The 273365-nt window shown below is 38.1% G+C and overlaps 9 protein-coding genes across 9 annotated transcripts; 6 read left to right on the forward strand and 3 right to left on the reverse strand.

The window, feature by feature from the left end:
- Positions 1–2455: 2455 nt before the first annotated feature.
- Positions 2456–32554, forward strand: LOC139731987 (RRP12-like protein). Its single transcript, XM_071642860.1, has 28 exons — positions 2456–2535; positions 2929–3124; positions 4823–5028; positions 5848–5931; positions 6654–6730; positions 7117–7348; positions 8214–8352; positions 9064–9191; positions 10458–10648; positions 12029–12140; positions 13447–13614; positions 14104–14282; positions 15234–15355; positions 16949–17176; positions 18090–18238; positions 18753–18908; positions 20690–20848; positions 21231–21420; positions 22085–22192; positions 23081–23238; positions 24074–24165; positions 24574–24768; positions 25975–26174; positions 26976–27226; positions 27918–27996; positions 28403–28488; positions 30831–30913; positions 32240–32554. Exons 2-28 carry the CDS (start codon positions 2953–2955, stop codon positions 32331–32333), a joined length of 4038 nt encoding a protein of 1345 aa, XP_071498961.1. The 5' UTR covers positions 2456–2535; positions 2929–2952; the 3' UTR covers positions 32334–32554.
- Positions 32555–40266: 7712 nt separating this feature from the next.
- On the forward strand, positions 40267–71866 carry LOC139732000 (BCL2/adenovirus E1B 19 kDa protein-interacting protein 3-like). Its single transcript, XM_071642872.1, has 6 exons — positions 40267–40382; positions 42682–42910; positions 58185–58275; positions 63290–63387; positions 64177–64320; positions 68005–71866. Exons 1-6 carry the CDS (start codon positions 40340–40342, stop codon positions 68045–68047), a joined length of 648 nt encoding a protein of 215 aa, XP_071498973.1. The 5' UTR covers positions 40267–40339; the 3' UTR covers positions 68048–71866.
- Positions 71867–78692: 6826 nt separating this feature from the next.
- Positions 78693–90081, reverse strand: LOC139731989 (sideroflexin-2-like). The gene is made up of 9 exons (XM_071642861.1): positions 89894–90081; positions 88289–88459; positions 87427–87525; positions 86271–86346; positions 85344–85490; positions 84508–84574; positions 81713–81812; positions 80416–80463; positions 78693–79242 (listed from the first exon to the last, which is right to left on the reverse strand). Exons 1-9 carry the CDS (start codon positions 90067–90069, stop codon positions 79143–79145), a joined length of 984 nt encoding a protein of 327 aa, XP_071498962.1. The 5' UTR covers positions 90070–90081; the 3' UTR covers positions 78693–79142.
- A 3658-nt stretch (positions 90082–93739) lies between these two features.
- LOC139732001 (uncharacterized) lies at positions 93740–112668 on the forward strand. The gene is made up of 8 exons (XM_071642873.1): positions 93740–93841; positions 94911–95069; positions 103731–105229; positions 106125–106171; positions 107013–107256; positions 108984–109145; positions 110820–110965; positions 112422–112668. The coding sequence occupies exons 2-8, from the start codon at positions 94928–94930 to the stop codon at positions 112666–112668; spliced, it is 2487 nt and encodes an 828-aa protein (XP_071498974.1). The 5' UTR covers positions 93740–93841; positions 94911–94927.
- A 6597-nt stretch (positions 112669–119265) lies between these two features.
- LOC139731990 (DENN domain-containing protein 10-like) lies at positions 119266–128426 on the reverse strand. The gene is made up of 7 exons (XM_071642862.1): positions 128336–128426; positions 125896–126092; positions 124919–125147; positions 123190–123301; positions 122426–122634; positions 122088–122182; positions 119266–120946 (listed from the first exon to the last, which is right to left on the reverse strand). The coding sequence occupies exons 1-7, from the start codon at positions 128373–128375 to the stop codon at positions 120779–120781; spliced, it is 1050 nt and encodes a 349-aa protein (XP_071498963.1). The 5' UTR covers positions 128376–128426; the 3' UTR covers positions 119266–120778.
- Positions 128427–136774: 8348 nt separating this feature from the next.
- On the forward strand, positions 136775–168001 carry LOC139731980 (putative inorganic phosphate cotransporter). Its single transcript, XM_071642852.1, has 7 exons — positions 136775–136891; positions 137609–137780; positions 139830–139960; positions 156160–156315; positions 163047–163179; positions 165746–165990; positions 167777–168001. The coding sequence occupies exons 1-7, from the start codon at positions 136775–136777 to the stop codon at positions 167999–168001; spliced, it is 1179 nt and encodes a 392-aa protein (XP_071498953.1).
- Positions 168002–174320: 6319 nt separating this feature from the next.
- LOC139731991 (uncharacterized) lies at positions 174321–183328 on the forward strand. The gene is made up of 6 exons (XM_071642863.1): positions 174321–174357; positions 177032–177605; positions 179052–179112; positions 179762–179940; positions 181114–181233; positions 181983–183328. The coding sequence occupies exons 2-6, from the start codon at positions 177036–177038 to the stop codon at positions 182169–182171; spliced, it is 1119 nt and encodes a 372-aa protein (XP_071498964.1). The 5' UTR covers positions 174321–174357; positions 177032–177035; the 3' UTR covers positions 182172–183328.
- Positions 183329–190110: 6782 nt separating this feature from the next.
- Positions 190111–218422, reverse strand: LOC139731992 (homeodomain-only protein-like). Its single transcript, XM_071642865.1, has 2 exons — positions 218202–218422; positions 190111–193072 (listed from the first exon to the last, which is right to left on the reverse strand). The coding sequence occupies exons 1-2, from the start codon at positions 218364–218366 to the stop codon at positions 192992–192994; spliced, it is 246 nt and encodes an 81-aa protein (XP_071498966.1). The 5' UTR covers positions 218367–218422; the 3' UTR covers positions 190111–192991.
- A 6831-nt stretch (positions 218423–225253) lies between these two features.
- On the forward strand, positions 225254–258732 carry LOC139731993 (FHF complex subunit HOOK interacting protein 2A-like). The gene is made up of 16 exons (XM_071642866.1): positions 225254–225407; positions 226130–226208; positions 226740–226909; positions 229676–229780; positions 230246–230368; positions 231421–231531; positions 235373–235566; positions 238502–238693; positions 239058–239247; positions 239801–240657; positions 242462–242552; positions 243557–243700; positions 244254–244394; positions 245819–245922; positions 247509–247532; positions 257111–258732. Exons 1-16 carry the CDS (start codon positions 225363–225365, stop codon positions 257214–257216), a joined length of 2676 nt encoding a protein of 891 aa, XP_071498967.1. The 5' UTR covers positions 225254–225362; the 3' UTR covers positions 257217–258732.
- The last annotated feature ends 14633 nt before the right edge of the window (positions 258733–273365 follow it).

Raw genomic sequence — 273365 nt, forward strand, 5'->3', positions numbered from 1 at the left:
TGCGATGACAACCATTCGAGACTATGGCTTCCAACTTGTTCCCCATCACCCACCATATCACCAGACATTAAATTATAGTCCCGTCGTATACTTCCACTTCTTCCCGAATCTCAAAAGGATTCGGCTGACATTGATACACCATGGATGAGGAAGTTGAGGCCTTAAATTCCTAACCTGGAGGATCAACCTCCTCAACCATACTCATACATGCTTGTTCCAGATTCTCGAAGACACCCCTTTATAAAGGGAACCCAAACCCAAAGAGCAATGTGAATTGAGTGAAAGCCGCTAGCAACATTAGTAGAAAATATCAGTGAAAATTTGAAGAAAATCGGACAATCGATGCAAAAGTTATGAATTTTTAAAGTTTTGGTGTTGGAACCGCTGAATGATGACACTACTATGGGTTGTGACGTACATGTATGTGTGGACAACAATACAAAGAAAATGTAAAGAGAATTCCACAAAAATTCCTCATGAAAATTTCACATTCCATCAACTTGATACTGACATAATTATGTTAAGGGTAGCAATTATTCCCCCTGCATTCTGAAAGCGGTTAGTACAGTGCTCTTTCATTATTCTAGAAAAGTGAATTTTGGTTGAAATTTCCTTGCATCTTAATATGTTGATTGATGATAATATGATCTTTAATTATTGACCAGAAGTGATGTGTGTGTCACTATGCCTACTTGCATGGTCCTCTTAAATAGTCTGTTTGGGGTTTTTTTTTTTTCCTTCCTTCCCCACCTCCCTCTTGTTTTGGTTTCTCATCTCAGCCCTTCATTCTACAATACATTGTGTATCATTTTCACTCATCTGCATGTAGTAGGGCCTATTTTGCAATTTTTCAACTCTGCTTGTATAAGGTCCCACCTATACTGGTTTAATTCTAATTACAAAACAATGGACATGTACCCACCAGGGGTTTGTGTTTCATGTGAATGATTTGTGAAATAAATTGAAATTGAAATTGAATTGAATTGGATTGAATTGAATAGAATTGAACTGAATTGAATTGAATTGAATTGTTTTGAACTGAATTGAATTGAATTGAAGGTACATCGGAATTATTCTCTAATCCATAAGCAGTGATTGTACTACGTACGCACGTGTACGTATGCGTACGTGTACGTGCGCGCTGGGTAGGGAAATCCTGTAACACGTGCACATGGCCATGGGTAGATGGCGATGTCGCAATAAACACCCGGAGAAAGCTGAGCACGAGCTGCACAGGTGCATAGTCCCACGCATTGAAAAAAGCGGGTGAACTCACTGGGAATGGTAATCTGTATGCAGCTTCTGCGTGTGAATGTGGTTATGTGGCTGGCTGGTTGCTCCGTATATCACAAGTTTTAGCATACTGACTAGGTAAGATCGCATGCATATTATCGATCAAATGTGTTAGATGTGTAAATGCTATAAAATTGACAAATATTACTGGCAACAAAGCAAAATGCCGTTGAGGACAGACGGCTTGGTCGATCGAATCGTCGAGACACCACCGCTATCGCTATGTCATTATCATTAAATTTACACATGTATAGGCATAGCGCCACGATCGTGCAGAATGAAGCGGTCTAATAAGATTTAACTGTTCAATTTACACGTACACAGGTCAGCCCGGCCCAGTCGCTGTATACCAGTCGCTGTATAAATCACGGCGTCTGGTCGGGCTAGAGCTAGAAGCGGTGTAAGTGTACTGTAGTCTGCGAGTGTAGTGACAGTGTTATGGTTAGTGTAGACAGTCTAGAAACGGGACCCAGACAGTTTAGGCGACAACTTACTGATCAAATTTACTAAGAATAAATTAAAATAATACACTGTATGTAATTTACTGCAGCTGCATATGATCAGATGATCCCGACTTGAAGTAGGGGTGACCTATCGACTCTAGATCTACCATGACGTGGATACACATGACGTTTAAATAGAACGCCTAATGTTAGACTTCTAAATTACACCTGTGTGGTACAGTTCAGTGGTAGGCGAGTGTCAGCAGTAGTAGTAAGAGTCAGTATAATTCTAACTAGAGTCTAGTCTATACACAGCCCTCCCTGTAGAAAACGTAACGGCCAGCGGGGCTGTACCAGAATGGTGCACAACAACAAAGCGAACACAAAGGCAAGCGAACATGTAATGATCGCTTTTAGTTTTGATCCTTGACATCATTTTTGTCACCTCAAACTCAATTAAGACAATCTTCATTATTTAGACTTCATATTTATGTTATCGATATTGACATACACAATTCACAACTCATCGAAAACGAAGATTAAATGCAGCATGTATGACAGTACATTCTCTTTCGCTGACGGCCATTTTGAATAATCTGGAGTTCACACAATTGGAGCTCTGTAAAAGTGCAGCTCCAATCGCATGCGGCACACGCATCCTGACCATTCAGCAGAAGCCCTGTGGCTGTAACTGTTCCACTCATTGGCCTTTCAGGAAAAAAATGGTTGCCATTTCTGTACTGAATTCAAGAATCTGTGTGGACCACACCTGTTTGCATCTGCTAATGAGGCTAGACTTGTAAGACAAATAGTATGGTCTTTTATTTTCATGCAGAGTACTTGTAACAAAATTTACACTCAGTTAAAGATCAGGCACACAATTCAACTCATCTTAACCTTGTTGAATAGAGTTCCTCTAACTTTCTACCCACTGGAAAGTTTGTACCATCACACTTGTGACCATTGCACACACAAATTGTATAATAATTACCATTGTAATTACCATGACATGGATAGTGTCACCCTTGTGTGTGTTCTGTCCATAGATATGCCCACTCCCTCTTTCTCTAGCTCTCTATTTCTCTTTCTTTTCTTTTTTACCACATCAATATTACATTAGTATTACTAGTAGATATCCAGGGATTGGATGTGGACACTTGGGGCATAACGACAACAATATTAATCTTTGCAGATTGATTTCAACCTGCCCTACAAGATGACAAAAGGACCCGGTCGAGTCAGGCTGGCCCGTGGGAGTGCAGGGAAGGGCAAGCGATGGAGAAAAGGCCAGAGCTGTGTCACCAACCCCAAGAAGTCAAAACACCGAGAAGCTGCCAAGCAGAATCGGTTTCTTCCAGGAAATTTCAGGCAGGCTCAGAAACCCGCAGGTGAGAGAGTCTTAGTTGATGCTCGATAGTGAAACATCCAACACTTCACGCAGGGATAAATTAGGGATCTTGATGAAAATAGTGCATGCATATTTACCTGTCTTTAAAGGGTGCGTAGCTTTTGACAAACCGGTATACGATTCCATGTACAATTGTAAGTGTAAGTGAAGTGTTTCATGTACTGTATGCTGCAGGATATCATTTATTCTGAATTGGGAACCCTAGCCATATCAGCCATGTCCAGTAACTTGTGGTCATTAAGGACGGACCAGGGGGGTGTTTCATAAAGTTGTTCGTAAAATTACGAACAACTTACGAGCGACTGGTGATCAGTTCTTATGCTGAATTATGGAAATTCTGATAAGTATAGCACATCAGAACTGATCACCAGTCGCTCGTAAGTTGTTCGTAACTTTACGAACAGCTTTATGAAACAGGGCCCAGGGTATCCAAACCATCAAGGAAGGACATCTTTAAGACCTGGATGAGGAGGACCGGGTGTAGAAGGAGAGGAGACCAGACCTAATTTCTGCCGTCGCATGCCTGCTTCGCGGTCATTTGTGTGCATTGGACTTGAGGCCATGTTCCCACCTACTGCATCGCTAATGTCTTTTGAATTATATTTGTGATAAACCTGTAACATGTGACAGATATTTTTAGCAGAGGAAAATATACAACGCCACGGGATGTAGCAGAGATCCTCCATGTCAATAATGGCAGTTGAAAATGGAAATGTCTTGGAAATGTCTTGGAAATGTCTTGGAAATGTCTTGGAAATGTCTTGGAAATGTCTTGGAAATGTCCCTGCATACTCTCCAAACTTCCATATCACTTCCAATATTACACATTTTTATATGTACATCAGATGCACTGTTGCAGGCCCTTTATTCAGCATACAATATGGATGATAAAAGGAGCGATAGTAATTTGAATGACAGGTGTGAAATAGTGTCATAATAGAGTCATGTCATGACTTTATATACTTATATATGTATGTACATAGCAACATAGCAACATAGTCAACAAATGTTGACTGCTGGTACTGCCATAACAATGTAAGCTGGACATTTAACTATATTGATATGCCTAGAAGATCTTATACTAATTGAGGTCATGATTAGTGTGGAAGTATTGGTATCACATGATTGTATCTGACATGTTCTATTCATGTGGAACAATGATTGGATTGCAGACAAAATGAATATAAATCATTTTTAATTAGAACAGAATTACCGGTACTTTTTGCCCCTGCCATATCGTAGACAGGATTTTCAGCTTTGTGCAATGATTAACTCTCAAAACCTTCAAATGCCCCATCCAAATGCAACGATTCTAAATGTTCTTTGCGATTACTTTTTGAAGTATAAACTATGACACTGACTTATTCAGCTTTAAATCTCCCTTCTGCAGGCTGAGGACCTGAAGATATGGAATAGATTTGTTTTCCTCACCGTTAAGAGTTAGCCTTGCAAAAGTCTTATCAACTTATAAATGCAGCTCTCTCAATTTTAACCCGTTGAGGACGAGTCCCAAGTATACTCGGGTAGGTGTCTATGGGAAATGCGTGCTGTAGCAAAATCAAACCATCCTCAATGGGTTAAGGAGAGCTTATGGTTGTTTCAGTTGTAGAAGAGATGATTCAAATAGAGATGAAGGAGATTTCTGATGAATTTAAGATGTTTTCTCTGTGTGAATTAGATGGAGGGCTGACAGCCAAAGCTCTTGCACAGCACAACGAATCTCAGAGGGATGATGATGTCACAATGGGAGGTGTGGCCTCAGACCAGGTGTCCGTGGGTGGGGAGACGTACGGGACCTTCCTCAGTGGAGTGACGGACTGCTCGCAGCCCGCCTTCAACAGGGTTCGGCGCTACTGGGAGTCCAGCTCCGCCAGCCACAAAGAGGTACTTTCTCTCCATCATGCTCCTGATTTATATTGCAGCTTTTGTGTTTTCCCATCAATGCCTGGTACATGACTGTCAATTCATAACGCTTGAAAATGGTCTGTCGTAAATCAAGTCATCAGAGCCTAAATAGTGAATCTGGAATGATTAGTAATGTTCGAAAATACATTGTAGCATAACAATAATCATGCACTGAATAAAAAGGTCTAAGATTTTGAAGGCATTACCACATGCTTCTCATATGTGGAAGCTGCCCTCAACTTGACCATTGCAAAGAGAAATCAATCAGTATGCATTCTTTTGGTCTAAAAACCTCTTGTCGTTGTGAATCTGTTCCAACTTGAAAATGAGGAATTTTTTCTCAGAAACTCTTGTCAGTTTCTCAGGTTGACATCTGTATTTACAATTGTATATTGCAGTATGCTGCCACTGTGTTTACATTTTAATACTGTGTAAGCTGTCCTTCAGACAAGTTTGATGCTCCCATATAGAATCATAATACATATACTTGTGGCATGTTTCACTATTTGGCAGTATGAAAACGTGTTTGTTCAGTTTTAAATGATACAAAGAGCTGCTCTGATAATGTGATAATGATGTATGGTGATCACTGACTTTAAATAGAACTTTCCCTTTCTGCAGACCTTGAGTACTATTTCAAGTTCCTGAACAGCTCTTTGATTGGTTACTAAAGTTAGCTACTATATTTTGACAGCAGATCCCTGCCATATACGTTGTGCATTAGGGTGCATTAAGGTGTATTGATTCTAATAACCATACCCATTTATTTTTTTTATGCCACTGTTGTCTGTGTTGTAGATCTGTGCGGTTCTAGCTGCAGTGACCGAAATCATCCGGGAGAAGGGTGGAAAGGAATCTGAAACCGAATACTTTGCGACACTTGTGAGTGGTCTATCTTTCTCTCCTGTCTTGATTATGCTTCCCGATTTGTTATTCTGTACTGCTTCTCACTACCCTGTATTGATCTTCATGTCTTTATGTTATGACGTCCCTTGAATTCGTCTTGGAACTAGAACCAATCTGTGTAGCATGTCAAACCTTTTGGATGGTTAATTTAGTATGCTTCCATCTCTTGCCAGCAGTCACAATTAATATGCTATTGTCATCCCCTTTCTTTCTGTCTGCCCACACCATACCCCACTCCTAGAATTGAAAGTTTCCATCTCCAGACTTTTTACCTTCATTTTATGTACATATTTTGCTTGTTACCCTGACTCTCTTATCCCTGCAACTGAATCACACATCAAGACCAATGATTAAGAGCTCATGATGCAGGATCATGTGGCTGTTTTCATGTCATATGATCATTAAATGCCAAATTTCCAGTTTGTGAGCACTAGGATTATACTGTTTGATACCTCTTCCTTTGTGAGATTTTTTTTTCACCTGTTAGTGCTTTGGGAAGAAAAACTTGTAGCCTCATGTTATAATTATTGTTATTGTTATACTGGTATGTGAACATATCACATCAGCACAGAGAGCTGTTGGTCAAGTGCATGACTTTTTTTTTTTCAGGGGGGGGGGGGGTTGTTTGTTTTTAAAACCAGAGAAGTCCTGTCATAGCACAGGTAGTAATTACCATTCCCATTTTTCTTTTCTCCCAGATGACCACGTTGGACACCGTCAGTGATCCAGAGTCCATCTCTGCAGTACTCTACCTGCTGTCTTTAGTCATTAAACGGTAAAGTTGTAGTAACAAATTTCTTTCCTGTCTTTCTCCCTTTTTGACAAGGTAATCTCAGAAGGGAGTTTCTCGAATGCTTAGGTGTTTTCTATCAGAGAGAGAAATATGACTTGTAAAACTTAACAGGAATGCAGGTATTTATGCAAGCAGAAAATTGTCCAGGATGTGATCTTAATGTATTTAACTTGTCTAAGCCATGCCTGGTACACGGTAATAATTTGATGTCTCAGTATCTTGCTGTATTGCAATATTTCTGTATTTCAATATCTCTGTCTTTTTTGTCTTATCCTCAATATCTGCCTAGTCTTTGCAAAGATATCCACTACAATCAGGGTCTATGACATTGTTGTGTGATAATTGATTGCCTTGTGTTGTTTATTCAGAGTTCCCTCGCCTGTCTTGAAGCTGAAGTTCTCCTTCTGCTGCCAGACGCTGATGAAGATCCTCGCCGAGCAGTCTGCATCGTCCACGGCAACCACCACGGCGGTGGTGCGGTCGACCCTTACCTCCCTGAGCACAATCCTTCGCGTGCAAGACCCAGGGGTGTGGGGAGATGGCTCTACTCTGCAGGTGTATCATGGCATACTGAGCTATACCACTCACTCCAAGCCAAAGGTGAGTCAGTATTTTCTTTTGGAAGAGAAGACTGTTCAAAATTTTAAGAGGGAATCTATTCTTTTTTTTTCTTCCATTTTTTTTTATTGCTTTTTTTTGGCAGTAATCAATAAGACAGAATGTGATTTGCCAAACTAGGTTTCTCATACACCTTCAGATTGGCATACCTGTCTAAGAGTAAATTTTTGTAGTAATTCTCCAGACGTAACAGGAAGCAATAACGCAGAATGAGATTTGCTGAACTAGGTGTGTATTACATCTGCAGATTGGCATTCCTGCCTTGGAAAAACATTTGCACATGAGAAAGAGACACTATTTGTCTCATATAAAGTATTATTAAGACTGTGTCCTCTGTTTAATTATACATCAAGGGCAAACCCTGCTATTATTTGAATTCTGTCTTAAATCTTGTTTTATACCTGCCCTGTATCTTTTTATGGAGAATGTCACTATTCACTCCTAAAGTTGGATTAGTTTGAACCAAAGATAATGGAAAGTAAGAAAACAGAAGTGCATATGTTCTTATAGAATGTCAGCAAAGATGTTCATCTTTAACTCTGAAACCAAGATTTATGGAATACCCCTCTATTTATACTTTTTTTAAAAATGTTATCCAGCATTCATTGATTACAGTATTGTCTTTCATGCATATTAGGAATTCTGTTTGAAGGTTGGTATTTGTCCATTTTTAATGAATCCCAAGTATGTTGTCGTTAATGTGTATGTAAATTCTTTATTCAAATACAAATACATGAAATTGTCAATCAGTTGAAATGTAAATTATTGTTTCAAAATTAAACAACTAGGTGACACAGAATGAAATCTGACATTACTCTGTGTTTTGTGTCCCAAAAAAAAACCTCAGGTGCGAAAGGCAGCGCATCATGCTGTTACTGCCATCTTGAGAGGAAGTAAGTTCATGACCTGCCCTGACCCACCTTCCCATCATCCCGCAGCCGGGGCCACAGCCAAGTTCTGTGTACAGCAAATAGAGCAGCATGGAGGTGAGACACTTTGTGTTTTTCTCCCAGTGAGATACTTTATACTTTGTGTTTTTCTGCCAGTTTGTCTTGGGATGAAGATGATTCTCCATTCTGTTTCTCCACATTCTATATGTCATAAGTGTGCTGCATTAGAGGATTTGGGATGTTGCAATATTCTCCTTTAATACTTACAAGACAGGACTGCTCTATGGCATTGAAAGGTGGATTAATAAGATATAAAAAGAAAACAAAAACAGAAAACACAAGCTCAACTCAGGCTTTCAACCAATAGGAATCTGCCATACAGGACGAACATTGTATGTGAAATGTGTTTGAGTTCAACGGTAATATTTTGCATACCAAGTCACAGGTCATTAATTATACTTAAGTGTACATGTGAACAAGCAAGCCTCCTTAGGAAAACAAACAAGCAAAAGAACTTCAGTCAACATCTGTTCTCTACCAAGAAGGAGCGGAAGTATTAAAATTGTTCTGTGTGTAGATACCTGTATAAGCAATCAGTGATTGTAGACATGCATGGCCCCAATAGGGATATGTGGAATTTAGTTTTGCTAATGTACCCACAAGGGTCACCGCAGGGAGTTTGCAGAGTTTTTGTTTGGTTTCATTGTCCACAGACGAGTGTCACAGTCCCAGGGCTTCTGGCTATGTTTTGTCAATGAGGTTTTTAGGTGTGTTTCATGACACTGTACTGTCTTGATGTTTGTATAGGAACAGGAGAGGCGAGTATGACCTGCCACGTCTTGACCCTCTTGAAGGACATCCTGGTGACCTTTCCCAGGGTGCACCTAAAGACATCCTGTGAGACCATCCTGAAGGTCATGACCCTCAGCAATGTGGTAAGAACAGAGTGACGGATAAATCAGTGTGTTTGTGCAGCGAGGCTATCCATGCCATAATATATGGTCTGCTTACTATATTATACTATTTTGCAGATGTGCAACAGAAGTGCTGTACCGGTATCACGTTTGTGACTCTGTAGGGCTGCACACAAGCCTATTTTCCCTGCTGGTCCAAACCTTAAAGGACAAGTCCACCTTCATATACATGTGGATTGAATGAATGCAACAATATTAGTAGAACACATCAGTGAAAATTTGGGGAAAATCGGACAAGCCGTTCAAAAGTTACGAATTTTTAAAGTATCTGCACAGTCACTGCTGGATGAGAAGACTACTACAGTGTATGATGTCATATACGTACAATGACATAAAGAAAATAAGAGAATTTCACAAAATTTCACTTTTTGAATAAAGTGCACATTTTCTTTGACTTGTTACTGACATATGTTAAGGGCAATATTGTTCCCCCTGCCTTCTGAAAGAGAGAAGTCAAGTGTTCTTTTGTTATGCGAGAAAAGTTAAAATATGTTGAATTTTCTTTAATCTTTCTTTATATCGTTGTACACATGTGACATCACAAGCTCTAGTAGTCTTCTCATCCAGCCTTGAGTGAGAAGAAACTTTAAAAATTCATAACTTTTGAACAGAATGTTCGATTTTCCTCAAACTCTCACTGATGTGTTTTACTAATATTGCTGTATTCACTCAACCCATATGTCCATGAAGGTGAACTTGTCCTTTAAATTTACTGGTCCTGCACTATTTTCAGCCTGCCCCAACCATGTAATTTTTGTTATTTTACTTGTCGTGTCAGACCAGTATATCTGGCAATCCCTGAAAAGTTGCTGGTCTGACAGTGATTTTTACCAGTCTGGGACCGTCAGACCAGTGCCAGTGTGCAGCGTTGTGCAAGGGAATGACCTAAATTTCAATTGATTTGATTTTGTCTTGATGGAATTTTACTGGAGTCTAAATGTGATCATAAGATATATGAGTATGTTAATGCTTTTGAGACTGCAGTAAAGATAATGTGAGTCTGAAATTCGAAATGAAGAAGATTGAATTGATTTTTCATTAGTTTCATCTTGAGAATGATGTCTTCAGTTACTTGAGCGTAGATGTATTTTTCAGTACTGTTAGCCATCAATATCACATTATGTGTGTTGTCGAAGACAGCAAAGGATTAGATACATAGAAAATTATATGTTTGCAGCATGTAAGAATGTTCCTGAATATTTTTATTATACGTTTGTCTGTCCACAGCTGGTTACGTCAGTCTCAATGAAGGCACTCCACGGCATGTTCGTCATGAAACCCTCTGCAGCTAGTCTCCCTCCAGACCTCAACGCCCAGCTGATCAATGCCCTGTACAAGTTCCGGCCAGACGAGGGCGACTCTCAGTCTATGCTGGCCTGGCTGGCCGTCATGCAGGAGGCACATCTAAACCTCTTTAGGTTGGCCACTCTACTAGTCATTATGATCTTTTAGTGATGATGACTTCTGTTATACAAATAATGAATGTTTATGAGTGCAATGGACAGAATATTTCAAGAGGTGAAAGATGAAAGAATGGATTTAAATGATTTCATCTTTCACCCAATGAAATAGTCTGTCATTTGCACGAATGAAAGACATTTATTATTTGTTATATATAAATCCTAAAATAGATCCTTGTCATTTGATGTTTTGAAGAGAGAATGTGCGGGATCTGAGATCGAATATATAGAGAGTGCTCACTGAGCATGTTAGCACTCTGTCGCATACACACTGCAAACGCAAGCGTTTTACATGCGTAGTGTGCAGAGCTCTCGGCATGCGTGCAATGGAGCAAGGCATATAGATCCAAGATTGCACGGTAAATGGAGCCACAATTGCAAAAATGATGACGTAGTTGTAAAATGGGACAGATGTTCAGTAGCAAACAACCAATCAAATGACAAGCATCTATCTAATTCTAAGTGTTATATAAAATCTGATTGCTCAATCAACCATGCAATATATCCTGTATTACATGCATGAGGGCATCTGACATAGGAAGTGGCTGAAAGATGTTAAAACAGAAATAAACCAGTTCAGGGGTTTATGCAATCTCTGTTTAGAGCCATCAGTCACAGAAAGACTTTTACAGTCAAGCCCATGTGATCCCTTTCATTTAAACTTTGTCTAAATAGAAATTTGCAGCGTGCATACATGTATATTGACATTTCAGCTGCATATCGACATTGTGGAATATGGGTGGTAGAAGGCCTAACAGTGCACCACATATTCTTTTTTGGGTATGTATGTGCACTGTTTAACCTTCTATGTGGTGCACCATTAAAGCCTTCTAATTAATTGGTGCACTGTTAAGCCTTCTACCACCCAGTATTCTACCACCATGGAACCTTTCAAAGATTCCATTGTGGAATATGGTAAGACTAAAAGCTGACTTACCACCTTGACAAGTCTTCATGTAAATTGAGCAGTGTTCCCCTAGGCAGCAGAGTATGTGACAGTATGGACAGTCTTGATATTATTAGAACTGTACAGTAGAGTTAAATGGGGGTTTGTCATATTACAGACCAAGATTGCCACACTCTTAGGGCTCTGCATGAACGCAGCACAACGAATAATGGGGGATTCTATTTGATATTAAAGTCTGCTTGAATAACAACTTTGTAAAGGAGCTGCTATGTATTGGCCCTATAGAGGCTACACGTATGTAGAACTTCATTAGTTTGTGCGGAATGTAACAGAACGTACTTGACCAGTGCAAATTTACTGATGGTGATGTCATGATTATATCCCCCCCCCCCCCTTCTAAAATCTGACCTCTTTGATTCTGCTGTGTTTAGATTGGACAGCCAGCTCTGCCTCAGCCATCTACCTCGTCTCTTCTTGGCGGCCATCAACTCCTTCCTCTCCCACAAGGCCGAGGTTGCAGTCTCTGCAGCAGGAGTAGTGAAGGTAGTGTCCACAGCTAAAAAATGTTTCTTATTTACCCCAACAAGTATCAAAAACCATTTTCTGTGGTGTTTGTTTCTTTTTCTTCTTAGTACATGTGTAATTCTTACTGTCTGCTGTAAGTTTTTCCTATAAGGTAGAACAAAATTGTCCCTCTCATCGAAGCCCTGATTTGGTCATGTACTGTGGTTTACCTCAGTTGCAGGATTATTGAAGCCTCCAAATCACTAAATTTAGTGCTTATTCTTAAATTGGCAACACATTTTAAAAGATTAAAGCCAATATCTGTTTTTTTGTTTTTTTTTCAAATTAACAATTTGTGTACTTTTTCCTGATTTTGTGCAGATTTAATTGAATTAAGGAGTTCAGTTTAGTCTTCCTCCAATGTAGAATAGGCACTAAAATTCCAAGCTGTCAATTTAATAAGGACAAAGTTCAAAATTTTGGTAGAATTTTATCCCCGGACTTAATGGGGTAACCCACATTATGCTTTGTTTGTCAAACAGCATAACAGCTAGCAGGCTTTGTATCCTAATCAGCATTGTTCATCAATGAGTACAGGTGTCCTGAAAACTAACCGTCAATGAAGAGTGATCTGTGGTCCCATCAATCTGTCTGTACTGTATCACACTATACTGTGTGTGAAATGATCACATTGAAACACTAACAGTTGTTATTTTTTCTCACTTACATTACTTTTTTCATCAAAATGTTGTTGTGTTATGATGAATTCAGTTCAATTCAATTCAATTCAATTCAATCTTTATTTCCGATTCAATATATAGATATAAAAATACATGTGAATATGAGCAAATTGTACAAAATATGTAGATTAAAAACAGTGGAAACATCGACAAAACAAGGCGAGATTATGAAAAAGAAAAAAAAAGCAATAGCATGGGGAAAACAGATAGCACAGGTACATAAAGAACACAAACTCATTATCATTGTGTGTTTGGTTGATCCGAAAATGGTGTGCGCATAGAAAGCCAGAATAGGTTTGTTATGTTGCACATCCCCCGCGTTATAATCATTATAAAAATACTTCAAAAAATAAAATGAAAAAGTTAGTTTTTGCCAAATTAGGTAGGAAATTTCATCTCGTATATGCCTATACCTCAATTTGCAGATTTCATGCTTTTATGATTGTCTTAGTCCTAACATTTGAGACACTAACACTTATCACCAGGACATGGATGTAAAGTTTGTGATTTCAACATCTTCAGGTGTAAAATTGATTTGCACTTCTTGATCACCAATTTCAAAGTTCATCCTCTCTGTACCTCTCCCTGATTCATGATGCCATCAGACGTTGCTAGGCAACTGCGTCAAGCCGATGAGGGAGAGCTTGGCAGGCGACGTGGCTAGCAAGGACTCGACGGTCAGGAAGATGTTCCAGGCCGTCCAGAGGGGTCTGTCGTACAAGTACCACTCCTCCTGGGGCCTGATGATGCAAATACTGGCTGCCTTCTACGAGGTAGGACTAGAATTTTAGATTTGACTGGACTTGATGTGCACTTTTAGAATCCACATGAAAGTGTAATGTTATGAAATTTAACTGAAATCAATGATTTATTGATTTCAAGAATAGAAGAATATGCATGCATCTTTATCAGCTGTCGATTGTGATGTCATGAAATTGCCTCGGCTTGTTCTTAAAGCGGTTGCTTATATGCCTACAATAGTTTGTGAATTGTGGAGGCGACCATGTGAGTCAAAGTAACAGAGATTTACACACTTTGATCACATCTCTCGGATTTGCATGGTTTAATTTCATTGATATATTATGCTGTAATGAAAGAACATTATAACACAAATGAGGTTCTTTTATTGATTTTGTTGATTCTGTTGGATGAAAGGTGAAAAGATTACCCTTTTCTAATATTGTATGTAAAGAAAATGAGAAAAAAAAATCTCTGTAATCGTGAAATTGTGCACAGGATAATTGGTATTCCATCTCATGCAGGCATTTGGCAAGGAGGGGCACAGCTTCATGGCCAAGAATCTGCAGAGCATCTGTGACCTTCGAGGGTCACAGCACTTTGCCTACAAGCACGAGCTGGACAAGGCCATGGGGGCTGCCATTTTGGCCATGGGGCCTAGACTCGTGCTCCAGGCTGTTCCCCTGCACATCACTGGAGAGGAGTGAGTAGACCTGTTAGCTAGAAGAGTGTCATAAGTGAACAGTGTTGTCCCATGCTTATAAGCTAGTTGTCAGCCCTGCTGAAAAGAACACAGTGTCCCACAGTGTGTTCACAGTGTGTCCACATAGTCTTGTATGTGAAAACGCTCAAATTTAAGTGTGAAGATGATTTCACACTGGAGTGTGTTTTTTTGCAGAGTGTTCACATAGTACTGTTGTTTCACACTGTGGATTGATGATTCATAATGCTTTCACAATGTTTAAACACTCCAATTTAACACTGTAAAGAGATTTTACACTGTGTTTAACATTGTGTTTCACACTGTGGGACACTGTGTTCTTACCAGCGGGGAACACAACATGTTGTTTTAAACAATAGAATACATGACTAATATAAACTGACAAATTATGTAGAAAAGATTATAGCAGCATGTGATTAATGCAAATAAGCAACCAAAAGTGTTGATGAGCCATCATTGATTTATCAGGTGTTTTACAGTAATTCTTTACTGATAATTTCTGTTGCTTTAAAGTCTTCTACAAATTGACAAAAGATGCCAGTGCAAACATATCAGCCATTGCTTTGCGCGAATAGAGAAAGAATGTTCATATCTCAAAAGATTGATACACAAGCAAAATCAATTGTAGTTGTGTTTGTCATAGCCAACATAGCCTCTCTACCAATTCTCACCATGATTTCTTAGTCTGTTGATAGCTGTACTTTCAGGAGGGGGCACAGACGTTTTGTAGTTACAAGCATGCCTAAATGCTACTGAATGAAATATATAACAGTAATTTTGTTACCAAGAAAGCTGTGCATCTATATGGCCCCACAATAGGTCTAAAACTTGCTTTAGAGATCACAGAGGAATATTTCTCACAATTAACATTATAGCTACAGCTATGTAAGACCACACAAAAGTATATTTGATGGTATTTTTCTATATAAACAGAGACAACTACGACTTCCCCCGGAGCTGGCTAATTCCTGTCATCAGGGACAACGTGGCCAACACAGAGCTCCAATTCTTCACCACGTACTTCCTGCCGCTGGCGGCGAAACTCCGGACACGCTGTGAGTTCCACTTTTGTAACTCTGTATCAGTTGTTTTGCTTTCTTTTGTTTTGTTCTCTGCCTGCATTTGTTTGGTTAACAGTGTTGAGTCAGCTGTATGGCTTTGCGTTTTCAATGGAGCATAAAGAATAATTGATGGGGCAGTTGCTCGCCAAAACTTGTAAGAATTAAACATATGTGGTAAATATGGTCAAACAAATTATCAGCCCTTGTATATCAGATCTGTGAAGACCCAGAGAAGACAGTTTAAGCTGAATATACTTTAGTTTTACATGAGCTCTTGTTTATATACATGGTTTGTTTTATTTGTTTGTTTCTTTGCTTGTTTTTGTTAATTGAAGGAAACCAAAGTCAAAATATATATATGGATTGAGTGAAAGCAGCAATATTAGCAGAACACAGCAGTGAAAGTTTGAGGAAAATCAGACAGTGACTTCAAAAGTTATGAATATTCAAAGTTTGGGTGCCCTCATCACTGGATAAGAAGACTACTACACCTCATGACATCATTCTGGAGAATATAAATAAAATGTATGGAGAATTCCACAAAATTTCATTTTTCTTGAAAAGTACATATTATTCCATTGACTTGTTACTGACATAATGTGAGTAAACCCGTTCGGACTTCCACTTTGCACATGAGCAGAAAAAGGGCAGGGATGTTGGGTTTTAAATTCACTTAGATTAACATCTGTGATATAATGATTATTCTTGTAAACCTTGTAAATGGTGTTTGTCCGTACATCCACCTGACCGCAGGCCTGGTATTTAGTAATATCGATAGAAAAGAAAAAAGTTTGCTAATGCATTCAATGCACAACAATAAATGGATGTTTCCCTTAGTGTCGATTGACCATTCGGGTCCATACAAGTTTATTACCTCCGCCACGGGAGGAGGTTATGTTTTCGTTACCGTTGGTTTGTGTGTTCATTCGTTCGTTCCTTAATAGTTAGTTAGTTAGTTTGTCCGTGTCCAAAATAACTCAAAAAGTAGTTAACGGATTGGGATGAAACTTGCAGGAAAGGTTGGGAATGACACAAGTACCAAACAATTAACTTTTGGTAGTGATCCGAGAATTTGTGGGGAATTTATGAAGGATTTTTGATATTTAGGTAGGTACAATGTAGGGTCAATGAACTTGGGAGTTCAGGCTGCACGTATTTGAGGTTTGCATGCGCGCGCTAAAGTGCGTGCTCTAGTTTCTGCTAGGGCGAGGCGCGCCGTGCAGCTGAGGGTTTATGACGAAACAAAGGCTTCTATATTGGTAAATCGGGCGACTTTCAGCACACTATAAACACTTTCAGCATGGTGCCTAAGTACGTATGGGTGGAAATCACTGATATCTCTATGGAAGAACAAGATCTGTGGTGGAAATGAGTTGCATGCTTGGCAGAGGTCTGCGCTCTCAGAGTGCTTCTGTAGTTCTTTCTGTGATCATGAATTTCATAAATTGTCATGTCTTGCAAGCTTACATGTTATGTCGCTTTGAAAACGAGAAGTGCCTAACCAACTGGAAAAACAAAAGAAAGGCCATTTGTACCAATGTTCACATGAGCTAAATCTGATTGGCTTACTCTCTGGAATTCTTACAGCTCTGGAGCTGATGGAGGGTGGACATAAAGTTCAGGGGAAGGCTTACGATGTACTCCAGTCCCAGATCTGGTCTCTTCTACCCGGATTCTGCAAGCATCCAACGGACCTAGCAACGTCCTTCAAGGGAATCGCAAAGATTCTCGGCACTGCTCTCAACGAGAGGCAGGACCTCCGGCTGGACGTTTGCACGGGGCTACGCAATCTCATCACGACAAATCTAGACAATGGTAAGAATTCAACTTTTAAAAAGTTATGTGATATTGGACAGCAGTAGAGTGTATGTAGTTGCTTGGACTCCAGGCCAACATTCCTAAAATGTAGTGGAGGTATGAACCAGCATTCTTAATCCTCAAGTCCCTTTCTTGTTAAGAGATGTAAAATAAGTGGTAGTTAAATTGGCTTGTAGTTGACATGGCCACACCTGAAATGATCATAGCTACTTGGTTGTTGCTTAGCTGTTGCCATGGTAATTTCATTGAGTGTGTCATATAGTATTGCTTGAATCTGCAAGACTGTGCTAACATGATAATTTGAATTTTAGGCCCATGACATTTTATGCAAGAATTTATGGCTTGTGTAAACTTGAATGAGACCATTAACACCTCAAATCAGTTTTCAATTTTACTGAATACTTGATACTAAATATTCAAAATAAAATGTGCAAGGAACTAGATGGTTATGATTATAGCTATTATTTATATTTCTGTTTGCATTCAAGTTGAAGTTACAGTCATATGTGTGTGTGCTCAATTGTTCTCTGAATTTTACAAAAATCCAAGAGTATTCTGTGGACATATCTCCTGCCACGTACTCTCTTGACTGTTTTCTGATTCCTGACTTGACTGTTTTATTGACTCCTCTCCACATTTTCCTTGACTCTTCGCTTGACTGTTTTCTTGACTCCTTTCTTGACCGTCTTCATGATTCCTTTCTTGACTGTTTTCTTGATTCATCTTGACTGTTTTCTTTACTTCTCTTGACTGTTTCTTGACTCCTTTCTTGACTGTCTTCATGACTCTTTTCTTGACTGTTTTCTTGATTCCTTTTGACTGTTTCCTTGAGTCCTCTTAATTGTTTTCTTAACTCCTCTATTGACTTGTTCCTTGACTCTTCTCTGACCTCCTCACTTTACCTTGGCAGAGAAAAACCGGGCGGAGCTGGCCCGCTTCGACAAGAACTACCTGCCCATCCTCTTCAACCTGTACACTAGTGGCAAGTCTAGAGAAAACCCCAGCCTCTATGCAGTCCTGGAGACCATCAAAGTCTACCTCCAGATTGCAGACCGAAAGGTACGCCAGCTGGTCTCATTGTTCAATTGGGCTTTAAGAATCCACAGAAAGCCTTTGCAGTGTAACATGTGTTGTGAGGAAAGGTCATCATATTCGCTGTTATTACAGTGATCTTTGTAATCGGCATTTATGAAGCAACCTTATTTAAATAAACCTTCAGTGAAGTACATGTACTTAGCACCCTGATATTCATTTATTTATTTGTGTGTGTGTGTGTAATTGACCATGTCATAGGTATAACTCAATTCATAATTGCAGTTTTTTTCTTTTCTTTTCTTTTTTGATACAGCTTATGGATATGTGATATATGGTGAACTTTTCAAGAGCATTTGACTATTTCTTATTTTTTTTGTGCAAACCACTGCTCCTACTTTTTGTTTGTCCTCCATGACAAGTGTCAGAAACGTTCTCACCATACATCTGCCTTCATGACTGTATTCTATTGAATGGGTGGCCCAAATGAAATGCCGTTTTATGATTTCCATGATTTGCAATCCCTTGATGTTTGGTTCAGTTGATCGCAACCATGGCTGACAAGGCCTGCCAGAAGCTGGACAAGGAATCACCGGACCAGCAGCATGCCATCATGGACCTTGTTATCGCCATGACACCCCATGTGGGCTCTGATCACATGACCAAGCTCTACAAGATGATCACCCCCATGCTACAGGTAAGATTTCAGTCTTCAGATTGAGGGCTAGGTTTCTTATAGTTTGAAATGGCAAAGAACATTATTGTCCCCGCCGAACGAGTTCGAGCAGGGGACTATGAATCGGGCTCCGTACGTGTGTGTGTCCGTCCGTCTGTCCGTCCGTCTGTCCGTCTGTGCGTCCGTGTGTGATCAAAATGTTCAGAATGCTACTCCTTCGCCATTTCTAACCCGATTTTGATTCTGTTTGCTTTATATGATAGCACTACATAGGAGCTTTGAAACTTGTATACAGAATTTCAGTTGTGACCTTTGACCTTGACCTTTGACCTATATTGTACATTTTGCTTCAAAATGCTACTCCTTCGCCATTTCTAACCCGATTTTGATTCCGTTTGCTTTATATGATGGCACTAGGTGATGGCTTCAAAACTTGTACACAGAATTTTGACCTTTGACTTCTTTGACCTTTGACCTTGATTTTTGACCTATATTGTACATTGCCTACAAAATGCTACTCCTTCGCCATTTCTAACCCGATTTCGATTCCGTTTGCTTTATGTGATGGCACTAGGTGAGGGCTTCAAAACTTCTACACAGAATTTTGACCTTTGACTTCTTTGACCTTTGACCTTGATTTTTGACCTATATTGTACATTTTGCTATAAAATGCTACTCCTTCGCCATTTGTAACCCGATTTCAATTCCGTTTGCTTTAAGTGATGGCACTAGGTGAGGGCTTCAAAACTTCTACACAGAATTTTGACCTTTGACTTCTTTGACCTCTGACCTTGATTTTTGACCTGTATTGTACATTTTGCTACCAAATGCTACTCCTTCGCCATTTCTAACCCGATTTCGATTCCGTTTGCTTTATGTGATGGCACTAGGTGAGGGCTTCAAAACTTCTACACAGAATTTTGACCTTTGACTTCTTTGACCTTTGACCTTGATTTTTTACCTATATTGTACATTGGCTACAAAATGCTACTCCTTCGCCATTTCTAACCCGATTTTGATTCCGTTTGCTTTATGTGATGGCACTAGGTGAGGGCTTCAAAACTTCTACATAGAATTTTGACCTTTGACTTCTTTGACCTTTGACCTTGATCTTTTTACCTATATTGTACATTTTGCTACTAAATGCTACTTCTGGCGGGGACATATACAAACTTGTATTACGCACCGCGTAATTTCTGCTTTTCCTTGTGTATTAATGAATTCATGACACTAATTTGTAGCAAAACTTAATATTTCTGGCATAATGAGCAAGCAGTTGACTTATCTCTTCAGTATGCAGGGGAATGATATTTACCCTGAATGTCAGTAACATGTCAAAAGAATATCAATTTTTCATTAAAAAATTACCTTTTTTTTAACTTCTCTTTATATTTTCTTTATGTAATTCTCCATTGATGTTATGAACAGTTGTAGTCTTCTCATCTGGCAATGGTGGCACTAAAACTTAAAAAATTCAGAACTTTTGAACAGATTCTTTGATTTTCCTAAACCTTCATCAATGTATTCAACTTATGTTGTCGCATTTTAGTTTGTGTTGAACTGATTTGAGTTTATTCTGGGTCCAGTTAATGCATTTACTCTGTTTAGTGAGTCTAATTTTTCACGAATTAGGACTTTCCAACAATTTCGTGAATCTGTGAAATATATAGTGTATACAGTATATGAAATGAAACAGAGAAATGTTTGTGGAATGATCATTTTAACCTTACATCAGGTCATGCGGTAATGAGGAAAAAAGTTGTTCAGATGTTTTTACACTGATGCTTGTTCCTTTTTCACAGAGCACAGACCGGACGATGGAGAAGAAAGCATACAGGGTGCTGGAGGAACTGTGCGAGGGCGTGTCCGAGGCCTCCCAGGAATTCCTCAAGGTCAACCTGGATGACCTTAAGACTGTCCTCCTCAAGTCTCTGTCCAGCTCATCACCATCTTCCAAAGCAGTGAGTTTCTCCCTTCCCCAACCCCTGCCCCCTTCCTGAAAATCTTTGTCAGTTTTGGTGTAAGTTACTGTCAAGAAAAAAACTTGAAAATGTGAAGGCTTGTTCTTGTAGTAAAAAATGAAGGAGAGATAACATCGGGTGGTTGTTGAAGATGCTGTCAGTTGTAAAGATCGAGGTTTGGCCCTTAACAAGTTTTCCGTGCATTAGTTTAGCCAGCTGTCGTATAGTATTCACTTTGGCATTTTATTCTCAAAGTAAAAAATCATATATCTATCCAAAATGTGAAGCAAGCACCTTCATTATGAGCCATGAAAAACGAAAAATGGCCCTTCCACCTTTTTTGTTGTTGTTTCACCCCTTTTGCCCTTCTCATCATTCCCAGCCTCGTCTGCGATGTCTGCATCACATAGTCAAGAGTCTTCCAACAGAGAACGAGGCATTCCTAGTTGCTGTGCTACCAGAGGTCATCCTCTGTACCAAGGAAATCAACCAGAAGGCACGGGCGTCAGCATTTGGCCTCCTGGTGGAGATTGGGAACACTTTGCTTCAGTGGTCTACGGAACCAAGAGAAGGTTAAAAAAAAACCCCAAAAATCACATCTCATGTTTCAGACAAAATTATGGTTTCACTTAGCCCCTCTTGAACATGTTGCAATAAATGTGTTCCTGCTGGGAAAAAGATATCTTTGGTGGTTGTATTCTAAAAAGAATGGAGCATCTTCTCAAGTTTGGGCCAGCCAAGAAAAGGTGTAGCCAGTGCGTGAAGCTCATACACTGGCTATCTGCATACAAAAGATTATTAAAAAGTGTGATGGAGTTCATGTAGTGACTATCGATGTTTAGGTTGAAATATAAGATAGTATCAGTGATAGCCCAGTAACCACACAGGAAGAAAACTTATAAGAAAGTGGACCTGAGCTTTTGATCCTAGCAGAATCTTTTGTCATTTCTGATTCTGCTCAGGGTGAAAGCATAGGCCCCCTTAAACTCAAACTGAAAGTCAACACAAACTCAAACTCTCGTGTCCTACCATGTAATTTGCATCAGTAAGTATTTTTAGGTGCTGGCAGCCAGGCTGGGTTCTGAGATTTGAGTTTTGAGTGTGAGTTGGAATTTAGTGTGATAGTGAGTTTGTTTTATTTCAACATGGCTGCTTACTCAAAGTCCGACATGTTAACTGTAATCGGTCTCAAGTGAACTCAAAGTCAAACACAAACTTTTGCCTTCTACCATGCAGTGTGTGTCAGTAAGTACCTGGAGATGTTAGCAGCCGGACTAGCGGGGTCCCCTCACATGGTCAGTGCTACAGTTCTGGCTCTCACAAGGATTCTCTTTGAGTACAAAGGTAGGTTCTGCATAATTCTCTCTTATGAGTTGGACTATCAACAGAGGGAGCTAGACTGAAGGCAAGCAGTTTTAGCTTCCTTTTTCAGTCACATACATTTCCACATTGTCCACATTGATGTGATAAATGCAACATTTTGAGAGAATTTGGATGTTTAGCTTTGCTACTCTCTGGTAAGACATGAATATTGTGTCAAAGGTGTATTGATTCAGTGGAGATCTATTTGACACTTTTATTGTTTCTGGATATTAGGTGTTCTGTATTGTTATAGTTATTTTAGATAATTTTACTGACATATTTTTGATTCCAAAGTGCTGTGCCATTTGCTATTTGATTCTTATGGTGTTTTTTTAGTGCTGGTTGGTAAAATTCATAGCATGTAGATGTTCTGGTTAGTGTAGATGGAATTAAAGAATCAATGATTACACATTCAACACATCACAGACTTTGCTGGGCAACATATCAACTCTGGCAAGTCTCGTAATAGCATCACATGATGTCCACTGATACTGTACTTCACTCTGTCCTCCCTGCTGATGAAGTATTCTGCATGAGATACAATGTACCAATAGTGCCATGGTGTAGCAATCCTGTGGCGGTTAATGGCTTCCAGGATTATACAGTCACCAACAAGGCTGTCATTCAGTTGATCAATAGGTCCCTCATTTATGTGCAATTTTATGTATGTATGTATATATGTATGTAATATGTATTCATTAATTTATTTATTTATTTACATGCATGTATGTATTTATGTATATATTTATTTGTTTATATATGAATGTATGTATTTATTTATTGTTTTATATATCTTTCTATTGATCTATCTGTCTATCTATCTACCTATCTATCTATTTTAATTTTAATTTTTTTTCTTTTGTTCATCAGACATTATGAGAGGAGTTCTGCTGGAGCAGCTGGTTGATGCAGTGGACACACTCATGAAGGCTAAGGGGCGAGAAGTGCTCAAATCGGCCCTGGGCCTCATCAAAGTCATTGCTACAGTGGTCCCAGACGTTGCCCTTGCTCAGCACGTGGAGAAACTGGTGGGCAGAGATCTTCAATAGATTGTCTGTCTGTCTGTCTGTCTGTCTGTCTGTCTGTCTGTCTGTCTGTCTGTCTGTCTGTCTGTCTGTCTGTCTGTCTGTCTGTCTGTGTCTGTCTGTCTGTCTGTCCGTCTGTCTGTCTGTCTGTCTGTCTGTCTGTCCGTCCGTCCGTCCGTCCGTCGTCCGTCCGTCCGTCCGTCTCTCTGTCTCTGTACCCCTCTCAAGCAGATGTCATGTTAGTCTAAAACATAGATGAACTGGGAGGTCAGCAAAACTTTTGCTGTTAACCTATTTCTTATAAGATGATGATAGAAATTCCATGCAAGTGAAGGTTTTGATCAAATATGTGTCAGTGAGGAATGTGTTGGTTTGGTCACAGAAGGTCATCGAACCTTTTACCGTTTCAGTGTAGTTCTAAATCAAAATTCGTGAATTTCAGCCGTCTAATCCTCTCTCAATTCAGATTGATTTCTCTTTGTTGGTATAATATTTCTAAGTGATAAAGGGATTGAATGGATATTAACTGTATGATGGTAATATTAAAGGTACAACTGTATTATCAGAAGTGAAGAATGCAATTTTTTTTTTTTTTACTTTTATAATTTTGCTGCTCAAGGAAATCTGAAATTGGCCAGTGTCATGGCACAGAATTCAGCACTCATTTCCTTTCTTTTCTGTTGAATATTGCATAATGGTCATTGTAAAATTGCTTGTGAACACATGATTTTAGATCATATAATCATGGTCTTTGTGAAAATGACAAGATTTTTTTAAATATATTTTGCTGGTGTATCATCATAACTTTGGTGTCTTTGTTTATTTTTGTCCGTGACAGATTCAGAGTATGGCAGGCTTGAAAGAATCCAACAGGAGAAATCTCAGAGTTCCCATCAAAGGAATCTACTCCCGCTTTGTTCGCAAGTTTGGGTGAGGATTTTATGTGCTCTAATATTCCTTACTTTCTCTGTTTTTACTGTGTTTTTAAAACTCAGGGAGATGTGGGACTGATCCCTCGTTTTGTTGTGATTAACACAAATGCACAAACATAGAACAGATTAGAAACAGAAACAAAACAATTGCCATTTGTTGGTTAGGCTACACAAATACATACAGTTTGTGCCTTATGAAAGTCGTTGTTTACAGAATATGTCTTCAGGCAGCTTATGATTATGATTGATGTGAACAGTTGACACAGGCTTTTCATGTACATGCTCTGTCACCAACTGTATTTAGATATAATTACATTGTACATGTAACGTGTGTCAGTGACGGATATAATGTCTTGACATGGACTTATTCCGATTGGACCGTTTTTCCTCGTCACCGTGGCAACAGGTTCGAGATGATCCGGAAGCTGATCCCGGAGCACCACCTGAAGATGGTGCAGAACATCAAGAAGATGCAGGACCGCACCAAGAGGCACAAGGCCATGAGGATGGCAGAGAGGCAAGGAGGAAAGGAGGAGGAGGAGGAAGATGAAGACGCTGAGGCCTTCGACGCCCTCGTGCCACAGAAACCCAAACCAGAGAGGTGAGATACGGATTACTGTAAACATCTTCATTTTTGTGCGATTAGGTTTTTTCGCTGAGCGGCTCAGAAACATATTTACAGGTTCTTAGATTTGCCTGTGCAGTTGTGTGCTATGTTGTCATCTCATCCACCGAAAAAGACTGAGTAAGATTTCGCTTTTCTGTGCCTGAAAATAAATTACTTAACTGCGCAACATACTTACTGATGTGCACGCATTGTGCCTCACTGTACGACTATGAGTGGTGCCGAACATTATGCACTACGAATGTACATAATGCACACGCTTAAGTACTGCATACGCAGAAATGAATCATCCGAGTGTACAGCCAACACATAAAGCTACTAGATACTAGCTGAATGAATACTAGGACACATACACACTTGCTTCTTACTAGTATTGTAGTGGTATTTATCTGCTGACAGAGCGCTCAATTCAACCCTTTCAGTGTGTGCATGGAAAATCATGAAGACATTTTTAACCAGTTTTAGAATTTGTGCTACCCAAAAGCAGTGCTAAATCTGTGATATTTAATGTACTGCAGATATTTCTGCATTTGCAGTACTTCCTTGACAAGTACTTTTGTGAGCAAGTGGAGCTCTATTGAATTGTCTTCAGGTGAGACAAATGGTAAGGAAGTGTGCATTGAAGTTTACCATTATTGTAATCTTGAGAAATTTTCTGGGGGAGTGAGAAAATATCTGAAAGATATATCTGTGAGAAAGAATAGAATCAAGAATGAGGAACTACATGACCATGATATGAAGAGATTCATCACAAAATGAGCTATTAATTTACCACTTTTTTGACATTTGTAACGAAGTCCATCATATAGAGTAAAATAAAACCTTTCCATTAATACCATACTTGTGACATAACAAGGAATGTTCATGAAGTTATGATTAGAAATATCTTACATTTTCTTTATTTTCTTTATTTTTAGCAGCTTTCGATATCTCAACTGAACAAGAATGGATTTAACTCATTTTGCGATAAAACTATTCATATCCTTTCTTAATAGTTGCAGAAATATCTCATTTTCCTTATTTTCTGTGATTTTTTACCAGCTTTAGATATCTGAACTGAACAAGAATGGATTTGGCTCATTTTGCAATAAAGCTCTTCATATCCTCTTTTTGATAGATGCATCATGGAGGAAAGCCAGGAGGTTAATTGTTTTCTCTTTGTTTGTTTTGGGGGCAATGTAGCATCGATGAGATCCTGCGAGAAACTGACTCAGAGGATGATGAGAACGATGAGGATGCCACGGATGCTGCAGCAAGGGTCAAGGGTCAAAGGGCAAAGAAACAGGCCAGTCACCAGCGAGGCAAGGCGTGGCTGAAAGAAGGAGAGCAAGACGACACCCCCCTCGACTTCCTGGATCCTAGCGTCACAAGGAGAGTTCTTGGTGAGTTGGTTAACCCGTCCACATCATTAATTCATATGTTGCATCCCTGTATAAAGAAATATGACAAAACTAGAAAAGCATTCGGAGAGCGCAAACCTCTGCCAAGCAGCTCACTCCTATTCATACAAGCATGCTGAAAATCACTGAATTTCCCAATATAGAAGCCTGTTTTACGGCACACAGTTTCCTGCGTCAAATCCATGGTTGATTAACGGAGTAGACTATTGCTCATTCTCCTTACACCTGTCACCGTGCTCAACGTTTTGTATACAGATATATCACTGTTGTATCCATTTACTATGCCAGGAAACTGAATGTACATGATTTGGACATAATCATGTCTCATGGTGGTTATTATATTTTTATGATTTTGTTTAGAATGGTTTATTTGGTTTAAAAAAAAAAAAAACTTGCTAGATTGTAGCCTGAAGGCTGAAATACATTGCAAGCACATAATTATAAATACCTCCAAGCTATATAAAACATACTGAACTATCATACATAACATCCACAGAGGAAATCAAAATCAAAATGAATCTGTTTCCCAAAATAATTACCAATGATTTGCAAGTATTGCACAGTCTTCTTCATTATATACTTGACTTTTAAAAAAAAAAAAAATATGTTCCAAAGATATACTTTACAAAATTATATTATGATGTGGATGAATTATGTAAATGATATAACAGGAAGCATGGTAATTGCAGCATTCACTGCTGTAGAATTCATTAATTTTCACATATTACAAAATAGCAATATATGAACTTTTTTTGTAAATTCGCATAAATTCCATTGATACAGCCACCAAGCCGGATGCTTCAAGGGAATCGCAGTCAGCCGGACACATCAAACACAACTTTAAGACACTCCCTGATGGCAGACTCCTCATCGCCGAGATGGACGAGGAGGAAGCGGAGGAGAAGAAGGAGGGAGGAAAGAAAGAAGGAAAGAGGAAAGGAAGAAAATTTGGTGGAAGACCGGGAGATGATAATGATGATGATGATGGAAGGATTGATGACTTGGAGGATATGATGGATGAAGAATTTGCAAAGGTAAACTCAAGAAGATGAATGATAGCAACATTCCACCATGCAATTTAGATATGGAGGAGGTTTGAGAAATAAAGAGATGTTCGGTCAAGTGTACAAGAGGATAGTTTTTGGGTCTAAACAACAGATCTAGTGTAAAGTGACTGATAGGTATAGAAGTGTCTGTTTTTTGTGTGTTTTTTTATGAATCTGTAAACAAAAATTTGGATGCATTCTCTTTTCAGCTAAAAAAAAGAAGAGAAACTGGAGAAAGTATGAAAAACAAAAATTGACAGTATTTTGATATGTGTAGTTTGTTGGTGCAGTGTGTAGTTCTTATTTGCTACTGATCAGAGAACGATTATTTTTTGGGGTTTTTTTTTTCTGAATGTGAATGCACTTTTCTGAGCTGGCATTTTTTGGTCCCCTTTCTTTTGTGGCCCATGCAAGTCAAAAATTGAAGCATATGTTTGCATTGTCCTATGAATACCTTCCCTTCATGTCAGAGTGTGGAGGATACAATAAGACAGTGAAACAGAGTAATACAGGAGTAGAGATACATCATATGTTTCCAGTGATGAAATATAAATGTATGTTTCTATTTTTACCATTGCAGGATTGTTTGGAATATACAGTGTAGTTGACATGACAGTAAGATTGTTAATGCTACTAAAGTGATCTCCCCCCCCCCCCCATCCCTTTGCCTTTTCTCCAGTTCCGCATATCGAAGAAGAGGAAGGTTGAGGACCTGAGTGTATCGGATGACGAGGATGAGAGTGCCACAAAATACCGAGGTTGGTTTGATTCCACACTTTGGTCTCAGACAAGGTTTTTATTGCTGCCACTTGAGGTGTCCAGACTCTGTATTTACATAAAACTGTAAATGGCAATATCTCCGTGAGATGAACATTTGAACGATGGATCCAGGAATTCCGTAAAGGGGGGCGCATGCACCCCCCCCCCCCATATTTTTTATTTCTGTTGTTTAAAAAAATAGGGGGGTGCGCGCGCCCGTTGCACCTCCCCCTGGATCTGCCACTGGATATGATGTGGCAACAAACATTGGTGCATGGACATAAGGATATAACATGAGTGTGTGCTCCTTAGTAATACAGGTGTATGTTGGGCAGTAGTGGTTAATTCACTTTGCTGTTATGAGTGTCATTGATGGATTTTTCTTTCTGAACCTTTCATTTGTAGCTGGAGGTAGCGGCATCCACAGACCCATTGGTGCTGCTGGCAAAGAGAGACCAGCGTCTAAACCTGGTACAGAATATTCATCAAAGGTATGTTTTGCTTACTGGAGCCATTCCACTGACGTGTGTCAGATCTACGAGATATTGCCTTCACAATGAGTGGAAAAAGCTGTGGTTGTGCTAATGGGTGTTGAACTATGAATCATGAATACATTGATGCCACAAGTGATGTGTGGGGGATGGGTGAAAATTCCTATCTTTGCCATATTTTCTCCCATTTATGCATATTTATTGAATTTTTCGGATTGCTACGCACGTGTGAAATATGTGTGTTTGTGTGTGCTTGTGTTTTTAAGTGTATGTTTGTACAGTGCACTCCCGTTATAACGAACATGGTTATAACGAAATTTCGTTATAACGAAGTAAAACTTCAGGTCCCAAAATTATCGCCATTGAAGTCTGTGGTACAAAATTCGCTTATAACGAACACGGTTATAACGAAATTTCCGTTATAACGAAATCTTTACTGAGCACCACTGACAAAGAAAAACAAAAGAAATGTGCTCCGTTAGAACAAAATGCGAATTGCTTCCGAAAATACGTAGCGAAACAAGCATTTATAGCGTCTCTGCATGGGCGAACGCTTCACATCACTGTGTACGTGTTCGCTCCTTGTGTCCTGCACAGTTTCCGAGGGGGACTTGCATTATTGTGATACAATAAATTATTAATCTGAAATTAAACAAGGTTCGTTTTATTGTTCCGAAGATGCTTTATCACAAAACACACAGATTCTTATACACCTAAATGTCCGTTGGTTCGGAAATGAAATAGGGTTTGTTATTACGAACATTTTGGCGTTATTCAAACAGTTCGTTATTGCTAAAGTTTGTTAAACCGACAATGAGATATAGTTCTTACGACGGTTCATTAGTCAGAAAATGATAGGAATTCTAAACTTTCGTTAATCGAAACATTAAAAAAGTTTCGTTAATCCAAAGGTGAAAAAGGTGTGTCCACTAATAAAACTTGGGAATTGCAAACTTCATAATCGTCTTAAGATAAACGAACCTACGAAATAACTAACCTTTCCAATTTTTTTTTTTTTTTTTTGGATTTACAAACCTTGGGAATAACAAACCTTATTTCATTGTCGGATTAAAAAACATTCGGAACAGTGAACCATTCTCATTTTTTCATTTACAAACCTTCGGAATGACGAAACTCATTTCATTTTCCGATCAACGAACCTTCGGAAAACGAAAAATATATTTATAGCTAAATTATGAACTTTCGGAATAACGAATCGTCGTAAGAGCGAAGATTCTAAAATAATGAACAAACCTTCGGATTCCCGGTAATGGTGAAACTTCAGAACGAAGAGTCTTTCGGAGTAAAGAACTTTAGTAAGAAACGAATCTATGGAATAGCGAACTGTAACGGAATCCTAAACTATCATTTTCTATACCACTTATTGTGTGACAAAAACAACTTTATGCTCTCTTTTAAATGTAATATCCAAACGAAATTAAAAAGGTACCATCCCATTTCACATAGCTTTCCAGTGTATGATGAGTATTCAACAAACATAATATGGTATATGCATGGTTACCTTGTTTTTGTTATATATTGTATTTGTTCGGTTATAACGAAATTTCGTTATAACGAAAGAAAACGGCCGGTCCCGAGCATTTCGTTATAACGGGAGTGCACTGTATATATCATGTGTCCATAGCATTGTTTGCACTTCTGTTTCAAACAGTATGACAAGAGTCATCCTTGGATTAAAGGAATAACAAGTTTTAATAGGCACCCTTATGTAAAAACAACCAAATAAACAATTGTGCATTAGTTGAAAAGAAGAGGTCTTCATCCATGCTACAATGTGAATGTTTTGATACAATTGTAAAAACATTTTTTATACTTGACAATTTTGAGGTTAAAGGGATGGTACAGTTTCGGATGAGATGGGACTACAGTTTTCCAACTTCTTCTGATGATAATAGTTTGAGTTAATGAGAAACTTCTTATGAAATATGAAAGAGCATATAATTCTAAGAGGAATTCAAAGTTTGTTTGAAGAAAATTGGTTTTGAAATGGCTCAGATATCCAAAACAAAGTAATCCTAATAAAAGGTGGGACCCACCTCTTATTAGGATCACTTTGTTTTACTTTGTTTTTGGATATCTCAGCCATTTCATTACAGATTTTCATCAAGTAAACTTGATTCCTGTTGGAATTGTACATTTCATAAGGAGTTTTCTAAGTATCTCGCAAAGAGTTGAAAGCTGAATCCTTACCTCAACCAAGATTTTCCATTTGAGTATGAGCATTGTTTTTACAGCCAGCGCTATGCTGGATTGTACAGAGTTTTGATTGCAGGTATCTAAATATTCTTTGTCATGTTGTCATCTTGCTTTTCCTATTGTAGAAGGCTGGTGGTGATGTGAAGAGGAAAGGAAAGCAAGATCCGTATGCCTACATACCTCTCAGCAGGCAGCAGTTGAACAAAAGGTATTATATTATGATATTGCATGACATTTTCAGGGGGTCAACATACACTTCTCAATGTGGCAATGAGCCAGTTATTTGGTTTAAACAACGATGTAGAAGAGTAGCTTCTGTTTAATATATCTCTTTCTGCATCTCACATGTGCTCAGGCGTGAATCAAGCTGCCTTCTTAAAAGCTTTTTCTCTTTGAAACTAGTGAGAAGATGTTTGTTTCTGTTAAGGGCATATACCATGGTTTGTGTTCTGTCATTTGTAAAACCAATGTGAAATCTAAATATTCAATTTATTCATGTTTGTTACATATTTCTCATAATCTTAAGAAGTAAAGATTTAAGTCCCATAGCACATCAGCTACTTGGGAGAGCTTGCTTTTTGGTGTTTATCATGCTAGTTTCATTATGTCTTAGTAAGTTTTGATACAAAAGTAAACAAATTCCACAGAAAGCTATGCTGTTCCATCATTAAACTTTTCAAATTCTGTTTGAAAAAAGGAAAGTATGTCACATCACACACAACGTGTATTTTCACTTGGAATATGAACAGCGGTATACTTTCATGAGTAATCCAAAAGATGATTATTCAAACTAGATGAATAGCTCATTAATTCAGTAAGTTATCATTTCCTTTATTATTAGTTCTGTTTGCAGGTTATGTCATAGTGGAAGTAGTGTTATATTTTTCCATCTTGTTCTGATTATTTGTATTGTCCTCACTCAGTGATGGAATGCAGGTTGCATTAACCCGTTGAGGACGAGTTCTGAGTATACTCGGGCAAGTGTCTATGGGAAATGCGTGTTGTATCAAAATCAACCCGTCCTCAATGGGTTAATATCGTTTTAGCTTTTGTAGTACATTGGCTCCTGACTTCTACACTTTAAGGGAATTGTATAGTTTTGGTTGAGACCTAATTTCAGGTTTCTAACATTTTTTTGTGAGATAATGAGAAACATCTAATGAAATGTGAAAGAGCATGTAATTCTATGAGGAATTCAACATTTATTTGATGGAAATTGGTTTTGAAATGGCTGAGATATCCAAAAAAGAGCGATTTTAATAAAGTGTGGGACCCACACTTTATTACGATCGCTTTGTTTTGCTGTGCTTTCTTTGGGAGGATGTTTCAGTCATTCCAAACCCGTTTTTCATCAAATAAACTTTGAATTCCTCTTAAAATGGTATGCTCTGTACTATATCATAAGTGTTTTCTTGGTATCTCGCAAAAAGTTAAAAGCCCAATTCTCATCTCCACCAATACTGTACCATCCCTTTAATATATATTCTTTTTATACCAATGAAATTTTCTTTTTTGTCTTCTCTACTTCTTTCAGGACGAAGAAAAAGGCATCTGGGCAGTGGGCAGCTATGGGCAAGGCAGCAAAGAAAGGTGCCCTCAAAGGGAAGAGAAACAAAAAGAAGCATTGATGAGGACATCTGAATGACCTCCGTGGAGTTGGATGATACTCAGACTTCAGATTATGATACTTTGACGGTATGAATGAATTGGATCTTCGAACAAAAATGGACGAGTGTGCTCCTGAAAGGTGTTGCAGTGAATTTCAAGAAGCAGCGGCTGTGGTGTGCGAGCTGATATGATTCAAACTGTGATAAGACATCAGCACTCCATGGCAAGACATTTGATAACATCCCCCCCCCCCCTTTTATTTATTCATATTCTTTTAATTGTTGTTGTTTACTGTATCTTTTAACATTTTGTGTGAATTCCAGCCAAAATTTTCTAACAAGAGAGAAAAGTGACTGAACACGACTGCAATTGGTAGGGAAAAACAAAAATCTGCTGAGGGGTATGCATAGTGTATGTCAATGGATATGTTGCAGTGTTTTTATAGAATCGTTTGCACAGTAAATGGTGTTTCACTGTACATTATTTCTTTGTGATCATTTTAGGAATATTGTAGCCATTTGGTCATTTTATGTTAATGTGGTGATGTTAAAATGTGAAGAATTTCCTCCTTTACTTCAAAGTGAAATAGTGACTCAGTATGCATCGTATTGCTTGACTGTGCCTGTTGCTCAGTGGAGGGATAGTGTGCAATGTAGAAGTGATGTCAAAGTAGCTGTTTGGAATAAAACTGAGAACTTTTTTTTCACCACCACAGGGGGTTTGTAAATGTTTTGGCGGAGATGATGTCTATTTTCTCCATTAAATCACGTCACAAATTTGATTCCGAGCAGTCTGCATTTTAACCTGTTGTATACTGACATACAATGAATTATGTCTGACGTGCATGGAATTTTTTTAGTGAACAGGTTGATTTGAAAATGAAGACATGACAGTCAAATTGCAATGTCACAAGAAACCTCAGGAAAGACAAGGTTACAAGGTCATCAAGCCATGCTGAGGGACAAAAAGTGCGTATGGGGGCCCCCATACATGTTGGCAAGCGTGTAAGCATTACATCCCACGTCCTGCGTAGCATGCGATTTTTTGTCAGGCCAGTCAGGCAGGCTGGTATGTGGTACGCGTGCCATGAGCTAGAGCTATGCGCTTCTTGATAAAAAGAAAGGAAATATGTTTCAGGAAGTGGATGAGCTATTTTAGAATTATTTAACAGGAGTGAGAGTGTAGTCAGTACATTGACAATGTCCATACATTGCCATAATGCTTTTTCTTTTTTCTTTTTTTGAACTGTTGGGGCTGTTCAAAGACTTTCTCTGCTCAGGTGTTTGCATTTATGTACACAATTCAAAAGAAAAAATTGTCCTAGCTGCCCTACACTGTGCACTTGGCTTTAAAAGCTTAGATGGGCTTTTAGCTAGTGATTTGGCCTAATAACACTAATGTGAGGACTTATTTTCGTAATTACCAGTATTACTCCTTCATATGATTATCTAGTTGCATGCAATGAATAGTCGGCAATATACTCTATACCAATGGGGACTATAAAAAATGTATACGCATGGAATTACTGCATGTGATTTAAACTAATGCAAAGTATAGAATTAAATATGTATGTCATGTAACTGGGAGGTTATATTTTTTTTTCCAATGAAAAAGATGATGCATGGAATATGAAAGCATAAATGTATACACATACACATTATTTGGTTGAAGTGTGATAACCTACGATCAAGATGTGTACTTTTAAGTATGTAGGCAGAGTTGAATATTTTTTCAGTTTTTATTTTGTCCCTGTAAAGCACACTAGTTTTGCTCTTGTAAATTGTTGTATGACAATTGTCAAATAAAATGATAAAGATTTTATGTTCAGAATGTGATGCAGGGGGACATTGTGTGATTGATATACAATTGTGTGTGTGTGTTTGTGTATTCGATGTGGATGGCAACTCCACACTGGTAAAAACAGGAAGTATGCGATGACACTAGATAATTCATGTCTAGACATCCTGACCTGGTGATCATTAATGATAAATGTTTTGTCCATTTTTATATAAAAACAAAACAAATCAAAACAAAACAAAAAAATCTTCCATCGAAAACATTTAACATCAGAAAGATATTCTGTGTTAAGATGTGTACCAGGTCAATTTCATGTATAGCAAGCAATTCAAGTATTTTTTCCTTCTTTTTTTTTTTCTTTTGCTAACAAGCCCAAGGTAATCATACTAAGGAAGTACTAGGCGAGGTTGCCTAGAACCTCCTTGATTACACCACTCTGAGTTTCTATGATGTATATACATGTAGTATGAAGGAGATCAGAGTAATCAAAGATCAAATGTGTTGGGAAACAAACTGCTGAGATGGACTAGGTAAAGGTTCACAGGATTCTATGTATAACGTGTACATGTATTTGCATTTTACATTTGTTTCTTTCTTTCTTTCTTTCTTTGTTTCCCAGTGGTATACAGAGTACCAATATGTCTCTTTTTATTTGATTTATCATTATTATTTATTTATTTTTTAATGAGAGTCTGTTTTGGCCAACAGCATGACAAAATTACGAAATTTACCTACAGCATATTTTCCCTTTCGCTGAATTCTTTATGCATGTGGCGGAAATGATTAAGAATCATAGGGGAAGGGAGAGAGAGAGAGAGAGAGAGAGAGAGAAAGGAATGGGTAGATGCATGTTGAAGTGCAGTGATGATTGCATTATATGAAATGAGTGATGTTATTATTCCAAAGTTAAACAGAAAATGGAATCGGATTCGTTGTTACGAAGGTTTGCCATTTCGGAACACACAAGTATACTATAGTAGGCCGACCTAGATGTTCGTTAATCCGAAAATAAAATACAATTGATCCAAACATTTATGCTGTTATTCCGAAGGTTCGTAATTCAAAAGATGAATTAAGGTTTGCTCTTCCATAGGCTCATTGATCCAAAAATGAAATATAGTTCGTTATATTTTTGCGAATCGGAAAGTGGAAGAAAAAAACGGTTGTTATTTAACTTTTGGAAGTACGAACTGTACTTAGTTTTTTGTTGTTTTTTTTTTTAACGAGCCTCCGGATTAACGAATCTTTGGAATAATGAACTGAAACCACATGAAACTATTAGCAATTTCATTAAACATGGGTCCATAAAGACTGAGATAAGCAAGGTTACTTTGAAAACGAGATTGTTAGATGATGATAGAGTAGATGGAATAGCACTGTCAAGGTGGTATAATTATATACTGTGTGCTCCCGTTTTAACTTAACACGATTATAACAAAAATCTCTTTCTAACGAAGTAGAAATCCAATTCCCAAATTGTTTATCTATATACATGTAAGTATCTATCTTAATTTTTTTTTGTACTGTTTGGCTATAACAAAATTTCGATATAACAACTTCGTTGTAATGGGAGTAGCCAGATATATATCGAGAGAGGGACAAAAATGATAATCAATGAGAGAAAGGAAATTTGACATGACAAAGCTAGGACGAGAGGCACGTATAGGCCTACTACTGGCTCTTGTGACCCTTTTTTGTGCTAGGCTCTTTGTAGTGTGCACGGCTTACAACACTGGGATTTTCTGCGCCAATCGGCGACGCAAAGCAAATATATAAAGCACTTTTAGCTCGAGTGTTGCCTCGAACACCTACACAGGGACCGCGGAACTACTGACAGAGGGCGGGCATCCCAATGATCATCGCCCCCTCCCCCCCCCCCCCCCCCCCCCAACACACACACACACACACACATGAAAAAACGTTCCGCGGCCATGTTATATGAACATTATTACCCTGATGGGTACATGGGACGGGCGTTGGAAACATTCCAGCATAGGTCGAATTACAAATGAATAGATGAATGAAAGTGACAATTATCGAGAATATATTATATCTGTAGACGACAAACATGACAAAGAAAACAGAATACTCTCCTGCATTTGATTCACAAACATACACAGAATGATGAGATGGGATGGGCTTTGAGAGGTAAGACCAAGGGCCACCAAAAATGATGTCGGGGGCCAGCAGTAGTGGCCCGATCGGGCAACTAAGATTCAAAATGGATTGCTAGCTGTGTCTCTTTGTAGTTTGTGCCAATTCATTTTCCTTTTTCCGGGCCACCAAAAATTTGAAATTACTCTGACATTACAATGGCCTAAACGAGCCACCCGAGAGAGAGAGAGGAAAAAAAGTTCGTCGAGCCCAGGCGTCGAGCCTATAGGGTAAAAGCATGGATCTATATATCCATGGTATGAAAGGGTATAACATTAATTCATGAGTTCACGAACCCTGTGTCGCAACCTTTTTTCTCTTTTAAACTGAGCAAAGGCACGAACTCTAGACTGATTAATCATCGCAAGTTTGTAAAGCGGCGTGTAGCCATTAACGACGTTTCCACCCTTGTATCTGGCCTCCCCTTCGATTTGTTTTAGTCCAGACACGTACCTAGCGGTGATTAACCGTGTCTGAAGATCAAGGTGATGCCTAGCTGTGTGTCAGAGGTGCGTTGTGGGATTGCATTATGTGCGGTATGAACCAGCACAGTGACATTTCTACCGGGAATACGTGACAAAATTTTCTTCTGAAAACCCCGAGGAACCGGATCAAGCACGCCTGTGAAAAATGCATGGCAATGACAATAGTCTATAGGTAGTTCTAGGCCTACTTGGTCAATATTCGTTCCAACTTCACTCTAACTTTTGTCTACACCGTACACAAAACAAAAAACAAAAGCTACAACCTAACAAAGAGAGAGAAAAATAAAACATTTTTATAAGTACCACCTCATCACTGTAAAAAGATTAAACAATCATGCCAAGTAAAGAGAATACAAAAATAAATATTTGTTTTTCTCCGCGACATCATTTCTGGAAGTCTTTTTTATATTTTTTCAAATAATAAATCATCGCGCATGGAGTGGTGCCCCCCCCCCCCCGAATATCAGAGGAGCGTATTGTTTAACCAACGATATAGGCCTACTTTTCCGCAAGAGCAATAATACATGGGAGGTGGTCTCATCTCCCTGATAATACACATATGGGCCTCGAGCTATTATTCATTCATGTCAAAAATGACCAGTTTGTGAACCTCCAGGGGATGGGAGGAGGAGGGAAAGGGGAGGAGGAGGGGAGGAAAGGGGAAGTCATTACGAAGAGGAACGATCATTTCAGAAAGAGCGCCACTGAGCAGCCGCAAGATGAAGGGCGAGTTCAGTTGTAGGTCAGTTCACATACAACTAATAATTTGCAATAAAGATCAGAACCACGGACTTTTCGAAGCATGGATTAATCTGTTGATTGGAAGAGCTGTTGAAATAGGCTAAAGTGGTAATTTACATATTATGATTTGAAAGTGTTTAATGAACTGCTTCTGTTCATTTGGTTGAAAGGAATATATACTAGTATATAATTATAGCAATAATAATGTCACAATAGAGGAATGCATTAAATGCCAATTGCCTTGACTTTAATACGAAATCCGAATTTTCGGGGGCCTCCCCTTCGTCAGGGATGACAGTGCTAGTATATATATATATATATATATATACAATAATAATAATAATAATAATAAATATCATTTATAAAGCGCTTATTACAACGTTTCTAAGCGCTGCAGAAAAAAAATGGAAAAATCGATTCAATTATGGAATATATACAAATTGTGATACGATGAAACGCAATACAAGATACAAAATACATAAAATGAACATTGTAAGTTATAACTTAAAGAACGAACTTAACATATATACAGACTGCATATAATAAATCAATACAAATTACATGGCATGAGAGAACAGATGGGTTTTGAGTAATGATTTGAAGGAGTCTACTGTATATATATATATATATATATATATATATATATATATATATATCTATAATATGATACATACATACCTGCATACATACATACATACATACATATATACATAATGACACGCAGAGCTCGACATTATACCGGTGACCAGGTGACCCGGCGGCCTGGTTGCCCTGGGCCACCAAAAATTGATGTCGGGCCACCAAACTTTAAAAAAAGGGGCTATCTCTTCGTGGTCCGAACGGGCAACAATATAGAAAAAAAAAGTTCACGTCAATACATCATAAATAACTAAATCATGCATACAACATACACGTGTAATACACACTTATGATATACATAGATTATACACATATATTGCAAATTCATAGACATTATTATCATTGATATTATTATTATTATTAATATAACTATCATATATATCATTATTATTATAATTATTGATTATTATTATTATTAGTATATTATTATTATTATTAGTAGTAGTAGTAGTAGTAGTAGTATATTATTATTATTATTATTATTATTATTATTATTATTATTATTATTATTATTATTATTACTATTATTATTTTTATTATCATCATTATTATTATTATTTCGTGTTATACAGGGTGGCCCCGTCAGTACTCTACTGTTTTTCATAACAGGGGGCACTGTATAAACACATAGGTCTACTTACAAGATAACAATCACAACAAATGATATAAACATAACTCAATACATAAAACAGAACGGAAGAGTATTCCATGAAAATGGGAAAATGAGGAATGAGACTAAAAGTAACAGTTTGCAACCAGGATTTGAACAAAAATAAATCCAACTTAATGACTGAGTTTATAAGAAAGTGTATGCATGTATATGGAGAGATCCACTGAAAAGCAGAGCTTTTGCTTTGTTGACCCCTCAAAAAGAAAATCTGCGATTTAGAAGAAGAAATATTACTGTAAACATAAAGTTAAATGTTAAGTATTGTAAAGTATAAGGTATATAGAAGACAAGAAAGATATTGGTATGCAGATTCAGAGGCCCCAAGAGAAAGACAAAACTCAAAGGATATAACAGTACTACGCAAACCGAACAGATTATGAAACCAAAACAGGACAAGAAGCTGAAGAAAGCAGAGGTTCTGAAAGAGAAATATACAGCAAACATTGTTTATTTTTCTAAAAAAACATTGTTTGTTTGGGTTTTTTTTTCTACAGGTCTACTATTATCACTTCGGTCAAAGGTTAAGTTTCGATTAGAGTTCAATTAAAACGTGGCGGTTAGTTTCCCCAGTATCGATTCATTAATGAATTATTCATCAATCAATCGACAGCAAAGAGATCCGGGAACGCATAGCAGTACAAATCTTATTTATATATCTTTATACAAGTATCAAAAAGCACAGTTACAAGTAGTCATGTATAAGATATACTAAGTACATGCGTGGCAATAGGTAAAACAAACATGTGTACATAATATAGTCAAGATTTTTTTTTCATTTATATATAAAGTTAATTCTTCTATTCCATTTTTATTTATTTAGACCTCGCCTACACCTATTTTGGGGATAGGGTATACGCCTACTATCAAACTTCTGTAAGCGTTTACTTATAAATCTCCTAATCATCATCATTATCATCATCATCATTATCATCATCATCATCACCATCATCATCATCATCATCATCAACATCATCACCATTCCGTCATCATCGCTGGGCTGTGTTCACAGTCATTTTCTGCACATTCAAACATGGCTGACAGAGTGATTTCGTGCAGTTTTGCACATTGTATGACCAACTCAGTACACAGAGGCTCGTGGTTGATATGGGGAGGTTGCTGCAAGCTACCCCACCCTGCCACACACAAACACGCAGCGAAGACGCACTGGGGTGGGATCACGCAATTTGGGGTCGTCATATTTTACGGGGGAACCCCTCTATCTATAGAATAGTATGTTACTTATGTAGCTCGTCCAGTTTAAATGAGGCATTTCTACCATATAGCACCCAAATGAATCATTATATAATCCATAATTGTATTTTCAATGTGCTAAAAACTCGAATTGTACGAAATGAATGAAAAGTACAACGAGGTGGTGGAAGTTTGAATATCTACATCTTGTCTTGTACGTGGTCCCCGTGTTTAATACGGAAGCAAAACACGTAACGTCACACGTAAACAATAATCGTAAGACTTTCGGAGATCGAGTGCGAGCGAATCATAACAAAGTGAATATTTCGTCGAAATACAGCGTTTCGAGATGACCACCACACCAAGGAACGAACTTGACGACTCTCTGAACGGTAAGATCACATGCTATGTGTCAGAATATTCCTTTTCTCATCTCGCCTTGCCGAATTTTCCAGGCACTTTGAAATTATGTCGACATGTTTGCGACCAGCTGGATCTGAACAGGTTTCACCCAGGCGGGCCGCCGGTCGCTCGGCTCCGGCAGCGCGGCCGTTCTGACGTAGACGCCATGTAGCAGCTGCTTCTGTTCAAACGCGCAGCGCAGGATGGATGCATGGGATGGGTACACCATACGACTACGACTCCAGAATGTCTCAATCATGTGCATTTCTTTGTCCATTGCTCCATGATTGTGAATTTGTGAATTGTGAACTACATGTAATATTATCAGAGATGATAGAACAAGATAGTATTCTGCCAACCTACCCAGTATAAAAGAAGGGTCATAATGCAGCATTATGTTTTTTAGATCGTTGTACAGTGCATTTACACTGTAGAGAGAAATTTGTAATTGTACAGACGTACAGTCTGTATTCTGGGAGCCATAATATATAATAAATCATTCCTATGGCTATGCTATGCCCAAGATGTTTCTAACTGTACTATAGAGAAATTACTCAATCAATTATCATACTTCGAATTTCATAACATAAAATACAATTGTCATACTAGAGGCTTGTTCATCCCATTGGCATTTTAAAGTGCTCGCCATTCGTCGATAAGAATTGCATTCCCAAACTGGTCGATGTAATTACCATTTGCAGAACGAGACAAGTTCAAAAAAAAAAATCCTCCTTTGCCAAAATTTGACCATGCGCAAAAGCATAGGTTTCTACATGGAACAGGTGGTCGAAATTTGAACGGCGTTATGGTCGAGTTACAAGTGTATGTGCAGCTTGCTTTAAACATGTGTACGTGTACATGTATGTCCTGGTTTGGTTCTGCTCTTCAATCAGTACAGTGATTCGTTTTAATTTTATCAGGGCAAAAGGAAATCTTGATGCTGAAAAGCCATAATTATATTGGTAGAGCTAGTAACTTAGATTCTACAATTCACATAGAACTCTTTGTGACCATTACTATTAGGAATATTACAATGTAAGCAAGCTGTACACCTTGAAATCAATGGATGTGGTGTGCATAATGTGAGGAGTACCACAGAATAGCAGCTGCAATAAGATGGATTTGTTGACTTCTTTTGTAAAAGTGAATCAAAAATACAAGTTCTACATCACTTGATTCCATATATTTAATGTTTCTGAATTGATTCATGAGTAGGATAATTGTCATAAGCCTGGCGTATACACCAGTTTTAATTCTAATAAATTTCATGAGTCGAGTGCTATTTGCGAAATTTAACACTCACAAAAAAAAAAAAAATTAACTGTGATTCAGACATTAATGCATTGTGCACATGTATGTACATTTCTTTGTCTGTTGCTCTATTGCTGAATTTGACTACTCTTGAAATTGTCAGGAAGTCCCAATTCACCAAAAATTATACTCGCTATATACATGGTGCATAGAGTATTTTGTTTTCTCTTGAAATATAGGGCATAGCTTGGACAGCTAGTCATTCTATTGTGTTTGTTCTTTGATGTGTGAATACAAATGATCAATCACAATTAAGTGGCCTAAAAATAGTTCCCTATTTCCTCCCTGTCTACAAAATGCTTGCCACTGTGGAAGTGGCAGCGGATGGCATTCATCAATATAACATCCTGTGAATTTTTAGAGTTTGGGTGTCAGGGACCTCAAATGACCAATGGTATGAAATGAAACCTCGGGACAATCTCTAATCAGCTTGTGAGCAGTTCAACTGTGTGCAATGACCGGCAGAGCACACACTTGCTCAATGTAGGACATACATGTACAGTGAAAAGCAATGAGTTGCTTTATATAGATGGTCCAATTCATGTGACCCATCAAATACACTCAATATTTTTTCTTTGTGGTTTGGTAATCTTTGGATATGATTTCTACTGTTTATTGATAGTAATTTCAAAGGTACTGTGAAAAATTCTTTCATTAGAGTCTGTAGATTGCTAAATTGGTCATGGATTCTTTCATTGGTACATGTTAATATATTTTAGGAGATGACAGGCCTGAATTGTTTCTCTCACAAATTGTTGATTTCTTTCTGTGAAACAAGATATTTTATGGCTTGAAACTTTCACGAATTGTTGGTCATCGCCAAATGTGTGTAATTCATGATAATTTCATGTCTCGAAAAAGGCCGTTGGCTCTACAAAATTCATGAAATTTCATGCTGTACTGTATCTAGCACTCATTCCTTTATTGGTATTGGACATGGCAAGAACAGTTGTCTTTACTTTTCTTGGCACTATGCAGAGTCGTGGGTTGAGCTCCAGTACGCCCAGCACCAAAGCCAGAATGAACCCCTGTTGAGTCTGGGATCGGGTGGGCCCAACGGGGGCTCAAGCACCCCCTACAGCACCGGGTCAGGGGGCGGCGGTAGGCACAGCCAGGGCATCCACTTCGGCACCAACATGGAGAAGCTGCTGATGGAGGCACAGAGGGAGAGCCGCTCCACTTCCAGGGAGGGTTCACAGGGGGGCAGGTGAGCACCCCTGATATTATTAACAGCGGGGTTGGTGTCTCAATCCACCATCAGAAAGGACTTTTTTTGTAGAGATGAAAGACAATTTCTACACATTGTTGACCCATGTCCTTGAACTTCAGATTTATGAATGCAACATACAATGTATGTAATGTGAAAATTTAAGAAAGTCATTTATTTTGCAGTGATTTATTATACTTACCTGTGCTATTCAAAACAATAAAGAAAACAAAAATGTATGAATTATGTGTTGAGTTCAATGAGGAGAGAAGAAATGCCTATTCTGTGCATTCATACTCACACACATTATACTTGTAGAAGATTTATACTTGAATAAGTAAAAAGAACTATTTAAAAAAAAAAAGAAAATCAAAGTAATGCAATGATTATTATATTTTGCAAAATAATGAGATTTTACTACTGACTGATGATTATCAAATAGTGTGTACTGTTCTTTGTTTGTTTTTATGTACTATAATGTGTAATGTCTACAACTGTTGAATAGTTTTCTGACTGAATTTCAGTCCCATCTATGGAAAAATCCTACATTTGAGCAAAGAAAGGGAATTAATGTACATGTATGTATGTGCATTGTATGCAGATGAGACGTAAACTACAGTAAAAGACCAAAACAAACAAACAAACAAACCAGAGCAGTGCTGCTGAAATTTAAAAAGAAAGAAAAAAAAAAAGATACTGTACCCTTTTGTGTTGAGGTACAATTTAAGCCTTATGTTCAAACTTCTTTCAGATGACATTCCCCAGATTACAACTGGAGTTATGCTGATGACATGTACAAGTGTCACTTATATTTGATAGACAGGTACAGAAATTTGTACATGGAGGCCATCTGTCTTTTGTCGGTGGTTGAAGGTCATAATACTTTGCTCTTGGCAAGTACGTAGCCCAGTTCTTGATTATTTCACTTTTTGTTCTTGCAAATGTCAACAAAAGTGCTCCTTGGTTTATTCCTTGTGACTAGTCCCATCATCAAGTAAAGACAGGATGAAGAAAAAAAATGCAAATCAAATTCTAAGAGTAAAGTATTTAGCAATATTACAGAGTCTAAAACAGAAAACAGCTTACATGTTCAATTCCATGAATGTAATTAAAGAAAAAAATTAAAAATGTGCACCTATTTAAAAGTAATTCAATGCTTTAAATGCTGAGGTATACACAAATCAAGGAACTAATTTTTATTAAATTTTAAGTACTGGAAAAAGGGCTTTCAATAAATATGCAAGGTTTAGTTGTAATCATACAATGTACACTACTTGGCAGCTAGGCTGCTGTTAATTGTATTGCATAGAACTTTAGTGGAATGAATGAAGCATTGGCTTGTTCATTGCTTCTTGGATAAATCATTGATTACACCCTGAGAAGTTTTACCAGCCTTTCCACAGTAAAAACTATGTAGTATTACATATCATTGGCACTTAAGCAAACCCAGTGCAGCAAAACTTGAAGTGCCTTGCTATACTGGTACATCCAGGGTCCTTTATACAAGCAGAGCAGATGGTCCTGGTAAAGCTATGTTGTGGAAGCCATACACTGGCTATTCAAGTCTGTAGTCTATTGTCCTGACTCACTGTGCGCTCGAGCTGTTACAATGGCACATCCATTGTGAAAGGCAAGCGGTACCCACAATCCCAACAGGGCCAGGGCACAATAAGCTGGTAGGTAAAGGCACTCACTGTGGCTTTCACAAAGTATGTGATTACATCAGTTGTTGGTCTTACATTGTTAGAAAGGGGGATGAAAGGGGGAGAGATTTGGGTTGAGTGGTACATTGTAGAATTGCTTTGTATAAATTTTCTGTTTGGAAAAGATTTAAGCAACCCCAAGTTTACAGCCATGTTTTCATTTGCAATTTAATTCAAACAGCCCTTCTTGATATAGTGCAGAAAGTAATTTTTTACACACACAGTCGCATTGATATTACCAGTATACACATGCACACACACACACACACACACACACACTAAATGCCTGATTTCTCAGATATTGTATTTTTTAAGGGCACACAAAGTAGTCTAGAACGAAAGCTGCCAAAAACTGGTATTTACATGTATTCATGTGGAGTCAAATGGAGTAAAAGGGGCCCTTTTTTTACTTCTGAATGTACTCGGTATTAGAGCTTTCAATCCTATAGCAGAATCAAAAGTTCAGATTCAATTAATGATGTTGCCTGTGATGAAGCTTCTGCTAGGATTGAAAGCTCAGATGTACACTTAAAGAAGTTAAAAATCATGGTGAAATATTCGCCACATCTACATGAGAGGAATAAAAGTTGGGACCTTACATGAAGGTATCTTGTACCAATCAAGGAAAATTAAAGCAGGATTGTATCCAGCAGTTGTTGAAATCAAATTTTCTGTCGCTATCATACATGTAGTTGATGTATTTTAATCCCGCTAGTCGATGTATTTTCCTGTTTGTCTGTCATAATAGATGTCGTAGGATTGCCAAATGCTTAACCTTAGTGTCTGCTGAATGTCAATAATCTTGTTAATTCTTTGATACAGGTATAATGATTAACACTGCAAAAGGTTATGAGTCCCATAATCTCTTGTGAGTTGGGTATTAAAGTTCAATGGCTGAATTACTTTCCCATAATCTTCATACTGTGCCAAATGGTACAGTTCAGTGTTACGACTGACAGCAAATTGCTAAAGAGGGTTCTCACAATCTATACTGTTTCGATCATGCCCTTCCCGTGGGAACGATGCATTTGTACGCCTGAATGAGCTGTCTAAACTTCCAACAAATTCAAATTTAGGGGGACTTACTGAATGCTTTCAAAAATGGCAAGTTCAAGCTTATTGGCTGGGCACATGAAGGTCAATGAAGTATGAAGGAGAACGGAGTGCCTTGGAATGTATGTGTGGTGATGGGTGGCCATGCTAATCATTGTCAGAAACATTTTAATGTCAAGGAGAATGCGAGTGCCTATCAGCTGCATGCAAGTCATGCGTCGCTTTGGGAAGATTTCAACACATGAGTTCATAACCAGGTTAATGGGAGACCCTTATTACATTAGGCCAGATGAGTTCACTACCAGGTTAGCATCAAGACTCCAATTACAAGTGACACGGGGAAACAGTCACCTTCAAGTAACAATGGACCCCAATTTCATTAAAGGCACATATAAGCTCATTACCAGATTAACACTGGACCCCAATTACCTTTAGGAGCGTGATGTATTTGCCAAGAGGTTAACAGTGGGCACAGTTTTTCACTGTCCTCTTGTTTCACTAACAAGTTGGCATTTGACACTGATTGCATCTGACTACAAATGGGCACACTTGTCAAATTAGCCTCCAGGTTGACATTGGACCCAGACTACCGAGCCCAGATGAGGACATATGAAAAATGTCTCTGTACCAGATGAGCGTCAAAGCCCAAGTTGACAGGAGCTGAAATTATCATCTGCTAGGTGTTCTAGACGCTCCTTACATCTTTATGGCAGTTATCATCTTATGATATGGGTAAAGGGATGGTACAGTATTGATGGAGATGAGAATTGGGCTTTTCACTTTTTGCGAGATACCAAGAAAACACTTATGAAATAGTACTTACAGAGCATACCATTTTAAGAGGAATTCAAAGTTTATTTGATGAAAATTGGGTTTGGAATGACTGAAAAATCCGAAAACAAAGTAAAACAAAGCGGTCGTAATAAAGTGTGGGTCCCACACTTATTAGAATCGCTCTTTTTTTTTTGATATCTCAGCCATTTCAAAACCAATTTTCATCAAATAAACGGTGAATGCCTCATGGAATCACATGGTCTTTCATGTTTCATAAGAGGTTTCTCATTATCTCACCAAAAAATGTTAGAAACCTGAAATTAGTTCTCAACCAAAACTATACGATCCCTTTAATGGCGCACTTGTACATGCATCTTTCATTTTAAAAGTCCTGAGCCGTTCTTTAGTCACATTGCAGGGGCGAATCCAGGAATTCCGTCAAGGGGAGGCGCCTTTCCAAATTAAAAGGGGGCGCACGCACCCCCACTTTTTCTTTTTATTTCTTTTGTTTTAACAAATAAATAAAGAGGGGCGCGCAACCGATGCCCCCCCCCCCCACTGGATCCACCTCTGCATTTTGATCACCAATTAATGCGAGGCTGAGAATGCAAGGAAGTATTTCCATGAAGAATTAGAAAGTTAATGCTTTTCATACCAAAACGACAACAACAAACAAACAAACAATTTTTTGAACTGTCAGCATTCTGACCCAATTCTTTCAGGGATAGTTTGTAAGATGGTCATATGTATGTTGTTAAAATCCAACAAGAGAGCCTAAAAATGGGATGACACATATTTTACGGGATTATAGGACACGCATTGATCAGTTTGAAACATGATTCTCTGTGAGTCATGCTACTCGGGTCGTCACATCAGCCAACCGCAGGAGTTTTTGTGAATCCGTCAGTGCTCAAGTTCAACGTTCGGGGCTAAATAATCCATCATATCATGGTAAAGATAAGACTTTAATCCACAATGATGAAACTGGTCGTCAAATTTCTAACAAACATACAAACCCCCATCCAGCCCTTCTAGATTGATTGCTATCAGATGTGGGTATCACACAGTTCACATTTTTTCCCCCTGCAGTTGATCAAGTTTAGAGTGTACTGGTAGAGAAAGTGGCATACATGTATCCGGATCTTACGAATTAATGATGAATTCCCACCTAGATGTCCTTTAGAGCGAGGTTTAACCAGAGGAAATGTGGACTCTAGAGGGTGTAACATTACAGCTGCCCAAATGGAAAATTTCACCCTTGCGTGTTGTGATTACGTGCATTTGACAGTTTTGCTGAAACGGTAGACCTCCGTGAGACAAGTAGGCCCTGTAAACGTGACTCATTCCCCCCTTTGAGAGGAACTTGGAAACAGTCCAATGTTTTCCGTGTCCACTGGGCTCAGCCTATAGATGGCAACCAGGGGTACAAGGTTTTCATAACATGACATAATGCTGTTTATAGACCTTACCAAAATAAATGTTGGAGACCTCATCTGGGATTATTGGAATTAATTCTATTCAAACAATTTAGAGTCGCTGTGTATGAAAGGGATGTGCCTGTGTGCTTTGAAGGCTTATCCATTTTTGTTGTTGTTTTTTCCCTCTCTATTTATTTATGTCTGTCTCTCTATTCATGTATCTCTTTCTTGGTCTCTTTCACTCTCCCTCTCTCTCTCTCTCTCTCTCTCTCTTTCTTGTCCTGACTGTTTTGCCGTCTTTAATCTTGCCTGATGGCCGGTATCTTTTTGGCGACACGCTCTCGATGTCATTAAACAACATGTCATGATGGCTTGAAGGGATTTGTAGGGAGAAAAACCCACAAAGCTAATCTGTGGAAGCAGGTACATCCTGGCCAAATCTGATCCCACAGTTCTAGTCAAATCACATATTGACAGTAGGCTAGTTTTATTGGAGATAATACAAGGGAAATAACCTTGGGTAGAGTACAGAAACATTGAAAACAAAGTGCTTGATAAGAGCACTTTACAGTATTTTTTTTCTCTCTCTCTCATATACGAAGCGCTGTAATAATATTCACACTAATTTGAGCACAAGTGCTATTTCATGAGAATGTTCATCATGAGGGCACATCTTTAAACTCCTAAACTCCTGTTTTATTTAACATGAAATCATTCTTGCCATTTGATTTTAACTTTACATTCACAATGATGATGTAGGATCTTGGGAACGACAAATCCCAGCTTGTTTTTTTAAATAGTTGATAACAGAAGTAGTCCCCAAAGCTCTGTTTTGCTTCGGTTCCTTCCTCAAAATAAATGGCATCATTCCATGAAGTCTGATCATTCAATGGCTGGCTGAAGTCTTTCTGAAACTCTCGCAGGAATTGCTTGTCATATTTTAATTTAGTCGTTGACATCTGCGCTTTCATTTCACTCATGGCACTTGCGTTTTGCAAGCAGGGCATTATATGAATGCGATGAAATAAGTTTCAGTAAACAATAGCAACTTCTTCTAAATGCATTGTGACATTCTCAAATTTCATCCCCTTTCCCTACCTTTAAGAAAATTCAGTCTCTTTTACTGGGCAAGTCCAAGATAAGGTCCCCTCAGAAGGCAAAATTTCATCTTTGCTCAATATTGACATGTTTGGTATCATTTTGAAGCTTATGAGTTGAAGTTTTGATTTCCGTGAAGGAAATAATGATATTATGTAAATTTATGCAAATTTCAAGGGCTTCATTTGCATAAATGTGAAACACAGCGTTACGTATGGGACATTTATAAAAATTCATATTAATTCAAAGGAAAGCAAATAATATTTGATTAATATGTGGACATAAGAAGTTCATCACATAGTTAAACTTGGTATGAAAATTTAGGGATTATGCAAGTGATTATGCAAATTAGCTCGTGTCCTATCATGGGATGTCCCATACGTAACAAAATGAGGTCATTTTTTTAGGTTTGTTCTGAAATTGCTTAGGTTATTTTAATGCCCTTTTGGAAAGTTCTAATTTATTGTTTAAAGAAATTAAATACCAGAGAAAAAAGAAAAAAAAAGTAAAAGAAATATTTTTTATTAGGCATTGAAATAATGTTACGTATGGGATAAATGCGTTACGTATGGGACATCCTCATACATATTGCATGTGAATGCATGTAGCTAGCTGGGAAGGTCTCTCAGTACACAAATGGTCAATCATCCTGAAGAAAGCATCCCAACATTGTAGCTACTTTTTGAGTTATAGACACTTGAAACAATACATGAACTTGACTGAACAATTTTCAGAAAGGGGGAGGGGAAAATGGCAAAATACACAATGAAAAATCAACATTAAAGGGATGGTATAGTTTTTTGTAGAAATGGGGATTCAATTTTCAACATTTAAAGAGATGATTGGAAACCAATTATATGAATTACAGTACTTAAGAGCATAAAATCCTAAGACTAGAGGAATTCAAAGTTTATGTGATGGAGATCCAATTTGAAATGGTTGTGATATATATATAGAAGAAAAATAAAGTAAAATGATTTTTTTTTTTATTGCAAGTGATACACAAATTGTCCTTATTCAGTTTTCAGTAGTAGCCACAACAAAATTCATGGGTATACATACTGAGGTGTGACTCGAATCAATGACCTGACTGCTAGGCAGACATCATATATCTACTCGATCACAGGGGTTCCACGCAGCAGGTATTGCTTATTTATTAAACTTAATATTTCTTGTGTCAAGTTGTTTTTTATTGAAACTAAATGGCAAACTGCCCTTCATCAGTGCAAGTAAACACTTTAAACTATTCAATTTTTCAGTAGTAACTATCTTGATAAAAATAGGGTATACATACTCAGGTTGGTCATAAAAAATATATGATTGAATGTGATTATGATGGTAAATATCTGAGGAATATTGTTCCCTTGTCAATCTGGATCAGTATTTGAGTAATTTCAATTGATTCCACCTCAATAATTATGCAAAAATTTGTTTAAATGGGTATTTTGCAAAATTATTTTGCAAAATACCCATAAACATGGTTCTCCACACACTAAACGAATGGGGGACAAAGGGCATGCATACCCAGGTTGGTCATAAAAATATAAAAATATGATTGAATATGATTATGATAGTGAATATTTGGGGAATATTGTTTCCTTGACAATCTGGATCAGTATTTGAATAGTTTCAACTGATTTTACTTCAATAATTATGCAAAATACCCATAAACATGGTTCTTCACACACTAAATGAATGGGGGACAAACTGTCCCATACGTAACTGTCCCATACGTAACACGTCATGTCTGTCTTTAATTAGAACCTGTAATTAGAGCTTTTTGCCTAATGACATGAAACTTACCTGTGATAATCTTGAGTGTTGTGACTTTCATCACAGTGAGTTACAAGTTGTAGAATGATATACTTTCAGAGAGTTTTGAGGTTGAAAAAAATGTTCCAAAAAACAAAATTTTTCTGGTCCCATACGTAACGGCACATATTTTCTCTTCTAGAATATAATTGTCAAGGTCATTTTTCTCAATTTTTTACATGATTATACTTCTTCTAGATATCAATCACCATGATGAAGTTCAATATGATCAAAGGCCATTAACACTATTTTTCAGGTCATAAAAGTCTCTGAATGTCCCATACGTAACGTGCGCGTTATCTTGGACTTGCCCTTCTGCAAAATCTTTAGAAGTATAGTGGGCAGCATACAAACTTGAAGTGTGTTTAAAAGTAAAGTTTTCGTTTGAAAATATGGTGCAGTGTAGGCCTTAAAAGCCTGAAGAGGGAACCATAATGTTTGTCTTTTTTCCTCTCCCTTTTAGAAAGTTTCATGATTTCTATTTTCACTGGAATATGCAATGATGATGTCTGCTTATAAGTGCAAAATAGCACAGACATGGGGAAAAAGTAGGTTGCTTTAATTGATTTCCAGCTGTTATGGAAAGTGAAAGCTTGTGTTCTTCATGTCTATAAATCCAAGTGCTTTTGCAGGGGGGGGGGGGGATAGGCCTATACCTACAGTATGAAGGATTCGGCAAAATGTAACATATGACAGTGTTTCTAAAACATTTCTGTTTCCTTGATTTTTCTTTGTAAGTAGCAAGTGGGGAAAGTAAGAAAAATTGAATTTAAGTGTATTGAATTTGACACAGGCAAAAAGAGAAAGAAAAAACACCTGCAAACCAAACTTCTTCATCACGGGAGCTGGATATCAATGTACAGCTGCAAATCGTGGAACATCATTTATTTACATTCTGAACTTCACCATGTCATATTTTTGGTTAAAGAAAGTGTATTCAATGACATATATGTAAACATGTGTTTGGATTAGATAGTTCAGCTGTTGCAAACCACAGTGATGTCATTTCCAGACATGTAAATGTCAGCTGGTCACTGCTGAAAAATCGCTTCACGACTGAAGAAACAGTCTCACTCAAATCTTCCTGACTTACCCATGACCCGTGCAAATGTGCTTACGTGCCTTGGTGCAGAGTCGTGGCTCACTCGCAGGAGTGTGCCGAGTGAGTGAGGGAGGTCACAGTAGTACAAGTTTTGTACATCTCGTTTCCTTGACTGCACCCTTACACATACACTCAGTCAACCGAAGATTACATTAGCCACGAATGTTCTGCACGAACCCAATCTCCTGCTGATTAGGACGGCAGGACGGCAACCCAAATAGACCGCAAGGTTGTCTGGGCGAATTTTGATGAGCGGGGAGGGACCCTAGACCCCAGTCCCATACACTGCATCCTTTTTTGCAGCGTCTTGAAGCCTGGCCAGCCACATTAATTTTAGCTAGGTTTATTTTGTGACCTTCTTGTCTTCACCTGATTCTAAAAGTTAAAGGTGTGTGGCCAGTCACGCAGAATGATGATTTGTCAGATCTCTGAAAAATTAAGAGTCACTCAACAATGTAGCATTACAGGCATCTTTTAAAACCGGTACACTTTGGGATCTGTTCAGTATTTATTGTTATATGTATATTAGATATATGTATCTATAGGATATATATATATATATATATATATATATATATATATATATATATATATATATATTTATTAAATGATACTAATTATTATTAGTTGTAAAAAGCTCTTTCACTATTATCAATTTCTAATTATTGTCACTCTTTTCTAACTATGCTATGTTTAATGAAATACATAAAATACTCTGCTGAGAATGTGAAGGGTGTTATAAAGTTGCCACTATACCCATAGCGCTCGAGACAACGTAATGCCCTTCTCATTCTTACCCGACGAAATGTATATTGGAGATTTTGACACTTTACTAGGTGTACGGTTCATTACCCTCAGGATAGAATTTAAGTGAACATTTAAAAAAGATAATAAATATACATGCCTGCATCAATGTATGGTATCATAGATAGAAATTGTGTGTGTGACTGTGTCTTTGTGTGTATTGAATTTGTCTCTTTTATAGTACTTACTATATTTTTTCTATCTTATAGTTGATGTTTTTTTAATGTGTGTAGTTCCATCACCTCTTGCTGTGCACATTCGAGGTTATGATCTCCCAACTAGATAGTACATGATGTTCGTCATTTCTGTGTCAATGACTTTACCGGCTTGTATAACACGTACAAACATGCATGCCCAGTTCACACTTTGGTCCTAATTTGACAGTAGCGTGGATCGAGTAGGTTGGTACATTATGATAGACTGTGTTTACTGGTTGAATGTTTATATAAATACAGGTTGGTACATTACGATATATAAATTTAACCAGTAAACAACTAGTACAGTGTATATCTCTCAAATTCAAGCTGCAATACTTATAGCATGCCATTACTATAAGGAAAAAGAAAACAGTGGGTAATGTTAATAGGCTGTGATTGACTGTTTCATAGTCATATTTTGTCATTATCATATTTTTCCTCTTGTGGTAATTATACATTGTATGAGCTCCCCTAAGGAGACATTTATCATTAAAGGACAAGTTCACCTTCATATACATGTGGATTGAGTGAGGGCAACAATATTAGTAGAACACATCAGTGAAAGTTTGGGGAAAATCCGACAGTCCGTTCAAAAGTTATGAATTTTTAAAGTATCTGTGCAATCACTGCTGGAGGAGAAGACTACTACAGTGCATGATGTCACATGCGTACAACAATACAAGGAAAATAAAAAGAGAATTTCACAAAATTTGACCTTTTTGAATAAAGTGCACATTTCTTCGACATGTTACTGACTTATGTTAGGGGTAATATTATTTCCCCTGACTTCTGAAAGAGAGAAGTCGAGTGTTCTTTTATTATGTGAGAAAAGTGAGAATATCTTGAATTTTTGTTATACTTTCTTTATATAGTTGTACTCATATGACATCACAAGCTATATATGTAGTAGTCTCTCATCCAGCTGTGACTGAGCAGAAACTTCAAAAATTCATAACTTTTGAACGGAATGTCCGATTTTCCTCAAACTCTCATTGATACATTCTACTCATATTGCTGCATTCACTCAACCCACATGTCTATGAAGGTGAACTTGTCCTTTAAGAGCTCCCTCGTGGAGACGCTGTAATGGCATAAAGTTTGAAGAATGATAATGTTTGATTTGTTTGTAGTATTGCTTTATCTGATCTCAATAAATTGCCTTGGGCAAAAGTGTTTTTCAATTGGGCCCCATTTATTTATTTTTTCCAATAACAACAACAACAACAACAACAACAGGCTATAGTTATCGAAAGGCCCATCCACATGTGAAAACAATGCAATATACTGTAAGTAATCATGCATAAGACTTGACCTTTCCGTTTATACTGCAATACAAAAATAGAAATATAGTGAGTTTTTGGCTGAGTGATATACAACAAGAATGGTTACAACAGTCTATTACACACTGGCTTCTGATGTAAACAATACATAACCAGTATAGACTAGCAGGCTATTGAGTGCTCAGTTTGTGTATGGTTTACAAGCTTGGTATTATATATGGGATTCAAAGTCACATGACAAAAAATTGGTGTATCTGGTGGTGAGAGCTCTCTTTCCAATTTTTTTCCAACAAACTTCATGCAAAGTTAGGAAAATTGGTCTCTTGCATCTAATAATGTTTTGGGTGATCAAGGCATTTGATAGTGTTTGGCACAGTTGCCTGAGAAACTACAGTAGTGCAACTTTCAACAAAATGTCACATTCTTTTCTAAAATCATGACTTTCACTGGCAGATTTAATTCAGAGACTGACCTGAGATAAAGATTGAATAAGTTTGAACTTTAGTGCATACTTTTGTTGTAGCACAAAACATACAATTCCATTTATATCAACAAATCATACAACATACATGAGTACCTTTACAAAGAGTATGGGTTGACTTCTTTTTTTTTTTCCAGTGGTGATGTTGAACTGTGGGAACATACAGTGTTAACTGAAGAAGTGAGGCACCGACTGCGTCTAGTAGTTCAAATTTAGCCCCCCCCCCCCACAACTTCAAAAACAAAACAAAAACAAAACAGAAATGGATGTGTATACTATGGGCCTTGATGTTTTGCTAGCCAGGGTTAAGCTGAAGTGCCTAGCTGATTCTATGAAGCCCTGAGTCATCCATGAACCCTTTTCAAAAGCTGGGGTTAAACGTACTGCACGTAGAACATGTAACCCACGGAGGAGCATTAGTACTGCACTCTTCTTTGTTTGTTGTGATCAGTGCTGCTCTGTTTTCATGTTATGGCTCATGTTCGGGGTCAATATAGGCCATATATGGTATGCCGACAATCAAATACAAATTATGTGTTTGTTGGAGGTTGGAGAACACTTTGTAAAAAATTACAAAAACCAAGTGCACTTGTAGGCCTATGTCACATTGTTTAACCATTTGGGTCCCACCTGACTCAACCAACTTTTTCTCATGCATATTGTCAGAATTGTAAAACCATAGTCACATTATGCATTGTAGGCTATTTCATATTTTGAGGGCAGAGTAGTAGATTTGAAGGGAATAGACTGTTGCTGTAAAGTGCAAAAAATAAAAAAATAAATTAATGGATGTTTCTCTTTTTCACAGGCAGGTAACAAACCGTGTTATTCACCTGTTCCCCCCCCCCCCCCCCCATTACATTAAGTTTCTTTCTAGGCAGAAATTCACTTCAACATTCATCAGTTGTTTTTAGGTGGGACAAGTCTCCATTCCAGCAAACTTTGTGCATGTGGGTTAAAGGGATGGTACAGTGTTGGTGGAGATGAGAATTGGGCTTTTAACTTTTTGCGAGATACCAAGAAAACACTTATGAAATAGTACAGAACATACCATTTTAAGAGGAATTCAAAGTTTATTTGATGAAAATCGGGTTTGGAATGACTGAAACATCCAAAAACAAAGTAAAACAAAGCGATCGTAATAAAGTGTGGGTCCCACACTTTATAAGAATCGCTCTTTTTTGGATATCTCCACCATTTCAAAAAAAAATTTCATCATATAAATGTTGAATTCCTCATAGAATTACATGCTCTTTCATATTTCATAAGAGGTTTCTCATTATCTCACAAAAAAAAAAAATATTAGAAACCTGAAATTAGGTCTCAACCAAAACTGTACGATCCCTTTAAGGTAATCTGTTGGGAATATGCATAGAATATGAATACATTACAGGTTCGATTTATTGAACACAAGGTTCTAAAACTTATTTTTGCAACTTTTTGTAAATCTAATCTTTTCAGCTGCAGAACTGCTTCGAGTATTAATTGTACACTGCAAGTTACTTTTTGTAGCAATCTCTGTAATGCACAAGTGGGAAAATAAGCAAATCAGCCCCTAATAAAGAAAAAAAGCAATTGATATGAAGTTACCAGGCACTAGTATAATCAAGGCTTGCCCTATGATTAGGGTTATACAATGTATGCTACAATTACCTTGTTCTTTTTTTTTTCTATAGCATGATGCACGATTCCTTTTTTTCCCAGGTCTGCTTGCAATCCCATCAACTTTCATATTGTATGAAAATTCTCAAACAGGGTACTAAAATAGTCTAGATGGCAAGGCAGCACACAGCGACTGAGGATTAGAAGTATGTCATTGTGTATTGTAGGACTACAAAATATATGATAGTGCAGTCACAATGCACATATATATGGAAAACAAAAATTGTATTCAGTGCAGTCACCAAAGAATGCATACAGAGCAATATATAATGCATTACTTCCCAGGTCTTGTGCAGGTTTGTTGTCTACAGCCTTGACCTCATCAACCTATTGTAATGTGATACAGAAAATAGGCGATAAAGGAGTTTAACGGCACCACAGCACACACACACACACACACACACACACACACACACACAAGAAAAATCTGTTGATCATATTATGTATAGGTCTGTTGTATAAGAAGTGTGTACAATAAATCTTTGGTTTCAGTTTAATACATGAATATTTAATATATTTACTTTACCCACAATGCATTCGACTTGAAGAGAGATTAAAGGAAAATATCATAAAGATACAGTGGAAACTCGATATAACGAGATGGTCGGGACCGAGTCATTTTCCTCGTTATAGCCGATATCTCGTTATATCAGTAGGCATAAAAAAGGCATAAAATAAAGACATTAGTTTGCACATGTGGGACTACCCATCATATTTCAATCAATACTGATAACTTGATATTGTGTGTGAGGGAATTACTCACCTTTATGGGTAAGAAGGTGTTTTTCGCCAAGAAAATCCAATATCAAGAATGTGTTTCTTATTAATTGTAGATGTTTGAATTTGTAAATTTATATAGCTTGCGATTGTATCAAGATCGTCTGTGGATTGGTATGTGGTTATCGTATGGGTGTGTGTTGTGTGGAAAGCTTGAATATGGTCTGCACAATGCTGTGTGTGTATGTGACACATTCTGTATGTACATTATGACTGCCTGTGTGTGAAGACGGGGAATTCCCTAAGTAGAAGGCCAATCACAGCATCAGATTGTCTCACACCTGCTAAACGTCATGATGATGTCATGTATACATATGGCCGTCCCACCACATTTTCTGCATGTATCAGTGTGCGTGCACACACACACTCCACACGTACAACATGCAGTTCTAGCTGGAGTGCACTGAAGAAAATGATTATGTGTATACAAGACAGTTTTTGGCGCATCAAGCTTTACAATCTCGGAAGATGATAGCACAGGCGAAGTAAAGCTTTACCGAAGGCATTTTGCTTTACCTCGCTATAGCAGGTTTGATTCACTATGTTTTTCTTTGTTTGGAAGTCACAAAATTTATCTCGTTATAGCAGTTATTTCGTTATAGCCGATCTCGCTATAAGAGTAGCATTTTACATAGACTTGTGTGGAAGGAAATTTGGGACCGAGAAAATTTCCTCGCTATAACCAATATCTCGTTATAGCAGTGTTCGTTATACCGAGTTTCCCCTGTACTACCATTCTGACCTGACCTGACAATGCCCCCTTTTTTTATATCGTATTAAATAGGCGTCAAAACAAAACAAAACAAAACAAACATATGTCTGTATTTCCTTCTTTTTTTGGGGGGGAGGGGGATAATATTCTTTTCTTACTCTGTGAAGTTATATCACAGTTGAGCATCTGTATTTTACACAATTACACAAACTGCACCCAGTATACGGTACACATGTGTGAGTACATATTGTATGTATTGTGTATCATACAGTGTACATGTATCTATTTGTATAAATGTTGTGTGTATAGTATGTTGTATGTCTGCATGTATATTCATGTATGCATTTGTAACAAATTTTTTCCTTCATATTTTACATCAATGTTTTGCTTGAAAACTGTAGTCCTAAAGGGCCACCAAGTCCGGTACTCAGTTCCAACCAAGGCTCAGCCCCAGGATCGGTGTACAGCAATGGATCTGGGGAAAAATACCAGGTAAGTCTGCTAATATGAGACTACATCAGTGGGAACATTCTTTCTTAGGAAGAAATTAATACAAACTTCTGGACAAAGCAGTCTATCATAGACTATTGTTCATAATCCCAATGCAAACACCTTTAGTTACAGGTCACTTGAAGTTAAGTTGAAATATCAACATACTGCATCCCAATACTGGGATGTTATATCCTTTTTAAAGCAGGGATTTTCCGGTCTTTTTGCTTCGATTGCTCTCATGGTTTTGGTGATGCCAGAATATGCTAAGTAGACAGAGGCTACTTGTACCTTACCCCCCCATTTTATTTTTTGGGGGAAATACTGCTATGCAGGTGTTAAAAAAAAAAAAAGATGTCCCTTTTGTAGTTAACAGCTTGAATTGGAGTGTATGAGTTAGCATGTCCAAACGTAACCTTTGATCAGCCGTATCTAATCACTTAATTACATTTCATTACTACTAAAAGCTTGACCATGTCTCTTAATAGTTACCACAGTATACAGTATGTTTGTGGTTTTGTTTGCTTTGATTGCTAAAGGTGGGGATACTGTCTGTTATATAAGAAAAGTTGGAATCCGAGTGTCCTACTTTTTTGGCTGAGGTATCTATTCATTATGTAAGATACATAGTTGTTCTATGGTACAGATTCTTCTGCCTTTCAATTTGATTTTTTTTTCAATATATGGCCCCAAGATCTAGGTGACAAAGCTTTGTGCAATCCCTGATTCATCATGGCAACTCAAAACTTGTCAGTCAGCCTAAACTAATGGGGCACCTACAAAGTCATTTCCCAAGTTACTTCCTGACTAGACCATTGTAGTTCTTTGTTGAATGGTTGCACAGCTGACACAGTAAGTGGCTTGTGTAAGCTTCAAAATAAGGAAGTTCTGTCAGTAAACAATCCAATGTATACTAAAAAAAACCATGCACACATTCACACTCACAACCCATTCCTTTGATAAATTACATTGGCTGCGCCTTCTTAACTGTATTGAGTTACTCCTGTGCAGAGACTCCAACTCTCCCGTTTTCGACGGGAGATCTCCCGCTGAAAACCCATTTTTGCAAAATCTCCCATTCTCCCGCTTGAGATTTGATTTCTCCCGCCCTGGCTCTGTGTCTCCCGTGGAAAGGATTTCTTACTTATTGCTATCGTATGTTGAAAAATAAGCCTTAGATAGCACTAGAGAACATCTAAAACCCTAAGAACTTCGCGCTTCGCACACATCAACTTGGAGTCTCCCGTTTGCTGGGGGTTTTGGGCGGGAGAATCTCCAGATCAGAAGGTGCTTGGGGTTGGAGTCTCTGCCTGTGTGTGAAATCACTCTAATACCTCAAGTATTGATATCTTCAAACTCAAACTCCCAGTTTATTTATTTATTTATGAATTTATGTTCTTATTGATTAATTAATTTATTTGTTCATTCATTCATTGATTTATTTGTTTTTCATTTATTTATCTATTTATCTAATTATTTATTTATTACCTCCACCGAGGGAGGAGGTTATGTTTTCGTTACCGTTAGTTTGTTTGTTTGTCCGTGTGCAAAATAACTCAAAAAGTAGTCAACGGATTTGGATGAAACTTACAGGAAAGGTTAAGAATGACACAAGTAACAAATGATTAAATTTGGTAGTGATCCAAGAATTTTGGGGGAATTTATGAAGGATTTTGATATTTTGACAGGTTGGGTCAATGAACTTTCGAGTTCAAGCTGTGCATTTTTGAGGTTTTCAAACGCACACTAAAGTGCGTGCTCTAGTTTCTGCAAGGGCGAGGCGCACCGCGCAGCTGAGGGTTTATGACGTAACAAAGGCTTCTATCTTGGGAAATTAGGCAATTTTGTCATCATGAATACTTATGGGTGGAAATCACTGATCTCTTTGGAAGAGCCCAAAGAGCTTTTCCCCAGTGGTAGAGAGGAGAAAGATCTCTTTGGGAAGAGCAAGATTATCGTTGGAGGTCTGCGCTCTCAGAGTGCTTTTCTAGTTTATTCATTTATTTATTTGTATATATATATATATATATATATATATATATATATATATATATATACATATTATATGTGTGTGTGTGTGTGTAAATATACATATACAGTCAAACCTGCCTTAGCGGCCACCTGTCTATAGCGGCCTCTGAAAAATCCCCCCGAGCGGCCACCATTTTTAGCTCACCTGAGCCAAAGGCTCAAGTGAGCTATTGCGATCGCCCTTCGTCCGGCGTCCGTCGTGCGTCGTGTGTCGTGCGTCGTGCGTCGTGCGTCGTGCGTCGTGCGTCGTCCGTCGTCCGTCGTCCGTCGTCCGTCGTGCGTAAACTTTTTACATTTTCATCTTCTTCTTGAAAACCCCAAGACCGATTTTCATCAAAACTTGGCAGGTAGCATCCCTAGGGGGTTAGGAACTCAATTTGTTAAAATGGGCACCATGCCCCACCCAGGGGGCCCCCAGGGGGGCCCAAACCCCCCAAAATTAAGGAATCTGTAAAAATCTTCTTCTCTAGAACCAGAAGTAATAGAGCTAAGTTAATACTATGAGTTAGTACATTGATGACTGTAGTTTCAAGTTTGTTCATGGCAGAATCAGGGGTGCCCCCTTGTGACCCAGGGCAGGGGGGTGAGGAGGGGTCCTAATGGGGCCTAAATTGTACATTTTTATCTTCTTCTTGAGAACCCCATTACCCATTTTCACCAAACTTGGCAGGTAGCATCCCTAAGGGGTTAGGATCTCAGTTTGTGGAAATGGGCACCATGCTCCACCCAGAGGGCCCCCCATGGGGGCCAAAACCCCCAAAATGAAGGAATCTTTAAAAATCTTCTCTAGAATCAGAAGTTATAGAGCTAAGATAATACTATGAGTGAGTACATTAATGACTGTAGTTTCAAGTTTGTTCATAGGAGATCCAGGGGTGGGGGGGGGGGGGGGTGGTTGGGAAGGTCCAAATGGGGGCCTGAATTGTACATTTTCATCTTCTTCCTGAAAACCTCAAAATGGATTTTCGTCAAACTTGGCAGGTAGCATCCCTAGGGGGTCAGGATCTCAATCGATCGAAATGGGCACCATGCCCCACCCAGAGGGCCCCAGGGGGCCCCAATCCCCCCAAATTAAGGAATTTTAAAAACTTTGGGCCCTTATTGTACATTTCCATCTTCTACTTGAGAATGCCTGGTCAAATTTTGGTAGAGCTGTGAATAATTTAGATGAGTGACTGCGTGAAAGGTAAACTTGCGATACTCAGGTGAGCGCTAGACCCGCAGGTCTCTTGTTGTTTCCCGGGGTAGATTTTAACCTGTCTATAGCGGCCACAGAGCCGGTAATTCAGCATGTTTTTCTGATTTGTGGCCGTGCAAGACATTCATGGGCAACGTTCAGTGATTGCCACCGCTGCATTCAGCACTTATTCAGTCACAATAAATCACGAATGTTAAGCTTTCTTCACGACTGTACACATGCTACTGTGCAACAATTTCATAAACACCGGCATTGTTCAATGCACCTGTCCACCTGTCTATAACGGCCACTTTTTTCGTTTCCCTTAGGTGGCCGCTGTAGACAGGTTTGACTGTATGTATATATATTTATCTATTTATTTATTCTGTTTTATATTCACAGGGGAGCCCTTTCAACAGTTTTTCTGGCCAAAATTTCCAGGAGAAATGTCTTACAATATAACCTCCAACATAATTATCGTCATAGACATGGTTTTCGAAGATGATTTGAGATGATTTGATGTCCCAAACCACTTGGTATCTAGTATCTTTAAAAAAAAACTGATTTACAAAGGAGCCCTGCATAAAAGCAATACAAAATACATCCAAAGTTACATACAAAAGTACAGTAAATTAAAAAAAAAACATGCAAACAAAACAAAACGTGGCACACAAAGTCAATTCAGAATATAAAAGCAAGTATATATGAATAATGAATTACAGGAAAAATATATTTAAGAAAAAAGAATCAGAAAACATTTTCCACCATTTGCAACCTACATGTACATACATGTAATACATCAAAAGGGCCTATTGTGGTACCGTGTACCCGCCAAGCTGACACATAAACTGTCAAATCAATGAGTTGCCCTTGCGAGCATCCAAACATACCCCATGTACCACAAACAAACACCCAAATGTATAGGGGACCATGCAGTCCTTTCTTTTGCTCCTTGAATATGGTATGCCATACCCTCTTAATTTCCCTCATCACCATAACTCATGGTGGTTGTAAGGAACTGATGAAATCACATTTGTTTTGTGATTTAAATTGTGTTGTGATGGAATTATTTTTTAAATAAAAACAAGTGTCCTTTTTGTGTGTTCTTAATTCTTCTTCTTCATGCATAGTCCCCATGTCATTTCTTCATGTCATTTTCTTCATGCAGAAAGGAGCTAGTATTAATATATGTTATTGGTCAAGTGTGCTGGTATAATATCATACATATATCAACACTTGACCTCCTGCAGGAGTTGTATGTGCCCCCCAAGAGATTATATTTTGAGGGAAGATATTGTGTTGAGGGGAAAATAATTCCCAAGGGTCTGTCTAGTGTTACATTACAACGATATAGGCAAAGAAATTTGTTATACTCTACAATCTGCATAAATACATGTCATTTTACTTTAGCGTGCCATTGGCAGCCAGTCAAATTCTCAAATTATACAATGTGAACTTACATTCTTGCCTGCAATACAGTGGCAGATCCAGGAGTAGTGCGCCAGGTGCCCCTACCCCCTTTATTTTTTGTTGAAACAAAAGAAATATAAAAGAAAAAAATAGAGGGAGGCGTGTGCGTCCCCTGTTAATTTTGTGAAGGTGCCCCCCCCCCCCTCCTTTACGGAATTCCTCGATCCGCCCATGCAATATAACATTTGTGATCCTCACTGCATTAGTCACATGATTGCATTATGACCAATCACCGGCCAGTCTTTATGTAGACCATATTTTCTAATAGAATAAGAATTTAAACAAAGTGCTAAAAATTGTCATATCATGTACTGGTAATTTTTGTTGTTGGTCTTGCAGGGTATGCCAGGGCTGATGGCTGCAGCGGAAGGGACCACCGGAAGGGGCGAGAACTGGATCTGGGACTGGTCGTCCAGGCCGGAGCCGCTTCCTCCCAAGTTAGTATTCAACCCAGAGGGGGTCAACGGCACGCTGACCAGTGGGTCATGCCTCGGTCATTTTTTGAGCAAGGTCAATGGGACATCATTACTGATGTTTCATGATACAGCTCTTGGAGTCTTCAAATGTGAGAGTGGTCGTCTCAAACAGATCTGTACCGGTATTCTAAGATTGAGGCTCTCAACCATACTTCTTTTTGTATCGAAAAGTGATTTGTGATTTTATTCTGTGATGTAATGTCTGAATATATTTTAAATTTTGCTTTTAAAAGTGATGCAGAAAGTTAAGAAGAATAAAAAGGAATACTTATGAGGTTGTTTATGAGTCACACTCTGGGTGAAATGATATCACAATCATGAAGTACAATGAGTTCTCCGTGTTTATGAAATTTGATTTGATACAAGAACATAGCAAGATTTTCCATTAGGTGGGGATGGTATCTACAAAAAGGAAAAGCTATAGTTTTGAAATGCTGGAAAAACAAATAGGCCTATTGTTGTGAGTTGCATTATGGGATTAAAAGAAAAAAAAAGAGGGATTTTTCGCTGCCATTCACACATGCCACACGGGGCAAATTGTCACAAGAGTTTTCCAAAACATCAAGCTGGACCAGTTTCCATATCACAATGTGTATCATAAGAGTTTTTTTGCGTCCACACTCAAGAATCAGTGGTTTTTTTCACATTGCATTGCCAAAATCACCTTTCAAAACCATTAATTTTGGATGTGTGTGAATGGGACTGTCGAATGTTACAGCATAAACCTACCCTTGTCTGTTCTCATCACAGAGAGTTCCGCTTCAAGCACCCTGACAAGAACAGGTTGAGCATCCGGAAGACCAAGGCCATGCGTAGCGACTTCTTCTCAGCTGAAATCCTCTCCATCTTCATTCCATCCCTCCTCCTCACCAACCTCTTTGCTCTGGGCATGGGGTGAGTTGTTGGCCACCATCTTCTTTTTTAAAGGGATGGTTCAGTTTTGGTTGATATTGGGTACAAGGTATTTCTTCACATATTGAGGAGCATTTTATTCTGTGAGTTATGTCTTGCAGAATAGGCCCAATACAAAAACTTTCTGGTGTATTCTGCCCCAATATGTATCAACTTTAACTGTGACTATTAAGTCTTCAACAAGGCTTGCCAAATTGTATTTGTGACAGTTGCTAAAACTTTTTTGCTGACCTCCTTTATTGAAAACCTCAAGTCCACCCAATCTGTTTGTTTCACCTGACTTTGGCTAAATTTTGTTTTTAAAAGATAAAATATATTCTGCATTCGACAAAATGCTATGGCAGAATATTTTTGTCATAATGATGGAACTACTGAAAGCTACAAGTGTATTCAACTGCCTTTTTTTTATGCCTCCGCCACGAAGTGGTGCCGGAGGCATTATGTTTTCGGGTTGTCCGTCCGTCCGTCTGTCCGTCCGTCCGTCCGTCCTTCCGTCCGTCCGTCCTTCCATCCGTCCGTCCGTCCGTCCGTAATGAATTTTGTGGACAGGGTAACTACCAAAACCTTTTGAGGTATCCTAATGAAACTTGGCATGTATGTGTATTAGGGGGTGAAGTTGTGCCTATCAACTTTTGGGTGCACATGCTCAAGGTCAAAGGTCAAAAGGTCAAGGTCAAATGCTTAAAATTTCACTATTTCCCCCATATCTATGCAATGCCTGAAGAAATTTTCTTGAAACTTAGTTTATACATGTATTACCCAATTTAAATTCTCTGGTGAAAGTTTGGGGTCATGAGGTCAAAAGGTCAAAGGTCAAAAGGTCAAGTAAAATGTTAAAATTTCACTTTTTTCTCTGTATCTGGGAAATTGTTCAAGGTATCTTCGTGGAACATAGAATATATGCATGTACTGACTAACAGTGGTTATCTAGGGAATTTAGGGTTCATGGGGTCAAAGGTCAGGGGTCAAAGGTCAAGGGCAATACTTCAAAATGTTACTATTTTCCTTATACATTTGTATTTGCAATGCCAGCAGGATTATTTTTTTTTTGACTTGGTGTATGCATGGATAACCCAATAGAGATTCTCTGGGATTTTTTTTTTCCAAGAAGGTCAAAGGTCAAAAGGTCAAAGATCAAGTGAAAGTGCTGAACTTACTTCTTTCTCCATATCTCGGAAGTGGCTCAAGTTTTCTTGAAACTTAGTACATATTTATGTATGTTCTGCCTGACAGTGATTCTCTTGTAAATCAAAGGCCAGGTGAAAATGATAACAATTTACTGTTCAATACAGAAATTGCACTTTTTCTCCATACCTTGAAAATTACTCAGTGCATAAACTTATGAAAGGGTCAAGGTCAAGTTAAAGTTCTTAAATCCCCAAATACATGCTCTCCTATTCATCCAATTAAACATAGGCCAAGGAAGGTAAACATTCAATACATTTGTTACAAACATGTCATTGTAATATTTTGCCAATTTTGTGAAAATGTAATCACACATTGTCCATATGTACTATAGACCTATTAGGAGAATCATGCATTATGGCGGAGGCATACCAGTCGCCATAGCGACATTTCTAGTTTAAATGAGTGATAATATATCATCAGAAAGAAAATTTAGTGGCAATGGTTACGTGGCAATGAGGAAATTATATATTTAAGAATTCCCCCTAGTGCTAAGCTCCCCACTCTGTCACTTGAACCTAAGCCATGCCTGTGACAACTGTCAGTATCCCTCCAGAGGCTCTGCCAGGATTTGGGTTCATATGTTGCCAATTTGCATGCTGAGATGAGCACGTGTGTGTGTAAACTGTTGTGATTGTGAGGCCATCTTGAATGCCAGTCGTCACTTTTAATTTTGTGAGAAGAATTTTGACAGCCTTTATTGGGAGTCTGGTGATATTCAGGAACCTACATCGGCCCAGTATGTCATTGGAAAGGATTCAAGTTTGTCTGCCTTGAATTGAGCCCAGAACAACCCGAAACAAAGTGAAACAACTGACTATGAACAAAACATTGCGCAACAGAAGGGAGGAAAGCAGAGCAAGAACCAAAATAAATACCAAACCAACAAAGGGAGATTTTATACATCCCTATGCTAAAACGTAGAAATAGATGAGTAATAACATGACATCTTTATTGTTAAGGCCCATGGATTGCCCCCCCGCCGCAAAGAAACAAACACGTACAGCAAGTACACTATTAACTAATTGCTTTGTTTATAACATTTGGGCTTTGCAGTCTTTACTTTTCCTATTTCATTGTAATTTTCCAGAAATCTGTGACTTTTACATCTTCCTTTAAAAACTTATCCCAAGTAAAGCCATTGGAAAACCTCAAACAGCGCGAGCAGATGTTGACGGGACATTAAAGGGTGGGAACTACAGATAGGCAATATCCTAGCCTGTGATGATATTGTACAATAAGTATATGAGCATCAGTCTGAATGCTTGATTTTAATATTGATAACACCTTGGAGCCAGACTATTAGTACTTTAATTATTGTGATACACACCCTTTAAACCAAAACAACAACAACAACATTGCACACATTTTAAAATGCAAGCAATATCCATTGAAAAGGTTCAGAGTTAAGAACCTCACGTGTGGTAGAATTGGATTATGTTTTGATAAGTCCATAAATAGGCGATATTTTGTATTAAACAGCAGGAAATAGACCAGAAGTCTGTGCGGAGATCTGCCCCTGGTAGTTATTAGAAGCCAGGATTGGATATCATGTGGAAGGGGGGAAGTGAAACAGAGGGTTTGTGTGTGTTCTGGAAGGAAATTTGTCTGTCCTCCCTCCCCCCATGTGCTTTGAGTTTATTTTTCACTTTCACATGCTTTCATGTATGATGGCAAGCTGAGTTAGTGGCAGAGTTAGTGTGTAAAACAGTCCATATTTTTGTAACCCTGAGAAAAGTTGGTCAGCATTTGAATAGTTTGATTGCAAAATGGGTGAACTCCATCAGTGTTAATTTGAGATTTTTGTAATTAAAGTTTCATGAAAAACAACAAAATAATGTGAAGATATGGAATATTTTTCATAAAACGTCCAGAATATTCATGATTACAAGTGAGGTGTTATTGGAAAGGTTTTAGTTTGCTCCATCTGATAACAGACTTACCTTAAAGGGATGGTACAGTATTGGTGGAGATGAGAATTGGGCTTTTAACTTTTTGCGAGATACCAAGAAAACACTTATGAAATAGTACAGAGCATACCATTTTAAGAGGAATTCAAAGTTTATTTGATGAAAATTGGGTTTGGAATGACTGAAACATCCAAAAACAAAGTAAAACAAAGTGATCGTAATAAAATGTGGGTCCCACACTTTATTAGAATCGCTCTGTTTTTGTCATCTCAGCCATTTCAAAACCAATTTTCATCAAATAAACGTTGAATTCCTCATGGAATTACATGCTCATTCATATTTCATAAGAGGTTTCTCATTATCTCACAAAAAAAAATGTTAGAAACCTGAAATTAAGTCTCAACCAAAACTACACAATCCCTTTAAGATGTTTAAAAGTGTAATTTATCCTGCTTTGCAGTCAAATTCTTTATCTATGTAGTTTTAAATTTCATTATTTTAATACTGTATGACTTTCAGTAATCCCATTCACATTTTATCTTTTCATTTCTTTTTCTCTCTCCTCCTGCAGTGTCTACATTGGTTTCAGGATCGCAGCCCCTCGATCCAGCTGAGACCCCACCCTGGTAGATATACACCTAACATACACACACTCACACACATACACACACACACATCCCCTTGGTCACGGCTGTGGGAGAGGACCGAATATTCGCGAAACACGGCCAACGATTTCTTGCTCCAACACCAATTCATCGCTGATCACGCTTGGGGAATATTTTTCTTTGTGTACAAATGGAGAGAAAAAAAGAAGAGGAAAATGAAAAGTTTTCATATTATTTTTGAAAGGAGTATATTGTGTCATAATTGTTATCTCAAAAAATGTGTATAATAGTTGTTGATTGCAGTGATGGTAATTCAGTGGATTTCAATAGCTAGGCACTTATCTATCAGATGCATCAGTGATAGAAATAGCCTTTTGGTTGAACACTCACTATGATATGTAGAAATATCAAGGTTCTGATTTCTGACTTTGATTCCAGAGTGCAATGCTAACAAAGAAGCATGAAGGCAGAACGGTGCCTGTACTGTGTCCTAATTTGAGCGGCAAAGAACAAAGACAAGTGTTTGATAGACCTTTATACATATGAAAATCTGTTGCTGTGGAAACAAAAAATTAAGCTAAAAATCATTTCGTCATACATATAATCCATTCTTCCTTTCACCAAATTGAAGGTTTTTTCTGTTTGTCCTGTACGATGCATGATATGGGCTGTCATTTTACTCATTTTCCTCAGAATGAAATGAGAACAGAAAATTTCTTTGTGTTTTGTTTTTGCATATTGTAGTATATGGTATATGAACTGCAGTCATATCAGTGTAATATATCGTATATAGCACATAAAAGGTATTGTACCACAAAAGAGAAGAGACTGCAAAGTTATTATGAAGTATCATGTACATCATTTCTAACTTTCACTCATAGTACTCTGCTGTGCTGTTCACTACTACACACTCATCATTATATCAAGTTATGGATTGTTACGCACAGCAATCTACATCAATCTGTATGTATGCCAATTATATACTTATCTTACAATAATTATAACTGCCAATCAATCAAACATCAGAATGTCATCATACCAACCCATATGTGCATGAACTGTCATTCATTTCCTTTGAGGCCAGTAACATCTAGGCACAAAAGTAGGGTCGGAACAACCGTATTTCGTAAGTTGTAGATGTAACAGGAAAATTAGAGTTATGACTTTTTGAAGATTCTTCTAGGTATGTAGTGAGTGATATAAACTACTTTGAAGATGAACACACTAATAGAATTTAGAAGCACTCATTAAAAAGAAATGCATGGCTCATTTTTGTTTTCTTACAATAGCCACGTTCACACTGTCATGCTATCATCAGTGGTATGCGAATTAGCTCCTAACTTTGAGTTATGTAATGCAAGGTGCTTATTGTAAAAGGGGATATTTGCGCGCAAGTAACCTTTCGCACTCGGCCGAATAAGATGAATTTCACATGTTTTTAATTCCAAGAAATCAAGACACTACATGGTGGTATATATAGCAAGCAAAAATATTCACAATCTTTTATTTTTGCACTAGTTTCTGGTTGCGCGAAATGCATGAAAATTTCCACTTTTACAGTATCATAGACGATAGGACTCATGGTTAGCTAACACCAAGCTACACTTTGAATAACATTGAAAACTTTGACCCCTATTTCCCTGCATACCGAAAATTTGCACGCAGGTGTGCATTCACAGTACAGGAAGTACTCCAGTACTCACAGGGGCCAGCTGTAACCATAAGCCTGTTGTTAATTGTGTTCACATGAGCCCACTATGCTTCGCAGGGGGTGCCCTAACTATCGATCTACACACATGCTAACCACAAGATTTCTTTGGTTAGGAGCAGTCAGCTAATTACAAGTTCCATACACATGGTTCTTAACTTAAAGTTAGATGCCTTCAGTGTGAGACTATCATCAAAATTAGCTCGTAAACTACATGTCGACTTACAGTTAGGGCTGCGCTGTGAGAAACTAACTATTGGAAGTCTTCCTACTCACACCTAAAATGTGATTATGCTTGTGGGTAGCAACTGAAAATGACAATTTTTACCTCTCACTTAGTTTATTTCTTGTTCATTCTGCTTTGAAAAACACTGATGCAGAAAGCAGATTCTTCAAAAAAAAGAAAAACTAATAAGAAATAAGATATCCTAGTAGTTATTAGCAGTATCATGAATAGGAACTGTTTGGTTAACTTTAGATGCAGTGACTGTCAGAAATTTGCAGAGAAAAATCAGATAACTATTTCTGTTGTGATCTCAGCATAGAATTTACCTTTTCCACTTTCAAGTCTCTGTACTGGTACTTTGATTTCAGCCATTTAAAGACTTGTCTCCAGTAAAGATGATGTTTATGAAATACTTTCAGTGCAATTGTTGTTTTATCAAATATGCGTGAGAATCGTACACAATTACTCGTTGTGGCAGCATGGAAACTATGGTTGTACCAGTGGTCAAATTCTGGGTATGGTCTTTATGCACCTTTGGCTACTTTTAAGAATGGACATTTTGCAGTGATACAGTGAGGTCTTGATTTACGGTCAATTTAACCATTAGATTTGGTTGGACTAAAATATTTTTCTCATATCTTTGCCTGTCTTTGCCTGGGAAAGGAAATATTTGTAAATAAAACATAAATCTTTTTTTTTTCATCAGTTGATTTTACCTTTTTCTCATAGTACAATGTATATTTATATAAATCATAGTTGATAGATAGTTATAGAAGTTATGGCTGTGCTACAGTGTGTAAAGGATTAGTGCATTTGTATCTGTAGGTAGTAGAAGTAAGGGTACTGTATATCTGTAAGTTTGTCATATTTATTGATATTTATGATGAAAATAAAAGGCATCATCAATAGAAATTCTAGACTACAGAGGAAAGTTAAACTTCTGCTAACTTTGTACATAGTGAGTGCATGATTTCATTCTCTCTTTATAATCATGTGAATCCAAACTTGATTCGGACACGTGTGACTTGAAGTTGTACAGGTATCAAAAAAAAAGAAGAAGTTTGCTATCTGTTCAGGTGAAACAAAAGTTGAGATTCAAAGCCATATTTTCATATTTTCATATTTCTTTTGAGATAGGATTGACCATGTCAAGCAAGAGAGAAATCATTTCAACATCTTGGTGAGGCCCAGAGGTGCTGTTAGTTTAGAAGTGGAATTAATGTGGTGATGAAGCCTTGCAAATCATTTGAAATGTATAGCTTGAGAGAGATTGATTGGATATGTCTGGTTGAGTACAAAAACACTGATATATTCTTGATTGTGGGGAATTGTTTTAGAAAACAGTCAACCAAAGTTTCAGAAACTTGCTTTAAAGCCATGTAAGCCAAAGACTAAAAAGGGTATGAAGACATGGGACCATTTTTTTTTTTTTTTTTAGATCGAGGAAAAAGGTGTGACTAATTTCATCTTCGGAATGTTTGTCGCTAGGCAATTTTTCTTTCACAAGTGTGCCGCCACATGAGATATATGATGCATGCAGTTGTCTTTACAGGAGTGAAATTTTTTTATACTTTTCTCTTTTTCATTTTTTTTTTTGGTTTGATTTTGGTTTACATAAATGGCAGATTATCAAAGAATTTGAAAACCCTGACATGGTCTGCCATAGATAGCACACACAAGAGAGAGAGAGAAAAAAAGAAGCTAATAACTAATATTTTTACATCTGATCACCATCCGATGACATCAGATTAACACAAAAAAAGTCATACTGGGAAATTTTGCTGTGAAAATTCCTAGAATGTTTTTATATATACTTTTCATCTTAAATTCTAATATGGATCCAGTTGGATGATTGTGGCTTGATTTCAAAAATTCTCGGCAAGATATTTTTGCCCCAGTGGGTAAAAGGGAGATTGCATTTTGATATGACACATTTTTCTGTCAGCAAATGTCTTTATTTCTCTGTTCCTTGGATGTGTGTAGGTCAAACTGCTATGTCCAGTACGTCTGTCTGGGTGTAATTTTGTGTGGGAATCATGGTTGAAAACTTAGTCTTTTCTCAAGGGTATATCAGAGGTTATTTGAGGCTCTAATACACTATCGTTGTACAATGTATTACGAAATGTATGTAGTACATCTTTGTGTTGTAGAATCAATGATCTCAATGTGTTGAGCTTACTGAGCATGTACATACAGTAGAGTATACTTCATTGTTTTTGTTTTGTAAGTTTTTTTGGCCTCCTGTTGCAGGATACGTTTCATATCAGTATTAAATCAGAATTATTTTTGTCATAACCTCAAATCTAGCAAATTTGTTCTTGTGGATTGTTTGATACTTTGTTGGGATTGTACAGCCATTTGTGATGTACTGAAAGTTTTAAGATGGCATAGAAATACAGTGTGTGTCTTTTTGTGAAGAAGTGTGGACACACATACAGATTGTGGATTTAAATGATGGAAGATTTTCTGGATGTTACTGTTCATTACAATAGAAGTCAGTCAGTGTCTGGGAAATAAGACTATATTTAAATGAATTACAATTAAAAATTATACTCTTATCACTTTTGAAATGAAAAAAAAACAAACAAACAAACAAGAAGTACATCCTGTTACTGTCAATATTGTTTAAAGCACACTCGGTTAATCTCAAGTGAATACAAACTAATTATTGATATATGTAGCTGTATGTCTGTCAGTTTGATGAAGACTGTGTGTTGGTGGTTTTGGTAACCCGTCCGCTCCTAGCGAATGACACTGCCAAATAAGTGTTCAAAGAGGGTTTATCAGTTTGGTCTTGGAAACAACACCAAGACTTCTGATCAGGACAAACTCCTCGGATATCAGGGACTCAAACCCGCAAATAGGAATGCCTGGTCTGCATAGAAATCTGCAATGTCCAGCAAACTTTGAACCAACCAGTGTAACTACTGGAGTCCCTTCCTTTTGTGTCAATTGTCCCCTCGTTTCTGCGGCTTGTCACAAAATGTGCCTGAACAATTTTCCAGAAGTGCTGCAATTCCGTAATATCGGCAAAGATTATCGGAAGATGAATGTGAAATTCTATTTTTTAGGGCTTTGCCGAGCCTTTTGGTTGTTCCCAATATACAATAAGAGTTTTGCATGGTCTTCTACGTCAGAGATAAGAAGTAATGAGCATGTTTGTCTTTGACATGTTGTAGATGTACAGTATGTCATAGCATAGTAAAGGGTTTCTTTGCCTTTAGAAGTATATATGCATCTACATAAGTGTATGGTTGTTCAGTAGGTGTATATGGTCTACATTTGCCGTTTTTGCTACAAGCAGTGAAATAAAAAGCCATTCTGAAGAACCAAGCACGTCACCACCCCCCCCCCCCTCCCCCCGATGCATATTATACATGTAATTACTTCACTTGCACAAATGATGGACATTTAAAATTTAGCGATGTGCTTTCAAAGATACAACAGCAACAATACATATTAACCCGTGACTTCGCTGTCTATTCTGCATTGCTTCGGCCTTACCACCATCGTGGTCATGAATTGGTTATGACTTTAAGATGTCATCTTGTCACAGTTTGATGTAGTACATTTCATAGTGTTTTATCCTATGCTCATGTATGAACCCTGTTTTACGACATCTAATTTCTATCGTGTCATCACAATGTATGGTAAAATCTGAACGACAAAATCTGTAAGGCTGTGTCGAAGTGGTTTACATGTAGGTATGGCCTACAGAGAGTGAAAAGAATGAAAATTCTTGTTACATCTGTGAGGCACTAAAGAAGAAGGGCTAGCTGCATGGGCCAATCCAAGGTTCATAGCAGTTTAAGTCAGCTAGATAGTATGGTATGAGTATGATTTGACGGTGATACAAGATTTTTTCGAAAAAGAGGAGAAAAATGTGAATGCTTTGACTGGTTTTCACCCCAATTCAAAGGAGGCACCAAGCCTGTACCCTTACTGTGCATTTCCGTCACATTTTCTCTTTCTTCTTGAAATGATTTACGAGCATTATGTACCGGTATCTGTTTCAGACTCAAGTAACTACATAAGCCCTGTAATCTGTATCAATTTTGCAGGAAAATCCTTTGTCGATTGCTTTGTGTGCTTATCATATTTGTAATTCTCTCATCATTTGTCTCTTGCAACTGTTCCATGTTTGAAACTAAGGTGGTGATTTGTCTCTCCTGCAATAGCAGAAATTTAAATCAAATATTGTACCTGAAATCCCAGTTTCACATTAAAATTCTTCATATTCCCATTTCACATTTATAGAATTCTTACTTTAACTCCCTCATCACATATGCTGACTCTTGTTTGCATGTAGTTCGAGATGGATTTATACCTTCAACTGCTCAGATATTCATGCTTTCCTTTTTTTTAAAGTTTGTGAGACCTAAGCAAATTATTAAAAAAATCATGTTTTCTTGCTAATCTCTGCAGTCCAATTGTGTGTAACCCTTTTGCTCCATCATGTATGCTTCTCGTTAACATTGTCATTTGCTTCAGACAATTTTTGACATTAAATGACAAATCGCCATGCAGCTTATTAGTTGAAATGAGAAACGAAAGAAACTGAGCATTTTTTTCTTCGTGTCATGCCTTGTGTGATGGTATGGTTGTTGCCTGTTCGAAGCTCACAGTATGATGTGTGCATTTCTGTAGATGCGTGCTTTAAAAGTGGAAATTTTTGGAAGTAATTTTTTCGCGCTGTACTGGGTAAGATGAATTTAATGTGTTTTAATTCCGGGGGATCGAAGTATAATATACATAGCATCAAGCAAGGCAAGTGAAATATTTGCACCCTCATATTTTCACACTAGTTTCACATTTTGCGAAATGTGTGAAAATTTCCACTTTTGCAGCTATGACGACATTTAAGGTACATGTATAGTGCCAATGTACTGTGCATGCTGTCACGGTATAGCACATCTTTTTCTATCAGTAATTGTTTCAACATCATCAATGGCAATGTTTGACCGATCACTGAACATTGTGCTTTTCAAAGCATGGTAAAATGGAACCTAAATGTGGATTAAGTGAAAGCAGCAACATTACTACATGTAGAACCCATTAGTGAAAGTTTGAGGAAAATTGGACAATCTGCTGAAAAGTTATGAAATTATCAAAGTTTTGTTGCCGCCATCACTGGATGAGAAAACTACAACATTTTGTGAGGCTATGTATGGAAAATGAAATGAAGAAAATATAAAGAAAATTCAACATATTTCATTTATCTAATGAGCACTTGACTTACCTCTTTCAGAAAGCAGGGGAATAATATTTTCCTTAATGTCAGTAGAAGTCGAGGGAATGTGTACTTACCGCAAAAAAAAGAAAGAAAATTTGTGGAAATCTTCATGTTTTCCACAAGTGACTTCACAAAATGTGTAGTCTTCTTATCCAGTGATGGTGGAACCAAAACTTTAAAAATTAGTAACTTTTCATTGAATTGCCCAATTTTCACTGATGTGTTCTACCAATTGAGCTGCATTCACTCAATCCACACGTATCCAAGCAAAACAAACTGTGCATGTACATGTTCATACTATCATCATATGAATAAAAGTAAAACTCACTTATTTACTAAAATATATCCCATGACGTAATTAAATCCTACTTCCTATAGTGGTAATGACTACACTGCTAATCCAAGCAGCTCAAGATCCATCAATGATGCAACACGACGACAAGATCACATGTGGTGAAATAGGCAAGATTATTTTAATTGACATTATAATCATGTTTTTACATTCGTAAACATCTCACATTCATCCATACATGTATGGCAGTCCACTTAATTACCATGAATTTCCTTTTATGGTCATGATTATGGTAACATGATACTGTTGTCATTTACAAACAGAGAATCACAGAATATTCAAATCAAGTTTTTCAACCGCTATCGTTCAAGGTCGAAATACATGAAACGCTCATCAAAATCCTATTTCTTCCTTTGAAATCTTCCGCCATCCGCAGTGTTGACCCAACTTCTGTTTTTAAGAAGTGATTTTCTCTTTGTTTTCCTGCTTGTAATTCTTTAGGGCATTTGAGACATATGAATGCTCAGGTAGCAAGTTCTGTAGATTTCTTGAAGACCAGTCTTTCCTAACAACACACAGTCTTTCCTACTAAATTGAGAAGCAGTAACTATTGAAGTAAAACTGATTTAAGGTCACACAGCATAATATATATCACAAATGTTTGGCAATTCTTTGAAAGGTGTTCTGCTTTCTCAAACTCTGACTGCACTGGTTTCCTGGCATCAAAAACTTTTCAGTTTACTGAATGCTGCCTTATCACAATAAGAATCTAACTATGCACGAGTACGTTGCTACAGGTGAACAGTAATTCCAAGTTTCATGTCACAATACATTATTTCCAAACTGTCTAGAAAGCAAAAATATCAGCCTCTCACAAGTCAACATATGTGTAAGTTTTCAAAGATCCAGATAGGTCAGAAATGCCAGTCAAGCTTTTACTGCAATGTCGTGAATAAATTTTGGACCAAAAATCATGTAAACTTTACTAGTGACAGCCCTCGAGTTCTGATCAGCGTGATTGCTTTTTCCTTTTCTGTGTGTGGATTCATGACAGAATAATGCAAGATGTGAATATGCCAAGATTGATCTTGTCTTTATGGTCTGGGTAACATACAAAGTCCACCCTTGGCTAATAATGGAACAAGAGGACAAGTACAATAAATGCAGTACTGCACCTCACAATATTACTCTCATGCCCTTGGAAAGAAAATTGTCAGCTGACAACTACATTGTACATGTCCCGATGAAAACATGAGAGCTATATGCCTTGAAATGCACCAGCTAAAATATGTACGTGTATTACAAAATCAGCTCAACTGCTACTACACAAAATAAATGCATGAGAATTATACAGCCGAATTTGCAATTTTGACTTGTGACTTTTTGACTTTTTACCATTCCCTGAAACTAATACATATAGGATTTTTTTCCTCACAAAAGTGACCCGTAAGTCTCATTTTTGAAGAATCGTTAATTGCATCAAGTCTTCCTCGTTGCAAATACTGTAGAACGTTTAGAATTTGATCTTGCCCTCCACAAAGGAAAGTTTTAAGAAATGGTTTATGTCATTTGGCACATACATGAATCTCCAAAAAGATTTGTCGAAAACGATGTGCAAGCAGAGATACAGGGAAAAGCACACATAAGAGCACACTTGGAATAGCTGCAGACTTATGAAAGAAACAGTGATTTACCTTATCATGAAGCATTATTCAGACCATCACACTGTATTTTACAAGGAAAAGGGTCTAGATATTCATTCATATACATCTGTTTTTTAACAATACTTGTACGAAGAAATACTTTAATAGGGCACAAATCACATCAGTTGCAGTCACATGATACATGCAAACCATTGCAGGACTCAATTCCCAGGAGTGAAACCCCAGAACTCAACCCCTAGAACTCAAACCGAAGAACTCAAACCCTTGACCTTCAAATTGAAAGCACAGTGCTCAATTCACTACACCACTGCATTTCTTACACCTGCACTTCCGGTCATCCTATGATATCATGCCATATGCACATACAGTCAAACCTGCCTTAGAGGCCACCTGTCTATAGAGGCCACCTGCCATATTCTGCCACCAAAAGAATTCCCTCCGAGAGTAGAAAAACCATGATAAAGACCCTGTAAATACATGCATATCTAGCAGTCACCTGTCAATAGTGGCCACCTTTTTAATATATGTATCTCCCTTGGGTGGCAGCTACACACGGGTTTAAATGCATCATCTCGTACAAGTTGTCAAAAAGTTCTGGAATGACAGCATGACCAGTAATATATCAGAACATGAATTTGTTTCTAAACCCTGAGCTACGGTACACCATATTTTGATCTAAATTCAGTCATTCACTTACATTACTCGATCTGAATTCTTTGATTTCCTTGCCCTACAATATTTTACAATAAGAAGGTTATACATTGTAAGTGAAAATACACTGACACATCTTGAGTTCTTTCACAAGCAATGAAGAAAAAGTTCAGGAGCCAGACATTTCTGACAGACAGAATACCTCACACACATACTCATGCCACCAGAGGGGCAGAGGCATGATGATTATTACAACATACTCATTTTGTGCTTTGACTTTAGTTCAATCATTCAAGGAAGACAGTGCATTCTACATATCCTCTTTCACCATAAATCGAGGAACACTTATACAAATGTATGTGCACATGACCCATCACCACAACAGCCTAATTTGACAAATCATTGATTTCCTGAATTTGACAGGGTTCCCCCTCCCCCATCGTCCCCCCCCCCCCCCCCCCCCCCCCCCCCCCCCCCCGTTCTGAAACTTGGCCAATTTGAATTTAAACAAAAAAATGAGCTTTAAAGTTTAAATGCAGTCAAGTATGCAGGCAATTGGGCACTCACACACGACAGTTTTGTTCAAAACCTCAAAGCGACATGCTTCAGAAAACAAAAGGAAAAGTTTTGTAATCCCAAACATCCTTTTACTTGAAATTCAGACAGGAAACTATTTCATGTCAAGTTCAATGTGAGCAACTTTCCCAGGATGTTGTGATGATGGGTCATGTATGCCTATATCAGAGCTGCCAACCTCTGCAGAACAAACAAAAAACATACCAATGCATGACAAAGGCCCTCACAAACACATTTAAAGCACACAGACAAACAGACAAACAAACAAACACAAACAACAACAAGCAAACAAAGCAATCAACCAACCAACCAACCAACCACCCAAAGCATAGCTAGACCAAAACCCACACCAACAAACAAAAAAGAAAAAGAAAACTATATTCTGAAATGGGGGAGGGGAAAACATGTTATGAGCCTGTCTGCAAAAGTCATATTTTGTTATTCTGGATGAGGAATAAAAAAACAAACAAACAAACAAAAGAAAATACTGAATATGGTTCATTGTACTAGTTGGCAGCTCTGTTTAATACATATTCTTCAGTACGCTGTATTGCAAAAAGGTCATATTTCACCATTTAGATGTGACAGATAACCCTGAGCTGCAATGGTAGGTGTAACTTCATATCGATCCAAACACCATAGTCACACTTATCCCCTCAACTGGATATAGTTTGATAGAAAAATAGATTATTCATCATAATTCTCTCTTAAAATGTATTGATTAGGTACAACCAATTATGAGACTTAGCTGCCATCACAAGCCTTTGTTGTAGTAAATGTACTGCAATGATTCCCCATACTTCTCTCGTATCATCTTTTGCAGATCTGGCTCCAGTTTTGAAACTGCAAGGGAGCTGATGGGAGAGAGAGGGGGGAAAATAAAGACAGAAAACTTTCATTCAGTGTAGGACAAACTGATTTGAACAGCTCTCTAAAGACGAAGACAGCAAAGCAAAGTACATAGATATCAAATATCATATACACATTGAATACCGGTCAATGATTGGATGAACACCATACATCACCGCTCCTTCCTTTAAGATCAATTTGTCTGTATTAAAGAAAAGAAAAGCCACTCCAGTGAAAACATATGGCAAAGTTTATTTCCCCGAGCACTACAACAGTGGCGGATCCAGGGGGAGTGCACCGGGTGTGCACACTCCCCCTTTTATTTTCTGCTAAAACAAAAGAATTAAATGAAAAAAATGGGGGGAGGGGTACATGCGCCCCCCCCCCCCCCTTAATTTTGTAGAAGCGCCCCCTCTTTACAGAATTCCTGGATCCGCCCCGGCTACAAGTTGTAGAGTCTTATTACCCTTGCTGCTGCAATATGCTTCAACTATAGGCATCGTTCATAGGGTGCAGTTTGTGCTCTTACGAAAAGGGTAATTTACCCAAAATACATGTTGTGGATTCAGTGAATGTATATTAGTAGAACACATCAGTATAGTTTGAGGGAAATCTGACAATCTGTTTAAATGTGAATTTCCAATAGTTTTGGCATAGTCACGAGGGGATACGAAGGCTATGACAGTTTGTGATGTCATAGTATGGAAATGATATGAAGAAAATATAAAGAGAATTCCACATACTTCCATTTTCCTAGCATAATGAAAGAGCACTTGACTAACCTCCTTCAAAAGGCGGGGTGAATAACATCACCCTTCGCAAATGTCAGTGATAAGTTGACAGAATATGTACTTTTCATAAAGAATGAAATTTGTGGAATTCTCTACAATAATCTTTATTATCGTTCCACTCTTCTGACATCACAAACTTTCCCAGCCTTCTTATCCAGCAATGATAGTACACTGTACATGGACTTCATCAAAACTTTTAAAATTTATTTACTTCGGAATGGATTGTCCGATTTTTATCAAATTTCACTGACATGTTCTTCTATCACATATTCTGTGTTCACTGAATCCACAGATATGTCTGAGGTAAATGTCCCTATAACAACTGCTCTTTGTACCAGGCCATACAATATTCAACACCAAGGGTGCATCTGACAAGACATTTCTTACCTCTTTTGTGGGAATAGTGCACAGGCACATGGTGTCATGAAGACAAGGCTGTAGAGACAAGAAATAGAACAAGGCACGTTTTATTCAATTTAATGAAATTCTTGCATCGAGTTGTTTTTATTGCAACTGACTGCATCTGTTCGATGATCAGGAGGTCATAGGTTTGAATCCTGCTTGAGTGTGTATGCCAATGATTTTTTTGTTTTTTGTTTTTGGTTTATTATGGCTACTACTAAAACACTGATTAATTCGGTGCTAATTTGCATCCATATAGGGCAATTTGTTACCTTATATCTGAAGCACTATGATACAATTCATTTAAAGTCATTTGCATTGAAAAATAAACAATCAATTAATCTCCACTTGTTCAAAGTCAATGGTAGAAACAAACATTGAAATAACCATAGGGGCAATTCCGCAGTTAGGTGGACATGACATGGATAAAAGAAATGTGCCTCTTTATCTTACTCTTTAATCTAGGTATCAACTAATGCCATGGATGTTCACCAATCATTAAGGTCTTTCAAATTCAGTAGATTTTATCTTTTGTATTTATTGATTTCGCGAGATCTAAAACCATCATTTAAATTGTGCATGTGGGACTGGGGATGCTGAAATTCACTTAAATGCAAATTACAGTGGGTTCCTTTGAAATTTTTTCCTCAAAGTTTTGCTAAAGGGTAAAAGATAAATACATTTAAATACTCTAGAAGTCATGTGACATTTTGTCAATTACAAAAGGGTGAAATGACCTGCGGAATTACTCTGGACAAATGTAACGTTACTAACCGTAACGTTACTAACCATGCTTTTGGGGGTCTAGCTAAGAAATTATTGGTCGAACTGCTAAAAAGCATTGTGTGAACATTTGTCAAGATGCAATAATTGAAATTAATGCAACACTTTGTTTGAAGTAACTTGAATTTTTGCACACTTTTTGTGACAAGACTTTGATTTTTTTGTCATGTCCTTTTTTCGTAACGTTACTAACCAGCCCTTTAAGTTGCCATAGCAATGCTATTATTTCTTGGATTGTATTCATTCTTTTCTGTATCATAAACCTGGGAATGATGAACATGTTTTTGACATAATTTTGGCTTTAAATGAATAAATGGTAATTTAGTAGTAAAAACAAATATCTAAATTTGTTCAAATGTAACGTCACTAACCGCGGAATTGCCCATAGACAACTGAAAATAAGCTGGTATTAATCACTTAAATGTGAATTGCAGAGTGTAGCAATGGCTTTGACATGTTGTGGTAGTTGTACTCCCCCTCTGCCCCCCTTTGGACTTACAAGCATCCAACAGCCAGGACTTGGAAGGGAGCATGGAGTGCAGGTACTCTGTTGAACCATGGGTACTTGATAAGACGCTCCATGACGATGGGAAGCAAACCTACGGGAGAAAGTGACAAACTTTACAGGAGACACAGCTTGCAATGCATAATGTAATATGAATTCCGAAGAACATGAGTGATGCCAGAGACTCAAAAACTGAATCCTTCTTAGAGGATGCTGCTGTAGTGAAAAGGCTGTTCTGTTTCCAAACTAGCAAAAAAATTAAAAATGCAATTATTCTTTCACAATCACAAACAGCAAAACACCTCTTCAAGTGCGACCATGCATCACAACACCACCAAAAAGTCGCCAGACTTTAATATTTTTTTTTTTTTTTTTTTTTTTTTAGTAAATGGCAGATTCTAAAAGATCAGACTCTAAGCTTTAATATGATTTATAACTAAATACAAATGGAATTTCCTAACCTATCTAAATAATATACAGAAAGTCCACATTCTGAAAAAGTGTTTGCTGAGAAAAGAGGCTTTCAAGGTTAGGTTCTATTCAAGAGCTTAATCTCACTGTGCTGAGCTCTGTGCAATGAATGGGACAAAAACAGCATGTAAAACTCTGTAGCAAACCACAATGAATTTGTTATCAAATTCAGTTGAAACTTTTCATACCCATTAAAGCACATTCTATTCATGACTGATACCAATTTTCAATGCAGTAGCACAATCATTCTAAAAGTTATCAGAGTTGAAAGTGAGGAGGGTGTATTTTTTTTAAAGAAAAAAAGAGGGGCCTCTGAGACATACCTACTAATCATACTATTCAATCTATAAAAAAAAAGTGTTCTAGAAAAAAATGATTTCCAATTCGTTTCAAGATCCCAAACTTGAGAATTATGTAGAAGAAGAATAACTCTTTCAAAAAACATATACATGTATATGACGTCATCACATTGCTAATAGCTCTCTCCTTTGTTGGTACACAAAACTTGCATCGAAATCTTGTTTTGGTTGAGATTCAGCAGCTGCAACCTCTTTCCCTCTCAAGGTCACTGTCACAAGGTTATTACAACACCACAATAATTTCATGCAAATTACATTACATGATCTCATTCTCACACAAATCATGACATTTCTTAAAATGGAAATCTTTTGAAGCCTAATGCACAGTGCAAAGATCATGTATTTTGCATAAATGGTTACAACGCTGCATATATTATCACTGTTTTGTGAGAGCATCAATTTTTAGAAATACCATCATTACTTTATCATACTTCCATGATTATGAAACTTTCTCTGTTCTCTTTGTTTTACTTTATCCTTCTCATCGAAGTCAATTCAGACAAGGAGTACAGCACATTGTTGAGGATTGGAACTGACAGACACTAGCTTCTGGACTAAATAGCAACCTTGTGAAAGGATGGGGCAGTGCCTTTATCTCGTTCCTGACCCTGTGTTATTTCCTGCATAGCAAAGGGACTCTATACAAAAATACACCACACATGAAGGAAATGCCCCATTTCATGCTACACTTTGTAAAGGGCCACCTGCACAGTACAATATATGCTTCTATTGTTACTACGGATGCTGCCAATTTTTTTTTTTCTCTTTTCTAATCCTTTTTTTTTAACTCCCTTCATGCAATAAGATGAATGTCAAGCTTAATGCTGAAACACACTTATTTGATGATGGGTTTTTGTTTTTGTTTTTGTTTTTGTTTTTTTCTACAGTTGTACCTAAATGCCCACTTTGCAATTAAAGTCTGTTTTGTTTGTTTTTGTTTGTTTTTGTATAATGCAACCATAGGTTTTTCTGATGGCTTTGTTTATGATTTATGATTCAAGCTATTGCTTGAATGCATTTACTAAACTTCAGGTTGTGCACTGCTAAAAATTTATACAATTTCATGTACAGGTATGCATGTGTTTTAATAATTGTATGTTAAAACCATAAAACCAATCTGATTACTTTACATTTCCACTGTATAATATAACACTAAATGTTTTGATACACTAGGCACAATTCTATGATGCACATTTTTTCCTATTCATAATCTATGCTACAGTGTGAATGTTTATTGAAGCTGATGTGTCAACCCGCAAAAACAAACAAACAAACAAACAACCGATTCCTTCCTTTTTCTAACAGACAATGAAGATGAATTCAAATTAAGTGATCTGGGCACTGTGACAATCTATAGTGGCAGGAAATCACCCAGAAATGGCCCTACCAGGACTTCCCAGTGAATGCCTACTTTAACAAGTACCTCTGGTGGATAGAACAACTACTAACACAGAAAACACACTTCAAACTCACACTCACTACCTGACCCCAAAAGTGCAGAAACCTCTGCCTGGACATTCATAGAACCATATACACTGTACACATAGGTAATTCAAATCCACACCATGGACTAAAACTAGCATACATGTATATTCGCATATCTTGCAAACATGTGTGTCAGCATGTTTTCAGCATTGAATGTCAGTTTGCATACACAATGCAAAAATTATGCAAAAAAAAAAAGAAAATAAATAAAAAACACATTTGATAAATCACGGACTAGATGTAAACTAATTTTGAGACTTCCAGCCACAAAGATTCCCATTTCTTTAGCATTGTATCTGAAAAATCATGATGATTACCTAACAACATGCTGCAATAAGTTTACAAAAACAACAACAACAAAAACAACAAAAACACTGTATTTGGTTAAGGATTTTGATGTGAATGGAAATTGAATAAACCATGTTGATACATGAATACATAAATAAATCAAAATGAATACCATATCAAACTTACACATTCCAGGGGCTGCCATGAATATTCTTGAGAAGACTACTTTTGAGATTCCATTAACTGCAGCTTTCTGCTCGATACAGAATTAGAATAAAAGACAAAATAGAAGGCATGATGGTATATTTCAACTTCAAGATCAATAATAGACATACTGTATAAGTCAATATCATTTCATAATCAGGATGACAGTAATTGTAGAGGACAGTGTAAACTTCAGATGTATGGTTACACCTATTCCCTTTGCATAACAGGGCTTTCTATCCGAGAAAGACTTTAAACTTGAGTGCTGAACATAATAACAATCACTATACAAATGGCTTCACACATTGTGTACTTGAAAAAATAATACTTGTAACCATGGTAATTTATCACTCAATATCAATACTACCATGAGCAATGTGGCATCAGCCAAGCCACCATTTTTATTTTGATTTAATTGCACTGTCTTTGGGAATATAACAAAATATAATCATGGTTTGCTTTTTCCGACAATGTTTGGGTAAAAAAGAGTAGAGAGGAGTACTGGAAGATGAAATGCAAACAGTCATTGTTAAAACTCAATAATGATAATAATAATAATTGCATTTATATGGTGCTTCATACTGACGTTTCTAAGCGCACATTACTCATAGAATCAAAAGAAGAAACTGGTAAGGGACAGTGCCAGATGGGAAAACATACATTTTGTAAATTATGCTATGCTGAGAAGTATAATATCACAAGAGTTTCACTACAATTGACACGGGAAGTATGAAAAGCATGGCTTGGAAGTATGAGCAAAGTTGGGAGCACAAATGGTCACACATTAAAATTCTTGCTCTAAGACTAATTGCGCTGACCTTTGACCTCCCGACCTCATTGCCATTGTCATCATAGATGACAATGCCATTCATCAGTTCCTGTTGCCTCATCATGGGAATGTTGACACAGTTTGCTGCTGCCACTGCCGCAAACGGGACGTACCTGGCTATCAATGGTGGAGCTGTCTGGAAGAACAGAGTCACACATTTCAAAAGCCATCATACTCATTGTTCAACGTAATGCATTTGTGAAGTCATTCGTGACACTGTAGCCTTCAAATATAGAGTCAAAGATTTTTATCCATTTTTTTTCTTTGTTACAATCAAATTCATAACATCAAGCAGATTTCCAACTAAATAACTGGCGTATTAAATGTAACTGTTACATTTGGTCTCACATCTGTATCTGTGCTGCTATTGAATGCCCTTCCCCAGTATTCATCTACATTTTGAATATCAATTCAATAGGGTCTCTATATATTTGTGTGAAGGACATTTTTTCTCTTCACCCTACTCAGAATTGCTTATGAATATCATTCTTCCAAACCATACAATATCCCCTGCCAAACTCTCTCTCTCTCTCTCTCTGCTACGCATTGTAAGTTTTCACCATATATATATTTCACCTGTTCAAATTTAGTCCACATTTTGCTACAATTTTAACAGCATGCATACTGTTGACTCTCATACTTGATATTAATCATCCTTCCACTTATTCTGACAACAAAGAAAACAGAGACATGAAAATCAATTTTAACTCATTTTTCACTGCATAATAAAATATATATATATTTTTTTTTTTTCTAAATCTTTGAAAACGAAGGGGTCATACTGACCGCTCTCGCACCCTCCGACAAAAATGTTTCCTCCTTGAAGAAAAGCAAGAAAGTGAAATATGCTGACATTTGCAATATCACTATTCATCTTTGTGTGGATGGGAACTTACAGATTACGACTGCAACTTACTTTTGTTAGTGCGTTCAGTCCCAGTGCAGTTATTAATGCGCTTGTTGTGGCTGTAACATATGCAGTTCCTATTTGTCTGTTATGAAGAGAGCACAGAGTAAGAACAGCATATCTAAATATAATACTAAAAGATCACTTTGAAATACATATTTGCAATACAAAAGGACCATATTCATATTTTACAAAAATTTCATTAAATGGGGTTATATCTGGTGGTACATACACTATTCTTTGACTTAACACTCCACATATCAACTTATGCTTTTGTCTAGAATCTGAATGAGATAACAGGAGTATGAAAAGCTAAGAATGAGAAATAATACTCTCTCGTTTTCAAGGTCCCTGGAACTATGTGTACTGTGAATACTAAGGGAAAGTTACTCCACTAAAGAAAGAAATCTGAATGAATAATATTTTAACACAGAAACAGAATATCAGTGAAGAGCCTCTTAAGATTTCAACTTACCACGTATTTAATATTAGTTTCAAATTAATCCTGTCTTCCCTGATTTCTTTTTCTTTTCTTTTTTTTAAAGACTCAGCAACATGCTGAGATTACTCAGGTAACTAGCTGCACGAAGAAGAACATTCACACAGCAGAAGATGAACAGAAATATCAATGGTGCAAACTACATGTAATGTGTATGAGCTGGTATGCACAAATACTTTGCAGTGATAGTTTTACAGATCAAGCACATAATGCTTTTAATGCAACCACTTGCTTCGCTGTCATCAGACTACAATGCGGCACAAGGACCAAATGAGTTCTGGACACATACACATGCAGTGTGGCTGGAGAAGCAGTGAGCATCTGATTCTGTTTTATGACATCATTTTCACATTAATCTCCTTAACAATAGTGAATGATTTGGTCATGGGTGCATTGTCATTGGTCCACATAGTACTGCAATGAAATGTGCATCAAATGCATTGCCAAATACTTGAATCCCTTCAAGTATTTGGCTGCTGAGGATCTGCTACCAAATCTTTACCCAACTTTGTATCACTATGACTCAGGCAATCAAATTTGTTTAGCACTGCAAAAATCATCTCATGACCTTTTAGCTCCATGTCCCCTCCTTAATTAGCCCAGCCCTAAACTTTGAATAGAAAAATTATAACAGAACTTTATAAAGGATTAGAAGAATTGCTGTACCTCGTTGTGATTGATGAAGCTGCATTCCTGTTTGTGTAATTGACAAGAGCATTGAAAGACTGGTTGATCCACTGCCAAAAGACAACAGCTGGAACAGTCCTGAAAGAGAATGAAACTGGTCATAACAAATTGTTGCAATATAGTAAAATGGAGAGATTTTCTTGACAGATATACATCATTTGTTAAAGGAGACCTTGAAATCTTTGCCCATGTGAGAATACTGGGATACATGCCCCATTAGTCTTCAAAACTTTTCTTCAAGCACTTTCCTACCACCTGGTTCATGAAGGTGTGGCATAAATGAAGATAAATGCCCCATATAGTCTCCATATTGACTTTTCTTCAAATCTTTCTTAACCAGCTGAATCATGAAGGTACATGCCACAATTATATAAATACTCATATGCAAATCTTGCATCAATAGAGTTTGCTGCTGTTACAATGGGCAGGGTTAGTACTAATTGTTTTAATCATTCAACCAGTGCCCCCAGTCCAGTAGGACAATCATTTCAACAATCACCATTTGTTGTTACTGTGTATATTTGTAGATTATCACTTCTGTTCCACCCCAGTTCACTCCAACGTTTAAACAATAAATACTATGTGTTGGCACATTCCCTTGCACAAGATACTGGATGCAGCCAGTCTCAAAAATATGCCCAAAAATATCAACACACTGCTCAAAAGTGGGACTGTACTTTTCATTAACCTTCCGCTGCTACATGTATTTGGTGTGTGGCAGTTATGCAATTGCAGTCTTATACAGTTCTGAATCTGGATACTCCCAAATTGATTTTTATCACTTATCCATGTCACATGATTTCTTGAGCACATCTGAAGCACCAGATGTCCATGACATTACCTGTAGAACTGCAGCATGGCTCCTGTGATAAGCATACCACCTGGGACCTGGAATGACATCCTACCAATGATGTTTTGCCTCTCCCCGGAATCGGGGTGGAAGGCAGACATGTAGAGGCGCTGGGCGTACCACAGTTGCTCCTCTGTGGTTCCGGGAGGTTCCATACCTAGCCTGAGTAATGATTACAATGAGGGAGCGAACATGGACAAATTACAGTCATACACATGTCTTCCATATCCACCAAGGAAAAATGAGCACACAAAATCAGAGTGTGATACATTAATCAAAAGTAACTGCTTTGTTCACTTTTAACTTAAACATAACGTTTTCTGTCAAAAAAAAAAAATTAATGTTTGACAACTTACATATTTTGTGCTGATAAAGTAAATGTATACTACGTAATATCAAAAATACAGATTTGAATTTGTACAATTGTGAATGTACAAGTTTGATGGTCATCGAAGGTAACTTCAGTGAGCTTTGACGAGCTGAGCCATTTTCTCCACTCTTAACAGAGAATCTGTGTCCTGAATGGGAAAATATCACGAAAATATAACAGGACAATTAACTCTTTTACAATCAGAGCACCTTGAAATATACTATGCCAACCAATTCCACTGTCTTTGTTATCATTTATATTGGTCAGTTGGTTGTTTCAAGTTTCAAGTTTCAAGTTTATTTATTCATTTGTCTTTCTTCCAACAATAGGCAATATAACAATAACATAACAATAACATTGACACTTTCTTTCAAGAGTATATAGGAACAACTACAACTAATACTAAAATTTTTGCAAATACATAAGTATATGATTACATGTACATGTGAAATGATAAAGAAAGGGTAACAAATATTTTGAGAAAGGCAAACGAGGAGACCTTAGTGAAGCATAGCTTGTGAGACAAGGTCCCTCAGGAATAAAAGAAAGAAAAAAATACATTGTGTATATATATATATGTATACGTAGTGGAAAAAAAAATAACAGAAAATACACAATTCCAAACGTAAACAGGGAATAGATAAGGGATGTGTAATGGGGTGAAGGGAGATTATTTACATAAAACAAGGGTAGGAATGAAGGGAGGGGGTGGAAAGGAAAGGTAAAAAAGGGTTGTTGCTCTTTGCTGCAAGGTTCATGTGCAGATCACTTATCTGCAGTTACTCCATTAGTACACTCAGTTTTGACATCATGCAAATAAATTTCATATCTTGGTAGCAAGCAAATCACACAGTGGATATATAGACAAATCAAACATTTCATGAGGAAAATTTGAACCGACACAAATCAAAACAAAAAAAACGGTTTCTTTGTCAATGCTGACCTGATGTTATTCAAATTTATGAAGTTCTTCCGTCGTGATGTTTTCATTGCAACTGATTGACAAATTGCCCTACATCGACGTAAATAAGCACTGAATTGATTAGTGTTTTAGTAGTAGCCATGTGGCTACTACTAAAACACTGATCAATTCAGTGCTTATTTACGTCGATGTAGGGCAATTTGTCAATCAGTTGCAATGACCTGATGTTGTTGATAATAGATCATGTTGCTGTTATCATTGTAGTTTCAATGCATTAGTTTCAGAATGATGTGAAACTACTCACTTGTATAGGTGGAGTAAGTCCTTGGCATCGTCAAGCTGCTTGTTGGTGCACAGGGCTAGGCGACAGTCAGTTATACTGAAGAAATGCTTCAGACGTCCCATGAAGGTGCTCTGGTCCCACCGTGGCAGGCTGAGATCTAGGCGAGGCTTGGTGGTATCCACAACCGTCGACTCCATGGCAATGTGCTCCTGACTACAATCTAGACCTATATAGTATTTAAAGCAAAAAAACTGGAGAAATCGAGGAAGAAGAATTAGATAGTTCCTCAGTTATTCCTGGAAACACTGCAGTCTGATGTGCATCTTGTGCATGGCAAGTGCATAATGTCAAGTACATTACTCAAAAGGCCTACTTCTTAAAAATTAAATAATAATTTAAATGAAAAGTAAAAACCTGCACCAACAAGGTTCGACCTTCCGCGAGCAAAAGCATGGATTTTACTTGACCAAAAGATCAGTCTGTATCTGGTCGTCAGGGATATCTTCTGCGGAGACTACGTCTACCTGGCTTCACGGATCCCCTCCTATGGAGGAGAGCCGATAAAGTAAAAAAAAAATTACATTTAAAAGACTTTTCCGGACAGACAGATTTTTCTGTCAAGGGTTTGGATGTAGTCAGCGGTCAAATTTTGGACAGCGTTGCCGTTACCAGTCGAATTATGGGCGGCTTGCTTTAGTCTAATCTATATCTGATCGTAACACTTCAGTGATCAGATCATTCTATTTTGATATTTTGCTTTATCGAATCAGTTTGACTCTAACGTTAGAGAGGGTTAGTATGGTTCATTTGATCGAGGATCCCGACAGGAATAACTGTCATAAATCACTTAACTTCCATATATATTTTCCCACCACAGAATACATGTATCTCCCTCCAGAATTTAGTAACAGGAAGATTATGGCCAGATTATGAGATAAATTTTCATGAAGCTCGCACTTGCAGTGCAGCGAACAGGCCCCAACCTTGACCGAAAGATCGGTGTGTATCTGGTCGTTGGGGAAATGTTCCGCAGAGATTGGGTCTGGCTTCACGGATCCCCTCCTTACAGAGAGCACTAACGTCAAAAAAAAAAAATAAAAGACTCCTCCGGACAGACGGATCTTTCTGTCTAGCCCCGATCAAACAAGCCGTGGTAGTGTTACAATCTTACATAAAAAAGACTTAAAGTAAAGGTCAGATTCTTAGTAAAGTAAACAACAAAATCACGCATTCTTGCTTGTATTGCACTTGGCTGAACTACACTAAAACTCGACAATCACTAAGAACTGTTGAGGTAGGTTGACAGACAGAGTGAAACTGCAGAAAGGGTACAGCCTTCATAATGAATGAAAGAGAAGATGCTAGTTAGTCCGAGACTGCAAGACGGACAGCGCACAGCGCAAGCCCATCGATTCACCAGCCGGCCCGATAGGGGCTTGGCGAGATCGAAGCACCGTTCACAGAATGACCAGCGATATGATTATGAGTTGGAATACCCCTCGCTGGAGTCAGTTTCTCGATACGAATGCCACTTACTCTGCTAGGGATAAGTATTTTTAGGTGCAACAGCTCGAATACGTTACAAAATCGAAGATTTACATCTCAGAAATTACCTGCTTTTCGGCAATATCCACACTACGCTAGCGCTACTAGTAGTAGTAGTACGAGGTGTGCATGTGACACGCGGGCACAGCATACCACCAGCGCACACACCACCACGCACACCATGTACACAATCAAGTCGACGTTGTGCCCGTTTACAGCAGGTATACGCCACATACACACAACGCTTGTCTACACACGTCACAACCTGGGTCAACAAGGGGTGGGTGCTGGGTGGATTCCATTCTCTTTGCGGTGCCCCCCCCCCCCAGCCCTCACCATTCATTTCACCTTTTGTAATTTGTAATATCGATATATGCATTGATATCTTTTGAAAAAAATTGTATGTTCATGGCATGCTTTCTTGGAGATGGAAATTAATAGATAGATAAATAGATAAATAGATGAATGAATGAATGAATGAATGAATGAATGAATGAGTGAATGAATGAATGAATGAATGAATGAATGAATGAATGAGTGAATGAATGAATGAATGAATGAATGTATGTATGTATGATTGAATGAATGAATGAATGAAAGAAAGAATGAATGAAGGAAGGCTGAAGGAAGGAAGGAAGGAAGGAAGGCAGGAATGAATGAAGCTTCTCTAGGATGTTGATCTATCAAATGCCCGCTGATTGAATCTTTTTGTCCGAACTTGTGATGGAGTGTTCATTTTCACTTGATCTCCGACCGATGAAAACCGGCTATTTCAAATGAGAATGATAAGAGAAACCTGCAAATATCATAATTATGTGGATTCAGTAGAGACAGGAAGATTCATTGAAACACCGGCAGCAGTGAAAGTATGAGGAAACTCCACTAAATAGAGCTTTTCAAAAGCTAGATGTCACAAAGTTTTGGTAAAATATTCCTACAATTCCCAAATATGGAAAATTTAAACTAATTTGTGCTGTCGGAATTACACTATTTATTGTTTAAGCTACAAATGTTTGACAACCGTTTATTCTTATAAGAAACAAAAATAGGCCTACTTGCCCTCCATTTACTATTAAGTTCTATACATGATTTCTCCGGTCGGGCTATGTAGATCAATTATGTACTCTGTGTCAATTTTTTTTTAAGACTTTCCGCTTAAACCTCACATGCCATTACACCTATGATTCAAGGAGATCTCATTTGTATTGTAAAACTCTCCTTAAATTCAGAATGGCACAAGACAAATTTTCAACGAAACAATTGCTTTGTTCAGTGCAATCAAGGCTTGATCCCGACAAAAGATAATCTATTCCCTGTGCTTTTCTAGAATTTATTTGTCTGAGCAGCAGCAAACCATTTGAATAACTTAATTTGGAACTCTGCTGTGCATGGGTAACTAAACTGGCTTTTATTTGCTTTTGCACATGACATCCCTGCTTTTATAGGACAGCGCTGCTTTTTCAACATAATTCTGTGTTATGATATTTACTAAAATGAAACTGTCAAAATTGATTATTACCTGCACGCCCAGTAAGTCAAAGGCTTGTTGAGGGCCATTCAAGAATCCAATCCTGAGGAGTTCCATGTGATGTATCCACGGGGTGGTCAGTTTATGCAATCTGGATTAAATTTGTTATGTTTCTGTTTCCAGTTATCATTGAGCTTAGACTTGCAGCCGTTTACAGCACAGATAGTGAAGCTACCAGGTAGTGTATACCTAACATATCATGTTAAATCAATTTCTTCCCTTTTCACGTCTTTTTAGAACATCAGAATAAGAACAACGAATGTTTTCCCCAACTCGATATGCCACCATCCAATGTGAGCAAAATTGTTTTTTTATGGCTGTAATAAGCTCCCTGATATGATTATACGACTACGAGCTCATTATCTTCATAGGACTTGCAATCTAAGTGCTAGTAATCTGTTTTGGAAGCCGATGCTGGGTCAATATGAATTTGATAAACAATAATAAACGATGCACATGTTGTTCAATGAATGAATGAATGAATGAATGAGTCAACCCCTGTTATTTTTCAATTTATTGACTCGAGGAACGGCCAGTTGACTCACGCAATCATGAGCGTTCCACAATTACTGCTTAAGTCATGGATTGTGATTGGTGACAATTATCAAACAAATAGATGACTACCCAGAGGCAATGGACCAATAGCACGACGCGTAGCTCGCAACGTCGGTTCATTGATCGTTGCCAGTGTATACAACTTAAAACCACTGCATAGCGAGTTCCACAACGACAGTGGAAATATTGTAGACCTACCTGTGCTTTTTGTGTAGTCTACACGTTTATTTCGACACGGAGAACACTTTCGTCAAAACAGCTTCTCCCAGCTAGAGGTGGGATAGGTACGGACGGGAAATTATCAGCCATACCTACCAGACTTTCGTCATAAATCGTCCGCGGTGAGTGAGGGTGGTAGGGAAGCATACACACTTTACTTAAAGCAATACGTGTGTAATCATAAGTCCGAATGCATGCAAACGCCGAACGGTAACGGCGGCGCGGTATGCAATCTCGTCCGCTACGTCCGGTGGCCCGTAATCCCGGGCGCTCCTTGCCTGCGCTTATACGACCCACAGTAAAAGTCATAACGCCAGGCCCATTGTTTATTCTCTCCCTGAATTGATTTCTATGTAACGTTGTTAGTGACCTGAACGCACTTTTTGCGGTATTATTTGTCTCATCATTTTTTTTTTTGAGGGGGAGGGGTGTTTATTTGTTTGTTTGCTTTGTTTTGAGTCAAGCCCAAGGAAAGGGTGTCCCCCCTCCCCCTCATCCCCTTCCCCTCCGGCCCTGGCTCTGCAGCAACTATGGCCAGCAGCCCCATACGCATAGCGTAATGGGGCTGCGCACTGTAGCATTCAGGATCATGACAGCTAAACACAGATGAGTGTAGCGGACAAATATCAACTTAAAATCTAAAAGTTTCTTCAATTTGAAGACTTACCAGTGAAGTTGAAGTATTGACAACAGGGTTCGTGCAACTATAGTTCTGCCAATAGTCCCTTTCTGTTCAAATTGTAACTATACACAGCCCAGTCGCTGTACGTAGATTCGCATAGCTTAGTATAGTAACAGTGTCTGGTCAGGCCATTCAAATTGATGACTTAATGTGACTCGATCCAGAGGAACCTGGGAGAACTACACTGAATTGACGGCCAGCACATGCGCACACAGACATCTTATCCAGTCAATGGATTTGGGTTTGTGCGCATGTGATGTGTGCGCATGCGCTGGCAGTCAATTCAGTGTAGCTATGATGATACGCAGGGTGCCGATGTTAATGTACATTTACCCTGCTGATACGTAGTACCCTTACCATACATTACCTGAAAGGTAGGGCCAATGATCAGACACCAAATTTGAATTTTATGCATATAATGCCGTGCATACCACCTTCACTACAATACTCAAGATCATGAGTTATCACCCCATGGCATAATTAGTGACACTTTTCTGTTTGACTGACAGATTGACACCACTCTAGAATGGCAGTAAAGCGCAATCCATCCTTTCAAGAGGAACTGACCTCCAAACTGAAGGACAGAAAGAGGCGTGGCCTGAGCACAGGATTCACGTCATCATCTGAAGACAGCGATGACGATGATCTTGGAGGACTGGGGGATGATGGTAATTGATATCAAATTCATATTCCGTGTGATTTTCCAAAAATGATACTTATAAGATAGAGAAAACAGGTGCCATATCATGGATTTGAAGATGTAGCCTCTCTCTCTCTCTCTCTCTCTCTCTCTCTCTCTCTCTAAAAACAAAACAAAACAAAACAAGTATGAAAAACTCCAAAAAGTACAAAGTGTAAAAGTAGATGATGATCTTGAAGGATTAGGGGATGATGTTATTATCAAATTCATATCTTTGTACTTTTGTTCTGATCAAGTTTGATATCAGACGAAGAAAGAACTTTCCACAAATGAGGAAGAAAAAAGAGATGCTCTCTGCTTCTTTTGAAGAGAATAAGACATAAGCAGCAAACCTAGGATATGTTGTCAGATGGATTCTGTGCAGTGATCATATGAAATATCTGGTGCATGTTCATATCTGATAGCCTACACATGCAAGCTGATGAGGCACCCTGAGTAGCTCTTGTGAAATGTACAATTCTGCCCCACGTGTCAGACATTGTGCATACTGATAGGTTGAATAATGCAGAGTCTGCCTCTTTGGTGAGGTAACTACAAGCATTTTAGACAGCATCAAAGATGCTACAAGTGCAGTATTAGGCCAAGTAAAAAAAGAAACCAGTTTCTCGTCCTCGCGCGCATCGATTTTTTTACTATTTACTATTTTCAAAATGGCGCTGAAAATACCAAGAAATTCATAATTCTCGTCCCAGCCCGCTCCCCGCCCGCATCGATTTTCAGTTGCCGCATCAGCTTTTTTGATATTTACTATTTTTTCGGCCGCCGAAAAAAAAAAAAGACAATTCACCTACCAATCGTGATGTCTCATTTCTAAGGTACGCCTTGCGTCCTCTACTTAGCTGTAGTACAGCTGGCGCTGTAGCTTCTGTAGTGCGTATGTAATAACGCATGCATTTCACACTGCGAGCTCGGCAAGAAGGAATGACCACAAAGCAGTCGAACTGTAGTTGGATGGGCCTGGGCGGGCCTGGGCTGTGATGTACAGCGCACTCGGTATATACGTCGTGAACGCGATAGCGGCAACATTTTTGCGAACAATCGCTGATATTCCACGCATATTTCGCCTCGCATTGTTCGTATTTTTCCCCGTTTCTCATATTTTAAGCGGATGAATTGTACTGTACAAATGCTTGTGAGGATTGTATCGAGTTTGTATACATTTTCATGTCATTGTGACCTATGTGCATGTGTATGCAGTGTCGGAAGGTACGGTGCCAGCGCAGTGGCCGTGCCGCACCGTATATAAATGCAAAGTGTGCGTGTCTGTAGCTGTCAAGTTTTTCCAGGGTCCCCATCCCCTGGTACGTCTGTCAGCTGTCTGCACGCACGCATGAATACATTCGAATGTGTAGAGGCCCGTACACTCTGCTCTGTAACGTTGCATCTGATGGCAATGTATTGTTCTATTTTGAAGAGAAAATGAATGCGCTTTTCCAGCAAATGTAGAATTATTAAATGGGTGTAGTTACAAAATAAATAACTTTTCCACGGATTCTACTTTGTCTCGTATTTCTGCGGGATACTTTTCTTTACGACGTAAATTCACGGACACGGCCGTGAGTCGTAACATCTGTAGTGTGGTATACAGGGCAGGGGAAGCTCGGTATAACGAACACTGCTATAACGAGATATCGGTTATTCCGAGGAAATTTTCCCGGTCCCAAATTTCCTTCCACACAAGTCCATGTAAAATGCTACTCTTATAGCGAGATCGGCTATAACGAAATAACTGCTATAACGAGATAAATTTTGTGATTTCCAAACAAAGAAAAACATAGCCAATCAAACCTGATATAGCGAGGTAAAGCAAAATGTCTTCGGGTAAAGCTTACTAGTAACTTCGCCTGTGCTATCACGGTCCGAGATTGTAAAGCTCGATGCGCCAAAAACTGTCTTGTACACACACACATTTTCTTCAGTTCACTCTACAGCTAGCACCGCATATTGTACCTTGTACGTGTATGTGTGTGTGTGTGTGCGCGCGCACTGATACATGCAGAAAATGTGGTGGGACGGCCGTATACATGACATCATCATGACGTTTAGCAAGTGTGAGGCAATCTGATGCTGTGATTGGCTTTCTACGTAGGGAATTCCCCATCTACACACACACACACACACACACATGCAGTCATAATGTACATACAGAATGTGTCACACACACACACACACAGCATTGTGCAGACCATATTCAAGCTTTCCACACACAACACCCATACCATAACCACAATACCAATCCACAGACGATCTTCACACAATCGCAAGCTATGTAGATTTACAAATTCAAACATCTGTTCTACAATTAATAAGAAAAACATTCTTGATATCGGATTTCATTGGCGAAAAACATCTTCTTACCCATAAAGGTGAGTAATTACCTCACACACATTACCAAGTTATCAGTATTGATTGAAAGATGATGGGTAGTCCCACGTGTGCAAATTAATGTCTCTATGTTATGCCTTCTTTTATGCTTACTGATATAACGAGATATCGGCTATAATAACGAGGAAAACGACTCGGTCCCGACCATCTCGTTATATCGAGTTTCCACTGTACAATCATCATCCAAATGATGAGTGATTATCAAATGTCTTTTTAGAACATGAAGAAACATCTTTAAATGTTAATGCTATAATGCCATAAATCAGTATTGACATCCATCTGCAATTGTACAAGCCAATTTCCAGTTGAATGTGCTACAATTGTACTGTGAAGAAATGCATATACATCAGCTGTGTGGACACAAAAAGTCACAAACACGGCCAATAATAAATAAAGCAGTGTTTTGAATATCATGCAATTTATTTCAGTCGTACGTTTGTTGAAAGACATGTTTTATACCTGTTTCAATTAATAGCACAATACATCAGAATTGCAAGTACACTGGTATCAGAAATGCCATTACAACACTAAATACCAGTATTAAGATGGTCATTTTCCCTTGACATCTGTAGTGGAAAGAAAAAGCAAATGTATTTCTGCATGCATGAAGTTTCATTTCAAGTATGGTACATCTATTTGTTTGAAAATGCACAGAGTGCAGGCAAAACATACGGCCATTTTTACAATCAGTGGTGTAAAACACGGTTTTGGCACTAATTGGAGTATAACTTTCTTATACTCTGACAGATATGCATTATTTTTTCTCATAAACTTACCACCCACAGTGTCTACCTTGGGTACCTTAATGAACTTTCCTCTCTTTTTCTTTCAGATGTGGCATGCACTTACATGCTTGAAATCCAACACTTTTGGTGTATGCACTCTGACATGGTTTTTTTTTGTCAGACCTAGCATATTAAATTGTTCATTCCTTTTCATTATTTTTGTTGTGGTGGTGATAGACAGGTATCCAACATTAAGAACTATTATGTTAACCAGGTTCTGCTTTGTCTTCTTTACAGACTGAAATTGTCCAAACTTTATGTTTCGGAGGTGACATTTTCCGTTAACAATTAACCCCTCTTTTGAGTTAGCTCTTGCTCACAATTATAAAATCCAACTTTGCTAATTTCCATCAAAACAGAATAGTAATCAATCTGACTGAACTTCGATCCAAAGATTATTTGATTCAAATAGCTTATCATTTTTTGGTGAGTGTTTATAAATTTATGCAACTTTTCCGTTAACTTTTCTGTCACCTCCGAGACAACAGATTTATGTATTTGATTTTTTTATTCTTGACATCAGTTATACATTACATTTACAAAAATGTAACATATCCCCTCACATTATCTCTGAAGGAAGGTAGTAGAAATATAGCCTGTTGTTTTCATTTCGGAGCAATTTACAATTTTCCGTTAACACTTGTCACCTCCGAAACAATCGTCACCTCCGAAACAACAAGCGTATTATATTTGATAATTTCTCGAAGACAAAGCAATTTTGTTTGATTCTGTCCAATTGGCAGGAATCTCTTTTGGATGGAAATAGTAATATGGCAACAGGAAGTGAGAATTTTCTAGAGATTAATAAAAGATCTCATAAAAACTAAGAATTACTGTTTCGGAGGTGACAAAACACTGTTAACAAGAGTTTTTGTTCATTTCTATTGAAGAGAAACCATATCATGTACACCAATGGTTTCATTTATTTTAGTAACATAAGTCTCAAAGTGGAGAAATCAACTAACACACTCTCACTCTTATTTTTGTTACTATACTGTACGTTTTACGGCAAATTTAAATTTTTTCACTTTTTTAACAAAGAGAATGCACAAAACACACCCATCTGTTGTATATATAATATTGTAATCAAGATCAATTCTCCTGCTTTAGTTAAGTAAACATATAGATGCTTTCATCTTAGAAGCTTGATTTCCAATTTAAGCAATTTAGTTCTGAAGATTTACCAATCACAGCTTTCCATGTAGGTTGCTTTTTCTTGTGTTTCGGAGGTGACATTGTTTGTTAACACCATATTGTTATGTGATAGTGAAAGGCAAGACTTCAGTTCCTTTTCACTATCTATTAACATTTTCAAATACATTTAATATCTACAAAATCATCACAATAGAAGTGACTTTTGTATACCTAGCTCACCAGAATTCCCTTGATACCAAAGTGATACATGTGGCAGTTCATGCATGCCCTAGTCCACAATCTTAAAAAAAAAATCATAAAATAATCAATCTCCACAAAAAGGCCACATGCCTATAGCTGGTGCACAACTTGTTCTTGAATTCTTAGTTGTTGTTTTTCCATGTACAACGTGGTAATCATAAACAAAATTATGTGATTTTTTTTTTTTTAGGTATGACAATAATTGTTACATTTTCCAAGTTGAACCAACTGTTTATGACATTGTATTTTTTTGAGATTATTGAAGTTATTTGACAACTAAAGTGAACAGAGGAACAAGTCCCCAGGACTGGAAAGGGAAAGATCCAAAAACAAGATTTGTAGTTCTATCTCAATATAATTTTGATGACGTGTTTACCTTGTTTTGTTATTATGTTTTATCTTAGAATTTGGCTTTAAGTACTGGAATTTCAAGGAAAAGAAAATGGTTTCTTAAAGGACAAGTCCACCTTCATATACATGTGGATTGAGTGAATGCAACAACATTAGTAGAACACATCATTGAAAGTTTGGGAAATTGGACAATCCATTCAAAAGTTATGTTGTTTTTTTAAGTATCTATGCAATCACTGCTGGATGAGACGACTACGACAGTGTATGATGTCACATGCATACAACGATATAAAGAAAATATAAGTGAATTTCACAAAACTTTACTTTTTGAAAAAAGTGCACATTTCTTCAACTTACTACTGAGGTATGTTAGGGCAATATCATTCACCCTGCCTTCCAAAAGAGAGAAGTCAAGTGTTCTTTTGTTATGCAAGAAAAGTGAAAATATGTTGAATTTTCTTGATACTTTCTCTATATCCTTGTACACGTGTGACATCACAAACTATAGAAGTCTTCTCATTCAGCTTTGACTGAGCAGAAACTTCAAAAATTCATAACTCTGGAACGGATTGCCTTATTTTCCTCAAACTCTCACTGATGTGTTTTACTAATATTGCTGTATTTACTCAACCCTCGTGTCTATTGAGGTGAACTTGTCCTTTTTCGGTCCATTATGGGGTTATTTGAGACCAGTTTGTGTCTGGGACCTTCTGTGAAGTTGATGGGTAAAATTACTGAACAAAAAAATTTTCCCCATAAGTTCACACAAAAGCATTATGCTGCTCTCTTCAGCTGGGAAACACAAACTGTTGTCTTAACCAAACTGTAAAAACTTGCTAAAGATTAGTATGAATTACAATCTAAAACAAAATATAAGCTGGTATCCACTATCATGAAAGAGAATAACTAAACAAAATAACAAGTAAGAACTGAAAGAAAGAGCTTATATTTGAAAATTAAAGCCATGAGGAAAGACATGAATGTTCACAATATATTAGTTACAAAATGTACATTGTAACACCTGAGAAGTTGGGTTGTCTCTGTGTTGTGTCACCTCCAAAACAATAAAATGATTTTTTCTTATCTTATACTTTTTACTCTCAAAAGTGACTAATATATATGATTTGCTGGTAATTTTCAAGCAATTCAGAAAGATACATAAAATATATTTTAGTAATGTCAACAGTTTAAATGAATCTGGTATATAGAAAATTTATCCCAGATGAACCAAACACCTTTCACCAGTATTATAACATTTGTATGGTGGCTATCAAGAATGATGAAAAATTAATGAACATCCTTGAATTAATTTATTTCTAATACTATGTGCAAACAAAAACATAATACAAGTCAAATAAGAATTTTTGCTTTTGGCATTCATAACCTACAAATTGTATATCCCCACCTAAAATTTACAATGGTACCCTCCGCAACGATAACTTTAAAGATAGTGAATCAATAAATACAATTTGAGGGATTGAAACTATAACTCATTGCCCACACCTTACAGAAAACCCCATTCAATTTGCTTCAGAGGTCAAAGAGAAATGAGGATTTTTGTAGAGCATGTCAGGAATCCCTTCCCTCCAAGTTCTGTATATTGTGTTTACACATTAATATGCAGTTCCAAGAGCATCCAAGTGCTAAACTTGGAAGAATCAGATTCCTGACATCCTTCATAACAATCCACATTTCTTTGAGACCACTTAACCAAATTGACTGGGGCTTCCTGCAAAATAGAGCTAAGATATTATAATTTAAGACCCCAAAGTAGATTTTAGCTGATTTAATCATATTGGGTGCTGTCAATGCAAGAGTCTAATTGTATTTTTTTTTTTTTTTTTGGGGGGGGGACATACTATATGAATACTTGAACACAATGTTTACATTGAATGTCTCCTCCGAAACAAAGTTATTCTTCCCTGGTGTTGTGGAATAAAATGTTCTGAGAGCAAAGAAACATTACTAAAATGATCTTACACCCTCATTTCAATTTAAAGTAGAAAATGGAATGCCAATTTTCTTCAGGTTACAATATCTAGCTTATGTCTGTCATATTCTTACTGTAAATGAATATTTCAACACAATGTTAACATTAAATGTCACCTCCGAAACGAAGTGATTCTTCCCTGGTGTTGTGGAATAAAATGTTCTGAGAGCAAAGAAACATTACTAAAATGATCTCACACCCTCATCCCAATTTAAGGTAGAAAATGGAATGCCATGTTTCTTCAGATTACAATATTTAGCTTACAACCTTCGTCCAAATGGAAGGCAAACTACCGGTGCCCATGCTAATTAATGAAGTGTAAAAAAACACTTGTTCTGTGTGGTTTATCTGCTTGAAACAGGAGTTAATTTCTTGTTCTTGAGTTATAATTCTTAAAAACATTGATAAAAAGAAGAAGTTTTGTGTTATTGTCACTTATTCTAAAAAAACTGAGTGTTAATATTAATGTCACCTCCGAAACATTCTATTATGTTAACTGTCACCTCCGAAACATCCATGTGTGCAAAATCCAAGATTTAAAGAAATGATTGGAATTTCATTTAACCTACATAGGAAGGTAGCCCTTCTTAAAGACTTGTTATAGTATAGAGTTTGACCTGGCTTGCCCTCCAATAAATAGTTAAAATCTTAAAAATTGCATGTCAATTGGTATTTTTACCAAAAATTTATAAATCTCATGTATTTTTTTTTTAATTCACTTTATATTCAACCCCCAAATAGTTTTGATTCACAAACTATATATTGTTGTTAACCATATAAACTTTGCATGGTGAAGTTTGACTACAGAGTTTTGTCATTATGGTGCAATTCATGAAAACAAAATTTTGCTTAAATTTACTTCAGGTGCCAGGGTTTTCCTTAAATTACACCAATAACTCTTCAGCTTTAAGGTCTGAAATGTTATTTTTTCAAAAATTTGAATACTTGCCAACAGGAATCAAACAGAATAATGAAAAAATATTTTGTTTGAAATTTTGACCCTCTGAGTACAAAAGTTACACCACTGATCGTAAAAAAGGCCATACACTTGGGACCTGGGGGGCATTTCATGAAGCAGTTTGGTCGGATTTTTCTGACAAAATGTTACAAGCTACTGAAATCCTTGCAACTGATTGGCTGAGAGCAAGTTTGTCCGACAACTTTGTTGGACGAAATGCTTCATGAAATGCCCCCCTGGTCTCTCATTCCACAGCTACCAGAGTGATATTTCATTTCATAAATTGGATATAGAAAATAGTTACCTTTCTCAGAATTACCGGACGAGAAACACAATCACTTTCATTTTGACAATCCTCGAAAAAATAGTAAGATATCAAATAGTAAGGACCTCCCTCATCGCCTTGCTCAAAAAACCCGGACGAGAAACTGCTTTCTTTTTTTACTTGGCCTTACTGGTAGTGTATAAAATAGGCAATCTGTAGAGTTGTCAGTACTTCATTTCATCCATTTTGATTCATTTTAGTTTCTGAGTTTAGTCCTCTAGTTTGTAAACAGGACCTGGCAGTTTTGGAATCAAGTTAAAACTGGTTGTTTATTAACATTGATATAGACAGAATATTTAACACTCCATCGATGTAACATAATTACTTCCTGCCTGAGGAGGAAATTGCACTGTCAATAAATCCAGTATACTGGTAAAGGTAGTTATTGGCTCCTGCACAAAAGTTTTGACATTATATCCATTCATCTTGTGATCTTACAGACTTCCTGGCACAGTTTTCGTCAAATAAGAAGAGTCAACCTACTTCATCTAAACAGTGGGAGCCACCCTCTGCTAAGCCAAGGTCATCGCCCTCTCCGTCTCCACGATCCTTGTCCCAGACCAGCAGCGGCTTTCCAAACCCAGCACCTAGGGGAAGATCCCAAGTTGGCAGAGAGAGCCCCAAATCAAGGACATCTACAGGTTCACCAGATCCTATCATGGCCCTCTTGAAGGGTGGTGATGACAAGAAAAGTGATAAGGGGAAATCCCTGCCAAAGCCCAGTCCAAGGCTAAGGTCAGGAACACTCGACTCGTCTCCAAGATCTGAGGACGACTCGCCAAGGCCTCAGCCAAGGCCGCGGAACAAAGGTGGCCAGTCAGACATTGACAAGCTCCTCGGGATTGCTTCATCACCGGAGCCAGAGAGGAGAAAGAAGTCATCACTCTTAGATGACTATGCAGAGAAGGAGAGAACAAAGCAGGGTGGCAAGAGATCACCTGAGCCCAAGCAGAGATCCAAATCTCCACTCATGGACTTGTCTGGGCCTGGTAAGAAGCCAAAATCTAGGAGCAACTCACCGGAGAGAAAGTCTCCCGACCTTGATGATTTATTGGGCCTCACCAAGAAGAAGCCTGTCAGAGAGGCACCACAGCCAAGAACAAAGCCAAACAGGAGCCCATCTCCAGAGAGGAAGGCCAGTCGATCCCAAGAAGGACAGGGGAAGCGAGGAAAGTCACCAGATGTGGATGACCTGTTGGGAATCAAGAGCAGGAAGGACCGCAGCCCTTCTCCAGAGAGGGGCAGTGGGAGGGGGCGTCGGTCTGAACTTGATGACCTCCTTGAAGGGAAAGGTGGCAAAGATGTGGCAAAGGCTAGAAAGAAAAAAGGCTTGCTGGATTCTTCCTCATCTGAGGACGAAGACGAGCAAGTAGCCAAGGTCAACAGGAGGCTCGGTGCCATGAAGCTCAATCAGAATAAAAAAGAGAGTGTGAGTCCTGTTGGACGTAAGCAGAAATCTCCATCTCCAAAGCCCAGAGGTCTACTTGATGCCTTGGCAGATCCTGATGATGAAGAAAATACAAGTAAGGTAAAGAAAGAAACTGCCGAGAGTAGAAGAAGGTCTCCCTCACCTAGTGGGCTGCCGCCAAAGCCCAAACCAAGGGCACCACATGCATCTAAAGACAAGGATGCCAGCAAGTCAGCTCCTCAGAGCACACAGGATAAGAAGACCAAGTCGAGGAAAAACTTGGTGCCGGGTCTCAATTCAGACTCTGATGATGAGTCAGACGATGATGGGGTCGTTGGCTTACTTGGGTCTGGTGCCAAGAGCAAAGGCAAGCAAAAGCAGTCACTTCTGGATATCATGGATGACAAACCATCAGACTCGCAGAAGAAGAAGAAAGACAAGAAAAAGTCCAGGACACTCCTGGGAGATAGTGATGATGATGGCAGTGATGAAGTCAGTAAGCCTCCAAAACTTACCAACAGGAGACCAAAGGTAAGGGCTAAGTTCATTTTTAGTGTGTGGTGTGGATGAAAGCTGGACCTAGCATTTTTTTCTTCTTCTTTTTTAAAGGTACTCAGTTTATATTGCAAGTTGCAAGAATTGATAAACTTTGGTCATTTTAGTTGTTGAGGTCATCATTGCAAATATTGCACACAATTTTAATGAAATACCTAGTAGGCAGTGGGTGCTTGGGTATTTTACTTAGTTGCATGTATGGTTGCATGTTTGCCATTGTTTGTATGGGACATTGTATCATTTGCAGAAAAAGATCATTGTATAGCAGGAGTGTTGATTCATCATAGATGGGGTTTTGGCAGTCTTGCATTCTGAGAGAATGGGAATATATGTGGGAGATCATTTTTATTGCCCCATGTAGCTATTCATGGAGCACTCTCTCCCCAACTGGTTGTGAATGGCCTCCCTGAGTCCTTGATCTATCTTGTAAATCTGTTGCTATCTTCGGACAAGATCTTACTCCCCTTTCGGACTGTAAGACTGCCAACACCCCATCTACAGCGAGTCACTGCCAGTCTGAAGAAGGTTATGGAAATCAGGGGAGGGGGTTTCATCAACGTTTGTCAGCGCCGACAATTTCAGCAAAATCCTAGGTTTTGATTGGATGAGATGCTCTGGTCACTGACTGTTACTATGGTGATTGTCAGCGCTAACAACTTGTCAGCGCTGACAAACATTGATGAAACACCCCCCAGGAGGCAAAAGCTCATGAAGGTAAAATCAAGCTCTGATTGTGAACCAAAGAAATTTGCTTCCAATAGAAATCTGCCAATGAGATGAACCTCTTTAATACCAAGATTAAGTGTGATCTTTTGTTTCTGGTGGTTGTTGTTGTTGTTGTTTTTTTCATTTGTCTCTCTTTTTATTTCAGGAGGGCTACCAGAGTGAGGGATCAGATGAGGAAGAGAAGAAGAGAAAGTAAATCATGATCATTTGCCCCATGAATCATCCATATGAAGTAAAACCTATTTAGTAATACTCTGAATTAATCAATAGTTGTGGACTACAAATGTATTTTTCAAGTCATTGTTAGATTAGAATTGCCATTGCATTGATTTGAGGATTTAAAATATAGCACTCATAGTTCGGTATTCCAACCCATGAATAATGCCTTTTTTCAGCAGCAAATACATACATGTACCATCTCATCGAAGGGTTAAGTGAAATACTTGGCCCACAAAGCTTTAATTTCAAATCAAAGCATTTGTTAAGGTTTGAATAAGGCGTAATTCAAGATCTTTGTTTTCAAAAAGTCTCAAGAGAGGTCTAATTGTAGCATACTCTTAGTTTCAAACCCCACAGCCTACACTAAAAGAAAAAAAAAAGTTGATCAGCTTCATGTTATTTTTTTATCATCCTTTACAGTTAGAACTTGTCTTACTCCAGTTTTTAGCAACATTTATGGTTCTATATATGTGAGGCATGCTCAACTTTTATACAGTAGGAAGACTTAATTTTACTTCATGATTTGTCCAGGACCAGTTTTTGCAGTTCTCAAAAGTATGTCAGTGTTGTCGTAAGTATGGGTTCTGATCTATAACATTAATTTTACAGAATTTATTGTTTTGCCTCCAGTAATTCTCTAGCCATCGAACTGTTCAACTCTGTCCTTGGTTTTACCGATTTATAGGGTTCTTTTAATTTTGATGATTGTTCTTTCTTTTCATCTATTACTTACCGTAAATTTACCCACCAACACTCATCTGGCATTATATGATGAGTTTGTTTAATCTCATTTGCTGTATCCAAATTCGTTCAGGTCAAATGTCATCAAGCCAACTCCGACAAGACCTAAGTCTTCCACACCAGGCTCCCTCAACTCGAGCCTGAACTCCACGGCAGACCTGATGGCGTCGCTCAAGTCCCCCGGAGGTCTGCAAGATTCCTCCACAATGCGGGAGGCCATCTACGCCCAGTGGAGGGCGGAGAAAACTGAGAGACTGAAGAAACAAAAGCGAGAGGCCAAGAAAAAGGAGAAGGAAGAGGAGAAAAAGAAGGCGAAGGTAGGATACCATCAGCTGAGATCAAATAGTACCAGTGTACATCAGATAGGTAGAAATATGTCATTCAGATTTGAAATAGTGAAGAATGGATGCAATATTCAAGTAAATTAGTTTTAGACTTATCCAAGAGATACATCATAGGTGACCCGCTGCAACAAAAGGATCCAAAAGTTGTGGGAGGACAATTTTCTGAAAATGACATGACCTTATTCCCTTACTCTTCCACTTTAATGTCATATAAAACATGACTCATAAAAGTACTCGGTTGCGGAGATATCAGTGATTTGATTGGCGCATGTCGAGTGGTTTAAGAAAACAGCGTTTCGAGAAAACTGCCTTCAAAGTTTCCCTTCCGACGCTATCATGATCAAGGGGAAGCAAGACGGTTTTCACCGTCTGACAATAGAAGGTACGCTCCTATCAACCTCCGCGATGTTCATTCAAGCTTAGCACCAGTGGTCTACGCACGACCAATCAATAACCATGATGCCATGCACTGACCAATGAGATCACTCCCTCGTTGCTAGGGGCGGAGTCTAGCTGCGGCGCTAAATCCAGATGTTCGGACACGTTTCTGTTCTGTTGAAAGTCAGAAAATCATGGCCCAGAAAAATGCTATTTTCTTGCCTCTCCTTTGATCATTTACTGTATAAGTGGTTTCTTTCGCGGTGGTTTTATTTTCGCGCTTTGAGGTTGAACCGCGAATTTAACATCACGCGAAAATGTTTTGAACTCGTGGGTTGTTACAACGCCGTCATTACCGACCGCGAATTTAAACACACGCGAAAAAGTCGGCACCGATGGAAACCGCGAAAGTTTCTGTACGCGAAAGATACCACTTTTACAGTAGCTTCAAAATTTCTGCAGATGATAGAAGATACATTAGACTACAAAATTGTGTCAAAAACAGAAATCCGAAAGTTTTGACGGATTTTGATGATCTGGCTTCAAACTCGATTTTTTCAGCTCACCCGTCAGTGACTTTAGGATCCTTTTGTTGTAGCGGGTCACATATGTTCCTTAGCTCTGTTGCTTGATCATACTTGAGATGCACAACCTTACCTTCAACCAATTAGATATCAGACCTTACATATTGGACCTGTACGGTCATAACACTGGCGCCGTAATAGAAATGTATTACAATTGAATACTAAAGCCAACCATGGCATAGCAGTGCTGCAGAAGCTAAATCTCGGCAATGAAGCAAACCACAAGGGCATTCTTCCATGTGCCAGATTCTGGAGTATACATTCCTACATATGTGTCGCCATTTTTCTCTCAGAGCAGTTCCATGTATGATAGCTTTTTTACATCAATACTAAATAATCGAGATATGAATTTGTTAAACAGCGTAGGAAGCAATTACAGGCTCAGTGACATGTATTCTTTCATTTCCCAACAGCAATTTTCAACTACAAAATACTCTTTGGCCAAAGTTCATTCAGATATCATTGCATTTGGGTGTGTGGATGATCTTGCAGTTAGGGTGTTGATGGAAATCAGGAAATTTGTCAACCATCAAAATTGCTGACAGATACCATTGCCTTATTTTGTTGTTGCTGTTGTTGTGATGCTGCATGGTGTACCTAACTGGTATAATGACTATAAAAGATTGTGTAGTTCAGTCACTGTATATCTACAACCTGCTCCTAGTGAAGCAGTAATACTTGTTTGTGTTTAATGATGTTGTGGTTTTTTTTCTTTTCCTTTTCTTTTCCCTTATCCAGGAGCTAGAGGAAAAGAAGCTGGATAACATGGCTTCGTTCAAGGCGTGGGAGGAGTCCAAGAAATCACATCTCACAAAGCAGAGGAAAGAAGCTCTCAGGAAGCAGCGCGAAGAGCGAGAGAAGAAAGAGGAAGAGGAGTCCAAGAAGTATGATGCCAAGAAGGTGAGTTCAAATTGATGGAAGAAATGGAACCATGTTTAAGAATCTCAAAGCAAACTGTTTGTATCTGCAAGTTTTATATATTATTCCAATTATGTGTTACTGTCATCTCTTGCCTGTACAAATTAATGTGAAAACTTTCTCTCGTTGAGTTATACTTGCCTTAGTGTGAGTCCAGGGTCAAATACATTCATGGTATTTGATATTAGATTCAAGATCATTTATGGTTTAGACGATGTGCATATTTAGCTCAGATTTCTTCCAGCAACATACCCTTTCCAGGATGAGAGGTCAAGTATGATCAGAAGACTTGATGACATGAACTCAAAACTACTACAGAGGGACTTCTGTCATTGTGTACTGTAAAATAATTCTCGCCAATGCGCAGAAAACTTCTGTCCATGCTAAAAAGCCCAGTCACAGATGCACTGTGGGATTCCTCTGTGCCATTGTTGCTCCCGGTTGTCTTGCGCATGTCTTAGTTCCCATGCGATTCAATGCAATTTTTATCTCCTTTCCTTTCATTGCTGCTTTTTTCTTTGCTTAAAATTCAACTTTAGAAAAAAGGAGTTTATAATTTCAAAGTTTTGTTCATTTGCGGACACTACAGTCATGATTCACTACTGGTAAGCTTCAATGTGCTGGGCACATAATGAAAACCCAAGAAATCTTCAACAAAAAATACAACCTGGATAAAGGTGGAATGTGACCTGAGTGCATATGCAGCCAAAACCGTGGGCAATTTTGTCATCTGAGATATCCCATAATGCATCTGAAATGCTACTCTGTGCACAGCACCTATGTATTGGCTATACCAAGGATTGAAATTTTTGCAAATTGGAACCGGTGGCCTTTTTCACAACATGACATTTTTATGAAAAGCCACTGGCATACAATGCATACAGTGTAGACTTTCACGTGCATTTTTATTTCACATATCTTGGCTCTTGCAGAATTTTTTGTACAGAAGTTTATTACAGACAAATCTGAACCCTTATAATTTTTGTTGATACTGCCCCCAATATTTTGCCTTTTACAGGGTTGAGGGCAGCCACCACGGTTTGATTTCTTTTCATAAATTCATCGCCGGAATTTACCTTCTGGCGAGGTAATTTTTCTTCGCCGGTCATCGGGAACTAACTAAGAAGTGTTTTGACTCATCTTTCGAACCTTAATGCTTAAGTATACTGTGGTTCGATAAAGATGAGCTTGAAAGAGCAGCACGATCCATCCTTCACTTTACGTGCTACACGTGGACAGGAGGTCTGTGCCACGAAGTCCCAAGAGTCCCCAGCGCCTGCGCCTCCCTCCGGCGATGCCGGTACTGCGCACATACAGAAGAATGTGAGCATCGGTAAGGCTAAGGCTCTAGATTCAGGGAAGAAGCCGATGAAGAAAATTCCCAAAAAAGCACCACATACGGTATTGAAAGCCCCTTCCGAGGATCGGGTGTCTACTAGCTCCGGGGACGTTAGTTCTCGTCGAGACAAACTTTAAAATCTCCTCGCCAAAGTGGTGAAACACTTTCCCCAATCGCATGATAAGACCACTAGCCGTGCTGCTGTGGTACATACAGGCGCGTCAACTTCTAATTGTCTTGACACGTTGAGCAAAATTTGTCGTACCATTAACACATTTGAAAGATTTTACCTCTGCTCTTTGCATTTTTTTTTTTAGGCATTTGAGTTGTGGAAGGCTGACAAGGATGAGAAACTGGTGGAGAAATATCGAAAGGAGAGGAAGGAGAAGAAGAAACTTGAGGAGACATCGGTATACGAGAAGGAGCGCCAACATGATGACGCCAGCAGTGCTTATAAGAAATGGTAAGACATACATAAACAGACACGGACAGACAGACAGACACACACACACATACACATACAGACATCAGGACTCAGACATACACAAGCACACACATGAACGCACACACACCCACATACTGATAGGTACTCAAACACAAAGACAGCAGAGACTCCAACTCTCCCGTTTTCGACGGGAGATCTCCTGCCGAAAACCCGCTTTTGCAAAATCTCCCGTTCTCCCGCTTGAGATTTAATTTCTCCCGCCCTAGTTCTGTTTCTCCCGTTCGAAAGGATTTCTTACTTATTGCTATGGTATGTTGCAAAAAATAAGCCTTATATAGCACCAGAGAGCATCTAGAACCCTGGGAACTTCGCACACATCAACTTGGAGTCTCCCGTTTGCTAGGGGTTTCAGGCGGGAGAATCTCCAGATCAGAAGATGCTTTGGGTTGGAGTCTCTGAGACAGACATGAGTAAATACACATCCTCACAAACACATGCAGTGTGAAACAGTATTGGAACTGGAACAGAGACAGTTGACAAGTCAGTAGTATCTGATTCTATTCTCATTCTTGTCATATTTATATCTGGGTCAAGTTATTATTACAGGAAACCTATGAGTTTACTCGCTAATGGTCTGAGACACTCGTTTTCAGATGATATGGGGCTCATGTGAGTGCTAAAGTAATGTTCTGTCGTTCATTCGCTATTTTTCTTGACTTCTATGTCGCGGTGCTACATAACTTTTTTTGTACCATTTGCCTGGTCAGGCAAGCAGATTTTCAAATTGTTGCAGAACACTTGCTGAATTATGAATTTTACTTGCCCAAAAAGAAAGTCCAAAAATGTAAAAAATGATAATAGAGAATCACTTGTATGTCAAGGGCTTGACAAAACGCAATCATTTGAATAAACAGCATACATTTATTTACACACTCAAATGCAAACTTGGTTCAGTTGAGTGTTGGTGCTGCAATTCGGGCAAGCACATTTTCCCATTGTTCCTAAACACTTGCCCAACTTTGATTTTCCGCATTTTCCGTATTAGGACACATATCCTAATTCATTCCTCCTTTTTTTCTCTCAAGTCATATTTTTTCCCTCTCATGTCCTGCTTTTAGAGATTCTGGACTACTTCATTCCTACTTTTTTACATTATTCCACTTGAAAGCCTGAATTAATATCTTGTTGGCTTAGTTCATTAGATGATTTGGGTATCACTATTGTCAATGTTTATACATCCCAACCATAAATCTGTCTGATTTGTGTTAGATATGAAACTGGTTTCTTTGCAAGCATAATCATTCTGTCAGTAGGAAAAAAATAGGTGTTGCTGCATTTTCATTGATTTCTTTTTGCATTGTGACCTGTATGATGTTGATTGTTCCATTCAAATCATAGGGTCATATCATATGGCACTCTGAGGAGTGGATAGTTTTACCACTAGTTTGATACATTCCAATTATTCCTATCACAGGAAATCCGTCAAAGATGATGAGATCAAGGACGAGGTGAGGAGGAAGAGGAGAGACGAGAAACTCCAGAAGGAGATCGAGCAGAGGGAGAAGAGAGAAAAGGAGCGGGAGAGTCTGACGGCGTATGACAACTGGGAGGAAAACCTCCAGAGAAGGAGAGAGAGGGAGAAGAGGAGGATGAGGAACTCTCAGCCCATCGCGACCACGCCCTTCAAGCCTTGCGGTAGAACCATACCAGCTGGTAGGTGATGGACAGTGAATCAGAGCTCTCACTTTAGTTCAGAACTTTGATTTTTGAAAAGAGATGGACTGTCCTAAATCTACAATGCAGCAGCTTCATTTCAATGAAAGCATCCTGGTACGGTAGAGTTGAAATGCAGATATGGGAAATTCTGTCCGTCAGTCTTCATTTTGTGTGAGAAATAAAAAAAGACAAAAAAAGGAAATACTGTATGATACTTACCAGCCTAGAGGACGATATGTGGTTATTAGCAGACAAAAGTCTTCATCTCCAATTTCACCTACTCAATATCCTGTGTAGACTTCTGTTTCCTATGGCGGCATTAAAGATACATTATAAACTGTTCCTTTAAGTGAATTCAGGGTATTCTTGTGTACATATGAAATGATTTTTCTGGATGTTAACTTTTTAGTGTTGACATTGTGCTCTTCTGTGTCTGTGTGTGTGTGCAAGCTAGCCAACTTCTAATAGTGCAATAGATGTTCTATCAGTCACTGTGATATCCATTCAAGACCAATACATGTAGTTTGATGTTACTATGATATGTAAAGTTTCATATGTGGGCACACAAAGCAATGTATTCATTTCAATCTGCTACATGCACTTAAGGATCTCTTTTGATGTCCAATATGTCAGACAGCTGATCATCAATATTTATAGAGAAAAGTTTTTATTCAAGAATTTTACCAATTCAAATACATGTACTCAGGTGTGATTCACGTACATGTATAACGTCTTCCCAAGTGATAGCAATTGTGGACCTCTTTGTTTTTTGAGAAGTGTACTTTCCCCTTGTTTATCACGATCACCATTTACTTGAACATGTGTAAAGTGTCATCACATGCCCATCAAACTTGATGTACTTCAATGAATGTGTCTTGTAGTAAGAGAACTTTGTATTTTTTGCTGCAGGATCATGTCAAAGAAACAAAACAAAATAAGAACAAAACCTAAAGACTGCAATTAGCTGCAGGTGTAGAAATCAGATAGGCCTTTGATATCAAAACTGATAATTGCACATTTTGGAAATCCCGCTAAATTCACTTCAGATCATTAACACAGTTTGTCCATTTGAGAGCCTAAGTGGATATAGGCAGTACATGTATTCAGAAAGTCCACCACCTGTCAGTTTTCAGTGGCTAATTTTGATGAGGGTTTCTCCCTCCTCCAAAAGAAAGAGTCAATTCATATTTCAAATGATGTATTCAGGAATTGCCATTACCTCAATTGACCAGTAACAGAACCTTTGCCGATAACTATCGTAACATGTTTACATTGCTTGATCAAAATGATTTATAGTCTTGATACATGTGTGTAAAAGCTATTGAGATTTAAGAGGTTCAATGTACAGTGAAGAAATTTAATAATTATGTGCCCATGTAAGCAGTATACAGTGTCTCCAGTAATTTAATTGATGAATTAAGAGTGCTAACAAGAATGATTTTGAGGTTTTTGAGTGGCTGAATGGTTTTTCAAATTACTTTGAGCACCAAGAACAATTGGAGAGGAGAAATGCTATTTCTGAAGAAATTTATAACTTTGTTAATGCATTGAAGGAAATAGATGTACAATAACTGATCACTAAAGTTTCCTCTTCACATCATTAACACACATACCTTACAATTTGAAAAGAAAGCAATGCAACTGCTGAAGACAAATATAATTTAGATAGTGTTTTTACTGTTTCATATGAAATCTATTTTATTTACATACTGTTGTATAAATTTGATATGTACAGTACATCAATTGAAACACTACATTGCTTGGAGTATTACAGAGATGCGATGTGACAATAAACTTGTCCCCTTTAGTAAATGAATAAATATGGTGAGACATACAGTTCTAATTAACATTATGAGAGAAAGAAAGAGCTTGGACAGATTGATTTAAATGGATAGACGTAATTGAACAACTCTCATTTTGTCATCTTAGGTTTGGGTTGTGTTGGAAGGCATAGAGAACACTAAAATATATACATGTCTAATCTTCTTTCAGTCAGACTAAGTATAAACTGCTACTCAACGACAAGAAGTGGTCAAATGAATGGGTATAATTTGACACCATGACAACAGTCTATTAATTCTTAAACCAAACCACCCACCCCCTCCCCCCTTCCTAAAAAAATAAGGCAATTTAGAAGCTTGTGGTGTAACTTCAACAGACATGCAGTGAAATATAATAGGACTTGAAAAATTCTACGGAACGCACCTTGCATTAAATGAATTCCTTGCTCGTAAACAGTAAGTACGCAATGAACAAAGCATGTTTCCAAAACAAACAAGTACATCTTTGAATCATCCACTTTGTTGGGTAATTTACTATGTTACAATAGTGTACATCATGAAACAGTTGTCAGGAGCAGTTCTACATGTACAACCATACAAAGAATAGAAAATCTGGCACCGAGAGTACAATATACGAAACAAATGTTGCTAACCCCCCTCCCCCCCCCCCCCCCCCCCCCATAACAGAAATGGAATAAATATAGATGCCAAAACTACAGTGAATAGTGTGGTTTAATCATACATACAACAGTACTTCTTCAGGGCTACATAGTAGAGAAATTATATGTCAGTATGCATAATGTGACTGTATACTATAAATGGTGATTTCATGAGTTGTTTATTTTTAATTTAAGACAATTGCTCTTTGTTAGAAACACTGATAATACATACAATGATGTGTGATACTTTCTTCAACTTCTGTGCACACACAATGAACAAACTGAAATAAATCTTTGACTGCTGATATTGTCATACCCCTGTAATTTATGAGAGCTGTTTGCACAATCTGGTCTTTTCACACAAGTGTATGTATCAACAAATAGTCATAACAATTGATCATAATTTTCATGATTATTTGTCCGACATTTGTCTGTCTCACTGATCTGTTGCTGTTGCATAACTGCCCTTACACTAATAACACCTTTGTGTGCAGGGTATATCCTCTCTTACACATAACCCTTCCTGGCCTATCACCTCAAGCAGTCCAAATGACTTCGCACATCAACAGGTTGCAACTGATACTGAGCTCGACATTGGGTCAGGGGTCAGGGGTCACAATATTACTTTTTAAACACATATGATCACAGGGAACTTTGACATCTGTGTACTGCCAGACACACCTCTCCACATTCATCTTTTGATTTCACACAATTGCCCTGTCTGAAATAATGTTCAGTTTTTTGCCAATGCAAATTTTTGTCCACTGCATGATTCTGACCTTGCAGACACTAAAGTCTAAAATGTAATTACTTGCTTCTCATGCTACCTTCTGTCCTTAAGTCTTAGCCTGATCAGTTCTTTGTCACCTGAAATAATCTCATGAAAGTTATGGTATAGGCCTGACTTTTGACCTCTCGCTTCACAAATCAATCTCAGACATAAAGTTGATCACTTTGAAATTATTATGAAAGAAGAAATTGCACAAGTTATTAGAATTGTACGTGTACTACATACCTAACTGGGTCTTGATATATCTGCCCATCTCATACACTCATCCTGTGCTGATATAGAACTCTTGGGATTACTTCTTACAATTTGATGTTTTAGCTGCCATTTGATTCTACTAAAGGACATAAATGGTAGCCTTATAAAAAGTACACGTTTCAGCACACACACACACACACACACAAGAGAAGAAAGCATGTATACAGTATTATAGTGCTGTCTCATAGGTAATGAAAAGGAATGTACAATACACATCATGGCCAGAAGTTGCATTTCCTTATATTTCAATGCCTCCATTGTGTGTGTCTTTTTTAATATCAAGGTATAATTCTATATCATTATAACAACCGTGCGTACAAGGTACCATACATCAAACATCTTTCCCTGATTCTGCTACCGTAAATGGAGGAAAAACTCCATTTTGGCTCTATATCTGCAACTCAATTGGCCGAATTTAGACTTTTTCATTCCGATAGTTCCTGGGTGTTTACATTGCCATTTTGCTTGTCACAAGATCTGAAAGAAGTCCCATTAAATAACAATCATACTCTCCTTTGATTTGGGAACTGAATATACAGTGTGCATTAGGCATGTGTATCTGTCACACATCTTTCCATGTTAGGGTGTACTCAGTAATTGTATAGTCTTCATACTGTATTATGGAGAATGCTTAATTTCTACAGTCTTATTGTACTAATATAATGAACTGGATTTTGTGCACAAAGTATAGTCACTTTTATAATTTAGCAATCTTAGATCAAGCTGAAGCTGGAAGCACAAAAATAGATACCGGTATTTTAATTACCGGTAATAAAAAAAAAATCCATAATTTCACTTGTGCATGCCTGCTTTTCATTCTCACAGAGTTGACTGCATTTCAATTGGGTGTGTAATACAAATGCATAACATTTGGGTAGAAATCCTCTAAGCATCATTGAACTACATACTTGGCAGACCTTTGTTTTCAACTAAGTTGTATTTCAAGTACACATGGGATATTTATGACCTACTGTGACTGTGTGTGTGTGTGTGTGTGTGTGTGTGTGTGTAAGAGAGAGAGAGAGAGAGAGGGAGGGAGAGAAAAAAACAAATTTGACGAGGCATTCTCAAGTGGAAGATGAAAATGTACAATAAGGGCCCAATTTTTTCAAGATTCCTTAATTTGGGGGAATTGGGGCCCCCTGGGGCCCTCTGGGTGGGGCATGGTGCCCAGTTTGATAAATTGAGATCCTGACCACCTAGGGATGCTACCTGCCAAGTTTGACAAAAATCCATCATGAGGTTTTCAGGAAGAAGATGAAAATGTACAATTCAGGCCTCCATTTGGACCCTTCCAACCACCCCCCCCCCCCACCCCCAAGAGGGGCACCCCTGGATCTCCTATGAACAAACTTGAAACTACAGTCATTACTGTACTCACTCATAGTATTATCTCAGCTCTATAACTTCTGATTCTAGAGAAGATTTTTAAAGATTCCTTCATTTGGGGGGTTTGGGCCCCCTGGGGGCCCCCTGGGCGGGGCATGGTGCCCATTTTAACAAATTGAGATCCTAACCCCCTAGGGATGCTACCTGCCAAGTTTGGTGAAAATGGGTCATGGGGTTCTCAAGAAGAAGATAAAAATGTACAATTTAGGCCCCATTAGGACCCCTCCTCACCCCCCCCCCCCCCCCCCCCCCCCCCCCCCGGGTCCAAAGGGGGGCACCCCTGATTCTGCCATGAACAAACTTGAAACTACAGTCATCAATGTGCTAACTCATAGTATTAACCTAGCTCTATCACTTCTGGTTCTAGAGAAGAAGATTTTTGCGGATTCCTTAATTTTGGGGGGTTTGGGCCCCCTGGGGGCCCCCTGGGTGGGTCATGGTGCCCATTTTAACAAATGGAGTTCCTAACCCCCTAGGGATGCTACCTGCCAAGTTTGGTGAAAATGGGTCATGGAGTTCTCAAGAAGAAGATGAAAATGTACAATTTAGGCCCCATTAGAACCCTTCCCCACCCCCTCCCCTGGGTCCCAAGGGGGGCACCCCTGATTCTGCCATGAACAAACTTGAAACTACAGTCATCAATGTACTAACTCATATTATTAACTTAGCTCTATCACTTCTGGTTCTAGAGAAGAAGATTTTTACAGATTCCTTAATTTTTGGGGGTTTGGGCCCCCCTGGGGGCCCCCTGGGTGGGGCATGGTGCCCATTTTAACAAATTGAGTTCCTAACCCCCTAGGGATGCTACCTGCCAAGTTTGATGAAAATCGGTCTTGGGGTTCTCAAGAAGAAGATAAAAATGTACAATTTAGGCCCCATTAGGACCCCTCCTCACCCCCCCCCCCCCCCCCCCTGGGTCCAAAGGGGGGCACCCCTGATTCTGCCATGAACAAACTTGAAACTACAGTCATCAATGTGCTAACTCATAGTATTAACCTAGCTCTATCACTTCTGGTTCTAGAGAAGAAGATTTTTGCGGATTCCTTAATTTTGGGGGGTTTGGGCCCCCTGGGGGCCCCCTGGGTGGGTCATGGTGCCCATTTTAACAAATGGAGTTCCTAACCCCCTAGGGATGCTACTTGCCAAGTTTGGTGAAAATGGGTCATGGAGTTCTCAAGAAGAAGATGAAAATGTACAATTTAGGCCCCATTAGAACCCTTCCCCACCCCCCTCCCCTGGGTCCCAAGGGGGGCACCCCTGACTCTGCCATGAACAAACTTGAAACTACAGTCATCAATGTACTAACTCATATTATTAACTTAGCTCTATCACTTCTGGTTCTAGAGAAGAAGATTTTTACAGATTCCTTAATTTTGGGGGGTTTGGGCCCCCCTGGGGGCCCCCTGGGTGGGGCATGGTGCCCATTTTAACAAATTGAGTTCCTAACCCCCTAGGGATGCTACCTGCCAAGTTTGATGAAAATCGGTCTTGGGGTTTTCAAGAAGAAGATGAAAATGTAAAAAGTTTACGCACGACGCACGACGGACGACGCACGACGGACGACGGACGACGGACGACGGACGACGGACGACGCACGACGCACAACGCACGACGCACGACGGACGCCGGACGAAGGGCGATCGCAATAGCTCACTTGAGCCAAAAACAGACATGACATACAGATATAGGTAGAGACCCAGCAACAAATCCAAGAAAGTGACAGTTATGTATTAAATCCAGATGTGGGTCACAAGAAATCAACTTTTCAGTCAGTTGCAAATTAAACTGAATCAATATCCACCATTCCATATGTTCACTGCAGATTATGACGTACAAAATATTTGTGTACTGTAAAAGTGGATATTTTCGCGCAACTAATTTTTCGCGCTAGGCCGGGTAAGAAGAGTTTTGCGTGTTTTTAATTCCACGGAATCAAGACATCAACTATTGGAACATATGGCAAGCAAAAGTATTCGCGTGCTTTTATTTTCGCGCTAGTTTCTGGTTGCGCGAAATGCGCGAAAATTTCCACTTTTACAGTATATGAATTGACCACCTTTGCTGAAATGTCTGAAATCCTTTTGAAGAATGGCTTCTCTTATACTGCAATACACAAAAGGATCAACTTACTGCTCATCCCTTTTTTATGCAAGCTGACTCATCCAAATGAAGTGACCAAGTACAGTGTATTTCAATTCTTTCACCTCTCCATAATCACATAACTTAGATGAGAAGCAAGTGACACAGCAGAAAAAAAAAATGCTGAATTAGAACACTAGAACTACAAACAATAAGATCCATGCTACTGGTAATGGAGGATTAAAGGTTATAGATAAATCTAAACGTGCTTACTGCATAGGAGTCTCAAAGCACTGCCTTCATGTAGGGAAAATGCTGCCATTGGTTCTAGGACAATTACCCCCTGGACAATTACCCCAGACCCTTCTCCTGACCCTAATCCTAATCCTAATCCTGAACCTAATCCTAACCCTAACCAAATGTCTACTCCTAAACCTAAGTCTACTGCTAATCTTTACTCTAACCCTATCACTAACTGGTATTTAGCCTGGGTAATTGTCCTGATACGCTGCCTTTGTTTCCACACAAAGTTTTGATAAGTGCACCCCATATCTTAAAGACTGTACTTTCTCATACCTGTCTGCCAACAGATTACATCATTGATAATGCAAGTGTCCAAATACAATAACACACACTAATACGGCTGCAAATGCAATACATTCCCAAAGCAGGTGGAACCATTGTTGTGGCAGCATGTGGGATGAGCATTCTATCTGTTTAGCTGCCAATGGTGTGAGGCAAGACAAAAACAAAATGCGTAATGTGAAAAAAAAAAAATTCTGGTAGTTGTTCATTTTGAATGTATACAGTATACCACAAAAATTATGATCCATGCATAATACTTAATGGTCTGCCAGTAAATGTCTGGGATGAGCAATTAATTGTAATCTAAACCAAAAGTTACTGGTAGGTCTCTTTAATGGACAAAAGAATTTTCCATATTGTGTATCTTTGGCTGTGGAAAGAAAACTAATCACCACATACCAACAAAAAAAGCAAAAAAAAAAAAAAAACACCAATATCAGTACAAAGTAAAAACAAAAATAAAAGCAATTGCATCAATGCAGTTACGCATGAATATAGCAGTATTCTGATATGTAAGTAATAATCTTGTGGCAATGGATATTGTTGGAAGTTCTTGTGGTTGGAAAGTCCCCTCAGACTACATCTGGACCAGTCCTTCTGCGGTGGCGACACCGAAGAGGAATCTCTCGGTGGCGGGAGGCATCTTCCGTTCCTGCAGCATCTCCAGCGTGATTTTGGGGTCATCCTGGTCTCCCGCCAGCGATTTCAGATTGTTGAGCAGCTCGGTAGTTTTCTTGGAAATTTCCTGGATGGAAGACATAGTAAAGAAAATATGGACATTGTATGACACCATATTGGAACTTTATACAGTACATTCTAATCATAGAATACATTACATAGAACAGGTGTTACACTGTACCCATGAATACTCTCATTCGCAAAACATAGACGTTGTATGACTCCTTACTTAAAATTACAATGTACTGTATAAATGACTGAATATTTCACAGTGTGGACACTTTCATGAATGTTTTGCTTGACTGAGCTAGTACTAAAATAATGTTAAGTGATTATTCTTTTATCATTAATACATTTTGCACAAAGAAACTCTATTCTGTGAAACATGCTTGCATTTAGCACTGACATTGGCCCAGTGCCCCCACTCAAAAAAAAAAAAAAAGGTTAAAAAGTAATTGTGTAAATTTTTCCAGTTTTGCTGTAAGACAATTCAGACTGTATGCATACAATGTACGGGGAAACCAGGAATGTTTGCATGCATTTTAATTTTACGAATTTCGTACGAGCCAAGATTCACAAAATTATAAATATTAATGCATGCAAAAGTTCTTGTCTATGCTATGCACTGAATGCCAGCGACAATTCACGAAAATTTCATGCTGCAAAAACATCTTACTTTACAGTACTCCATTTCTTCTGAAGTAAAGCCATTGCAGAGGTCATTCATGTAGCACAGAAGAGAAAGAGCTAAATACAGGGGTGTTTACGGTTGGCTTTCCTCCCCCCCCCCCCCCTTCCAGACACCTCTAAGGATCAAATATTATACCCTTGGTGATAGGGTACATTGCCAGCTTGCATATTGTACTCATGAGCCTCAGATCCCAATTCCCATCCAAGTAAAGGTAACTGATTCATCTCAGCTAGCATTGGTTAATAGGTGAGAATCCTTTCCCAGAAGACTGAATCCAATTTTCACTCAAATATCCATGCACATGCCAGTGTGGGGATGGCAGTCAAGCATACGGCATGAAAGCTCTTAACAAATATACCACCAGTTCCACATACAATTTACTCATATAACAATGGCATCTGTTACCATGGGAACTGATGGTGATGATTGTTTTGTACTCCTCAGTGTATTACACAGTTGAAAAGCTACTGGTGACAAGTGAAGTTGAAAGGAAAGGCAGAGAATAGTCAGATCTCACCTTGATGACTTGCTGATTTGAGAGGTCATCATCGGCAGCACACTTGACCATCAGCTGTGCTATGTCTTTATGAAGTCTGCTCATTGCGAATGTTTCTGTAGGATGAAGGAAAGATCACTTTGACAATGAAGATGTAAACACGAGAAATCAATGATATCACACAACGTGAATGAGTGTTATATCCTGCAAGCTATCACACGCCCAAACACACATACACACACACACACACACACACACACACATACACACACACACACACTATGCATTCTAGTATACAAAAATATAACACCTTTATACTGCACATTATATCATGTGAGTAATGCATCATATACATTTACCTTTTGCATGAGTTCCAACAGTAATTTCTTCAGTTGACAAGTTGACAAACACATCATACAGATCAGTCTTGCTCTCAACGGCAGCATCAACGAATCCTGCCACGTAGGCAGGTCCAGACCTCAGATCCTCCAGCTCCTCCTCCTCCAAGTGGACAAAGGGGTGGACAATTGACCAGTTCTGCCGATGCCAGACAAAACTTGGCAAAGCTCTGAAGGGAAGAGAAGGAGGAGCCAGTCATTTCCTGCACCAGCACTCTACAAGGGATACTTTTCTTGTGGGATGATAATATTCTTGCACTCTTCATCACAAACTAATCTTTCAATGTGTCAGTCTATATCTGCAATACATTGAAAACACAGGTCTATTACTTTACACTTGCCTTGGAACTACAGGTGACTCCCATTATAACAAAGCCCTTGGGACTTATCGCTCTGTTGTTGTTGTTGTTATATCACAATTCAGCTATAGCCAACCATATAAAGTATATAAAGATATACAGATGATAATTTTTGGACCTTCATTGTAATGAAATTTTGTTAAACCCAAGTAACCACATTTGTTGTAATGGGAGTGCACTGTACACACTTTCCTTTGATGCCATTCATTCTGAGGAATTGTATTCCATTTCATAATGTCCCAGTCACTTTTCACTCTTCTGACAGGAAAGTATTTTGCATGCATCCTTTTTTGAGTGAAACAGTAGTCAATTTTACGAATCCTCTTTTTGTAAATCCAAATTATCTAAGAGAAAAGAATGACAAACCTTGTGAACTTGATGGCCTCTTCTACTCGGGAGTGAAATACTACCACTTTCTTCTTTAGTACCAAGGCTGTGTAGATGAGGATCGCTTGCAACCCAAACATATTGATGACATCTGAAAGTGTGGTCATAGCAGGACAGTTAAAAGTGAGAGTTTCTTCAAAGAAAATACAACCAAGTAGGGGCAACAAAACCTTGTTTCTCAAAAAAATGTTAAATATTCAAGAGAGTGTAAAAAACATGGCAGAAAAGGCACGACAATAAATGGTATGTATTTGCTTTGACATACCATGGTGGCTTCCTTTTGGGGGGTAAGACGGCTAGGATTTAGGTAAGACATCTTTTAACTGATTTTCTGACAAATAATACAAAAAAGGTGATTTTCATTAAAAATTGAGATACATGGTCTTGTTACCCCATCAACAATACACTGTATGTCTTTTTATGATGAGCAAGAATTGATAACACTTACCTTTGTTGCATTTCTGAAGAGTTTTGGCAATGATAACCATAAGTCTAGGTTCCACAATCTGTACTTTGGCTGTTTTTCTAATGTGTGGGAGCTAGATTTTAAATTGTATCATCTAAAAAGTACAATAAACTTTGTCATCTATATAGCCACTACACACACTATTTTCTTCTTACTTTGCCTGCCCATGTTGTAGATATCAAGTATGTTCATGATACCCTCAAGCAGTAAATGATTCCAGCAATACAATTTTGGAGAAATTAGCAATCACAAGTTTATAAAGGTGACCCAAAACACTCTCCAGTTCCATTTGTACAGAGCACATGACGCAGTTCAAATTGTATTGTTACACCACCCCCTTTAATTTCTTTAGCTCACCTGTGATTTACATTTTACATTTGTTTAATAAACGAATTCAAGGCACTGTGATGACCAAATGCATTTAAGACTGTATCTTATCAACATCTGAAGTTATGCAGGATTCATACTCAAAGACATGCAACATATATAGCCCACAACTTCAGGGAGGTGTTACAGAGATGGAGTGGCAACTCTTCGTAATTCATGCAAACACATGTTTGGGTTCAAGGCGCTACAATGGGATGTCTTGCATTCCATTACTCTTTGAAGTCATGCTCGGCACCGCTCTAAATGCAAGACGAAGTTTGGAGAGGAAGTAAGCATATCACCTTTCGTTGAATTACAAGCTTTATTTCACTGTAAAATTTTCAATGAAATACTCATATTGATTTAGAATAGTTTAGGAAAGAATTCAATATTATAAACATGTATTTCTAGTTTCTTCGTAATGCGCATATCGAAATGAAATGAAAATTAGGCCCTCTTAAAAACCTAATATTTTTCTATAATGCGCACATTTCCACATGTTAGTTTTCTATCTTTTAATCTGGGATATTTTGATCTTTCAAATAAAGTACTCCGCTAAAGCGTGTTCCAGCGTGCTTTTAAACTATTTGCTGTTAAAATTGTCAATTTTACACTGCATTTTGATTCGTTGCTCCAATTCAAGGTACACAAATTCATTGTTGCCATCACATTGAAAGAGAGAGCGAATTGCAGTAGGGGCAAGTATTTCTAGATGTGAGAGCGCTAGTCCCGACTATTGATGCTCTCTTTTGTCAAAGCACCTGGTTTCCACCTGTAGTTAAGCGCATAACTTCTCGGCAGTGCTGCGCATGACTTCAAAGGAGAGCAGTAGTTGTCTCTCCTTCTCTAGCACCTCCCTGTTAAAATGAAGGTCACCTTTAACAGAACCAGCTGCATATGCCTTCTTCGCCTCAAAGTCTTGGACAACAAAGGTCCCGTTATCTTCACTAGGACACATGCCCTTGGTGATGACAGCAAGGTAGCTTTGAAGGATGACTGCGGCATTTCCTGTGCTTGCGTAGATCCGGCACAAAATCTTGCCCAGGGTCTGGTATTTCTCAGGGTTAAAGTCTTTGGCAAGAAGAATGAGAGAGAAGTGCTTGACCTGTGAAATAAAGAACAAAATAGGAAAATGATTTAGAGGGTGTTTGACTGCCTGTTTTCAGAATTTGCAGTACACATGTGCTGATAAAAAGTGATGATATACTATGACTGGGTTTAGGGAATTACACAAGTCGACACAGCCTTCACAATATATTTCAATGCTTTATGTTGCTTTTTGTTGCCTTTTCCAGCTAATGTCAAGTAGTACCTGTCAAAAGTTGGCTAATAAGACATAATAACACTACTAACGTCAGCATAGCACTAACGTGTTACATAGTCACGTAGTGTTAGTTTCTACTCAAATTTGTAAAGCCACAGAATCTGTGATGAAACACAGAGGATGTACAAAGATTAGATTTCATTTACATCTACATTATTTTTTTCACACTTGATAAAAATGACAATAACACATCATATCATATCAAAAGAGTTCATCTGATTTAGATGATTGGCTGTTTGGGGAATCATTATGTACAATAATGTTCACAACTGCATTCTTTACATATCTTCTAAGCTATGGAAATGCACCATTGGGTAGAAGTGTACACAACTCAGTTTTGGTCACACACAGACATTATGCTTGAATAAAATTTACACGACTAGTAGTATTATCTTCCACATCACTAGACTCTTTGTCCACTTCTGTTTGTTTGTTTTTTTCCAGCTACATCTTGATAATATTATTACATTAATGTTTCCACTTCAACACATGGTTATTTTTTGCCGGAAAGGAATATGTCCCCCAATACCTTTTTAAGAGCTGTACCATTTTCCACCGGCACGGTGGCAATATAAAACCACTCTCTATGGAACTGGCCATACACAAATGGCACAACAATGCCGTTTTCCTGGGACAGACAACATTTCCTTGTCAGCAGCTTCCTTTGGGCACTTGACACAGCAGGGTACGACCAGGTCCACAGCACATCTCCATTTCTGTCTTTCTCTGAAATGCATTTGGAAAGAGCGACGGAGGTAGTTACTCTTTACTGAAGCATATATAATAGAACAGTTCTTGGGAAGACTTCCTTTTTGTTGTACCCTCCACTGAGAGTGAATAACAAATGAATATTACAAATCCATCTAAATCTTTATCACATAAAATTATGTCTTTATCATTTTCAGCTTACAAATGCAACATGAGAAAACTGTTCTATTCATTCCGAATACTCATATAAATTCATATGATGTGTAGAGTAGGGTAGACTAGATTTGATTGAATAGAAGTCTTATATTTTTAATTTTCTTTCTCAATACTGTAAATAAAGATCAGCAACAGCACTCGGTAGCATAGAAATTGGAATACATGTAAATTTATCTTGACTTCAAAACACAGTAGCTCGCCTCACACACTCACTCCGGTGCTCCATCACCATTTGCATTTGTGACCCGCGATAACGGTTTCAGGCAAAAGTCGCAAGAGCAAATTCCCTCCTAGGCGGGGTACAAAGATTTTGACCATTATTTTTGTCGATTTAGGTTTTTTGCAGAAATCGAATCCTTGGTATGTTTTCTACATCTACACTAAATTTCATTGCATAAGACTAAGTTTTTCCTATCGAAAATGGAATTTTAAGCACCCTATGTTGGATCGCACTCGTCAGTTTCGAGCTTCTTTCGCACGCCGCGCCAATATCCCCAGCGTTGCTACGGCGCAGGGTCTCGCACGCGATTGGTTGGTGCGTCGCACACATTTACATAATCCGGCTTTCGGAGACACCAGTTGCAGCGTTTGGGGAATGCTTTGTCCACGCGTGCACGATTACATGCTCCATTGTTCTTGGTATAGTGGTTTATATACGCTCGCTCTGTAGTGTGTGCTCTTCGTTTGGCTTTCTATCCAAACTATTCTACCGCAATGTTCGACAACGAAAGTGAAACAAAAATCATGTAGCATAACATAATCATGTGAAAAGAAAACTAAATATTCTCAAATTTGTCTACTTGTACAGGTAGTAAAAATTATGACAGCAGACTGACTCAATGGAAGGTACATTGTAGATGAGAGGAAAGGAGCGGTCACATGTGACCAATTATATTCAAGTACTACACGTCAAGTTCGCACCAAACTAACGAGTCGTGTTTGTTTGTTTGTTTGTTTGTTTGTTTTAATTTAATTAGAACCACCGAACAAAGCAACATATGCATATCTTGTAAAAGCAAAACAAACAGGTAGCGTGACCCTTGCCAGCACTAGCAATTTTCTGCCTTCAAAAGGGTCGCAAATGATAAAGACAAATCAACTACTGTACAATGAAAACGCGATTTGTAAATGACGTGGATTCGCCACCGCTCCTGTTACATGCACACGGTCATGGCGTGTGGATGCCATTGAGCAATGCGTTCACCATACACATGTACATGTACACCATACGTGTAATTATCGTATTCGCCATCTTGAAAGACGTACTGGTAAACAAACCCGAGCGAAACGCATTTTTTTTTCGGCTCCATTCGCTGAGCTCCGAGGAAGGTGCCCGGGAAATTTGACTCTCTCAGTGAGCCAATCAGAAGGCGATGTGGTTGCTAGAGGCGGAGCTTAACGTCAATTGGCACCATCGTACGGATGGGTGATTCTCCCCTCGCATCGCCCCTCGGACATTGTCTTTGAGAAAGAAGTGAATCTTCAAAGCCTATTTTCTCGCAATTTTGTCAGGCTAACAACTTAAAAAGTGTATTTTATTTCTCTTTCTATGCCCACTTATGGTGCCGAAGAATACAAGTGTTTTATATCAATGCAAAGCTTAGGAAATGGGCAATGTGATTCAGTGAAAAAATGAATTTTCAAAATTCCCGACTTTTGCCTGAAACCGTTGTCGCCGGTCACATTTTATCAACCACTGTCAACCACCACACCAGTCACCAGGCCACCAGGCCAGGTGAAAACAAGGAAGAGACAATAATCTTTTTCTTTTTTGTCATATCACTTTCTTGGGCCCTGCCACACCAACATTTAATGCATATACGCCTAACTTCTAGTAAAGTCATATATGGGACACATTCATTAATTCGCTCTAATTTGCTATCATTCGCACACTAACACATAATTCAATATGTGGGACACATAGTTTGCTCTTCGTTCCCGAAGTGAAGCGAGTCAGAATGCCATTTTAGTCACATCACAATCATGTCTTAAACTAAAATGAGAGGAGACAAGAAGAGAGAAATACATAATTCATCAAAGTGTACCTATTAGCCCAGCAGCAGAAAGAGAGATGAGCGCTGCCATTTTCAAACTTCCAGTGGCTTCGTTGACTCAACAACTCCGCAGATTCATCTACAGCACTGTACATGCGTGCGCTGCACTGGGATGGGCCCATGGGCCACGGATACTATGCACGTAGGTGTACGTACACATGATTGTATCACATGCATACACATGACCGATGATGCGTTGCACCCACAGATCTTCTGTGGTTGCACCCGCCCCCTCTAGCTAGCCCCATCCAGCGTTTGAGCTCCGATCCGCCCATCTCGCTCGGCTACGATCAACGGGTCGACGACGTTTCAAGAAGGCACCTCCAGAACAGGAGACCTAACACATCCCAACTATATAGGCCTATATATAGCTGGGGGGGGGGGGGGGGGGGGGATTCATTTTTCTTCTTTTCTTTTGCGGGGGAGGGGGGTGGGAGTTGAGGAGGGAAGGCGGGAGGAAAACTTTTCTTTAAAAAAAAATCCTGTTACCGTAGTTCTTTGTTCCAGTTTTCATGAAGATTTTGTACATCATGTATACAAGTACATGCCTCTTTTGCTGTCTTGTTCTATCTTGCTATCTTAGTCAAAAGTTATATGGAAGGTATTTCAATGTAATTGCATGTTTGGTATTATTTTCTCGACGATAAGTTCGGAGACTCCAACCCAAAGCACCTTCTGATCAGGAGATTCTCCCGCCTTAAACCCCTAGCAAACGGGAGACTCCAAGTTGATGTGTGCGAAGCGCGAAATTCCTAGGGTTCTAGATGCTCTCTGGTGCTATCTAAGGCTTAGTTTTTCAACATCCGATAGCAATAAGTAGGAAATCCTTTCCAACAGGAGACACAGAGCCAGGGCGGGAGAAATTAAATCTCAACCGGGAGAACGGGAGATTTTGCAAAAATGGGTTTTCGGCGGGAGATCTGCCGTCGGAAACGGGAGGGTTGGAGTCTCTGTAAGTTGTGTTTGATTTTAGGGGGAAATGAGATAAGAAAATAAACGATCAAAACAAAAAAACAGCAGAGGCAGGGAGACCAACTTTCTTCCAATCTATATTATTCTTGGTAGGCCCTACAGATGCGGCCTACAACAATTAGGTCCTATGATTCATAACAAATACATTTGTTTGGAGGATATACTTTTTTGTTGGAGGGGAGGGGAGTGAGTTTGTGGACCAGTGTACCTTGCTTATTTTCTTTTCTTCTTCTTTTTCAATTTCTTCTTTAGTGTATGTTTGTGTGTACGTATCCAACATAATTCTTGTATCAATTTTATTCACACTGTTCACAGGGCATCCCAACACACAAGTTATAAACCTGTTGGTGTAACTTCCGGGGACATGCCCTCCTTATCAGATCACTGTAATAAAGCTGTCATGTTATCTGTAATTGCATTTCGGTATTTGCGACCTGACTGGAATAAATATATATTTGAATTGAATTGAATTGAATGTGTGTATGCAGAATAATAATTTTGGATCTTAACAAAGAATTATTTTAGAAGGGCACAACTGGTGTTTGCTAAATTTGAGAAACTTTCTGGTCAATGAACATGCAGAAAACTAGAAATTACGTCATACCGAGTATTCTGCTAGCGCTTGTCGTTGTTTTATATGACTCTACTTTTTTCGTTTGGTTTATGATAAAGATAGTCAGCATTAAATCTATTCTTACTCTAGGAGTGTTTTTTTATCATGCAATGGTTTTCCCTTTTCTATAAATGAAGCTGTGTAAAGGAGAAGCAAAATGATAGAAATTGTTAGACCTGGAAACAAAGAAATAGAATTTGATTTGAAAAGCGAAGTAACAATTTTGAAGGTGCGTATTATTTCTAAAGTCAATTATTTGTTGGCATCATTTGTACGATACACAAGGACCGCTTTAAGTGATTGTTCAAGAGACACGTTGTTGTATCTTTCTTATGAAGGGGTGAACATAAGAAAGCATATATCGTACGTATATACTAAGATAATGATTCAGTTTATGGACAAGATAGCTTTAAAGATGATGATTTCAATTGGCTAGCGGAAGTTTTGTGGTGGTTAAAAAGCATCAATTGATCAAGCTTGTTGTTGTGTTGTTGTTGTTGTTGTTTGCCCTCTTCGAGATTGCTGCATGTGCGTGCAGAACAAATTAGACTATTCAAATAGCCATCCGTTAGTCTCATACCTCATAATTTACATTTGTCTTCTCTTTGGAGGGTTGACAGCAAAATAGGGGTTGAGAGACAGGGAAGGTAAATAGGTATAGTTAGAAATATTTTTTTTGGGGGGGGGGTGGAGGGAGGAATGTGTTTCTTCAGTAAATCTCAATTCTTGTTGTAGTTTCCATGCAAACGTATGAGCGCAGGGGCGGATCCAGGAATTCCGTAGGGGGAGGCGCCTTTACACACACACACACAAAAAAAAAACCTCAAGGGGAGGTACATTTACGACTTTTTTTTCTTTTTTCTTTCTTCTTTTTCCCTTTTTTTTCCTTCCTAATTTGATGTCATGTCAATTGACAATGTTTTCTTTGATTTTGTTTCAAATATCTACTTGTAGTTTCATTAAGTCATTATTCGTTCTCTTATGTATTTTTCTGAGGGTCCCATATCGTGCAAACTTTGAGTTTTAGTGGGACCCTCCATTTCCATTCCCATCCTTGCACTATGCATATATATATATATATATATATATATATATATATATATATATATATATATATCTTAAAAGTGCAAGTATTCAAATTCATGAAAATTTTTCCGTCGATGTAGGGCAATTTGTCAATCAGTTGCCAAAAAAAGTGCAATTATGTTGTCATTCATGATCACATGTATTTTGTTAATTTACGTTTTTGAAATTATAATGATATGTTCTGTTAATGCATTGTATATAATTTCCCTGTTTATTCAACCCTAACTAGGCCGGGCTATTTAGGTAGATGATAGAGCCGGGGGGGGGGGGGCGGATCTCGGCCGTCGACCGCGCGATTGCGACGAAAATTGGCACACGCATTGCCTATGATGTAATCTAAAGTGCCATGAAGTTAATTTTTTCAAAAATTATCGTTTACACTAAATTATGCTAATTTATGCATAATGATGCATGAAATCAGACAATTTGGTATCAATCACTAAATAAAGCTCAAAACAGGCACATTTTTTGTATAAATATTCTTGTTAGTGTCCTTACCAAATGTAAGGGAAAAAATTGCACAATCAGAAAAAATTTCCTAAGTATTTTATTGTTTTTTGAATTCTTATGTATTTCCTTGTTTTTTCGACTTTATGTTTTTCATTGTTTTTTTCGATGAAATTTTTCGGTGACATTGTTCCGAACAAGAAAATGCGTTATTAATTGATTTTAATGAATAAACCCCCAAAGTAATCATGCTTTTATGAAATTTGCCTGTAAACACAGTTTGCATTGAAATTGTACACAAATTCACGTTTTTGAGCAATTTTTGGTCTGACATGTACGTGCATATTTATGCGCAACTTCGGAACCGCGCACCCGGGCATCGCAAATTTGGTGTCAAAAGATGCGGGAGACTCGAAAGAAAAAAGTCATGAAACGTCGCGGCGATAGCTTCTCGCGATAGCGATACATCGCGCGAAACGTCAAGGGGGGGGGGGGGCCTCGGAGCCCCAACCCCCCCCCCCCCCCCCCCCGCCTAGTTAGGGTAAATGGAAATGGAAATAAAGTTGAATTGAATTGAATTGAAATGAGGGGGGAGAGGCACGCGTCCCCATTTTTCTTTTCATTTCTTTTGTTTTAACAAAAATGCGCCCCCATCTGGATCCGCCACTGTGATCGTGTTCATGATACTATCCTAGTGATAGGACAGTTTGTATCTTCCTGTTACAGCTTTGTGCAAACTATATTCCACTGAAATTTTGTGTTATCTTTATATCGTTTACTTGATGGAATTGTGATTTTTGCAGAATTAAGATACAAAAAGTGATACAATTAGCATTTAAATATTCATTCTGGCACCGTTCAAATCCTGGTAGAACGTAATGGACAGACAAACTGATACATGTAATCATCTTTACGAATCCTTTTATTTCGATAATCACCCATCATTCGGTTAACACGGTTCTTTATTCCGAAGGTTCGTTAGTACGCACCCTCATTTCATTTCCGGATTAAGGAACCTTCGGAATAACGACCTTATTTTTGTCTTTGGAATTAAGAAACTTCGGAACAGAATAAAAACAAACAAACAAAAGTAGAACAAAAAAGTTTGGATTGGGAAACCCTTTTTTTATTTTCGGATTAACGAACAGTTACTATGGGTATAGGGAATTTTTGTGTTTCGGAATAACCAACCTTCGAAATATCGAACCTATACACTTTCGGATAAACGAACCTTCGGAATAATGAGCATCACCTATCATTTTGTAGAAGGTGAGCATTCAATTTCAGGGTGAGGTTTTTGTTTGTCTGTTAGTGTTGTGTAACAGAATGCAGCGGGATTACCCACGCTCTACTATAACAAATACACGTAGACATGCATTGTGTTCAGAAAGACAAAAAAAAAATGAAGGTACAAAGTACAATGGTGAAAGAAGCAGTGTATGTATTTATGATTAATTGGTCTTTCAATTTGTATGGTGGCGGAAAGCAAAGGCTCTCCCATCCTGTCTATAAAAGAGTACCAATAATAACGATAACGGCGTAATTATTGCATTCATGAAAGTAATTATTTTTTTTTTGCATTATATTCGATTAACGGCATTCGAAGTTTTAAAAATTGTCAATGTGACAGTGACAAGACAGTAAAGTTGCATCTATATGAATGCCTAACCTCGTCAAGGCCACGGCGTTGTCCTGACCCAAACCTCTTCAAAATTGTAAAGGCATTATTTTCCATTTGCAGATGAAACAATAACCCAACTTTAGCGCTTCAAAATAGTTCTAAAATGTGAGTTAGGGATAGAAACAAGCAATGTAAAAATTTGAATCAGCATGATCAATGTAAAGTATTGTTGAATGTACAAAATATGCAGAATAGTTATAATAAAAATATTTTAGACTAAACCGTCTTTCAACAGTTATGGTTTAGTGTGCAAACAGTGATATCTCCTTATCTTTTACACTCTTAAAACATCCGAGTCAGAACTGGGTCCGTTGGGGTCATACACCGTTCCGGATCAGAAATGACAAGGAATGTGGTCAGATATGACCCATTCAGAGTCATGAATTGGGTCAGAGTGACCCCATTCGGGGTTTTCATGACCAAATTCCAAGTCATTTTTACTCGGAACGGTGTATGACCCCAATGGACCCAGTTCCGGGTCAGTTCTGACTCGGATGTTTTAAGAGTGTATAGGCTTTACAGTATTTTGTATTACGATATTTTTATATGGTATATCGGATGTTTCGTGATTCAACTAACCTGAACATACGCATCAAAAGTGATGTCTCAAACATTTTTAAATCACTGCCCCCAAAGGTAAACTGTACCTTTAATTTTGACTGGCCTTAATTGGATTTTGATTGAGACCTGTATTTTTGAACAGTAAATGAGCTCAAATAAAGTTCGGTTTGGTTTGGTTAGGTTTGGTTTGGTTTGGTTTGGTTTGGTTTGGTTTGGTTTGGTTTGGTTTGGTTTGGTTTGGTTTGGTTTGGTTTGGTTTAGTTTAGTTTAGTTTGGTTTGGTTTGGTTTGGTTTGGTTTGGTTTGGTTTGGTTTTATTTCTGCATTTTCTCTCTCCAGATATACACAATAACAAATGAAAACAAAGTAATACAGAGTATGCAACAACAACAAAAAGAGAGGGCAACATACAAATCAATACAAGAATTGTCAATTTCATAACATCAATCTCTTATGATAACATAATAAATCAAAGCAATACAGGCGTACCGTATTCATGTGTGAACAAAGGAGAAATCAATACAGCAGGGTACCGTCATCGAAAGCAGAGCCCTATCTTATATACGAATATGATACAACACCAATGGTTTCAGAACAAGATTAAATCATGAATAATGTCCAAAACAACATCAATGTGAAAATTAAGTTTGTCTTATCAAGTACAGTGTATCTTGAAATCAATTGCCATGATGTCAAAATCCTCATCAAGCCTAGATGTCTGATGCAGCAAGATAATCATGATCTATAACATATACCGATTTATCTCACTTTGCAAGATTCTGTCAGCTAACCACTTGACTTCCTCTTTAAAGATTTTTGTTTTCCAAATGAAATTATGCACCATCGTGTATTAGTTTTTATATCGTTATCACATTCTCAGTGCTCTTTCATGTGGATCGTGGCGTGCATCGTTTTGAACTACAATGCGAAGCGCGCTGTGAGAATAAGGGGGTAGAAAAGAACGAATGAGTGAATGCAACATAACGTGCAGTAGTAATACTACGATTTTTTTCCAAATGAAATTATGCACGATAGTGTATTAGTTTTTATATCGTTATCGCATTCTCAGTGCTCTTTCATGTGGATCGTGGCGTGTATTACATCGTTTTGAACTACAATGAGAAGCGCGCTGCGAGAATAATAAGGGGGTATAGTAAAGAACGAATGAGTGAATGCAACATAACGTGCAGTAGTAATACTACGTGCTGTTAGGGGAACATTATAATCATCAAGTTTGTGTTCGAAAGGACGCTGTGTGATTACAGTCAATCGTAAAAGGATTAATCACCTTTTTTAATTCATCTACAGCAGTGCTATAAGAGGAATAGTTAAAAAAAGAAAGAAAAACCAAAAAGTGAGGTAAAACAGAGGTAAGATGGCGCAGAGTATGAAAACGGTAAGTAACAATATAGTTACATATCTCTTTCTATTTGTTCTAATTTGCTTTCGTCTGAAATCAAAACAAGTTATGATTGCTGCTGTAACATCGCTTTAGTAATGCTTTAAATTATTTTGAAACAGGTCGTCCAAGCTGCAGCAGTGTTTCAAAATTGTGCAGTCTAACGTTTCCACCGGGCTGGATTTCGGCTGTAACTCGTCTCTCCTTCGTTTCGTCGCGTTGACTCTGAATATCTCGCACTAGTTAGCGTTTGTGGCGTTGAAGGGAAACAGCTCTGTGTGACAATGAAGGGTTGGTTTTCTCATAGCGGTAGTATCGACATTTCTTTCTTTTTCTAATCCCCTATCATTCATTATGAGATCGTTACTTTTGATATATGTTTTGTTTTTGTTTCGATTTCTTACTGAGGTTGGGACAAAACAGAGCCAGGGGAGCAGAGTATATGCGTGATTTCAAATACATTGGAATTTCCTATGAGCGTCGTAGTCGTTCTCAAAGGGGAAAAATTCCCATGATAACCTGTGCATTTTAGCAAATGCCTCAAATCGCATGCAGAGCTATAACTCTCCAACCCCACGCCAGCTCTTAGTAGTTCAGCATTCAGTAGCTCATAGACTTTCAAGTTTCAAGACATTGAACAAGTACGCTGGCGGAGTTTGACGAAATACATTTGTTATTGGGTAGTGGTTTATGAAACAAAAAAACATTAGTTTGACCAAAGACAGTCACGTCTGTCTATTCGAAAGTCACTTGAATATTATTGTACGTGCCACATGATTGCTCGTTTGTAAATCTACGGCAAATGTGCTTGATTTGAATTATTGGTTCCTGCGTTATCATTGTGCATGCAGATACATGGTACATGCAGACACATAGTACATGTATATTATACATTTATATATTGTTGGTGTCATGCATATACATAAACATAGTTGTTAACAAAGTTGTTTTCATCGTTGCCTTTTCAACGTATCAGCGATAGTATTAATAATACAGAAGGGCTACAGCTTAGGCGTATAGCTTGATTTTCATGCAGCCCTCGTATTACATAATGCATTAGTCGGAAATATAGGGGAGGGATGGCTTGCGTAGAGATAGGTAGAAGAAAGGAGGATTTTAAAGGTTAAATATCAACGGGGAAGACCATGCCAAAACTCTTGAGACGTAAGATGTAACGTTATGATAATTAGGATTATATTCGTATACATTCATATTGTCTGATATCACAGAAAAAGAGAATGAAATCCAACCGTATTGGTTACCGTATATACGGTACACATCCTTAATAATACTAAAATGCATTTACTTTTCTTTCTTTTTTTTTCAGCATTACTAACCCGTCCTCCTTATTTACAAAATGAGACTGTGAGGAATTACCCTCATACTGTCAATCCTCCAGAACTGAATAAGAAAACTTTACTAAATAGTTTTCTAATGCTGACATTATTACGATTAAACGTTTTGAAACCGCTGTATGCCAATCCCGCACGACTTTAATAGGGCCTATACACTCGTTTTCGTGCTCAAGATTCCCTACAGTAACTAAAGCTGAAAATGAAGGCGCATAATAATGATGTTGAATGTAAGTATTGTGTCGTCTATCTGTGCAGGCCTTTCAATGCGTTGGTTCTTTGCCTTCGTAAGTTTCCTCGGTGTTACTGTGTGTTCCATGATGAGGATTAACATCAGTGTTGCCATGACGATCATGGCAAAAGCCAGTCACGCTACGCCAAATTCTTCCGAAGCAACGGCACATGACAACGGTAACTTAACGACCACTGAAACCGAGGTATGTTTCTTCCTCTAGATATTTGTCTCTAATCTTCTCAAACGTTGTCTATATATAAAATAAATCACAAGGATTGTGCAATATTATGAACATAGCCATAATTACAATACAAAAAAGAGGAATATTGACCCCCAAAAAAAACTTCGCAATGCCCTCCCCCCCCCAAAAAAAAATGCACCTATACAGTATTCTTGTAAAATGCGATATCAATAAAGAGAGGGAAAATTTTCTCGCTTCAAGGCATGCTACCATTATGTCCAAATAGTACATCTCGAGAAATATCAATTTTTGATAAATCGATCCTGTGCCTGAATAACACTTCTTTTATTAATGCACTATTATGGAGATGTCGTGGCTGAGTTGAATGACATTCATGAGCGCTGTGTGGTTCGTGGGTTCGAGCCCGTGCGAAGCCTGACACGTTTGCCCTTCAGCAATATCTTATATTGCTATATCCACCCTGGAGTATAAATGGGTTACCCGGTAGGCTGAGAAAGTTTATATTGGCTGATCAGCAGGTGCGCGCCTACAGGGAGTGGAGAGGGAGCATTGTCAGTGCTGGTTAGAAATAATGTATCCAGCCCCTGCACATGTGTAATTATCTATATAAAGACTAACAAGTAGAGAGAAGAAAATGAACGCTCACAAAACGTTCAACCCTTTATTTGTCTTTTCTTACATTGTATTTTTCCAATATCTCTTTTTTTTTTCATGGAGTTCGGTTGGAATTCAAAAACCCAGGAACTGTTGATTGCCGCCTTCTGGATAGGGTTTACAACTATACAAATCCCTGCAGGTTACCTGGCCGACAGACTTGGCGGGAAGTGGTTGATCGCCTGCGGGGTCTCCCTCTCCGGCATTTTCAACCTCCTGGGTCCCATTGCGGCACGTAATGGGGTCGACCTTTTCTTCCTTACGCGATGCTGTTCTGGACTCGGGGAGGTAATCCGGCGTTCTGTCAAAGAGGTCTAAATTAAAAAAAAAAAACCGTTAAACAAACAAGTTCACTCTCATTTTATCTATAAATGTATGGATTGAGATAAAGCTGCAATATAAGTGGAACACATCCGTGCAAGTTTTGGGGAAATTTGGACAATCCATTCAAAGGTTATAAAGTTTCTGTGCAGTCAATGCTGGATGAGAAAACTATACAGTATATTGATGTAACATGTGTAGAACGATATAAGAAAAATAAGTATAAAGTGAATTCCACAAAATTACATGATTTGAAAAAAAACAACAACACATCCTCAACTTGTAACTGCATGGCATATAATATCAAGAATTACTCCCCTTGCCTTCAGGAAGAGGCAAGTCATGTGCTCTTTTATTATGCGAGGAAAGTGAAAATATTTTGAATTTTATTCATATTTTCTAAAATTAGTACGTTGCTTATTTGAATGAGAGTACTTGCAGGGTATGTATTTCAATCTAGAGCAACCAAGGATACAATTCTGATCGATGAACAGGCTCTAACCTATACACCATCATTCCGGAAAAGTTAAGTAAAGTAAAGCATGTTGGCTGAATAGGGAGCTTTAGACTTACAACGCAGACGTAGATGACGATTGCGTTGGCCGTTCTCTCCTCTCCCCGCGTCATGTTTTGCAAAGTACTGTAGCTTTTAATCACTAGCGGTAATCTGGCGCCCCATATAGGATCATTCATCTGATAGCTCTGGGGTGTTTTGAGCGGACGCAAAAACATTGGAAGCGACCGTGAAAACTCAGACTCGATTTTTAATGATGAGAAATTCGCGCATGAGCAGAACGGTTTCTTTTTCTTTCTCTGCACGTCCGCGTTGCAAAAATCTAAGGCTCCATAATGACGTATCTGCGAAGAGAAATTCAATTCAAACTTCCACATTTCACGTTTTCAACTTTTAATTGCTTTGCAAAGGGAAAAAGAGAGAGAGAGAAAAGCCCATAAACCCTCTGCTAGAGCACAATGTATAATATCCACGAAGATTTCTTTGTTGTTGTTTTTTTCACAGGCCATATTGAATGACGTATACACAATTATCATTTGTTTTGCTTACAGGGTGTTTTCATCCCATGCATTGCTACCATGGTGAATAAATGGTCTCCAACCCAGGAGCGAACAAGGTTGATGTCATTCATCACTGCAGGTTGAACAATTCACTTGAACTTTGTGCATGATTTTCCTTGTAACTTCATATTTTTTTCTTCTCGTTCATTAGTCAAGATGTTAGTTTAACAAGTGCTAAAAGCTACAAGTTTTTCGAATTATTGAAATGAAACTAGTATTCGTAATGACAGTAATATATAGACAATGATAGGACCTACCATTCATGTCGTTGATACTGAATATAATTCTAATGTTGATGAAACCAACAATATCTAAAGTGAAGCATGCGGATAATTGTAGGCAATCAACTGATAACTTTAATTTCTATCATATTATTACAGTCATCACATTCCTTGTTTGTTTTGTTTTTCATTGTTTCAGCGCTTGGGTTTGGAAATGCAATCGGTCAGTCATTATCCGGAGTGATCTGCAGATATCATGGTTGGCCCATCTCATTTTATATCCATGGTATGTTTTCAAGGGATGATGTTAACTTTCATTTATCTTTGGCAAAGTCTATGGTGTATATGCCTGTGATATGATTTCTGATTTACTCTGTGTTATGTTTTGTTGGTAAAAAAAAAAGATGAAATAAATGAATTGAATTGAATTGAATTGAATTGAATTGAATTGAATTGAAGTGATTGTTCGTTTTGCAGAAGGTTCCTTAATCCGAAAATGAACTAAGGTTCGTTCAATCGTTGTTCCAAAATACACAGATTCCGTTTAGATGCTCGTGAATCCGGAAATCCGAAGGATAAGTTGTTATTTCGAATGTTCGAAATGGGGATCCATGTGATATTATATTATAATATATAATTAGATTATATTCTCCTCTTTTCTTTGACAGGTTCGATTGGTCTTGTATGGGCGGTGTCCTGGATTGTTCTAGTTTATGAGGATCCCAGCTTACACCCTTGTATATCGGGCGAAGAACGGAACTACATTGAAAAGAACAGATTCACAGTGATGGGTGTATCGGTAATTGAAGGCAACGCACAACAAAGAAAACCAAAACCCAAAGAGCAACGTGGATTGAGTGAAAGCAGCCAAATTAGTAGAACACATCAGTGAACGTTTGAGGAAAATCGGACAATCGATGCAAAAGTTAAATATGATATGAATTTTTAAAGTTTTAATGTTGTAATGACTGGATAAAGAGACTACTTCAGTTTGTGACATCATGTGTGGACAACAATCATAATACAGAAAATTGAAAAAAAAAATCAACATACTTTCACTTTTCTCAGCTCATTAAAAGAGCACTGGTCATGACTAACCTCTCTCAGAAAGCAGGGGGATATGTCATTATGTCAGTAACAAGTTGATGGAATGCGTAATTTTCATGAAAAATTAAGTTTCGTCGATTTTTTCTTTTATGTTCTTTATATCGTCCGCCGAAGACGTCATAAACTCCTACTAAATTAAATGTTGCTGCATGTTTTCACTCAATCCACATAGCTCTTTGGATTGTGGTTTCCTTTAAATAGAAATGTCTTCTTCTTATAGGACACTCGCCTTCATAGACAACTTATGATGATTCTAACGGATACAATAAGATTTAATTTCCTGGTCAATTGCTATTAAAGAATTAAACACAATTGTTTGCTGGTAGGTTATGAGAGTGGAAGGTCAACGTTGGGTGTATCTGCCCTATCTACAATGACAATTGTTATATGCTTAAATTCTGTTTGAGGTGATGGGAAATTCCCACTAAAAGCTTTGAGCACGTATGAAACTGTCGAAGTCAGCAAACTGTAAAATTTAGAAGTGATAGGCCCACAATCGACTGTCATGCACTCTCCCAATTACCGCGTGATGGCTAGAGAAGGACGGGCACATAGACCGGGGGCCCAGAAGATTTATTCAGCTGAAAAGGGTCACACTTTTTAATGGTCTCATCGTATAAGGATGTGGCCAGGGGTCAATAAAATGAATTGCTGGCAAGTCACATCCTGTACCGTAAGCCTAGGGATCACAAAAAAGGACCCCGAAAAATGGATTTATTCAGCCGAAGGGGGTCACGGACAAAAGTTGGTGGATATTGCTCCTTTGGGTGTACTTATCATGAAAACAGCAATGCCAGCTATTTTATCCTGTACGGGGCCCCAGACAGTAGCCCCAAAGGGTCCCACAAATATGGTGTTATTCAGCTGAAAAGGGTCACGGCTAATTTCTTTTGCAGTGGAAGTAGTTCCCATCAGAGATATCCAAAACACCAATGCCAGCTATTTTATCCTGTACGGGGCCCCAGACAGTAGCCCCAAAGGGCCCTACCCTCCATAGGCCCTCATACGTACAAACACACACAAATATTGATTTTATTCAGTTGAAAAGAGTCACGGCTAATTTCTTTTGCAATGGAAGTAGTTCCCATCAGAGATATCCAAAATACCAATGCCAGCTATTTCATCCTGTACGGGGCCCCAGACAGTAGCCCCCTGAGTGCCCCACCCCCATAGGCCATACGTACAAACACACACAAACATTGATTTTATTCGTGCAGCTGAGAAGAGTCACAGCTAATTTCTTTTGCAATGGAAGGAGTACCCATCAGAGATATCAAAAACACCAAAGCCAGCTATCTTATCCAGTACGGGGCCCCGGACAGTAGCCCTAAAGGAGCCCCCCCCCCCTTCCCCCCCCCCCCCCCCCGCACACACACACACACACACACACACACACACATTAGTTTCATTCAGCTAAAAAGGGTCACGGCTAATTTCTTTTGCAATGGAAGTAGTACCCATCAGAGATATCCAAAATACCAAAGCCAGTTATTTTATCCTGTACGGGGCCCCAGACAGTAGCCCCAAAGTGCACCCCTACACACACACACACACACACACACACACACACACACACACACACACACACATTAGTTTCATTCAGCCAAAAAGGGTCACGGCTAATTTCTTGTGCAATGGAAGTATAATAGTACCCATCAGAGATATCCAAAGCACCAAAGCCAGTTATTTTATCCTGTACGGGGCCCCAGACGGTAGCCCAAAAAAGTGCCACCCCCTCTCCACGTACACACACACACACACACACACACACACACACACACACACACATTAGTTTCATTCAGCTGAATAGGGTCACGGCTAATTTCTTTTGCAATGCAAGTAGTACCCATCAGAGATATCCAAAATACCAAAGCCAGTTATTTTATCCTGTACGGGGCTCCAGACAGTATAGCCCCAAACACGGGTAATTTCTTTTGCACTGGAAGAAGTACCTATCAGAGATATTCAACACACCAAGGCCAGTTGTTTTATCCTGTACAGAGCCACAGACAGTAGCTCCACAGTGTCCCATCCATTATACATGTACTGTGAATCAGCTGAAAATGGTCTTACAAATTCTTTTGTAACGTAAATATCAGGGCCTACTGAACAGAGATATCACAAACACCAAAGCAAGTCATCTTATCCTGTATACGGGGTCCGATAGGTTACAGTAGCAAAACGCCCAAGAAATTTGCAAAGGAAGCATACTTCTGTATAGTGCACAACCGAGATGACCATATTACGAAAACCAGTCATTTCATCCTGTACTGGGCCCAGTACAGTAGCCATAAAGTGCCCCTCCCCCACATGATTATTATGACATCATTTAGCTGAAAAGAGTCATAGTTGTTTTTCTTTTACAATCGAAGTAGGCCTTAGTTTACATCATAGATACCCAAAACATCAAAGCCAGTTAGGTTTTCCCAGCCAATTTCGCACTTTTGTTGGTTCATTTGATAGAAGGTTCGAATTCGTAAAATGGGTATTCAAATTGGCTGGTACCCTACGTTCATTCAAATTCGCCTTGACTTGCCGAAAAGGGTATTTCAGTCATTAAATTTCGCGAAAGACAGTCAAATTCCAAACGTGTTCATTCAAATTCAAATCTTGCTATTTCTTTGTTTCAGATCATTTTAACGTGTCTTTCTATGTGTGTTTTCGTTTCATCTATGAATTACTGTTATAAAGCAGTAAAAGTATCATATTTCTTATCTAGTATAACTGGATTTGGTTGTTCTGTAACCAGACTGGTAACGCTCCTTCTCTTTCATATACATGTAATTATAGGCCTATACGTGTACCAGTAATGCAGATTAACTTCATTTTTTATAGTCATGACAGCACAATAGATACAGACGTATATCTCTAGAAGACATAGAAAGAATTATTAAAAAAAAAAAACATTTGAGGATCATAACCTTGACTTCCTGGAACTGGCCGACCGCTCGTAATAAAGCGCTCGTAACGGCCAGATAATTTGTGGCTTCTTACTTCTTCCGATTCAAAAAGCACGTAAAAAAAAAAAAAAAACAAAAAAAAAAACAAAAACAAAAACAAAAACAAAAACTGGTGTCAAAGTCTCTTAAACGAATACGAAAACATGAAATGCTATGATGCTTACAAAACAATAACTACGATGAAAGAAAATAAGGAAAGAGGTCAAGCATGAACATATCTGTTTAATTGACTGCAGAACATGTTAAATTAGATGGCCAGAAATCAATTTGAATGAACGAGCGCAGCATGTGTGATCCAGGGGCGTCACCAGCTTTTTTTCAAGGGGGGTGCGTTTTGACAGTAAATGTAAACTGTGAGATTTTTTTTTTTATTTGATTTATTGGCTCCTGTGTCATCATGTACATTTACACATATATTGTACATATAAAGACAGAATAAACTGACCAGAAAGAATATAAATTATTAGTGGAAAAGTGAGCAAAGAAAATGGGATTCCATCGGGATATTGTACATATTACATATGATTGTATACCGAATCTTTCGCTATGAAGGACTATACGGGGGTACATTATTGTGACGGTGTGAGATCCTCGGCGAGGATCCATTCCGCTCCTTCAGTGCGGAGGGTGTGGGAGGGGGATACCCACTCCCACTGTAGGAATTTTGTGTAAAAACAAGAGTGTAAAAGTCGCCTTTACAGAGCATAGTGAAAATAAAAATAGGCCTACTATGAAGGACTATTACGGGGGTACATTATGATTGTGACGGTGTGAGATCCTCGGCGAGGGAGCGAAGCAACCGAGCGGGAGAAGGTGTAGGAGGGGGATACCCCTCCCACGGAGGGACTTTTTGTAAAAAGAAAAAAAAAGGAGAATTGCATAACATTATTAAATGCGAGCGAGCGGAGCGAGCGAGCTTGGAAATTTTGATATTTTACAATCCCAAACTGCGGTTTGTAGCTATATTTTTTCGCTTTGGAAATGAAAGGGGCGCACCGGGCGCAACTGCTGGCAATTACTGGCAGCAACATGAGGATAATGGCATAACGATTAAATGCGAGCGAGCGGAGCGAGCGAGCTTGAAAATTTTGACATTTTATAGTCCAAAAACTGCCGTTTTTAGCTCTATCTTTTTGCTTTGGAGATTAAAGGGGGGGGGGGGGTGGCGCACCGGGCGCAACTGCTGGCAATTACTGGCAGTAACATCAGGAGAATGGCAAAGCGATTAAATGCGAACGAGCTTGAACATTTTACAACAAATTACCGTTTGTAGCTATATTTTTTCGCTTTGGAAATTACTAGTAAGCATGCAGGACGCACCGGGAACAGCTGCTGGCAATTACTGGCAACAACATGAGGAGAATGGGATAATTACGATTAAATGGGAGCGAGCGGAGCGAGTGACCTTGAAAATCTTGACATTTTACAGTAAAGAAAATCTTCCGTTTGTAGCTATAGTTCTTCACTTTGGAAATAAAGGAGTGGTGGCGCACCGGGCGCATGTGCTGGCAATTATTGGTAGTAACATGAGGAGAATGGCATAACAATTAAATGCGAGCGAGCAGAACGAGTAAGCTTGAAAATTTTGACACAGTCAAAAAACTGCCGTTTGTAGCTATATTTTTTCGTTTTCAAAATTAAGGGGGGGGGGTGGCGCACCGGGCACAACTGCTGGCAATTACTGGCAGCAACAGCAGGAGAATGGCACAACGATTATACTGTCTGTATCACTTCAGTCAATCAATTTTCCTTACAACGTTTTTGTTATCCCAAGGTTAAACACTTTTGTTTTCTCAATTTACTTTGTTTTGATTATGCAACCTTATTCTATGTTAGCAAAGAAGTGAAATGCTTATGTTCTTTTCGAAAAATGAAATAAAGTTTGAATTGATTTGATTAAAATGCGAGCGAGCGGAGCGAGCGAGCTTGAAAATGTTGACATTTTACAGTCTAAAAACTGCCGTTTGTAGCTATTTCTTTTCGCTTTGGAAATTAAGGAGGGGTGGCGCACCGGGCGCAACTGCTGGCAATTACTGGCAGCAAGATCAGGAGAATGGCACAACGATGAAATGCGAGCGAGCGAAGCGAGCGAGCTCGACAATTTTGGCATTTTACAGTAAAAAAAAATGTGGTTTTTAGCTACATCTTTTCGCTTTGAAAATTAAGGGGGGCGCGCACCGGGCGCAACTGCTGGCAATACTGGCAGTTACATCAGGAGAATGGCATAGTGATTAAATGCGAGCGAGCTTGAAAATTTTGACATTTTATAGTCAAAAAATTACCGTTTGTAGCTATATTTTTTCGCTTTGGAAATTACTAGTAAGCAGGGCACACCGGGAGCAGCTGCTGGCAATTACTGTCAACAACATCAGGAGAATGGGATAATGATTAAATGGGAGCGAGCGGAGCGATCGACCTTGAAAATTTTGACATTTTACAGTAAAAAAAAAAACTTCCGTTTGTAGCTATATTTTTTCGCTTTGGAAATTAAGGAGGGGAGCACAGGGCGCAACTGCTGGCAATTACTGGCAGTAACATCAGTATAGAATGGCATAACAATTAAATGCGAGCGAGCGGAACGAGTGAGCTTGAAAATTTTGACACAGTCAAAAAACTACCGTTTGTAGCTATATTTTTCGTTTTCGAAATTAAGGGGGGGGGGGCACCGGGCGCAACTGCTGGCAATTACTGGCAGCAACATCAGGAGAATGGCATAACGATTATCATCGTCTGTATCACTTCAGTCAATCAATTTTCCTTACAACTTTTTTGTTACCGCAGGGTTCCACAATTATGTTTTCTCAATTTACTTTGTTTTTGTTATGCAACCTTATTCTATGTTACCAAAGAAAGTGAAATGTTTATGTTCTTTTCGAAAAATGAAATAAAGTTTGAATTGAATTGAATTGATTAAAATGCGAGCGAGCGGAGCGAGCGAGCTTGAAAATTTTGACATTTTACCGTCTAAAAACTGCCGTTTGTAGCTATTCCTTTTCGCTTTGGTGTAAGGAGGTGGGTCGCACCGGGTGCAACTGCTGGCAATTTGATACCGGCAGCAACATCAGGAATGGCATAGCGATTACATACGAGCGAGCGGATCGAGCGAGCGTGAAAAATTTTGACATTTTACAGTCACTGATTAGAGACCTATAACGGGGGAGGGTGTGGGCGGGGTATCTCCCTCCCATGCGACGGAGCTTTTGCATTTTCTGAATTGATAATCCGTTGCACAATGAATGAAATATACCTCACGTATAACAGTACGGGCGATAGATAGTAAACACGTGATGCATGTATACCATCAGTGCTGCCAGAGCCGGGGTGCGATTGTTTTTGTTTTTTTGTTTTGTTTTGTTTTGTTTTGTTTTGTTTTTTTTTTGTTTTTGTTTTTTTTCCTCCTGGTGCAAAATAAAAAAAAAATAAAAATAAAAAAGAATAATTATTTAGCGTCCGGCGTTGAGGTCGCTCGCAGACTGAAGCGTTTTTTTTTTTTTTTGTTTTTTTTTTTTTTAAGGTTCTGAAGGGGGGTGCGTTCGCACCCAGCGCACCCCCCCTGGTGACGCCCATGGTGATCACGTGACTATATCATCATGAATTTATGAATGAACGGATAGTGGAATGGTGTTTGTCTTATATATGGATTTCAGTTGAAAAAGTGTTATTTAGAATAAGGTTAGAGGTAATGTGAATGTTTCAAAATGAATTTGAATGAAGAGATTATGACATTGAACTACCATGTCATCTAGGCGAAATTTTTGCTAAATCTAATTACAGAATTCGATTAAAAGAGGTGCGAAATTGGCCCGGATGCAGGGACCTTGACAGGTATAGCCCCAAGGTATTCCCACTTATATGAATTAAGTGTTTTTAGGTGAAAAGAGTCATGTATGCCTATTTTCCTTGGCAGTGGAATTAACTGCTGAGATACGTAAAACACAAACCCATCCAGTTAAGGGGCACCCAGCCAGTAGCCGGAAAGAGCTCCCGTCTTATTTTATTCTAAGTGAAAAGAATGAAAAGAATCACTGCTATAATTTCTTTTGCAATGGAAGTAGTACTCAACGAGGTATCAAAAACACCGAAACCAGTTATATAGCTGTACGGGGCCCCACGGAGTGTTCCTAAAGTGTCCCCACATGTAATTCCACTATCAAGATCTGCATCCCGATCTATTCAATCTGTCAGATCGGGAGAGAGCGGCAAAAGTGTACGGGGACCGGGAACATCGTAGTAGCAGCGTTTGGGTGATGGGGTTGGATCTGGCAATTTTACAGATCGGGAAGAAATTTTGAACTGGTTCAAAATTTCTTCCCCATCTCCCCATCAAGATTGACCTATTTTGAATCGTAGCTCCAACGGGGAGAGAGCAGTGACAGTGTAAATACCGCGGGATGAGCGTAACAATTCCAGGTTTTTCTGACCGTAGTAACAGCGGCACAAGAACGGGAAGTAGTCTAAACTAGCAGACTAGACACCGACGACATGGTCCCGCTGCTGCGCCGCTTTCTTGATCAAAGCACGACCTTCCCGCTTTAACGACGCTCTCACTAAGTTATCTACTCTCGTATAAAATCAAGGCCTGTTCCTACGACGCTTCATTCCTGCTTCGATAACGCTGTTGGCCGCTTTAGCTACGCTGTTCATACGCTTTCCCAGACTCAATTACGCATGTCTTCCGCTCTCGCCGCTTTAAAATCGAACGTAGCCGATACGCTGGAAAATGTTTGCCAGAACAGCAAAACTGATGATGATGAGGAGGACGTTGTCGTTGTCGCGAAAATGAAGACGAAGGAGCGCATATTTAAGAAGAAGAAGAAGAGATGCAAACAATAAAGAGAATAAAGCAAAACACTTTGGAGCTACTGTCTGGGGCCCCGTGCAGGATAAAATATCTGACTTTGGTATTTTGGATATCCGATGGGTACTACTTCCATTGCAAAAGAAATTAGCCGTGACCCTTTTCGGCTGAATGAAACCAATATGTGTGTGCGTGTGTGTGTGTGTGTGTGTGTGTGTGTGTATGTGTGTGTGTAGGGGGCACTTTGGGGCTACTGTCTGGGGCCCCGTACAGGATAGAATAACTGGCTTTAGTGCTTTGGATATCTCTGATGAGTACTATACTTCCGATTGCAAAAGAAAGTAGCAGTGACCCTTTTCAGCTGAATAAAATCAATGTGTGTGTGTGGGGGGGGGGGGGAAGGGGGAGGGGGTAAGGGGGCAATTTGGGGCTACTGTCTGGGGCCCCATGCAGGATAAAATAACTGGCTTTGGTGCTTTGGATTTCTCTGATGGGTACTACTTCCATTGCAAAAGAAATTAGCCGTGACCCTTTTCAGCTGAATGAAACTATTGTGTGAGTATGTGTGTAGGGGGGGGGGGGGGCACTTTGGGGCTACTGTCTGGGGCCCCGTACAGGATAAAATAACTGGCTTTGGTGTTTTGTATGTCTCTGATGGGTACTACTTCCATTGCAAATGAAATTAGCCGTTACTCTTATCAGCTGAATAAAGTCAATGTGTGTGTGTGTGTGTGTGTGTGTGTGTGTTTGTACGTAGGGCTTATAGGGGGTGGGGCACTTTGGGGCTACTGTCTGGGGCCCCGTGCAGGATGAAATAGCTGGCTTTGGTGTTTTGGATATCTCTGATTGGTACTCCTTCCATTGCAAAAGAAATTAGCCGTGACTCTTTTCAACTGAATAAAATCAATGTTTGTGTGTGTTTGTACGTAGGGCCTATGGGGGGTGGGGCCCTTTGGGGCTACTGTCTGGGGCCCCGTACAGGATAAAATAGCTGGCATTGGTGTTTTGGATATCTCTGATGGGAACTACTTCCATTGCAAAAGAAATTAGCCGTGACCCTTTTCAGCTGAATAACACCATATTTGTGGGACCCTTTGGGGCTACTGTCTGGGGCCCCGTACAGGATAAAATAGCTGGCATTGCTGTTTTCATGATAAGTACACCCAAAGGAACAATATCCATCAACTTTTGTCCGTGACCCCCTTCGGCTGAATAAATCGATTTTTCGGGGTCCCTTTTTGTGGCCCCTAGGCTTACGGTACAGGATGTGACTTGCCAGCAATTCATTTTATTGACCCCTGGCCACATCCTTATATGATGAGACCATCAAAAAGTGTGACCCTTTTCAGCTGAATAAATGCTCTGGGCCCCCGGTCTAACAGTGATTTATACAGCTTCAATACGTCGGACTTATCGTCACTGTTATGTTGAATAAACGCTTATATATTTCTCATAAAATGTGATTTAGACAAGTTACCATTAAATTTTTATTTTAAAAAAAGTGATCGATGGGATTACTGGTTGGTCTATTAATCACACCTAGGATAATACTCTTTTGTTTTTGATTTTGGATTATTTCAACAACAAGAGATTCACAACAGTTAATCTGTAGATCTGTCCATACCCAATTTAATTTAAAAACAGAGAGCCCAATGTCCACCACCCCCTTACCTGTATGTAGATCTGTCCATACACAATTGAATTTCAAAACTGAGAGAGCCCAATGCCCACACCCTCCCTCCCCCCCCCCCCTTACCTGCATGTAGGGTCTATAGGCGGTCCAATTGCAGACACTGAATGATCATGCTTACTTTGTTGTTAAATGCAGGTTGGATAGTGAATTTGCACATACCCATGGTTTCCATCAATTGCAATTTTTGAAAAGGGATAATTTTATGGACCTGATTTCCTCTCAGTTCTCGGATAATATGCCGTTAGTATTACGTCTAGTATATACGGTAGTATTGATTATTGTCGTGCGGTGAGCTATGCTTGGATAACTTTTGAGCTGGTTTTGGCGAACCCCTCTCTCTGTCTATAATGGAATAAACTTTGTTGAATATAATAACCTCTAGGTTAGTAAGCTAATAAAATACTTATCCCGACTGCGTCACTATGGAAATGAAGATAATTTGACATTGATTTCTAATGCAATAGTTTTACATAATGATTATGGAAATATAATCCTTAATTCGGCTTATGTATCCAACAATTACAAAATTTGAATCTGTAAGAACTCGTTGATTCTTAATGTAATACCATGTATTTCTATGATTGCAATAATATTCTCTTGTCTTAGCTTGTATTTAGTGAGTTTGTTCCTAAATACCATTTCTGTACGCAGGTGATGTCTCACATACTTTTATTGTGTATAGTGGGGTATTTGTATTTCGCAAAGTGGAGCCTATGGAAAGCATCTTCATAGATGCCAAGTTCAAAAAATATTTATGAGTGAGATTTTCATGACTCAGCATCTCAGCGCGCGCACATATGTGCGTGAGCGAGGGGAGGGTGTGGGAGGGGGTGTCCGCCCTCCCACGGTAGGGACCTTTTTCAATTTTTAGCTCTTAATGGTGCAAGTTGGTGCATACTTAAGTGATAGTAGAGGCTACTATGTAATCCCGTGAGACTTTTGTGCCAAAATTGATTTTTTTTTTTGGCTAGCTTTGTCAATTTGGGGGCGCTGAATCCAAAAAACTTTGGTTCCGTTTTTTCCGACCACGTCTTCAGCCGCCATTTTGAATTTCAAAATGGCCGCCATAGCAAACTGTATTTTTATCCATATCTCATTAAGTGAGCATTGTAGAAGCTTCAAATTTGGGGCAAAATGCATGGTTGTGATGTCAGACACTCTGGTATATCTTTTTCTGATATTGTGAATTGTTTTGATACAATATGAAGGCTGCCATCTTGAATTTCAAAATGGCCGCCTTAGCAAACAATATGTTAAACCATATCTCATACAATGAGCATTATAGAAGCTTCAAATCTGGTGCAAAATGCATGGTTGTGATGTCAGACACGCTGATATATCATTTTCTGATATTGTGGATTGTTTTGATAAAATTCATAAGCTGCCAACTTGAAATTCAAAATGGCCGCCATAGCGTTTTTACCCATATCTCATATTGCAATTATTGTAGGAGCATCAAATTTTCAGTAATGTACATGCTTGTGGTGTCCAACGTTCCAGTACAGCTGTTTCCTATTGTGGATCATTAGATAGGCCACCATCTTGAAATTCAAGATGATGACCATTTAAAAACATATAATACTGTGGTATACGCAAGCGCCTTTGATGAATTTGCCAAAATTGTCCTAGTTAGACCGAATTCATTTTCAGGTCACGCAGAACGACAGCCAGCTCTTAATTCAAAATGGCCACCATAAATTCAGACTGTAAGGATGAGGTTCCAATGACGTCATCAAGCCATCCTGAGGGGCAAAAACTGCATATTGGGGGGTGGGGGGAGGGGAGGGGTCCCATACCACTTCCCATAAGTGTGGGCAAGCGTGTAAGCGTTACATCCCACGACCGTGTTGACGTCCCATAATAGCCAGGCGGGTATGGTTTGCGTACTGTGTGCTACAGCTATGCGCTTAATACACACGTGATTTGTTTTTGCCTCTCAGGCAATACATTATTTGGTGTCTTGGAACCTCGTTGATAGTTATATTCAATCCCAGTTATTAAATATCTGTACAAAAGCAAACATTGATACGATTAAAGGTGATCTTTAAAAGCTTGATTCTGCCTCGAGAGAATGAAGACAAACAAGGAAAAGTCTCGCAATGGCAAGAAATGCCATGGTCACCCTACCAGGGTCCCGTTGCATAAAACTTTTTCAGCAACATTAGAAAATTCAGGTTGGGATTTGCCCAACCTGAATTTTCTAAGGTTGCTAATCTAAGAATGTAAAATCCGTTGCATAAAAACTCTGGTTGGGAGCTTCCAACCGGAATTTTGTGATTTCAACCAGAAAAAAATCCGGTTGGAGTTTTATGCAACGGGCCCCAGGTATCCCATTCACAAGCTTGTTTGTTGACCACAAAATGAAACAACTCATCAGGAAGCTCATAATTGCTGGATGTATTTCTGGAATAACATAGAATGATTAAGGAATGTCAATGACAAGGTTTTTTCCTGATTGCCCTGTGTGGGTCATCCTCAATTATCAAGACTTCCAAGATGCTTACTGCTGTACCGCCAATGATTCTAAAACTACAAAGGAGCAATAATAGCTCAGTTCTGTGGCACTTTGGATGCAGCAAAATTCCTCAATGATTTATAACACCATCACACGAGGGTAATCTCAAAAACTGTCACTGCATTGAAACTGATGAATATGGTGTTTGGCAATCAGGTATCGGAAACATTCAAGGAGGATATTCTAGAAAGAGATGATAAGGGAAGTTTTCATGTTCTGTACTAAGAATTTTTATCTTAAAGAATAAAAAAAAAAATCTATCTTGGCTAATATGAGAAAGGCCAGACAATCAGCTCTTGCAATTGAAATGCACCATTTACGATTGGATCAAAAGTCATTAAGCTTAAGAGGACCAAAATACCTTCTTATAACACTACTACCGGTACAACAGTCTGATAGACCTGTCATTATCCAGTCACTGCTGGACGATACAATTATCGGAAGTTATAAGTTCTACTGTTCTAAGTAATTCCACAATCACTCTTCATATCACAATTTTATGACCTTCTCCTCATTCTCACTAACTAAGGTTCATTTTTCATACCCATGCCTTAGAAACCCACAAAACTGAGCCAAATAATCAGCCTGAAAGTTGAAATATTGATCAGTCAATTCCATCTGACACAGATACCACATCACGGAAAAAAAAGAAACAAAGGGTTCATCAAAGATGCCATGGGAGCTGTCACCCATCACAACGAGGAATGCATGTATTAGATGCTACTTCAAGAGCAACAGGGAATTTCAGAGATATTGATGATTATTACGTATAGACACTGACATTTTCATTCTCCTGAATAGATCTTTGCTTTACTTTTAATACTGCATCGCATGTTGTCTGCTCCATCACTGGAAAAGGAGATAAAAGTACAACTGACATTGTTGAGAGATTATGTTCTGCAAATTGTTGCGAACAAAGGTCTGCTTGGTCATGCCTTTCATGGTGCAGGCTGAAGTTGAAAATTTGAGGATGTCTCAAAGAGCAGATGGATCAAGAATTCTCTAAGCCTTGAATCATGCAGAATGTGCAATGACACAGTCCATGCCTACCAGAAGTTGGGCGTGGATGATTTCAACCTGGACTATCTCCCGCTTTGCTCTCGTAGTGTCTTGATACAACACATCCAGAGAACAAACCTCGTAAACTTTCACAACCTAATTTGTGCCTCTACTTACAGGGGAATATAATATCGTACATTGTAGTTATTTTCAGCGGATATGCATAAACTGTGCAATTAAACGCTTTGAGCTTCATACACCAACGGTAGCCATAGAATTCATTATCATGTTCATGTGGCACGAAATGCAAAAGCCATTGTTTCTGGAAAAATTTAGAACCAATTCTTCCCATTGTACAGCCCTATACAAGTGCTGTGACTTCAAAAGCACATGCAGGGAATGAGCCTAGAAGACATAAACTAAGTAAATATCCCATGAATTTTTAGTACTCAGCTAATATTGTTTATTTAAACGCTACAACCATATCATCTAAATGGGGGCATTTAGTCACTCAGACACAGTTATTGAGGCACTTTTTTCCATTCACAAGTTTTACCCAAATGCAAGCTCTTAAAGGAATGTTTCCCATGGCAACCATTTTGCATTTCAACATGGCAGTGTACCTACAGGAATTAGTCCCGCTTACGCAATAATGATACTATTTACTGAAGTGATTGACTTACACATAGGTCCTACGTGAAAGTGCTCCAGCATGCTTGACTTTGCAGGGTAAAGATCTCACAGCACCTAATATGGGTCGAAATTTATCTTGAATTTCAAGAGTGGCAGCCAATGCGAGTAATCCATTATTACAGAATAGGGTACATGCAGGTAATATGAGACTATTAAGCTCATTTGCATAATTGGCATGAAGATGCATAAAGAGAAACCCATCAAACTTTGTTTTGGGGAATTAGCAACTATTCATCCTTCCTTTTATATAGCATTTGCACCAATCAAATATTTTTGTTGACAGTTAATATGCAAATTATGACATCATCGCAGAAGTCTCATATTACCTGCATGTGCAGGTAATATGAGACTGTGCATGGTAGACATTGTGTCAATGTTAAAATGACAATCTTATGTCTTAAATTCATGTTTTTTTTCTATTGGTGTTGTTTGACTATCTAATTTTAATAGATATCATATGAATATTATCTAAAACTGAGACAAATAACACAATTTTAAGCCAAAAATTGATTTTAAGCATGAAACGCCATTTTCCGTGTGTTTGTACACAAATCTCAGAAATTCTCAAATTTGACGCCGACATGAGATTTCATTACCGACATGAGATTATTACGTAAAGGTCTTTTACTTTTATTTTTACAAAATTGGTATCAAATGTTGCACAAAAGTTCAAAGAAAAAAAGATAATCCTGATGGGCATTTTATTATATTTTATCATTCTTGTTTGTTTGTTTTTTTGCAACTGAGCTAGGCCTGGCCTAGCTCAGTTGCAAAAAGAAAATTGATAAAAAATAATAAAAACCGTGGAAATATCACACAAAACGTTGAGACCCCAGTCTTTTATGTTTAAAACTATGAAAATTGTGAATTCAAATGTTTGAAGTAATCGTGTACAGTATCTACCACATATAAAATAACACTTAAACTGAAGATTATAGCAAACCAAATTAATTGTGGCATTAATTTGGAAGCACCCTATCTAAAGTACACAAATATTAATTTACATACATGTTCATACAGCTGTGTGTTGTACTTTGTGATACATTTTTTATATTATACTTTGAATATAAAAAACTCAGAGAAGAAAATGAGGTATTTTGATGTTGGCTTCTATCTAATTGGGCAAGTCACTTGAAATGAGAGATGTCAATAAAACCTGTCCGCCATATTGACGTCTCATATTACCTGCAGCTTGTTGGGTCTTGTTGGTCCTCTTTGAAGCCATATTATAACACATATTTAGTACAGTATATAGACCAAAACACACTTTCTTTGGTTAAACCATTCAATGAGCTTCCGTAAAATGCAAAGAATTGATTTCACACACAATAACTTTACTTACACCAGTGTAATTGGTGAAATGCCAAATCTTATATCAAGGCTAAAAAAAATGATCCATCATTTAAAACAAAGAAGTATATATTAGCATGTCTGACATCATAAATCATAAGCATGCTTTTTGCCCCAAATTTATACTTTCCATGATGCTTACAACCTGAGACACAGGTAAAAATACATTTAGCTATGGCGGCCATTTTGAATTTCAAGATGGCAGCCCTCAAATTGTATTAAAACAATAAATAATGTCAGGAAATGGTGTATCAGAATGTCTGACATCATAAACGTGCTTTTTGCATCAAATTTGAACCTTCTATGATGCTCACATTATGAGAACTGGGTCAAAATACAGTTTGCTATGGCGGCCATTTTGAAATCCAAAATGGCGGCTGAAGACGTGGTCGAAAAAAAAATGGAACCAAAGTTTTTTGGATTCAGCACCCCCAAATTGACAAAGTTAGCTTAAAAACAAATCAATTTTGGCACGAAAATCTCACGGAGTCCAATATTTCGACATAGCAGACCGTACTATGATTATTTTTTACTTATTTTGAAAGACAAAAGGGAAATATGCCTTCAGTTGCAACTCTCACTTTAATCCTTTAAGCTATGCTCCTAATGCGTGAGAAAAATGGGTGTTATGCGTGAGATCGTGAGACTTGGTATAGCTCTGCATCTTTGTCGTGTCGTCATCTTTAAGTATGGACATCCATCCGTATTTCACTCAGTATCATCAAGGAATCTTCCAGTAATTTTGCTATATGTATGGGTATTAATAGGTCTATGTTTTGTTCATTATGTTTAATACGGAAACAAAATATACCAATACTGTGATATCCTAAATTTTGAACATACAATCTAATGCCATTTATCTCCCCTCTGCCACTGTCGACAGAATCGTGTCCGACCTCCTTTCGGCTCGATGTTGACGTCACTTCCGGTCGTAGCGTTGCTCGTCTGCATGTTCACAGCCACAGGTGTGGTGTACTTGGGACTCAATACCAATCTGCCTCTCTACCTGAAACACGTCATTGGTTTCGACATCATGGCTGTAAGTATACCCACAGCGTGTTCTACAACTATGACGGGTGCATCCAAAACTTTAGCCTATTCCTCGCTACCTTAAAATCAAAAATTAAAAATTAAAATTAAAAAATGAATAAAAAGATAAAGATAGAAAGAGATGGTGGGTGAAACTATAATTCAGCTGAACCTTGCTCTTTTCCGACAAAAAAAAAAATCAGGATGATGGACCTTTTATGCCAATGCATCATAAAACGCCATTATAGATTTCACATAGTCACAATTCAGTGAGTATCCTTTGTAAGCATATAATTGATGAATGAATTGATATAATGGGGATTTATCCCCTTTTCAAGTGTCCGACTGTGATATGCAGATAATACCTATAACAAGGCTAAGAATTGCATCATCACCGCATAGTAACACGAGTAAGCTGTAATCAGCAAATCACGTTGAGGCAGTCAACTTCTGTCTGAAGGCAGGGCGAGAGAGAGAGAGAGCAACCGTATATTTGAAAGTTATCCTTGTGGGATTGGACCTTCTTAGACTCGTATTCATTAATCATGTTCAAATGTGTAATTCAGGAGTCCTGATAATTCATATAATCATTCTCGAAGGCAGAGCTACCAAGTCTCACGCATTCTGAGTGAGACTCAAGCATTTAGGGTCTGTCTCACGATCTCACGCATGGCACCCATTTTTCTCACGCATCGGGCAAAGTCTGCAACTTGGGCCTATAATAAGGAGCGTAGCTCAAAAGATTAAAGTGATAGTTGCAATTGAAGGTATATTTTCCTTTTGTCGTTCAAAATAAGTAAAAAATAGTCACCTAAGTATGCACCTGATCGCACCATCAAGAGCTAAAAATTGAAAAAGCTCCCTACCGTAGGAGGCCACAGGGGGGAAACCCCTCCCACACCCTCGCTCGCGCGCACATTTGCTCGCCGAGATGCCGAGTCATGAAAATCTCACTCATAAACATTTTTTTGAACTTGGCATCCCTGCGAAGGAATTCCGAGAAGATCATCATTTTCTAAGTTGTTGTAGTGATAGTAAACTTGGTTGACTTGCGCAAAATGGTCAATGGACATATTTAATGATATATAGGTACATGTGTATCCCAATTTGAATTCAACTTGTCGTTATACTCATAATGTTTTCAGTGGTATTCTTTTTCACAATGTCCAATGTCCAATCGAGGGCAGTCACCTCAGCTACTTACCAGTCCTTCAGATTAGCTACAATTTCAATCTACATTCTGATCCGACCAGTCCTGTATACCCCCGCGTATATCCCTGTGTATGTTATACTCCTCCTTGTTTTGTAACAGTGCACGTGGACTGTTTTCACATTTTTTTTCCCTCATTTTTCTGCCTGTCATGTAACATGACGCATTTGTTTTCTCTCTTATTCTGTAAGTCAATGCCGGGTGTAACTTGACGGTCGTTAGCCTGCCTTGGTTGCACGAAAATTTAACCACCCAGTAAAAACTGAATTGTATGTGTGCTTAAACAGCCTTAGCATTTTTCTTGCTGATTTTTTCAACACATGCCTATGAAATACTTGTCTGTCCCACCTTCGCCTTCTTCACCCTCCTCATCAAAACACTCTGTTTGTTTGATTATTTTTTGCTCCTTTTACACGCGAGTGCGTTTAATTCCACTATTTTTCCCATCTTGTCAATCATTACAAATTAAACTGTAGTTTTTGTACACATGCAATCAGTGCGTTGAACACCGGGAGGGGGTGGAATCGGGAGCGAGGGTGAGATATACAGAATGAATTTACAGATGTTTTTTTTTTTTTGTCATCCTACAAATCAATAATTTTTTTAGACAATATTCATAACTATTTCCTACAAACAGCAAATCTGTTCAAATTCGGGAGCTATTTCTACGTCCGTTTACATGCTTTGTACTGGTCCAGTCAAAGTTCTCCTACAGACTTTGACTGATTGTGTGTACGCTTTCTACCTATATTGTTTATGTAATTTATGTTCTTTTCCTATGCTGTTTATGTATTTTATGTTTTTGTTTATGTTGCCAGAAATCTATCTCCATGTGAATTTGCCTAAACGCTGTACTATCCGTGAACCCGGGGCTGTTAGTGCTTCCCTTGTGCCATTATATTTCATTCCTTTACAAACTCGTCAGTTGACATGCCTTCATATACTTTATGACTCTCCTTATGGCTAATCGACTCAATGCAGCATTTGATTCCCTTGATGATGATGAACTCTTTGATTTGTTAAGATGCTTCCCTTCGGAATTAAGTCGTACTCAGTTACATTCGTCTGCTTTTTTTGATAATTTTATTGCCAACAATGTTAACGCATCTTCAAAAGATTTATATAATGCTTTTGATTTTGAACATGACTTAGCTCCAATTCCTTCTAAGTATGTCACTGTTGATCAATTCAAAGATTTTACAAAGAGTTTTTCACAATGCACTTTTTCTATGTTACATCTGAATATAAGGAGTATTAATAAACATTTTGATGAATTACAGATATTATTAGATAACCAAAATAAACATCAAATTTCAGTGATAGGCTTATCTGAAACATGGTTATCATCTGATGATAATTTGCCGTATGCATTAAATGGTTATGATTTTATTGTTAATAACAGAGGGAACAGGACGGGTGGTGGAGTTGCGTTATATTTATCTCAAAAATTTGAATATGGTGTTTGTGATGAATTCAATATCATGAATGATATTTTAGAGTCCCTGTTTGTGGAAATAATCATTCCGCAAAGTAAAAATATTATGATTGGTATTGTTTATAGACCCCCAAGTTCAAGTCCTAAAGATTTTCTGGATTGTATATCAAACTTATTTAAAAAAAACCCATTTTATTAATAAAAATATTTTTATAATGGGTGATTTTAACATTGATTTGGTTAAGAATGATGATAATACATCTCAAGAATTTCTTGAAATGTTTTTGTCAGCTTCTTTTTTGCCATTAATTTCGAAGCCAACTCGTGTTACAAATCATTCCGCCACCCTCCTTGATAATATTTTTACTAATTCCGTGCAAATTCTTCCATAATTTTATCTGATATTACTGATCATTTCCCCATTATAGCATGTTTTGACCTTAAACATTGTGTTAATAAGTTTCATTCTTTTTCATCCAGACGTAGAGCTACACCAGAAAATTTGGCTAGTCTTGGTGCTAACCTAGACAGGGCTGATTGGTCTAGTGTTTATGATAATGATGATATAAATGTATCGTTTGAGAATTTTTCAGGGATAATTAATAGACATTTAGATGAATATATTCCCAGATTAAAAGAAAAGTCAGTTAATTATAAAACGTCCCCCAAATTACCATGGATTACAAAATCCCTTCTTCGTTCAATAAATAGGAAAAATAGGTTATATCATAAATTCAAAATGAAAAAAAATGAGAAGTTAAAATATAAATACACTTCGTATAAAAATATTTTACCGAAGATTATACGGTTGGAAAAGAGAAAATATTATATGATTCAGTTAGAAAAATATAAACATGATATGAAAAATACATGGAAGGTGTTGAAGCAGGCTATGAATATATCAAAAAAGAAATCAGAAATTATAAAAATAAGACATGATAATAAAGTTTTTGAAGATCCTAATGATATAGTCAATATTTTTAACTCTTATTTTTCAATGATTGGAGAGAATTTGGCAGAAAAAATACCGCAGTCAAATATACATTTTTCTGAATTTTTAGGTCAATCCAATTCCAGTTCTATTTTTTTTTTTTGTTCCAACAACAAAATATGAAATAATCGATATTGTTACCGCAATGAATAACAAGCGAAGTGCCGGTTATGACGATATCAGTAATTTTATTTTAAAGGAAATTATATCTTCAATTGCTGACCCACTTTCATATATTTTCAATAAATCCTTATCAAGTGGTGTTTTTCCTGATTTTATGAAAATAGCTAAGGTTTTCCCTTTATTTAAAAAAGGAGATGATTCTGATATATGTAATTATAGACCTATTTCTTTGCTTTCATCTTTATCTAAAATATTGGAAAAATTGATATTTACAAGAACAATTAATTTTTTGAATTTGCATAATGTTTTTACAAATTCTCAATTTGGGTTCCGTCAGAAACATAGCACCATTCATGCTCTTTTAAAGTTTATTGACCACGCTGCGCACACTATTGATAATCATTCTCATCTTATTGGTATCTTCCTGGACTTCTCCAAGGCCTTCGATACAATTAATCATGAAATATTACTTTATAAACTGTCTCATTATGGAATACGCGGGAAGGCCTTGGAGTGGTTCAGGAGTTACCTACAAAACCGAAAACAATATGTATCTCTGAACGAGTACAGCTCGAGTTTAGAATTCATTAAATGTGGCGTCCCACAGGGTAGTTTATTAGGACCTTTACTTTTTATCATTTATATTAATGACTTTTGTAGATCATCTGACATACTCTCATTTATACTTTTTGCTGACGATTCAAATATTTTCTTTTCTCACCAAAATCCAGATACTCTTGTACGCATAGTTAATTCCGAATTTAAAAAAAGTAACTCAGTGGATAAGAGCTAATAAATTATCTCTTAATCTTCAGAAAACTAAGTATATGTTTTTTAGTAATTCTTTAGAAGATTTAGACACAGGTATTGTTCTTGATAACACTTTGTTAGAACGAGTTCCTCATGTAAAATTCCTTGGTATCACAGTGGATGATAAACTTTCGTGGAGGCCGCATATTACTAACATTAGTACAATAATTTCACGCAATATTGGTATTATTAATAGACTCAAGTTTCATATTCCATTGTCCTCTTTGTTGACGTTGTATTTTTCTCTAATTTTACCTTATCTTAATTACGGACTCCTAGCGTGGGGTAGTGCCCATCAAAACTTACTAGATAAATTACTTTTGTTACAAAAAAAAAGGTTATTCGTATTATTTGTGGCGTCCCACCACGTTCCCATACAGAGCCATTATTTATTAAACATGAGATTTTGAAAATTAAAGATTTGCATTTTTTTCAACTTGGTCAGTTTATGTTTAGTTACGATGTAAATGCACTTCCCAGTATTTTTAATTCAATGTTCCCACGGAACCAGTCTTTTCATGATTATCCCACTAGACAATCTAATGAGTTTCATTTACCCCTCCTGAGAACTTTATTGGCTCAGAATACATTTATATACACTGGTCCTAGATTTTGGAACTCACTGAGCTGTGAAATAAAAAATTCCCCATCTTTGTATTCTTTTAAGCGCAAGTTGAAACTTTTTTTTACTAAATCCTCCCTGACATGTTTTTTTTTTCCATTAACAGCTATAGTTTTTGTTAACCTCAGAGTTCATCATCCACCCACCAATCATTCAAACACTGAATTTATTATTACGTAAAGAAGTAGCCATTACAATCCTTGCTCAGCTGCATGCAGCACCAACTCTATGAAGCACATTCTCTACCATCCTCTGTTCCATTTCCCTTATTCAGCGTGTAGGTATTCTCTCATTCTCTCTTTTCTTCTTTCTTTTCTTCCATACTTTTCATCTATTCTGGCAAGTTGTGTCATGTTGTTGCGTTTCTTCTGTTTTGTCCCGTCCTGTCGTATATTATATTCGTCACAAGTGTTTGTAAATAAGTAATTTATAGGTTTTATGAGTGGTTCACAATCTACAAGCTTTGCTTTTTAGTGGACCTCTCTATTCTTTCTTCCTTTTTTTTTTTCAACTGAAGCATGACTTTGTATTATTTTTTTTTTGCCAGTATGCGCTCCTATGTTTATTGATACCATTTATTAATTAAGACAAATGTTCTTTGTTTATGATGTAAAACCTGATTTATCTTGTGTTGTGTTTTTGTTGAAAAAGAAAAAAGAAGAAGAATGAAAATAAATGAATTGAATTGAATTGAATTGAATTGACATGGCAGGAAATGTGCTTTGTTTATTTGACTTCATTCTCTTTTCATGCCAACCCATCTAGCGTTCTTCGTCGATTTATAGTCTGCTTAATCGTTCCTACGAATCACTAACAATCTTGTAACACACGACCTTATCCCATAATATTATGGAATGCGTATAACCCCTCCCCTACTTACACTTATCATTCTCATGCGAGATCTACGTTACATCACGGGCTTAATGTACGCAGTGTCGGTTTCATGAGCCTATTTTGGCTAGTACCTTATTTGTATCAAGTTTGTGGACCTTGTTTTGCACAGTGTTAGTCTCATAAGCCTTATTTACCTACAGTGTCGAGCTCATGGGTCTTAATTTCCTAGTATCAAGCTAGTGGGCATTTTTGTCTATAAAGTGTTGAGCTCGAGGGCTGTATGACTCATGGACCTTTTGATATTTTTTTTTCTTTGTGTGACGCTCGTGCTCTGTATGACTCGTGAGTATCGAGCTCGTGATGGGAGGATTACGAGGAATATACAGGATTACGTGACGTATCATATTACTTTATTATTTTAACAAGTCTTGAATTCGGGTATATTTTACTCTCTCTCTCTCTCTCTCTCTCTCTCTCTCTCAACTGAAAAAGAAAAACCAAACAAACTGAGCAAATAAAAAAACCCTTCCCTTGTGATTAAACTGCATGCGTATTCACGTTAGAGGTACCCATTCCTATGATATGGATTCTCTATAGTACCCAGGGCTGTCGTTGATTCTATTATTCGTTATTCCTGTACGCAGAAAAAATGAAGTTGGGCGATTCCTAAATTTCTAACATCAATCATTGCGGACTATTCTCTGTGTGGTACATAGGTGGGCTTTCTGTCGTCACTCCCGTATTTGTGTCACTGGCTGATGTTGCAGATATCATCCCACGTGAGCGACTCTCTGATTGGACGAAAACTTCTCAGCAGAACCGCGACCCGGAAGCTAATGGTAGATGTCGGTATGATGATAGGCCTTTTGATGCTTTAATAAACATTGAATTCACTCAGTGCCTGGGTCTTCGGTCGGAAATAGACCGGGTTATCGGTTTTGTGTTGTCGATGTTTCCGTTTTTGGTGTTGTTGTAGTTTTCTTTTTAAATTATTGCATAATGATATAAAGTAGCATGCGTTAAATGCTGATATGTGAATATGCGTTATGTTTGTTATGTTACGTATACTGCATGTATCCCAGTTATTTTCCATAGAAAATCCAAGTAAAACAGGTTCAAGGACGTAGTTACTGCATGATATAGGTAAAAAAATAGTATTAAGTCAATCTCATGCTCTAGGTTCAAATTAAAGTCAACGCTGTTTTTATCTGCAGTATCCTTATTTAATGTAAGATGAATCAACCTGCAGTTTATGATTGTTTGCTTCTGGTTTATGCTCCCATTATATAATCACTGCATCCGTACCAGTAGTAACATATTGAACTCGTTATGAATTTGATTCTAGATATGTGTGTGTATATACTTGTGTATCTATATGCTATATTAACTTTTTTACCCTGTTGTTATTCCTTAGGTTCTTTTTTTTTCCTTTTCTTTTTCATCTCTTTTATTTGCTTTTTTCCTTTGTACCTTGATAATTTAGTTTTTATATAGTTTCGTCATTATTACTTTGTGTCCTATCTCCATTGAATGCATATCAAATTTACACTGGTATATTTTCTTGGAACCTGCGTTTACAAGCTTTGCTTTTGCGGTTCCATCATATTTCACAAGTTATAGAGAATTGTCTTATGTATATTATATACGCTGACACACTTTCTGTACATGACCCGATTTATAACATATTTTGTATCTTGCTTGGTTTGTATTCTTTTTAGTGTATTTCGATGAAATGTATCTCAAGTGAAATACGAAAAAAATATGCTGGAACTGTTTACTGTGTCTCGAGTGTAAGACCGGTGCAGTTTCAGTTATTCAGTTCAATTCAATTCAATTCAATTTCATCTCCAGCAAATTGAGAATACAGTGAAATGTTCGGGTATATTAATGACGTCATGAAATCAGTAGAACAATGTACATAATAACATGTAATAAGGACACGAGTATTGTTAACCTGTGCCGCGGCTATTTTGAAATCAAGCCTCCAAGGAACCTGTCAAACTGATGGTTACATTGACAGCAATGGGAATGATCAGCTACAACCGCATATGCTCTGGTTGCAGGCCTGTGAAAGGGCGCGTTCACACAGAGCACGGTAACGGCAACGGTCCGGGTTTTTGCTATGGTGCGCCAAAAAGGAATCATATCTGGTTCTATTAACCCTTTCCATGCCGATGAGTCAAATGTGCACCAGTTTTTAATGCATACATACGGACGGGAAATTAATGTGACACACAGAGGGTTAGAAAAAGGAATTCGGTACAAAATCATCCAAAATGTTTATTCTTATGTCAAAGCCAAGAGCAACAAAATCTCCAGTAGCACATTAATTTTGTAACAAAATTATTAGCAGGGAAGTAACAGAGCCACACATACACTGTAGTTCCTTTTGGCTCACAACAGCAAAAAAAAAAAAACAACAACAACAAAAAACAAACAAGCAAACAAACAAAACAAAACCCGGATCACTGCCGTTACTGTAAACGTTAAACCGTTAATGTAAACGGGCCATAACAGTACTCTCCCTTTTCCAATTCCACAACATTTTTTTGGCTCTTTTCTGATTACAATATGCGTTCTGCTATGTACATGATAAAATATTTCATCTGTACTATGTATCGACAAACCATAATGCTATTGTAAGGAGCTTGAGATAAAATTATAGTAACTGTAACCAATCAGCCTGATCGGTGCTAAGGTTTTCTGGCGTCATATTCATTCTCCTGGATAAGAAGTCGATTTGTCCATCGTACCCATCTCTGCAACACGCCGAATTCACAAAATTTATAGATAATTTCTACGCTGATGCCGTGTTCCACCTGTCACTCCTTGTTAAAGGGGCATTCCAGACGATTTTCATAATTTCACATCATGTAGTACAGACAGCCCCATGTGTACATTTGTGGAATAAGCCAGTTCGTAATTAGCTCATGTACGCATTGGTTGGTACATGATGGCCATTTTCTTCTCATGCGCAAAGTGGAATTACGAACTGGTCTATCTATTGTGGTCCTTGAGCAGAGAAACAATACTTTGGAAGACCTTAAACAAATTACAGTGAACAATGATCAATTATTGATGATGGCGAAATAGGAAGAGCACATATTTCAGAAAAGTAGCAGTGTATTTAAGTTACAATACTGCTTGCTTGCAAGTTCACTTCTGTATAATCTATGCATATACCTTCTCCTTCTGTTCTGCTTCCTTGAGCCCCAACACGTGCATTCTTATGGTCAGGCTGCCTTGTCATCATCCTTGTTCATTGCAATTTGTTATAAATTTTAAAAACATTCTTATTCTTCATCCTAATCATTATAAATCTTGAAACTCTGTACTCAGTATAAACTATAATTTGTCGTTGTTCAAATGTAAAAATTTGAAAATTATCCAGAGGTTTCCTTTAATGGCATCTCAGGCGCAGTCATCACTGCAGGAGGGCTGATTCTCGTTTGTACCTGGGTGTCAGCCAGGCCTCATGTCACGGTGATACTGATGACGATTGCAGCAGGCGGCATGGGTGTTTCCTTCTCCACGGCGTTCGTCAACGCCATCGACCTCGCGCCGAGTTTCTCGGGTACCCTCATGGGCATCGCAAACTCCATCGCGGTATCGGCCGGGTTTATAGCCCCACTTGCCGTCGGAGCGTTGACGGAGGACCAGGTACATAGGTTCAAAGAACAGAGCATTGACAGAAAATTCCAGCACGTTTAATTTGATTTATTTTAATTAAATTTCATTTCATTTCAATTCATTTCATTTCATTTCATTTCATTTATTTCATTTCCAACGATGCAAAACATTTTATATACATACACAAAACAACACAATATCAATGCGATGTACAGTAACAAAGAAAAATACGTGAAATTAACAATACTATACGAATCACATAGGCAGATGAAATTGAATTCAAAAGGGATGGTACAGTATTGGTGGAGATGAGAATTGGGCTTTTAAAGTTTTGCGAGATACCAAAAAAAACCACTTATGAAATAGCACAGAGCATACAATCTTAAAAGGAATTCAAACTTTATTTGATGAAAATTGGGTTTGGAATGACTGAATAATCCAAAAACAGAGTAAAAGAAAGCGATCGTAATAAAAGGTGGGTCCCACACTTTATTAGAATAGCTCTGGTTTGGATATCTCAGCCATTTCAAAACCAATTTTAATCAAATAAACGTTGAATTCCTCATGAAATTACATGCTCTTTCATCTGTCATAAGAGATTTCTCATTATCTCCAAAAAAAAATGTTAGAAACCTGAATTAGGTCTGAACCAAAACTTTACGATCCCTTTTAAAGTTGCAGGAAATGGAGGGGACGTGCTGAAAAGCCAAGCTTGTATTCTGCAGTCTCCTAGTGGACAAAATAACTGAATAACACTAAGGAAGCAAGTTGCTTGAGAAAAGTACACACACATACATACTTATACAAACAAACAGCAAACGAACAGACAGACAGACAAACACAAGTGAGCTCTCTTGTTAAAGAGAGATAGAGAGGACAAACAGAGTGAAGGAAAAGAAGCAAACGTTGTTTGCTTGCCCATCATTGTGAATGCATTAAGATATTGAACGCAATATCTACATCACTATCATATAGTTATTATAGTCTATATACAGAACAAACACACATTTGGATGAAATTAAAGTTATACATAAATGTTGAGATGACCTGTATGATTGGTAACATGGCGTTCCGTGACGTGTGAGTGGTTATATAGGCTTAGTCTGTTCTGTATAAGAAATAGTGCCTGTTGTGTAGATATGGTCAATTTTTGTTATCGCTTAGGCCCTCATATCACTATAGGAAGGCGACCATGGCGACCATCGCAATCTGTGACGATTTAACAAATCGTGGCGCGATCGCCATCCGTCTCCATTTTTGGCCTCCGAGGCGATCACACTACGGTTTCTCCACGCTCAATCTGCGCTGTAGGCGATAGCGTCACGATGATAATACGACTCTGCGACGTTGTTGCCGCATTTCCAGGCCGACGATCCGCCGCGCTTTGTCGATTTTTGATGATCGTAGCGGAATCGCCGTCTAAGGAGATGGGGGTATAACTGTCATAGGCACACTGTACGTCATGTTGTGTCTTTGTATAGATCCTGATGAAGGTGCCTATAGGAAACAGAAAGCAGCTAGAAGCTACATCCGGATGGAATACTACTGTCTTTGTACGCCTATAACAATGTCTCACCACACGGCACCATGCACGTAAATTTTATATAGTTATTTATAAAGTACAACATTATACTGCAGAGATATCAGAGAGGAAGGAGGTGGTGCAATTTTAGAGATTCTAGGGGGGTACCAAGGAGGTGGTTTCCCACCTCCCTGGGGGGTTACCAATTAGGTAAAAAAAAAGTTAGGAAATTTATTTTCTTGTTTGGTAACACCCAAGTAGTATATGCACTTTAAAATCTCTTCCATCACACAGACAGACCCCCGTGGCTGGCACATTGTGTTCTATGGCATCGTGGCGGTAGACATCTTTGGCGCTATGTTCTTCCACGCCTTCGGGTCTGGGGACGTGCAAGAGTGGGCAGTCGTGGCGGAGGAGGAGATCGTGAATGACGTCACGCAAAGAAACCATGACGTCAGAGATCGAGAGGCACCCATTGCGCAATCTACGATTGTAGCTTTTCACTCGAGGGAGGTGTGATTCAGCGTATTCCAACATGACTTCAATTATCTCGCAAATGCCATCTAAGTGAAGAATGCATTTTTTTTATTTGATACAAATTATTTTCCATCCAACATAAAGAGTGAAAAAGAATACGTAAAGCATTCATGAAGCAATTCTTTTATAACATGAGCCGCGGTGAGAGGGATCGTGAGACACACACAATATTTGTTTGTGTGAATAAATTTCTTCAACATAATTTCAAGCATGAATAGAAAATCTTTTCAGTAGAATACCTTAGGAAACATGAATGTATAGATTAGAATGTGTATGATTCAAAGGAAATAAAGTAAATATTTACATTAATTCTATTTCCAAAAATATATTGTTTATATTACCGAATTTGCAGATAATTACCTAAGAAAATATATAACAGAGGGAGATAAAAACTCAATTCAAATTAATTTATTGGGAATTTTCTGCATAGAACATAATATAGTACAAATAAAAAGCAGTCATTTCTTTTTGTTTTCTAGAAAATGAAACATAAAGTGTGTACATCCGAACATAACTGAGATATACATGTACAGATTAAATAAAAGACTAAGAGAACACGTCAATTGGGAACCACTCGGGATAAAGCAAAGCAAATGATCTGACTGAATTATGACACATGTATTGGGAATGTGAATGCAGAAGACTGTCGTCAAATAAGTATGTAGCTTGAAGATACGACAACCTTGAAAGAGAAGGGGAAAAAAAGAAAATGAGCAAAGCATGCATCATGTATATGAACTCCTCAAAATAAGTTCTGTAATTAAAGTTTGATATATTATATTTTTTTTTATACCCGCATTATCTTCATTAAATATGACATCGGCCTGATTAATTACCTTTAAAATGACACCTCACTTGCTATGATTTGGTGTTCTTGGAATATGCAATGCTGAAATGACAGCACTTTCAAAAACTCCCATTTCCTAGACATTAGATGACTGTTTGGTCAACCGTTATATTTAATTTTAATCTGCAGAAACCACTGCAGTTTTTAATTCATGGATGAAACGTGGAATCTAATGATAATCCCACAATGCATTCTTTTCAAGCACATTCCTTCCCTGAAACGACAAAACAAATGGGAATTATACTGTTTGACACAACACGTTTGCTCTATTTTGCAACATAATTGCAGAATTTATTTTGAGGAGTTTACTAATCGAAAACAAAACAACTTATGAACCTATATCAAAAGCCAGGATTCTCTGGGTTTCAACCCCGAGACAAATCTACCCCCAAATCCTGGGCCTGGTGCTATTCTCTGGATAACACCAGGAGAAGTAAGTAGCACCTTTCCTGCATAATGTTCTTGAGTATATTGACAATAGCTTCAACAACCGCATTTAGGAAAGTTGATATCGAACTGGAGAGGCTGCTGATATACGATGACAGTTCTGTGCATTTCAGTTCATTATACCCATATACAATCTTACATCAATCACACATAACTGAATTTTAACAATGGTGAATATCATTCTTTAGTGAAAACGAAAGGAATATGAAATACTATTGCTTCAATTTTCTGCATTTTTGAAGTTATAGTTACATCTTTATCTTTTATACTACAATTTGTTCTTTGTATATGATTCGATTGTTGTATATGATTTGTATTTGTATCATATTTAAGTTGAAATGTACAACGAAAATCAGATGAATGGAATAAAAAACAATGTCAAAAGACTAAAATCACGAGGGTATATAGAAGCAAGTTCACATAATAACATACAAGGCTATGGAGTTCTCAATTTTTTTCAGCTTCACAAGTTTTCAACGCCGTAGCGACACCATCCAACGTCTGCAAGCGCCAATTAGCCGAGGGGAATGATGTTCTCAACTCAAAAATTTCATACTCGTTGGTATATATTCCTGTCAAGAAATCATGTCTTTTTTTCTGTCACTATTTTCGTAGAAATAGTGTGTTACACAATTCCATAAAGTTTTCGTGTGTTAGGCTTAATTAGATGACATCGTCACCATTCTGTCTGTGCGATTTTAATCCTTTAACCAGCAAATCCTTGTAACTCATTTCTGTGCTTTGGCACTATACAGTTTTCATCAAACTTTTTGTTTTAATTTCATTGTAATGTTTTCGGTACTGTTAGCACGATTGCCTTTCATTTTAGCATTAATTTTTTGTTGTTCATATGATTACAATATTGTTTGTATTGGTTGCAGAATATCAAAAAAATGCAAAATTTATGAAGGATTCATAATATTGAGCAGATTTAAGGACGTTCCTCAGTTAAAATGAAGTCCATGGCATTTTCTTCAAACTTTCCACACCGTAACTGTGACCCATCCGAAGCCCAAATATGTAAAGAGAACCAAAGGTTCATGTGCTTGTTTTTCTTCTACGGGACTTTGAAGAATATGACTAATCTGCCGTCCTGTACCAAAATGATAGCGTTACAGGATCAAGACCATGATGATTGGCAACAAAATCTGCAATGACAAACTTAAATCCCCAATGACAAACTTAAATCCCCATAATTCTTTCAAAATCCACGTTATTTTCTCCAAATTTGCAAGAATTGCAGAAAAGGGTACCAAAAACGAGGAAAAGGTTTTAAAGTTAGGGTTTACACTCTCATTCTTGAGCAAGCAGCGTCCTCACGCGGCAGAAAACACCGAAATCTCTCAAATTCTTCTCATCGACATTTTCTGTTAGGGGTGAGCAAAAGGACAAGGTTCATAAAAGTTATGCTGTACATTCAAAACCCATGTCATTTTCACGAAACTTGACTACATTGTAGAAGAAAGCTTACTCATTCCAGAAAAACAATAAAAAGTGAGGGTTCACGCGCTCGTTTTTGTGCCAGCAGCGCCCCCTTGCGACATATATCTTCGTAAGTCCCCCAAATCTGGTCAGGAACGTACGCAGGGATGCCCTGACAGGGTGGGTTCATAAAACTTATGCTGTACATTCTAAACCCATTTTACTGATGGCAAGGTGATTAATGCCTAAAACAAAGACTACGTGCAACTATTAGAATTGACGGATTACAAGTCGACGTGAAACCGTTTGTTTTAAGATGATCACGTAAAAAGATTCGAGACATGGAAGTCTGGTGCGAATTTTATGTGATAGATGTGTCTTTTAAATGTTAGAGACTTTGATCGCCCCCTTGTTCCCCCCCCCCCCGCATTGTCCTTTGAACTTCAATACATTACTTCGTTAATTGGTTTAATTATGGTCAATTACAATCTGCTGCCGAGGACGAGATTAGTATACAATATTGTGCATTTGTTAAGTATCTAATGAAAGTAATGCAATACAAACTGTGCATGTAATATAACCTGTGAAATGTCTCTACAGTATAAGCCAGTAAACCGCCTTCCACATTCTGATACTAAAATATTATCCTGATGAAATAAAATGTGATGTGTAATAGAGTGGGCGAATCAAGATGAGAGTGTGTTGCAATAAAATGGCTTTCTCTTTGTCCTTCAATCTGTGTTTTGGCCATTTTATTTAAAGGACAAGTCCACCTTCATATACATAAGGATTGAGAGATTGCAGCAATATTAGTAGAACACATCAGTGAAAGTTTGAGGAAAATTGGACAATCCGGTCAAAAGTTACGAATATTTTAAATATCTGCGCAGTCACTGCTGGAAGAGAAGACTACTACAGTGTATGATGTCACATGCGTACAACTACATAAGGAAAATAAAAAGAGAATTTCACAAAACTTTACTTTTTGGATAAAGTGCACAGTTCTTTGACTTGCTACTGAGGTATGTTAAGGGTAATATTATTCCCCCTGTCTTCTGAAAGAGAGAAGTCAAGTGTTCTTTTGTTATGAGAGAAAAATGGAAATATGTTGAATTTTCTTTATTCTTTCTTTATATCGTTGTACTAATGTGACATCACAAGCTATAGTAGTCTTTTCATCCAGCCGTGACTGAGCAGAAACTTCAAAAATTCATAACTTTTTAACAGATTGTCCGATTTTGCTCAAACTCTCACTGATGTGTTCTACTAATATTGCTGCATTCACTCAACCCACATGTCTGTGAAGGTGAACTTGTCCTTTAAGAGATGTGAGAACAAAAATCTCCCATTTATAGCGTATATAACATAATTATTATCATAGACTATAAACAGGATACCTTAGAGGGAGGGAGAGGGGGCAAGATGCAAGAGATTGTATAGGCCTACTGCAATGTGTGTATATCTCTCAAAGTTACCAAAAGTACCTTAATATTGATTTGGTTACCATGCAGATTGAAATTCAGTCACCAGGGGTTTCTAAGAATCACCAAATTTCACCCTTTTTGGTTCCCGAAATCAACATCGAGCAACCCTGTACCTGCCCCTTCCAGAGTGAGCCCATAATAACAGCTTTATCTAATCACGACATCAGATATAACCTTATTCACTGTTTGTTGCTGTTGTTACCCTTTTAATTCAATTCAATTTTTTTCACAAATACCACATGCAGATGAGCGAAAATGACATACAATTAATTCTATTGCAAAATGAAGGGCTCAGATGAGAAACAAGAACAAGAGGACGGTGGGGAAGGAAGAGAAGAAAAAATGGAGAGAGTTGTGACATACAATGCAAGTAGGCATAGACATAAATATTGATCATTAAAAGGTCATAATTATCATCAATCAATATATTAAGATGCAAGGTTGTTGGGGTTTTTTTTTTGTAATCTTTACTTGAATGCAGATAAGCTGGGGGCATAATTTAACATCAATTGGCAAATCATTCCAAAGCTTAGGACCAGAATGAATAACAGTGTTTTGTGCAAAGGAGATGCATTTACGGGGTATAAATGGAACAAATTTTGCTGACGAGTAGAGTAATAAGAGCATGGCTGTTTTTCTTATAATACAGAAAGGGCAGTAGGAGATTCATTCATGTAGGTTTGAAACATCAAGCATCCAAGATGAAAAAGATACAAATCATATATTATCAATAAGTTGGGTTTTTTTTCAAGAAATAATATATGTGAAATGTGTGAGCGGAAGTCGAGATTAAAAACAGTTCGAAGAGCTCTCTTTTGTATTCTTAAAATCCTATCAATACACAATCTCGGAGCTGACCCCATAGCCGCACATCGGAAAGTGGTCTGTCATATGTTTCACTTTCCCTGCGGGTCGGATTTATGTTTGTAACTATATCATCGATAAGGGTACTTGACTGATCAGCAGTTGGCTTGGTAATTAACGGGAAGAAAGAATATGATAAGATAGTATCAATGAATATTTGACAGTAAGGATTTTTGCGAGAGCAATTAAGTCAATATTAAAATCTCCAACCAGAGTCCGACGCTTGTTGTATACCTCACCGGAGGACAATATTATATCATTCAGAGTAGGGTCATAAATTCATTTTGTTTAGCTTGGGAGGTCTCAGACAACTCCAACTAAAACGTTTTTGCCATCAGATTTGATTTCAATGAAGAGTGATTCGATAATCAGTTATTATGTTAAATCATCCTCCTTGACATGCCTTAACTTAGATGAAATATAAAAGCGCACACCACCACCAGTTCTGTTGGGTCTACTGTTTATAGCTATAAAATTGTATTATTCCATAGAGTATAAGCATGGTGTAGAATTGCTAATCCAAGTCTCAGTCAGTTACTGAAGGGGAGCCTGAAAAAGTATGTAGCAATTGCTCTAAGGAATCAAAATGTTTATGAAGGCTCCATAACTTATATTAGTGTAATACAGAAAAAATCATTCTGCGTATTTTAGTATTAAAGATCCGAAAGCGCATCACCAAACTTTATCAGGTAATAATTACGGCAAATCAAACAAGAAAAAAAAATAGTTGAAACAAATACAACTTATACGTTTTCATCTGTTGTCATCGTAGGAATCATGGACTGCACCTCCTCGGTATCAGTCCTTGAAGTAAAACCGTAATGCAAGGAGTTCCTTTCCACAAGCAACATTTATCAGCCACAGTGACTGAATACACAGAACCCTACGAGTTCTGTGGTCAGCCGTGTGTACCTTCAGGTTGGCAACAAAGATCTTGGAATTGAGAAATGTGATCTATTTTCTAACTCAGACAAGCCAGAGCACCCCTTAGAAGCTCTTAGAATACTTAGAATAGACAGAAAGATCCGTCTCTCCGGAGGACTCTTTTATATTTTGCCATTAACGCTGTCCTCCGTATACGGAGGGGATCCGTGAAGCCAGACGTAGTCTCCGCGGAACATTCCCCGACGGACAGATACAGACCGATCTTTCGGTCAACCCTTAGAATACACGTATGTCTGCGGAGATCCCAGAGAATTTTCGCATACACAAAACCCACAATCGCCCAGTGCATGCTGGAAAGGTTGACGATATTCACTGTTCACATCGCGCAGGTAAGGGTGGAAACTGCAAAGCTTATATTTTTCTCATACTCTGAAACTTTATTTAGTTAGTTTGCCTTCCCACTTTATCCATACCGTGGAGGGAAAACAATTTAAGGGAAGTAATCGGTTACGGACAATCGTAAACCAGACGGACCAGACCCAGCCAGCCCAGCTGAGCTGAGCTGTCTCCGGTGATGTGCTCCTTAGTCCCACTAATGCAGTTTAGAGTATGTGCTTCCTAGCTGACGAGTTATCTATGATTCATCCACCAAACACACACAAAAGGCCAGGTTTACAAGCCAAGGCATCCGAAAGCAGATGTCCATCATGCCCAAACTAAAGACAGTGGCTAAATCGTGATATCGGTCCCCTCTCGTTCTGCGTGGCGTGTGCGTCTCCACTATATATGTCCAAAGGCGAAGTCTAGTACGATCTACAATAGATCTAGACTATACTATAGATAGATGGAGGTTGAAAGAAGTCCCCCAACTCAAACTGTTAGAACTTATCTAGAACTAGTAGAAGTAGAACTACAGAGTGTCTATGACGCATGACGAAATGAATAGCGGTGAATGGAGTGGTGGACTATTTCACGATAATGCCGACTAAGTTACAATTTGATGTCGACTACTAAGTACTATACAACAAGGTCAGAAAACATTTGTCAGGTCTCAAGGAAGTAAAAATAAAATACGGCCAAATCATGATATCGGCCCGTCTCCACTATGTCAATGTGCAAAGTCTATGGAGGTTAAAAGAAGTCCCTGGCTATGACAAAATGAATGGCGGTGAATGGGGCTGGAGTGGGGACCTATGTATTTCGCGATAATGCCGTAAATACTTTAGCATTGGCACTGCCTCTGGTGTCTAGGTAGGGCCCGCGTGGCGTGGTGACATGGACAGTCACTGGGACAGTGGGAGATACTGTTAAAAGTGGACATTTTCGAGGTGTTGAAATTTTTGTGCAACCCAAGCTAGCGCGAAAATAAAAGTGTGCAAATATTTTTTTTGCGTGCCATATGTTCCAGTAGTTGATGTCTTGATTCTGCAGAATTAAAAACACGAGAAACTCTTCTTACCCGGCTAAGTGCGAAAAATTAGTCACACGAAAATGTCCACTTTATGTACAGTAAAATATCACATTCCGTGACATTGACACCTCCACAGCAAAGCCCCATTTGGTGCACTAGTGCCGGCTGACTGCAGTTGCAGTTGCTACTGTTCTTGTGCACACTGGAAAACGGATAATGATGAATGTTGATCAGATTTACCACAATTTAGCAAATTTGATCTTTCTGTGGGGATTGCTTCCGAGGAGGAGGTCAGATGATATGATATTTCATGTTTCTGTTTCCTTTGTTTTATTCTGGATGTGATGTTTCTAATCAGCATCAAATACAATTTAAAGGTAAAAAATAGTTTCCATGTATGACTGCAGAAACTGTCCATTTATGCTGTTAATAAATGAGACATATAAATTACACATAGAAAAGTGTGTGGAACACAAGTGCTTTAGGAAATGCTGTGAAAACACAGTATGAGTTGGATAACATCAAACATGCAAAATATTACCCAAAAAGGTATGCTGGAATTATTGCAATGTCAGTGCATTTAACCTGGTACAGTGTCCATGTGATCTGGTGAATTGATTACATCAATTACATGTGCACGTCTGCCATAGCGGTATATCCCTCCCTTGAGAGTGAATTGCATGCAGTACCAATATACCATGTTGGCTGCCTACAATTCATTACTATATTAATAGGACACATTTCAATCATCATGTACGGTACTGGTAATGTTCTACCTACCTTAACTATACACAGCTTTGTTAAGTGTGGCGCATGAGGATGCCGTGCTTTCTGGTCAGGCTAACCTACCCACTACTGAATGTGGAGGGTGCTTCAGGAATAAAAGTTGTGTGTTGTAATTGAAATTATTATTACCTCCGCCAAGGGAGGAGGTTATGTTTTCGTTGCTGTCGGATTTTTAGTTTGTCTGTGTGCAAAATAACTCAAAAAGTTGTGCAAGGATTTGGATGACAGTTGCAAGAAAGGTTGAGAATGACACAAGTGACAAATGATTAAATTTTGGTAGTGATCCAAGAATTTTGGGGGAATTTATGAAGGATTTTTGGTATTTTGACAGGTAGGGTCAATGAACTTGGGAGTTCAAGCTGCGCATTTTATAGGTTTTCAAACGCGCACTAAAGTGCGTGCTCCAGTTTCTGCTAGGGCACGTCACGCCGTGCAGCTGAGGGTTTATGACGTAACAAAGGCTTCTACATGTATATTGAGAAATAGGGCGATTTTTCAGCATGTATACCTATGGGTGTAGAAATCACTGATCTCTATGAAGAGCCCAAAGAGCTTTTCCCCAGTGGTGGAGAGGAGAAAAATCTCTTTGGGAAGAGCAAGATCATCAGTGGAAAGTAGCTGCTTGGAGAAGGTCTGCGCTCTCAGAGTGCTTTTCTAGTTTAGTATGCTTTTGATCTCAAAATACTCCAAAACAACTCATTATCATGACAAATCGCATCAGCTAGACAAGTTTCTTGATGAAGCCTTTCAATGTGTTGCAAGCAAATTCCAAATGGTGTAAAGTGAAATTTGAGCCCTTCTGAGAACTATGTTTTAGCTCTAACAGAATGCTTTGCCTGTTTGTTTGTTGTGGTTTTTTTAAACAGCATCATGGCTGCAGAGGGTGATTTCCAGGACGCTCTTGTGGACTTCGACTCAGATGACGAATTCTTTGACGCATTGGCCAGTGAGTCGCAGGACAAGAACAAGGCAGAGAGCCTGACAACATCAGCACAGCAGGGTGAATCATCAACGGAAAGTGGTGGTTTGCCAGACTGTGCATCGCAGACTGCCAGCTCTGTTCACAAGCACTCAGAAGAGACAGACAATCCCAGCAGAAACGGTGGTGAGCTTGCCCAAAGTGCATGCACCACAAGTCCAAGTCTTGAAGACAGCAGCCATGACAGCGGCCTCAGAGACACCCCAAACGATAAAGAGGAAACCCACAGAAATTCTCTAGAGTCTTCCGTCTCGGAACTTTTGCATCCTGGGGACCAAATAGCGTCTAACGAAGAGGATTATCATGAAGGTTTAAGAGCAGAGGAAAACGAAGATGAGGCAGTTGATGAGGTTGGACAGATTGAAGAGAAGGAGGAGGAAGTGGTGGAGGAGGTGGACTCGGTCGATGAGGAGAAACTGCGACAGGAACGGGAAGATGCAATGACAGAAGAAGAGAGAGTGGTATGTCAGTTATAGAATTCTGGTCTAGTTTTTATTCAACCTTACTTGAAAGTACATGAAAAGTTGACTTCAACAAATGCAGTCCTTTGCGGATGACATGACATGATGCCTATCAAAATTAAATGTTCGCTATCTATTGTGAATTCATTCAATCATATGTGACCCGCTACAACAAAAGGATCCGAAAGTCAGGGGAGGACATAGCACAACTCATAAAAGTACTCGGTTGTGGAGATATCGATGATTTTTATTAGTGCATGTCAAGCAGTTGTGGAAATCAGAGTTTCAAGAAAAACGGCTTAAAGGTTTTCCTTGCGACGCTATCATGATCAAGGGAAGGCGAGACAGTTTTTACCGCTTGACAATAGAAGGCATGCTCCTAGCGACTTCTGCAATGTTCATTCAAGCTTAGCGCCAGCGGTCTAAGCATGACCAATCAGTAATCAGGATGCCACGCACTGACCAATGAGATCACTCCCTCATTGCTAGGAGTGGAGTCTACATCTAGCTGCGGCACTAAATCCAAATCTTAGGACACGTTTCTGTTACGTTGAAAGTCGGAAAATCATGGCCCAGAAAAATGCTGATTTCTTGCCTTTCCTTTGATCATTTAGCTTCGAAATTTCGGCAGATGATAGACAAAACACTAGACTACAAAATTATGCCACAAACAGAAATCCAATCGTTTTGACCAATTTTGATGATGTGACTTCAAACTCGATTTTCTCGGCTCAGCCGTCAGTGACTTTAGGATCCTTTTGTTGTAGCGGGTCACATATATTTCAATATAACTTAGCTCATTTTTCAGCAGAAATAGAAATTCATACAATGTGTTTTCCATTAATAGGGCATACTAGTACATGGCACATTCATTAAAGTTAAGAAATATATGAGAATTTAGATACTTTATATGAAAAAATTAATTTGATTCAGGAAAAAAATGCATTTGATATTTTACCTTTCAACTTAATAAGTTGATAAAGATTGTGCAAAAGTTATTCTTTTGTGAAGGTCTTAAAATGCTTTTTCAAAATTTCATGGTGAGCAATACTGTGTGTACAGTGAAACTCTGTTTTAATGAGGTCCTTGATGTAGAACCTGGTGATAGGTATGACCTTAAATGAAACAGAGGGAGAAAGGTAGATGGCCTAATTCTTTGTGTGTCAGAAATTGTTCTGTGTACCTGTATGTGAGCAAAAGTTCTTACTGCAGAAGGTGTAATATGATCTTCCATCCTGAAAATCCCTGCAGATGCCTCAAATTATTTTTCCTGTTGTACTTATCCTTACTATAGGATCTTTTATTGTGTATAAACTTTGATTAAGATATATTATCAAGAGCTTTATCAGAACAGATTAAAGAGCAAGTATTAATTGAAGTATCTTTGTTATATTTGGGTCCTGCGTGTGTTTTCTACTTCTTTTTTTTACACAATTTTTTCCACAGAAACTGAAAGATGAGGCTCAGAGCCATAAAGCTGAAGGAAATGATCTGTTCAAGCAACTAGGTGAGATCAAACCCAAACTTCATGATTTTGTATTTCTTTTACCTGAAATATTTTTTAGATGCCGTTCACTCTGCAGATGTACAAAAGTACAAACATATGAGTACTGTATTAGCTGCAAAGATTCTCATGTCAGTTGTAATTACATGAACATTAGAATTTGTGCTGCTACAGGGATGGTTACAGAACATTTGTGATACTTCTGTCATTACATATAAGGGCAAAGATGAACGAAAATGTAGTGTTGAGACTCAACAATAGTGCAATACATTGCATGTGATATTCGTTACTAGACAGGGAAACCCCATTATAATGTGATTGCGGGTATACTTCTGATTTTACCTCGATATCTTAAAGCTGTACATCGTTGTAAATGTACTGAAAAAGAAATCAGCCATATACACTAAATAAAAATCAAGAGCACTGAATTCACCTTGCTAGAAGCTATAACTCATAGTGAGCTCATTATGATGTGGTTTCTAACGTAATTCATCCTCTTAAATTTTTTAAAATTCCATTGTTGATTTCTAGTCTCTGAAAGAATTGTCAGTTATCTGTCAAAGCAAAACAAAGAATTAATCATTCTTCCCATTTCATTTCCAACTGCAATGCAAAAATGCTTTTTATCTGATGTCCTTCTCCCCCACTTCAGAATTCTTAGATGCTATGTCAAAGTACACTGAAGCTCTCAGCATTTGTCCTCTGTGCTACAAGAAAGAGCGGGCCATCATGTATGCCAACCGCGCGGCATGCCAAGTTCGCAGAGAGTTGTATGAGAAAGCTGTCGAGGACTGCAACAAGGCACTGGAACTCCACCCACATTATCTGAAGGTCAGCTCCAGAGGGCATGATGAACGTCCTTCACTTTCATGATCACCACTTCCTCACTCCACATCCTTGGCTCTTGTATAGTGTCATACTGTAAACGTCGTAGTTTCGTGTGATTACTTTTTCACACTGAGCGACTCTAAAAATTAGTGGGTTCTTGATTTCGCGTCACGCATTTGTCAACCCATTCAAAACGTGCAGAAAAAATTGTGAAGATATTTTTTTGCTGGTTTTAGAATTTGCGTTAGCCAAAAGTCGCACAAAATACGCAAATTTAATGTATCGCAAAAATTTTTGCATTTACAGTATATTGTGTACATCAAATTGATATCAATGTCTGTGTCTGTTTCTACACCCTAGTTCCTGTTTTACTGGTAATACTGTGGGTATCTCTTTTCATTTCTTAGTCACCCCCTCAAATAGTACTTTTGATACCATATCTTATTGTCTTGAGAAAGTGGATATACCCTACTGCTTTTTTGACTCTCCATTTGTGCAAGAATGGAACTATATTATATACATACAGCAGTAGTGTGTCACATTTATCTTATCTTCTTTCTTTCTTTTTTTTTTTGGGGGGGGGGGGGGGGGGGGCTGATACCAGACTTATGCTACTCATTTTACCACTGCCCTGTCTCATGGAAATATACATACTGTCGAGCAATTGAGTATATTATGTAGATTACTTATGGACAGGCTTTTAGTACAATTGTGTTGTTTTTTTTTCCTCCATCTTTGATGAGAGACTGAAAATAAATTACGCTGTACGTGCAGACATTACATTCATGAATGCCACAATACACTACAGGGTATTTGTACCCCAAATAGTAATACAGTAGATTGCATATTAAGTCAGAAACTCACAAATACCTGTGAATCCTAACAGGTATGTGTTATGGCAAATACAAGTGTATGCCAATAAACTATCACTTTGCTGTGATTATGGGAATGGTTCATGTGTATTTAGTCAAGAGAAACATACCACATATGAAATGTGGATAAATGAATGTGTACCATTCCATTGATGTTATGTTATGTTGATACTTTGTCGAGAATTGCAATGCAAAATTCAAGTCGTCATGTCTTTGTTGAATTCTGCCATCATTGTTCATGTCAGATAGGTGGTAGACATCAGATCATCATTTTGGTATCACGTTTCATTCTGTCATGATACAGGTTTGGCTCAGAAGAGCAAATACCTATGAGCTGATGGAGAAACTTGATGAGGCGCTGGCTGACTTTCAGAAGGTGCTGGAACTGGACCCTTCTTGTTATGAAGCCAGAGCTGCGTGCATGGTGAGCCTGATAACCAGATGCTGACAGCTGATTGGTTTTAACTAAGTGATCTCCATGGCAATGATTTTCATTTTAGATTGCCATTGTGTCAGTGTGCTCAATGAATGAAAGGGTCCACATGACTTTAAAGGCAACTGGATATGAGCTTCAAGGGTATATGTCTGTGTATGACTGTTGTCATGGCTACTGGTGATCTCTGGCAACATCACTATGCCACCACAGTCATATGACTTTGACAACATAGATTTTTCTTAAAATGTATACATTTTCATAAGTTTTTCAGTTTTAAAGATCTCTGTATGAAAATGGTGCTCATGTTGCAGTATTCATCTACCGATATCTATCTGTTCATGTATCTATTGTCTTCATCTAAGTATGTTTACATCTGTCTTTATCTATGTGACTATCTGTTTTTATCCGTTTATCAACTGATGACTACATATCTATCTAGCTAGCTATCTATCTACAATCTATTGTAAAACCGTAAATTTTTGCTTGCATGAAACTTTCGCAAATTTTGCAAGGAGCCAAGATTTGCGAAAGTAAAATGCATGCAAGGGGTTCTGTCTATGCAAGGCACTGAATGCCAGTGGCAATTTGCAAAAGTTTAATGCTGCGAGTAAGGCCGTCAGCTCCAATTTGTGAAAGTTTTATGCCGCAAATGTTTCTGGTTTTGCAGTAACCTTGATGCCCTGGTTCTATGAACCATGCTGAGAGAATTTGTCTGATGTCATTGTTCCAATTTACAGAGACTACCAGACCAAATCAAGGAGCGGAATGAGAAACTGAAGGAAGAGATGTTTGGGAAGCTGAAGGAGTTGGGGAACATGGTCCTGAGGCCGTTCGGTCTCTCCACCAACAACTTTCAGCTGCAGCAGGACCCCAACACGGGATCCTACTCCGTCAACTTCCAGCAGAACCCTGGCAACGGGAGCTGATACCGTGGTTGAGGAGGATGCTTTGGGCTGAGGATGCTTGTGAGATGGAGACCCTCCCTGGTTCCTTTAAGAGCAAAGCCTTTAAGTTACCAAGAGAGAACGTTGAGTGAAATGCTGATGAGGAAAACTGTGATACCAGTGGATGTTGCAATATACTGTAAGGAGTCTCGTGCCAAGATGCGGAGTCCATTTCAGGTTTCGTACTGCTTGGACCATTTCCAAGAAATGGTCCCAGAGGAGTGGACACACAGCATTATGTGGTGTTTGGTGGTATGGGATAATAAATGTAGAACACTTATAGCAGTACTTCGGTGAAAGAGCCCAAAATATATTACACTAATGATCGTAATTACATTCATTCTTTCCACCAACTATACATAAACCAAAAGATGAAGGTGGGAGATGAATACAGTGCACGGTAGCGATAAGTTGTCCAGTGGTATTGTTTTTACTATCATATTTTTCATCTCATGTGCAAAATCTGAGACAGCTACTGAAATTCAGACTTATGGAAAAAATGTCTCATGAGGCATGTGGTTGTGATGGAAATGGAAAGAATGCCCAAGATGGCAAGTATAAGTAAAGTTGCAGTCAGTTAAGCTACTCCCTGTGAGATTAACATTATTCCCGCATAATTCAAAAAGGGCTTACCAATTTCCTGTAGGCAGATAGTTAAATGTACTTATTTTGTTGTTGCCTTTCAGTCACGATGGAGTTTTGAATAACAATATTATTAAAAGCCATTTGGACAAAATGGCCATCATTTTGTTAATGCTCGTCAGACGTTCTGATATACAATAAGCATACGATAGAATGGATCTAATTTTTGCTTGATTGTTCAGCCTTCCTTTTTGCTTTGTTTCGTTGCCACTATGCGGAAACATTCTCCTTTGAGAAAATCTCACTTTTGAGTGTGACAACAAATGTGACTGCCCACCTCAAAACCCACAAAGAGTAGGCCAAAAAAATGGATTTTCACTCTTCTACATACTAAAAAAAGAGTATGCTCTGAGCTGTAAAATGATATATTAATTGTTTGAATTGGACCATCCTAACCCATAAGTGATTGAAGTAAGAGAGAGGTAGGAGGTGAAATTTCATCGAAAAAGAAGTAAAGAGGATTTGAAGATTGGGATCACTCAAGCCTGCTGTGTAGAGGGATCAATGAAAATACATGTATGCTATATTTTGCAGTGAAAGCAGCATCTAGGTGCACCTGTCAAAAAAAAAATACATTGTATATACATTATATAATGGTCCAAATATAGTCATTCTTTTAAGTCACCATTTTTTTTTTTTTCTGCGATCATAACTTTATTACGCAACCATTGCAGAGGTAGAGAAAACATTGCTCTCCCAGGTGAAACAAACTTCAAAATTTGGAGTCAGGCAACCCAAATAACATATCATTTTGGTCCATTACACAAAATCCTTATCTGCAGCATTTTATGGGTTTTGAGCTGGACTCTCACAAATGAGATATATGTATAAGATTGTGTCTTCACCTATTGTGTTGAAAATGTGGAAGTAATCATGCTTGTATGATTACTCACTGAAATTGAGTTTATCACTGCAATGATCCATGTGTACACCCTATCCAGATATATTTATAGTTGTGACTCTGCTTGCAATCATGCCCACTGTAGATAACATTATATTGACCGATTATGCATGGTTTCTGTTGCTGTAAAAGTGGAAATTTTGTGCATTTCGCGCAACCAGAAACTAGTGTGAAATAAAAGCATGCGAATATTTTTGCTTGCCATATGTTTCAGTAGTTAATGTTTTGATTCCTCGGAATTGAAAACACACAAAGCTCTTTTTCCCTGGTCAAACACGAAAAATTAGTCGCACCTAAAAATCCACTTTTACAGTATTACTTGCTGGAATGTTAACAATATTGCTGCTTGAAGTGATGGTGAGAAATATGGCATAGTGCTTGGATTTTCTTTTATTTGCATCAAGCAATTTTCCAGTCAATTATTGGAGAAAAAATATAGAGAGGTGTTGGTGTCATCCCACGAGACCAAAACCCTCAAGTCATACAGCCCACGAGCTCGACATTGAAAAAGGTCCATGAGTCATACAGTCCACGAGTCATACAGCCCATGAGTTCAGTACTAGGCAAATAAGGCCCATGAGCTCGACACGAGGTAGAAACAGCCCACAAGTTCAACATTACTATTAACGGGGCTTAATATGTCAGTCTCGTGGGCCTTGTTTGCTTAGTGTTGCACTCATGGGCTGTATGACTTGTGGACTGTATGACTTGTGGGTATTGAACTTGTGACATGCACCCAAGATATTCATGTAAATGAGACCAGGGGGTGTTTCATAAAGCTGTCCTTAAAGTTACGTACAACTTACAAGCGACTGGTGATCAGTTCTGATGTGCTATACTTATATAGCACATCAATACTTATTTAAATAATTCAGCACAAGAACTGATCACCAGTCGCTCGTAAGTCATTCGTAACTTTACGCACAGCTTTGTGAAACAGGGCTCTGATAGCGTGGGGACACATGGATGGTCCCATTGAATTGATCTTCATTCAATGCCCCCCGTCATACATTCTAAAATCACAAATAGCACCAGTCAGCCATGTGCCAGCGTGTTTGTGCATCAAAGTGTATGCTCATCGGTAATGGTCAACTCCAGTCGAGATTCTTTGGCTGTATGTGTACTGAATACATAGAGATCAGTGATATAGCTGTGCACAATTGTTACGAGGATTCCTGAATGTATCCGAGCTGGGTCAGCCTTCCCACTCCATGGTGGGTCAGCCTTTCCACTCCGAGCTTGGTCAGCCTTCCCACTCCATGGTGTCCCCACGGTCTTCAAACTAAAGCCAAGTATCCCTTGTTGACAATGGGTTAAGGTCAATGTGTGTAATGCTGAAAATGGCATATTGTCATCTCAGAGTCAGACTGACATTAGTTTGATGTGCTGAGAACTCTATAACTACCTACAGATTTTCTGTTCCTTTCAGAATTATTGTAAATTATAGTGTGTACAGTGCAGTCCCATTATAACAAACCTGGTTATAACGAAATTCCAGTTACAACAAAGTAAAAATTCAGGCTGCAACATTATCAACTCTATGTTTTTCATTGTTTATTTGTTTGGTTATAACAAAATTTTGATGTAACAATTTGAAAACTGCCAGTCTTGAGGACTTCGCTATAACGAGAGTCCACTGTATACGCTTATTAACCCGTTGAAGACTAGTCCTGAGTATACTCGGCTAGGTGCATATGTGACCGTGCATCACAAAACAAACAAAAAGTTGCACCCCTTGAGTTTACGTGAGGACTGAAAACAGGTGAAATGGGTAAACTAAGTCAATCTTTTTCATATTTTCTGAAAGAGCTTTCTTTCTTCTACATTATTCTTTAGTTTGGGATCATAACACAAATGGGAAAGTGTGTGTTCAGCAGTTTTTCTGCAACCCCTTTTTGGGGGAGAGTAGAATGATCAGGTTTGTATTAGAGGCCCCTTTTCATATCTTGAAATCGTTTGTACACTCTTCATTTTCAAGTCTAACAACTTTTGAAATGATAATGGTACTGCTTTGAAAGTTGGCATTAATCATGGACAGACTGTGTTAATAGAACATGCTCAATTTCAATTTAAAGGGAAGCAGTCCTGAGATTTTCACTGTACTGATAATTAAGAAGAGTAAAAAATAATATTAACCTTTCACCAATTTATACGCGTGGACATTAAAAATTGTCTCCGTACGCGATTTTTAAAAAATAATTCCTGCAAGCGATCGTGTAAGAGCGTGCCAAAAGGTGCACCGTCATTGATGCCCTACTCTCAAGTTGACAGCCGTGCCTCAGAAAACCAATTTAAGTGTTCAAAATGGTCATATCTGATTTTTTCATAAAATGTGACAATATGTGGTTTTATTATTTCAAACAAAATATTTCAAGCTTATTCATATATACCATTAATATAAAAATAAATAGTAAACATGTATTTATAAATAACTAGGGAGCGTACGCATGACGAGCAGAACACCGCTGGAAAGAGTTGTGCATCGATGACGTATGACTCTCCGCCAAGTCTTGCTCATTAGCATATTCACCATGCAGAGTCACACTTTTTCAACCAAAATGTACGAGCTTATTTGGTGATTTGAAAGTTTGTTTTTGGTGAAAGTAGTTCATTGGAGGTACCAACAACAACATATATTTTTAAATTTCGTGAGGACTGCGTCCCTTTAATTTGATAATCCCTTCATTGTTGTTGCTCTGGTGGTTGACATTCTGTGTTTTGTCCCTTTCATCGCACAGCTAGCGCGGCTTGGTGAAAGATTAAGCGCTTGAATAGACCCTGTACTTCAGAGCCTCTTTTCTCAGTTCACACTTTTCCAGAGTGTGTGCATTCTTTCCTGTACATGTATTTAGGTAGGTTAGGGGAGTCCATTTGAATTGAGTTATACATCATTTTAAAGCTTCGAGTCTGCTCTTTCAGAATCTGCCCTTATTAAAATCCTTGTCTGGCGACTTTTTGTTGGTTTTGTGATGCAGGGTCACATATGGGAAGCATATGTTACAGCAAAATCAGCTTGTCTCATCTGGTTAAAGAACCAGCAGTAAACCTTTGTCATTTTGTTGTAGATTCTTCTCTTTGACCTGTCTATGATGAATTTGTGCACACGATCTTTGGAATAATCTCTGCATCAGCTTGCACAGTATTTAATGTAAAAGTTAATTAACCTTGATCTGTACTCTGTACAACTGTATGTTCTTTGGAAAATCCTTTCGATGAGTATTTTATATACATGTAAACCTTATTTTTATGTCAGGTCAACCTAACATGCAGTTGTTTGAATTTTGGAAATCCCTTTTATATTTCCTTTGGAGTTAACAGAAAAATTGGTTCCATTTTTTTTTCAAAGTTACAGTGTGTTTACTCATCTGTAATATTCTTATCTATACTGCAACTCCTTAATGAAAGACGAGCTATCTACACCACACACCCATGTGTATCACATTTATTCTTAAGTGCTTAATTTTAATATTCAACATACCTATAATTACTATTTTGAAATCAGTGGAATGAAGTATGATCAGACAGATCTGATGGGTGGGGGTGGGGGGGGGGGGGGGGTGGGGGAAGAACCAAGACATTTTACTACATGTATATGGCTTTTGTATAAATTCAAAAATTAGTTTCATAGAATGAATTTGCTGTTTTGATATAACGAGGTGGATTCTGTACCATCCCATGAAATATGTTTCATTCAAAGGCTTGCCCCATGAGCTAAAACTATATGAGTGCTAAGTACATAATGTTATTGATGTTAAGTGTCACAGTACATGTGAAATGAATGTAGCTGTGGTTTTTACATTGGTTCATTATGAAATGAAGACTGTGCCACATTCAAAATCGAAAATATAATTATGACAGATGTTTTCGAGACTGACTTGCAGCCAGTTCGTTATCTTGAGAAGTAATTAAAATAATGGTGATGATTTATGTCATGAATGGTCAAGTGTATTACATGTATGGTCTTAAAGATGATTGTATGATGATGATGGTGGTGATGATGATGATGATGATGGTGGTGATGATGATGATGATGATGATGGTGATGATGGTGATGATGGTGATGATGGTGGTGATGGTGGTGATGATGGTGATGATGATGATGATGATGGTGATGGTGATGGTGATGGTGATGGTGATGGTGATGGTGATGGTGATGGTGATGGTGATGGTGATGGTGATGGTGATGGTGATGGTGATGGTGATGGTGATGGTGATGGTGATGGTGATGGTGATGGTGATGGTGATGGTGATGGTGATGGTGATGGTGATGGTGATGGTGATGGTGATGGTGATGGTGATGGTGATGGTGATGGTGATGGTGATGGTGATGGTGATGGTGATGGTGATGGTGATGGTGATGGTGATGGTGATGGTGATGGTGATGGTGATGGTGATGGTGATGGTGGTGATGGTGATGGTGATGGTGATGGTGATGGTGATGGTGATGATGATGATGATGGTGATGATGATGATGATGATGGTGATGATGGTGATGATGGTGATGATGACGGTGATGATGATGATGATGATGATGGTGGTGATGATGATGGTGTTTGTCCTACACAGGCGAAGACGACTACAACTTCTAGTACTCTAGAGTATCACGATATTCTTTGAGTGTGAAGATGGCTAATCAGTCCGATTCTCGCTCTCTTTGGAATGATTTGGATGATAATGGGTGAAGTTGTGACTCCCGCGTGAATTGGATTAAAGTGAGGAAGAGTTGCACAGGGTCATCAGCCTCACTCTCCCGTCCTCGCCCATTTATTTCTAGTGGCAAGATTTAATCAAGACAGCTGTTGATTGTACATGTATGATACTGAGATGATGGCACACATACCACTGTGCTCTTCTTTCAACCAGTTCTATGTCCTCTCCTCCCCTCCACACAAATGCACTCCTCTCTTTGCTCATCTATTTCTCTTTTTCTCATATTCTTCCTCTGCCTTCTTTCCATCCATTTTTCCCCAGTCACACCCATCTTTGGGGGGCTGAGTTGCATGTATCAAGATCTTATGTTAAGATTCCTTCTTAATCTCTCTCTCTCACTCTCTCACACTCTCTCTATTCTTTGTTTTCTATTGTGATAGATCATAATGGAGTCCATATATAACTGATTAAGTTACATGGATTCATTGTTTCCTTGTGTCTTTTGTTGTCATCTTTTCATTCATCTCTTTCCTGGCTCGTAAAACCTGGCAGGATATTACTGTACAAGCCGTTATTTTTGCGAGGGTTAAATTTTTGCAAATTTCGCGAATCACTGTTGGTCCACAAATTTAACAACACGCGAAAATGTCGCCATGCATCAGGGTAATAGTGCACTTACAATATCCTTGGTGTCAGTTCACGAAAATAGCATCTTGCAAAGATGTCTGTGACCTCTTCATTTGCAAAAATATCTGCACACGAAAATAACAGCTTATGCAGTACACTATACAACATATTTTCCTGATCACAGTCAAGTGAACACACTTCTCAAGAAACACATTCCATCATGGCACTCTTTATTAAAAACTAATTACCACATTTCAAACTCAATCAAGAATTTATGGCAACATATGTTTCTTAAAAATGTGGAAGAAAACAATATAATTCAATAGGCCAAAATAACACAAGAAAAAGTAATGCTCTTACAGACCAAAAGTCTCATAAAGTTACAATTAACTCGAATCGTGCTCCACTATGATATATGGAATTCATGTACACTGGACAAATGTTGAATGAAGATATTGTAGTGAAATATCAAAATATCAATTAAGGAAGTTGACATTCAATGACCATGATCATGAGGGGTACAGAACAATACTCTTTATTGAAGAAATGATACTTATCAGATATATACAAATCGTTCTAATATCATTATGCACTGCATACCTGAAAGAAAAATAGTATTGCACATTTCTGTTCCTTACAACTGCGTTAGCGACCTCTCTTGTTGAAACGTAGTCATTGAGACGCCCATACATCATCAATTATCTTACTACCGTAGTTTTTTTTTTTTGGGGGGGGGGAATGAATGCATCGAACGTTTTTTTTTTTGTTGTTGTTGTTGTTGTGTGTTGTGTGTGTGTGTGTGTGTGTGTGTGTGTGTGTGTGTGTGTGTGTGTGTGTGTGTGTGTGTGTGTGTGTTGTTTGGTTTGGTTTGTTTTTTTTTTTTCGTGTGTGCACGTGTAATAAAAGAAATAACACTTTATGGAAGCTTCCTCAAATTCCCATGGAACTTAGTCATAAGTTAAAATGATAATAACAGGAAACATGCTTATAAGTACCGTTAACTTACAACCTCAGCTTCGTACAATTTTTTTTAAATAACAATCGATATGAAAGTGATGTTCATGCCATCTGATTCATTTCATCGCCTAAAGAATCCGCTTATACAAATATGTAAATTGAATGTTCCATTTCAATAGACAAAACATTGTATGTTATAATGTTATTATGTATGCCCCGAGTTAAAATACGAATGGTGATGTACCAAAGTTACAACAAACGTCAGGCCCTATTAGAAAGTCGATTAGCGAAGACATTAATTAGAATGTACGAATGGCTTACATATTTCATACTTTCACCTGCAATTCCCCTACGCTTCTAAAAATCTTGTAACAGGTAGCGCGTGTAATCGTGTGTCTGCAATAAATGTAAATACAAATGTAACACCATGAAAGATCCCAGGAATACATTTCATTGCACAGATCCACTTTCATCGATTCATTTCTGTGTATTAAAGGATGGGGCTCGATACAATTTTGTCCGAACGTAACCACCCTCTGGCGAAAATCCAGCCTAAGTTGCAGAAGGTAACCTATTTTCATCACCCAATGTATACTATCACGCATAATGTACAACGTCAGCAGATATACAAACAAGGGATATGCCCATCTATATCTCTCTTCAACTCCAAGGCTTTGACATGTATGATACAGTGTATGAAATGTTTAACATTACAGGCAGTTATTTGAGCTGGTTCACCGACCTCGCAGTGTATTGCACCTGTTTATTTGGTCAGTGTTGCATAATTATGTTCTGTCCGAGAGTGTTTTTTTTTTCTCAAGAAACGACTGAAAGTATATACCATTAGTTGCTGACAAATATCAGAATTCGTGCAATAAGACTGGTTATTCTGAGAAGATTACTGTGTTTGACTAGTCTGATTGTTGTCAGTATCTTTTGATTAGCTGCAAAACAGCAATATATGATAAAGTGTGTAATTTTGTTTTTTTGCTAATCGTAAAATCGCGAGAGATGAATGAGGCAGGATTTTAGCACTCTTTAGACTTTCGCACTAACTCTTCAGCCTTGGATGATGAAAAAGAACAAAAGATACTCAGTCATTTTGTAAATTTGATGATGTTATCATAGACATAACGCTATAGCGTTCATCTTATAACAAATGCGTTCCATCCACTGACATATACATTGTTATTGTATAACCCCTTCATTGAAAATCGTATTTCTGTATTTTCGAGTGTTAGTGATTGACATGCCAGTAGCAAGTATCATCATCATTGACAAAAACAACAACAATAAATCGTTTCCTTTTTTTTTCTGCTACCGCTTCAAAACTCCCTTCTTAAAAGAAAGAGAGAAATATTCAACAAAATCTCAAAATATTAGCTGCTAGGTATTATCCCAGCATAAACATTATTTCTGAACGAAGATAATCATTGACTATAAAGAAGGATATCAGCTTGAAGCATCGCTTAAAGTATTCGTCGGGAATACAAAGACATTAAACAAGAAACCCCACAATATAACAGATAATTTGGCACTTAAAGCTAAATTTACTAGATTCAGAAGCCAAAATAAGTTTAAATTCAATTACTGAGCAGAAGATTGGCAAAGTCATGTTACAAATACTTTTCTTTAAGCCGACGTGTGTAACAAGTGCTTATCTCAGATATCGTTGTGTCGAGTCATAGGCAAACATGCAAAACTTGAATGACAGTTTCCATGACAACTGAGCCGCGGGAGAATCCGGGGAGAGCGCTTGGCTGATCCTCAATTTCCGTTGTTCACCGGCGAGTTGGAATGTACGCTCTTATCCTCGAACTTGCACCTTGCTCGAGCTTTGAAGAATATCCTATATTTTGATTGCTTAGAAGTAGTCGTTTGTTTCTTTGTTTGTTTCTTTGTTTGTTTGTTTGTTTATTTATTTATTTATTTGTTTGTTTTGTGGGAACAAACTTTCCTTTCATAATATTGACAGTAATGTATGTGCGCATTAATATAGACTTCTGTTTATTCTCTGTTGCTGTTGTTATTGCAGTCGACTTGCAATTAGTTTCGTTACATTATACAATTCCATGCCAACTAAAAAAGAAAGTGTATTCTTTTTTTGCCATAATTCTTTTCATTGCATATAAAATCCTTGCATTGAGTGATCACTCTACCATTTCTCTTCCCCTTAATGAATACTAATCCTGAAAGTCGTCTCCTATTCTAATGTTTCAATCCAAGAGCAACAGTGAGCAAAATGAATTACGCAATTCAGTTTCCCCCGCCCAATCCCTTTAACCTTGTTTCCATTCCCGCTCACTTTTATTTATTTGTTGTTGTTGTTTTGACATAAGATCGATCCGCTTTGAGGAAGGATTCTCATTACACGTTTTCCTCCAGTGGCGTTATAGTATGTACTCAAAGTTAATGCATCTCAGTATTCCTTGCCTATATACGCTTAGTTTACTGCACGCTCAATCACTCACACACCAGCACCTCACAATATAAATCGTCGTTTCTCACGGTTATGCCAAAATAGTATATTATTCCTTTTCTTCGTATTTCACATTATTTACATCATAGTGATTATTCTACACATTCTACTCTACTCAACCAACATTTAACGTGCATACTTTTCCACATTCTCCGATTAGCTATCACTGTGCCTCTCTACAGGTACATATTCCATTTTCTTTCGAGCTGTGTGAGATTCCTTTCTTTTATCTTGTATTAGTTATACGCCATCACTTTTATTTTTTTTCGCACCACAGTCTTCGTCTTGACGCGGTAACGGTATTATCTGGGGTGGGTTCATAATTGCTCATGGTTACAGGTGTCCATTCATCGCTCTATAGTCCAATGTCGTACCAGCATACACATCCGGGTTTCTAGATCCTCGTTGGATTTTTCTGTACGTTGTTTCTGTTCAGACAGTTGCGATAGTGCTACCACACAAAAGTCAGAAGTTGGCGCGTACGCGCGTGAGCACACGAGGACAGCCAATCAATGGCAGTGACCGGCCATAGTCTTGATTCGATCATCACATATCGGTCAGCGATCCCGATCCGATTCGAAGTCCTTCGTTTCGCCGCCATTCCGTCTTTCGCCAGTTGTACCATTTCTGTGGTGAAAAGAAAAGACAGAGACAAAACCAGAAGAGTTAAGTTTATGGAACTTGATTTCGTCATCGTAAAGCAACGTCATCGAGCATTTAGAGATTCAAGTATCAAAATTAATGAGTGCAGTTACGGAAAATACAATAACTTTGACATGAGATGAGATCTGTGCACCTGTTTTGTTTTGATTTCTTTTTTTCTTTGGTATACAAAGTCTCCTCGTTTGGAATGAGTTTCATCTTTTTCGTGATCCTCTGTTTCTATCGTTTTCGGCAACAAGAAGCCCAAGGTCTATTTTCTCTCTTTTTATCTCTATAAGCATAACGAGTATCTTTATGCCTTGCCCCGATTGTATAGATAATCGTAGTTGCAAATGTTTACTAGTATATTGATGCAGAGCAATAATGGCAGTCGTTTACAATCACTGACACCCCCCCCCAAAAAAAAAAGAAACAAAACGGGAGATGTTTGTTTTCTTTTTTAAGCAATGGCATCAGCGCGTTCAAATTTCACACTGCATTAAACAGAAATCGATATACTCAAAGCAAGATAGTACGATAATAATCAACCCTTTAATAGGCTTTCGAGTTAATTTGACAATGTTTTTACCCAATAAAGTAGGCCCTATAAATACTTATTCTGGGTGGCTGCACTGAAGTATTCGTGAGACGTACTTCTTGAATTTCAAATGTCTCGTAAAAAGGCAGTTATCTTCAAGTAAATTCGGGGTATCTCTATTTTTCCATAATGTTTTTACTTGCCATGGCGACTTGGCGCTTGATATGGGTAGCTTTAGGAGATATTTGATAATAACCACGACAACTGTTAAAAACCAACATGAGGAGTTTGAATGACAGGTTGGAAATGGGTCTATCTGGTTATGTTTACGCAAACAGCACTTTGAAACACAAACAAAAATACAGCCCATTGCACATATTTTTGTCATGCATGTTGTTGTAATCAACCGGAAACATCTGTTTTGCTGCTTCATTATGACGCAAGGTATATTTCAGTCTCTCTTCTCCTACATTCTCGAGGCGGATAGGTGCATATGCAAGCTTAATCACGTGGTGAGGCTGGACACCTGAAGAAATGCTATGAACCAATCATCACTGATTGGTCCACTTCACGTCACGTGGCAATGTTCAGATAATGACATGAGACCCTCATTCTTTTTCTCTGAATGCTTCACTGTTCTTTTTTTTTTCTTCATAATTGGTATAATGTATATTTGGCATTATACAGAAAGAATTAGACGATGTGTGTGTGTGTGTGTGTGTGTGAGTGTGTATGTGCGTGTGTGTGTCTGTGCGTGTAAATTGGTGTAGGTGGGTTCATGTCTGTGTGTGATATGACAACCCCGCTGTGCCATCGCTGCCAAGTTGGGTGAAATGTTGCATGAATAATTAATCCTGCTGCGTTTAGATAACAGAGCGGCAACTCATTGCTCTTATATTCATTGTACACTGAAATTTGACATAGTCCTAAAAATCATCATTGCAACCATACAGCTTGAGATCTGGGAAATGTAGTTTAGAAAGCAGGTTAAGGTAATTTCAATTGAAAATGTTATATGAGTTCGTATACTAGAAAACATGTAGGCCCTATTCATTTTAAATTTTCAACATGTCATGTATGCTCTTAATTTTGTAACAACAATGCAAGTAACTATGAGCATTTACTTTTCCCTTGTGAAAAAGAAAGAGTGATTTTGAGAGATTTTGGAGAGATTTTGGTGACTTATTTGACTCATTGGTTATTGAACACATACATTGGGATGTAATTGATATTGATATTAAACTTTTTAATGAAGGGGGAAATACAGCTAGTTAATTAATCATACTATGGGTTTAATAGAGGGTTTTGGGTTATTTTACCTGATATATGAACTGAAAAATAAACCTCAACTCCTCAAGAAGTTGTTTGGTGGGAAATGAAGGAGAGGAAAAAGAAATAAAGCTGAAGAGAAGGATAGATCTGCATTATTACACCATTTTCAGAAATGAGAAGGGTGTGCGGGGTACGTTTTCGTTTTTTCTGTGGGGGAGGGGAAGTGGGCCAATAAATGATGCGTTTTTCATCTCTCTCTCCCCTCCCCCCCCCCCCCCCCCTTTCTCACTCACTCACAAAAATTCTTCTGAGTTTGAAAAATATAAGGCATAATTTATGTTCTCTCAGCAGTCTATTGATATTCAAATCAAAATATCAATGCATAATGCAAACAAAACAACAAAAAAATCCCCCATAGTAATTAAAGGGTAACCGAACTTTATACAGAACATCACCGCGTGCTGTGCACAATTAGCAAATGATGATGATTAATCGGTACTCAAGACCGACTGTGCCCCGTACGTGTACTTTCTCATTAAAGCTCTAACTAGGCGCTAATTCGAACAAACGGCACGTGTATGGCTCTCACATGACACATTCGCATTTCCATTCCGATCGAGGGATAGAAACTTTAATGTTCATGGTAACTTGCAGTCGTATTTTGGTCATGAGTACGCTACACCTCACATCGGTGTCATGCCAGCTTCTCTGGAGTGAGTGCATTTAGCACATAGTACCCGCTGTAAATCGCACAGGGTATCCAGAGGCACGCTCGTAGGACTGAAATTGACTTTACTGTCGTCTGCAAACAAGAACGGATGGCAAAATATCGATCGGGACGGTGGGACAGGGATGTGTTTTCATCAGGGATCATCTCAAAATGTTATGGTTAATGATGCGGCCGGTGATTCGGATAAAGTCGAACACGTTTTCATTTTATCTCCAATTATATATCTTTCACATTAGCATGACTTAAAGGAGATCTAATTCTATTTCAGAGACCCACAAAATATCTATGTCATGCAAAAGTTGTCGCTATTGTATCCCGTATTTTCTTCACAAATTAGGCAATTATTCCAGTCGTATATTCCCTAGTTTCGTAACCATGAAAATGAGAGGGATGAAAACGACTTGAAATGACAGCAATAAAGCTAATGCGATGTTTGTTGTTCATCAGCAAGTTTAAACCCATTAGGGTTATATCGCCCTCAATTCTGACGCCCAAATTACCTGAGTGCAGGTTAATGTCATATTATATACATCAATTATGGAATTCAATTAATAAACCGCCCACTAGTTACCTCATGGTTACCTCATAGTTCAATATCTCTACCACTATACAAAAAGCTAACAGGGATGACTATTTATAGAGTGACAGAAAAATTGGAGATGATCCCGCCAGAATAAAAAGAAACACTATACCAATCACAAATTTGGCGATAGTGCTAACGCGCACGCAGTCCCACGGGTTCGCCGTACACGATTGCTGTCTGCTGCGCAAATAATCCCGAGCCGAGATGTATCGCGCAGTTTTGCTTATTGTCTTCTAATGCAGGTAAGTGCTTCACCCGGGTCTATTTAATGCCTCGGCTCTCTTTGCCAACGCTCCTCAGCGGATACCTGTCGACACCCATTAACACCAGTCGTCCTTCATCGCGAAGTTTCATCCAGGGAACGAATGGGCGTAGTCGCACATAGATCTGGAGAGCACGCTGCGTCAGTGCAGATTTTGGAGGAAGGTTTTCACGATATGCATGCCTATCCTTGGAAATCGGGAAAAGAAGAAACGAAGTGTTATACCTTACATTGTTCTCTTGAAATCCATTATAGGAGGGAATGTCTGTTGTACCCGTAAGACTATGTACTGCATTAATGATATTTTATAATTTGTTTCGTTTCTCATCAAAATTTTACTACTGATCTATTCGTTTTATTTTCTTTCTATTATGCTCAATTCTCCCTGATGTTTATGCATCCAAGAAGATGCATTTGTCGGTTGATAGATATCTTGATGTTTTTATGCGTGTGTAGGGCTCCTCCTTCAGTTTGAAATGTATTGTTGTTTAATCATGACTTTATTCAAGTTCAAGTAAGTGTGAGAATAACAAATATACAAAAGAACCAGGTCCACCGTTTCATTCAAAACGAATGGCAGGTTTAGACACGTACATGAGGATACAAAACAACAATATTAGAGTTTACATTATTGCAACCCATATCACACATAGAATATCAGATATTACCGGTGATCAATCAATAAAAACAATCAATACATAATACTATTTCTGTGTTACAATAACAGCAGTGATGTAGTTATCATCCGCAGTATTAATACAATAATCCGCATTAAAATATAATATAATAAATTATACAAATACACATATAGGCCTATATATATGCATATACATACATATACACACACATACATATTTATACAAAAAAACCCACATAAACCTTATTGTCATCATCATCTCATCAAATCTTCACCAACATTAATCTTTATTTGGCTCTGTGCCCCATACCCCCTACCACATATTATAATTATCAGAACCCATCTTATTTACAATTATAAATCTTTTTCAACCTAAAACCAAAAACTATAAACAAACATTTCTACATTTTTTTTTTCAATTACCCATTCACCCATAATATTACAGTGCATCAATACTAATCTCATCTCAACTTTCCAAACACATCATTCAACCTCAAATTCCTTTCCTTTCCCAACAAAAAACAAAACATAAAAAAATGCGAAATCCAAACCAGCCGCAGCGGCAGAATAAACTTTCACCCGCTATCCCCATCTCATACCTGCGGCTACCCTCCTCCTCCCCCCTCCCCCCCTCCCGGGAAAAAAAAGAATCTACAGCCAATACCACATATAAACCGTAAATATCTGCGCCTGTATATTATACAAACAATAAATGTCTATATCAATGATTATAACATACCTCAAACAATATTCTACAATTATATCACATACATAACACATGATTACAAACATGTGTCTTACAGACCGGCAAACATATTCCTGTACTTCCACGTCGGCTTCATAATGGGTGTGAATATTGCATAACTATTAAGTCATGGATCTAGGTGCCGTACCTCCCCCCAAGCTCTCTCTTTCCTGGCATAAAATATTGAAAAAGAGGAGAGTATGGCGAGTTTAGAGAGTGTCTGGAAAAATTCGTTTGGACGAATCTTTGAACCTGTTGTTCTCAGAATTCGCTTTAAACGGCTTTTGTTCCCCCGGTCTATTAGGCCCCTTGCCCCGACTTCTATCGCGTGGAATGACACTGAGTAGCCCTTATCCTGGATGTCCCGCACAATCGAATTATACTTTTCTACTTTTCTTTGATGTGCATCCTTGAGGTTCATTTCAAAGGGAACAGTTAGTTCAACAATCGTGATATCTTGTTCTTCCTTAAGGATAACTAAATCTGGGCGCAAACTTGTAGTGAGAATATGGGGAGGTATGGTGCCCCCGGCGATTGAGTGCCCCTCTAAGTCAGTGTAAATCGTCCCGTTGGACAGATTTTCAAGAAATGTTTTATACATATACCTCAGCAGGTTGTTATGACGCCACTCGTATCTATCTAGAAAAACTGGGCAGTTTGAAAGTATATGATGCAAAGTGCCAGTGTATATATATATATATATATATATCACTACGTTTGGTAAAGGAATGAATTTGAATGAAATCATAATTACGTATAAAAGATCGATGACCACGAGCACTTCCAGGGATTCAAATAATATTACATGGTAATGGACAGCTATAACGCATAGATTAGTTCAATTACTGCCCATAGGGCTCTGTAACTTTGTCACACGTCCACGCGTGGCAAAATATATGTTCTGGGCCTCGTATAATTAAGAGCTTTATGGCTGATTGTAAAAGATCAAGATAAATCGCAACCAAATTGATATCACTGCATTTAGCAAACGCATGACGCTGGCAGGTACTTCTGCCACAGAGCATAGTTATAATTATGATACAGCGATGAAGTATAGGATTCCAGTCAGATCGAGCACCTCACTGTAATCTTAATGCTGCACAATACCATTTGTTATTGCGAGATGGTTCCGTCAAGCACGTTTTTGTCTTTATTGCCCGGGTACGCACGTTACATCACGAACCAAAAGTCAAAGATACCTGTTCAGCTTATGCGCGGGATCATTATAAATGCATTACAGCGTCAATGCTTACTGCTTAAGGTATATTATGTTGTTTTCAAAATTTGTTTTTAAAAATCGCAACAAATGAAGCAAATCTTACATGATAAAGTCCTTCTCTTTTGTTTTAGGTGTATAGAAGTTATAGACAAAGTCAAAATAATTCTCAAACGGTGTCTCCCTCTATCATAACTCTAACATTATTTTCAGGTACCCAGTAATTACACCAGGACCAAGACGGACGTAATATCTTGCCCAATTAGGAACGATTTGTGACAAGAACCTTTTGGTCGAAGTCCAGAGTCTTGCCCACAACACCATATTTAAGTTTGAATGCAGTGAAACATTGGTAAGCGAGATAGCACACTTCCGTAATGTAGTCTATTGTAGGAATCGAGATCCGTCAATAGAGACAATTAGTGTACCATGACTGTGTAAAATGATTCTCTCGATGCATGCAGGTGTTTCCACGGATACCAGCGATGCTGCAGAGGCCGTGCACATACCTTGCAATGAGGAGAGGAGTAGTGCATAATGCCACAAGAGAGAAAAGTCAAAGATTATGTAAGTTACATAAACTCGTACTACCGCTTGAAACTCGGGAATATGATTATTAATGACTGTGGCTTACACGCTGTCTTCTTTTTTACGTCTCGTAATCCTGAGATTAACATTTGCACAGACAAAACAGAAAGAAAGAAAGTAGAATGCATAAGAAATTTCGCATTAAAAGAATCGAAAAAACATTGCACTCCTCCTCCAAATGTATTTCTGCAGCTCTTTCATCGTTTTGCACGCTAGGGAATTTCTATTCTCGTCTATTCCTGTCCATTTCGCTGCAGTCGGCACTTCCTTCAATCTTAATAGCTCTCCTCGATACAGAATGCGGTCGAGTGTTTTCAGGCACTCAGTCCACCAACCCCCCCCCCCCTCCATTCTACCACCACCACCACCGCCGTCATATTCTCAAGCGCATACAAAAACAAAGACATATTACTACGCCGTCCATCCTAACCTGTCGATAAAAATTATGTTCCATTTGCATGCACGGTGTTATTTTCCCGCAAATGCTGCCCCACCGCTAGTACATACAGTACGAACTGCATGCTTTATGAGTAAAGAAGTAAAGACACAGAGTATGTAGCATAGAGTGCGGGGGGGGGGGGGGGGTCAACCAAACAAGCGAAGATGTCTAGGAGGAAAAAAAGAGAAAACAGGCGTATTGTATGGTGAACAGACGTAAACAAGTACAGTGAGTTTAGATGGCATGTTAATAGTGATATATGGGCGAGGTGAATGGTCTTCAATTTGTCTTGCTCAACAGTTTCCCCTTCCTCGCGTGATACCCCAGACGACCTGCATCAATTTTGTCGTCTGTTGGATAACACACATGTAGCTACTGAAAAGGGCGCGACTTTCTATTAACCGTATATCGCCGCAGATATGGATGGAGACTCATTATACCTTGCATTTATTAATCATGGTGATATGCCAGCCACGCTATAAATCATGCACGGCATGCTGGCAGCGCCGCCGCCAGCCCACCGGAGGAGGGGCATAGCCACAAAGGTTCTCCGCGAAAATGGATGAAAATGCACGCATGGCTGCATGCACGTCACGTGTTGGCAAGCAAACAGGTAGCGGTATAGGAGACCGCAAATCATGTGTTATAAAACAGAATGATGATAGTGCTGCATGAGAAGCAACAAAGTTTGCAAGGCTTCGTTGCATGTATAGGAGACTTTAGACGTGTATTGTACAAACTGTACAGTGTCAACATCCCATTAACTAAAAGGTTAGCAAATTTCACCATGGTAACCGTAGTAATTACATCTGCTGCGAGTTGATGTTATATCTCGCTAAATATCAAATGTCTTCGTGCGTTAATTCTTAACCGTCCACTCAGCACCCAAGTCATGCATAGGCACTTGGTATTCGTCTTCAGTAGATAGTAAACTGTAGCAACTCGTCTAAAAAATCAATCATCGTTTGAAACGCACAATCAATATAAACAGGCTCGCACGACATGTTTGGCAAGCGGAACACTCGTCACGAGTGCACAGTGAATCGTGCGTTTACTTTAAATTATGCTAATGATAATCGCAGCGTCCTTGGTTACCATAACAACCGGATATTCCTCGGCGTATACTCCCGCCGAAAGTCGTGACCAAAATATTTAGTGCAGAAACGTGTTGTTCACGTCAACATGACACTCAGTCCAAATCTATACAATATAAATCTCCCTGAATATTTCTTTTTGAAACGACTAACTCATTTATAGCTAAAATATGTTTAACTAGAAATAAAGTTGGTGCGAGATAAACATATACATAGTGCATTAAGCCACACTGCCATGTCCCTCAGATTCAGGTGAGCCTACATTTTTTACTTCACATTCTCTCTCACCTGCATATCTATGCCGTTATATGTTTGTGTTGCTCTCTCGACATTTGTGTGTCTATAGGTATATATCTGTCAGCCTGTATAGCTATCTCCATGTCCACCTGCTGTCTATCTATGATGTCCATCTCTCTCTCTCTCTCTCCCTATATATTTCTCTCCCCATCCCTCTCCCCCTCTCTTCCAATCGCCCGAGCAATCAGCTCGCGTGTTTGCAAATGATTACAACCCATCGACATGAGAACCGGTCGAGCTATTACACTGATTACACAGCAGGGCACCAGCCTATCATATTTTGCATGATTACAATTTTTTAGGCGTCGAATTACGCGATACGCATACATACAGGGTATATCCCATCCCTATAAACCGTACATACCCGTATACTTATACGCTTCACCATTTTATTGTTGTGTTAGTGTCCATTTGAAACATTCGATAATTAGGACATGGCAATTGCTTTTACGATGACTATTACGTAATATAACAATAAATTTTCATAGGGCTATATTACGTATGCGCCTTATTAATCTGCACTCGGGAGCAGGTATTAAAATTTAATGAAGAGATGGTGCATTATCGTACGGGTGTTAGCAAAGTAGCAGGTATATGCAAGTTTCTACCTTTCTTTCAGTGCGGTACAAACGAAAACGAATACCCTCGTTTTGTACGGTATAATTAATGCTTTAGAGCGCTATGGACTGACGGCTGCCTGTTAGCGAATTAAGCAACAGACCAAAAGCATCTCATGCAATGTATAGTGTAGTCTAGCTGGGACAACCATTTTTACGCAGATTAAAAGACATAAAACATAAAATAAATTGTTTGAAGAGTTCGATCATGACTAAGTAAAGGTTTCGTCTGCCAACATCTGGAATTCAGTGGATGAAATAATTATGTAATCGATGAAAGGCCAATATCCAGGTGGCCATTTTTAAAACAATTTTCTAAAGTTAAGATGTTAACTTTAACAGTTGTCTTCCAAATCACCACCGTGGATGCATCTCGAATGTAAATGTACAATGTCTTCCATATCATATTATTATATTTCATTGCAGTTCTTCCCTTGTTTAAAAGTAACGGTTCCTTTGGTTAGCATAGACAATGCCCACAGAGTCAAATTTAAGTTATGATAGACACTGATAGAGGCATAAGTATATAAAAGGGACTCCATAAAAATGCATGAGCTTCACTTACAACTTGATAATCTTTGACGAAGTAACATTGGTTATCATATCGCTGGCTTGAAGTGAAATCTATTTGCTCTTCATATTTCAATATTTACAAAATATACCTATCTCCGTATAGTCTCTGAGATAATAAAACCATGTAGTAGTTGCACGCCGTTCCCGTCATGCCGCATTTGTATATGTGTATCCATCTAAATACATGAAGTTTTATCTCATAACAGGTTAAGCGCCATTTTAAAACAATTTAAAGTAAGTCCACCCCAGGAAATAGTGCAAAATAAAACCTTTCCAGCGATACATCATGATTGATTGATTGATTGATTGATTTTATTTTCCGTATAAAAACAACAACGGCTGGATGGCCCATATTCAGCGATGCCAACATGGCATCGCTGGTCTTCCATGGGGTCCAGAACATGGAAGTTATACAAATACAATGTGACATTGTGAAATACATAACTCTTGTAAAAATGTACATATTTGAAATACAGTATACATAGATTGAGAGAAAGAAAACAACAACAACAACATCGAATGGCGAATAGCAAAAGAGAAGGATACAAATGAAAGGGAGTGGAAAAATGATAAATCATAACTTTCAATAACCTGTACTAATTCAAATAATTCTGTAATAACTCTTTTTCATCAGCAAAAAGAAAAAAAAATTAAATCAACGGGGCAGTGACCTTAAACATACTTATTTTAGATTTAGATATATGAACACTGGGGGAAATTTTGATATCCATGGGAAGGTCATTATATTCCTTAGCATATTTATACTTAAATGATTTCTTCAAATATTCAGTTCTAGGTTTGGGAAGTCTTAATTTTTGCCCAAAACGGGAGGGGTAGGAATGAATTACAATTTCAAATTCATCTTTTAAATAAGAAGGAGTTAAATTGTTCATTATCTTATACATAAGAGTAAGGGAGTGATGATGCCTTCTTTGGTCAAGGAGTTGCCAATTCAAAGCGTTATGCATTTCAAGAACAGAAACATGAGAATCAGGTTGTAATCTTAATATAATTCGGCCGGCCCTATTCTGTAATTTTTGTAGCTTATCTAGGTGTTTCTTAAACGATGACCCATATATAATGTCTCCATAATCAAAGTGAGGAAGAATCAATGACTTATAAATTAATTTCAGAATCGATTCACTTACAGAGTGTCTTACATGTGTTACATAACAAGGAATGTGTTACATAACAAGGAATATTCTTAAAGTTATTTTAAAAGTATCCTATATTCTTGTCTTTCTTCTTTTTTATAACTTTTAATCGCAAATATCTCAAATAAACAAAAATGGAGTTAATCAATTTTTCGACCCAACTCTTCATACTAAGATATGTTTCTCATCACACACATAGCAGGCCTGTCTACAGAAAGTGTATTTCCAAAGTATTGTCAAGTGAAGTAACAATAACTTCCGAACTTATAACAGTTTTGATTCTTCCGCTTCGCGTGTTTCATCTATTAAATTCCCCTTCAAATCAGTGATGCTAAAATTCCTCCATTATTCAAATTATAAAATGTATTAACATGCCAGTGGTTCAACCCGTACAACAGTAGATCATTTTGGATTAACATTCTGTTGACATTTTATTGAACTCGTGTTCCGCCAGTCATTATTAGTCACGCGTGTATTGACATCAAGTTACTCATGTCAATATTATATCGACTCGCAAACATTTGTCGCTAAGCGAGAGATAGCAATCATATTTCCAATATTGACTTAGTTTAATTGGCAGGTCAACATGGGGGGGGGGGGGGGGTAACAGTTCTTTACGCGTGTGTAAGGTTTGCCTCTTTTTATACACCAAATGCACACATGCCAATTGGTTGTGATAGATTCTATACGTCCGACCACGCCAAAAAGGCCAATTTGGTTAGTTTTATCGACCTGAAGTTGGAAACTCGCACGTCCTGTGGCCACTACTTTATTATAGGCTTAGCGGACTTCATCTAGAGCGCTTTAAGCCTCTCAGGACTATAATTATGGTTTAAATAAAACATTGACTCCTACTCGAAAAGGTCAATTTGGTTAGTTTTTCTCGACCTGAAGTTGTAAACTCGCACGTCTTGAACACTATATACAATGCGTTAGTATAGGCTCAGCGAACTTCATCTACAGAGGGCTTTAAGCCTCTCAGGACTATATGGTTTAACTAAAACATTGACTCATATTTTCCTGTTGTTAGAATGAATGAGTTCACTAAACAAAGTTGAACAAACTACTGTCTACGAGCATCACGCTCTCCTAATTCCTTAATTTACCCAATCGTTTCCGGCGATGTAGAGGGAGTTCATGTCTGAATTCTCATTGCATTAAAAGAAGCCATACATAATTATTCACATCGCAATTGATCTATGGAAATGGGGGCGGGGTGAGAGAAGATCGTCAAGTACAAATGAAAGATAATTTTCGACAATGTATTAATCAGGACCCCTGTTAATACCTGTCTGACATTAAGTGTTTTCTTTTCCTACATAACTTCCTGCTGTCCTGTCCAATTGTATAGTCTATATTATCATGATTATCATGATTATGACAATATGTCACTGTAAATATGGATAATGGCACAAACGGCTCGATCGCGTCAGTTGTCATGCTCTGAATCAATACATTGCTTTCATTTACCGTACAGTCATTGAACTGCCGTAAGTGATTAAGGCTCTCGTTACTATACAGCAAAACGATCTTTCGTTCTCAAAAGAGCCCAGAGGCACTGTATCGGCAGACGTGATGTCGTAGCGCTGTCATTAGAGCAATCAAAATGATTGATTCAAATGCATTTTCCTCCGTGATCCTTCCCCATTTCGAGGACAATTTCCATTATTTCCCGAATGAGCTGAAATGTGGAACACTTCCGATGAAGTGAGCTATTTAAGGAAACACAAAACCCACCACTCATAGCACACAGATTCAAAAGTCACAAAGAAATTTGTAATGAGTACGAGCATCATTGTACCATGCAGGGTAATAGTAGATATGCCAAAACATTCCGAAGTGGCCTCATAAACCCGATTCCTGTTATCGACGTAACTGCTCTCAGAGATGAACTAAAATACTTCCATTTTTGCTATTCCTCGTAATTTTGATAATTGTGTTCATCTTTTTACAGCCATTTGACAGATTAAACAAACTAAAGACGGGGAATTCTAAATGAGGGTAAATGAGATAGGGTATTCAAACCTGTAATAATAATGCCCTTCTATATTCGCAGCAATTCCGGTCGCTCTGCCGAAGTGACGCTATAATCGAAATAAACATTTTACTTTTTATCTCATTTAACCGGTGCATTCATTTAGGGCTTTCTTTTTCACTCCTTCTCTCCTTCCTTCTTAAAGGGATCGTATAGTTTTGGTTGAGACCTAATTTCAGGCTTCTTTTTGGTGAGATAATGAGAAACTTCTCGTGCAATATTTGAAAAAGCATGTAATTCCACGAGGAATTCAACGTTTATTTGATGAAAATTGGTTTTGAAATGGCTGAGATATCCAAAACAGAGCGATTCTAGTAAAGCGTGGGACCCACACTTTATTATACAATCGCTTTGTTTTACTTTGTTTTTGGATGTTTCAGTCAATCCAAACCCTATTTTCATCGAATAAACTTTGAATTCCTCCTAAAATGGTTTGCACTGTACTATTTCGTAAGTGTTTCTTGGTATCTTGCAAAAAGTTAAAAGCCCAATTCTCATCTCCACCAATACTGTATCATCCCTTTAATATTCTATTGGAGAGCCTATATCATATACATGTACACAGAAATAGGAAATCGCGATTGTTAAAGTTCGTGTACAATGGGGATCTTTTCCTTCTCTCTTTCTGCTTTATTTCCTCCCACATGGTTCTAAATCATAATTTCACCAGTTCACTCATTTTCATAATTATTGTAACGTATGTCATGATTATTGATAAGTGCATGATAGCATTCATGATTCGAGCATCATTCCATCAGTGACTCCCCTTTCTTATAAGTACGAATTTTGATCCTGTTTTCTTTTTGACGTTAAACAATAACCGATTCATCCCATTAATTAAAACCGTCTTCAGTCAGTTAGTCAATCAATGTATAGGACATAGAGCGGGAATTCGGTTTGATTGTTACAAAAGACTTGGTTTGGGAAAACACGTGCGTTGATTTCTCACGCTTTGGCGGACTGATCACAATATGGCACTCACGGATGCCTCTAGCAAATAATGAAAATTCAACGAAATTTAGGGAAAATATGTCTGAATTTTGATCAATGGCAGAGTGAGCAAAATTTGCACCTCATGATATTTTTAACACCAGACATCACCTGTACAGAAAAGATATTATTTGCGGCATTTATAATCATTCTGAATGTGATTGATTTCTAGAACTGTTTGTGTATATGTATGTTTTTTTCCAGTGACTAGGATAAAACTTTTTGAAGATATATCCATGCATTCCTCAAAGTCAAAATTAAGAGACTTGCGCGAGTGACGTAACTCGATTACTATCCCCAAGCATCACAAGACATACAATAATTAAGGGCGACTGCTGATGGACACTCACAACTTGTCACGTTTCACATCACATGGGAAGAAACTCAAATCTTTATTCCAATCCTTCCTTTCATCGTTGTCCTGGTGAGTCATGATGGAGTGAAATGTAGCACTGTTGCCATAGTGACAGCAAAAGAAGCATGGCTTGCTCTTTCCGACAAACTGCATGCAATGATCACCGTAAAGCGATTTTCAGGTACGGGCATAGTCAGGTCATATCAGTTAATCTTCCACAATTAAATAGACCTAATTCTAATAAGGTAAAGATATAAAATCATTATATTATGTTATGCAACTTTGGAAATGATTTAATTTGTCGAGAAGTATAAAGAAGTATCCATACATTATAGAAATCTCGTATCATATCATTATATTGCAAAATCGTGTAATTATTGGGGAAAAAATCAGAAGCAGGTACTAGCCAGGTCAGATTAGTAATCTTCCACGACTACATAGACCTAATTCTAATAAAGCAATGATTTAAAATCAGTATATGCTATGCAAATTTGGAAATGATTTAATTTGTCGAGAAGTATAGAGAAGTATCCATACATTATAGACATCTCGTATCATATGATTTTATTGCAAAATCGTGTAATTATTGGGAAAAATCAGAATCAGTACTCTGCTCTAAGAAATGCTTATATAGATAGAAATAGAGGAGATTATTTCCATGCGCTCACAAGTTTTCACTATCACGACTTGCAAGATGATTTCTCGCACGTATGCCCTCTCTCTCATAGCTTGCACTCACTTCGCTCTGTTTTCCCCACTTTTCAAAGATCTTGTTTCATGTGTACGTGAGATTTCTGATCCGTAGGGATATTCTTTTTCGAGTTACTGGGAATAGAATATAATTCATAACCAACAACGATTGTGGCCAGCTCTTGGGATTTTCCGGCTTGTTTTTCCGACGAATGTCTATACGAAGCTAGATGTGATTCACTTCAAAATTCTGGCATTGCCATCAATCCAAAAAAGGCAGCGTCAATAACAGTTGTTGAGTCCTTGGCACAAAAATACCGACGATGAGTAATTGCTTGTTAACTCAAATAAACGAAGAACAAGACTGTTGCCTCAACTGTTCAACTCTTCTATACTCATACCAACGACTGCGCCATTTATACAAACTTGGGAGTATTTGGATCTCCTTACAGAATTTCAAAGACCGAGAAAAATGCAAATTTTCAATTCTTAGCACCTTATACATTATACATAACACACACATACACATTCACACATATATATCGCATATATATATATATATATATACAGTATGATATTAGTTATATATATGTACATTAGTTACATATACACTGTATATACATATTACATATGTCATACATATATATCATATATACACACGTATCATGTATATACTTAGAGAGAGATGGGGAGAGAGAAAGAATAAAATTTCCTTTGATATCATGCGATTGTGACAAATGTTATAATATACTGTATGAAACTTTAAATCCATTCTTTCATAATGTCGAATCTTAATGAAACTTAAACCTTTACCATGTAATCTGGTCTTTTTGAGAGCAATATATATAAATATATAGATACATACATAATCAAAATGTGTGTGTATGTAATTATACATTATGTACATCCGAATGTATTATGCCTACCCATGCCTCTATATAGACGACCGTATTTGTACTTGTATCCTGACAATGTCTCTACCTCTCTGCGTTCCATCGTTTTAACCAATTTTCGACTTTGGAAGTCTTACCCCCCCCCCCCCCCCAAATCGCAACCGAAAAAGTACAATGCCGTTGTGCTAAAAGTAACAACGCCTCAACACCCACGCACGTTATAATGCACGGCAAAGTGAATATTGCCCAAAGGTGTATAAGACAGTGGTAATTGTTACTATTATAATCATCTAAATTATCATATCTATCAATAGAACAGATTTTGTGATTCCTTTTAACTCTTTTCTATTTCGCAGGACAATTTATTTGAAATACCTTGAAGTATCATAGAGTGTAGCTGCTGTTTGTAATGACACACGTCTTCTCATGCATCTCAATTCATCTTCATGCTGAAAGGGCAACGTTGAAAGTGAATTAGGGAAGTGGATGGGGTTATTGGGAAAGGGTATAAATGCCGTTAACAAGATTAAAACAAACGTAGTTCGTTGCTTTTGGCGCTTTCTGTGCATGCTTCCGTAATAAATTTGTGTATATCTCTCCCCGTTTAGGCACACGATAATCTGATTTCCTGAGTGTCGGATCGTGATGTAAACACGGACAAACAAACACACACAGACACACATACACACACGCGCGCGCGCACACACACACACACACACCATACACATATACACAGTGACACACACACACACACACACCTCCAATGCAGATCATCAACGATGCACTGAAAATATTGATGGTCATTCTGCTACGTGACCTCATTGTATGAGGACTAAAATCCAAGTAATACACTTGTAATAGGCTTATTACACAAGCATACGCCATGGTAGTGCCTATCGTGTTTACAGGCCTAAACATCTCTGAAATTTATCTTTAAAAGTTGATATTATGATGTTTTTACTCAACTTATAGGCATCCATGTGCTTTGAATGTGCACTATCATGATCATCACGATCGCACCAATGCATGCGTGAACATCTCAGTCAATAAATTTAAATTGCAAAAGACAAAATGGGTGAGGGGGACATACATCCGTCAAACGTTGGACTATATAAACCGCATCTTCGTTCGTGAAGTACGGAGAGTCATGTTTTAGTTTGGAGAGCCCACATTTCCAATAATTTGGCCTGAAAGTTCTCTCTGCAGCACATTTAAACCCGAACTCACAATTCACTCCATGCAGTGAATTGAACACTACTGTACGATATCCATTTATATGCAGTATATAGCCTATGGATCAGTGTATATATATGGCCTCTCAGTGCGTGAAATTTTCCCTCAAGGCCCGGTTGCATGACCTTGCCCAGGGCTATTATCGATGCACGTTTTCAAACAGACCGCCTCGCTTCGATCGATTGAAAATTGCCTTGTATTGAAAGTGACGTGCGATCAACGCGGGTTCAATTATATATCCAATACCGTCAGTCAGTCGTCTGCATATAAATGGACCATTTTTAGATCGCATTTCCAAGAGTTTGACTCCCTACCCTCTGCACTATGCAACGTACTATGGCGGCAAACGGGTGGCTAGATTTCTTCAGACACAGTACATTTAATGGTCATATCTTCCAGTGTAAATTAAGATACCTGGCAGCCGTGTGTATATGCAAAATGTGATGAGAAATAGATTTGCTAACAACTGTATAACATTGAAATTTCACTGGAGAAAAAAAAAACCCACAATAATATATGCGTAAAATATCGGAGTCTCATAAATATAAACGCTAGTGTTTATAATTTGCATATTCATATTTTCTCATCTTACACGCTTTATGACAATGTTATTCAAAATCAAATCTGCCAAGATTGAAAGAGCAGGACTTCAACTATTACTATTACAGAAGGAGAAGAAAAAAAATCGATCGAGGAACAACTGGCCTAGGAAGCAAAGACAATACAGGCTCATTCTCCGGCTGGTGCCCTTCAGTATGATCAATAAAACAAATAACGCACACAATAATCTCTGACATCAAAACAAGCATTCAAGGAGAGTTGCGTAAAATATAGAAGAAGACACTAGAAGGTGAGAACAGGAAGTAGGGAGAGAGGAGGAGGAAGGGAGAGATGATGGACAGGGAGAAAAAGAGGACAGAAGACAAAGAAGAAGATGATGATGACAACGATGGTGATGATGATGATGATGATGATGATGATGAGAACGGAATAAAGAGAAGAGAAAGGGAGGGGGAAATGATTGGCTTTATTTAATAACGCAGACTGGCCACTGGCAGAGACTTGCTGGCCCCGTTTCATAAAACTTGTTATCAGTGATAAGTTGTTATAGCTGTTACAAGCCACTGGAATCCTTGCATCTGATTGGCTGAAAGCAAATTCGTCATAGAAATGTGGCAGTTGTCACTGAGAACACGTTTTATAAAACGGGGCAGGTCACAATAGCAGTGTACGTAGTTTTCACAATATTTCGCAATCCTCAAAGAGTTGTCAATCATTGGCGTTGCTGTTCGAAAGAATGTATTAGATGACTGGTATAGTTTTGGTTGAGATAGGACTTCTGGTTTCCAACCTTTTTGATGAGGAATTAAACGTTTATATTATTTATGATAGAAATTGGTCTTCAAAAGGCTGAGATATCCAAAAACAAAGAGGTCCTAAAAAAGGTGGGACCCACCTTTTATTAGATGTTCTTTATTTACTTTGCTTTTTCATATCTCAGCCATTTCAAAACCGTTTTTCATCTTTGAATTCCTGTTAGAATTGAATTGCTCTTTGATATTTCATTAGTGGTTTCTTATCATCTCGGAAAAAGTCAGAATTTGAATCCCACATCTTAACCAGAACTACATTATCCGTTTAGTTGTGAGCTTCTGTTTGATTTGACCTTTATATCTTTCTCCTGTTTCGCAGTAAAGTAATATGCACAAAAGTGCAATGAGTGGAAGTCGGGTAACAGTGTCAACGTTTGCACCATTTCTAGCCTTTAGCGAGCTATAAATAGCGGTGTGACTGCACATGCCGGATCGTGATTCATCCGAATTAGTAGCTCGGATATCCGGCGTAAACTGTACCGGAAGCTGCATTCTCTGTACGCCAGAGAAAATTAATGATAGTTTTAGAGAGAGAGAGGGGGGGAGAGAGAAAGAAAGAAAGAAAGAAAGAAAAAGAAAGAAAGAAAGAAAGAAAGAAAGGAAGGAAGAAAGAAGAAAAGAAAGAAAGAAATAAACAAACAAACAAACAAAGAGATAGAGAGAGAAAAAAAAAAAACTACATTTCATCCCTTATACCGAAAGTGAACTCACTATTTCTACTTCTACTTCTACGTTGGTACTCGACTCCATCTCTCCGAATGTAGCAAGGGCCTATTGAGTGACCGGCGTATAGTGCAGAAATCAGGCTGTGCTTTTAATACAAAATGCGAGTACACAGAAAAAAAAAAATCACTCTTTTAATTGGCTGAGTGAAGTTATCAATGATGGACAGTTATAAGTGTTATTCATTATCATTATCATTAACGGCAACTTGAAACATTGTTGAGGCGTTAGATGATTTCTTCTTTTTAATCATCGGTAACTCAAAGAGAAATGTAAAATATAAAGGGTTCGAATTGTTTTTATAAGGAAAAAAACGAAACCTCACACACTTTACTCATCGCAAATATTTTGGCAGCAATTAAAAAGAGTTTAACTTCGGTGTTTGTTTCTCTTTCTCAAATCGTGGTAACAAAATTTTTAATTTTTTGTTTTGTCTTGTCTTGTTCAGTACCATTATTATCCCTACACAGTGAACAACTATCATCATTTTGTACAATCATTTTTTTTTCAATTGTTGCTGGCGTGGGAACTTCATATTTTTGCAAGCTTAATTGTCCTCTAAAAACGATTGTTCATAATCCGATGCGCAGTTCCTGCGTTGTGCTTGTTTGCCTTTTACCCCTTTTACCGGTGGGTAATAATTTATTTGTTTCCATAAATGGAAGCTGCATTGTAAACAATCCTTCACAGACCATCAATTTCTATACCGTGTTTACGTCATGCATTGAACGAGAACCGATACGGTTAATTTACTAGAAATTCATCCTTGTTCGCGTCTTTGTACGCGATCACCGCTCAAGATTAGTGATGTGTTTTAACAAAAATTTCCAAAATGACGACGAATCAAATTCAAACCATTTTTCTGAATAATTTCAAAAGCATGTCTCTTAAGTGATTGTCCTTAACCTAGATGTAGGTGAATTACATTACGACGAAAACAAACAAACGGAATTAACTCGCTGGCGAAGCCTTGTTTTGTTTATCTTATTTTCTTCGGATCATTAATCCTTCACGTTCCCCACGACCGTTAGTCAAGCGACATTATGTGTTCATAATTAGAGACGTTAAAAGCCCTATCAAAAACTGTAAACGAAATCGCATCAACTAAACAAAATAAAGAAACCCTATATATTTTCTGAAGTGTCGCTCATGTAGTAAATGTAGGCCTATCTATACCTCCAATCATGTTGGAGAATTTGCTTGATCAACTATACAATTAAACGAAACGACAAAAACTTGCTATCGAGCTACCAACCCGGCTGGGTAAATTTATTTTATGACACCGTCATTGCCTGTGAAAATTTTTCATAAGTCTTTATTAATGACACGTTAGTCTTTAAGTGATGTGAACCGATTTCCTAATAAAAAAGGAAATATTTGCATCATTGTGAAATTATATAAAACACATGATGAACACTCTCTGTCATGAGGTTGGTTATGAGCTTGAATTAGATCAGGACCCCGTTGCAAAAAAACAACAACACAAAAGCAAAAGCAAAACAAAACAAAACAAAAACCTAACGTAACTGTACAATTAATGGCACCATGCGTGATTTCTCGGCTTTGGGTGTATGGTAGTTACGATAAATTGCTGAGTTATCATCAATTGTAAAATTAGCATAGTTGTATGCAACGTGGCCCATCAGCATGCAGGTCTCCTCGGAAATATTTTGACGATGTTTTGCGAATAAACATGATAACGACCTTGTAATCTCGATGACACGGAAGTTTACAATCGAGTCACAGAGTGTCAAGATCATTCCACAGACAGACAGTCTGCGGTACCAAAAATGGGTACATATACATATTAATCTTTATATCATTTTGAGAGTAATACTATAGACCACCATGTTGTTTAAGGTGAGGCAATAGCGGCATAATAACTAACGCTCTTATGGGAAAGATACACCCACAACCACCCAACTTACATGCAAATGCATCATGAAATATAGTCTGTCTTTAACCAGTTACCATGGAAACGAATATCCTATTCTAGAGCCAAAATAACACTTTGCAGTAATTTACAGTGCTGAAAAAAAAGTGCGCATCAAATTCCAGTCATTTCATTATATCTTCTCACGTCATGGGAATCGAGAGGAAGCATAAACTCGGGATGAATAGGTTATCATCATTGTTTTAACAATTTCTTAGGAAGAGACATTGATTTATTATGATTGATCGCCGCGAAAAAAAAAGCAACCTTCCCTCATTGAGAGCTGCATAGAAGGTAAGGCATATTGTATCTCAGTCGCACATATGCATGGAATGACCAGTTGCATCCCTACGTCATCATCGAATCAAAATGGTGTCTAATCTGACAAGAAGTGTTGGACTATAAAGGCATGATATGGTTTTCGCTGAGATGCGGGATAATTAGGAACCGTTTTTATGAAATATTACAAGGCATACAATTCTAAGAGGAAATAAACGTTTACTTGATGAAAATCGGTTTTGAAATGGCTGAGATATCCAAAAACGAATAAAACAAAGTGGTCCTAATAAAGGGTGTGTCCTACCTTCTATCAGGACCACTTTGTATTATTTTGGATGTCTCAGCCATTTCAATACCGATTTTCATCAAGTAAACTTATATTCCTCTTAGAGTTGAATATGCTCTTTGATATTTGATGTAAATGTTTCGTAATTATCTCTCAAGTAGTTCATACACTTGTACCTGAATCCTCATTTCAACCAAAACTATCCTACTATCCCTTTAATTCAGAGCGGGGAATCCCCTGCAGACGACGCCAAGGCTGCAGTGGCGCCAATCACAGTGGGAATATTGCAGGAATAATGGTCGATGACTCGACGTTATCGCTTCGCTTCAATGCTTGTTCGAAAACATGTATTTTTCAATAACTTTCTATCTCTACATTAATCTACCTATAATCCACCCAACCGAGGTATGATAATTCACACACGCACACACACATACACACACACACACACACACACAAACATACTCCATAATAATTCACGGACGTGATATGAGTCTAGAGGGTTCGCGTGTTTGTGTTTGTATTCTTTTTTCGTGTTTATTCGTTCTGTCGTATTTTTATTTGTTTGCATTTTTTCCCTGATCAGCGGCGTGCGAAATCCCACGCTGGCGTCTTTGGGAGACCACAAGTAAACCTCACTTGCCTTCAATTTCGATTGCATCAGTAACAACATTAAAGGACAAGTTCACCTTCATAAACATAAGGATTGAGAGAATGTAGCAATATTAGTAGAACACATCATTGAAAGTTTGAGGAAAATCAGACAATCCGTTCAAAAGTTATGAATTTTTGAAGTTTTTGTGCAGTACCCGCTGGATGAGAAGACTACTGCAGTGTATGAATAACTTAGATGTCACATGCGTACAACAATATAAGGAAAATATAAAGAGAATTTCACAAAATTCCATCTTTTGAAAAAAGTACACATTCCCCTGACTCGTTACCGACAAATGTTATGGGTAATATTATTCCCCCTGCCTTTAGAAAGAGGCAAGTCAAGTGCTCTTTTATTATGCGAAAAAAGTGAAAATATGTTGAATTTTCTTTTACATTTTCTTTATACTGTTGTACGCATATGACTCACAAGCTGTAGTAGTCTCCTCATCCAGCGGTTCCAACACAAAAATTTAAAAAATTCATAACTTTTGCATCGATTGTCCAATTTTCCTCAAACTTTCACTGATGTGTTCTACTAATATTGTTGCATTTTCTCAATCCTTATGTTTATGAAGGTGAACTTGTCCTTTAATAAAACGAATGACCCATCTCTAAGCAAAAGCGCTTTCACACTAAAATGATTAACATTGAATCAACATTCTCAATTCATTGTGCCAATTTTGCAAATAATGTAAATGTACACGTCCTTAAACGGGAGAAGAAAGAACTTTCACGTGCGTTAAGTTAATGCAATTAAGATATACGAGTTTTGCACTTTTTACTAATTTTCTTTGTTTTTATTTCATATATATATATATATATATATATATATATAATGATGTTTGTACAGTATGTCGACCCTGAAGAAGACGTGTGCATGCGTCGAAAATTTGGTTTTAATGAATAGCACTGTTAGACTGAAATGCATTACTACCCTACTTCTTCGTCTTATACGATATAAATACACACACACAATATATATATTCAATAATTATTATGATATACATAAAGAGAGAGAGAGATGCATAATATTATGTGATAGTGTGTGCGTGTATGTGTGCATGTGTATGTTTGTGACTGAGTCTGTATTATCATATTATTATCTCTATCATTATGAACAAAGCGTGTATGCTCAATTTAGTGAGATCTGGCACGTGTCTCCGCAGCGCCACGGCCATGATATTGCGCGTGTAGTGTCACGACAAAAGTGGATGTGTCACAACAGTTGCTGTCCTCACGGCCTCAAGCCCGTGCCAAAAGCCAGGTGTGGTAATGCAACAAGGCGAGCCGTTGAAAATCACAATTGACTGTTATACAAATATCACCTATAGAGGACCCCTTTCTATATGAGGAAATTTTTGCTAACGTTTGCGACGTCCTATTACCAGAGGAAACGCGGCAGAGTTTATAGCAAACGTTGAATTTGATGCATAAATCTCTACCACATAATGTCCTTCAACTGAGCAACAATAAATAATGTGTTACTGTCACTGCCTATCATCTGCCAAATTAGAAAGCTTTGCAGCTTTGATAGGGAAGTGTTTGTCAATGTCGTTCTGTAATTTGCTCCCGCCTGTCACGTGCTCACATGCCCCCGTTGAAATTGGCGCTTCCGTCGATTACTGCCAAGGTTCATATTGATGTTACCGAAACGTTATTCAAGCAAGAACAAAAATGATCAGGATCATGAAAATAGATTGAATCGCTTTGCAAGTGCTGGCAGCTTCGGATACATTTTATAAAAAGGTGCATCTATCTAATGACTACAGTGTGTTGGCGATCGGTTCTAATAGGGTCCAAAAGTATGGACAACGTATGTTCTGCAAATCGATAAGAGAGACGGATTAAGCAAACTGAAATGCACCCTGGAAGATAACACTTAGGTATATAGCCATATATGCGTAAAAGTACACAATATGAATCGAATTGATAAGAGGCGTTATGATAACGAAGCAATGAACTTTACCCCTATATCTCATCTTATTCGAGTATACAATTGTACATTTGCAATCATGGAATGATATCCTGTACGCGAGTATGCAATCTAAGTACAGTAGTCATAGCGTGTCGGCGCCACGTATTTACTTACAAGCTTTGGGTAATTCACAATTTAAATATTGTGGCATCCCTTCGGCTGCTTACGCAACATTCGTCAAGGCATGATACTGTCGACCGTCTCATCAGCTGTTCTCGCCTCTGTCAGTATATATACAGATGTATATATATATATATATATATATATATATATATACTCCTAGATGGGTCATTTGGAAGACATTTCCATTTGTTTTATATGCAAATTTATTCATACATGTTCAATGGCAGTTTACGTAATGGAGACACGAAAATTGTCTCCTTAATTACCAGTTGTCTCCCTAATGAAGACACTTCCCCCAATATGTCTCCCTAAGGTGCCAACTAGGGATATATATATATATATATATATATATATATATATATATTGACATTGCTAAAGCAAATTATGTTCGGTCAATAGTAGAAATCATTGAAGCGTTCTTCACTCTCACCCCCCCCCCCCCCCCGCCAGGCCCCCACCCCGCCGTGCATGCATCTAATTGACAGGTCGTACTCGTCTGGTGTTTCAGTTCTTTTCAATAACGGTGTTACGCAATATTGTTTTAAGTCGCCGGTAGTGCATCGTGAGAATGAAAGACTTGATTACTACAAACTACAGTAAGTGAGAAACCCCTGTCTTGTAAGTGCTAGTATGACAAAGTGGTCTGTTGAGGCCCACTCGTTATGATATGCAGAATGGCAATATGTTGCTAGGGGAACAGAGCAAATAATTATAATAACGAACAAAGGTCGATGTACAGGCCTCAAATTAATGACAAGGCGAGAAGGCAAGATTTTGGCGCGCTTTAACCTCTCCAAAGATGGTGCATGATCAAAGTCTCTCACCTCGACGTCTTTCCGGCTGAGCTCGCTCTCCGCGACCACCATCTCGAACGTGAATTCGTCCCAGTTCCTCTCGTTCTTGAACTCCTGCTCGAGCACCTTCTCCTGTTGCGCCGTGATCGTGACCCCCGAGGGTGACGTGCTCCCGCCGTTACTCTGGACACTCATGATTCTCTCAAGCAAATTCGAGGAGTTGACTAATAAAAACCGATGGCAGCTTTCCAACCTTGAATGTTGCAGTTACAAGTTAATCCACAAAATTTTGCTTCTTCGTATTAGGATATCCCGCGGTGTGATGAGAAAAAAAAAATCACACCTAGTAACGGTTTAGAGTTTGGAACGAGTCCTGTAGGCGTACTGGATAGGAGCTCAGCCGAGTAAGTTCGTCTGCTCGGAGAGCATGCACACACGTCGAATGAGCAACGCCTGCAAGATACCTGCGTATACGTCCCTGTTTGTGATAGAGAGCGCTATCGAGTGTTGTCATTCTAAACACGGCAGCAGTCATTTGTGTTCGCTACCTAGTAAACACGCCCACACACGGTCACTTCATTGTAGTTAAATAGCGCAGTGGCGCACTTTTATCCGACTCTCGCTCAAATACTAGCACTCCCTCTGAGCAAATAAGCGAAACGAAAGGTAATGGTTATGCACCAGTACGGACAAAATCACGTGTAAAATACCCATCAAAAGATAGTGCTTTAGTTCATAATACAGACCAGCCCTTGGGCTTTGGTTTATGTTAATCTTGCTATTATAAAGGTACTGTTTACCCCTAGGAGCAATGATTTACAAAATGTTCGAGTTATCACATTTGATTCATAATTATGTATAGGTCAGTTGTATCACAAAACATCCTATCATATAAAAGTTTTGAAATAAGGCTTAGAATATAAGGAGATATCACTAGTTTTTCTCACTAAACCATAACTGTAGACAGTTTTGTCTAGAAACAATTTGATTATAACTATTGTTAACATTTTGTATATAACTATATTTTACATTGATTATAATGATTAAACGTATTACATTGGTTCATTCTATCTCTATCTCACATTTCAGAACTATTTTGAAGCACTAAAGCTGGGTTTTTGCTTCATCTGCAAAAGGTAAATAATGCCTTTAACCACAACCACTGAAATTACAGTCCTCATAACCAGGAAACTATACTTGAGAAACTGTTGTATACAGTCATAATCATATGATGTACTGATTAGTATTACCATATTTTTTCCAGAGCTGGAGGTGATGCCCTATGTTTTATGTCAAGAACAGAATTTTCTTCCACGAGGGTGTTGACCCTGTGTTGATGATTCTTTCCAAACAAAAACAACAACAAAAAAGAGGATGCCGATTACGTTGTTCAAATTATTCTTTGCATCAAACGCTTGGGGGCGTTAGCTGAATACAAACGCGTTAAGTTCATCCTACTTCCTGATTGAGAATGTGATTCTTTCTATTCGTCCGTGTTGGTATGTCAACCGTTTCAATGCATCATACTAGCCGTCGCCTATAATCCCTGTGAGAGGGCTCATCCAGTGTAGTAATTGTTGAGGGCAAGACGGTATATAGCACCACGGAGCTACACGCAGCTCCATGGCATTCACAGATGGTATTGGCATGGAGCTAGATCCATGATATAGGACCTACATCGGTAGTTTTCAGTGGGAACAACGAATGTTCATCAAAAAAGATCAACCAGAAAAAATGGGCTCAGCGGGTACGAAAGTCGCTTTCTACGCAAAGGAAGACAGCTTAACAATCACTAGGAGAGTGGACTGACGGGGATTTCAATGGAGACTAATTTCCGTCTTTTCCTCTCAAGTATAGAGTTAAGACTAGCCCTTTCACTACCGCATTGTCTATAGCCTGTAGATGTTAGGGTTGGGAATATTGATTTTAGAATCAGGGCTACAGTCGACTGGACAGCGACTTTTAACAAAGCCAATACGGAACAGGAAATCAGAATAACCTATGTCCTGCAATCTATGCCTTCAATTACATGACCATACCTTTAACTAAACTAGGTCCACTTTTTTTCTTACAGGAGATATTCTGTAGAACGCACTGACATAACACTTTGGGTTTTCAATTTGCATGTTTCGGAATAACGAACCTTTGGAATGACAAACATTACTCTTTAAACATTACTATAGTGACATGGTCTTATCACCAGTAAGTATAGCCTCTATACATTGCAAGGACAGCCCTTTGAGGTGACCTTGCCCCTCAACCCAAGACTGCCAAGGAAGAAAGTAGAGCAAGCGAAGAAAGCAGATAAATATATGTCAGAAAAAATAGAGTTTTTTTTATCCAATATTAATCAAAATCGTATTTATATCATTTAGACTGTGTGTAACTGTCTGTCAAATCGTATCATTTATACCATGTATCACGTAACGTGACATGTGTTTGTACCTGAATGTTTAAATGTAAATAAGATTTTTTTTTCGTGAAAAAAAAAGACCAATTACTGCCAGGTACTCATGGTCATGCCTTAGTGAAAAGAAACAGTTCAAACATTTCATTATCCGAATTATATTTGAAGAATTTTATCGCAAAGACGAATTAAGGAGGTCCATTCTTGTTGAGATATTTGCGATTAAAGCTGCTAATAAAACGAGGAAAAGAATAAGAAAACAAGGGGATATTTTTAATCGGATCACGCCCGACATGTCTGTCACTGACCTGATAGTCGACAAACACAAGTCGGATTCATCACACTGGCATGCGATCAAATACGCTTCGGTGGGTGACCGGAAGCAAAAAACTTTACTTCCAACGAATGACCAATGAAAGAAAAATCCCTTTGGAATGAGGATATGAGCTAAGAGCTTAATTCGCCATCGGAAGCCATTTGCGGTCCCAACTCGATTCAGTGTCGGATAAGTGTCGAGTCAGTCCGGAAAGTATCGAATTAGTTGGACGTGTGTCAGATTTGTGTCATGCGGCTATCGTGCATGTCCAGTCGACGTCCTACGATAGTCCTTTTGAGTTTCCGACGATTAAACAGCCACCAAACAGGTTAACTTGAATCTTCGTTCTGGGGCTCTCCTGACATTGGTATCACCCTCGGGGTAAGCCTTGGTGCGAGTCTCTGGAGCTTGTCAGATCAGGGGGGTGTTTCATCAACGTTTGTCAGCGCTGACAATTTCAGCAAAATCCTTGGTTTTGATTGGCTGAGATGCTCTGGTCACTGACTGTTACTATGGTGATTCAAGTTGTCTCCGCTGACAAATGTTGATGAAACACCCCCCTGATTTCATCAGAACGCATCGGAGCGTCGAAACTTTTGCATTTTGGGGATCGGGGGCATTTCATGAAGCGTTTTGTCAGATATTTTTTCTGACAAACTGTTATAAGCTACTGACATCCTTGCATCTGATTGGATGAGAGCAAATTTGTCCGACAAAACATTTATCAGACAAAATGCTTCATGAAATGTCCCCCCCCCCCCCCCCCATGGTCATAAAGTCAAGTGGGCTGACACAAACTCGCGTCAACTCCAACTACACCTAGTGTCACTACTAGTCTGCCTCCCTCTTGTGTTATGTGACGACACAACCACAAAGCAGCTGACACAGTGCCAGAGGTGTGCCACCTCCCAGCTGATACGTCAGTACTAGACTACGTAGGCAAGTAGGCCTACATGATTGCATTCGTCTTTGCCCTGGTCATTGATCTCAGTGATTTTTTTTTATATCCAAGAGATCTGAAATGGTGATGTGATACTCATGATCATGACTTACAGAAATGACTGAATGATTATGCTCTCAATGCGCGACATTTTATGGTTATATATTTCTGACCAAGTCATCAATAATATCATTCTTGTGTGATGAAAATTGCCCAACAACTTTGACATGATTGTTATTTTGTTAATGTTCTCGTTAAAAGAGACAATGATTTTTCTCACACCCGGGTATTTGACAGGATATTTGATTGTGAAAGTACAGGTACAACAACCTCCACCCCCCCCCCCCCCCCGGGCGCGTTTTTTTTTTTTTTAAGACGGCACAGATTGGGGCATGGCGCGTGTTAAACCTATGGGAAAAACGTTGGGTTAGGGTTTTGGGTTTAGGGTTAGGGTTAGGGTTGGGGTTCAATTCAATTCAATAGAACATTAATTTCCAGATCAATTCGTGTAACAGCAGTAACAATTCAGTAATGACAAACTAGAGGTGACAACTCAGTAAGCACAGGTTGAAGTGAGTGCACCTTTAACATTTGCAAATGTAGTTGAATCTGATTGAAACATAGCTAAAAAGACATTTTTTTTAAAAAAAAATATACATACTGTACATATTTACAAGACGAAGTACAGATACACAAGAGACTAAAGCTAGGGATGCAGGAGGGAAAACAGATAGGAAGAAGGAAAAAGAGAAAGAAAAGAAAAGAGAAAAAAGAAAAAAATACATTAAGGAGAGGTAAAGAAAACCTAAAACACACACTTGTAATACTAAAACAAACAAGGCAACATTGTACATACATGTACATGTACATGTATTTCATTTTAGTATAATCAAGAGAAATTTAGCAGCCCTCACTATAAACTACCTTATATGGACGAATACAACTTTTTCTTGAGTCTTATCTTAAAACAATTTTGAGATGGTGCATTTCTTATGTCTTTAGATAAATTAGGGGTTAGGGTTAGGGTTAGGGTTTGATGGTTAGGGTTAGGATTAGGATTAGGGTTAGGTTTAGGGATAGGGTCCCCAATAGATTTTTAGGGTCCCCAATCTGCGCCGTCTAAAAAAAACACGCCCCCCCCCCCCCGGGCCAAAACACAAAAACAAAAGCGGAACAAGAAAAAAATCCACAAGACAAATAAGCAAAACATTCATAACAAAACTAAATAAACAACAGCACGCTCATAAACAAGCACTGCAGCTAGCAATTGTTCAGTAATTGAATTGAATTGAATTTATTTTCCATTTCCATAACAACATGAACAAAAGACGTGATACATAACATTGACACACAAGTAAAAATACAAATTACATAAACCGTTGCAAAAAAAGACAATATGAATGGCAAATGGATGGATCTCCAGAAAGTAATAAAATAACTTATAACTTGAAGATCCAACAACAATCATAAAGTATATTCTTTTTTAGAGGGCGCAACAAACATTGACGTGCACATCAAGAACATTGAGACATTTGTTTGTACACACACACACACACACACACACACACACACACACACACACACACACACACTTACACACAATAACTCAGTCTGATTTTAAAAGATTATATCTAATTAACTAAACTTTTGTAATAGATATTTATTTCAACTTTACTTTAAAACTTTTAACAGCACTGCATCGTTTGATATTCTCAGGTAACATATTCCATAATTCAGGTGCTCTGCATATGATATTAGAGTTTTTAAATGAAGACCTTCCATATTGCACACGAAAATCATTTGCACATCTTGTATTATAATTGTAAAATGACCTATTTCGCACAAACAGATTATCAAATAATTCTGGTAACATATCATTAGTATATGAATGCATGAAACAAATCACTTGATAATCATGAAGTAAAAATACTGGCAGTATATAAAACAATAGCTTTGTATGGCTATCATAAGACTTTGAAATGACACGTACCGCTCTTTTCTGCAATAGGAAAATACGATGCAATGAACACTTACTACAAGCACTCTAAACAATAATGTTATATGACAAATGAGGAATGATTAATGAATTGTAAATGGTTAAAAGAATACATTTTGGCAACACGTTTTTAATTTACTCATATAACTCCAATATCTTTTAACAATATTTCATTCACATGAGTCTTCCATTTTCAAGTTCAAGTTTCATGTTTGTATAACATTTATTTTCCAACTTTTTTTCATGTAGGAAATCACATGCATGAAATTATTGTACAGGAAGGCAGAACCTCAAAAAAGCAAAGCTTGTGGTGAGCTGCCTTACAAAATACATTACATCACAAAGACAAACACAAAAAACCCCAACAAAAACATGATAATAGTTCCCATGACAACATTGAAATGAAATATTCCTCAAAGGGAGTTGTACAGAGAGGCAACAATGAGTATGAAAACATGTGACGAGCTACAGGCTATGGCAAATGTTGCATATACAGCAAACCTCGCACGAGTCGAAGCTCTTGGGACTGAAAAGAAAAAAAAATGCGACTTTCGCGAGAGTCGATTTTTTTTTTTTGACTCACAGTTATGTACATGTATAGTACATTTGCATGCATGCATGTGTGTGTGTGTGTATGTGAGTGTGTGTGTGTGTGTGTGTGTGTGTGTGTGTGTGTGTGTGTGTGTGTGTGTGTTTGTGTGTGTGTGTGTGTGTGTGTGTGTGTGTGTGTGTGTGTGTGTGTGTGTGTGTGTGTGTGTGTGTGTGTGTGTGTGTGTGTGTGTGTGTGTGTGTGTGTGTGCATGTGCTATGTCTATAGTGCAACATAGGTAGCCACTGCTGGCAGACATTCTCTCAGCTGCGTGCTTTCATCCCTGCCAACCCTGAAACAAAACTCTCCCAGACCCAGATCATTTTAGATCACAGTCGATACTAGTAATGCCTACAAATTTAGTTGTCTTTACATTTGTTATTTGTAATAAGTGCACGGGCCCCTTGTATTGATTTGACAGTTTATCAGATTGCAAGTTTGCCTTTTGAGAAAAACTTCACCTGTCTGTTTAGCAGAAATTGGGGAATTGCTATTTATTGCCAATACAATGTATGTACTATTAATTTTGATGTCAGCTTTAAATTATCTGTATATCCCTGATACTCCATTATCTATCACTCCATATTACAATTGCCGTCATAGTGGTACTTCAACGTAATGAATTGCATAGTTTTACTGTGCAGCCATAAGGACCTCGTTACATGGTGGCGGTGGTGGACAGGTGGTAGTACGATGGTGGTGGTGGTGGTGGAGTGGTTGTGGTGGTGAGGTGGGGTGGGGACTCGAAAAGGATCACGCATAAACTTCTCTAGACTGGTGCAATCATCACACGCACGCGCAGTGGCCGAATGACAGCTGGACAAGTTCTGAATGAATGACGATGTATGCGAAACAAAACATCCGCTGTTATCTAATTCGCGCTGATTTGCTTACTATCACAATCAGTTTCTACTATTAGGAAGAAAGATTCCACATTTTCACGATGCTCAACCGATTTGCGGCTGTTCTTCATCAGGCGGTCGAGGCAGTAAGTTTTTACACGTTTTCCTCCGTATGCGTACTCGGAAAAATTCTTTCAGACAGTAGTCCCATGTATTAGTGTTGGTGTGTTCTTATCCCTGTGCTTAGTAAATAGCGCTCTTCTCTATCGTGATTTCCCCATCGGTTAGAAAAGGCCTAAAGCAAAGGGTGAGTTATACAAGTTGAACACGAGCGAGTATACCCAGTTCTTGTCCATGAGTTGACGCGACGGGAACCTTGATATACTCGGTTTCCATAAGGAACAGGTTTTGCTACCATTGTACAATTGTAAATTTAGATAAATTTATTTCTTGATTGAATGTTGATGTAAATTTAGTGGTTTAAAATGATTTTGCACTATCCACCATGAATATGCACCATCTTGAAGTTGTGAGTGTGCATAGGCTCTACACAGGAGAAACCAGTTACACAAATACAACATTAAAAAAAAATACAATCATTTTCCTACCTATCTAGGTGCCCATCATATTTTCTTCACTGCTCACTGTTCTCGGAAAGAACGAATGACGATGCAAGTGTGAATGACAGCAAGTAATAAATTTACAGGAAGAAGAAAGCTGAAAGGAGACGACCCACACCACACAATGTTTCATCAATTGGAGCTACTCCCTCAAATGCCTCAAACCCTTTAATGTTTTTCCCCTTTACCAACTTTACATCACATTATGATGTTTTCTTACTTTCATTATCAATTCAAATTTCAAATAGATTGCGCCTACGCAAACTCTGCTTGAGGACTTTGTTTTTCACTGGAAGGCGATCACTCACTACTTTATCAACAGTAAAGGTAGGTCAAGTGACATTTTGAGACTTACATTTGTACATGAAACAATTAGCACAGGAAATTGTAGTAATGGTTTAATTGCAATTTTTAAAGACCATTTATAGATTGATTATGATTCATTTGATGTAAAGGTATTTGCGACAACATAGTCTTATTAGAGGCATGTGAAAAGATATAAATTGTACATATCAGTATTTTGTCTGAATTGACTTATTAAGGCTAGTTTGTGGACTGGTCATTTACATGAAGACTGGACAAAATGGTACTGCTGTACGATTTTTAAGAATATGCTAATGTTCAGCTTCTAGCATGCATTCATTTTACATTTTCTCCAATTGTTGTTGGGTGTTTTTTTTAACGCCGCAAACGGGACTATGAAAAGCTATCAGTCCTGTGGTAGCGTCTCGTATTAAGCAGTCAAATGGGTCCTTAGTAGTCACATGATGTATAGCCAAACAAAACAACAGCAAAAACCTTGCCATCCAAACAAACACACCACATTGGCTCAATGTATGGGTGGGTGTGTCCTCACAGATGACAAGCAGCCGGTGCAGGAGAGCAACATCCCCAATCACCTTGACAACATGCTGGTGATCCTGACCCAGGAGGAAGGTCAGATGGAGGCCAACCAGACAGGGCCCTGCATGGAGCACCTCCTCCAGCACAAGATCCTGGAGACCCTGTGGACGCTTGGCAAGGCTGATGTGAGTGCTGCCCTCGCTTGCTATATGAGCTTTTGCCACTTCTCTTACTCCGTCAGCATAATGCTGCAGAAAACACACACACACACGCACACACACGCACACACATGCACACACACACACATACACACATACACTGTACATACATACTTATAAGACACTGTCCATCTTCTTGAGCCTGTAAGTGCTGCATACACAATATATATGTCTCACAAAATAATCAGGGAATAATGACATAGCAATTTGCTTTTCATTTTGGATATGACTGCTCTACAAAATGCCATTTTTGTTGGAATGTCACTACATAGAATTATAGGTACCATTTGTGAAGAATATATATGTATATGCAAATTTTATTTATTTTTTTTTAAACTGCATTGCCCTTCTTGTGTAGTATTGTATTTTATGTACATTCACGAAATCTATCATGTTAATTAATAGCTGTGCAATAAAAACTGAATGCTAAAATATTTTATGTTCATTTTGCGGTCCCCTGGAAAAGTTGGGCCTATATTACTACACAATGAGAAAAGCGAATTTTGTGAGCTCTATGTTGTGCGCTAGTAGACCTGTGTTAGACATGTAGACATGTCCACAAGAACCACTGTTTTCATTTTAGTGCCCTTGTTCATCATGATATGGTGCTCAAAACAATTAAACCTGATGCATACCAGATACTCAAGCTACTTCCCTTCCACTTTCAAATGCAGTAGATGTTAAATCTAAGCCAACTGTTACATTTTTATTTTCTACTGAATACATCATACTATACAAATGATACACAGGTGAGACTGCATTAGTGGAGATGCATGCACTCAAGGGTATTTACAATTGTGAAACATGCACGAGGCAAAGCTGAGTGCATGCTACACAACATTGTAATTTATACCCGAGAGTGAGCTGCATCTCTACTAACATCACAAACTTAATACCTGTGCATTATTTGATTTATAAAATGGGTCGAAAATTAACAGCATTTTTCATGTACGATGTACCTTCATGCTGGTCAATATCAATCAGCAACATGTAGAACTTGCTCAAATGTCAAGATGTCCAAAGATGTTCATTCCTAACATTTACGCACTCAGCAGTCTAGCACATCACACACATGATTAAGTGAGCACTGTTATGCTTTTTTTTTGCACACTTTTTGCACGGCCGTGCATGTTAGTATGAAAATCAAGAGGGCACATGTGACTCATTTCAGCACTTCTGGTGGGCTACATTCTTCAACCCACTTTAACCCGCATAGCAGATTAATTATTCTCGTACTGAAGGATGCTAGTGCCATTACATGACTTCCACACTGGAACATCAAAGTGCTCTGCAGTGCAGCACTCAATCCTCTAAAACCATGGCACCACTGTACTACTAGGTGTTTCAAAAAACATTTCCCACTTTTGATTCTTAATAATTCAAAAACTATATATCAGATAACACTGTCATTAATATGAGTGATAGCTGAATAGTGTACAATTTGGTTGAAGGTAGTTTAAATATGAAAGCATAAATAAGTTTCATGAAATCCATGATTAATTTCAAAGTTAGGTTCCAGACTTTGCTCTATTTTCAACCCTCTGTACAAAATTTCACTTTGCACAGGGGTCAATGGGTGTGTATGGGAGTGTGAGTTAACACTCTGACAATGGTCCTGAACAATGGCCAGGGTTTGAATGCTTCATTATTCATTCATGAGAAATTCCACTATCACAGCTAGTCTTTATTCAGCCTCTGGCAGTATCTGTGTAAAGTCAAACGCCTGTCTATACTGTCGTTGAGTCGCGTCAGTGCTCTCCCTACTTCTGAAAAACAAAATTACGATGAATACCTCCTGTTCTATCGTAAACGTGGTAACAGGAAGTAAAGAAATCAATTAGAGCATAATACACTTGTGTATATGGAGCCTTAAATAAATCTACTCTGAAACAAATCGCCCCAATGATAAATGCTGCTGAACTCTTTACCAAAAATGATCTCTTTTTATCGAAAAAGCGAAAAATTTGTCAGACTATTTAATTAGTAGACAGTTGTATTAAAATGAGGAACTTTAGATCATTCATGCTTATTTATATCCCAAATTTAGTGATATGTCAGAAGCAAAATTTGAAAATGATTGCCAGCTGGAATGAAATGTGGTGTTTGCAAGCACTTTACCGTGCATGAATTCAGACTAGCAGTGCCCAGGGCAATCCATATGAATTATTGATTAAGCATTCATGTGCCAGGGAGCGCCAGACTGACGCCTAGTCAACAGGTGGTTCAGGCATGTCCATTGTTCAGGGCCATTGTTAGCACACACTCGCATACACATCATTGGTTCCTGTGTGAAGTTCAATTTTTGTACAGAGGGTTAAAATTTGACCAAAATCTGAAACCTTACTTCAAAATCAATCTTAGATTTAATGAAACTGATTTATGCTTTCACGTGCAAATTACCTGCAACCAAATTGTACACTATCCAGCTATTACTCATATTAATGACAGTTTTATCGAATGAATAGTTTTTGAAATATTTATGATCAAAAGTGGGAAATGTTTTTTGAAACACCTAGTACATCCCCACTAACTTATCACTGTCTTCCAAATAGTATCAACAGTATCAAATGTGGAATAAATTATATAATCACTCTATGTCCAAGGCACATGAAACTCTTGGTATTTGACTGGTTATGAAGTTCATGTAGATGCTGTCTTTTGCCCTGGCATTATCTCATTCTGTTTTCAATCCAAAAATGGATTTCATGCTGATATTGATTTTTGTCCTTGCAGTGTCCCCCAGGAATGAAGCAGATGGTACTAACCTTCTTCACCAGTCTCCTGGGCCGAATCAAGCAGCCTCTCTTACCCCACGTCAATGTCTACAGACCCGTACATGTGAGTATTCCCTCTTTCAGCCCTGTTATGTAGAAAGCTTACTATATACACCTCGCATATTTGACACAAATTGGCCTTGAATGAACATCATGAGTAGCTCCTATGCAAGCTAGTATACAGTGATGGAAAAAATTATCTCCAAAGTACATTTATGAGCCAGCATTCAGCCTCATTTTAGGTTTTTGTTTTAGTTGCATCTTGCAGCTGATGTAGACATTCTTTCAACCATGTATCAATTTCGTCATTTTCTGTTAGTTTGGTCATGTGGGAATGGTGTCACATTCATTTTGTAAGCTTAAATTGTGTTGTTTCCTGAAACATGTAACATAACAAACTGTGCTATAGGACGGTGTGACCATGTTGTATGACATGTTGTCATTAGAAAGCAGTTTGAGTTCAAGTAATGTAAAGAGAAAGATATAATTGCCTTCTCTTTCTCTCTCACGTGGTTCATGTTTCTTACAGAGGCTGGTCAAGGAGTGTGGAAAGACACGGGCAGGACCGACCGAGAGAGAAGAGATACAGTTTTTGTGCATTGTGTGCTTCAAACTCAGGGAAGATCCCTATCTTGTCAATTTCTTTCTTGAAGTGAGTTCTATTTATTATGCGATATGTTGATGTTTTTGTTTTTTCATTAATGAATGTGGTAATATTATGCCTTTTTCACTTAACTGAATTTCATCTGCAATGATTCTTTTTTTTTTTTTTTAAAGATCTATTACTATACAAGGACCATGAATGTTGATTCGTAAGTGTTCTTGGGCCTGACTAAAATTGTACATTCCGTAGTGTACATATCACTATGTTACTGATTGCACAGATGATGGTTATACATATTTAATGTGTGTCCCCTTTTATGTGTTTCTTTGATAGTGTCACAATATGATGTACATACTCAGAGATGTAGAAATATGTCTTCTGTACATTGTATCATGTGCTTGACATGACATGAAGAAACAAAATGTTTGTAATGGTAGCATAATTTCTGTTTGCTTCAGATGTATAAAGTTTTTTCCTTTTTATTTTATTTTACTTTTAAAGAAAGTAAATATGCTGCAATGAAATGAAGAATGCAATACTAACCAACTTAAAAGAGAATGGAAACCAAATGTGGATTGAGTGAATGCAGCAATATTAGTAGAACACATCAGTGAAAGTTTGAGGAAAATGGGACAATCTGTTCAAAATTATGAATTTTTAAAGTTTTTGTGCCACCATATGCTCATGAGAAAATTAAAACACTTTGTGACATCTTTTGTGAAAAACAATGTAAAGAAAATATTCAGAAAATTCAACATTTTCACTTTTCTAGCATAATGAAAGAGCTGCTGACTTTAAATACCTCTTTCAGACAGCAGGGGAAAAAAAGTGCTACCTTCAATGTAGGTCAGCAACAAGTCAAGGGAATGCCAAAATTTCATTAGAAATTAAATTTTGATGAATTATCTTGATATTTCTTTGTGTTCTTGTACATATGTAATGTCACAAACTGTAGTAGTCCTCTCCAGTGATGACCGCACCAAAACTTTAAAACTTTTCAACGGATTGTCCAATTGTCAAACTTTGCTGATGTCTTCTATCGATATTGCTGCAGTTACGCAATGCACATGTATATTTGGGTTTCATGTCACCTTATTCAGGGCCCAAGACACTCTGGGGGAAGACAGCGGGGTGCCAGCAAGACTCCATTGGACATGAGTCATGCTGAGTTCAGCGTAGTGGACTCCCTCCTCAAGCTGGTGCAGAGTCCAGTAAGTACTCCTAAACGCTTGCCTTTAAAGCTCAAACATAGTTCTGAGAAGGGCTCAAAATTTTATTGTGCCATTTGGATCTTACTTGCAATACATCAAAAGGGACTACCGAGAAACTTACCTGGCTGACACGATTTGGCGGGATGATGAGTTATTTTGGAGTATTTTTAGATCATAATTGTGGAATAATTTTGATCATAGTACACAACTTTTATTCCAGAAGGGCAATCCCCAGCATTGTTGGGAGGTAGAATGTTTCGAGTTGAATCAATCTTGCACTTACAATTACAACTTGCATGCAATTCACTCTAGCGCAGAAGATCAATGGATACTTCTGTGGCCCGATTTTTCAATTATTAATAATCAATAATGACAAATTACGCTGCAACCACAATCAGATAAGCTCTGAGATTGTGGACTTCCAGTGAACCGTTTTGGCAAATTTTTTTTCATTTTCATCATTACACAACTGAAATTGTGTTACACCGTATTACACCGTTGTTCTACACGTTTCATATCATATGCAATCGTGTACATTTTGGAGCAATAATCGACAGCTCTGCAGGCATACGAGAACTATGTTTTGGCTTTAAGGACCTGGTAACATAGGAAATAATGGGTGGTACGATTAAATTGATCTTCATTTGCTTCCCACCTGGGTACATTAAAAAACCATGAATAGCGCCCACCAGCTGCGTGTCGGCAAATACACGTATGTGCATTGAAGCGTACACTCATTGATAAACGATCTATTCCAGTCGAGATTCTTTGGCTGTGTGTGTACTTATGTGGAGAACAGTGATAAAGCAGTACACAATTCGTTACACTGATTCTCAAATATATCCAAGCCGGGCCAGGCTTTCCACACCATGGTATCCCTGCATTACTTGGTCTTTTAACTCCAGACATGACTACCTCCTTCTTCCAACTACGGAATCTACTACTGTATAAGCTGTTATTTTCGTGAGAGTTTAATTTTCGTGAATTTCGCGAATCACAGTTGGATTGTGAATTTAACAACGCGAGAAAATGTCTACATGTGCTTTGTTAATAGATCACTAATGTAAAGGTTGGTGTCAATTCGCGAAAATGTCTATGACCTTGTCATTCATGAAAATATCTGTATGCGAAAATAACAAGGTATACAGTATTCTTTTATCTTTTTATCTTTTTTATTTTTTTATTTTCATAATTATATTTTTCTTGCTGTTGTTCCAAATTGAAAGCTGGAAGGGTATTTTTCCACATATGAGACATGTAGAAATGTTTTGATCTCGACAAGAATCTTAAGAGTGACATCATTCTGTGAATTGGATTCTGTGACAGCTAAGGCCCATACCATAATGCAGTAAGTGCTAGGTTAACTTCATAAACTTTGGCATAATTATCATGGTTCAGTAGTTTCACATGTCAGCCAGCTTGCGTGATATTTCAAATCTTTTTCTAAATATTTGTGGGATATTTAAATGTTTTTCATCATATGCAAAAATAAGCTTCGAAAGGATGCCATAATGAAGACAAAGAGGCGAGGAATCATCATTATCATTATCACGAATCTAACTATCCACAACAATTTCAAGTCAGTTTCAAGTCAGAAAGATGCTTCTTTCATCGCAGAGGACAATAGTCTTTGAAACCTGAAGCATAGCATTAATGACAATGTTCAAAATCACGAGAATATATCTGCGCATGGCATGAGATTTTCTCTGTGAAGCAAAATCAGCCAGGCAAGACATTCACAAGAACTATTGTATAGTAGGAACAGATATTTCCCTCTCCTCTTCTCCCCCTCTAGGATCTTCCAGTGTACTACAATAAGAGGAATTACTGCGTTGGCATTTATAGTCTTATTGCACTGATGTTTTAAGTCATATGTCACATGTAAAGCATATGGGCTGACCACTGACACCTGAAAAAAGCTGTAACTCAAGAAGGGTTAATGACCTTTATGCCAGAAATGAATCTCTGGGGTCATAGTGATTGGACTTGGTGTGTTGACCTTGGCTGTAAATGATGCTGTCGGTGTCATGTAGAGTCCAGTCACGGATTTCCTTTCTGTAATCTTATCAGCTTTCTCTGCCCAGCTGAAAAAAAAAAAAAAAAACGACAAAGAAAGGATGCCATGCGTGATAAGTGAGCCTCATTCAGTCAACCGCTTTCACCGCAAACACGGCACAATCAGATGCAGCATTCTAAAGATAGACTCAACACAACCAGGACAAATTTCCCACGATGTCTTGTTCAAATGGATGCTTGCTATGGTATAGGCGGCTCTTTGTCACAGATAGACGATTAAATGTTTGTAATGAGCCTGTAGCGGTCATTGTGTCCACAAAAAAATGCATGTTGGAACCCAATTCCATTCAGTATGGAATTTAGTGCACGAAAGAAAATGAAATTGTCATCAGCATTCAAAATTATGATTACATTTGTGTGTGTGTGTGTGTGTGTGTGATTAAGGGCCAACTGACTTGTTTTTGCACTCTTTTCTTTCCTTTTTTTTTTTTGGGGGGGGGGGGCAGTCGCATCCAAAGATTTGACAGCAGGCATTCACAAAGTCATTTAATAATATCATTTCTATGGATGGTACATAGATTAGTTTGTTACCTTTGGGATTCTGAAATCCCCATAGGCTTTATATAAGACCCACCAGGTTTCCAACAATAGGGAGTTAAATGTGTGAGATAGAGGAAGGTTACATCATCTCTTTTTATTTGATTTGTAATGTAATTCAGAAAAACATTTATTTCCATGTAGTATGTATATAGTATGCTTTAAAATATTTCATTCTCATATCTGATGAAATGCAGCTATCACTGCTTGGAGTGCTCATATAACCTCCCTTGTGATAATGATTGTTTTCCTGGGTAGTCATCAATTGTCATGGTTTCAATGGGACCATGCTTGATTGACCATGTTGAGCACCTGGCTTTGTGATTAATGCTTCGCTCATCTTTGATTGTTCAGTGGAAACGAAATAGAGATAGATTGGTAGCCGTGTAGATGGATACTATAAACAAGACAGACAGACAGATAGATAGATGAGTCATTGAAACTGAATAATTTGTGTGAAAAGTAGACAGACAGATATAGAAAGATGGGGCGGGGGGAGAGAATGGTGAATCATATGACTATGATCTGTTGTGCCGGAAGGGGGGGGGGGGGGGGGGGGGGGGCTCTGAATACATTTGTAGAAGAGAGAGAAAGATATTGGTGAATAGTTGCATGTGAGACACCGTGGATATTTGTCACAGCTCTCGTGTGTATAGATTTCATACCTCCCTCTCATATCCTGTCTTTGTCTAAAAAAAAAGAAGAATACATGTAGCTATATTATCTTTTCTATATCACTGGCCTTTTTCTATATTCTCACACCTTCTGTTCTGTTCCCTCTTTCCCCTTTTTTCTTGCCATGCCACACTATATGTTGACTTGTCATTGGTACATGTATATCTTCTTGAAATGCAAACAAAAACATCTGTCATTATGATCATCCTTTCCCTCATTTGCAGTGAATGCTTTATCATGTTTCAAGGTTTTTGTCTGCTTTAATCCTTGATGAAAACTACAAATGTTTGTTGTTATTTGTATAGTAGCTCGCATTTGCTGCCTGTGTACAGTCAGAGCTATGATCTGGTTGGTGTTGTGAAAAAAAAAAAAAAAAAATTGAATGACTGCCTGGCATAGAGAAATAAACATGTAATGCTAGCAGGGATTTCATACCTGTTCAGGTCTAGTGTTTCCATAAACTCATATTTTTTAATTGTTTCTTTGTTTATCTTTAACATTTATCTGTCATAAATTCAATTCCTTTCCAATCATTTTATCGCCTTGATTCCAGGATTCAAGAATAGCAGTGAAGGCATGCGAGGGGCTAATGCTGTGTGCCAGCCTGCCGGAGAAGCAAGCCGCAGAGTGCATGGTGAAGAACACCCAGTTCTGTACCCTCCTGGCGGAGCGTCTCTGCACCCTCTACAATGCCCTGCCCCTCTCCATGGACCCTGTCGATGTGGAGAGCGTGGAGGCAAAGTGGGGGTGAGTGATCCATCGCTTTAAGTTTACAGTGCATATCCGTTGGGGGCGCTGTGATGATGTTGTTGTCATGGTTATTCCAGACGTCAGTCTGATTAAAAACATAGGATGTGTGTGAGAGAGTCGCAACCCATGCATGTAAAAGATCCCACTTCATGCATTCATGGCAAAGAGTAGGGTGCATACTAACCCAGTGAAGTGGTCCCGCCTCACATCCAACTGGACCCCATGGAAAACCAGTTCGTGCAGCTTAAGATTGGCTATCCAGCCATCTTTACGAATATCAGATGGAAAATGATAACATACACACAAATAATGTAGCAGAGGTATTATCATATTATGAAAATCATCTATTGGACTGGATATAATGACAGTTGGCATATACTTTCATTTAAAAAAAAAACAAACATATACATGATAACAAAAATACTAATTTGTTTTCACAAGATCAGTTTGGGATTATTGTGTTAGCATTTACAGATAATGAGGCTGCAGATGTAATAGAAAATATGACTAGTGCTGCTCTGCATCACACACACTACAAAAAGCATTTTGCACATGCACTTATGCCTTCAAAGGTGTACACCCATAGAGTACAACAATCCCTGAAATAGATGGCAGTGTACATAACATGTAGAGATGGTTTCTATTTGCACAAAGTCAGTGTTTTGTCAGGTGGTGAGCCAGTGTGTCTGTCGTACAAATAAAAGGTCCCTGGGATGAGGCCCAGAGAAACCAGGTGAGGTGTACATGTTTTCTGTATGTCTGTATGTGTGTGTGTGTGTTTGTATGCATGTGTTTGTGTGTGTGTGTGTGTACATATGTTTGTGCCATCCCTACGACTTTACGGGCAAAACACACTAGAGATGGATGTCCCAAGAATGACAGAATCACAGTTCATGCATGTGGAGAAATAATGCCTCTTCTCATGGAGAATAGGGTGCAAGTTAAGCCAGATGCAGTAGTCCTGTCCACACACACTCTGGACAATGGGCAGATGATACTGACCCCTGATAGTTCACCGGAGGTGACCAGTAATTGTAATTGACCTGTATCAGCCAGGCATTGTGTGCTACACATTACAAAAAGAAGAAAAAGATTACTTTGTTTGCTAATTTCATATCGTAGGGCAAATGTCTTACATAGGAAGTAATGTACCTATCATTTCAAGTGTACAGTGTATATTTTTCACTTTAACTGATTCGTCATTTGTTTATTATCTGGACAATTCATCATTTGAATCTCTCATTTACACTTAAATAAAGCATGTAGGAGCCTATTCCATGAAGATGTTTGCAGCCACTGAAGTATTCACAGGTGACCATAGCAATGACTTCAGTGCTCACAGCTACATGTAAATAAAGACAGTTTACAGTTAGCAATGTTCTACAATCACCTGGTACTATTGAACCACAGACTTTGGAAAACATGGATTAGTCTTTTTATGCCTCCGCAACGAAGTGGCCGGAGGCATTATGTTTTCGGGTGGGTCGTCCGTCCGTCCGTCCGTACGTCCGTACGTCTGTACGTACGTCCGTCCGTACGTCCGTCCGTCCCGTTTTGTTTTTGTCGATATCTCAAGAACCGTGTGGTGGTTTTACATCAAACTTGGTATGAGGGTATATCCTTGGGGGATAATACTTTGTGTGGATTTTAGGGTCACAGGGTCAAAGGTCAAAGGTCACAGCTTATTTTGTGAAAAAAAATTTGAAAATTTTTCTCCATATCTCGCAAATGGTTTAAGGTATCTTCATGGAACTTAGTATATATGCTTGTACCGATGGGCAGTGATTATCTAGGGAAGTTGGGGGTCATGGGTCAAAGGTCAGGGGGTCAAAGGTCAAGGTCAACTCCTCAAAATATCACTACTTTCCTTAAAATGCAATATGCCTGAAGGTTTTTTTTTTTAAACTTGGTGTATGGCATGCATTACCCAATATATATTTTTGGGGAAGTTTCTTGCCAAAAGGTCAAAGGTCAAAAGGTAAAAGGTCAAGTGAAAGTGCTAAATTGTACTTTTTCCTCCATATCTCGAAAGTAACTCAAGGTGTCATCATGAAACTTACAAAAATGCATGTTCAACCTAACAGTGATTCTCTTTGGAACTGTGAGGTCAAAGGTCAAAGGCCAGGTTCAGATAATGCTATTTTCCCATTTGATACTGAAATTATACTTTTTCTCAATACCTTAAAAATTACTCAATGCATAAACTTATAAAAGGGTCAAAAGTCAAGTAAAAATCATCAGTTCCCCAAATACCTGCACTCTGACATTTTAATCATTCATCCAATTGAACCTAGTTCTAGGAAAGTGAACATTCAGCACATTTGTGTCAAACCTGTCATTTTAATATTTTGCCAATTGTGTGAAACTGTCATCACACATTGTCAAGACATTGTACTATAGACCTATTAGGAGAACCATGCATTATGGCGGAGGCATATCAGTAGCCGTAGCGATATATCTAGTTTAATCAGACATCAGAGCAGATGAAAATTGCTGTGCAGAAAGTGGTAATTCACTTTTATATTCTAGAACGAACGACTTTTTGTTTATTTAGTTTAGAAGAATACTCATTCACCTGTACTTTCGACATGCACCTAGCTCATACTTGAATTGATATTTATAATATAGTTTTCATCATGACCTATCTATTTTTTCAAATACCTCAGTTACAAGTAATTTCAAGGGAAGACGTTGAGTGACCCTTATCTGCACATGCTCAGATTTTAACTGAACTTGCAGATCAGTCAGATGCAAATGAAAATCACATATTCTGTGGAGAGTAAGAGTGGCACACAAACTAACATACTCTGTCAATGAATGTTTTATGGAAGATTTGATAACCATAAACTGCTGCTCTAATATCCCATTTTGAATAGCTCTATTTGTGAATGAATGTATGTGCATGGGGTTTTTTTTTTCTATTTCTATCCAGTCTTGATGTTATGAGTGATTCGGACGACACCAATGCCTTCCCAGGCAAGCGACAGCTCATCTCCCTCCTCTCCTGGTTTGACTACTGTGACCAGATCATCAAGGAGGGTCACTCACTCATAGGCAGCGCCCTCTCTCAGAAGATCAAAGAGAACTTTCTCGTGCCAATCATGGAGCAGCTTCTGCTCCAGACGTGAGTTTGTGGCACAAGCAATTTTTTGTAGCAGTAAACTTGCTGTTTATATGACTCTAGTAATAGTGCTTCTTGTGCACATCAGTTCCTTATCAAATGTTATCTAATGGAAGCAGATGTGCCGACAAATTTTTAGTCAGAAAGAAGTAAACAAGCCAATCAATGGCATCCCCAATACTGGATGATATTTGAAACATTGTCGAAACAGGGGCTGAACCAGTCTCCCTCAAAATAAGCCTTGAAATCAAATTCATCTCAACAATGAATTTACACAGTGTCATGTGGTTGTTATTTGACGTAATGCTGACCGCTTTCTTGAACTTTCTCCCTCCTTGTAATGTCATGGACCCCCCTCCCCCGACAGGTCGGAAGTGGGCATCTTGACCAGTACGGCCCACCTGGCCAAGTTCGTCAAGATGACCTCTTCCCCCCAGCTCCTGGCGGTCTTCGTCCACTTCATCCTGGGAGACGCCACAGCGCCGGAGAAGCCTGGCGTCGACGACAGCAAAATCAGACATCGCCTCATTGAGAGGTGCGACCACCTGTCGGATGAGGCAAGTGATATCTCCGTTGAGCTACTTACTTCCTTGTTGCATTAACATCTGGTCACTCTACTTCTGACCACCATTCTCTTCTCAACAGAGGCATTTTTTAAATTGACAATTCAATTGCCTGGCTTGATATGCTACTTTGAAGTCTTTAGATTTGCTTCTTTATATTTTATCGTCTTTCCCAGTTTACATACATGTAGCACCCCTCCAGTGAAGGTACATTTTATCATGTACGTTGTCCATCCAAGCTTTTTTTTTCTTCACACTTTTCTTACAATGTCCCATGTAATATTTGCATATTTGGTTTTTATTCACATATCTGTTGAACTGAAATATAGAGTAATTTGCTGTCCATGATATGAGTAAGTGCAGAAATGAATATTTGTTAACTTTTGTTAAATGCATTCCTGCCAGTATCATACTTTTTTTTGGCAAAGGCTGCATTGTTGCTTGTGTCACATTGGAAAGAATGTGGAGTTCATAAGTTGTCAAAAGAAAGAAATATGGGCATGGAAAGTCATTTTGTAAAATTTTGTTTCCAATCTAAAAATTTCAGATTTGCATCATGTCTCTGAAGCTGTTCGAGGTCCTTCTCAAGAAATCTCACATCCACATCATCAACAACCTTGTGCTACGCAACCTGGAATCTAGGGCTTACCACGATCGTCCGTCGACGTCTCCATCGAGCCCGACATCACCTGTCACCTCTCCAGAGTCGCCCGCCTCCCCGACAACATCGCTTCCCCTCGAGTACGATGAATTGCCAGTGGAGCAGAGTGTAGAACCTTTGGAAAATGATGGACGAAATGTGGAAGAGCTATCACTGACAAATGGTCCCACGAGTTTAGACTCCGTCGAAGAGCATATACAAGAAGACGGGTTAGGTGACAGTGGGGTGGAATCGGGACAGATACCTGATGAGCTTGTGCTGTCTGCCCTGTTACCTAGCAACCATGTAGCGGCGGAAAATCACACGTCTTCGGCTGTGAACAACTCTAATGTGCCTCAGGATCACTCAGAAACTCCTCCATTGCAGTCTCTGTCCCTTATCCCTCCCGTGTCTGCTGCATCGAACACAAATGGTGGTATAAGTCTGACCACGCCCTCACAAGACCATGCTCCATCCGCCTCTGCTCCTGTCAGTGCACCAACCCTGATGACCCCCCGTCCCACGGGGGCATTGACTCTCACCACGCCCTCGCCAGCAGTGCCTTTATCGCCAATCTCTCAGCTGCTCTCGTCCTCCCCCGCCGATATCTTGCTGTCTCCTGCCTTGCCCACCGTGTCACCAGTCTCACTGACGTCACCCGCATCATTTGGATCTCCGCCCGTAACTCCTGGGTCCCCCACCAGTCTAGGCGGTACGGGAGATGATCGTGATACGGAAGAGAGCATTCATAATGTCGTCAGTTGGTAGGTTTGCATATATGTTGTCCTAAGTAGGTAAGATTGCATTCATATCACTTTAAGTGGGTAGATTTGGATTCATATTGTCTGTTACTAGGTTTGCATTCCTATTATCCTGAGTTTATAAGGTTTGGGTTCATATTTTCTTGAGTAGGTAGATTTAGATTCCTATATTCTTGAGTTGGTAGGTTTGCTTCATATTGTCCTGAAATGGTACAGATACAGCTGTAAGTAGGTTTGCTTAAAGGGACTGTACAGTACTGGTTGAGGTGCGGATTCATGTTTTGAACATTCCTAAGTGAGATAGTGAGAAACCTCTTATGAAATATGAAAGAGCATGTAATTTTAAGAAGGATTCAACGTTCATTTGATAAAAATTTGTTTTCAAATGGCTGAGATATCCAAAAAAGTGATTATGATATTAAAAGATGGCAGGCCACGCCTTTTATTAGGATCTCTTTGTTTCACCTTGTTTTTGGATATCTCAGCCATTTCAAAACCAATTTTCACCAAATTAACTTTTGATACCCCTTAGAATTGCATGCTCTTTGACATCTCAGAGAGTGGTTTCTGAATATCTCGCAAAACGTTAAAAGCTAAATCCTCACCTTCACCAGAACTGTACACACCCTTTAATTCAATTTACACCTAATACTAAAAACTTGATGAACAAAAGAAGTAGGTTACTTTCCAGACTGTGAGAAAGAACAGTGATTTTAAACCTATTTAACAGTCAGCTTGATAATGTGTAATGATAACATATGTTTTTTAATCCAAAGCTGTAGAAATAACAAGCTCAAATATGAAATTTTTTTCAGACTTGATTCAAAAGTAAAGAACAGTTCATGCTCTTATTGCTAGAATTAGAAATTATATATCTGCACCAAAAATTCCATACCCTCAGATTAGAAGTGTATTTTAATGGATGCATTAATCACTGTTTGTTTGTTTGTTTGTTTATTTTGTTTCTTGGTTTAAAGAGGACAAACTCACATTTTGAGTAGTGACATGTATGAAAACAATTGATTTATTGAAAAGATGTGCATACCCACTTGTTTAAGCTAGTCAGATCAAATGTGTTAGGCTTCAAAACTGTTAAAAGCTTTTTGCTGCTTGGAAAATTGGAGGTGATGGCATGATACAGTAGGTGCCATGACAATTGACTGTTGCACTCAGTCCATTATGGCTCCAGCCGTCAGTAGAACAAGATAATGATAGTGCTTCATCCAGTTTAACTTTGATTTGTCAGTAAATAGGAAATGACTCCTTTGCTATCTATGACACTTCAGTAAAAACACAATAATTGTACCTATCAAGAACAGATATATGTATGTGTGTCTACAATGCATATATATACACGTTATACTCGGATATGAAATTTTAATTGGGAAATTACATCAGAGCTGTCGAGGGTCTCTCAAAATAGGCTCACCCCCTCTCCCTGCCAGTTTTGCTATCATCATTAAACACTCTCATTATTTTGGTTACCGGTATACCGTTCCTTGGAGCTTCCTCATTTCATCTAAAAAAATAATTTCTACATTGGTTATTAGAACCAAATACTGGAGACAAAAATGTCTTCAATACTACAATAAAGCACAACCAACCATCACAAACACCAAACAGAAAAATAAGCCACCAAATAAACAACTGTTTTCCCCGTAACTTCTATATTTCATGTGGAAATGAATTTCTATGTGGGTACTTCTCATGGAAGTTCAAGGTCTTGTATGCCATGAAACAAACAGACAAACGATGAGACAAACTAATGTCAGTTCTGTGCTTCGTGTCGACTGTTTCTTCCCCACAGCTTCTTGGGATTGATCCCTGAAGAGAACAAGTCTTCCTATTTAACCGGTGATACAGGGTATGACATGTACCTCAGAGAGGCCCATCGCAATGTGAGTCCCAGTAGCTTTGTTATATCTCTCTCTCTTGAGTGTGCCTGATGCTGCATATGTCAAATATTTTGTGAAGCACATTATTTCACAAGTTAGGGCTTGTTTATAGGTTGAGAGCCCCATCAACAGAATGGCAAAATGGCATTATCTCTTTTCAGGATGCGAAATGAGTGATTTCTCACCTACAAGAAAATATAATTTGCATATGTGTGACAGAAAGCAGTATTATATTGGTTTGTTGTAAATTTCATGAATGCCAGTGGACTGGGGGTGGGGGGGGGGGGGGGGGGTGGGGGATATGTGAAAATAAAAACATGCCAAAGTATTGTGGTGTATATAGTATTTTACTGGCATGGTGTGAAAGTTTGGCTGTGCTGCTCAATGTGGTCGCTAGAAATGTGGTCTCTTCAATGATTATGAATAGGATTGCACCAAAATGATATGAACACGAAGGTATGAATTCACCTAAAATGAAATTAGTATAACAATTTGTACTTAGTAGAGACTTGTGCAGATGCTGTTAGATGTATCACAAACTGACACACAATCAAATATATCTTAATTACTGTAAAATGTTTTGAGTATGTATATATGAGGTATACAAATGTTGGATATATTTTCTTGCTTTAATGTGCTTCAATGGTATATGACAGAGTGTAACAAAGTTGAGTGTATTCAATTTATGCCCATATCATCCCAGAGGACATGATAAGGCGCTATTAATTTCATGTGTTGTTTCTTCTATAAACATTTCAATGCCTCAAATATAATTTGCAAGCATTAGTTGTTGATATGCTAGAATGAGCCACCGGCAAGCTGGTTTATTTTTAGGGAACAACCTCTCAAGCATTTGATTGTGAGCACCTTGAACACCCTTTCTGAGTAGCAATAATTGTCTTCATTGTTGATATTTTATGCCAAAGTTAATCACAGGTGTTGGATACTATGGTAAACAATACACTAAAGTGGGCTGAGAGATGTAACAAGTTTCCATTCTTTCGTAGTTCCGCGACTGCACGGTGAATTGTCTACCGTACGACTGGCCAAACTACCCGCGGCTGCTTGACAGGTGTCCAGAGTCGGTTGATTTTTACGAGGGCGCTTTCATCAAGATCCTCTTTGACAAGCTGTCGAGAATGCTAGATCAGGTAAGCCATGTGTGTCAAAGGTCACTGTCATCATGTGCCTCTCTTTGAATGGCACAGGTATCACTTCACACAATGTACCATGTCAGTCATTCCAGTGCAGTGTACATAAGTGTATATGCACATATATATGTATATATATTTTTTTTTTAGAGAGAGCAGGTGATGACATACGGGCTATTGAATACATCTTATTTCAAAGTTTGCTATTCAGATTTTTACCAAAGTTTCAATGTTGTCTTTGCATTTCGTGATATTTTGTCCTTGTTTTATAAATGCGATTCTTATTTTTAATTACTGGATTAAACATAATCAAACATCTTCTATGAGCTCAAAGTTCTGATGAATTGAACATGAATTGAGATATAGTAAACATAGTTTGTTTCATCTTTATTGGCATATTGTAAGAAGTCGTTACCGGTCAGTACTTGATTGTGTATATGAATAGCTTTAAAGAATTTGGAAGCAGCCATACAATATTATTTACAGTGTAAAGCTAAGTATGTACAATCTATTATTTGTGTTTTTTGCCTTTGCAACTCGGTGCTTCTGCCAGACGTACGAGGTCAATCTCCAGGTCACGTCGGTTCTAGCAAAGATAGCCCTCTTTCCCCATCCTCACATCCACGAGTTTCTACTGGACCCGTACCTGCCCGTGGCCCCTGGGTGCCGCACACTCTATAGTGTCCTGGGAAAGGTGGGTTGGAGCACTTGCAGCAAAAGGCCCTGGTGGCACATCAAGTGTGTAAGGTGTTTCCTAGGGCACAAACAAGAATCGTTCCCTTCTTTTTTATTCAGAAAATGCGCATGCACAGGAAAATCAGAATTTATTTGGGTTTCTTGGTAAGTAGTGTGCATCAGTGGTGTACAGTAGGTAGACTGGCAGGAGATCCCCCTGGGCCGAGGGTGGATGTCATGGGACCAAAAACTGGAATAAAACTACTGAGTCAGGGAGTGAGCATGTGCATTGGCAAAAAAACAAAAACAGGAACAAAAACAAATAAAGCTACTGAGTTTTAAAAAAAAAAGAAAAGAAAAGAAAAGAGAATCACTCCTGAAAAGGGTTTTCAATTCTGGTTTTTGGCTCACATATCAGTAGTTACCTAGCAACTTTTGATGAAAAACTGGAATGTACAGTGGAATGCCCTTTGTGTTGATTTTTATGCCTCCACCACGAAGTGTCACCGGAGGCATATATATATATATTTTTTTTAATTTCTCACTCTCTCTCTCTCTTTATTAAGTTGCTTTAATACCACTTTGGCATTGAAAACTCAGTGAAGTAGCGTAAATGTTCACATTCAGCAAACAGCAGGTTGACAAAGATCACACTGAGCCTTCCCTCATAAAAAAAAAATTATTCCGTTTTAGTGCAATATTAAGAAGTTCATACTGTTTTTCAAATCCTAGCGCATATTGAATCCCAGCCCCAGATATGGGAGCCAAGGCTGCAAGGCAAATACCAAAAGAACGGGGAGAAGAAACGCAGGAAAAATAATGAATTGAATTACATGTCTGATATTTTCAGATGTGACCTGGCAGTACTTAAAGGACAGGTTCACCTTCACATACATAAGGATTGAGTGAACGCAGAAATATTCACAGTCACTGCTGGATGAGAAGACTACTACAGTGTATGACGTCACGTGCGTAGAACGATATAAGGAAAATGTAAAGAGAATTCCACAAAATTCCTTCTTTTTTTTTTTAAAGCGCATATTCCCTTGACTCGCTACTGACATTATGTAAGGGATGATATTATTCCCTCTGCGTTCTGAAAGAGGCAAGACAAGTGCTCTATTATTATGCGAGAAAAGTGAAAATGTGTTGAATTTCTTTATATTTACCTTTATATCGTTCCACGCACGTGACACAACAAGTTGTAGTACCTTTTCATCCGGTGATGGCAGCACTGAAACTTCAAAAATTCATAAAGTTTTGAATGGATTGTCCAATCTTCCTCAAACTTTCACTGTTGTGTTCTACTGATATTGCTGCATTCTCTCAATCCTTATGTATATGAAGGTGGACTTGTCCTTTAAAGAGACCAAGAGAGGAAGAGACTTAGATGAAAAGTGATCCATCGCCATCATCTTTGTTTGTTTGTTACTTTCATGTCAGGTGGTGAGTGATCTGAGAGTGAGGGTGAAGTCCATTCCAGAGTTCCAGAAGCAGCTGTTCCTGGTGCGACAGCAGCTCATGGGAATCGTAGATGAGCAGGACAGGTTGGTGTTTGTTTGTTTGTTTGTTTGTGTTTATTTGTTTGTTTATGTGTATTGTTTGTTTAATATAGAATAGTTAATTTTTTGAAGTTTTGACCAAAAAACCCCAAAAATGTCAGGTTTGTCTCCATGTATTGGCAGCAGCCAATGCCTTAAGGACAATTTTCATCAAAGTGTTACTTTAGCATGAAGTTGGATGTTGCTCAGCTACATAAGAGTGCACCAGATGTGGTCCGTCATTTGCATTTATATTGTAGAAGAGAATTAGGGCCTTTCAGGAAAGTAATCCATTACCTTTCTTTCAGTCCTTGTCTCGTCTTCACATCCACAAATCTTCGCACATCTCCACGTAATCATGTCTTATGATGGTAGATAGTAGATCTACTGCTTCCGGACAGACAGTAGAGCTACGACTAAATTCATGCCGAGGCTCCTATCCATGAACTCTTTCTTTGAGAACTGCTCACAATTGTGCAAATTATTCATAGCCGGCACTTACAGCATTGAGCAGAGGCAATCTACATTTTCCTGTCCTCTGTTCGAACTCTCTTCTTGTTAAATGTGTTCTGTGAAAGTGGAAATTTTTGCGGTGTTGAAATTTTCATGCATTTCGCACAACCAGAAACTGGTGCGAAAATAAAAGCACACATATATTTTTTGCTTGCCATATAAGTGTATGTTCAGCTGTGTTTCAGCTAATGCTCTTTAGTGCTCGTATCCATGAGAACACGGGCCATTTCCTCATATAAATTCTGGGATAGATTCATCTACTATAGGACGAGAGATTTTACTTGGTCTCAGTTAATAATGGTGATCTTTATGTAGACCCTATAAACCTATTTCATGAAGACCACTGAGTGTCATTTCCTTTGAGCAATTTTTGTGTACCTGTGCACAAAGACCACTTGTGTGTGAACTGCAAATGTTTGTGTCTTTGTGTTTAATATCAAGGTTTAACTCTAGGTCTAACATGATTTCCTGCCTCTGCAAATATCATTTGCAGCTTCATATTTGTTGTGCAATAAAATCCCTCCTTGCTTTGTTTTTAATGGCTACCGGTAAAGTTGTCACTTCTAGCTTACACTCATAGCAACGACTGACAGTGAAAGCGATATTTTGTAAAGCAGTATGCACACTGGTACACAATTCCTTAAGGGAAATTCTGTAGCCATCTTTATTTGATCTTTGCTGTCTCGATGTTCTCCTTTAATATTTCAGTGTCTAAAGTTGCTTCATAATTTCCAAGTTCTACCTTTAGTGCTTTACATTGTTACTTATTGATATACCTCCATAAAACTGCTTTCCTGTTGTATCTTTATGCATGTTATTTATCTCCACTGTAAAGAGAAAGATTGAGGAGTTGCCATAGAGTAATACTAATTATGGAAAGGTTTTGATGATGTAATGCTCTTAATTCCTGATTTATGATCAAGTGGAAAAATAAATATGATTTGAAAGTGAAGAAGGAAAACTTTGAATGTTGCTGCTACTGCATAGACAGCAGTACAAAAGGACGGCTGTTTCTTGATCTGACACATGTCAAATATTTTCGTAACCTATTTGTCTGTGATTTGCCGCTACTTCCACAGGAGTGGAGCCAGTCCAATCATGAAGTAAGTCTGTCACCGACAAAATGCCTGCTACGCATCCACATAATGCATCCACGTACAGTCCACCTACCCCCTCAACCCCCAACCCCAAGCCCCAACCCCGACCTAACCATCCAAAGTTTTCCACAATAGTCCAACCTATTTAAAGGCACTGCTTAAAGCTGTTCGGTCACACTTGATACCAATATCTCATATAATGTGCATAAATGAAGCTGTAAAAAAAGCTCCAAAAACTTATGGTGAATGCTACAATACAATGAAATCAAAAACAAACTGTGAATGACCATGTTAAGCATAATTTTTCACATACACAATTCAGAAGTGGTGTAGGACATAATAGCATTTCTGTATAGATATCTGGATAGTGACAGCATGGTCTTTCCAAACTTGTCTGATTTTGTAAAAGATTTTTTGTGTTTATGTGTCTTGAAGATAACTATACAGATTAATTAGGGAAGTTAAACAGTTTTTCCCCAGTCGAGCACCCATAATGCTAAGCAGTGTCTTTAAGGTCCTACTAACACACATAGTCAAAGATATACAGACCAAACAACCTTGCATGAATACATACATATTTAACCACCTTAACATGTATATATAAAAAAAACAAAAACAAGTAACCTAAATAAGAATACTATATACGACATATATCTCATACCATGATCCCATAGATATATTTTGTAAATCTCAAATATGTCTCTTTAATGGATTGTAATGTCAGTAAAATAGTCCATAAGTATTCTATTTAATCAACAACTTTTTCCATGCTGATCAGAACATATGTGGTGTCATTGGGTCCGTAAAATGTGCTTGTTCCAACATATATTTGGCCAAGATGACACCTCACAAGAAAACTCGCAGGAAAACAGTTATTTGAAAATTAGTACAATACCCCAAGTAGTCTTGATATTTTTTCTGTAGCATCACTGTAATCATTTTATTTTCTCTTTCTTTCTTTTTTCTCTTGAATACCACACTGTTGTAGTTATTATTTTGTTGAAGGGAAAGTGGTTTGGGAAAGGTGAATTATTATACAGTGCACTCCTGTTATAACGAACACAGTTATAGCGAAATTCTGGTTACAACGAAGTGAAAATTCAGACCGCAACATTATCAGCTCCATGTTTTTTATTGTTTATTTCTTCGGATATAACGAAATTTCAATATAACAGAAGAAAACTGCCGGTTCGGAGGACTTCGTTATAGCGGGAGTCCACTGGAGTGGCAGTAGTATGCCTATTATGATAAGCTTTATTTTGTCATGTTCTGATAGCAATTTACAGTTTTACCACTTCACAAAACGGAACATCCATTTTCAACACTCATTAGTTTATGTCCGTATAACGCATCACAAAAAGATTAAATGTTGAAATGGGGATGGTTCAAACAGTCAAAGATGCACTTCACTTCACGCTACTATTTTCTGTTTAAGTTTAACATTTGCTACATGTAGTCCACAAAGGATACACCTAACTTTAACACGTGCCCTGCTTAACTTCTCTAATCATTTGACACAAAGCAATGTGAAAGTATGGATGCAGAATGCTAAAACACACCCACATACACAAAGGAACAAAATGAATTGCATACTAATCAATTTCTTTTATTTTTTTTAAAATCACATCTAATCTCATATGCATGATTTGGCTTTACAGATATGACCTAGATTCCTATCACCAGCATGAACAAGAATGATTAATTTTATGCATGGAGAATTTTATTTATGGACATGCTGTCTTCGTAGGACTTTTTTTTTTGTACATGTTTATTTTACTCAGCATGAATATTGGCCCATATCCTTTAAATTTTTGGTCGATGTTAAATGCAGTGATTTTCCTCAATTCAGATTTTTGATAGGGGGCTATAATACCAATCTGATCTTGTACTATGATTAACATGCAAACACTACAATGATACTTGTTTACTCTACATTTCACTTTTTTTGATGAGAGTCACATATCCATCGGATATACCATTTCTCCCTTGTTTATTTTCCATCATCAGTACTGGAGTTTCGTTGGGTATCCATGAATGTTTCATGAATATTGAAATACATTCTAGGGAAAAAAAATGTATACAAAGTGTTTCATCAGTATCTCTTTATACTGTGTTATTGCCTTGGTGACATGATGGGAGGTCATTCATTGACCCCAGTTTTACATCAATATTCTGTATTCTATCATTCAATACTGGTAATAAACCTTTTCCTGGAGTATAATCACGATCTGTATAATACTGCATGCAGATACAAATGTAAGTTGTATCTCACTCATGATATATAATATCATGTGTTATAGTAGTTTTTTTTTTTCACATGATTTATGTGCAGGTTTATGAATGTTGGTGTAGATTATTGTCGATAAGTGGGACTTTTGACATGCGCAACCATTAATTAGGAATCAGTAATAAAGATTACGCAGCATGGTCTGGTAGAATATATTTTGGTGTGTTTTTATGAGAGCAAAGTTTGGTACAGTTACATGATATTTACACCATCAAGAAATGGACTTGCATTGTGACATCATTTAACCCTAACTAGGCCGGGCTATTTAGGTAGATCATAGAGCCGGGGGGGGGCCTCCCAGCCCCCCCTCCAGATCTCGGCCGTCGACCGCGCGATCGCGACGAAAATTGGCACACACATTGCCTATGACGTAATCTACGGTACCACGAAGTTAAATTTTTTACAAATTGTCATTTATGTTAAATTATGCTAATTTATGCATAATGATGCATAAAATCAGACAATTTGGCATAAATCACTAAATAAAGCTCAAAATGGGCACATTTTTTGTGTAAATATTCTTTTTAGTGACCTGAGCAAATATAAGAGAAAAAAATTGCGGCATCAGAAAAAATTTCTGAAGTATTTTATTGTTTTTTGAATTTCTTATGTATTTCTCTGTTTTTTTGACTTTATGTTTTTCATTGTTTTTTCTATGAAACTTGTCCGCGACATTGTTCCGAACAAGAAAATATACTAATAATTGATTTTAATCAATAAAACCCCCAAATAATCATGCTTTTATGAAATTTGCCTGAGAGCACAGTTTGCATTGAAATTGTACACAGATTCACGTTTTTGAGCAATTTTTGGTCTGACATGCACGTACATATTTATGCGCAACTTCGGAACCGCGCACCTGGGCATCGCAAATTTGGTGTCAAAAGATGCGGGAGACTCAAAAGAAAAAAGTCGTGAAACGTCGCGGCGATAGCTTTTCGCGTTAGCGATACATCGCGCGGAACATCGAGGGGGGGGCCTCGGAGGCCTCCCCCTGGCCTAGTTAGGGTTAATGCACAAGATTAAGAGAGCTTTATTTGATCAAGAACAATAATCAAATTTAAGAAAAGAACAAATTCTAAAAGCTGGTGACTGCTACTACAATGTGTATGATATTATTGCTCAAGTATGGCATATTCCGGGTGCGATGCATCCATTTGCTCGCTGGCCTTGCAGAGACTCAAACTGTCCTGCTTTCAGCAGAAAAAAAAACTGCTTTGAGGCCATTTCTCAAAAATTGCCACTATCCCGCTTTTCACCCTCTCTAGCTTTGGGTCTCGCTAAGATGTACAGTATTTACTGCCACTTGAAATATTGCTTTCTCCTGCCCAACTTTAGTTTTGTCAGATATGTAAAAAAAAAGGGGTGGGGCTAAAGTAGCTATACCTGAGAGCATCTATAACCTTAGACCCGGACTGTGGCCACCAGGATGTTGTGCTGATGTGGGTATGATCAGAGATTTAGGTTTGCTAGGTGGTCCAGGCTAGAGAATCTCCAGTTTTAGGAGATGGTCAGGGTTGGAATCTCTGGCCTTGGTCAAGCTAAAATTCTTTGTCAGGGGAGTAATTCTGACTAGGCACATCCCTGGTCAAAAGTTTTTGGTTTCTGGCCGACTGTTCGTTTGTGCAAGTAATAGAAATTTCTTTTGTAATGCCTGTATATTGTTGTCATAGTGTTTGCCGTGTCACAGTACCTAAGATTGATTACTTAGACAATAGACATCACTTAATACCCCTATCACGCTGAATAGCAAATTTTACCCGTGAGATCTCATTGTATGAAAGGTCCCATTGGTGAAATCCCAGATAAAATGCTTGGTGACTTTTCATAAATTTTAGTCTGGTATATCCCTGGTAAACTTCAGAGTGTCTCTGGGAACTCCTGGGTGGAAAATGAAGGTCAGTATATACCAAAGTCTTGCAGGACGTTTCGTGCATTGGCCATAACATGTTCTTCACTGCAGAAGAGCGGGCAAGAAAAATTCATTTGGGAGCTCATATGCTAATTTGAAAGAAATTTGTCACAGGTGTTCCATGTTTGATCCATGTTTAATCTCCCAAATGATTACCCAAGTGACTAGAGTGAAAGGGGTATTAGGAAGCATGATGAGTCAGCATGTTCTAGGAGAGTGAAATCTTGTCTTGCCATTTTTGATTGATATAAACTGTAGTGCATGTAAGTTGAAAGGAGGTGAATGTTTACCTCTTACAGTCAATTTTTCTTTAGTCTGATATGTGCTGATGTGCTGACTATACCATGAGAATGATCCTGTTCATGGGAAGTGTTTATACACACTGTATGTGGACAGTCATTATGTTTGGCAGCCTCTGATTGAGTTAGAGTACTGTGTATTCCATGAACCACTGAAGGTCATACAGCACCTTTAAAAGATTCCAGCTATCAATTGGGTGATTGCTCAGCACTTGACATAGAGTATCGTTGCCCGCTGTTGCTGTCAAGCCATGCAGTCTTTAATGAGCAAAAATGGATAGCGCACAACTGAGGCTACGAACCTACATTGACTCCATTGTTAACTCAAGATCAACTCGTAGTTTGTGCACCATTGCATGCTGCCAACGTCACAATAAACGTACCTTTGCTGCATGCACAATGTCAGGTGCAAGCGCGCATTCAGTCACTCCGTCACTCAGTTTACTGTCAACAACCTCAACTGATTGCTTCTGCACATATGATTGTCTTTACTGTGGCTCCAATTCACCTTTCACTAAAAAAAAAAAAAATAAAAAAATAAAAAAATACCTCCCCCTTTTCCCAAACTCACTGTAAAATTTTGGCGTGAAAAGAATCACATTTTCGCGTGTAGCATATCCATGTTGAATTAATGAACAATATCATGGCAGGGAATGAGTTATGGAGCTTGAGAAAGCCAAACAGTTTTCCAAAGTGTTCAAGCTTTGCGGTCTCACAGTGATGTGGCATACAGGGAGTTACCACTGTGGCAAACCAAGAGTTAAGGAATCCAGAGCCTTACCCATAATGCCTTGGTGTTTCTGTTCATTAGTGACATTCTTGTCACTAGCTAGGGGCTGGGGATTTTTGTGTCCAGCCATTTAAGTTAGTTCACAGCAATAAAGTTTCTTTTGCTTTGTTTATTGTTAGCATTTTTCAGACTTATCACCATACCTACTTAACATATTGCATGGCTCGACACTAAATTTTTTGTTTGGTGGCCCGATGGGGCCACCAAAATCCTAAATTTCAAATGTTTGGTGGCCCGAGAGAAAGATTTGGTGTCCCGAAAAAAAAAACAATAAAAAAACATTAAAAGTCCTTTTTTTATGAGTCAAATATTTAAGTTTCATGATAGTAAGAATTAGAAGTTGAACATATCTACTCATAAATAGACTTCAACAAACTTGCAACACTCACTCTCGGGCTCTCATTCAGTCCTTTTCACCCATCTTTTAAACAAATTTAACTGCTAATTTCCGGCGCACAAAGTTACGAATTTATTGACATATTTTTCAATAAATTTTGGTGGCCCGACTTTCATTTTTGGTGGCCCCGGGCCACCGGGCCACCGTTAGTGTCGAGCCCTGCATATTGGCTTTGTTGTTGGATCACAAGATAGTTTGATATTGTTTTTGTTAAAATCTCACTCTAAAATTTCATTTTATTTGAAAGATGAGGAGTCCTTAAACTGCAACTGTAGATTTAGGACCTTCCCTTAATAGCATTTCAAATACTGTAAAAAAAATTTCAAGCATTTGCGCAAAATGAAACCAGTGCAAGAATAAAAGCATGTAAATATCTATGCTTGTGATATTGGATATTCTACATTGTGTCTCTTTGATTCCACGAAATGAAAATTGGTGAAATTCATTTTGAGCATAAACGACTTGAGCATAAAAAATTATTCAGACGTGCGAAAATGTCCACTGTTATAGTAGGTAGAGTGTTGCATTGTATGATATTCCTCTGTAATACTTGCCTCTCAACCTCAGGATATGTGTGCTTTGTATTGGTACAATAATGGGTTTTTGAACATCCTTTTTTTTTCACCGTGATATTAACGTTTTTCACATACTACATATTTAAACAATCTGTATGAAGTACTTTTCATAGTCACATGTACTACCAGGAGAACTGGCACTAGACAAAATGTGTAATCAATGCAAGGAAACATGATATTTACAGCACTTCTTTTCACACCTGTACTGTGTAATCGCCAGCTTCAACGTTATTTCCATGCTGTTTGGCTTATAACAAGCAACGAACACCATAATTGTTGGGTCTCTGTATCACGCTTATGAATACATGTACAAGGGATCAATCGAAGTCAGATGGTGGCCACATGGAGTAGGATATTGCCTACCTATAACCATCTTCCATCACAAAAAAGTCAGAAGTGGTCACATGATCAGTATACAGGCACTAATGTGGACCTACAGTTTTGTACGTGATGGCAGACACTCTTATGCTGAAATTTCATAGAAAAGTTTTGCGTAGGCAGGGAGTGAAAGTTTCCGGTCTTATTAGTGATCTAGTTTCAGGATAGAAATAGAGGACTTTTTTTTAATGATGCTTCGTTGTTATTTCTGGGGTTATCTTGCTTATTAGTGCATGCGTGATCTTCGTAGATTCTCTGTAAAGGTAGAGGCCACATAGTTTTTGATCGTCAGTTAAGAAGCCAGAGATGGCATTCTTAATTCCACGTAATGAGGAAGTCAGATGAAATGTCAATGGATTCTAAGAAGGGAATCAGTAATGCCCTCACGAAAAGAGCTCAGCTTGTTACATATTTGCTGTGACGTCATTTCGGGCGCTTTCCCGAATTCAGCTAGCTCTGTATGTGCAGCACTTGCATGGTAATGACGAGTTTGCAAACACTGGATGTACCAAGTTGTGTTTTTCCTCAGAGGCATTCATATCATATTTTTGTAGGGGCCTTGGTTAGGTGCCTTTTTTCAATTTTGATTTTAATTTTGATGTTTAAATGAAACAGATTCTGAATTTAAAAAAAGGGCCTTCACCTATAAGATGAAGCCATATCAGGATCCCGTGACAGAGAACAATTAGTGAGTCCGGATGAGTTCAAACACTTGCCTTCAGCAATGGCTGATAAACAGTGAATGCACTAACTTGCATTTTTCCTCAGATGACATATCATATGTTGTAGGGGTCTTGATTAGATGCAGAATTCTTTCTTTTCTCTATTGTTGAATGAAGCCAATTCTAAATTTAAAAAAGGACTTTCACCCGTAAGATGAAGCCATATCAAAATCGCATAACAGAGAACAATTACTGTGTCCAGATGGATCCCATAGATATACTTTTGTATTGCATGAGTTCTTCACAGGGTCACAAGCCCTCTACATTTCCTTTTGCGAAATTGATTTAAGGTAAAACATCAGATTCACAGCTAAAAGTTGTGCATGCTGGGAATTGTCACAGTGTAAATTGTCTTTGTTTTGTGTAGCAAAATAATTCTGCTGTTGTCTGCACCAAGATGCATTGTTCCTGAGATGACATATCATATTTTATAGGGGTCTTGATTACGTACAGAATTCTTTCTTTTCTTCATTGTTAAATGAAGCAAATTCTAAACTTAAAAAGAAAAAGGGCTTTCACCAATAAGATGAAGCCATCTCGAGATCGCATGACCGAGAATAATTACTGAGTCCAGATGGATCCCTTTCCTAGGTATTGCATGGATTCCTTTCTCTGCTGTCCCTTGTGACGTCAGTGATTATGTCAATGATAAAGCTTGAGAAATCGTGCTATCAAATCAATTTCATATCCTGTAGTGTCATTCATTAGGAGCAGAATTCACTCATGAAGGGAAAATATTGGATGCAAAGACCCCACATATCCTTTGATTGATGCAGATATGTGTTTTCTTTGCATTTAAACCCATTCAGTGCTGAACCTTGATACACTCTGGCACGGTGCATGGGTGGGATATCAAAAGTCCTGTCTCACTTCAAGTTTATATAGAATTTTATTTCAAGGAAGAAAGCAGTTGCACTTAACCCGTTGGGGACGGGCTGATTTTGCGACAACACCCGTTTCCCATAGACCCCTGCCAAAGTATACTTGGGACTCGTCCTCAAGGGGTTAAGCATCCCTTTCCGGTCTAAACTGTGGTTACTTTAATCTGTCTGATATTGGTGATGAGATCACCATGGAGCAAAGTGTCACTGACTGGCGAGCCTGACTCATTGAGAAAGAGATAAAAACATTTTTTTTTTTCAGTAAAAACCTAAAGCGCATTTATTTTGAGCAAACAGTTTTATTGTACTCCGAGATAAATACCTGAATGTAATCAGAAAGAATTGATGTTGTTATTTTCTGTATGATTGTTATCATTATTATCGTTACTACTACTACTGCTTCTACCATTTTTTTATTCATTCAATAACAAATTCATTTTCATTACACATACTATTAATACGTTAGCCACTATCATTTCTACTATAAAGAAGAGAATATGTGGATCTGATCTAGAAAACATAGTTAGGCGGGATATTCACAACAATTAATTTATTTTACTATTTTAGGTACTTGTATATCAGCCTGCAGTTTTTTTTTTTTAAATGATATAAGATTTCTCTCACAGGGTTAATGTGGTGGAACCCATGATCCAAAAAAGGAGAGAGAAAAAAATATAGTGCATATAAAGAGCAAGCAAAAAAGCACAACTTTCTTTGCAGGACCACTGTGTACTTATAATTTTGTCTGTCTTAAAAGCCATGCAAAGTGAATTGAGTAGATAAATAAGGTATGTGTATAAGACCTATTCAAGAGAAGAAATGCATTGCAAATTTGTTTCAGGTCAAACATGGGTTAATATGGACCAGTCAAATACTGACTGGTTGGGACAAGGATGTTGAGCAATGGTGTTGGTATATGTTCTGTGTAGACGTTCATGCCTCAGCTCACTGGTATAGGTGACAAGATTGGTAAAGGGGTGTTAATAGCTTGAGACAGTTATATTATCTTTTAAGTTTGATGGATGTGGAAGTCTGGCAACATGAAACCATCCTTTGCAGATGGTCAGCAAAGAGTGAGGTTATGATTTCTGGGCTCTCATCATCATCATGACGTTTTATGTTTGGCCCCTCCGTCCTCGTGTTTGACTCTCTTCTCATGATCATAGTGTGTGACAAAACAAGGTGGAATAAGTCTGGGTCATGAAGAGAATCATTGCATGTGTTGCAGTTTATGATATACTGTGATGTGTTACAGACACTCAAATTTATTGCCCCAAGTCTCTTATGAACTAAATCATCTTTTCCTTTGTGCTCTTTTGTTACTCTGCTCTTTACCGTTTTAGCCTGCCATACATTGACCTTTTGGAAGGGGTCATCGTCTTGGAAGAGTTCTGCAAGGAGCTGGCAGCAGTGACCTTCGTCAAGTTCCACGCCGCCAGCGGACGATAATGGCAACTGATGCAGTGTTGCCATAGCAACATAGCATTTCCAGAATTTGTGTGTGGCATGCTTAGATCATGAGGGCTTGTGTGAATGAAACATACATTGGAAACTTTAAGTGCTAATGAAGTATGGAAGGACACTCCCTGAATATTGTAGGGATCATGGTTGAAGACTAGAAGTCTTTTCTCTATACATAAATATCAACGCCAGTTTTGAAATGCGCCTCACAGGGTCACAAGCCCCCTACATGTCCTTGTGCGAAATTGATAATGTAAAACATCAGATTCACAGCTAAAAGTTGTGCATGCTGAGAATTGTCATGGTGTAGATTGTCTTTGTTTTGTGTAACAAAATATTTTTTGCTGCTGTCTGTATTAGCTCTTCAAAGTTAGGTATGTATTTTTTGTTATCACATTGCCATGTTGAGGTGTTGTAAAGAGATTTATGTTGTATCATTCCTTTTCATCATTATGTTGAAATGTGGGCTGACCAGCCTTGACATAATTTTTACATGCAGTCAAGCAATGTTTCTGGCATTTTGACTTTTCTTTAATTTTATTGGTAAAGGTGTATATTTCAAGAGTTACAGTTGAAGCACATTGTCAAAATGGCTGAGTAGGTTTTTTTTCTCTCTCTCTCTTTCTTTAAGTTTTCATGACCTATTGTGAAAGTGACATTAAATGTACAGTGTAACTTGTAAACCATGAGCCGGGGGATAGACTGATCACGTGATAACTTCACCAGGTCATATGATTGGTCACATGACGACATTGCCAATTTGGTAGCCAGTACAGGTGTGTGTATCTCTGTCTTGCAAGGTATGTTTTAGTGCTGCACTGTACACCAAGCTAAAGCTGCTGCATGAAGAAGTTTTTGTAAGAATACAGTATTTAATCTCAGTAGGGTATCCAGCACAGTGATACACAGGGGAGCTTAAAGGGAAGTATTATGTGAAGATTTAAGGCCAAAATTAGATATGAAGTAATGGGTGCATAAAATTTTTAATTCATTGTGTTACAATGATGCTATGAGAATTCTGGTTGTAACAATAGAGAGTGATTGCACGAATGAATAAAAAAGTACACACTCTAGATATGTCTTCACGCAAAATTCACATTATATTTCAAATATATATGAAAGCTGCCTTGCCAAGAGTGTCATAAGATGTCACAAAAATATGGTGGATTCAAATTTATTGAATTGTATGCGTAAATAACCCTTGCTAATTTTTTTATGTCTTGAATAGCCAGAACTGCAAAGTAGGTTGAAATTTCTGTGTACATCGGGTGTTAGACTCATTCTTTTTTTTTTTCTTTTTTTTTTGAGACCTCAGGCATGTGTAAGTCGATATTGACCATATTAACTTCAGTGACATGTTTAAAAGGTGATCAGTATATCTTTTGCCTTGACCATTATTTTCTTTCTGAAGCACCCTACAACCCATTACTTTGTCTTTTTACTTCAGTCAAAGCATTGCATTTTTCTACTGTCACCTAAACCACATCTCACTATGTATGTTATAGGCGACTTGTAAGTAACATATCAATTTTGAAATCAAACATTCTGAAGAATGGCTGCAAATTTCAAATTAAAGATTTAAAAGCCAAGCTATCATTTATTTGCTTGTTTGCTGTCAATCATAATGTAAACATGATCAGTTGATTTCATGTGATTTCCATTTATGTAGAGATGATCTCTCTATCTGTATAATCTAATCAAAAACTACCATGTGCCAGCATTCTGCCAAAATTTTGGATTTCTAGAAGCCTTTACAAAATCTCTTTGTCATCTATGACATCTTGGTAGCTATTGTGTGTGATATTTTCACACACACACACACACTGAAAAATGAGATATGATGAAATGAACCATGCATTTGATATTACTCAGTAACTAGGGGAAAAATAGTGAGGTAAGTTTTGAGTATGATTTGAAACATGCTATTTTCATCTCAGACCTTTTTTTTTTTTGGTTAACTGCTGTAGGTATTTATTGACTGGTGAAATTATTTTTTGCATCCTGATTTTTATGAAACAAAAAAGAATATTCATGAGGGAGGAGCTCGATCACTCTAAATTGACAGTAATTTGCAGCACTTCCGCTCTTTTATTACATATTGGTGCTAGATGTATATAAGCTTGATGTATTAGTTTGCTCTTTTAAATGAGAGTCCACAGGTATCTATTAAATTGTCAATGTAGTTGTCATTCGTGGCGAATAAGTCTCATCGATTCAGATGTCTGTTTAAAGTGAATGAAAATGCTGAACACTAGATTAGTGTAACATTTAATATTCCAGTGCTACTTTCTTGTAGGGTTATTTGAATGTCTGACAAGGAAAACAACATATATTTTTGGTGTATATTATGTCTTGTCATGACAATTATATTGTCAGCATTATAAGATATTGTTAGCTTAATCTCCCACAAATACTCAGCAAATGAATTCCATTCTTTAGCTTCATTGTGCCAAAATCAGTCTCAATATAATTGAGATTTTTTATAGGAAGTTCATACTTTTTTTCTTATTTTCAGAGTTATCCAGCACACCATGAGTCCACAAATTTGTCCTATATTCAATATTCACCTAATCACATGAATGATAATGCAGATACACATTCTCATAGGTCATACCAAAGTCAATGGATGGAGCATTGGCAGTCATAGAGAACTGCCTACTATATTTTCTGTGGAAGCCCTCAAGAAGGACCATTCTTTTGATTAGTGTACGCTTGTGTGTCTGCGTTATTTTCCCCCAATTTGTGCACCCTCCTTGACAACAGGTTATCATACAATTAGAACTATCCACTCAATGCCATAATAACACACCATTTCCTATTCTGCTATTCTTTGTGGAAAAACAGTTGTCAGTTATCAGTATTTCTGATAGTCTGGTTCTGGTTTCTGGTTCTGGTTTCTGGTTGTTTCACGTCCTACAATGCAGACCCACTCCTTAGTTGAATAAGGGTGTGTTCTATCTCTCAAAAGCGACCCAAAGTGAACCCGACCAAAGCATACTGAACCGTACTGTGCCAGATTTGAAGCGTTCAAGCGCTCCTCTGGCGTGGGTACGATACAGTCCGGATTGCTTTAGGAGAGTGCTCAAACGCACCCCAAGACACAAACTCCCATTTTTTTTTTTTGCAAGAGAGTAAGGGAATGAGTTCATATTTTACATGCACATGCCTTGTATCTTCCTTCATGTCATTTGCAAGAGAAGTTAAAAGTGCCCTCACAAAGGAAGATAAGAAAATATAGCGTATCAAGTTGCACATTGTATTTGTTTCTGGACGCACTTCTTGCTCACACCACCCTTCCAACACCCCCTCCCCCCCCCCCCCCACAAAGTTTGGAAAATGCACTCATACTTTCAGGAGAGCCCTCACATATATGGGATGTGTACTTTTGCTCCAGTCATCAACACTTCCCTGCTGCGTAATTGGTATGTACTCCGACCGACTCAAGTAGAGAAACCAGATTCTCATCACTCAACACATTTGTCTCGGTAAACCCATGACCCTACCCGGCTGGAGATGTTTGCTTGCTTGTGTGTGTGGCTCAGATATTCTCTGTGACTCGCTGAAAATGGCGCAAATTGATTAAAAAGTGTGTACTTTGTTGCAGGCTTCCCCATAGCCTCTTCCCTTGTATCACATCTGTTGATCTTGTTACTACAAATTTACTCTTGGCCATGGTATCCCAGCAACATTCTGGCCATCTGAAGTCTGTTCTGTTTCCCTTCACAGTATTATTAGCTAAAAGCACTTAAAGTGTCCACTACGATGTGAATATGGGAAATTGTGCCCCATAAAGACAAACTGTAAACTGCCAAACGAGAAATCAGCGCATATCGCGAGAAGCAATTCGAAACGACTTTGAGCAGTGATTTTAGGAACATGTATGTATTTCATTGAGTCCTTTGTGTAGTTTCAGTGTTTTGCTCTAAGAGAAAATGACATCAAGCTTTATTGTGTAAGGAGGTGACAGGCATTTTGCAGCAAAAAAGTAGAAACACCAACAAAAAGGGACTACAAAAGAAGCAAGTAATTCTACTGTGCCCCCCCCCCCCCCCCCCCCCATTCCCCTAACCATTACACATTCATTCTTCCGTTTGTTCATTTACGGAAAAACCTTGATCAAGAAGAAAAAAAAAATAACAGTGAAGGAAAAAAATTGGGCCGTTGGACTGACAGCTCGGTCAATTCAGCGTGACAACTCACTCAGTCCCGTCACGTGGCCGGAATGCGATGCGACCAGACATGCCCTAAGTGATTTGCCCGGCCGTTGCCGACGACGACGGAGTGAGGTGTCAATCAGGGGCATGTCAGTTGGTCTCCGGTGGTCTGTAAAGTTCATTAATTGGGGTCCTCACTCTATTGTTGATTGTGTTTGTTGGCACCAGAGTTTACAGCATCATTGACTCCTCACTGGAATCTTCCTTATGGCAAAGTGCACATAAATTTTTGTATGTCTGAACCCTAAAACACTCTGCACTGTCAGTATTAGTCTATCAATACATTATGTACCCCACCCCCCCCCCCAATTTTTTTCCCCCTCAAACTTCTCATGCTAATGCCCAGTCTAGAGAAAATTAATTTGTCAAATCTATGGATCTGTGAGGAAAAGTGCTGAATAGATTAGAAAAAGGTATTTAGAGTTTGGGAGCCCTTTAAAAAAAGTACACTGAACTGCAGACATCTTTAGCTGTTGTTGTCAATCTTTTCTTTCTCTTTTAGATTGTGGCAACTGTCAAATTAGATAAGTTATGGATATTTATCCCATGGCCGTGACAAAATATTAGGAAAACTGTTTATCTATAAAGACCATCCAGAACTTTTTTTTCCCTCTTTCTCTCATAATTTTGCTGTTGTGGTCACAAGAGAAGATTAATATTCCAGCTTGCAAAGAATTGTTAATAATTTCTTTCTTTTCTTGATCATTTCATACCAGCTTCATTTTACATTTACCAGACAAGGTTAAACTCTGCATATTTGATTGTGATTCCAGGTGTATCCATTTTTCAAGTGCTTCACAGCTAGCCAAAATAGCGACACACAAATCCTTGCTCTCCATGGAATTGTCTATGCTCATTATTACTTTGTGAGAGTTCATTTCAACTTGAATCCAATTTTTGAATTCTTTGAATTGATTTCAGAGTTGTCCACTCACAAAGCTGAATGTGTACAGGATGGTCAAGTTCGGGGAATTTGTGGTAAATTTCTTGTTAATTCTCATTTGAAAAGGAAATCAGTATATCTAAATGGGATCCCTGAAATGGAGGGTGGATTTGAACCCATGTCCTTCTCAATATCGGCCTTTTTTTTTCCTCTTTTTTTTTTCATGTGATGGAAATTTTTTCTTGAATTGGGTACATCGAAGATTTCCACGAAAATGTCATTTAACAGTGACCTACATTTGCAATTCCCACAAATTATTGTGTGTTTGTGTGTCTACATGTATGTGTTTTTTCAAGGTCGAGGATTGCATTGGGTTGAAATACATCGAAGAGAAGGCGATTAATTTCATGGAGTAGACAAATGCATGTGTTCTTGTGTGTTATGTAAGAAATGATGTGTGATATTAAGAATTCACTACATGGTTCTTCCATTGCAGAAATGATAACTGGAAATAAATGAATGACAGTTGTACAGCTGTGTATATTTACTCTTTTGCATAGGTATATAATCATAAGATGTTCAGAAGATGGTATACACAAATATATTAATATCATATGATGAAACATGTGCTAATTATTGAAGATGAAAATTTGTATCATGTTGTCTACAAAGTATATTGATTTAAAAAAACATATGCTGAATTATCAAAACATGTGTGATTTACTTTTTTTTTTGCTCTACAAAGGTCCCTACTTAGCCCAAAGGATATGATGTTCTGTTTCTTACTTTCATAGCAAAAAAAAAAGAAGGCACAAATATTTATTATGAGCTAAGTTTAGGCACTTATACATTGCTACAGTTAATGTGCTTCATTTTGTTTGCAGTAAGAAATATATTTTAGATATTTTTTTTTTACTTGTGCTGCTCAACCTTATTTTTGTGTGATATTGTTCAAATTAGTATAATCCATACAGGTGGAGTAAATGTATTCCATAGTGTTGCAATTAACAAGAGAGATTATTTTGTGCAAATCATAGAAATAAGTAGAGACTTTTTTTGATTAATATATTACATTGTAGAATGCATAGTGCAGTAACCCATTCATGTACAGGATTTCTGTGTTCACATTGTCTCTTCTATTTTAATACCCGATATCATGCAAACTGATATTTGCATCGATTTTGTGGCGTTACAGTGCCGGGAAGACAGTATCTCAGAGCCATAAGCCTAAAAATATGTGTATGTGGCATCCATTCTGAATTTGGAAGAACGAATCTGAATTTTGACCATGCCCAGCTCTTGTTTCAGTAAGAGTTTCCTACATGTACAAACGTATTTTTCTTAATAATTTTTCTACATAGTCCAGTGTGAACTGCTCTTTATTTCCTACTTTTGAGCCAAATCATCCCTATTTTTCAGTCAGAACGGTTGGGAGGTCTGAATTGATAGCCTTTGTTCAAGACCCTCTCGCTGTAGTGATGGCAATGGAAGTGAGCATAGGGTCACCATATGAGACTTGACAAGCCTCCAGCAAGAGGCAAGCCCCAGCAAAGAAGGTCTATGGAGACCTCTCATAGTATGCCACGGTGTACAATGTACCGTATCTTCACTTTTGCCTCAATTCACTCAATTTTTCAACAAGCATAATTGGTATCAAAAGTCACATGCAATCAGCAAATCATTGTGAGAAGAACTTACAAATGAAATGAACTAGATTAGCATATAAACATGGTTCAACTTCAAAACTTGTCATATACTTAAATTTCCACTGACAGCGAAGGGCTCATCTAATGATTATACCTGTCAGAGCAACTGATTAAATTAGTCAGGCTGAATTATTAAGTACATAAATTATATTGTGTTCATTAACCCTTTGTGTGGTTTGAGTGCTGATTGGAACAGAAAACCTCATAGCATTGTACACACTGTCCAGAATCCTCAGCACTGAAAGGGTCGAGCTAATTGTTAAGCTATGGTGTATGAGGTGTTTGAACCTATTACACTATGTCAAAATTTCTGGCATTTCCTTCGAAATTCACCATGTAAGCAAAATGCTCATGAAAGAGAGCTATCCTTAACAGAAAAAAAAAATAGCATGTATATTCAAAATCTAACAAGCACAACAAGATTAGTTCAATTTGTAGGAAATGTATTGTAAAATTGTATATCCATGTACTGGTATAACTTTAATTGGAAGTTTCATTCACGTTGATTTACTTAGATTTAAGTTATGGCTTTTGAACGAAAGGATATTTTGGACAGAATTAATGCTAATTTTCCCCCAAATTTCTCCATCTTTCTAATTTTTCTGAGTGTATTCTAAGCATGCCTTTACGGTCTCTTTGTGAGAATTTTCCATATTCCTATACTCCGTTTGATATAAACTTCATCATGAAAGGTTTATAGGAAACATTGCTTGGCCACAGACAATGGGAAAAGGCTGATGTTAAGTGAGTAGCTTTTGGAAATGGTTGAGATTTCTTCATTAATTTGACGTCAAGCAAGAGATGTTTTAAACGTGGACACTGAAATGCATCTGTGTGCTGCACTGGAAGTTTTGATGCAGAATAGCAGCAACTGTAGAGACATTGTGAATTTTTTTGAGCAAGTGTGGTCGACATGATGGTACCCAAATTCTTCTGCAAAGCTGTATGAAAGAAAAGTGGAGGAAAACCATGATTTCAAGTGACTGCCAGTCACTTCTGCGGCTAGTCGACAGAAACATAGAAAGCATACCTGATAATGGCATTAATGGTCTTAATCTATTCTTAATCTTAATCTTAATCTCTTACAGGACCTGGACTCTGTTGGATAAAAGGATGCAAACTAACATACTGTAAAACATGATATATTCGCGGCATGAAATTTTTGCGAATTGGAGCCGACGGCCTTTTTCGTGGCATGAAATTTTCGTGAATTGCCACTGGCGTTCAATGCATACAGTGAAGACAAGAACTTTCGCGTGAATTTTATTTTCGCGACTCTTGGCGCTCGTGAAATTCGCGAAATTAAAATGCATGCGAACATTCCTTGTTTTACAGTAAGTCAGAAATTTAAACATAAGTCACGTATCAGCCAATCAGAATCGAGTATTCAGAGACTTAAATGTTTGATTTTCTGATGTATCTTTGATCTGAAACTTTTATGCAACCAGGCTCTGGAGTGTAAAATAAACCTTCATTTGAGTGACCTTTTATAAGCAGCATGATGGATCTGAATGGCAATCACACAGTAACTCTGTATTCCATCTAACTGCAAAGAGTTTCAAGTCCACCGTTACCATTGTTGAGATGATGCACATGGTCTCCGTGGCAATGTGAGCTGGTTAGCCTGTGGGGGTTAATCTGTACTGTTTGATAGTCACTGGCTTTGCGTAAAAAGCCTTTTTTTAACGAGTCCCATTATAAAAAAGGATGTATTACCCTTTGGTAAATATGAGAGGATTAAAGATACACTTGTACAACATGTATTGCTTTCAATGCATGACATTAGTACAGACTTTTCACTTGTCATTCTGTCAGTTGAATGGGTTGGGTTGGAGTGTGGTAGAGAGTGAAGCAGTGTCTGTCACCTCTTTGTCATAGTGTGCATGTGTGTGTGTGTGTGTTTGTGTGTGTGTGTGTGTGAGGAATGGAATGTGGAAGTTTTATTCCTTTTTTATTAAACTTCTTCTTTTGATAAGATTATGCTGTAAAGTTCTCTTACCTCAGCCCAAGCGAATGTAAGAACCATGCCAGAGATGACATCAAGATGAAGTGAAGTACATGTAGAAGCCACTGCTGCTGCTACAGCTGCTGCTGTTTCTACAACTGCTTCTACTACTACTACTATTACTACTACACTACTACTCCTACTACTACTACTACTACTACTACTACTACTACCACCAATACTAATACTTCTGATAATTAACAATAATACCAATGATAGTGATAACAATGAGAATGAACAGTAGTAATAAAACTGAAGTATATATATATATATATATATATATATATATACATAAAATACTATTCATAAATATATATATATATATAGTTGTGACGGAGGAATGGCTGCTGGCAGACATTGCAGTATGTTCACTTTGCCTTTAATTCTCCCGGGCTTTCGACCTAATACAGGTCTTTTTTAAAGGCTTATTTAAGGCATTGGGAGGTGTACCTGCTGTATGTGGTGTCAGTGGAGTGAGTGTGTGGCTATATGTATATTTATATATATAAAATAAATCCCTCTTTTTTTCTTCTTTTTTTTTTTTGAAGAGCCAAAAATTAGTTTGGTTAGCAATACAATGTACTATGAGTTGAGTGTACTGTAGTCAAGAAAGAAAATATTGTTACTCGTAGTGGTAGAAAAATTAAGCATCCAGTGATACTCGATATTTAGTACGTATTTTGTAGTTGTATGTCACGATTGTTTGATCGTATGGTTCATACGATTAGTTATCCTTGCTTGCCAATTTGTATATCACTGTATATATGTTTAGTAGGTATAGACTATTTTATATACATCATTGTAATATATCACAAACATGTATTTTTTTTGATATTATAATGACCATATCTTGTATTTATGTGTTGTACTCTCATACCCCGGAATGGGGTCGGAAGAGTCGAATAAAATCTATCTATCTATCTATGATAGTGCTTGAAGGTGGAAAATGAAGTATACTGCAATCAGAGTTTGAGAGATAGTGGAAGAGAGAGATTGATATACAATATATGCTGGATATCATCCAATTCTTCACCCGTCAATCCATGGGTCATTAAATGGTCATTGGTCATTGGTTAGATGAGCAGGGCCAATGTGATGTGATCGCTACTTAGATTAACGACCATTTATCCCCCCAGCTGTAAAGAGTGGCCTGGATCTATATCACAGCTGGCTGTACTTTGCACAGTATGCGAGTTGGATGCAAAATATATTTTGAGGGAAATAACACTGACATTGGGAACATCAGTGTGATCAATCTTTATCTCAAGTCTAAATTTGTTTTGATCTATGCATGCAGGTACATTCATTTTTCTCCCACTTCTTGCAAGCTCTCGAGATCTCTCCATGCTGAAGTATATACAACTGCATGTGTACATAAAAATCATACGTACTTGAACACAAACGTGCAATCACCCACATACACTCACGCATACATACACATACAATTAATACATACAGATACACATACAGTACATATATATTCTATAAAAACATATAATACACATTTATGAATTCAAACACAAATACCGGTTCACAATGTTTATGAGCAAACACACACAGGCACAACCATCTCCCCACACACAGAAATGCCTAAAAGTAGAGTGGAGTGGTAAATCATCCAACACTGTAATGCAAAAACTCAATCACAATTCGGCTCATTTCTCTCAAAAACAAACAAACAAACAAACAAACAAAAAACAAACAAAACCTTCCATGATGCTTTGTAAGTAATCAGAACAAGGTCTTTTACAAGACAGCAGAATGAAACTGAAACAAGAGCTGAACAATATCAAGGACAATAGCATAACAGGGTCCTTCAGCAGCTGAAATAACTCATTCACTTTGCACACACCCATAAGATGACAGCATGTGTAGACCAGTTGCCAATTTGATGATGACATGTTGACAAGGAGGAATTTTGGAGGAGAAAGCGCCTGATGGATGAGCCTAGCAGTGGAATCAGCCCCTGTTTTCTCTCATTATTGTACAAGCTGGTGTGTGGGATTCTCTTGTTTAGCTCTAAACGGGAAGTCCAGACGATTTTCAAAATTTCACATCATGTAGTACATAAATCAACAGCTTCATGTTTACATTTATGGAATTAATTGTGGTCCTTGAGCAGAGAAACCGAGACTCTGAAAAACCCAAAACAAAGTACACTGAACAAGGTAGCAATTTCTCCATACGAATGCATGAGTGGGGGCTTACCATAATGCATGAGTAGGAGGCTCACATATTTCAGAAATGTAGCACTGCAATCCATTACAATACTGCTAGCTTAACAAGTTCACCTGTGTAGAATTTATGCAAGCTTTCTTCTTTTTCTCTGCTCCTTTGAGCCCCCACTCATGCATTCCTATGTTGAAAATGTTATGTCATCATCCTTATTCATTGTGATTTGTTACGAATTTTGAAAACATTCTTATTCCTTATCCCAATCGCTCTAAATTCTGAAACTCTGTACCCAGTATAACCAAATATAGTTATTGTTCAATAAAAGTATGAAAATCACCCGGAATTCTCCTTTAATCTGCCAGTAGGTATATTTCATTAAACCCCAAAACTGCATATCTTGTGGTTTGGCAATGATTTTTGTTTTTAAATCATATAATTATACATATATATATGAATGAAGAAACAAACTGGTAATGCATTTTCGGCCAATAAAGCACGAATTTATTCGACTCAAATTTTCGGCGTCCTACGCCTTCTTCAGGAGTCTCGACGATTTGAGTCGAATAAACTCATGCTTTATTGGCCGAAAATGCATTAACAGTTTGTTTCTTCGTACTTTGTGAAGCCAATACGTGAAATCTCAACATACATATATATATATATATACATACATACATACATGTAACATAACGCTCCAAGATATATGGCCAGAGGTTCTTGCCATCAAAGGGCGGGCAGGGGTAAAATGATCCTTGACCCCCTCCCCCTGCAAAACATGACAAGATAGACTGCACAATTACACCTTCATCTCATATTGGACTGTTGACATTTATTTGCATAAAGTATCACATTTTGACAAAAGTTCTACAATAAATATATTCATACGTAATACCATACAGGCATAAGTAGATATTTGGGACCACCACACCAGAACCACTTCACATGATACAAAAGTACTCCTCATACACATATTATTGCACTTTCAATGGTATGAAAACAGCTAGCAAACGACAAATAATTACCAAACCATAGATTTAATACTCATGACGATGTCAATAATCAAATAAAAAACCAAACCACCTATGTTGCACAATGCAACCTTCCAAGTGTATATTCTGAGGGAAAAACTGTGACAAGAAATAAATATATGTACTCCATAGAACAATTATACAACAATCTATATTCACGTACAGAAAAATTGTCCATATGCCATATTCTTTGGTATGGCAATGTTTGCTTTGTTTCGTTTCCATATGACTATTTACTAGGAATGTTATGAAAAAAATCATCAAATTAAAGAAATTGCAGCACAAATCAGGATTCTGATACTAGTATTCAGAAAATGTAGACTTCCAAAAATGCACACACATAGCGTTGCAAAAAAAAAATGGCTACCTTGGGTTCTACGATGTGTATTTTCTCAACTGCCCAATGAGGCAAGAAGAATAATTGAAACAACAAAATGACAAATCTGTGTGCCCAACTGGAATATCCCTGGGCAATGCAGGGCACTGGATCCCCCAATTACATGAACAACGACATAGAATGCTGAAAGAGGATGCTGTTCATGCCCAGTTGAAGAAGATGTACACTCCTGTATGCATCGTATCAATGATCCAGCAGTCTGGCAGAGAATTGTAGGATTTCTGGGGAAAGTATCCCAATACTTTGAATTGATCGAGGGTAAAAATTTTGGGAGCTCCGGGCAAGCGAAGGGCACGCGGGTGCGTTTGAAACACCCAGCATCATCTCGATCAGTGCCGCCCTACTCCTCTTTTGGCAGTCTCTTTCTGCAGTGTCTGCGGGAATCTCGGGACTGACCGCAGTGATCACCGGTGTCGCACCGATCGGAGTTGTCAGGAAATAAAGGTCAATCTAATCAAGCCACCTCTGTCACTCCTCGTAGATCCAACAACTATCATCGCATCGTCCGGGACAGTGCACGCTTTCTCTCGCCATTTCCCCCCTACTCATTCTAACCATCTCTCTTAAAACCTCTTCCCTAAATTATCTTTTATTCATCTCTTTCTCCAAGTTTGGCACAATCCAACCTCATACGCTGTCAGAATGAGGTTAAGGAATCGTGGTACGTGTTAGCGTGGCGTGGGTAGGACAGAACATGTAAGAGCTGTGTCTAAGATTTCCTGAGGGGCTTTCTCTTTCCATTCTCTGAATCAATTTTGCAACAAACAAGCAATCTTTCAAAAATAGCAACCTCAATTTAGTCATGAAATGCACACGGGGGAGTTGCATAACAACAAATCTACAAATCTGGCAGAGCAAATCAAATTTTCACACAGAGACAATGCACAGAGATGCCAACCTTTGGAAGCACAAATCCGGACTCAGCAGCTCCAAAATCCGTATTTTTCCACCAGAATCCGTAATTTCTCCATCTCCCTCTTTTTGCTATTTTGAATAAAACTCGTCGACTTTTGAGGCCTACAGGCTCTAAACAAAACATTACGACACATGCCGAAGTATCGAGCTGGACACCAGCACGATAAAGAATCCAAACTACGCAATGTTCAGCGTTGATTGATTGCTTTCTCGCGCAATGCATGTGTACAAGTGCATGTATGTACCTCCAGAAACTTGCTGGGCTGGTTATGGAAGCTTCCACTATCTAGCAGGGGAGGGGGAACCTTTCATCTTCTCAAGAAAGCTTTTGTGTGAGCGAATGCAAAACTCTCTTCGGTGTTTCCAACTATTGTTTACTATAAAACATAATCATGCGTTGTTTTCAGGCTTTTTCATTTTACTGGATTTTAAACATCAGTATTTTCCGAAGTATTCCAATTTCTTTTACCCTGACTGGAATCGGAAACTCTGCTGTAGATGATCGCAAAAATGCCGCGCTGTGTGTGGTTGCGCCAATGTGCAAACACGTGGTTTCACTTTCAAGTTTAAAGGAAAGACCCATGTGCTCCTGCCTAAGAGGTTACTGCAAGTTCGATGGATCGAATGCGCCATAGCTGAGCTGAATGGCTTGTTTACGGTAAACATGGAGTTTAAATTCGATACGAAAAAGTCATTACGTCTTTCACGAGGAAAAACATACAAAACAAACAAACAAAAAAAAAAACACCTACGAACGAATGTTGATAGCCAAAACTTTGAAAAGTAATAAGCAGCTATGATGAGCGTGAACTGAAATTAATTGTCATGATTTTGCTGTCTAACCAGGTGATGACTGCATCTCATTGGACCTAATCTTGAATTTGTCTGGGCATACGAGACCTAAGTATTTCCGTGATTGCATTTTTAATTGACTGATTAATCGATCCTTTTTTATTGTTCAGGGAACATAAGATATTCGATTAAGTACAATATATTCGACTGTTTGATGTTTCCTACTATGCGCCAAAAGAAAGGATATAGAATCACGATATCTTTGCAATGATTCCTTTAATTCAACTAATGAGCTGGTTCTTCGATCGATATTTCCAGGATACTAACACGCTGTTTATTCCAGTGCGCGCATTCTTTCGTCTGGCACGCACCTGGGTGTGGCACCTGTTTTTGTGGAAATTTCCACAAGGGGAGAGGCCGGGTGGTGGGTGTCCAGTTTCTTCGAGCCGAAGAGACTGCGTGTATTCAGTATTTCACAATCTCTTCGCTCTAATTTATTGTCATTCGTGCTTTCCCCTTATTCTTTGCTGATATTGAACATTTAGATTTAACTTTACGAAGGTTGGTAGAGCGTGGATCTTTTTGTTGTGAGGTGTATGTAATTTCTTTTTTTATCATTCTTTGGAGGGGAAAGAAGAGTAAGGGGGAAAGAAGAATAAGAGGGAAAGTGAAATAAAACGAACGGCACGTACGCTCAGCATTCACAGTAAGACGTCTTTTTGTACCAGCATACGGTTTTCATCATCACCATCAGACATCACTCATATCATTTTAGCCTTTTCCTATTAACATTAAGAAACACGCATAGTCCCTCGAGATAAACACTGAGGAAAATAAATAAGTATAACAAATACAAAGTATCAACACCTCCCAACAACACAAATATTTAGAAAAGACAACACACGTCGCTTCGATTCGAAAAAGTATTGCACGAAAGCGGAGAAATCGCTGTTACGAAAATAACATTGCGAGACACTTAAGAATTACGTTTAAATATTTCAAAGCATAAAGAGAACGGATAAAGTGACATAAAATGGAAGAAATCGTACCAAACGAGGTGTGAGAAACAACAGAAATAGAACGATACGTTTTTGTAGTAAGATTAGGCCCTAGCAAAAGTTTGCAGCACCGAAAGCTACGCGAAAATCAAATAGATCTACACATTGGAAATTACGACGAGATCCTTGAGATCGTCAATAAACGATACAAAACAAGGGAAATTAATTCACTTTGACCTGAAAATAGTTTGTTATAAGCATTCTGTTACATGAGATCTCCTTTTATAGGCCTAGAAATACATCGAGTTTCCACGATACTCGGGAAAGAAAGTTCGAACGCTTTTCACCTGCACATACTGCAGTGCACGTCATCAGTACACGAACAGAAACTCACCTCTTCCTTGCAGAAAAATGATGCAATAACGTTACAAAAAACACACACAACACTCTAAAAATCATTTCGTACTTGGGAGGCAAGGGAAAAATGGAAGAAGTAGAGAAAAAGAAGCAGACATTGCACAACGGAGCGCTTCTACCCCGACTCAAAACGAAATAGGGTACTGTCTATAGTGGCAGCTGGCTACAGTGTGTAGCTAAGCTATTACATGTACTCACGCTCCGGTCCCCAGCCGGCCGGCCACACATGGGGATCCCATGGCGATCGATGGAAACATCCAGGGTCCGTAGGCGACAGGGATTCACGCGCGCGAATTTCCGTTCGGTGTACAAAGTACGCAAGCAGCGAATTGCGTGTGCGCACACTTTTCTATAATGGAAGCTACGAACACACACGTCGAGTACACAGACACCGACACACACAAATGCGGGCAACCAGGCAACGCGGGCCGGCTGGAGAATGAAACATGTACAGTGTGTAGTCTGCTAGTACAACACATTGTATATTGCAATTGCTGCATAGGCGATAGGGCATTATCGGAATTTCCAAAAACCGTAATTTTGATGCGACATTCCGTACTCCCGTAATCGTGATCATTTCCCGTAACAATTACGGGAAATCCGTAAT

This window comes from Diadema antillarum, unplaced genomic scaffold (assembly GCF_040938485.1).
Source record: "Diadema antillarum isolate AM-2024a unplaced genomic scaffold, OU_Dant_1.0 seq00000392_RagTag, whole genome shotgun sequence".
Taxonomy (NCBI): domain Eukaryota; kingdom Metazoa; phylum Echinodermata; class Echinoidea; order Diadematoida; family Diadematidae; genus Diadema; species Diadema antillarum.

Coding starts and splice junctions, on each gene's coding strand:
- LOC139731987 (XM_071642860.1), top strand. CDS start 2,953: ATGACAAAAGGACCCGGTCGAGTCAGGCTGGCCCGTGGGAGTGCAGGG. Junction 26,175..26,975: donor CGTCACAAGGAGAGTTCTTG/GTGAGTTGGTTA, acceptor CCATTGATACAG/CCACCAAGCCGGATGCTTCA. Junction 27,227..27,917: donor TGGATGAAGAATTTGCAAAG/GTAAACTCAAGA, acceptor CCTTTTCTCCAG/TTCCGCATATCGAAGAAGAG.
- LOC139732000 (XM_071642872.1), top strand. CDS start 40,340: ATGACCACCACACCAAGGAACGAACTTGACGACTCTCTGAACG. Junction 42,911..58,184: donor GAGGGTTCACAGGGGGGCAG/GTGAGCACCCCT, acceptor TGAAAACTGTAG/TCCTAAAGGGCCACCAAGTC. Junction 58,276..63,289: donor GATCTGGGGAAAAATACCAG/GTAAGTCTGCTA, acceptor TTGGTCTTGCAG/GGTATGCCAGGGCTGATGGC.
- LOC139731989 (XM_071642861.1), bottom strand. CDS start 90,069: ATGGAGTCGACGGTTGTGGATACCACCAAGCCTCGCCTAGATCTCAGC. Junction 85,491..86,270: donor GACTGAACGCACTAACAAAA/GTAAGTTGCAGT, acceptor CTGTTCTTCCAG/ACAGCTCCACCATTGATAGC. Junction 84,575..85,343: donor ATGAGGTCGGGAGGTCAAAG/GTCAGCGCAATT, acceptor TGTATCGAGCAG/AAAGCTGCAGTTAATGGAAT.
- LOC139732001 (XM_071642873.1), top strand. CDS start 94,928: ATGGCAGTAAAGCGCAATCCATCCTTTCAAGAGGAACTGACCTCCAAA. Junction 106,172..107,012: donor GAGGAAGAGAAGAAGAGAAA/GTAAATCATGAT, acceptor AAATTCGTTCAG/GTCAAATGTCATCAAGCCAA. Junction 107,257..108,983: donor AGGAGAAAAAGAAGGCGAAG/GTAGGATACCAT, acceptor TCCCTTATCCAG/GAGCTAGAGGAAAAGAAGCT.
- LOC139731990 (XM_071642862.1), bottom strand. CDS start 128,375: ATGGCAGCGCTCATCTCTCTTTCTGCTGCTGGGCTAATAG. Junction 125,148..125,895: donor ATGGTACAGCTCTTAAAAAG/GTATTGGGGGAC, acceptor TTTATTTCACAG/GTCAAGCACTTCTCTCTCAT. Junction 120,947..122,087: donor CAAATCAGCAAGTCATCAAG/GTGAGATCTGAC, acceptor TCTTCCATCCAG/GAAATTTCCAAGAAAACTAC.
- LOC139731980 (XM_071642852.1), top strand. CDS start 136,775: ATGAGGATTAACATCAGTGTTGCCATGACGATCATGGCAAAAGCCAGT. Junction 137,781..139,829: donor CCTGGGTCCCATTGCGGCAC/GTAATGGGGTCG, acceptor TTTCTTTGACAG/GTTCGATTGGTCTTGTATGG. Junction 139,961..156,159: donor TCACAGTGATGGGTGTATCG/GTAATTGAAGGC, acceptor CACTGTCGACAG/AATCGTGTCCGACCTCCTTT.
- LOC139731991 (XM_071642863.1), top strand. CDS start 177,036: ATGGCTGCAGAGGGTGATTTCCAGGACGCTCTTGTGGACTTCGACTCA. Junction 177,606..179,051: donor TGACAGAAGAAGAGAGAGTG/GTATGTCAGTTA, acceptor TTTTTTCCACAG/AAACTGAAAGATGAGGCTCA. Junction 179,113..179,761: donor TGATCTGTTCAAGCAACTAG/GTGAGATCAAAC, acceptor CCCCCACTTCAG/AATTCTTAGATGCTATGTCA.
- LOC139731992 (XM_071642865.1), bottom strand. CDS start 218,366: ATGAGTGTCCAGAGTAACGGCGGGAGCACGTCACCCTCGGGGGTCACG. Junction 193,073..218,201: donor TCAGCCGGAAAGACGTCGAG/GTGAGAGACTTT, acceptor TTTTCACCACAG/AAATGGTACAACTGGCGAAA.
- LOC139731993 (XM_071642866.1), top strand. CDS start 225,363: ATGCTCAACCGATTTGCGGCTGTTCTTCATCAGGCGGTCGAGGCA. Junction 238,694..239,057: donor GAGCAGCTTCTGCTCCAGAC/GTGAGTTTGTGG, acceptor CTCCCCCGACAG/GTCGGAAGTGGGCATCTTGA. Junction 240,658..242,461: donor ATTCATAATGTCGTCAGTTG/GTAGGTTTGCAT, acceptor TCTTCCCCACAG/CTTCTTGGGATTGATCCCTG.